This window comes from Diceros bicornis, chromosome 2 (genome assembly GCF_020826845.1).
Source record: "Diceros bicornis minor isolate mBicDic1 chromosome 2, mDicBic1.mat.cur, whole genome shotgun sequence".
Taxonomy (NCBI): Eukaryota; Metazoa; Chordata; class Mammalia; order Perissodactyla; family Rhinocerotidae; genus Diceros; species Diceros bicornis.
This window is the reverse complement of record NC_080741.1, coordinates 53,441,816-53,717,488: the sequence shown is the minus strand read 5'-3', so window position 1 is coordinate 53,717,488 and position 275,673 is coordinate 53,441,816. Positions and strand designations below refer to the sequence as shown.

General features: G+C 43.8%; 3 protein-coding genes across 15 annotated transcripts; all 3 read left to right on the top strand.

Annotated features, from left to right (window-relative positions):
* Positions 1 to 22,310: 22,310 nt before the first annotated feature.
* Positions 22,311 to 56,776, top strand: RFT1 (RFT1 homolog). 3 transcript variants are annotated; one of them, XM_058561112.1, is made up of 13 exons: positions 22,311 to 22,413; positions 26,014 to 26,099; positions 27,824 to 27,940; positions 29,336 to 29,525; positions 30,336 to 30,437; positions 34,209 to 34,346; positions 39,438 to 39,516; positions 42,917 to 42,967; positions 43,924 to 44,054; positions 45,439 to 45,583; positions 50,097 to 50,202; positions 55,769 to 56,018; positions 56,350 to 56,776. In XM_058561112.1, the coding sequence occupies exons 1-13, from the start codon at positions 22,351 to 22,353 to the stop codon at positions 56,515 to 56,517; spliced, it is 1,626 nt and encodes a 541-aa protein (XP_058417095.1). In that variant the 5' UTR covers positions 22,311 to 22,350; the 3' UTR covers positions 56,518 to 56,776. The 3 variants fall into 3 exon arrangements, with proteins under 3 accessions (XP_058417095.1, XP_058417086.1, XP_058417104.1); XM_058561103.1 differs by lacking the exon at positions 22,311 to 22,413 and adding an exon at positions 22,651 to 23,117; XM_058561121.1 differs by lacking the exon at positions 22,311 to 22,413 and adding an exon at positions 26,444 to 26,525 and having other exon boundaries at positions 26,037 to 26,099.
* A 30,859-nt stretch (positions 56,777 to 87,635) lies between these two features.
* Positions 87,636 to 210,237, top strand: SFMBT1 (Scm like with four mbt domains 1). 8 transcript variants are annotated; one of them, XM_058561046.1, is made up of 23 exons: positions 88,250 to 88,427; positions 98,559 to 98,631; positions 122,990 to 123,130; positions 149,410 to 149,564; positions 157,397 to 157,491; positions 169,331 to 169,571; positions 175,091 to 175,179; positions 177,680 to 177,926; positions 178,641 to 178,735; positions 179,236 to 179,337; positions 180,582 to 180,732; positions 183,061 to 183,143; positions 187,690 to 187,816; positions 188,829 to 188,942; positions 191,049 to 191,091; positions 192,649 to 192,713; positions 196,535 to 196,674; positions 197,426 to 197,535; positions 198,247 to 198,422; positions 201,731 to 201,909; positions 202,089 to 202,334; positions 203,696 to 203,824; positions 204,683 to 210,237. In XM_058561046.1, exons 4-23 carry the CDS (start codon positions 149,537 to 149,539, stop codon positions 204,821 to 204,823), a joined length of 2,601 nt encoding a protein of 866 aa, XP_058417029.1. In that variant the 5' UTR covers positions 88,250 to 88,427; positions 98,559 to 98,631; positions 122,990 to 123,130; positions 149,410 to 149,536; the 3' UTR covers positions 204,824 to 210,237. The 8 variants fall into 8 exon arrangements, with proteins under 8 accessions (XP_058417039.1, XP_058417029.1, XP_058417019.1 ...); XM_058561036.1 differs by lacking the exon at positions 122,990 to 123,130; XM_058561056.1 differs by lacking the exons at positions 88,250 to 88,427; positions 98,559 to 98,631; positions 122,990 to 123,130 and adding an exon at positions 87,636 to 87,761.
* Positions 210,238 to 212,478: 2,241 nt separating this feature from the next.
* On the top strand, positions 212,479 to 273,379 carry STIMATE (STIM activating enhancer). 4 transcript variants are annotated; one of them, XM_058560986.1, is made up of 8 exons: positions 212,479 to 212,694; positions 257,764 to 257,812; positions 259,677 to 259,772; positions 263,344 to 263,465; positions 268,595 to 268,707; positions 269,757 to 269,834; positions 270,582 to 270,731; positions 272,674 to 273,379. In XM_058560986.1, exons 1-8 carry the CDS (start codon positions 212,535 to 212,537, stop codon positions 272,788 to 272,790), a joined length of 885 nt encoding a protein of 294 aa, XP_058416969.1. In that variant the 5' UTR covers positions 212,479 to 212,534; the 3' UTR covers positions 272,791 to 273,379. The 4 variants fall into 4 exon arrangements, with proteins under 4 accessions (XP_058416969.1, XP_058416978.1, XP_058416996.1 ...); XM_058560995.1 differs by lacking the exon at positions 212,479 to 212,694 and adding an exon at positions 220,450 to 220,856; XM_058561013.1 differs by lacking the exon at positions 212,479 to 212,694 and adding an exon at positions 229,951 to 230,098.
* The last annotated feature ends 2,294 nt before the right edge of the window (positions 273,380 to 275,673 follow it).

Here is a 275,673-nt window from a genome sequence, read left to right as displayed (position 1 = left end):
TCCTCACAGGACCCACACAGTCCTCCTCAAGTGTCAAGGACTCCTCCCTCCCAGCCCTGAAGCTGACCATGGATCTCTCAGGGTAAAGGACGAAGTCCCAACATGGCTATCAGGCCCGGCCTGGCTTAGCCCCTACCTCTCCTGTCCCTGTCAGCCTGCCAGCTCCAGTGAGAGGAACTTATTTCAGTGCCTACCAGACAACATCCTGCAATTTCTCACCTCTAGGCCTTTGCCCATGCTGTTCCCTTTGCTTGGAACACCATTCCTAGGTAACTCCTTCTCAGTCGTCAGGTAGCTCCTAGCTTAGTTACCACCTCTTCCAGGAACCCTTCCCTAACCCCTTGTACCAGGTTAGGTAGACCTCAGACGACAGGGCAGAGTGTGCCCTCTGTCCCTGGGGAATACCACCACCCAGGGCTTGAGGGACGGTCCTTCTGCCTCCTCACCCATCCCTGTCTAGCTACCAAGCTCCAGCCCAATGCCTCACCTCAGTCCCCAGGTCTCTGAGGAAGAGAGAACAGGGGAACCAGGAAGAAGTGAGGGCAGGGGACAAGCAGGGGGCCTCAGGATAATTCCTGCAGCCCTGTCCCACCTGCCCTGGAGAGGCTCACCTGGAAGCTGGTACCACCAACTGTCCCGCAGATCTTCCTCCCCCAGGCCTTCCGGGGCTTGGTTTGCCTGGACCCTCGAGCTCCCCACTGATCCAGGTTCCCTTGCTGAGCCCCAGCTCAGAGGGAACCCTAGCAACTGAAGTCTTGTCTGAGGGGAAGGGGATGCCAGGTGAAGCTTCTGGAGAAGGACCAGCCACTGGGCAGGGGTGGGCCTAAGTGCACACAGGTGAGTTTGTGTCAGGAGTGGCTGTTGTGGCAGAATTGAGGCTTATGGAGGCCCCGATGGACATGCCTAAGGAGACACTGGGCAAGCACCACAAGGCTGAGGGCTCGCCCTACCGTGCCTCTGACTCGCTGCAGGATCCTGGCAGCCCCCTGCTCCAGCTGTACAAGGGAGGTATGTATTACGTTATCAATAAAATGATACTGGCTCCTGCCAGGGACAGGCTGAGGAGTTAAAAGCAGCCTTTTGTTTAATGCTCCCTGCACACTGTAAAGTAAGGGCAGCCCCAGTTTATAGATGAGCAAACTGAGGCTCAGAGAGGCAAGGTCAGTGCCAAGGTCACTTGGCAGGGCCAGGCCCCCAGGTCTGTATGAGGCCACAGCCTCCAGGCTTTCGGGAGGAAGACTTGGTGCCTTCAGAGGTAGGGGCACCTAGTGGTTAAGCCTGAGTCCCAGGCTGCCGGGTTCCCCTCCCAGCTCAGCTCTCATTGGCTGTGTGACCTCAGGCAGGTAGCTCAGCTTCTCTGAAATATGATGGAAGGATGATGAGAAACCTAACTCTCCGTGGTCAGAAGGATTAACTGACCAAATGAGGATAAGGAGGAGGAGGATTACTGCCTTTCCTATCCCATCTCTCCCTCCTTCCCAGGTATGCATGAGCATCTGATGGGAGCATGGATGGGAGTGGGCCACTCTGAGGGGTGCAGGGATCAGGCGCTGCAGTTCTGCCCAGTCACATTCTTCTCTTTACCCCTTGTCTAGGAGCCTCCCCCAGGCACCATGGAGAACCCCCTAATTGCCATCTAATTGCCTACACCTGGGTAGAGCAGGCATTCTGATCACATCCCACAGATGAGGAAACCGAGGTTTGAGTGAATCACTACCCAAGGCCAGGCAGGTTGTTGAAGGAGATGGAGGCAGGAGCCCAGAGCCTGGCTTGTTCATGTTCCTGCAGAGGGTCTCTGGCCCATTCCCTAATCAAAGGATGGATGCTGTGGTGGGGGCCGGCTCTGCTGCCCACCAGTTGGTTCTGAGAGGGGCATGGCTAGGACAGCTTCTCAGGAAACCAGAATTTCAGAGGCAGATGTTTTGCGAGACTGCTTGAGCCGGGCCCAGATGGCAGCCTGGACGTGGGCCTCTGTCCCTACCAGAGGAGAGGATGGAGTCCAGCTTGATTTGGGAGGCCAGGCACCTGTTTTCCTCTGCCTGGCAGGGATGCTGGGCTGGTGCCTCCCTGCTGCCCATGCCTGGGTGACTGCCCCCCAGGGCTCCCTGTTCCCTTCCAGGTGCCTGTGGGGTTCCCAGCCTGCAGGGCAGCCCAGGCCCCTGAGCCTGAGCCTCCTGAGAGCCAGGAGCAAGCATTAGCAAAAGGGCCTGACCTTACAGATTGTTGGGAGAGTTGTGGCTGAGCTCAGGAGGCTGTGGCCTGAGGTCAGGAGTCCCCGGGGGCCACTAGGGGCTGGCCTTGCGGGGAGCTTAGCCACTCAGCTGTGTGACCTTGGGCAAGTCACCTCCCCTCTCTGGCTTCACCTCCTTTATTTATAAATGGGGCTATTTGTGGCCCATCAGAGGCTCAGGGAATGTAGACAAGAGGAGGGTCTAGCACAGTGTCTGGATCAGAGTGAGCTCTCAATAGATTACTGCTATTTCTGTTGTATGATTTAATTTCGTTGTTATCAGGATGTGTTTGGGGTGGGACAGGGAAACTCACATCGCCTGAAGCCCTCTGCATAAAATCTAAGGCTCTTAGCAGCTTCATGCAAACCATCTCGTCTAACTCCCGTTGTATATAGATGGGAGACTAAGGTTCCAGGAGGCAAAGTGACTTGCCCAGGGTTCCAGCAATAGACTTGAACAGAGCCAAGAATAGAACATAATTTATTGTTCTTTCTCTCCTGCAATCATGTAACAAGCACCAACTGTGTGCTAGGCCCTGTACCAGAGCTGAGGAAGCAGGGAAGCCTCCACGGCAGAGGTGCCCCTGGCCTGGGCCAGGAAGGACAAGGAGGACTTTCTTCTTGGGCAGTGGTGAAAAGGCAGAGAAGGCACTCCAGGCAGAAGGAACAGCTGGAGGAAAGACTCAGAGCTAATGAGCTCACTCCGTCCAAGGCCAATTCTAGGGAACAGCAGGGTAAGCCCATGGGGCTGGAGCATGGGGTGCACGAGGTACCCCAGGTGTCAGTGGAGGATTCACTTTCTCAGTGGCCTTGGATGCCATGCAAAGGCCTGGGCCTGCCTTTGGGCCTGTGCTGAAGATAATGGGAAATGAAAGCTTGGAAAGAGGGGTTTCCAGGCAGAAACTGGACGGAAGAAGATCTGGAGGACGGCCGTTCTCAGCAGAGCAAACAGCAAAAGCAAAAGCCTGGAGGCCGGAGTGACTTCCACAAGCTCCTTTAAGTGAATAGGTAAGTGAAGGCATGGCCTTTGTTACTCATGAGTGCTGCCTGGGTCTCGTGGGGCAATAGGGCAGGGACCAGAGTGCCCCGCCCCATGCTGGTAATGCAAGCACTGCAGGAGTGGAGATGCAGAACCCAAGACTTCCACCTGCCCATGTGCCCAGCTTCCCTCCCACAAGACAGAGCCCAAGGCTGATTACAGCCTGCTCCCAAGCACTAGGTTTGCCCACATGAGAGGGAACACGTAGGTGTAAGTCCAGGGAGACTTCACCAGTCTTCGCCCTTCTGACCTTTGCGCTGGGAATTCTATGGCTCAGCCTGAATGACGGGCTGCTGGGACTCTGACCAGCAGACTCATGGGTCATGAGTGAGGGTGTGGGTGTGTGTGGGGGGCTCCTGGGCTGCCTCAAACACCCTTCCTTTCCTTCACTGTCGATTCTGGAACCTTTGCCTGTGGGTCTCTGGGCTCCCTGGTGCCATCGTTTTGGCATGTGACCTTCTTGGGGCCTGTAGTGTTGAGCCTTAGACCCTTATGTCCTTGTTCCTTCCCTAGCTGTGGGGTCACCCCCTTGAGGGCCATGTCCTCTCCTCCCGATCACTCCCTGTGCTACCACACACAGCCCTCACCCTGTGAGGGCCAGGGTCACTGTAGTGCTTAGTGAAGACTGGCTTTCCCATGGTGGCACCACTATGCCCAGAGACAGTGCTCAGCAACATTTCTCCACCACACTTTTGTGGCTTCCCCAGTGCCCTGGGCCTCCACATGCAAAGGGCCTGGGAGTGCCAGCTCCATGGAAGTCAAGCTGGCTGGGGTTGGCCTGGGCGCCTGGGGCTCCTTGTACTGCACTGCATTGCAGCGCTGGCAAGCCGTGCCCTGGAAGCCCCTCTGGGGATCCAGAGACACCCCAGCTCTGTCCTGGGGAGAACGATGCAGTAGGTGGGATGTGCCTGAAAGAATCAGGAGCAGCAGTGCATGAATAAACAGCTTAGTGCAGACCCGTGCTGATGCCCGAGAGAGTCCACAAGCACTCAGATGCACAGGGGATCCTTTCCCCCACCTGGAGCCTGACTCCTGCAATACCCCCTCTCACTGCTTCAGGATGGGGAAATTTTAGGTGGGAGGTCACTGTTACTTCCTTCATTATCACCCTGGCCATCGCTGACATGGTTGAGTGTGCAAGGATATATTTGTGCATGCATTCTTGTGTGTGAGAGGCCTGGAGTGGGGCAGCAGGGTGGGAGAGCATGAGTGTGCAAGTGCACGTGGGAGGGTGAGAGGAAGGCCAGGTTCAAGCAAGCAAGGGTGCATGGCCTCCAGAGATGACTCAGGCTGAGGTTCTGCCCTTGAGGCACCCTCTCTCCAAGCCACCCCAATGGAAGTTGTGCCAGCATCTTCCCACATAAGACCAAAGCCTGGGTGGTTGAAAGGAGGAGGACAAGGACAGAGAGTCTGCTGTGGGTCCCCTTGCTCCTCCTGCCTGCTTCACACTCCAGCTTCACACTGTGTCCAGGAAGCCCTGGAGTGTTCCCCATCGGCTTTCCCAGCTGCCCCAGGCTTCCCAGAGAAGCCTCTGCCCCCAGGGCCTGAACACAGGTAGGTCCATGGGAACCATGGGATCCCGAACCCTTGGACCCTATACTCAGAGGTCAACCTCCTTGGAAGGGCCTCCTTCCCAAAGAACTCAACCTTATCCATGTCTTACAGTGGCCAGCCGGTGTGAGGCCTCCCAAGGGCGCTGTTTGGGCATCAAAATAAAACTTGACAGGGGCCGACCTGGTGGCGCAGCAGTTAAGTGTGCGTGCTCCACTTCAGCGGCCTGGGGTTCACAGGTTCGGATCCCCGGGACGCACCGCTTGTCAAGCCAGGCCGTGGCAGCGTCCCATGTAAAGTAGAGGAAGATGGTCATGGATGTTAGCCCAGGGCCAATCTTCCTCAGCAAAAAGAGGAGGATTGGCATCAGATATTAGCTCAGGGCTGATCTTCCTCACAAAAAAATAAATAAAAATAAAACTTGACAACTGCTGCTCCTGCCCAGTGCCACAGAGCTCTGCCAGATGGTAATTATAGGTGGCCTGGGATGGCCGGCTCTGCCCACAGCCCAGAGCTTGGCAGGCCATGGGCCACAGGGTTGCAGGGAGCCCCTTCCCACTCCATGTTGCTCTGCCCCAGGCCTGCAGGGTCAGAGCATCCGAAGTCCCTAGCTCCAGGGCCCTCCACCAGCCCACATGCCTACCAAACTTGGAAGGGTCCCCTGGGAGTCTGGGTGGAATCTGGACTCTGCAGAGGATGTGGGGAATGTGAACTTGGTCTCAGATTAGAATCATAATAGGAACAGTAATTCTAGCCCCCACATAGCAAGTGCTCACTACCAACTGGGCCCTGAGCTAACACTTGATGTTCATTAACTCCCAAGCTTCCCACAAAGCCCTTGCAATGTGGGTACCATCATTAGCCCCATTTTACATGAGGAAAAACTGAGGCCCAGGGAGGCTAAATGACATGCCCATTGTCACACGGCCAGGATGTGGCCAAACTGAGCCTCACATCCCAGACAGCTCTGAATTCCAGGCTAGAGTTCACAGCCACTAGGCCAGGCTGCCCCTAAAGCCACAGGAGCAAGGGTGTGGCAGTTAGTAAGTGGCCTGGGTGGAGTTAGACAAGTGCTGGGTGTGGAGGTGTTGGTAGCTGGCAGGGAAAGGACAGAGCTCCCCTCCCGGAGGCTCGTTCCCCAACTGTGAAGGCTTGTGCAGACCCTGCTTGTATGGCCCCACGGGGTGGGTGTCCAAGGGTGTCCCACCAAGAGACTGGGGGAACAAGAGTAGGCACACACAGTCTGGCCACCTCACTCGCCCTCTTGGCCCTGCCACCTCCCCCAGGGCCTGCCCAGAATTTCTCAGCCCAGAGGGAGCATCTTGCCTACCCTTGCCTGCTCTGGCCCCCACAAGATTCTTCCCCCACAACTTGGGAAGGTGTCTGAGGGCAGGGGCTCATGCAGGAGCTCCCCCAGGACCCCTGTGTGCCCCTCACACCCTCCCGGGCCTAGTGGGGATGCCTGAGTCTGCCGGGCCTAGAAGGCTCAAGGGCTCCTGCAACACAAGGCCCACCACCTGGGCCCTAGCCAAGATTTGCCTCTGGAATTTGCCTTGGAAAACTGACTCCTGCTGAGTGGTGAGGGCAGAGCCGTGCCTGCCCTTGTGCCTGGGCTCAGGGCCTCAGTCCGCACTGCCAGAAGTTCTTATGGGCATCTGAGTTCTCACTCACTCTCTGTCATCGTTTCTCATTCTCTTCTCCCTGTTTCCCTTCAGGCTCTCGCAGAAGCAATGGTAAGGAGGCCGTGTGTTCATATTTCCATCTCCACAAATGGTAACTCCAAATCACTTCTGCAATGACCTTGTTAGTAATCGACAATGAACCCACAAACCTTTATTTAGTCCCTGCTCTATGCTGAGAGCTGAGGAGAGGTGAAAGGAGGGGTGGCAGGTTCTCAGGTGGGCTACTGTGCCCCCTCTGTGCTTATGGCAGATATTGCTAATTGATCACAGGACTTCTTGCTGAGCCTAGAGGGATGCAGCTCAGAATCTTCTCAACACAGCTCCAGGGAGCCATTGACAACCAGCTGGAATTGATACATCAGTCGAAACCCATTTATCCTCCCTTCTGCAGCCCACCGCCTGCTGAGGATTGATGCCCATCAGGCCAGGGCTTCTTGTGCAAAGCTGTCCTTGTCCTGTCCCACCTCGCACTGCCTGTGCCCTGATTTCTTTGTCCTCGTTCTCAGTGCCTGACACAGGATGGGGAGAGGGCAGACAGGATCATCTGTCTTCCCGTCTCAGGTTCCTGCGAGGCTGCAGTGGCCTGGTTAGGGACTTGGCCCCAAAGTGGTGCAGTGCCTTTGAATGGAAGGCATCTGGGCTGCCGGATCCAAGCACCTTCCCCAGCTGCCTCCATCTGGGACCTGAGAACTTCCCCAGACACCCGTCTTCTCAGTGCTGCTCTGGGCCCCTGGGATCCCGGGTCCCCTCGCCCAGCCTCCTGCTCCCAAGGTGCTCACTGTGCATTCCTACCCAGGTCAAGGACAAGATTCTAACCGCTGCTGGCCTTTTGCAGACATTCAAACATGTGGATTAGCACTCACTGGGTGCCAGAGCCTGTGGCAGTGGTCGAGGGCCTCCCTGAGCAGAAACAGAGGGTCCCTGACTCCAGGAGCTTGAGGTCTGCAGGGAAAAGGGGCGTGTTCCCAGATGGGTTATTGAGAAAGCATTAGATTTGGGATCAGACAGCACTGCCACTTGGGCCTCAGTTTTCTTGCCTGTAAAATAGGGATAATAGTAATATCACAATAATGCCTGCCTCACAGACTTATTTGAGGATTAAGCCAGATAATTTGTTTTCCCCTTCAGCAGTATTTATGGAGTACCTCCTGTATGTCAGCTCCAGGGATGTGATTTGTCTCTTGAAGCTGACAGAGGGGGATCAGAGAGGTCACCAGGAAATGACCACACAGAGTGAGCAGAGCCCAGGTTGGGGGGAAGCCTAGGCACTGTGAGAACCAGAAGAACCCCTGACCCACTTGGGAAATCAAAGAAGGCTTCCTGGAGGAGGTGACTGCTGAAGGAGGAGGAGGAATTATCTAGACTTAGGGAGAAAGGTGTTCCAGGCAGAGGGAGCAGCCTGAGCAAAGGGTGGGCAGTGAAGATGGCACATGTGAAAGTGCCCAGCACTGGGCCTCGGCATTTGTTTAAAAAATGCAAGGCAGGAGAGGCCCAGGCAGCGTGTCCTAGGTGCTGGATGTGGGACAGATGAACTGGGTTGGACGTGTCCAGGGGGCTGCATTATTTACTGTCCCAGCTATAAAATATTTACACGGGCTTCCTGATGATTTGTGGTGTTTGCTTTCCTACCTCTGTGCTCCTGACAGGTAAGCCATATGCCCTGCAGCTCACCCCTGGGAGGAGTCCTGGGGCACCTGCACCAAGCACCTGACTGGGCCAGGAGGAGGGCTCTGGTCCAGCAAGCCAGGCTGCTGGGCAGCTCTGAGCTCTTCTAATGAGGCGCGAGCCCCACAGGCCTGAGGGCCCTGCTCAGTGTCCCCAGGACAGAGCCAGATATCCAGGTGACGGAGGCCCAGGCGGTGGGGAGAGGCAGACCCAGGCTGTGTGGTCTTAGACAAGGTGCCAGACCTCTCTCATCCTGTTTTCTCCTCTGTAAAATGGAGTGAACAGTAGTACGGTGTTTGGAGGAACAGATTGAGATCACACAGCACAGGGCGTGAGCTCAGTGACAGGAAGCTTGAAATTCCTCCATGTTTCATTAAATGTCTGCAAAGTGTAATATTAGGACAACCTGTCAACTGTAGCACACCTCAACTCTTATCAAGTGACTCAAAAGTGTTTTATGTGGGAAGTGGGTGTGTTTTAACCGTTCGGGTTGAGAACAGAGAGCCTACAGAAACCTTAGAAGGGACAGACCTTGGCCTCCATGGGAGGGGAACCAGTTGTCTCCTCTGCTCGGCACCTCTCTTGGAGTCTTTCTAGAAACGTTTCTTGTAATCTTGCTAGAAACTGGCCCGGTTTTCTGTTTGTTTCTGGAAAGGAAGAAAGGAAAAGCCCCCGACAGAGGGAGAGAGATGGAGTGGGAGACCCAAGTGGACCTCTGCCTGAGCCAAGTGGTGCCTCCTATTCCTCTGAGGGGGAACAGCCCTCAGCCAGGCAGGAAGTGGTGCCCCCAACAGCTGGAATCACTCCTGGCCCCAGGGGGGTGGGAGGTCTGGCTTCATGGCTGATGGGCTCTCAGGCTCAAGAAGATTGGGCTACAAGGAAAAGTAGGCACAGGACTGGCCTGGGACAGCAGGATGAACAGGACCTCAGGTGGGCAGGGATGGTGAGGTCAGCACACTCCTGAGAGGAGCTTCTGGAGAATCATGGCCTGAATGTGGATGAGAAATCAGCCTACTCACCCAGAATCTTCTTCCAGGGCCTTCTGGACCGGCCTGACTAACCCCTCCAGATGGGCACGCTAAGGTCAGAGAGAGGAGGGAGCAGGAGACCACACAGGATCAGAATCAGGACCAGATCCCAGGGAAATTCATGCCCTTGCTCTAAGAGTCACAGATCCGTGGACTTTCAGAGAGCAAGTGTCCTTCTGGTCCGACCATCTGGTCCGACCCCCTGCCACAGTACATAGAAGGGGAATGTGCCCATCCTGGGCCTGTTTGCCTCGAATCATTCCTCACCCTTCCCCTGCTCTGATCTTTATCTATGGAAGAGGAGCCAACCTCTTCAGGCTGCATTCCCCACATTTTTGTGTGGCTTAGTTTATCCTATGGAAGGTGGAAAGTGAGGGGGACAGGAAGAGAGACACCTTAGGCAGTGTTTCCAGATGTGGCTGCATCTCTGTGGCCTCATATCCCCCTGGACAGGCCCAATGAGGTTCTAGCTTCTTCTGGATGACCCAAGTATCAGTCAGTAATACTTTTTTTTTTTTAATTTTTTTTTTTTTTCAATTTATTTTCCCCCCAAAGCCCCAGTAGATAGTTGTATGTCATAGCTGCACATCCTTCTAGTTGCTGTATGTGGGACACGGCCACAGCATGGCCGGAAAAGCGGTGCGTCGGTGCGCTCCAGGGATCCGAACCCGGGCCACCAGCAGCAGAGCGCATGCACTTAACCGCTAAGCCATGGGGCCGGCCCAGTCAGTAATACTTTAGTGAGAATCAACTCATGAGGTTCCTTAAGTTCACTGCATTCCCAGACATCCCTCCTCAAAGCAGAGGGAATCTAGCACAGAGCTAGGGTGAGGAAGGCAGATCTCTAAAGGGAGAGGGGGCTGAGGAAGCAGAGGATGGGTGCCACAGGCAAGCCCTTTGATCCTGGACAAGTGGCCTTACCTCTCTGGACTTCAGGGTCCAACAGGAAATGAAAAGCCACTCTCGGTATTTCATATAGAGGGAACTGAGTGTTGGGAATCCATTACACAGGTGATGAAAAAGTGGAGAAGCTATACAAGGAATGGAAGGGCAGCCCAGAGAGTAGCACCAGCAGGAAGCCACCACCACCCCCAGGCTAAAGGGACAAAGGAGGAGGAGTGGTGTGCATGTGCCACCCCTGGAGATCCCCCTCTCCAGAGCCCAGCAGCCTGGTGGATTTTCCCCACTACGTTTCTCAACCGAGTGTTTGCCGCAGCAACTTCCCCACTGACTGCACACTTCCCTCCCTTGGCTGCAGCTCTGGGGCACACAGCTGTCTGGAAAACCTGCTGCTTCCTCTGCCTGGCTTGTCTGTGAACTGGAGAGGCTGGGGCCTACGGATTGCCACTACAATGCCCAGAGGGAGAGCTGGGGCCTGCTGGGCCCAAACACCAGGGATTGGGGGAGAGAGCTGAGGACTGAGGCCCGCTGACAAGGCCTCAGAAACCCAGGAAGTTATAATCTCCACCCCACCATCTAGACTCCAAACAGCACCAGCCCCTCTGGGTCTTGAGGCCAACACTCAACCAACCAATGGACCCACAGATCTTTACTGAGCACCTACTGTATGCCAGGCACCATTATGTCACCTTGGTTTTACATAACTCCAAACCTATGAGGTGGGTGTTATATAACTCCATTTTACAGATGGGGAAATCGAAGCTCTGAAGGGTTAAGTCACTTGCCCAGAGTCCCTACAGTAAGATGAGGCTGTATTATTTTACATTTATTGCCTCACAGCCCTGAGGAATAGATGTGGAGAACCCTTGGCATCCACCATTTCAACATTAGGGGTTTCAAGTATTTGAGAGTGACCCCAAAGATCGGGGATTTTCTGTCATTTGTAGCATTGCTAAGGCATGAATTTGGACCCTGCATAAGTCAAGGCTGGTGACGGAGTGAGTCACTGATTTTGAGGCTTAAACAAAGTGAAGCCGGCTGAGCTCTTTGTCAGCACGCCAGGGGAAGGCATGGGGGCTATCTATCAGGCTGTGGGGTCAGGTTACCCACCGGCCTTCACAGTTGCCTGACCTTCAGCTGGTCCCTTTACCTCCTCAACTGTAAGATGAGATACATAATCCTGACCTTGAAGGTTCTTGTGAAGACTGCGATCATGTAAGGAAAGGTCCCAGCATTCCTGGCACACAGTAGGGGCTGTTGGGACAATGATGTTGATTGTGGCCCTTGCAAATGGTGGCGTGATCCTGGCCTATATGGCAGGTCAGAAGGCCTGAGTTGGTAGGAGCGCCAAGGGCAGGCAGGGTGATCCCAGGGGGCCAGCATGGCCAGGAGGGTTCACGTCAGTGAGATGTAAAGATTAGGTGGTTAGGAGGGGCTGGGGTGTGTGCTCAGGGCTCTGTCCTTTGGGGTCACAAAGGCCTGGGTGCAAATGACAACTCTGCCCTTTCCTGGTGGTGTGACCTTGTGCAAGTTACTTCAACAGGGCCTCACTTTCCTCATCTATAAAATGGGGGTGACATCAGTGCCCATTTCCTAAGGTGCATTGAGGAAGTTAAATGCAATACTATACCTGAAGCACCTGGTATGTACCTGGCACATGCTAAGTGCTTGACTAACGTCAGTAGTTACTGTTATTTAACATCAGTGGTTACTGTTATTTTCATGAGGGTTGGACCAGAGCTTCAGGGCATGAGTGGAGGGTGATGGTTCCTCCATGGCCCTGACAGTGATTCCGGGCCCAGCAGCCTTGGGCCCACTTGCTCCCAGCTTTGGCCTTCTCTGAGGGAGGATTCCTCTAGTCCCACAGGGAGGAGGTTTTTCTCCATTACTTCTTGTCAGAATTGGATTAGAGGGTAGCTGAGGCCTCCTGCCTTGTGGTACTTTTGACGGCTACACCTGCCCCTATAAGGTTGCTTAGGAAATAGGTCTGGATGCCTAGCTGTGAGGAGCTGGCTCCTTAGCCTGGCCTCAGCTCCAGTGTCACTCTGCAGAGGCCCTCCCTGACCACCCCATTGAAATAGGCCTCGGGATTGCGTCACCCTGCCTTCCTGACTTCAAGGCACTTATCGGGATCTGGATTTATCTTATCAACGTGGTTATTGGTTCACAGTCTACCTTTCCACACTAGGAGGAAAGCTCCTTGAGGCAGGGTCCTTGTCTGTATCTTAGAGCCCAGTTTGGTGCATAGCACTTAATAGGTACTCGGTAAAGGTTTGCTGAATGAATGAAGGAATGAGTGATGACCAGGGAGGCAGAAGGTGTATCTTGGTGGGAGGCAAAGAAGAACACTGGACAGAGAGGCAGAAGGGCTGAGTTCTAAGCCCAGCTCTGCCCCCAACAGCTGTGTGACCCTGGGCCTTCGTCTTCCAATTTGTACCATGAAGTTTTTGGGAGAGGAGCTCCAAGGTCCTTTCAGTTTCCAATATTCTATGCCTCTAGGTCCCTGCCAAGCTGCAACTCTAGAAAGCCTCATCGGCCATCCGGTAGCAGGAAGTTTTCATAACGAATGCAACCAGGCCTATTTTGAAATATGTTCTCGGATTGGCTGTGACTGGACCTTGAGTGACTAAGCCCAGAGAATTCTCCCTTCCCTTGGAGCCACCTCCCATAGCACGTGACTTAGGGCACCCCACACACAGGAGCACATGCATAGGCACGTTCACACACATGCACTTACTCAATCTGCATGCACACACTATTACACCTGCATGTCCATACTCACATACACTTGCTCACACATGCCACACCACACAACACAGGTGAACACTTGCACACATATGTACTCATACATTCTTGCTCAGACACACACTCATATACACACTCACACTTGCACAGCTGCTTACACATTCACATACACTCGCATGAACACATACATACAGTCACACACATTTGTGCTTATATATACATATGCATTTGCATGCTGTCGTATATGCACACTGTCACTTGCACCCACACATGCTCACACATGGACTCACACAATGGTTACATACTCACACACTCGTGCTTGCACATGCTCACATACTTTCACTGTATACACAAATGCACTAACACAGTCTCTCACACATGTGCTCACACACTTAACCTGCATACACACACTCCTGCAGACACACTCTCACATGTTCACCCACACAATCACACATATGCTCTCACACACTCATACATGCACATACACATACATTTACTGTCACACATGCTCCCTCATGCAATCATACATAAACTCATTCAGTCACACACACATGCACACACTCACACTCACTCTCATTCACACACACCCTTATGTTGCACAAGCCCAACCCCCGTCCATCTGGCAGCTTGTCCCTCCAGAACCGCCCAGGCCTGGCCTCGTCTAATGGTTGCTCCTCGCTCTCCTTTCCCTCTTGGTTCTATTTATTTTTCTTAGCCACAGTGAGCATATTTGGAGACGGATCTATTTTCACCCTATCTGGAAAAATATTTCCCCTCAGCCATGAGCTGGGAAGATCAGTGAGAAGTCTCTCGGCCGCCATGGCATGGGCTGGGACGGCTGAGACAAAGCCAGCACAGAAACCAGAGAGCCACAGAGACAGGAGGGCTTCTTGGGACCGTCTGGCTGCCCAAGCCGAGGCTACTGCCTCTGCAGTTCTTTTTGGGTAACACTGAACTCAAGGCGGCTGCTCCCCATAGAGGTAGATGTGGCTGGGACAGTCTGGCCCCCCTCTTTGCTCCTTCCATCTGATGTGCGGGTGCCCTTGGTTCTTTATCACCTCTCTTTTGTGTAGGGGAATTGGGCCTTTATAGATCATCTCATCCCTCTCAGTTTTCAGATGACAAAAGAAAAAAAAACAAGAGTTATATTTAGTGAACATTTCCTCTGCCCCAACCTGTGTAAAGCCCTCTGCATGCATCATTTCTTTTCAGCCTCATAACCACCTCTGGAGATTGTGCAGTTATACTTGTATTTCACAGATAAGAAAACTGAGGCTCAGAAAAGTCAAGGGACGTGCATAAGGCCCACAGCAGTGACAGCAGAGGAGGGTCCTTCTGTCTTCTTATTGCTCAGGACCCCCAGGAGCCTCACTGTCTCCAGCACTCACCCTGCAGAGCTGGCTAGAGATAACTGGGAGCTGTGTGGCTGGCCCTGGCTGGGTGGGGTGGGTTTAAATTGAGACTCCCTGAAGATGCTTACCTGGGGTTGCCTGCTCTGTTGGTGACCTGGGGGTGCTTTGTAGGTGGCTGCCATGCCCAGTCGGCTTCTGGCTGCCAGGTATTGATCACAGTGGTGTCGGGTGTGGCAGGGCAGCCAATGGGCATGTCAGGCCCCTGGGAGGTGCATTGCACAGATAGAGCCTCTGAAACCTGAGGCCCTTGTCCAGTCTGTGCCTCCTCCCCTTTTGGAGCAGTGTCCCTACCTTCACACACGTCTCCAGTGTGACAGCCCTGGGAGGCAGAGCAGGGCAAGCCTTCATGCCCCAAGCAGAGTCCCTGGCTCTGTGCGCCCCTTCTCATCCGTCAGTATGTCAGCACACAGTAGGTGCTCAGTAAATGTTGGCTAAAATAAAAAGAATTTTAAAATAGGCAAAGGATTTGAATAGATATGTCTCCAAAAAAGATATGCAAATGGCCAATAAACATGAAAAGATGTCCAACACCGTTAGTCATTAGGGAAATGCAAATCAAAACGACGAGACACCACTTCAGACCCACTAGCATGACTATGATCAAAAACGTGCCATAATAAGTATTGGTGTAGACGTGGAGAAATTGGAATCCTTATACACTGCTGGTGGGAATGTAAAATGGTACAGCCAAGTGTGGAAAACAGCCTGACAGTTCTTCAATGGTTTAACATAGAGTTACCACAAGACCCAGCAATCCCACTCCTATGTACGTACCCAAGAGAATTGAAAACCTATGTCCACACAAAAATCTTTACACAAATGTTCATAGCAACATTATTCATAATAGTCAAAAAGTGGAAACAACCCAAATGTCCACCTGCTGATGAATGGATAAACAAAATGTGGTATAGCTGTAAAATGGAACATTATTCAGCCAATAAAAAGGAATGAAGTACTGATACATGCCACAACATGGATGACTCTCAAAAATATTATGCTAAGTGAAAGAATCCAGATGCAAAAGACCTCATTCTGTATGATTACATTTATCTGAAATGTCCAGAATAAGCAAACCCAAAGAGACGCAAAGTCGATTATTGATTGCCAGGAGCTGAGGAGAAGGGGGAGAGTGCCGGCTAATGAGTATGGGGTTTCTTTTGGGAGTGACGAAATTGCTCTGGAATTAGATAGTGGTGATGATTGTACAACTCTGTGAATATACTAACACCCACTGAATTGTGTACTTTAAAAGGGGTGAATTTTATGAGACAGAATTTGTGAAAATAAATTAAATTTTAAAATATTTATTTATTTTATTTTTTTTTGTGTGTGAGGAAGATCAGCCAGGAGCTAACATCCATGCCAATCCTCCTCTTTTTGCTGAGGAAGACGGGCCCTGGGCTAACATCTGTGCCCATTTTCCTCTACTTTATATGGGACGCCGCCACAGCATGGCCTGACAAGCAGTGCATCGGTGCGCGCCTGGGATCCGAACCCCGGGCCGCCAGCAGCGGAACGCGCGCACTTAACCACTACGCCACGAGGCCGGCCCCTAAAATATTTAAACAAGCCTAACAAAAAAAAAGTCAAAAGAATCTCTATGGGGTTGGGGGATGGAGGTCCAGAAATACTAAATGCTTGTCCAAGGTCACAGGGAGAAATGATGTCAGCCCTGTGGATGCAAATACGGTGAAAATGACACTAATAGCTCCTGTTTATTGAGCACACTCATTCTGTGTGCCTGGTGGTATGGAAGCCTCTACATGCATTATCTCATTTAATTCTCACCATAACCCATGTGGCAAGTGTTATCCCCGTTTTACAGATGAGGAAATGGAGGCTCAGAGAAATGAAATGACTCGCCCAACAGGCATTTGAACTTAGATCAGTCCGTCTCCAAATGGTGGGGAAAATGATTCTGTGTGACCTGCTTCTTTTGTTGTTATTGTTGTTCTGGTTTTTTTTAACACGGCACTTGGCTCTCAATGCAAGAAGGAAGACAGGAGTGCAAGCTCCTGCTGCAGCTAACAGGCTGTCAGGACCCAGGGAGGGCCTACTCTGGTTCCCAGCTCCACTCTGGTCCCCAGTCTGGGATCCTGGCCTTCTTCAGGGGCAGATGCTGGTGAGTAGCCTTCAAGAAACTGGCCCAGGAGAGTCTGGGGTAACTCTCCGTGCTGGGCTGCTGTTCCAAAGGCAGGAAACACAACATGTGCTCAGGCCAGGGGTGTCTGCTAGTTCTGGCCCAAATTCTTTAGGGTTTTGGATAAACAAGGACTGCCCCTGTGCAACCTTTCTGCGTGTGTACCCCTGGGCCCCAAGGGCCAGGCCCCAGGGACAGTCCCTTTCTACCTAGCATGTGAGAAGCCCTGGGTGTCTGTGCCAGGTCCAGGTCAGCCATGAGTGTGCCAGGGGCATTGCTTCACCAGGAGCTTTTTTAATCACCAAGAAGCAGCTTGTAGGAAATGGTAAAGGGGGACCTCTGAGGTCCCACAGCCTGAGCTCAATCCCTGCTCAGCTACCTACTGGGTGGATAACCCTGAGCAAGTCACTTTACGTTTCTGAGCCTCACTTTCTTCATCTGTAAAATGGGAATAGTAATGCATAAGATTATTATATGACTCTTATAAGCCCACCTTATAAGATTGATGAGAGGATTAATTGAAGTGATGCATGGAAAGTGGGGGCCTGACTCTACAGTATTAACCATTATTACACTTATGGGGGTCATGGACCAGAATCAGAAAGCCTGAAGGCTGACCCCCAGAGCAGCACACATATCTGTGCACTTGTATGCGTGCACACCTTCATATGCCCACACGCTCACATGTTGCGTGCACGGCACGTGATCTTACATTCACACTTTACATCCATATTCACATATAAACTCACAAGCATGTATCCATTGATGTGCATGTACACATGCACCCACCCACAGACTTTATATATGTGAAGGCAGACTCTGGCAAATACGCCTGCATACACATGCAAATGCACACTCGCCTTCTCGTGCATGTGAACACACGTTCCTGAATTTGTATTCATTCACACACGCATGTCCACATCTGTGAATTTGTTCCTCTTCGCAGGGCCACCAGCTCCGTGCTGGCCACAGACCAGTGGTGGGAGAGCTTCTGCACTGTAGGGCAGTCAAAGCTTATTCCTGGGTCCTCCAACAGGCTCGGCAAGTTCCCTCCTCTGTTCTCTCGGCCCAGCATGTCCTAGCCCTCTCGCCCTTCAAGGTGCAGCTCAAAAACAACCCCTGCAGGAAAGCTTCCCTGATGCCCCAGCCAGAAAAATCTGCCCCCTCTAGCTCTATTTTTCCACGTCAGCCTGCCTGGTGTTACTCTCGTCTCTCCAAGAGGGACCCTGAGCTCTGAGAGGACAGTGATCATGGCTCATTCACCCTGGTGCCTCCTCCTGATGCCCAGCACAGAGTGGTGGCTCTGGAATAGAGGTTGCATTGAAATGAACCATGCTGATATGCGGGTATCGCAGGTTACCCTCTTATCTCTGCACAAATCAGTGCCCAGAGGAGCCGGCAAAGCTGGGGCCTGTGGCTGCTCACCCCCAACCCATGGGCAGACCCTGGGACTCCAGGCTGCACTCTACACCCTTCCTAGCACAAAATTCCCCAAGGCCCGCACACAGGCACCACCTCCAGCCCCTGCTGCCCTGACCACTGACCACAGCCCAATTCTGAGAGCAAGAGCCCTTTCAGACTGGACAAGCCTGGGGGCAGATCTCAGGACTTGCTTTGTCTGCTTTAAACAGACGCTTCCAGCCCACCGAAGGAGGCAGATTTTCCAAGGTGCTTGAAGATCTGCCCTCAGGCAGTGCTTCTTAGAGCCTGGTCCACTGTATCAGAAGCACCCAGGGTGCAGGTTAACGCAGAGTCCTAGGCCCACACAACCTTCCTGAATCAGAACTGCTGAGGTGGAGCCAGGGAATCGGCATTAACAATAAACATTCCAGTTTAGTCCTGGTTAAGGGTCTAAGAGCCACATTGCCCAGTGCAAATTCTGGCACCACCATTTACTAGCCCTTAGGCAAGTCCCTTAACCTCGCTGAGCCTCAGTTTCCTGATCTGTAAAATGGGAATAATAAATGGTGCCTACCTCGTGGGGCTGCTGTGGGAGTAAATGAGATCATGAAAGTGAAGTGCCCGGCATAGTGCCTATGTGGACTCAACAGATGTGCACTATTAGCAGCACAGCCACGTTCTCACGCCTGGGGATTTCTGAGTGAGGGGCAGAGCCTTGAGGTTTTCCCATGGGGAAGGGCCCTGTGGAGGTCTTCTGAGCAGCAGGAAGCCTTTGCAGGGCAAGGCCCTTGCCCAAGACACCCTGCCACCTAGTGGTTGGTATATGGGACCATGCCCAGCTCTCCTGCCTCCACCCAGCTGAGGTCCAAGGCCCGCTTGCCATAGCTTCCACTCTGCCTCCTGGCCTGCTGGCAGCCTCCCTCCCTGCCCTGCTGCCCTGGGAGCCTAACCGGCTTGGCATGAGCCCTGGCACTCCCTCCAGCTTTGTAATAAAATAGCCGGCTTGGGTCAGCTTTCCCTGGCAGAGAAGCCACCTGACCCAGAGGGCAGGGTTGGGAGGGGAGACGCCTGGGGAAACAGTTCCTTCAGTGACCAGCAATTACAGTCTGGTGCCGTCTGGTGCTCTCCAGTGATCACTTGCTCCCCAAACCAGGTGACCCCCAGGAAAGAACCCTTCTTATTTGCTTCCTTCCTTTCCTAATCCTTCATCATTCATCTATGCATTAATTCCTTCAATATTGAAATGGCTACTGTGTGTCAGGCGCTGGGGCTCAATAGTGTTCACCAGAGTCGGCAAACTTTTCTGTAAACGGCCAGTTAGTAAATATTTTCAGCTTTTTGGGCCAAACTATTCTGCTCTTGTAGCAAGACAGAAGCTGTAGACAGTATGTAAACAAATGGGTGGATCTGGCTGTGTTCTGATAAAACTTTATTTGTGGACCCTGAAATATGAATTTCATAGAATTCTCGTGTGTCACAGAATATTCTTGATTTTTTCCCCCACCCATTTAAAAATGTAAAAACTATTCTTAGCTTGCAGGCCATACAAAACAGGCAACAAACAGCCAGTGGGCAGTAGCTTGCCAGCCTGAGCTTAGCCCTCCACACTAAGACCACAGAGTGTGCCACGCCCTGGTGGTGCCAATACCTCTAACAGAATTGAGGCCTTTGGAGAGGCTCAGCTCAACCACTGCAGCCTCCCAGAGTCCACTCCCTCAATGCCACATACGTTCTCTGTGGTTTAGATATGGGGACTCTCAGGTCTCCCTTGGGACCAGAAGCTTTTTGAGGGCAGAAACATCTTCAAGCATTTGGAGTCAGAAAGTACCTGGGTTCAAATACCAGCTTGACCATTGCTAGCTGAATGGCCCTGGGTGAGTTATTTAACATCTCCGTGCCTCAGTTTCCTCATCTGTAATACCTACCTCATGGGTTGTTGAGAGGATGACAGAGTTAATACATGCATGTACAGTGCTCACGCGAGTGCCTGACATGGAGTTGGTGGTCAGTGCTCGTTCGCTCTCATCGGTTCCTTCTCTCCCACTCCAGCATGGCTCTGGGCACAAAGGGCATGCTCAGTCTCTCCTTGATAAGTCCTAGCTTCCAGAATGAGGGAAAAAGTCCCCTGACTCCCTGCCCAGGGGCAGCATCTGTACCTAGACTCCTGGGAGGCTTTGCCCTCTGGACTTAGCTTGGAGTATTTCCCTTTTGGCTTTTTTGCCCCCAGTGAAATGACCCCCTTGTCCCTCCCAGACTACCCACCTGGATGCCCAGGGTTAGGAATATGAGGACATGAAGAGCTCTTGGCTGGTTCTGCTCCAAGGAAGAGCTGTAGAGGAGGAGGCTGCTTGGCTGGAGATAAAGGAAGAGGGAGCCTACCTTACCAGCCAGCCCAAGGTCCATGAGGGTGGGCAGGCTGCCCAGGTCAAGGCCTTGGGCATCTCAGCCATTAGGCCAAATAGCTCGACCTTCCAGCACTTTGCTCTCCTCTCTAGGTACACTCCTCTCCCAGGTGGGTGCCTGGTCTGCTCTGCCCTCCAGAACAGCACCCCACCCTCCCCCTCCAAGAGCCTCTATTCCCTTATCTGGTTTCATTCTTTCATAGCCTTTATCACTATGTGAAATTTTATTATTTGTTTACTAGGATTTTCTTCAGTCACCTTTACACTAGAATTTAAGCTCCTTAAGGGCCAGACTTGTCTGCTTTAATCCTTATGATTACCCTCACAGAACAGAAGGACAGATAATATCTTCTATTTAATAAGTGAGCACACTGAGGTCACCCAGTTAGTGAGCAGCAGAATGAGGATCCAGGGCCAGGTCTGTTTGACAGTCAAAAGCTCACATTCTGAACCTCCACCATAAGACAGAGCTTGATTAATCTGGCAAGATGGCAGGAGATGGGGGGTAGTACACAGGCCTTGAGCCCGACAGTCTGTTTCCAGCAGCAGTAGCAGCAGTAAGAGGTCAGGAGGCATTTGGGGGAGTCCTAGGAACCTTCTCTCCTACTGTTGCAGGAGGCAAAGCCAGGTGGGCTTCACTCCTGCCTTCTTGGAGCTCATGGGCTGTTTAGACAGAGATACGTGTCTAGTCTCTTTACTGCAAAGCCAACTGTGCTACAAGCTATAAAGGGTTACAAAGCACTTTACAGGTACTGTCTTAGTCTGCTCAGGCTGCTGTCACACAATACCATAGACTGGGTGGCTTAAACAACAGGAATTTATTTCTTGCAGTTCTGGAGGCTGGGAAGTCCAAGATAAAGTGCTGGCTGATTTGGTTCACGGTGAGAGCCCTCTTGCTGGTTTGCAGCCGGCTGCTTTGTATCCTCACATGGCAGAGAGAGAGTTCATCTCTCTCTTGTCTCTTCTTATAAGGGCACTAACCCCATTCATGAGGGCTCCACCCTCAGGACCTAATTACCTCCCAAAGGTCCCACATCCAAATAGCATCACATTGGGGATCAGGGCTTCAACATATGAATTTGAGGACACATTCAGTCCATATCAGGTGCTGACTGTGGTACTCAGGAAAGTCAGGACAGTGGGGCCTGGGAGGACCAGGGGCGGGGCGGGGGTGCCACCAGGGAAGGCACTTTGGACAGACAGGGCTGCAGAAACAAAGGCCAATGAGATAGGGGCTGTTTGAAGAATGGTAAGGGCTCCGAATGGCTAGAACCTAGAGGGTGTTGGGAAAGGGCAGTGCTGGTGTAAGGTGGTTGAGAAGGTAGGTTGGGGTCAAATCACGGAAGGCCTAAAAGAGACTGGGAAAGATTGGGCTGCCTATGGCTGCACAGTGGATAATAAGACCAAGGACAAAACAGCTGATTGCGTGTGTTGGGCGCTTTACATTTTACAGAGCACTTCCTGATCACTCTTCTGTTCTGTCCTCACAGTTGGTAGCATGCAGGCAACAGCAGCAAGTTTAGGATCAGGAGCCTGGGGTCCGCTCCACCCAGGTACAAGTTGTGTAGATTTGAACAAGAAGCTTCACATCTCCAAGTCTCACCTTACTCATCTCTGATAACATGGCCCAATGCTCAGCGCTTTAGGAAGGATTACACAAAACCACTCATGTGAAAATGCTGTATTTAACTTCTGGTCCTCAGTTCCTTCTCTGTAAATTGGGGACAATTCCTATGCAGCCTAATTCAGCGGGCTGTGGCTTCGATTTTGTAAGCAAAGGCCAAATGGCAAGAATCTTATTAATGAGGCCAGGGAAGTTAGTGTTTCTTGACTGGTAGGCTGAGAGCCTCAGAGAAAGGTCTTCGGCTACCTTAACAGTGTCTCTTAGAACTGATCATAGTTTATAACTTACTTGGGACAGGTAAGGAATAGGCACAGAAAGCACACAACCAAGTACAAAACAGAGAGGCGATGCGGCGCAGGAACACTGACGTGCCCGCCGCCGGCCCACTTAAAGGGCCCGAACTTCTCGTGTCCCGCCTCCGCCGTCCCAAAACCACCAATCAGCGAGCGAGCGGCTCCATGGCGCTATCTTCTCGCGACGAAGCCGGCTGGTGGCGGCGTTTCCTTGTGACGGAGCCCAAGTGCCGAAGCTATGGGCAGTCAGGAGGTGTTGGGCCAGGCGGCCCGGCTGGCCTCCTCCGGTCTGCTCCTGCAGGTACTCTCTGCCCGGCCGGCCCCAGCTCACCCCGCAGCGGTCATTGGCGGGGTGGCGGCCCTGGGGCCCTTGAGAGCCCGCCCCGGCGCAGACCCAGTTCCGGCGTGAACCGCGCTACGGCGGGCTTCGACTGAAGGCAGGGGCGGGGGCGCCTGCCCCCGGAGTTGGAGACCTGTGTACAGAGCCTGGCTGGGAGACTGCAAACCAGCCACCTTCCGTCTGAGCATTATGTTGGTAGTAGGAGAGGGTTAGATCATGTGGCAGGGGTGCCTTTGGTGCTCTAGAGTCTGATATTTTTAAGGCAAGGGATTCTTTTTCTTCATATCCCACCCCGGACCCTCAAACACCTTCTTCAAACTCGCTGACTGCCATTGAGTTCAGAGAGACAATATGGCATATCTAAGAACTGGGACCTGGGCTAGGCAGGCCTGGATTGAAATCCTGGTTCTACCGTGTGCTTGCTGCATGACCCAGAACAAACGACTTCACCTGCTAAGCTCAGCTCCTCATCGGGAAAATGGGGATAATAATAGTACCTAGTTCTTAAGGTAGCTATGAGGCTTGACTGGGGTCATTCAGATAATTGCACTTAACACAGTACCTGGCTCTTACTATGCACTTAGTAAATGTTGGCTGCATCTTCTGACTATATAACCTTGGACAAGTCACTTCCTCTTCTTGCCTTAATAGTCGTCATCTTTCAGGTATGTTGTATGCCAGCTGGTCCAAATGGTATCTAAAGATGGTTTTAGCTCTAGGAGCTAATCATTCTAAGTCAAGTGGCTGGGTTTCTCTATGTCTCATCTTGAGCCATTGAACTCTTACAAGAATCCTGAATCCACCCTCCCCCTTATTTTAGAGAGGCAGCATTTCACTTGGAGATTAGGAGAAAGAACCAGGTGTACTTTGGCTCAAGTTTGGGCCTTGTCTCTTGCCAGATGCCTGCCTTTGTGAAATTCACTTAACTTTTTTTTCCAAGCATCAATTTCCTCATCTTAAATGAGAACAATAATGCAACCTCATAGAGTCATTAGGGAGATTAGATGAAATGCCTGTTAAGTGCCTGGCTCGTTATAAGTACTTAAATGTTAGCTATTTTTATTATGTAATAAAGATTTTTTAAATGGTCATTGTAGGGATGAAGAGAGATAATCTACGTAAAGGATGTAGAAGATTGCCTTGCATAAGACATATGCTTAATAAACATTAGCTATTCACCTAACCCTAAATTTGGTGAACCCTAAGTTTACCTAGTTTTTTTTTTTTCTGTCTCACAACATAAGTAACAGTTCAGTGCTTTATGCACAATGCTGATCGTTCGACTTTTGATGATACCTTACCATCCAGATTGGCTTCATAAAAAGAAAACATGTCTTAGCAGAAAACACCCTAGGCTAGGAGTTGGGTGACCTGCTCGTATAAGGTCAAGCTGGGTCATTTGCTTGCTGTGTGACATTGGGCAAATCACTTTGCTCTGAGTCACACGTGCTTCCTGTGTATTTACCCGGGTGCTTTTAAAGGTCAAATAACCGACAGTTGTGCAAGAGCTTTTTTTAAACTATAAAGTCCTTTACAAAGTTAAATGAAGACTGTTGCTAATAAGGGCCACTATGTGGAGCCAGTACTCAGTAGCATGAGCAACCTCAGAGCTTCATTAACTCAAACCTTTATTCAAACCAATCAGGAGATAAGGAGATAGCCTGAGATACTAAGTTTTTTAGACAATGATAATTTGGGCTTTAAAGCTAACATAACTGTGTGTATGTGGTTTTTTTAAAATAGCCGTAATCTAGGTTTCTTGAGTGTTTTAATTTGGTCTTTTATGCTTTCTCAAATTATAATGCAAACACTTGAGGTAGCTATTCAATTACATTGTATTCTGCAAGAATTTGAGAGCTAATTCTCTGTCTTAACTCTGAGCTGGCCATAGTGAAAGTATTAATGCCTTTCATTCGTATGTATTTTTCAAAAATGATTTCATCTCTATGATCTCGTTTATCAACCCTATGAGATAGGTAGCCTCATTTGAGAAAGGTGGAAATTGAGGCTTAGAAGAATTAGAAGATGATGGGTTTAACAGCTAAGTGATGAGTTGAGATTGTCAGCTGAGTGCTTTTTCCATTAAGGGCTCCATGAATTGGCTTGCAACTTCTAAAATTGAGTATAGAATTTGATGTGTATGTATATAAGTATGTACCTGCATGTTTCTAAGGAGAGCTACAGAGCTTTCATCAGACTCAAAAGGTCACCTTTGACTCCATAAAGGCTAAGATTGTGTCTTGGCTTTGGAGACCTTGTTGCTCTGTGACACTTCAGGGACAGTGTTAAACTGCACTCTCCCTTTTTGGTCATACCTTTCCCTGGAGATTTTTAGACCATAGTAATCCATTGGCATTTTGATTGAATATTTCAGATTGCAGCTGATCATGAGTAACTCTGAGAGAGCTTGACATAGAAATGATTTGTCATTTGCTCTGGAATGCGCTTGAGTTACCCTTGAGGTACTGCCAGGATGCAGAGGGGGAATGAGGCTTGCAACCCAGCCAGCATCCCCATTTAACAACCTCATTTAATTGTAACCTCTTGTCTCTGTCTCAGGGGAAGAATTCTTTGCTCAGGTGGTTTTCTTGAATTGACAGTTTGCAAGTCTCAGGATGTATCCCTTTCAAATGGCAATAGTTGGCTTCTTTCCCTTTCTCCCCTATTTTATATTATCTTATTACTGCAGTTATCATTTAGAAGGTGTTTCAGCTCCTCTCGGGAAAGTGGCACATATTCAGTAAATACAGCCTTTTCTGTTTCCTAATTGAGAAAACTGAAGTTCAAAGAGACGGGGGCTGGCCTGGTGTCACAAGCGGTTAAGTGCGCATACTCCGCTTCGGCAGCCCAGGGTTCGCAGGTTCAGATCACAGGCGCTCACCGACGCACCGCTTGTCAAGCCATGCTGTGGCGGCATCCTATATAAAGTGGAGGAAGATGGGCACAGATGGCAGCTCAGGGCCGACCTTCCTCAGCAAAAAAAAAAAAAAAGAGGAAGATTGGCATCAGATGTTACCTCGGGGCTGATCTTCCTCACCACAAAAAAAAAACTGAAGTTCAAAGAGATTAAGTGTCATTATCGGTATTCCCAGATATTTATTACTAGGCAGAGATCTAGATTACTAGATCCTTTGATTATTCCTAGTGACTCTGCTATACCCTGCAGGCTCCCACTTGCGAAGCGTGTGCTATTTCTAAACAGGCTGGAGGGAGGGGCAATGTGAAGCACTAACTAGAATTCTCTTTCTGCCTCCTGGAGTGCCTGACTTTAGACCCGAAGAAATTCACTGAGTCTCTTGGGGCCTCCGTCTTCTCATCAATGAGTCAGGGAGACTTCGAGTGCCTTCCTGAGTTCTTTGGCCACTGCACAGGGGTGCCAAGAGACCCAAGGAATGAAATTTCAGAATAAATGCAGACAGCTTGAGTGTTTTAGAGAGGATCTCCACAGCAAAGCTGCTGTTTGTCATTACATTAGGAAGAGCAGCCACATTGTTTTAATTTCAGCAAAGTAAACATCCCCCACATAATTTATTCTTATATATTTTTCTTCTTTTTCTGTAGGTGTTGTTTCGATTGATCACCTTTGTCTTGAATGCATTTATTCTTCGCTTCCTGTCAAAGGAAATTGTTGGCATAGTGAATGTAAGGTAAGAAGGGATGTATCCTTTCATTGTCCACAACTCACATCCCTCATCAGGTTTTCTCCAAACTGTGTGCCTGTGTGTCACCCTTGGATTTTAGAAGCATAGACCTTTACCAGAAGCAGAGTGTTGTAGCAGTGGGCTGAGGAGGAGCATGCTGGGGTAGAGGAATGAGCGGGTGATGTTGCTTGTAACGGACCCATGGAGTGTTTTCCATTAGCAGCCTCCAAACGCACATTTCTCTACCAGCTGTTCCCGTTTGCGTGCTCTTAGAACCCAGGAGAGGAGTGGGAGTAATTCATTGCAAACCCTGTCTCGGGTATAATCCTGTGTTCTCATCCTGCTGACAGCAAAGGAAGCAGGAATCCTGCAGTTCGTGAGGATGTGCTGCATAATTGCAGGGCTGGAACAGCCACCTTCCTTCCCTGCTCAGTGAGTTTTATAATTGGAAAATGGGAGCTGGGATGAGAGCTTGAGTCCTTATTGTTAGTTCCTTAGAGACTCTTAGAAAGCTGACTTGCTTTGTCTTTTAGACTCAGTTTTTTCTTCTACTCTCCTCCTTTCTGTTCAAGGATGCCCACACATATTCTGTATTCACTAATGACACAAAAGTATATGAAATGATGGCAGTGCTCAGAATAGCTCAGCTTCTCAGGTGTGTCTTCATGTCCTGATAAACAAGACAGTATGTCCCAGACAGCATTTCACATCTCTTACCCACCAAACATGCTCTTGGCTCTGTTCTCGGAGCTTAGTGAAGATTCTCAAACTTGGATGGGCAGAGGAATCAGCTGGGGAGCTTTGCACTGCTGAGGGGCCCAGGAATCTGCATTTTGACAAGCTCCTCAGATGATTTTGAAGTAGGGACCATACTTTGAGAAGTACTGTTTTAAAAGCAGGGAGGAAGAGGGCCAAATCTTCATAGGTGCTCAGACTTTAAAGCAGTTGGGCTTCTCCCCAGCTGCTCTCCCCCGGATTGGCAGGTCCCTGCTTTGACAGCCCTTGTCTGGCCTGCCCCCTGATTAACTTATGGTTCAGTCGCCTCTTCGGCAATGTTAGACAGAAGCACTGGGTAGCAGGATGATCCTTGGACAACTTCAGCCTTGGGCCGTCCCCACACTGGCTTCAATTGCCATGGCCTGGTGAGGAAGGGAAACCTCAGCTACTCCTCGCTGAGGTGCAGGAGGGTCCACCTAGGTGCTGCCCACCTAAGAGGTACGCACACCAGCCTTGCTGGCCTGGGTTGCAGCAGCCTCTGGAATTGCTGCCAGCCTTATTGCCTGTCCTGAGATTCTTTTGGCCAGAGCCTTCACACAGTAGAGCCTCAGCTTCTCTCACAAGGGCCACTGGGTCACCAGTCTCAGGGTGACCAAGAGGTCCCTTTGCTGTGTGGGGTTATATCTGTTCCTTTTCTCCTCCTTATGGTCAGAGCCACACCTCTGCCTATAGCCACGAAGACTGCAGGCTTTGGGGGCCACTCCGGCAGTTTCTATCCTGGGCATAATGATCTGTCTGTAGGCACACACTCAGGTGTCCCTTGTTTGGTTCCTAACTCTGTTGTTCGAGTAGATCAGACCAGTGAGAGGTCCTGTAAGAACTCAGCTGCCCTCCACATCACCAAGTGTGATTTATGACCAAGACTTTTTCTCCTCCCCGTTGCTGGCAAAATCTCAGAAATTCTCTCTATGAAAAAACTAAGGACCTTATTGATTTCTGCTTTTCCTTTACAGGCTAACACTGCTTTACTCGACCACCGTCTTCCTGGCCAGAGAGGCCTTCCGTAGAGCATGTCTGAGTGGGGGCACCCAGCGAGACTGGCGCCAGACCCTCAACCTCCTGTGGCTAACGTGAGTTGTGCTTTGGCAGCAGACAGTTTCAGGAAGGCAAGTGTAATAAGAGTTATGAGTTAACAGCAACACTTGCCTAAAGTTGAATTGTCTCCAGGTTTGGTTTCTCAGTGGGTTTCTGGGGATTTGGTGTGGGACAGGAAGGGGAGAGCGTCTGTGCAGAAGGAACTTCTTGGCTGTTTTCTCTCTGGATGGCCAGGAACCGGGAGGAGGCTCCAAGTGGGGGTTTCTAGGCCAGGTTTCTGGCCCTATCTCTACCCTTTGGAGGTTGTTTCTGCTGTTCCTGATCCCCACTCTGGGCCCGACTGGGCCTGTGCCATCTTTTTCATTCCTAATCTTTTCCCCCTGTAGTATTTTCTAAGCTTTTAACAACCACTTAGTCTTAGTATTTTTGTGTGTGTGTGAGGAAGATTAGCCCTGAGCTAACATCCATTGCCAATCCTCCTCTTTTTGCTGAGGAAGATTGGCTCTGGGCTAACATGTGTGCCCTTCTTCCTCTACTTTATATGGGACGCCACCACAGCATGGCTTGACAAGTGGTGCATCAGTCCATGCCCGGGATCCTGCAAACCCCACACCACCACAGTGGAGCACACGAACTTAACCGCTATGCCACTGGGCTGGCCCCAGTCTTAGTATTTTTTGAAAGCTTTTTAGGGGTTTCATTATATCTTTCTTCAGTTTTGTTATGTTGATTTCAGTTTGAGTCTTTTAGAATATTCTTGAAGACCAAGTACCTCGGCTGAGAATTGTAATGGCTTTTCTGTGGTTAGATCCCTGCAGGGAGGGCTGGTGGTTGTGATTGTTTCCCAGTGCTGCCTTTGCATAACTCCTCCTTTTGCCTCATGGAAATGACGGTCATAAGGGCTGGTATGGGTTCATTTTACTAGAGGAATGACTGTGTAACTACCCAGTCATGTTTAAGTGCTCTGTGGTACACATGTGAAGGGATACTGTGCACTGGACTGTTGGTTACATGGGTGCAAGAACCAGCTGTCTTTCAGTCATTCTAAGTGCAAACAACAGACACGCACTTTCTGGGAATTTTGCTTATCGAGTCAGTGTAGCACAGGGATAGGAATGCAGGCTTTGGTGTTAGATCAGAATTGGGTCCTGCTTCTGCCCTTGACTCTGTTCATGACCTTGGCCAAATTACCCAGTGCCTGTCAGCCTTAGTTTCTTCATCATTTAAATCGGGATAATGGCAGGATCGTTGTGAGGTGTCAGTGAGATAAAGGGGGTGAATCACAGTGCCCGTGGTAAGTGCCTTAATAAATGGTAGCTATTTTTATGATTGTAACTCTATTTCTTTTCTGTTCAGTGTTACTATTTTAATATAGTTTTATATTTATTTTTATATTTAGCATATTAAAAAACATTTTTTCCCTTTTCTAGAGTCCCCCTGGGTGTGTTTTGGTCCTTGTTCCTGGGCTGGATCTGGTTACAGTTGCTTGAAGTGCCTGATCCTAATGTCATTCCGCACTATGGAACTGGAGTGGTAGTGTTTGCTCTCTCGGTCGTGGTGGAACTTCTAGGAGAACCCTTCTGGGTCTTGGCACAAGCACATATGTTTGTCAAGCTCAAGGTCAGTGTGCCTTCTGCTCTGAATGGGAAATGTGAAGAAAAAGGGAAAGAGTGGTTTTTTAAAAATATTTTGTAGGAAAGAATGGTTTTTTCACATTTGTGTCTAAAAAGATATTTGGAAAAAGGTAACATGATTAGTGTAGTTCATTCACTTGAAATTTGGCAGATGGGCTAGGCTAAAGTTTACCTCTGCTATACTGTTAATGAAAAGGAGATTTGCTGGGGCCAACCCCGTGGCTTAGCGGTTAAGTGCTTGCACGCCGATGCTGGCAGCCCGGGTTCAGATCCCGGGTGCGCACTGACGCACCACTTCTCCAGCCATGCTGAGGCCACGTCCCACATACAGCAACGAGAAGGATGTGCAACTATGACATACAACTATCTACTGGGGCTTTGGGGGGAAAATAAATAAATAAATAAAATTATAAAAAAAAAAAAGGAGATTTGCTAATAGGGAAGTTATTAGTTTAAATAAGAACTTAATAGTACTGTGAAGATTTTTCAGATTTTTCTAATGATTCTATTTTTAGTTGTATATTAATATTAACTTTTCTCTTCATCTTTTAAAATATATAATTTGATATGTACAAAAGAATATATATAACAATTTTGTAAATCTTAAAGCATGATAATATATGGATGCTCCATGAACCTACCACCCAACCCAAGCAGAGCATTACCCATACTACGTCCATACGCCCCACCCCCACTGCCAGGGTAACCACTCTCCCAGATTTTCTAGTTGTCATTCCTTTACATCCTTAGTTTTTCATAATATTTGTAAAGTGCCCCCTTTATCACATGTTTGCAGGTGATTGCTGAGAGCCTGTCGGTAATCCTCAAGAGTGTCCTGACAGCTTGTCTCGTGCTATGGTTGCCTCACTGGGGACTGCACATTTTCTCTTTGGCCCAGGTGAGAGTTATGGCTTTTAACTTTTGTATAATCTCTCTTTCTCCATCTGGTTTTTTCTTCTTGTTCCCGTTACTATGTGGTTTACATTTGCAGTACTCATGCTTGTCAGGAAGGCTGGAAGCTCTAGACAGACGGTCTTCACACTACTTCTCCTGTGGCTGCCGTGTCCATCCTACTCCACGCACCGACACCACTGGTGTCCCCAGGGACCCGGTGAGGGCCGCACACTAGGCCTCATTGCCAAACAAAAACTTGAGACATTCTGTTGGCAAGACCTTATCAAACTGATCTTTGATTGTTTGACTGCCTTATGGAGGAGAAAAAAAGGCAGTAAGGGGGTGGGGTGGGAATCAAATTACATGTGTGTTATTTTCCCTGGATTTCAGTCAGTTGTTTTCAGAATAGGAGGAAACTGCCAAGCCTGTTTTAAACTTAGATTGAAATCTCACATAGTTCAGAGGGTGTGAATCAAGTCATCACAGGCACATTTTCAGTTTTAGCAGTTTTGGCTTCATATACATCTTATCATTTTCTAGTTCTAGTTCATATTTCTAGTTCTAATAAAAATATAACTAGAGTACAAGTGCTAATTTTAAAAATGAAACCTAAGATCAGATAGTTATCAGGACATCTTATAGTACACAGCAGTTTATAACTTTTCTTAATGTATAGGAAGATAAGTTAAAATTCTTAGTAATGACTTATGTGAAAATCTTTACCATGTCCTAGGCAAAAAACTATAAATATTTTTGTGAAACACAGAAGAGCCGGATTTAAAATTAATAGAATAAGAATGAGAATTGCCTCCTAAAAGCAGTTTGCAAACAGTTACATATTTTAGAGAAGTTATTTGTGATTGTTTTTGCCACATTTTATTAGATTTGAAGTACAGTTCCCAGCATTCATCATTGTTTTTGATGCACTCTCCCTAATAGGACAGGAGGGCCCTGAAGACGCCCAGTTATTGGTTGACTCTTCTTGGGAAAGGCACTTGCATTATGACTTTCTGATCGTCATACCTCCCACCCAGGATACATCATAGGTCGTAGGTCAGCAAGACCAATTCTGAGTTTATTTGCTTCCTTATCATAAGACTTCTGAGAGGGGCCGGCCCTGTGGCTTAGCCGTTAAGTGCGCACTCTCTGCTGCTGGCGGCCCGGGTTCGGATCCCGGGCGCACACCGACACACTGCTTCTCCAGCCATGCTGATGCCATGTCCCACATACAGCAACTAGAAGGATGTGCAGCTATGACATACAACTATCTACTGGGGCTTTGGGGGAAAAAAAATAAATAAATAAAAATTAAAAAAAAAAAAAAGGCTTCTGAGAGCTCTTCTCCAGTACATTCTCTGTCAGTGTCTGTGTGAGAGGTCTGAGAGCCAGCAGCACCTCATCTCAGCAGGCAAGCCCCTCCCGGGGCTCTGGGATTCCCCCTTGTCCAACTTGTCTCCAGGTTCCTCCTTAAACGGCCCTTCACCCCATGGCATCATATGTCAAGTAAAAGGGTCACTCTAGAATATATAAAGAATTCTTACAACTCAACAACAAAAAGACAAAGCACCCAAAAGTGGGTAAAGGATTTGAATAGACAGTTCTCCAAAGAAGATATGCAAATAAATGGCCAATTAGCACATGAAAAGATGCTCAACATCATTAGTCATTAGGGAAATGTAAATTAAAACCACAACGAGATACTACCTCATACCCGTTAAGATGGGTATCATAAAAAAACAGAATAGGGGCCCAGCCCCATGGCCGAGTGGTTAAAGTTCTGCGCATTCTGCTTCCGCAGCCCCAGTTCCTGGGTTTGGATCCCTGGCGCGGACCTACTCCACTCTCCAGCCATGCTGTGGCAGTGTCCCACATACAAAAAAAAAATAGAGGAAGATTGGCACAGATGTTAGTTCAGGGCTAATCTTCCTCAAGCAAAAAAAAAAAAAGAAGAAGAGGATTGGCAACAGATATTAGCTCAGGGCATCTTCTTCAGCAAAAAAACAAAACAAAACAAAACCCCAGAAAATAACAAGTGTTGGTGAAGATGTGGAGGAATTGGAACCCTCATACGTTGCTGGTAGGTAAAATGGTGCAGCCGCTGTGGAAAACAGTTTGGCAGTTCATCAAAAAGTTAAATGTAGGACTGGCATATGAGCCAGCAATTTTACTACTTGGTATATACACAAAAGAATTGAAAACAGATGTTGAAATAGCTTGTACATGGATGTTCATAGCAGCCCTATTCACAATAGCCAAAAGGTGGAAACAACCTAAATGTCCATCAACTGATGACTACATAAACAAAATGTAGTCTATCTGTACAATAGAATATTATTCAGCCATAAAAATGAAATACTGATATATACCACAACATGATGAACGTTGAAAACATTATACTAAGTGTAAGAAGCCAGACACAAAAGGCCACCTATTGTATGATTCCATTAATATGTAATGTCCAGAATAGGCATGTCCATAGAGACAGAAAACAGGTTAATGGTTGCCAGGGGATGGGGGAATGGCGAGTGACTGCTAATGGGTACAGAATTTCCTTTTGGAATGATGGAAATATTCTGGAATTAGATAGTGGTGGTGGTTGTACAACATTGTGAATGTACTGAAAGCCACTGAATTGTATGCTTTAAAATGGTTAAAACGGTCAATGTTAAGTTATGTGAATTTTTCCCTAATAAAAAAAGGGAGAAGGATCGTGTAGTTAGGATGTGCTGCATGAAGACTACCCATAGGTTGTTACTATTTCCCAGGCTCTGGTCAGTGGGAAGATGGAGGGAGGCTGGGAAGGGAGCTGGAAAAGGTACTTGTCACAGAGAACCTTTGGCATCAAGTGGCGTGGCACCCAGCAGTGCTGCTTGTCTTAGAGGGTTTGTAGCCTTAAAGAAGAAGAGTGGTGGTGGATGGCAGGCTCTGTCCTCCGGCATAGGTGGGGTGGAGAGCTGAGGAGCCTAAACCAAGACTCCTCTTTCTCCTTGCTCTGTGCCTTTGCTACAGGGGCAGCCTTGGTGTTTCTGGACTAAAAGCAGGGCCTGGAGGTCTCATTCCTCCTTGAGCTAGTGTGCGCTGCTGTTCTCAGGGGGTAAAGAGGGTAGAAGGGAGCTTGTGAAAAGGGACTCTTTGGATACTCCTCCTCAATCTGCAAACAAAACCCCAGGCTGCCATTTTGTCCCAGATGGGCGGAGGGAGGGTGGGCCTTCTTATCACCCCATCTTCCCTCCCCCATCCTGTAGTAGCTCTTACCCTGCCCATGCCCTGGAACAGAGGAGAGAGCCAGCAGCTCAGTTCTGCTTTTTAATCATAATGTCACAGGTTTCCAGGGTTTATGGAAAATCCCCAGCCCTAGATGACGGCAAGTCCCTGGATATTAGCACAGCCAGGACACATGAATCCTCACAGCATGTTGTCCTGGCAGGAGAGCCATTCCTTTGGCCACGTATGAATCTTTTGAGAACATGTCTGACTTTACTGTGGCAGTTACACTAGTGGATGTCTCGCATGGAAATTAGGTTTTCCCGGCCGGAAGAACTTCTGTTCTCCCAGTTGGGTAAAGTGTTTGGAATACTTTCCCCAGAGAACCTGCAGTGGAGCTGGGTCTTAGTGAGTAGTGCTGTTTTCCAGAGGGAGGCATTGCTCAACAGAAGGTGCAGTTCATTAAGACAGTCTATTTCTTGATTGGCCTTTGAGGTCAAATTTACAGGTATATCTTAATTATGCCTATATTGAAACAGTGTAATTTAAACCCATTATTTTCTTCCTTCAGCTTTTCTATACTACAGTTCTGGTGCTCTGCTATGTTATTTATTTCACAAAGTTACTGGGCTCTCCAGAATCAACCAAGCAACAAACTCTTCCTGTCTCCAGAATGACCGATTTGTTACCCAATGTTATGAGAAGTAGAGTAAGTAATGCATTTTGTCTCCTATCGTTTTAATCACAGATGCTGGTTATCTCTGAGAGAAAGAACTACCACTTTATTGTTTATTGTTACAATAGTAAAGATAATTTGATAGCTCATATTTATTGAATACTTGCTATGTGCTAAACCATGGTTTCTAAATCTTGGCACTGTTGACATTTTAGGCTGGATAATTCTTTGTTGTGGGGGCTGTCCTGTGCATTGTGGAATGTTGAGCAGTATTTTTGATCTTTACCTACTAGATGCCAGTAGCTACCACTCTCCAGTTGTAGCAACCAAAAATGTCTCCAGACACTGCCCAGTATCCCCTAGGGGGCAAAATGGCCCCCAGTTGAGAAGCACTGTGCTAGGCCCTGTGCCGAATGCTTTACATGCCTTATTTAATGCTTACAACGACTCGGTGAGACTGACCTTACTATTTCTATTTTAGGGTTGAGGAACTGAGGCTTAGTGACTACATACCTGCCCAAGGTGAGGGTCAGAGCGAGGACAGGAGCCGGGAGTGGCTTGAATCCCACCAGAGCCCAGGCTGTAACCACTGTGCTCCCCTCTCTCTGTTCTGCTGGGTCTCTTGGTTTTTCCCAGGATTGACCTCTGGCACAGACAGTCCAGAGTGCTGACAGAGCAGGGATGACCCCTGCACAGTTCCTGTTTTGTGTGTGTGAGGAAAATCAACCCTGGCCTAACATCCAATGCCAGTCCTCCTCTTTTTGCTGAGGAAGATCAGCCCTGAACTAACATCTGTTGCCAATCCTCCTCTTTTTTGCTGAGGAAGACTGGCCCTGGGCTAACATCCGTGCCCATCTTCCTCTACTTTATATGGGACGCCGCCACAACATGGCTTGACAAGCGGTGCGTCAGTGCGCACCCGGGATCAGAACCTGTGAACCCCGGGCCGCTGAAGCAGAGCACGTGCACTTAACCACTGCACCACCGGGCCGGCCCCTGCGCAGTTCCTTTATCCAGTGTCAGGCCAGTCTTTCAGGGGATTCACTTTCCCATGTAGACCACTGAGGATTCTAGATGCTGATGTGTGGGAGTGAGGCATAATTTTTCTCTGCTCCACTCTTCCATTCTCAGTCCCTTTGACTTTTATTTCCTGCCTCTTGTGGGGTCAGTGCTGCTGTCTATGGCCTGGAGTTGCACATGTGATGTTATACTGCACTGCCCCTGCCCAGTGCTGTGTGAACTGCTCCCTTCTGTGCTGACCCACTTTCCCTTTTTCCCGTACTTGTTTGCTTGCTGGATGTGGTGCACTTAGTTGAGGTAAGGCTTTTTCTGGACTTCCTCTTATTCCTCTTTTGTGATTACTTGAAACAGTAGTGAAATATTTGGGACTTAAGTCCCAGAACTTACGGAATCCTATTATACAACTTTTCAAGAAAAACCAGATATTATGTAACAAAGCCAGATATGTTCTCATTTGTTAGCGAAGAGTTCTCCATTCCGATCGGCTAGATCTTACCTTTAACCTACATCAACATGTCAATTTTTGGATACCATGGTGCCTCATCTGCTGGCTTAGAGGAGTAGGATTCAAGATCACTTCTCTTGCTTGGAGCTTCTGCCACCTGGCCACAGAGTGGGTCTTAGAGTGCAGAAAAATCTCCCTGCCCTGAGTCCCAACCTGTACCAAGCCTGGCCAGCTTTTTATACTGAGCCATCCCTGCACCCCAGTGTTTTGGAAAGGAGCATTTGGACTGTTAATACAGGCATGGAGAGAGAGGGTGAAGAAGAGAGTCTGTCAAGTGTATACTTAACCTTGTGATGGGCTCAGAACTCCGAGCTTCAGTTTCCTTATCTGTCTAATGGGGATACTAAGAGTACCTGCCTCCTAACGTGGTTGTGAGCGTCAGATGAGACAGGGCATGTAAGGTGCCTAACACTGTGGCCTGGCACAGGTCGGTGTCCGTAAGTGACAGCTGCTACCCTGAGAGCAGGAGCAGTGCCACTGGAACATCTTCACAAGGCAAACACTGATGGCACTGGTGTGAGAGCTCAGCAGTTGAATCTGGGAATCTGTCCCGAAATTACCCATGCTCGTACTGCTGGGAGAGAAGCCTTGACCATGAGGAGGGTGTGTGTGCCTGTCATACACAGTGGCACCATTGCTGCGGACAGGCAGTCGGAGCACGGTCCCATGCTGAGTGCCCTCTGGAGTACAGCATGTAGCAAGGTGATTGCTGGGCCTCAGGGAGCTTCCTGTGCGTGTGGGAGGCAGTAGGCACAGATCTGAAGCCTGCAGAACTCTCTCCAGACCTCAGGGTCCTCATTTTAAGGGGAGATTGTTGGCCTGCATGACCTGTGAGCCCCTCTGAAGACTTCAGGAGTTCTGTGTAAGTACTTGAATTTGGACGAAGAACCATTTATAGTAACTGCCATTGACTGCATGCTTACTCCGTGCCTGGCGCCATGCCAAGCACTTTATGTGGATGTTTGTGTTTCATCCTCATAGTAATCCTATGAGATAAATACTGTTGTCTCCATTTTACAGATAAGAAAACTGAGGTTCAGAGGAGTTAAGTGACTAACCCAAAGTCACACAGCTCGTTTTCAACCAACTTCTCTCTAACTTCTGTCTGTGGACTAACCTTCGTCTATGTGTTTAACCTCTATGCTATGTAGTGTTCCAAAAGAAATTGGCTTATTGACCAAAGTAGTCATTTATTTACTTAAAGATTGGGAAGTTCCAGGTAGAACAATCCATTATTCAAGTTTTGTTTTTTTATTTTTAAAAGAGAAAAGAAATGAGATGAATCTGAATGCACTGGATGACTTTACTGCTGGCAACATGCCTAACTTGACTCTCCAGAGCAGCTTTCCACACTAGGGGCCCCCTCATATGAAACTGGTCAAACATTTACATTCAAAATCAATTTGACCAAATTGGGAGATTTCTTTCCTACTCTTGTAGAATTCCATCTTCTTTAAAGATACTTATTTAGCCTTAAAATAAATTAATGATACCTCAAATAATGTCTGCCTTTTATATCTTTTATATTCTTTGACACTTCTGAGTGATTTAATTTCAGAGATCTGCTAATATTTAAGTAAAGCTGAGGAATTTAACACAGCAAGCATGGATTAAGCAGTATTCTGTGTTAAGCACTATACCAGATGCCCTGAGTGGGGTTCCTGCCCTCTGAACTTGCCTTATGGCGGGGAGATAAGATACTCAGCTAGCTACACTGCAAGACAATGTGTATGTGTCTAGTGTTAACAAAATAGAAGCACAGAGAAAGGACTGATGAATGCATCTGGGAGCACCGAGGAAGCTGCTTTTGAGTTGGGCCTTGACACATGGGTGGCAGAGGTGAATGTGCCTGTGTGGCAGAAATGTGCATTTGTGGCTGCAGGAAGACAGGACATTTGCTCAGGGCCTATTACATGCCTGTCACTGTGTTGGAATTGGGATTGCAGAGACGACTGGGGTACTTAAGTTGGCTGGACAGTCAGGGAGGGGAGAAGAAGCAAAAGGTGGAAGGAGGTTATGGCCTGCTGGGCTAGGGCCAGGTGGTGGTGACCTCAGTGCCGTGGAGTGTGGGCTTAATTCAGAGGCAGTGGAGCCTAATGAAAGGTTTTTGAACAGTGCCATGATCTAATTGCCCATGTTAAGGAGCTTACCATCTGTTGCAGTTTTATCTCATTTTTCTCAATCCTTATACCAGTTCCAAGATGTAGGACTTCTTAGCCCATTTTGCAGATGAGAAAAATGAGTCTTAGCAAAGTTGAGTGTCTTGCCTTTGGCCTTCTCACTAATAAGTCAGGAGCTGAGGTTTAAGCCCCAATCTCTAAGCCTGACTCCGAAGCCTGAACCCTACCATGAGAAGGATGGGCTAGAGAAAAGGTTGGAAGTGAAAAAACTCACGAGGATGCCGTGGCAGTTGTGAGGGTGGGTGGAAATGGGAGCATGGAGAAAGCTGAGGCAGAATTGATAGCTCTGGAGTGAGAGAGAGAGGAAGGAATGCTGTATGGGGTATGGAGGTGATGGAGAGCAGGGTACAGGACCGTGGCCATCAACTCCTTGGTGACTCTTGTCAGTGTGATAAGGATGCAGCTGGAAGGACCATCCTGAGTCAGAAGAGTTTAAAGTGAAAGAGTCGCTTAGGTTAAAGCGCAATGAACCCCTGCATTCTGATTCCAGACCTCCCCTAGCGGTACTGCCCATCACCTTTCACCGTCCATGCCTCAGTTTCTCCATCAGTACAGCGAGGTGGTGGAATGGCTTTTTGGTCAGTGGATTCCAGAGAAATTCACAGCTGTATAGACCAGCTCAGCAGGACCAACCTAGCTCTTGTGAAATAGCCTCTTTTGACCGTCCCAAGTGACAAATCCATTCTGAACAGGCTGGTAAAAGCCCAAAGAGTGTGCTTCTTTTCTACCACTTAGCAGACGCCTCTGAGAAGAAACCCAATCTCTGACCAGACTTCCTGCCTTTTTGTCCTTAATGAGCATTTTGGAGATAGTAAGCAGTGTGGCCATTCCTTCTGAACCATGGGTCCATTTAAATTGAAGCCATTAGGAGAAAGGAATGCTCAAGTATGAGCTTTCAGATTAGATACACTATCATGAATTCACTCTTCTAAAGAATTTTTTTTTTTAAAGAGCTCAATCATCTTTCCAAACCCATTCACAGCCTACCAGCAAGTAGGTTCACAAAAGTCTTGTGTGCCAGCAGTAACTGTTCGTTTCCTTGGAAAAGAGCACAGACTGCTGTGCAGACCCCCAGAGGACCACCTGGCATGGGGGAGGGGGCTGCAGTGGTGTGAGAGAGAGAAGAGGCTATGCCCGTGAGCCTCTGAAGCTATCTAAGGATCAGTGTCCAGAATGATGTGGTCCACAGTGCCCTCTAGTGGTGGTAGTTTGGCGCTCTTTGTTCTGGGGAAAGAGATGCCCACTTTCCTTCTCACTGGGAGAGATTTGCTCCTGGACTAGAGCTACCCCTAGCATCTGCTCCAGTCCAGTGATACCCTGAATGCAGCGTAGTTTGGGAGATTTAGGGACCAAAATGAGTTTACCTTTCATGTGGCATTATTGTACTCAGACCTACTGAGGTTTTGTTTTCTCTTCTAGGCTTTTGTAAATTGGACAGAGGCCAAATTGACTTGGAGTTTTTTCAAACAGTCTTTCTTGAAACAGATTTTGACTGAAGGTAAGTAAGAGGTCACTGAGCAGTCAGGAAACGTTTGTAAGGGAGAGGATTCCATGGAACTGCTGATGACCTAGACCAGACCACCTGCTGTCTGGAGCCCCCCTGGGCAGAGGAACCTCAGAAATGGGAGCTTTTTAAACAAGGAGAGAGAAATGAACATTTCTTTAGTTTGATACTTAAGTTGTCTAATTTAAATGTCTCCACAGGCTTGTAAGAAAGATATTGTCCCTATTTATTATGGATGAGGAAACTGAGGGCCAGGGAGGTTTTATAACTTCTGCAGGGTCCTACAGTAATGAGGAACAACTCAATTTGAATCCAAGTCTAACTCTAAAACAGCATGTTATATCATTTAAATAAATGTATTATAAAAGTATTATATCAATTACAGAAAATTTGGAAAATAGAGGAAACCATCCATAATCTCATTATCCTATCCTGACTTTTTATACACTTTCTTTTTTTTTGAACTTTTTTAAGAACCAAGTTTTCATCATTTTATTTTCTTAAACAACAAGATTCACCTTTGTGATAGTTTGGTCAGCCTTCCACTTCTTAAAGCTTTCCACTTTGCGGTGACAGAGCTCTCGATGTAGAGGGCCAGCAAGGAGCTGAAAGTACATCCACTTTTTCTGTGTATGTGTGTTGGTTTATTTATACTCAGCTTTAGTTTAAAGAATGAGATTTGAGGCAGCTATAAGCTGCTGAAGGTAGTGGTTTCTCTGTATATATAAATTTCATATGTCTATACATCTATATATCTGTTACTGATTGTATTTTTAAATCTTCGCAAAAATTATCTTTTAATTATAAAATAATATAACCCCATTACAAAGATTTTGGAAAATGGAAAAAATTCCTTATAATTCTAGCATTCTAATACAACCATCATCATTATTATCTTATTTTCCGTTTTCCCCCCCTCTATATTTTTTATTATACTTCCAAAGGGAAATAACTCCACTAAGCCTCACTTTCCCATCTGTGAGTTAGGGGCTAGGACCAGGAGGTGTCTGAGGACTCTCGGAGCCTTGAGAGTGCGTTTCTCCCCTGAGCCTATGACATTGCCCTTACAAAAGTGAAACTGTTCACAGGACTTCTGGGAGGAGTAAGGGTCAGAAGTCTTTGGAGAGCTGAGTGAAGGTGTCTTAACTACGTTTCTTGAGAGCTTGGAATGTGCTGTTCACCACTGTCTCCCCAGCACCCTGCTGGACCTGCGCATGATAGGTATTCAACAGGTGTTTGTTGATAAAGGAAGGTAACTGTAGTGAAATTGTGGATTGTGATAGTTCATGTTATTGTTAGAACAAGAAAATCAATGGAGGGAGTTTTGGAAAGGGTGGTTGCATATGTGCACTTTTTTTTCCACTCAAAGTGTTTTTTTTTTTTTTTTGTGAAGAAGACTAGCCCTGAGCTAACATCCAATGCCAATCCTCCTCTTTTTGCTGAGGAAGATTGGCCCTGGGCTAACATCCGTGCCATCTTCCTCTACTTTATATGGGACGCTGCCACAGCATGGCTTGACAAGTGTGGCGTCATTGCGCGCTCGGGATCCAAACTCGCAAACCCCAGGCTGCCCCGAAGCGGAGCGTGCGCACTTAACTGTTGCGCCACCAGGCTGGCCCCTCAAAGTTTTAAAAGCAGCTTAAATGAGTTGAGGTTGTCTGGACTGCAGTGGCTAGGCGTGTGTTTGTGACAGCAGGTGTAAGTTAGCCATGCTCGCCAGCCTCCAGTGCTAGGCCTGACTGTGGTGCTAATGGCTCACTCACCCATGGTTGGGCTGCCCTGGCCTAACTGGCAGAGGGCTGTTAGGAACGGCTCGGGGTCTTCATCTCCATGGCTGTGAAATAAGGAAGTGGCTTAACAAGGACCACCAGATTCTTTTTATCTAAAAACTACAGCTCAAAAAAAGTTGAAATCATTCACTGTAGTAGCAAAAATGTATGTGCTGTTACTTTCTGCCCCCACATTTCCTGAATACTGTGTGCCAGGTGCTGAGAATACACAGATGAATGAGTAACAGGTCACGGCCTCAAGGAGCTCGTTCTCTCACCAGAGATTCAGACACTTGTGTGGTTACCTCTGATACAGGGCTGCGAGGGCTGTACTTGGAAATGTTAGTTCATTCGCCAAATGGCTCATTTCCTGGAGCTCTGCTAGGAAACCAGGGACATAGAGATGACTGAGACGTGGTTCCTGCCCTCAGGGAGGTTACAGAATGTGGGAAGGAGGGGCCTGTTGTGCCAGAACACAGGGAGGTCCCTGCAGAAAAGCCATTCTAGGTGGTGAGAATGCGAAGGGCCGAGGCTGGGAGCACAACCGGCCCAGCCTGACTCAGAACAGCTGGAGGGGCAAAAACCTGGGAGAGTGTAGCAGAGAATGACAATGTGATGGTGGGAGATAGGGGTAGAGTTGGTGAAGGGAGGCCAAAAAGATAGCTTGGGGTCACTTTATGAAAGGGCTGAAACGCAGAATGAAGGAGCCTGGACTTTTTGCAAACACTAAAGGTGTCAAAGCAGGGGTTGACTTAAGATCTGTATTTGCGCAAGCTAGAACTGTTAGCAGTTAGGATGGATGGGAGCAGTGCAGAGATACAGATGGAGCTCGTGCAGTCCTGTGGGTGAGTGCCTGGGAGGACCTGCAGAGGTTCCTTCCACAGATGCAGAGGCTGGGAGGTTGTAGGGAGGCAAGGAGCCAAGAGAGACTTGAGAGAAGATCATCACTGCTTCTAGTCTCTTGATATTGCTTTCCTTTTTGAGCAAGTTGCTAGGAGGTGAGAATTTGCCCTAAATTTAGGGCTGTGGGCACTCTTCTGTGCTCGATCTCCATAGTGGTCACTCATAAGATAATAAGAAAATTCATGGAAGCTGGGGGTGGGAGGGTGGGGCTCTGGGCTGGTGTCTTCACCTTGAGGGCAATTAGACTGTCTTAGATTTGAGTCATGGACTTGGGCTCCAGAGCCTTAACAGCCTCCATGGAGCTTTCTCCACAGGGAGAGGAGACTTGATGAGTCTGTGCACAATCATGGACCTTTCATTTCGCAGGATTTGCATTCAGATTATCTGACCTCCCTTAAAACTGGGAACATTTTCATTATTAACATTTTAGTGATCTCCTCATACTTTTTGTTTTAACTTATTAGATTGGTTTTGTTGATTTTGTTTTGTTTTTAATTTGACTGGTTTGGAGATCTGCTGTCAATCCCCCAGCGCTTTCTAAATTGTTTCTATTTTGAGATTATTTGAAATCAACATTAGGACAGGGAACATGTCTTTAACTGGTTTATCTAATTTTTCTCTTTTGAGAGTATTTGCCAACTAGAAGAGTTGATATATGATAACAGGAAACAAGAAAATAATGTGTATTTGAAATGCTAATTATTTTGTTTTTCTATTTGTAGGCGAGCGATATGTGATGACATTTTTGAACGTGTTAAATTTTGGCGATCAGGGTAAGATGAAATTCTGTAGTGTTTTCATTAAAGGTGAATACTGTTAGGTATTTTCTAATATTTTTCTTTGCAGTTTGATATGTTAAATGAAAAATGAACCTGAAGATTATAAGAAATGAAGATTGTAAAAAAACAAATCCTGGTGATTGAAAAATGTAGGTCTTTGTAAATGTGTACAGTATCCTGACTGTCCCCTCTCATGTGACTTGGGTGGCAGGTTGTGCATTGAGATCTCTGCCCTGACCCTGCTTTCTGCAGAGCTCTGGTGCTCATTCTCGGGGTTGGGAGGCACTAAGAAAAAAGGGAGCTCTCCATCACAGTCACAGAGATTTGCCCCATATTTGTGTGGCTAGATAGGTCGCAATATTTTTTGCATATCTTTTTTGAATATGATCTCAAAGTAGTGGAAATAAAAATAGAAAAAATCAACTTGGCATTAAGGACTTTTTTTTTTTTTGGCAAGGAAGATTGGCCCTGAGCCAACATCTGCCAATCTCCCTCTTTTTGCTGAGGTAGACTGGCCCTGGGCTAACATCCACGCCCATCTTCCTCCCCTTTATATGGGACACCGCCACAACATGGCTTGCCAAGCGGTGCATCGGTGTGCGCCCGGGATCCGAACTGGCGAACCCCGGGCTGCCGCAGCAGAGCGCACACTTAACCGCTTGCACCTCCGGGCCGGCCCCTAATGACTTTTAATGTTCTGTATCTTAACTGTATCAAAGTCAGTATCCTAGTTGTGACATTGTGCTATAGTTTTGCAAGCTGTTACTATTTGGGGAGACTGGGTAGAGGGTACGTGGATCTCTCTATTGTTTCTTATGACTACACATGAATCTATAATTATCTCAAAAACTTTAATTAAAAAAATTAAATTAGAAAAAATTTTAATAGTGCTGTGAAAATTTAAATAGAAAAACCAGTAGGATTGTTGTTTCTTCCTTTTTGTTTTGTAGGTGTATATGATATAGTGAATAATCTTGGCTCCCTTGTGGCCAGGTTAATTTTCCAGCCGATAGAGGAAAGTTTTTATATATTCTTTGCTAAGGTGCTGGAGAGAGGAAAGGATGCCACACTTCAGAAGCAGGTAGTCTTGGTTCATATGTCACCATCTCTCAAGTGAATTTTTCTCTCTAATTGCAAGATAGACAGAGATGTGGAGCAGTCTGTTTCTCTTCTGTTTGATTTGAAATTTTCTTCTAGGTTTTATTCTTTTATCTCATTCTGAATAATGGCAGGACCCTGAGCTCACTTCTTTCACAGCCTTCTCCTTTCTCCCTGGCTGGCCCTTCCTTCTCACCCCTTTGTCCTTTTTTGTGACCTTTTCCTTGACCCAGCCCTCTCAGAACTCTCTACAGCTGTCTCCAGTGCAGCACAGACCACCTCTCGTAGTCTAGTCTTAGGTGTAAGAATGAGGTTGCCTCCTCCATCCTCGGATTCTCAAGAAACAAAGGTGAGCCAGGGGATGCAGAGACTGGGGCAAGGCTAACGTAGGGCATGGCAAAGAAGGGACGTGGTCATTTGGTTTCACTTGCCACACCAGTTGTTTAAGCTTGTTAAGGACTGTGAAGTACCCAGAGCTACATTCTGACTTTGAGAATCTGCATACTCTGGTTGGTAAAACAGAAGAAGAGATTTTAATCCAGGAGTATTTGGTTGTAAAAGCTTAACTTTTTCTTTCTTTTTTTTTGTGTGTGAGGAAGATTAGCCCTGAGCTAACATCCATGCCAATCCTCCTCTTTTTGCTGAGGAAGACTGGCCCTGGGCTAACATCTGTGCCCATCTTCCTCCACTTTAAATGGGACGCTGCCACAGCATGGCCTGACAAGCGGTGCATCGGTGCGCGCCTGGGATCCAAACCCGGGCTGCCAGCGGTGGAGTGCGCGCACTTAACCGCTACACCATGGGGCCGGCCCCAAAACTTAACTTTTTCTAAAACTATTGAAAATGTCTGACTCGCTTAGAATTAAAAGCAAGCTAAGTCGGCCTCTTACATGTCTTAGAAGACGTTTTGCAAAATATGGTTTATACACAGTATTTCAAAATTAGTTAATCTGGTTCTCAGTCTGATTTGAAATATTCTTCTAAGCGTACACTGACAGGAACATCAGGATTTGGAGCCATTTGTCAGGAGAAGCACACTGATGAAGCTAGCCGGCAACATAAAACTTGCTGTCCATGTAAGAATGAATATCAGAGGGAAAAGTGAGTGTTTCCTAAGCAACATTTGAAATAATTTATTTTAAATAAGTTAAAAACTAAACCTCCCTCTCACTACGTTAAGGAGGCACATATTGTCTTTTTTCCTTCATTTGCCAGTTGACATAGAAACAAACACAGGCTACAGAAAAGCAGTGATGGTCCTCACAGTTGAAGGAGTGATCTGTAAAACAGCAAAGGAGAAGGCCAGATGTGAAGTTTTTCTTTAGCTCGTGATTCATCCAACTTCCTTCCCTCTCCCCTGGCCCCAGGAGGACATTGCTGTGGCTGCCGCGGTTTTGGAGTCCCTGCTCAAGCTGGCCCTGCTGGCCGGCCTGACCATCACTGTTTTTGGCTTTGCCTATTCGCAGCTGGCTTTGGATATCTACGGAGGGACCATGCTTAGCTCGGGATCAGGTATGCACAGGAGTTTTGCCAGATTTGCTCTAATTTCCAAACAGAAATAGAAGAGTCTGTGAAGACCTTGTGCAGACCTTTTGCCGATATCTGTCTCGGCGTAGGGAACATTGTCAGTGGCTGGGGCTGTGGGACTGTTGCCCGCACATGAGGTGAGATGACAGCTCAGGGTGTGGTCGGGGGCTTTGTCATCAGGTGGGTCAGTTCCCCAGCCTCACTTGGAGAAGTTATGATTCCTTGGCTTTCCTCTCAGGCCTCAAATGTGTTTTGCCAAGTGCTTCCTTGTGCTCCCTCGGGTGAGGGAGGAAGGCAGAGAGCAGGCTTAATGAGCCTCCACTTGGTACTAAACACATCTGAAGATAGTAAATGTCACGTAAATCTCATGGCCTGATACATAAAAGCCTCTGAAGGATAACCCAGAGCCATTTGCAGAGAATAAAATTGATCTCGGCAAATAAAATGGTATATTTAATCCAGTGACTCTTGGTTTTTGAAGGAGAAAAGTATCGAATGTGTCTTAACTCTGAAACACCTGGTGCCCAGGCCATGGAGCATCTCACAGCACTTGCTAGGCCCTGGGGATTTTACCAGTTTCAAAATGCGCAGGGCCGTAGGCTGGCAGTCCATTTGCAGTGCTTCATCTTGGGTTTGGCAAAGATGTTTTTAATTCCTCAGGTCACTAGACAGGAACCCTGAAGACTTCTTTCTGCTGCTCCATCTTAATGTAAAATTGAGGACTTTGTCAAATGCCATTTTACAAGTTCATGGGCATGTTTTAGTCTCCACTATAATGGGGCCCGAACTTTTGGTATTAGAGGAAGAAGGCCAAGTTTCTATAGTAGAGCAAACGTCATTAAGTTTAGAAAAACACCTGCTGTGAAACGAATGAGGTGGTTTGCAGCTCCCTGGGGTGTGTGCTGTGAGAGGTACTTTTCCATCAGGCGACTGCAGAGAGGAAGGAAGCCATTAGTAAGTTAGTGTGCAGAGACTGGGGACTCACCTATTTCACAGGAGCTCTCCCCTTCAGAAAGGTAATCACCAAGGCATGCAATCACAGGACCCTGCCAGGAGGAGAGGGCAGTCCCATCAATATCATGTGCACCTGGTGGAGTAATTAATCATATATGATATATAAACAAACTACTAGAATTGTTAGTCCTTTTACTCAAGTGAGATGCTGGTGCCAGTTTTGAGCACTGAATATAGACTTATCAATTAAAGGGTCAGTGTTAGTTGATTTGCAAGGTAACAAGTTCTGTCTCGCATGGTTTATGTCATTAATAATTTGAGACTCAAAAAGATACTCTCCCAGTCTCATCTTTAGATAAAGTAGAGTCTTGAGAATGGTCTAGTTTCTGTCTCTGAAAAGAATGTGTGGTTTGGTGTGCCACTGCAGGATCTTTAGGACCATTGTCATCTCTTGCCTGGGCCAGGGCTCCGTCAGCATCACTGCCCCAGCGGGGTCTTTTAGCATTTGTCTCCTCATGGTAGCTGTCTCTCATTTTGACCAAACTTCCAGCTTATTAAGCCCAGAGTGGCTTCTGGTGGGGTCACTGCATCTCCCCTGGGTGCCTGCTGGCTTTCCTTCCCTCGTGTCCACACCGTCCCTCCTCCCCTTGCCCTACTCCTGACTCTTGGGACTAGTGCTGTGTACCCGAATGCCTTTTCTACACCAGGAAAAATTAACACTGCTGCTCTTCCCCCCCCACCAACAGTTTTTTTTGCTCACTTAAATACCTCACAAAACTTGACTTTCTCCAGAATGTCTTCCTGAATTAATCAGAAAAGAAAGGCACCTTTCCGTGGCTCAGCCCAACCACCTTAGTTTTGAAAGTGGAACTTGCGACACTGCCATCCTCAGTTGTCCCAGTTGCGTATTGGTCTTTGTCCTCACCCGGGAAGGGGACTTACATGTGACCTGAATTGGCTTCTTACACCCTCCACCCTCTGTGCTGCCTTCTCCAAAGGTGGGACTAGGACACAGCATAGACAGGCTTCCGTGTGGGGCGCTGTGGTTTTGCTTTGCATTATTTGGGATTAGCACTGTGTATAATTAGGGGCTTTGTAAGTGTACTAGAGACTTTACTCAGGAATCTTTCTCATACCTAGCTTTTCTGACCTTTAGAAAAACACAAATGTTCAATGCACTTCCCTGAGATTCTCACATTTATGTCTTAGGTGCTTCTCTCTTGTTCTTTCTTTTACTTTTTAAAATCTATTTTTCTTCTCTATCTCCTGTATTAGTTTCCTAGGGCTGCAATAACAATATACAACAAACTGGATGGCTTAAAACAATAAAAATTGATTGTCTCACAGTTCTGGAGGTCAGAAGTCTGAAATCAAGGTGTCAGCAGGACCATGATGGCTCTAAAGGTGGATCCTTCCTTGCCTCTTCTAGGTTCTGGTATTTGCTGGCGATCCTTGGCTGGTAGATGCATTACTCCAGTCACATGGCTATCTTCTCTCTGTGTGTCTTCACATCGTCTTCCCTCTGTGAGTGTCCCTGTGTCCAGATTTCTCCTTTTTATAAGGATACCAGTCATAATGGATTAGTGCCCACCCTAATGACCTCATTTTAACTTTATTATCTCTTTATATTTATCTTTATAAAGACCGTATTTCCAAATAAGATCATATTCTAAGGTGCTAGGGGTTAGGACTTCAACATACTTTTTTGGGGTATATAATTCAACCCATAACACCCCTCAATTCAATCCATAGTTTAAGGTTCCATCTGTGAATTTCCCCAATTTCAACCTCTTTCCCCAAAATCGACTCAAAGCCCTTCCTCTTGAATCACTGTTTCAGGCAAGAGTTTGTGTTCTCCATGTTGCACAGCAGCTCGCTATCCGCCTTCAACAGACCCACACGTGCCATTAACTTTCAGTTACCAAGTGAGAAGTGCCAGTTATGAGAGGAGCCCCATTTCTCTCTGCTAGAGAGAGGAGGATGGAGAGAAGCAGCAGGCACACTGAGCATAGCCTCAAGCCATCCCAGGGCAGAGCCTGATCCCTGCCTCATCTACTGGAGTCGTCCCTCAGCTGCAGTGGGGGCCAGGCTACTTTCTGCAGTGGCTTAAGGAATGAAATGCAGCGTGACATGATAAAATGTGGAACCCAAGAGAGGGCCATGGAAAATAGTTTTTGTTGGGCATCAGGGCTGCCCTGCTAATATTCCTTTTGTAATTTTTGACTGCCATAAAACTGTTGAGGGTCCCCATGGCACGGGGATCTTTCATATTAAGCAGCTTTCATAAATCATGAATAAATTCCAGATTCTGAGACTCTGGAACTTCAGTGCCCCACTCTTTTCTTTTGGTGGTTAAATTTTTTCTTTATTGAGGTCTAATTTACGTAAAGTAAAATCCTATACTCTTTTAAAAGTATAGTTTTATGTGTTTTGACAAATATATGCAACCATAGAACCAACATCCAGATTAAGATATAGAACATTTCCATTACCCCAGGAAGTTCTCTCAGGACCCTTTCCAGTCAAGTGTCCCCTCTACCTCAGAGGCAACCCCTGTTCTGATTTCTATCACCATCGATTAGTATTGCTTTTAAAAAGAATTTTGTATAAATGAAATCACACAGCATGGACCCTTTTGTGTTTGGCTTCTTTCCTTCAATATAAAGTTTTTGAGATGTATCCATGTTTTTACATGGATCAGTCGTTTTTTCCTCTTTGAATGCTGGGAAGTATTTCTTTGTATAGATGGCCCACAGTTTGTTTATCCTTTCTCCTGTTGATGGTCAGTTTGGGCTATTACGAATCAAACTTCTGTGGACATTTTTGTACAAGTGTTTTTGTGAACATGTGTGCCTGTTTCTGTTGGATGTATACCTAGGAGTGGAATTGCTGGGTCATAGGCTGGGTATGTTTATTTTATTAGAAATTGCTTGGCTGCTTCTTGATTATGGCCCTCTTAAAAGAGAGGATCAATCCTATTTGTAAGGCTCCCAATCTTTTGTTAGCAGGTTTTTTCAGAGCTTGTTAGTTAGCTATAGAACCACATCACTTTGTTTTGGAAGAAAATAACATTGTGGGCTCTGGCTCTCCCTGCAGATTTGTGGGTGCTCTGTCTCCGTGGTTTCCTGCTGCTCCTGAGCCTGGTCTTCTCCCCAAGGTCTTTTCTTCAGGACCTCTGAACTGAGGTTCTCTTATCATGCAGGGCCACTAGTGTCCTTGAGTGCTCAGACTCACAGGCCTCTTCATGATGATTTAAAATTCAAGATTTGCTTGCTGGCCAGATAAGCTTTTAGTTGTGAAGCAAGAGATCGGTACATTTATTCATAATTGTCCTTTTCTTTTTAGCTGTTTATTTTAGTCGGTGCCATGGAAGGCTGAGAGTCCTTCCAAATAAGACCATAGGCTCAGGCATGCGTCTGCCCATTGATGATACCAGCAGGGCTCATGACCCAGCTCTGGTGTTCTCTGAGCACCCAGCTGAACTGAAGGTGCATGCAGGCCTCCCGTTTGGGCTCTGGAGTCACAGTGGATTATTTCTTTATAGGTCCTGTTTTGTTGCGTTCCTATTGTCTCTACGTCCTCCTGCTTGCCATCAATGGAGTGACGGAGTGTTTCACATTTGCTGCCATGAGCAAAGAGGAGGTCGACAGGTAGGTAACCTTAAAGACACACCTTTAATCATGGCCTTCAGCCAAAATAAAGTGACTTGCCAATCTTTCTTTCTTTTCATTCTGAACGTGCATTTACAGAAGGCTCTTTGAGAGGTGGCACCTAGACCACTAGTATGGGACCTTCCCCAGGCTCTCCTTGCACAGGCACCGTTCAGTTAGTCCTTCCCATGGTGGGGCTGGGGGGCAGCAACTGCTTTTTGCCTCCTTTTGTGGAGGAAGACATCTGGGCTCTGGGGGTTGTGTTAGTCCAGGTTTGCAGAGGCAGGCACAAGACAAGCTGCACTTCTCCACCTCCTTGCCCAGTACTCCAGTGAGTTACCAAGGAGCTTCTTCAAGATGCAGAGTCCTACCCCTGAGAATCTGATTCATAGGTCTTTGAGAGTCTCAGGGATCTGTGACACCTCTCCTCAGAGAAAGGCCCAAGTGCACAGACACATTTTGCCAGACTTTTTTCCCATGCATTGGCTCCAGATCAGAACCTCTGCCCTGGAACCTCAAGCATTGGTTCTTAATACTGGTTATGATAAAGTCAAAGTCTTCCATGGAGCTTGTTAGAAATGCAGATTCCTGTCCACCCTACTTCCACCACTTTCTCTCCTACCACACCTACAGAATTAGCAGGCTTCCGAGCATGTGTATGTTTTTTAAAAGCTCTTCAATGATTCTGACGTGAACTCCTCATTAAGAGCCTCTGGCCCACACCCTGGATCATTCATTCTTGTGTCCCAAATGCCAAAAGTAGAAAGACACCATCTTAAGACATCACTACAGGATGAGGTTAAGGAAAAGGATAAAATTGATGGGGAAAAGAAGAGAGAGGAAAAAGAAGAGAGTAGAAGGGTAAGTGTAGGTAATGGGGCAAGTAACCCTTGTTATCCCTCTGCCCCCTGAGGTGTGGGTCCCTTGGGGGATTTCATGCTACTCTGTAATGCCTTGAGTGCTATTGAAAGCCCTGAGAGACCCGCTGGTGGGGGTGGGATGGAAGGGGTAGCTCAAAGAGTTGGGGAACCCTTCCTCCCATTCAGAGCAGCCTCTGCTTCCCATTTGGGTCTGTCTCACAAAGAAGCTTGGTGAGTCTGTTTGCACCACAGTTGAGAACTAGAGTCTAGAGCAGCCGTCCCAGCCCAGACTGGTCAGATTCCCCTAGGAAGTTCTGGCCCCCTACTAGACCAACAACTAGAATTTTAGGGGCTTGGGCCATGGAGTCTGTTTTATTACACAGCTCCAGGAGATTTCTGATGATAGCCAGGGCCTTAGGAACCGCTGGCCCAGACCAACTTTTACAGTAAAAACTGCGTTGAGCACTGTGACCCTTACATATTTAGGTGGATGTGACTGAAACGAAACTTTCACACAGCAGTTAGTACCCTAGTTATGTGCAGGATACACTGATGGCTTTTATTCTGTTCTGTTTCGTTTCTTAAACTACCATGTTGTGACCCACTAAACTGATTTCCCAGCCTACTTTTAGGTCACAACCATAGTTTTCTTTCTTTTTTTTTTTAAATTAGTATTATTTTTGTGTGTGTATGAGGAAGATCAGTCCTGAGCTAGTGTCTGATGCTAATCCTCCTCTTTTTGCTGAGGAAGACTGGCCCTGGGCTAACATCCGTGCCCATCTTCCTCTAGTTTATATGGGACGCCGCCACAGCATGGCTTGACAAGCAGTGCGTCTGTCTGCGCGTGGGACCCGAACCTGCGAACCCCGGGCCGCTAAAGCAGAGGGCGTGCACTTAACCGCTGCGCCACCAGGCTGGCCCCTCAACCATTTCAAATAGTTTTCAATTAGTGGTGTAGACATGCTTTTTACTTCACATAGTTAAATTTATAGCTATAAAACTGCTTTGAGTCCATCCCATTTTTTTTCCTTCTATGAAAAGGTCTATTTCACTTTAATTTTGAAAATACTGTTTTTATTTGAAAGGTGCCTGTAACATGAAATAATTTTTAAATATAATTTAGAACATACTAAATGTATAAAAAATATAATTTAGAACATACACTGAGGCATAGTGGGAAGAGCTCTGGACTAGGAATCTATCTCTTTGAAGGGAATTTTATTACAATAATTCCAGCATTAGTGTTGAGGGGGAGAGTCGACGCTAGACTTGCTTAAAATGTTAAAAAAAAAATCTCTTACAGCCAAATCATGAGGGAATATAGATAGTGGCTGGTTGCTTTCTTTCATCTTATATTGCATTGAACCAGAAGAAACAACTTTTTAAGTTAGTTGTAATGGGATTTTGACAGTATGTAAATATCTAGAAAATTATTTTCATGGTATTAGCTAACACAGAGAAAAGACAGAGCCTGAGTGCCTTCTAGGGCAGTTCTCCTCTGAAGTAACTCACTTCCCGTTAGAGTAAAATGTGACTTTAAGCGTGGACTTCAGACATGTGTTAAACATAGCAGCCCCAGTTTTGTCTGGGCCCCTGGTCCCAAGCCCCGGCACGTGGAGCACCTGGGCTCATAACACAGCCCAGCATTTTTTTCATCTCTATGAATTTAATCAGACATTAAACTCTAGTAAGGGTTTTTATAGTAGAATTGGGCAGCTTAGTTCAATGCTGTGATTGATTTATATTGGACATCTCAGATTCTGAATTGAAAAAAATATTGATAAAATCATGGGTTTTTACTTAACCAACTTCAGGTTAATCAGTGTTGTTCTAAATAAAAATAGGGCATTTGGTTGGATGTGAAATATTAGACATCCTTTGAAGTGCAAGTTGCCTTTTTTTAATAATCTCATAAAATATAGAGAATATGGTTAATGGATTTTTCGTTATGGCCTATTGAAGAATTTTTATGTTTTGTTAAGGATATGTCGTTTTCCTTCCTTCATTTGCCGAATACTTTTTGAGCATCTACTCTCTAACAGGTATTGTTTTAAGCTCTAGGAATTCAGCAATGAATAGGATAGATGAGATCCCTGCTCTCCTGGAGCTGACAGTGGGAGAGGCAGATAGTAAACAAGTAAATAAATAAGATAATGTTGTGCTGTGCAGAGAACTAAAACAGGGCTGTATAGTGAGAGTGGGAGCCCTTTTAGATTGCGTAAGCTTCAGGACGTGGCATTTAGGCTGAGGCCTGGATGACCAAGAAGAGTCTGCCATGCAAAGATGGGGCAGAACCTTCCAAGCAGAGGGGACAGTGATGCAAAGGCCCAAGATTGACAGCTCCTTTGTCAATTCGTTGGCCCTTGAGTGCCCAAAATGTAATTGGACTACAGAACTGTTAAATGAAGGATGAGTGCGATCTTCTCACATTGGCATGTAAGAGACTGGTGCCATCATTTTCTTGGCTGCGCAGGCTACATTGTATGGCTCTACCTTATTGTATTCAACCACCACCCACTGGGGCATGCTTCAGTTGCTGCTGCAGCCAACATCCATGATCATCTATCTTTTGATAAGCCTAGTTTTAAGCCCAGTATCTTCTTGGGGCCATGGAAAAATAAACATTCATAAATAATTTACTGTTTACATTAACCAAACCTTATAAAATAGTCATTATTGTCACTGAATAATTTTGCATTGATTTCAAAAGTGGTATTTTAATTGCATCTTTAAAATTCTCATTTTTTCCTGAGGCTATAGATTGGTGAGGTCTGGAAAGCTCAACAGCTGCAGAGCCCTCTTCTATTGAAAAACTGTGGACCCCATCAGTATCAGCTCCTCCCAAATGGCCACACCAAAAAAGCTACACTATTAAATTTGTCCCTACTTAAATTAGCATGAGTTACCGTAATATCGGTTTCATTCATTGTTGCCATTTTACTTGGAGTTGGGTGAGGATGACTTGTGAATCTATGGGTCAGACACCACAGCTTGGTCTTATAGACCTTTCTGAGATAGTTTCTGAAAAAAACAAACAAACAAACGAAAAACAGAGTACACATCTCTGCTTCTTTCTGGACGAGAGGTCAGATTACTGATCTATGATGGCTCTGACCCTCAGTGGCTTATTATGAAGTTGGCCATTCTGATCACTGGTTAGTAGTTAGGGGAGAAACTTCCCCTATGGAGGTATGGGCTCTTGTACTTCAATTGCTCATTAAAAGAGACTCTCTTGACTGAGAAGCAAATAAATTCCCCTTTGGAATTCTGGATGAAAGCACACATCCCCTGTTTGGAATATAGTAGTGTATGCATGTATGCGTGCGTTTGTGTGTAGTATTCTTACCACCCACTCTGATAAAATATATCCCATAGCACCTTGGGTTGGGCTTGGTCAGCCCGAGGACCAGTACCTGAGCATTCGGGACACACAGTGGCTTTCTTATCACTCCTCATGTGCAGAACTCAAGTGATGGCCTCTGAGGTTTCCTAACCCAGCAGACACAGCTTTGGGGGACCTAAGGGTTTGGTTCCCTCAACAACAGCTATACACTTAGATTACCTGCTGTGCACTAGGCAGAAACCAGATGCTAGAGAAGTTTGTTCGTGGCTCTACCATAAGCCTTTTGGAGGACTATGGCAGCTACTTTATCCTTGCTGAGAAGTAAAGATAACTAAGTGACATGCTGCTTTGAAATCAGAGAAGTGAAAAGAGCAGTATAATTCATCCAGTCATAGCATCCAAAGAGCTCTAGAGATCTAGCGAGCAGGAGAAAGGATGTGTAAGAGGCTGGAAAACATGGAAGGGGTTCCAGGCCTTGCTCCCTGTTTACATTTCGTTGTGAAGGCTGGTCACTTGCTTTGAGTGAGGACCCCTGGCCAGGGTTACGGGGCTATTGCATTTCCCAAGGGAAGCCGTGTGAGGTGCTGAAGTTTAGGGGCCAAGGGTCAGGTTAGCATATCGGCTCACTCCTCAGGCACAAAACAGCCTCTCTGTGCCTGGTTTCCTTGTCTGTAAAATGAATCCAAGCTCCACGGGGCCAGGGCCACGTGTGTTCCTTCACCAGTGTATCCCTAGCACCCCTCACAGTGCCTATCCCAGAGTTAGCGTTCATATATAATTATTACCCAGGTCATATTCTTTTTTTTTTTTTTTTTTTGTGAGGAAGATCAGCTCTGAGCTAACATCCATGCCAGTCCTCCTCTTTTTGCTGAGGAAGACTAGCCCTGGGCTAACATCCGTGCCCATCTTCCTCTGCTTTATATGGGATGCCGCCACAGCATGGCCTGACAAGCGGTGCGTCTGTGCGCGCTCGGGATCCGAACCCCGGCCGCCAGCAGCGGAGCACGCGCACTTAACCACTACGCCACAGGGCCGGCCCCCGGGTCGTATTCTTGAGCCTCACGTTGAAGACTTGGGCTGAACAAGATTTTTATGTGTTTTGATCACAAAGTGTCATTTAAACTAACCGATTATTATCCTTAAAAACTATAGGTATCTTGAGTTGTTCATTTTCTTACTTTTCTATTCAGGGGTGAGGGGGACAGCCTATTTCTATGTTATCCATATAGCATTCGATGTTATGAAAACCAGCTGGATTATGGGAACTCGGAGGTGCTTTCTGTGAATTCGTGTTCACTGCCACGTTTTTTGGTAACAGTCCTGTCTGTCCACTGCCCTGCTTTTCTTGTCTCCCCCTCCCCAGGTACAATTGCACAATGCTGGCCCTGTCATCCTCATTCCTGGTGTTATCCTATCTCCTGACCCGTTGGTGCGGCAGCGTGGGCTTCATCTTGGCCAACTGCTTTAACATGGCCGTTCGGATCACACAGAGCTTTCGCTTCATCCACCGCTACTACCGAAAGAGCCCCTACAGGCCCCTGGCTGGCCTGTACCTGTCACCGGTCCTCCTCGGGGTGTTTGCCCTCAGTGGTGGGATCACTGGTGTTTCAGAGGTGAGACTCCCTGCAGCCTTCCCGCCACGTGCTTTTGAGGACTGCCCACTGTCCCTCATGCTGGGCTCCCCCTTCCTGCACTGCCTGAACCAGCTGGACAAGTGTTTGCCTCCTCTTACCCCTTCTGCTCAGTCTCTAGGACAGCACCTTATGATAGATGTGACCAGACAATGTTACTAGTGGGCACAGAGTAGACCCTCAGTATGCGGTTGTCACACCTTCTGTCTGACTCAAAGTTGGAACAGTAAGGCCTCTGCCTTCCCCGGCTTGCCCCAGAGGAAGGAGGTACAGACGGAGGGGCCGGGACAGTGACAATGCTTTCTTTCCACAGGTGTTCCTCTGCTGTGATCAGGGCTGGCCAGCCAGGCTGGCGCATGTTGCTGTGGGCACCTTCTGTTTGGGAGCTACTCTCGGGACAACGTTCCTCACAGAGACCAAGCTGATCCACTTTCTTAGGACTCAGTTAGGTGTGTCCAGACTCGCTGACAAAATGACGTGACCTCAGGGATGCACTGACACCGGTGGCACCTGGACCAGCTGTGGGGCGGTTTTGTGGGTGGAACACCTTTTCCATGCAGAAGAGCCCTGCTGGGGGTCTGCAGTGGAGTGAGACCAACCTAAGCAGGTGAGACAGTGGAGAAAATCAACAGACCAAATACTTACTGTCCAGTTGAAGTCTGAAACAGGAAGGAAAAGTTCCATTTTTAAAGGAAGGCCTACAAGCTCTTTTAAAATAGATACAATTATTTTTTTCACCATTTTACTCTCATTGGCATTTTTCTTTTTGATTAATTTATTAATTCCTTTGGGGTGCGATTGACCTTAGGAGCTACATGCTCCAACAGTCTATATCCTGGATGTTAATAGTTAATAATCTTCTGGCCCAGAAAAAGAGATGCAGCCATTTTTCCCTTCACAGGAATATTTAACTTTTTCTGTAAAAGGAGGAAGGAGACCTAATGTCATGTACATTACAACAACAAGAACATAGGTGGCCCTGAGTTGTGGCTTTCCCCATGTCAACACTGTGGTCTGAGCTTTTAGAGAAGGAAAAACGTTACTCAATGAGAAATCTAGGAGGTGAAAACCTGAAGTCTTTCAGATCACAATTCCCTGAGTTGGCTGGGGGAGTCATGCCTCATCCTCACTGCTGCGTCTCCCGGGCCAGCACAGGCTTCCCAGAGTTGGTGCAAGCTGGCTCAGGACCCCTGCCCTGGCCACCCAAAAGAGGGTGACCTTGAAGAGAACAGTGATCCAGTGTGAGCTACCTTGTCCCCTAAAGGGAATGCTGCTTTGCAGCTGGCTGTAACTTCTCACTTGGAGATTGCACAGATGACAATTCAAGTGGAACAGTTGTATCTTTTTTCCCTCAGAATAAAATAGGTAAATTTTGTATGGCAAGTATCACTGAGTCAGGCCCCTCCCAGTGACCCATGACTTCCAGCACTGGTGAGTACACCTGAATTCCAGCCCTAGAACAAGAGTGGCAGGCCTGGGGGTCTGGTCCTCCAGGCTACAATAGGAGCCTAGGCTAAGGCTCACCACCCTCACCCGGCACCCTGCACCCAGCAGGTGAGGTCACAGGCATTGTTTGGAGGCCGCAAAGCATTTTTCTTCTTTCATTAGTGTAGTAATTCCTTGTGGATGTGACTGACCTTTGGAGCTAGATGACTAGCTTGGATGGTAATAGTAATCATTTGGCCCCAATGTCCCTAAACTTTCTATGTTTACACGTAGAGAGCAGAGTGTTCACCTGGGCAACTTGTATCAGATGGTGGTTTGGCTATAATGCATAGGTTAAATCCGCTGGCCCAGAGCCAAGGGGCCAAGGATCAAGGCCCACCAGTGCAGTGACTAGGGCCCAGGCACCTGCACCTTTTTATTCAAAAGGAGAATGATTTGCACTAATTGGAGGGAAATGGAGCTAAATGCAAAGTGTCACTGAGCAATCAGAGGCCCTCCAGAAGCATGGCCTTGGTCATGCTTTGTGAGGCAGGGTCAGGCTTGCTCAGAAGAACTGATTGTCCCATGTGGCAGGGTGGAGGGCACGCAGAAGACAGACTTCCGTCTCTCCTGTGTACTTTTTTTCTTTCTCAAGTGCACAGATATGGGCCTTTGGCCCTCACAAGTTCTTTCTCTGCTGCCCTTGACCACCCCCTCGCTCCCCTAGGACCCTGTCACCCACCCCATGCCCATGCCCATTTGACCCCAGACTCAAAGCATGGTCCTTGAACTACCTGCCTCAGAATCACCTGGATTGCAAGTTAGAAATGCAGGTTCCCAGGACCCACAGCAGACCTTTGGAATCTGCGTCTCTGGGGGCAGGTCTCTGGGATCAGCTTTTTTGGCAAAGTGAGGTTGGCACACCCATCGTCCTCATCAGCGTCAGAGCCCAGGAGCAGTCGTGCAAATGTTCACAGTGCCTGTTCTGTGCTCCAGGAGGAGAGCTGCTATCACCTGAGCAGCATCACTGACTTCCCAGCTCTTCAGGAGCAGGGCCACCAAGGTGTCTGCTCTGCTCTCCCGCGTGGAGAGAGGCTCTGTGTCTGACAGCGAGTGCTTGTTCTCTCATCTTGTCTGCATGCAGCCTGCCTGGCTCTGCTGTCAGCACAGGGCTGCCGCAGTCAGGGCCAGCCCCTCTTGAAAGGTGGGCAGCTGGGAGGGCAGCCCAGGGCTCCTTCCCATGTCCTGAAGAGTAGTGTCCATGGCCGAGTGTTTTGGGGGAGCAGGTGTTTTCCCATCAGTAGCCCCTGCCTCCTGCACTGTCAGCACTTTGGCAGCAGGCCCTTCTCAGTTCTCCGAGGACCTCTACCTCCGCCCCCTGGCCGCCTCCCTGAAGCGCAGTTGGGACTGACCACTGCCTCTGGTGCTTCCCTCTGCTGGCCCCCCTAGAGCCACACTGTGCCTCAGGGTGCTTGCATATGTGTGTGCTGAGCTGCCTCACTTTACCGGAGAAGGATTTTTGGTGGGAACACACTTTTGCCTTTAAGTACCACTGAAAATATAGTGAGGCTACTTCTCCAGGGAAAAAGGTCTCTAAAGCACAACCTTCACAGAGAAGCCTTTGGTGGTGAGAAAAACAGAATTTCTTCTTTCCATGCTGCTCTGGCCACGTATATGTGATGGTGACTTCAGCTTTGACCTGTGACATCCCTCAGAGGGGGCGGCTGCTGCGCTACTAACTGCTTACTCAGCGCCGACTCTTAGCTCTGGAGGTCTATGTATTCTGTCCTGCTCCCTGCCACTCACCAGCCTAATTCTAGTAGGGCACCTCCTCCCGTCTTTTTTCTTTCATGTAGTCATGTTACTAATTTCATGTCAATCCCCTGATTTTAAAATGAATAAATCATTTTCTTCATATCTTTGTAAAGATTTTTCTTTCATGCCCCTTCTCCTTCCAAAAAGGAAAAAACATTCTTAAATTTTGAAAGGAAGATGGGCAAGTAGCTTGAGTATATGAACCATTTTTGTTCCTTGCCAGAACATTTTTCCTACATCAATGTTGTGACTGGACTGTGACTTTTACAGAGCGGGCAGTTTCTGGCCTCTGCAGTGGAGCTTCTGTGCCTGGGACTGGCAGGCCTGGTAGTTTATCACTGCACTTCCCTTCCCGCCCGAGGCAGTATTTCCCATTGTTTATTGCACTTTTCTCTCTCTCCCCTCTTCTCTGCCTGGCCTGGTCCTTGTCTTGGTCATGTTTTTAAATTACACAGCCCGTTCTTTGATAGATCAAGACCAATATTAGGGGCAGGTAGGGCAAGCATGTGATTTTAGACAGTATGATTTTTAGGGAGTCTATGGTACCCCTTCACCCTTATGTCTTCCTCAATCTGGTGCTTGAATTTCCTTTCATTGAGATCAAAAGCTGTTATTCCATAATTTGAGAGGAGACTTAGGAATTCCATTCCCCCAGAGAAGGACGCAGTGACTCATTCACACTGAGATGTAAAATAACCCCTTCAGGGATTCTTTCCTGAGCACCTTTGATATTGAGGAAGAGACAGGAGCTGAGAGCATCCAGGACCTGAAGGAGAAGAGGCTCAGGTGAGAAGCTGTGCAGGCCCCTGAACGTAGGAGCTCCGAGTGCTGCTGTGTGGCTTCTGGGATGGATAGAATTCAGTTACCTCGGGCAAAAATCAGGGAGAATGTGATCCCTTGCCCCGTCTTAGAACAGCCATGGCTGAAAATGGGATGGGCCTGGGGGTGGGGGAGACTAGGAAAGGGAAAGAATAAGCAGAGGACCCTTTCACATACTTGCAAGCCCCTGCTCTCAGGGGAGGCCAGGCCAGAGGCAGAGGGGTGTGATCCTTGGGCATTGATAGCAAAGTAAGAAGAGCATGGAAGGTGCTTACTGGAGAGGAGAGCTCCCACCAGGAGCTTGTGCTTGAGAACCTTTAGGAGCTGACCCACCAGTTCAGGATGCTACTTGCTCAGGGTTCTCAGTGGCCCTAAGGAAGAGTTCTAGAACGCAAACCAGAAGCCAGGAGGCCTGTGGGGCCTGTCAGAAAGGACCAGATTTGGAAAGAAGGTGAGCTGAGGCATAATTGTCAGGGTTTCCTAGAAATTTCTTGAAGACAGTGAAACACAGAGAACTGGAAAGAGCAACTGAAATGTCATTTTATTTGCTGACTGTTCCATGAGTCTCCAGGAAGGAACTGAGACTCAGGTATTTAATTTGGAAATGAGACTTATGAGCCAATCAGATGCAGATGAAAAATTATTTATTTTACTATTATTTACTATACCTGGGTGAATTAGCCCTTAATGTTGTAAATATTTCATTTGCTGATTAACTTCAAGGGTAGCAGAAAAGATTTTTTTTTTTTAAGATTTTATTTATTTATTTATTTTCCCCCCAAAGCCCCAGTAGATAGTTGTGTGTCATAGCTGCACATCCTTCTAGTTGCTGTATGTGGGACGTGACCTCAGCATGGCGGGAGAAGTGGTGTGTCAGTGCGCGCCTGGGATCCCAACCCCGGCCGCCAGCAGCGGAGCGCGCACACTTAACCCCTAAGCCACAGGGCTGGCCCAAAGATGTTTTATTTGAAGAATTTGGGGGGAAGAAAGACTCATATTGATTTGCCTCATCAATCCGACCCCAAATACCGTGGCTTAACCAGTCCCATTATTTAGTGTTATTCATTTTTAACCAGAACCGTCTGGGTATATCAGATAAAATTGGAAAAGCAGGCTCCACATGTAGTTCAGCCTCCTTTAGGGGCCTAATGAAGGAAGTCTTATGAATATTTCTTAATTATCCTCCAGATGAATTAGCAGAAGTTGCTGGGTGCCCCTGTCCCAAGTGCAGTCCGCTCTTTGCCTATTGACTTCTCCATCCTTCTTGGGCAGTGTGGCCTTACGTGGAAAGTGCTAGAGGTGAGATGTTGGGAGTTAGGTCTTTCCTTCGTGAACTAGGTCCTCAGCAGAGTAAGTGCACCCAGAACTCTGTCCCAGCCTCTGCAGGCTCCTGCACCCTCACTTTGGAAACCCCTCCCCACAGTTTGTCAACCTATTACAGTATACCATGTCCCACATGGAACATAACGAGAATATACGTATATACGAGTTGTGGTTGGCTAATTGGCATGATGTTATGTTCTATAGACGTTTAAACATCGATTTTGAAGCTTTGTTTGTATTTTGGAGCCAGTAAATTTTGTTTCCGTTTCAGTCACTCCTGAAGAGTTGAAGGGCACTGATACTGCACCTGTGAGGCCGAATGAACAAAGAGAAGCTTTGGGAAGGAGGGTAGGGGTGCTGGGAGGAGCAAGGCGGAGCCTGTGAGGCTGCCTTGTGGTGAGGCTGGCGGGCGCCGGGCACTGGGCAGCTCCTGGCCCTCTCTGCTCCTCCTGGCTTCACGCTGGGGTGATTCTCACCTCTGCTGGGGCTCAGGCAGTGGGCGGTCAGGATGGTGAGCAGTGAGAGGAGCAGTCCCCAGAACCAGATGCTACTCTCAGTGCAGAGGCCCAACTTCTTCCATTGGTGAGACAGTCTCTTTCACGACCTTTTATCTCCAGCCCCCAATCTCTCTCAGCTTTAAGCTCCCTTCTGAATGTAAAGCCTCTGAGGGAGAAATGGAAGTGGCCCGGGTCATCTTTATAGGGCAGCTGCTGTGCGTCATGGGGCATAGGAAAGCCAGTGGATGGGCTGCCCTTGGGTCAGGTGAGCCCCCATTTCTCTCTCTAGGAAAGGGCTGGGCAGGGTGGCATGGTTCACCCAGGGCTGCCCCTTCAGCCCCCGAGGAGCTACATGAGGGCCCATGACATAACATCTGACTTGTGAAAGAATCTTCTAGACCAGCATTTATTTGTCTCATTTCCTCCCTTCCTCCAATAGATGTGTCCCAAAGTTATGGCCCTGTTGACTCTATGGTCACAATGTTGCGCTGGCCTGACAAGTGCATTTGGCAGAGGCCACCTCGGTTTACAGTGCTCAGTGTGAAAGGGACCTGAGAAACTAGCCACTCCCGGTCCTTTAATCTTGTCTGCACCACCCTGTCACAAACTGGGGCCTTGGAACAGGGCTCTGATGCTGTCAGCGCAGTCAGTGAGCAGTGACTAATTAAGACACAACTGCATTAGTCACGTTGGAGGTGACTACTGAGCAGCATGTTTCTGGTTCGTGTCTGAGAGATCCTGACACGCTTTTCAATTATATGGAACTAATAGTGTGTGGCTTCCACGCAGCCGTGTCGGGTGCGAGCAAAGGGAGAAGTCTGAAATGAAAGTGTGACTCACTGTGGGCAGCGTTGGTTTTGTTCCCAGCTCACCTACTCCTCACTCACTTCTTTGCATTTCCTTTTGAAAATCACGAAAGGTGACACCAGGGTGACTGGCATAAGGGGTGCCAGAGGGCCTCTTTCAGAAGGCTTTTTGGTTTCCACCGCTGCTCCCAGGAGAATTATGAGAAGCCCGAGAGGAAGCTGGGTGACATAGGAGCCTCAGTCCTTTCAGTAGGTGCGTGTTGAAAACCCTGGCGTTGATTAACTCCAGCCTCCCCAGTCCTGGAGCGCACTTGTGTCTGGCCCTCCTGAGGGCCCGGCACGGGCCATGCAGGAAGAAGCATGAAGACCCAGGAGAACCAAAACACCATAGCCATGAGAAAAACGGACTGTTTTCCTCCTCACGTAAGCCCAACCAAAGCAGGCAATGTTGCCAAAATAGCTTTCCTTTTTGTTTCCCCCAGGGCATTAATGCAACAGTTTTATGAACAAACCAGATAAGTATAGTGCGTTTTTATGTTCTTGAACTAGAGCTGAAGATTCCTTTCTTCCTCACGTGGCCTGTGAGATTCCTAAGGGACATCTCTCCAATGACAAGAGAATGTTCTTGCAGGTGTGCAGATGTCAGGCTATGGGGGGCAACAGAAGGGACAGAGCTACTTGCATTTTTTTCTTTTGCAAGCGTGAGTGAATCATGTGGAGATGTGGCTCCCCAGTGGGGCTGATGGCATGCTGCCCAAGCACACTGGCAACTTGTCCTCGCCTCCTCTCAGCTCTCCTGCAGCAAACCTGCAAACACAGGGCTGAGAGCCAGACTCTGGGTGGAGGGACCCTAGAGGTGTCCTGCCTGAGGCCTTTCTTCCATCTGCACCATCACTGGGGAAATCCGCTTGCGTCCATGTCTGCCTTCTGAAGTACCCAAGCAGGGTTTGTTTCTAATTGGTACATGGTGTTGCATGTGTGGCATCAGTTATACCTTGGGCTAGCTTCTTGTTCTAACTCACTGGGTGACCTTAAACGAGTCTCCCTCACCCCACCAATTGTGGAGCACTGAGTATGTGCCAGGTAATGAGTGAGGACACACTTGACACTTGTTCATTGTTAAATCTTCACAGCAGCACCCTCCATTGTCTGCGTGTTACAGGTGAGAAAACAGGCACAGAGAAGTGACTTGATTTGCCGTGGGCCATCAGCTAGGAAGAAAGTGGCAGAACTCTGGTCATCTACTGGACTGCCTGATTCCAGACCTGCAGCCCTTTACCTCAGGCTCAGTTCCTCCCTGATTAAACACAGGCTCGATTTGATCTGTGGTGTTAACTCTGTGAGCCTGAGAGGACAGAGGGGCCATCCTGCTCCTGCTCCGCTTAGAGCAGCATCGTTTTTATCTGTTTTGGAATTTGGGGGTTAGTTTAAGAGTTTGCTTGAAAGAAAGGTTCTTTTTATTTAAAAAACAAAACACGTTTGACATCCACGGGATTTGAATGATTTAAACCTCCTCCCTGACCTTCCATGACTCATTTTTTCCTACAGTTCCTCCTCTGCCTCAGTCTTCATTCCATCTTAAAGAATGTAAGGTAATTGTTTTGCAGGGGCTTTGGCATTAGCATGAATAAGAAATATTTGAGAGAAATAAATCTGGCCAAAAACTTATGTTGCATTACAAAGAAAAAGGTCTCTGTACCCCACAGCCCCTGTCTGTTGGTGTCCTTGACCCCAGGGGACACCACCAAGGAGTGGGAAGGTGGCTAACTTTGGGCCTCTCAGGCCACTGCCTCACTTTGTAACCATGGGCAGGAGATCTTGCCTTGCTGTGCCTCAGTTTCCTCATCTGTCACTAGCCCAGCTTGCATGACCCAGGGAGGATGAAAGGAGAACAGAGGGGACAAATTCAGCCCTGAACACCTTGGAAAACACAACCCACAGCAAGGCCTCCTAAACATCCATGTACCTGCCTCCCTGCCCGCTTCCTCTTCTGCTCCCCATCCCTCGGCCCGTCATCTCCTGACATTCTCCACCCCACCTCCATCCCCAGCCCAGGCCCTGCTCTCCCCACCCTCACCCCTACTGACCAACTCAAAGGCCTGTTTATGCCTGAGCTGGCAAAGGAGAGAGAAGCGAGGGCATTACCAATACTGGGGATTTAACCCCTCTTTCCTTCACCCTGTCACCCACAGAAGGCACTTAACCCAGAGCACAGGGTGTTGGTAAACACAAGTCCCCATCCTTTTCCTTGGTTTCTGCCAGGGCTGGTTCTAAGGGTGCTCTCAGGAGCCCCAGTTGCTGGCCACACCTGCTCTCTGGCCTCCAACCCTCACTCCTCTCCCCAGCTCCCTGCCCGCTGGGCCCTTGTCCTTGTCAGGCTCAGCTGCCATGCTCTTGACCTCCCGGGCTTCTCTGTCCCCAACATGCTCCTGTCCCTTTCTTCCAACAGGCCTATTTGCCTTCTCCATTGAGAATTGGGATAGCAGATTGTGGTGGTTCCAGAAGGGGCTTGGAGGCGGACCTCAGACCCAGCCCCACTTCAAACTGTGTGACCTTGAGCAAGGTAGTTAATCCCCTTGAGCCTCAGTTTACTCATCTAAAAATGGGCATTAAGAGCACTTGCCTCATAGGATGTGGCAAGGCATAAATGAGAGGGTGTAGGTAAAGCACTGAGCAGGGAGTGTCTGACCCCAGCCTGGTGTTCGCTCTTGAGTGGAATTATAAATCTGCCAAACAGAGTTTGAGAGGAACTGTGGCCCCTGGGAATGCTGATCTCACCCCCACCTGCTCCCTCCTACCCACCCAACCCCGGGCCACAGAAGCTGCGTGCATGTGGCTCAGAGTCTTTTCTTCCTTCAGTGGAAACATTTCTTTCCCCTTTCCTTGAAGGCAAAGCTGCAGGTGAAGAGAAAAGGAAACTCCTTTTCAGCTCAGGCTGCTGGAAGGAGATTAGAAGGGTGAGGACATGGGTCAGGAAGGCTGCAGAGCCAGGCCTGGGCAAGCAAAGCCACAGCTTCTAGGGAGGCCACAAGCGGCCGGCAAATGCCCTCTTTCACGCTCAGCCTGAGCAGCTCCCCAGAACAAGAGGGGATGCTTCAGAAGCTTGTGAAATGATTTTCAGCAATTTCAGAAATTGCCTCAGCTGGTTGTTGAGATTTCCCTGAAGCCTTAGATTAAAGCAGAAAGAAAAAAGGCCCTTGGTGATAGAAGAGAATGTGCTTTGTCCAAGGAGGGCCAGCTGCTGTTGGCAGCTTCTAAAGAAAACAGAAAGGCCTGAGTTGGTCCTGCCGTGCGGGTGGGTGGCCGTGGGCACAGACCCCTCTGGCCTCAGCTTTAGGCCTGGACTATGGTGACACACGAGGACACTCCCGCGCCCCCCGCAAAGCCTCACTCACCAATTTGCCGATGTCCTCACCTTGAACCCACTCATTGCAGCTGATCTGGAAACTTGTTGACTTCTTACTCCTCACCCTAAAAAAAGTCAACAAGAACCAACCACTGTCTCTGCAGTCAGCCTCTCAGACTTAACCTCGGCAAACTCTGTTTTTGTTGTTTTTCTTTCACTGGATTGGAATGGAGGATGCCAGCTTCAGATCAACTGGCTTTCTCCTTCCAGAAACAGCTGGGAGGAAGGGAAAGGCCAGAACATAGGTGCCCAGAGGGTGCTGCCTTGAGTGCTACTGTTACGGTGGAGTTTTCCTAAGACGGGAAGCATGTTCTCTTCATGGTTAGGACTCACGGACAGTGGGGAGACACCAGATATGTCTGGGCCTGGCCTGGATCCTTGGGGAAGGTATAAGGCTGTTGACATTCAGTGTCTGGGTCATATCTGAGTGGTGGGGTTCCATCAGACCTTCCTCTTGCTCCTCTTCCTCCTCCTCAAAGAGCTGTGACCTGGGTGTGCCGGGATCTGATCCACACAGCTGCCTGCTCCAGGCCTCCTCCACTCCTGTCAGACTCCATAGGCCATTCCCCTCAACTCTGCAAGAGCTCTGGTTGCCTTTGCAGCTTGGAAGATAATGTTTTGGCCCAGGGATCAGCTGTTGATCCAGATAATCCACAGAGCTGGAGAGCGTGAGAATCACATTCTAAATCCAGCCTGCCTTTGTCTTCTCATGAGATGCTGGAGTGGCTTTACCTCTTCTCCATCTACAAAAGGTGCTCATCCCTGCCCACTGTTGCTCCAGGGCCATTGTGGCAACAACGGACAGCCATTGTGCAGCAGATCTTTGGGCTGGAGTGGAGAGTTAGAGAGCTGGCAGGCCTGTGCGCTCTGAGGTATTCAGGCAGGGGAGCTAGACCAGAGCAGAAGTCATCACGGAGTCTAAAATATCTCCGTGTGTTGTTTTTCCTGATAATAAATAATCTTATCTCCTGATAGTATTATATATTTTATGTATTCCTTATAAATCATAAATTATCCTGGGGCAGCCAGTGCCCTGTAGACAGCTACGGAAACGCCACATCCTGTCCATGGCTTCTTGCCACTTTGCATGCGGTGCATGTCTTGCCCTGCTTATACTGTCCTCTACGATGTTCTTTTTTACTACATGGCGTACCATTTAAAGTTGTTTCCGGTTTTTTGCTATGTTGTACACTGTGTGGTAGTGACTATCCTGACACAGAGACCTCTAAGTACCAACTGGCCCTGCTTCTGCATTTTGCCTGCCGATGAACCCTGAGAGGGCACTTGCCCCATCAGAGCAGGTCACTACCTCTCAGCCCCCACCTCACCCCTAAGGGAGCCTGGGATGGAAAGAAGCCTGCCTGGACAAGGTCACAGAGTTAATGACCAGCCAGTGTGTAGCCCCGGACTCAGAACCTGCTGGCCAGTGGCCGAACCCCTCCATTCGCTTGAGTTCCATGTCTAACGAGGGCTTCACACAGTGCCAGGACCCCAGGCAATGGTCAGCATTAACTGTGACAACATGACAACCTGTCACTTGGTCGTTCAACTGACAGTCTTTCCCACTACAGAGGCCGGGAAAACCCTGGGGGAGCAGTGGCCCTTAGTGTCCCTGGTGAGCACAGGCTAGCAACAAGGACCTGACCCTCCAGGTTCCACCGCCTCCTCAGCCACAGACAGAAGGGTGTGCCAGGCTCAGTGCACCCTCAGCACACTCAGCAGGAGAGTGTGTGTCTGTCACACACCTTTGGGTGTCAGTAAAGTCATTGATGCCCCAGCCCTCCTCCTGGAGAAGCTGATTAGCCAGCCCTGCTGGATGGGAAACTGGGAACAAAAGCCCGCTGCTCTCACTCCTCCCTCAGGGTGACATGGCCTCTTTGGGCAAGTGGCTTCAGGCCTCGTTTCCCAGGGGCCTTGTTTTTCTGCCCAGAAGCGTGAGGTGCAGCCACTTAGGCTGGAGGCCCATTTTTGTAGCCTTGGTGGGAGCTTGGTGAGCGGCCCGGCCTGTGGATGGAGTCTACGGTCCTGACAGGTCACATCAAGCTCTCACGCCTTTCAGCACCGACTTGAGCACGGTCCCGAAGATGCTATCTCCTGACCCTGCGACCCTAGACGATTTACTCCACCTCTCAAGCCTCGTCCTGCTCTCTATCTAAACTCTACCGGTATTTATCTTCAATTTTTCTTTTGATCAAAATAATACATGTACATAGTTTTAAAAGTTGAACAATACTACAAGGCTGATAACCAAAAATGGCAGGTTCTGCTGCCCGCCCCAAGCTCCCCCTCCTTGGCCCACGACTTTCAGTTCTTTTGGCGATTTCTTCTTCCATTTCCCTTTATATTTCTAAATACTTTGCTTATATTGCTATTTCTTGATTTTTCCCCTTTAGAATATTGACCTCCTAGTATGGAAAAATGAACTCTGGTAGCCACCTCTCCACACATTTCCCTCCCCATTCTTCCAATGTCATGATTTGGAGTAAGTTGATATTTAATGTTTACATGTTTGAAACTATGTAAACATTGTTCTCTGCTAAATGAAATAATATCCTATTTCCTTTCTGCTGCAATCCATTGTTTTTCCTCAAGCTATTAATTATCTCTTTTTTTTCCTTTTTTTGTTGTTGTTGTACTTTATTCTCTTCCCTACAAAATCACAAAACTCTGATGAAACACTATAAAGCTCTTCTCAACATGACTAACCTCAGCAGGTACCATGGATTCTAGGTTTTCCCTGGAGACATTGCTCCAGGAACCCCTCACCCTCCTGCTCCCTCTCACCCATCCACTGGCCCCCTCCTTCCCCAGAGCAAAAATACGGAGGCTCAGAGAGGTTAAGGAACTTTGCCCAACATCATAAAAGTAGTAAGATAGGGGTGGAGACGTGGGCCTAGCCCAGGAGATGCAGTTATGGTCAAGGTCCAGCCCCCAGCCCGAGGATCCTGCAACCCAGTGGGGTGGGGCAGCAGCCATGTAAACAGGACCATGCGGTGGATTTAACATGCAGCAGGACTGCACATGGTGCAGAGGCTCTGGCCCTGACTGCAGAGGGCAGAGGCATGTTTCCCTGCCTATCCTGAGTGACCCCTCCCGGTGAGTCTCCCCATGCCCATTTCCATCTCTATCCCAGGCAGATCTGAGAACAGGTTGGGCCACAAGTCCAGGTCCACACTTTTCTCTGACCACCCTATGGCTAACTCCCCTTAAGCATGCTAAACCAGCCCCCACCCACGCCTCCCAGGGCCACCAGCATCCCCACTCATCACAGACAGGGCCACTCTTTACCACCACCCCAGGTCTCCTCCATCCACAGCTGAATTCTGACCCCACTCCCAGTGAGCTCTGCACTGGAGGCAACTCTTTTCCTTTGCTGGTCAGAGGAGACTAAGGTTATCTCTGGGGAAGGCATGGCAATTAAAGTGGTTCTGGGGGTCCCAGGGCCCAAAGGCCGGGTCACCCAATTGTTCACACACAGACAACTCCCTAAGGGCAGCATGTACTCCTGAAGGGGACAGAGAGAGCCTCCTGAGTCAAGAGCTCTTGCTGAACCCCCTGTGCCTCGCACTGGAGAGGCCTTTGCATTGTCTGGGGCCTCCAAAGACCACCGTCCATCTCACCTCAGAGACTGCCCACCAGACTGTCATCCATGCATTCCTGTAAATGGGAGGCTTTGCCCTGGGCCAGGACCACCCCAGGGGCACAGAGAGTGATGCAGGGCACATCTCTCCTGCCTCAGCCATCAAGAAACAGGGAGCAGTCGTCAAAGGCACTTGGGAAATGGAAGATGCATAGATCTCTCCAAGCAGCCACATGCTTTCTAAACAGAGAACTCACCAGGATTTAATTGGCAACTCAGATTCAATCTGCTAAGTAAGGAAGAAGAAAGTGTGTGGTTGTCATGGCAACACCAAATTGCCCAGAACTTGATTGGTCTCTAAGGTGGGGAAGGGAGGGGAGCAGAGCTGAGCCCCTGTCTCCCTGGTGGTGATGTTCTGGGGCATGGGGTGGAGGGCAGGCTGGACACACTGTGGGGGTGGAGGAGGAGGCACTCTTCCCACCACCTCAGCTCAGGGCTGAGGCCTGAGCCGTGTGGTGTAGTGCAAAGGGGGCTGGCTGGCTCAGGGCCCTCACTCATGTTCCAGCCCCACCCCAGAGCAGCTCAGACTTGGAGCCCATCACTCCTCCTACCCCTCAATCCTAAGGCCTTCCTGGCAGCTCTTCTGCCCACAGGCCTGGTCATGGATGTGGACACAGCCTGACACATCCCCTAAGTCCAGTCTGAAGAATTGAGGGACCCGTAACCTCACCCAGAGAGTGCCAACCAAAGCCGCATGGAGGAGGATGTAGGGCTGACCCTTCTACTCACAAGCACACCATGCTGCCAGCCTGGCCTTCTCCCCACCAAGAATGAACTAGAGCCAGCCCAATGGGTTGCCCCATTTGGTCTCTGCCAACCTGGGCTCAGGCCTGAGTGGGGGTGTGGTAGAGGAGAAGGTTGCTCAAGTGGAGGAGTTAAGTACCAGGACTTCCCCTACTCTCAGACCCACCTTATCACTGGCCTGCTCTGACCATCCACTGCCCCCAAGATGAGGTCCTGGCTCCTCAGAGGCCTGCTGACCAGGTGAGCCTGACACGTCCATCTCTGGGACTCAGGGCCTGGCTGTAGGAGAGACTCCACACCTAACGCATGAATGAATGAGTGAATAAATGCATGAATGAATGATTGGGTGACATGGAGAATGAGGACTGGGAGCAGAGGAAATGGGGTAGGAGCTAATGGGAAGACCTCAAATGCTAGACGGAGAGGGGTGTGTTTGCCAAGCTCCCCATTCCCCAGCTTTTGCCCTGGCCCTGGGGCAGCTCCCATCTTCTAGAGGGATCATTGGAGTCCCTGGCAGATGTGGCTCTGTCACTTGATCCCCTCTCAGAGAGACAGGGACCCCAGGGCCCCCCCCCCAGAGCCTGGCTCACCTGGGCCCTGATGGGGGCTACCTCCCTGGGATCCTGCAGACCTGACTGCTTTTGCTACATGGTCTGTGGTTTCTCCCACTTGTCCAATTAGTGCTAATTGGGAGCAGGAAGTGTATGAGGGGGGCCTGGAGCTCTGATGTCCTTGTCAGAACCTAGAGGCTTCCTGGGATAGGCCCTTCCCCAGAGCCATGGGGTCTCTCATGGGACCTGGGTGGGATTGCATGGGGCTGCCCCTGAGCACTGTGTACACTGAGTCCTCCTCTCCAGCGAGCTTGTACTGTCACTGGCCACCTCCTACCCCAGTGCCAGCTGGCTCCAGGGCCAGGCAGGTCCACCTTGTTCATGCTGAATCCTCAGTGTCTGGCACAAAGCCATGGCTCTTCACAGTTTTCAGACTCTAGGAATGGAGGGAAGAAGGGCTCAGGGTCTGGCAGAGAGGCACGGAGGGGCTGGGGGCTCCTGCACCCCTCGCTGACCCTCAGTGCCAGCCCCAGTCAGTAGCTCAGTAAAGACAAGGAAAGATTTTCTTTATCTGACTGGGTGCGTGCCTGTGCCTCCCTAGAGAAGTGGGACTGCCCCTCTGCTCCCTACCATGTCTCCCACCTCCTCTCACCTGGGGCAGACATGGGTGTCCAGAGGCAAAGCTCCTTTGTGTCAAGCCCTAGGCCAGGTTCTAACCTCCTGCAGTGCTCCCTGCTCCCCACAGGTACTGGTCGCAGCCTGATGACAGTCTGTGATGGGGGAGGCAAGAGCTTGGGCATGTGGGGGAAGGCCCCATCCCACCGGGGCAGAAGCACACTCCCCGCTCGGGAGCTGAGGCTCTCCCCGCCCCCCTTTGCTTGTGTTGACCATCAGTGAGTGCCCTCATCCTGGACACAGTCAGGACTCTCTCTTAGTGAACTTAGCCTCTGTGATTCTAGGACCCTAGGACCACCCAGAGCCTCAGGTTGGGGGGTGGGCTCACGTCTGGAAGAAGGGCCCTCAGGGCTCAAAAGTGCTCAGAGATTAAGATTCCTGGGTGCTGGCTCCTGGGACTCAGTTTCAGCCCCTGTGAAATGGGCTTGTTCCTGTGCAGCAGGCACTAGAGAAGGTAGAGAGGGCAGTGGGCTCCTCTGAGGCCCGGGAGCCAAGACAAGAGGCCTGGCAGCCACTGGCCACTAGAGGGCAGAACTCTCCCGTGTGTTTCCTCCAAAGGGATGGTGAGCAGGCGAGCAGGGCAGACAGGAGACAATGGCATGGCGGGCAGGCCCCCGGATGCAGTAGCCACACTTTGCACAGCTGCTAGTAAGGTCAAGCAGAGGCTGGGACGCTGGCCAGAAGTCCCCCTGAGCCCCAGACACCACAAGACTTCCCTGAGCCTTTAGGCTTTCACCTCCTGAGAGCGCAGGCCTGAGCCTGCCCAGTGTCTCCCCTTCTTAGAGCATCAGTGGCAGAGGACAAATTAGAACAGCCTCTTCCGGCAACACTGAGGAAGGGAATAACTCCTCTGACTGTACCCTATGGGTTGGGTTGGAGTAGACATTCCTGAGGGCTGACCGGGAGCCAGACACTCTCAACAACTCCATGAGAGCAGTGCTGTTGAGATCACCCCGCTTTTGCAGATGAGGAAACTGAGTCTCAGAGAGGCTTTCGTTTGCCCAAGGTCCCACAGCAAGGTGGAACTAGGATCCCAGCCCAGGCAGGATGACGGCAGAGCCTGTGTCTGAGCCGCCACACAGATCTGCCATCGCAGAGACACCATCCTGTAACCTCCTGACGTGTACATGTATGTGTGCTGCCCACAGGGCCCCTGATAGCTGTGGCAGGAACGGGGTGCCTCTCTGGACCCTACCTCTCCTAGCTAGAGGCTTCTACTCTTATCTGGACCTGGCCGACAGTGATGCCCAGGAGTGGCTGCCTCTGGGGCACATGCTCCATGAGGATGCCCCCCCACCTCTCCTGGGCAGGAGGTGCTGTGCAAGAAGCCGGTCCATGCTGTGACCACTCTTCATTTAGGGCCACTTGGCACTACCTGGGAAGTGGGTGCCAATTAAGGGAACCAATGGCAGCCCTGCCAGCCTCATGAGGCCGTGCCTGCAGCCGCAAGAGTCAACAACTTGCTTTTGAGCCCTTGCTTGGCCCTGTTCCTCCGAGCAGGCTAGGAGCTCTCTGCCCAGGACGATGGGTTGGTAGTTCCTGGCCTAGGCAGCCCTGCTTCTGCCCTTTCCCAGAGAGGGAGAAGGCCTTGGGCCCTGGAGCTGCGGGGCATCATATCCCCGGTGAGGGCCTGAGCAGTTTGAGGCTGATGCCAGCTGTCCCAATACTGCCAGGGAGCACTGGACAATGAGGATGTCTTGGGGGCCTATTTCTGGAGCCCGGGTCTGAGCTGAGCTGTGGCTCATACAGCTGATATGTGTGGAGACCTCAGCTTGGCTGCTGGACTGGGATAGGGGGCCCAGTCAAGGGCTGTGGTCTGATGGGGGAGGCAGCCCCATTGCCAGATCTTTCTCTATGGCTCGGATTGGCCCCCGGTGGGTTGAGACAAGTGAGCATCAAGCATGCCTGGGAGAGCAGTCCTAAATGCCCTGGGGGATTGCTGTCCTCCAGCCAAGTGTCTGGGGAACAAACTTCTCAGACTGCAGAGGACACCCCATTGGTGCAAGGGTCTTCTCCACAGCTCCAGTGACCATAGGAGTCGGTGTGCCTGTTTTACAGATGGGGACACCCAGGCCCAGACCTCACCACCCTTTTGCCAACAATTACTTTACTGGTCTCCTTGACTTCAGTTTCCTCTTTTCCTTCATTTTGTTCAGCTTTCAAAAAAATTTTTTTAATTAGAAAAATATTTTTAAACTTTTTTTCACATTTAAGAATTTTTTATTAGCAAATAAAAATACTAGCTATTAAACAAAAATAATGGAAATGATATAAATAGTAGACAGAAATACATCTTCACAGACTATTTTAGCTGTTTTTGTTTGTTTTTTTGTTTGTTTTTGTGAGGAAGATCAGCCCTGAGCTAACATCCATGCTAATCCTCCTCTTTTTGCTGAGGAAGACCGGCTCTGAGCTAACATCTATTGCCAATCCTCCTCCTTTTTTTCCCCAAAGCCCCAGTAGATAGTTGTATGTCAAAGTTGCACATCCTTCTAGTTGCTGTATGTGGGACACGGCCTCAGCATGGCCGGAGAAGTGGTGCATCGGTGCGCGCCCGGGATCTGAACGCCGGCCAGCAGTAGCAGAGTGCGCGCACTTAACAGCTAAGCCACGGGGCCAGCCCCTATTTTTGCTGTTTTTAAACCTTTAAAATTAATTATTTAGTTTTTATTACATAAGAGATATGTGAATACATTCTCATTTTAAAAATATAATACAATAAAATTAAATCAAAAGACTTCCCTTGGCCTGTTCCCCACAAGCTCAGGGTTCACAGAGTTAGCAGTTTGGTATTTCTCTATAAAATGAGAATAATAATACTTGTGCTACCCAAACAACAGGTTTACTCTATAAAAAAAGGAGCATTTTAGTTGTCTATGTGTTTACCGTAGGGAGCTGAGTTATCAAATGTCGTGTGAACGGGAACTGCTGCGTGTCTCCCCGTGACGGGGCTTGGCTGTGCTGATGCCCTGGCCCTGTAGGCAGCCCATCTCGTGATGACACTGCTGCCAGATGCCCTGACTTCCTGTCTCTGTCACCTCATTTTGGCTTTAAGACTCAATCTTTTTTCTTTAAAAGTTCAAATCTCAAACTATTTTCAGAGCTTATTTTCTCCTTTCTCCCCACCCCCAGCAGTCAGATTTGGGGTAGACGGGGACAGGTAGGGAGGTGGGAGAAGCAGAGCAGGGCAGGAAATGTCAGCAGAACACATCTTCCAGACTCTAGATCCAGGTGCTTGCAGCGGAGCCTGCTTTCCTGTGGACACACAGCCCGCAAAACCAGCCATCTCCCCCTCCCGCCTCTGCAGTCCTTGCAACTGCTGCAGCGCATATGCGTAGATGGACACCCCTTGGGGTTTATCTGTTCCCCTATTCCTGGACATCTAGGCTGTTTCCAGTGCGGTGCTGTCACAGGCCGCCGTGATGGACACCACTGTGCAGGTCTCCTTGGGGGTCTCTTCGGGAGACGCTGTCAGGTGGATTTGCTGAGCTGAGAGGCAAGTGCTAAATCGCCCTCCAAAAAGCCTGTGCTCACACCCAGGATGAAGGGGCTTGTCGTACTAAAGCTTTGCCAAACATCTCCCTCCAGTGTGAATTTCCCTCATTACTTATGAATTTGCTCATCTTATTTATTTATTTATATCGTATGTATTTAAGATGTACAACTTGATGATTTGATATCTATGTACATAGCCAGCCCTGGTGGATTAGTGGTTAAGATTCTGCGCTCTCACTACCGCAGCCCACAGGGAACCACACCACCATCTGTCAGCTGTGTGTTGCTGTGATGCTGAAAGCTATACCACCCAGGGTGGACAGGTGTCAGCGGAGCTTCCTGACTAAGACAGACTAGGAAGAAGGACCTGCCCACCCACTTCTGAAAAAGTTGGCCATGAAAACTCTATGAATAGCAGCAGAGCATCGTCCGATATAGCTCCAGAAGGTGAGAGGATGGCGCCAAAAGACCAGACAGGGTTCCACTCTGCTATACACAGGGTCGCTAGGAGTCAGAATCGACTCAGTGGCACTAACAACAAATACGTTGTGAAATAATCACCACAATCAAGATAATTAACATATCCATCACCTCACATAGTCACCTTGTGTACAGAGTACAGTGGTGTTCCCTACAGTCACCACGCTCGACAGGCCAGTAGCCTGTCAGGGGAGTGCAGGGCCTGAAAGCCTGGGCTCCCCCACTTACTCATCACTTGCTCTCTCTGAGTCTCAGTGTCCCCACCTCTGTGGTTGCTGTGGAAGGATCACAGCGGAAGTGAGCCCTTGGTACCATCAGTGTCAGTATTATTACCCTTCCTGGCATCAAGGCCCTTTATGATCAAACCTCCAAACCCTTTCCAGTCTCATCTCCTGCACTCCAGCCTAAAGGAAATGCTCACTATTCCCCACACTTGCCCCGTATTCCCACCTCCAGATCTTTGCACCCTTAATTCTTGCCTCCTGCATGCCCCTTCCTTCCTCACTGTCCTCCTCCCCTCCCCAAGCCTTTCAAATTTCTTTAGTCTGCCCCCACTAAATTTCCATCAACCCATTGGCTGAGACCCAGCCCCCTTCACGCCCCCCCACACTGGGGATCCCTCCTTCTTCTCTCTCACTCCTGGGGCTCACCCCTCGATCTTGGTCCTGAGCTGCCACGAGGTGGGGCCTGGCTGCTCTTCCCGTTGGCAGTGCTCTCAGGGATGGAAGCAGAGTCTTGCTTATCTCTAATAGCCTCCCTCCTAGCCCATCCTGAGATTCTCATTGGGGCCTGAGGCCCATATCTGCTCTCCTGTCTGAATTAAGGAACCAAGGAGACACCTCCCACGATCAGGTCACATGGAGGGGCAGGGGCAGAGCTGGGAAGAGCACCCAAGGGCCTCGCCTCTGCTCAGCCCCACGGGATGTGCCCAGATTACAGAGGTGGGAGGCACCCGGTACCACCCCAAAGGTCTTCATGTCAACAGAGGCAGGAGCTGTCTGGTCAGGCGTCTCCTGAAGCAGAGCCCGCCAGCTCTTACCCTGGCCCCTTCCCCGAGCCTGGGAGACCCTGGAGATTGAGGTCAGCTGCCTGCTGGGCCCTCTTCTCCAGGCTGGACCTGGCCTACACCCTGGCCCCAGGCTCCTCCCTGGCATCTGACAGAAAGTGTGGCTGGCGTGGTCCCTGCTTGGGCTATATCTAATTAGGGGGGATCTGCCCCAAAGCGACCCACTTGGAAAAGGTCGACCTTTCCTAGACCTCTGACTCTGGATGAGCAAATCCCACTCTCTCGCTGGCTTCACTTCTGCCTCCAGAAAAGGGGTGAAGGGGGACCAGGAAGGCGGATTGAGAGGTGATGGGCAGGTGGGTGCTTTGGGCAGCTGGACGGTCAGGCCCAGGTCCCGGCAGCTCAGTGTGGATTCCAGCATCCACCAGGCCAGGTGCTGGGAGAGGCTGAAGTGTCCAGTCTTTGGGCTATCCTGAACGTGCCTCAGCTGTTTCTCCCAGCCCTCCCTGAGCTCCCTGTCCCCCTTCCATGCCTTCCCACAAAGAGCACTGGGGATTTTCTGGCTAATTGACACCAAGGCCTCCGGGGAAATAGAGGGAAAACCCAGTCGGTGATGGAAATGGGCTTTCAAAAAAGCCTAGTCTTGGGAGGTCCTGGTCTCACTCCCCTTTGACCAAAGAAGGCCCCACCTGAGAGAGGTGGGTGGAGAAGGGGTGCAAGGGCAGGAGCAGGCCTGGGTTTTCTGTCTGCTGCAGCGCTTTGGGGGTTATGTTGGAGAATGTCTAATGCCAGTTGGGTGGACGGATCACAGGCAGGTGGCTTTTCTCTGAGCTTGTTTCTCATCTAAGTGGACAGAACACTGACTACCACACGGGGTTGTGGTGAGAATTGAATGAATCCATGCGTGGAAGGACCACCTAGGGCGGTGTTGCACACACGAAGTGGACCATAAGCAACTGCTGGTCAGAAATTGCCCAGCGTTCAGTAGGAGGCCAATAAATGGTGACTGTTATCACGGCACCAGTTGTTTATGTGGCCATGTCTGCAGGCACCTGTGCACATCTGTAAGACCAAGCCTGTTGCTGTGGATCCTGCTGGGATGTGTGTGTGGTATGTTTCCACATGTGGACAACCATGTCTTGGCACAGGTATGTATGTGGGTCCCATGGGGTCGTTTCTTCCGCAGAACCAGTGCTCAGAAGGTAACAGGTAGGGGGCAGTCTAAAGAAGGGCTGGTGCTTGGATGGAGGGAGGAGTGGGTAGGCTGAGCTTGGGGAGAAGACAGGGCAGGAAAAAGCAGTTGCTAAGGTCTACTAAGGTCAAACCCTGTCATCTCCTGCACCAGGGCTGCCCCTCAGGAAATGGTTGGGCTGAGCCCTCCCCCCAGCAATGTTGGCTACAGCTGACCCTCATGCCCCACTCCAGCCAGGCAGTTCTGGGGCCTTAGAAAAGCCCAGGGTCCAGCGGTGACAGGTGGTCCAGCTCTCTTGAGGGCATGACGTTGCCTGTCAGGCCGTGATCTGGCGGTAAAAGTCTCCATGCTGTAAACCGCTGCTTCACACATTAACGATCTCATTCACCAGCCTGTGGGCTAGACATTCAGTTGTCACAGAAACCAGGACCAGGAGAACCAATTCCTAGCCAGGGTCCTGCAGGAGGGGTTAGACGGAGGGAGGGCTAGTGTGCAGGCACAGGGCCACTGCCTGCTTCTCCCCACATCTGCCCCAAAGGGATCCTCATCTCAGAGCATGCCTGGAGGCTTACTTTTCCTGTTGAGGAATAACTCACATTCAGTAAAGTGCACTAATCATGACCGTACAACTCAATGATTTTTACATGGACACTTGTGTAACCACGACTCTGAGCAAGGTTTGTCACCCCAGAAAATTCCCTTGTGCCCCTTCCCAGTCAACATCTCCTACCCCAGAAGTAACCACTATCCCGACCTCTATCATCAGAGATTAGTTTTGCTGTGCTAGAAGGTCAAATAACTGTAGTCATACAGTATGTTTTCTTTTGTGTCTTGCTTCTTTTGATCAATATAATGTGGTTTTTTTTTTTTTTTTTTTTGCTGAGGAAGATTCACCCTGAGCTAATATCCATTGCCAATCTTCCTCTTTTTTGCTTGAGGAAGATTATGCCTGAGCTAACATCTGTGCCAATCTTCCTCTACTTTCTATGTGTGATACCGCCACAGCAGGGCTGGTGAGTGGAGTAGGTCCGCGCCTGGGATCTGACCCTGTGAATCCATCTGCCAAAGCGGCACGTGTGGAACTTTAACCACTTGTCCATATGGCCAGGCCCAACATAATATTTTGTAGATTCATCCATGTTGTTGGGTGTAATATTTGTTCATTCCATTTTGTCACTGAGTAGTCTTCCGTTGCATGGATATACCACACTTTATCTATTCTTCTGTTGATGGCATTTGGGTTGTTTCCAGTTTTGGCTGTTATGAATAAAGCTGCTGTGAATATTCTTGTGCAAGTCTGTGTGTGTGGACATGTTTTTATTTCTCTTGGGTAAATATCTAAGAGTGGAGAAGCTGGATCACTGGGTAAGTCTGTGTTTAACTTTATAAGAAATTGCCAGTAGCGATGTATGTGAATTCCAATTGTTCCTCATCCTTGGAGGTCCCTGTGCTCTAGACCCTTGGTTGCCTCAAAGAGCTCACCCCTTTGCCCCTTCTGGAGGTGGACTTGGCTGCTGAGGGTGGCAGGCATCCTCTAGGAACCTAGAGTCCTGCTGCAAGGGAGGGGTCTGGCTGATGTGGGGTACACCCTTGGGAGCCAGCCGGGGAGAAGGGAACTCACATGGTGAGCACCAACTACAAATCAGGCCTTTACATCCATGACCTTATGTAGTCCTCTGGGTGCTGAGGTCCTACTAGAGACAACAGATGGACATTTGCTGTCTGCAGAGAGCCTGCCCCTACCTGCCAAGGCTGCCTGTCCCAAGCAATACCCCCCAACCACTATATTGGATCTATCACAGGACCCAGCACAAAGGCGCTGGGAAGGTCTGTAGATCCTCTCTCCAACCCTCCACTGCACAGAAAGGAAGAGCAAGGCCCTTCTGCCTCCACAGTTATAAGGGGAGCTGGGCTACGACTCAGGTTTCCTGCTCCCAGCTCAGGAGAGAAAATCAGGCCTCCTCCCTTAGAGAGAGGCCCTTTCTATCTCTCCTCATTGAACCAACTCTAGGGAGAGCTTCACTCAGCTGGGAGCACCGCTGGGTGGGCCATGACACAGTCCTGCCTGTGAGCCTCAGTCCAGCTGGTGCAGGCACATAGCAGGCATCAACGAGAGGAAGGAGGGATGAGTGATTTAGTCTGGCTCTGCTGCTTGGAAAAACGCTAGAAAGCTCCTTCTCTGAAATATTCACAAGTGTGTTCACAGCTCAATCTGATATCTCAGAGCTGAAAGAACCGCCAGACATCTTTGAGTGCAATGCTCTAATTTCAATAGCCCAAATATTACTAGCCGAAGTTTAAGGATAAAGTAATTAGTATCAGGAAGTTAAGTGACTGCCTCAGGTTTTGTACTCCAGACCTGACAGAATGACTGGATGAAGACAGTGGAGAATGGAAACTGGAGGCCTTAGGAGCAAGACCCAATAGGAATGAAGATCACACATTTCAGGACTTACAAAGGAATGAGAAAATTAGGAGTCAATTGACCACACTTCATTTTGTACAAAGCTACTGGGTAAAGCAAGGTCCATTGGCATTTTCCCTGATTTTGTCTGTACTGTGTAGAAATCTCTTTCTTCCCAAATCCACCCAGTGCTGACATGTGGGGACGACGCTGGGGGCCTAGAGGTGGCACCATGCGTTTGGCTGGTAAGCCCAGGCAGGTAACTGTGAGGCTCTTGTTTGTCAGAGATATTAGCTGCCCTGTAGCTATAGCAGGTATCAAACAAACATGTTAAGTGTCCTTGTTAACGTTCTATAGATTCCTATCAATATCCTAACAGTTATTGCATGTAAGCTACACCTTAATAAAAAAGGAAAAACGGCAGCATGGGGAGAGGCAGAGAGTGGGATGGAGGGCACGGGCCGGGCGGGGACTCTGGTTTCCAGTCATGGCAAGCAGGCAGCATGTGGAGAGAGGACTCTGGACACCAGAGTGATGCAGGCTGTGCTTGCCTAAGCCCAGCAGGTGGCTTCGGGGAGAGACTGGGAGAGTTCGTGGGCCTATCTCCCTTCACCCTTTCCTCTCCTGTGGGTTTGCCCTGCAAATCCCTTCCGAGGGGTTGATGGCCACTCCTCTTTATGAACCTCCCACCCTCAACTGTCCAGGAGGGCCATGATGGGCTTGGAGAATGTTCTATGCCTGAGCAGGCCCTCTCCCTACTCCATCCTGGCTCCTGGGCTGCAAGCAGCCACTGCATAGTGAGCCCTGGTGTCCTGGTTCCAAACACCAGCCCCTCAGCCCCAACCTGACCCCCAGGTCTTGGATTGGCCCCTCAGTGGTGAAGCCTGGGTGACTACTTCTTTTCAATGTGGTGTCCAGAGCAGGGAGGTAGAGGACCACAGGGAATGGGGACTAAATGCCCCATCAAAGGCATACACATTAAATAAAAGTGTGTGTGTGTATTTATATATTTACACATATATGTACGTGTGTATATATATGTATATACAGACTTTTTAACATGTATGACTGTTGATGGAGCATTTATTATATATGTTCATATATTTAATACATGTTACATTAATTACATTTTATTATATAGTATATTTTATTTACACATTACATATTTCATATTATATATACATAATCATATACATTTCATATTTCATTTATATATTACATATTTCATATTACATTTTATTATATATTATATATTCATACATCATGTTATATCATTAGTAATTATGTATATTATTAATATATTATGTTTAATATTTAATATATTAGGTTTTATATATATATGCTGTTAACTAAGAGGAATGAAAATGCATGTCCACAGAAAGACTTGTACACAAATGTTCATAGCAGTGTTATTCATAACAGCCCCAAAATGGAAACAACAATCCAACTGCCCATCAACAAGAGAATGGATAAACAATGTGGTATATCCACGCAAAGCAATACTACTCAGCCAGAAAAAGGAATGGACTGCTACATGCAACAACATGGAGGGCTCTCAAAATCATTACGCTGCATGAGAGAAAACAGGCAAAAAAGACTACCTACTGGGGGCCAGCCCCGTGGCCTAGTGGTTAAGTTCAGTGAGCTCCACTTCGGCAGCCTGGGTTCAGTTCCTGGGCGCGGACCTACACCACTCGTTGGTGGCCATGCTGTGACAGTGACCATATACAAAATAGAGGAAGATTGGCATAGATGTTAGCTCAGGGCGAATCTTCCTCAAGAAAAAAAGAGGAAGACTGGCAACAGATATTAGTTCAGAGCGAATCTTCCTCAGCGAAAAAAAAAAAAAAGACTACCTACTATATGATTCCATTTATTTAAAATTCTAGAAATGTAAACCAACCAGTAGTGACAAAAAGCAGGTCAGTGGCTGCCTAGGGGTGGTGGCAGAGGGAGGGAAGGATTGCAAAAAGACACGAAGAAACTTTTGGGGGTGATGAAAATGTTTTCTTTATTGTAGTGATGGTTTCATGGGTATACTCATATGTCAAAACTAATCAAATTGTATAGCTCAAACATATGTACTTTATTGTGCTTTTTTTAAATTAATTAATTTTTTTTTTGTGAGGAAGATCAGCCCTGAGCTAACATCCGTGCTAATCCTCCTGTTTTTGCTGAGGAAGACCGGTTCTGAGCTAACATCTATTGCCAATCCTCCTCCTTTTCTTTCCCCCAAAGCCCCAGTAGATAGTTGTATGTGATAGTCACACATCCTTCTAGTTGCTGTATGTGGGATGCGGCCTCAGCATGGCCGGAGAAGCGGTGCGTCCATGCGCGCCCGGGGTCTGAACCCAGGCGGACAGCAGCGGAGTGCGCGCACTTAACCACTAAGCCACGGGGCCGGCCCTCTCATACAACTTTTAAATTGACATATTGTTCACATACCATAAAATTCACCCTTTTAAAGTGTACAATTCTGCGGTTTTTAGTAGATCACAAAGTTGTGCAACCATCACCATATCTAATTTTAGAACATTTCACTATCCCAAAAAGAAAACCCAGCCCGGTTTCCCCTGCATGGCTGAGTGTCCTTGGTCACTTGTTTAGTGCCCATGAGCTCTTGCTAGCAGATAATCAGTTGAAAATGCAAAAAGATTTAAGAAAAGTGCATGGCCTAATAATATAAAATTGAGAACATTGTGCTCATTAATTTATCTTTCCCCCGTGAATTGGGAAAAGAGGGCTGTGAAGGCAGAGAGGGCTCCTTGGGAACGAAAGGGACATGTCCCTAGGCTTGCGGCAGTCAAGGATTGAAATGGAGTTGAGGGGCCTGCGCCTTTCTCAAGGTAAGCAACTAAGGAAAAGCAAGCTAAGTGCCTTTGGTAGACCGAGAAGGAAATGGAGAGATCCTGGGAGGCCTCCTGGAGGAGGTGGATTTGGGATTAGGCCAATTATTTCTCGCAATTCTGTTGTGCTTTACAGTGTGCAAAAAGTGTTTTTTAACACTGTGTCCTCAGATTCTCAGGACCCAGCAAGATAGGTGGCTTCATCTCTGTTTTACAGAGATGGGGGAAACTAGAGGTCAGAGAAGTGAAGAGTTTCACAAAGAAAGTCTCATAAAGAACCAGTGACTAAATCCGGACTTGACCCCAAGCTGTCTGCATCCAAACGCACTGCTTTTTCCCTTACAACACAGCATAGGGGAGACGGATGCCTGGTGGGGGGATTCGCAGGAGCCAAGACATGGACATGCAGCAGGGCAGGTGTTGGGGAGATATGTGGCAGTGGTCTGTGCCCCCAGGGCAGCAAGGCCGGGATAACTGACAGAGTCTTAGTGGAGAGTGGCATGGTGTGAGCAGTGCCACGGTGGTGATCACCTGATTAACGTGGGTAATTAGCCACCAGTCATTATGTGACTTGCTTCACTTGGGCTGATTGAAGGGAGCTGGCTGGTCAGAGGCAATGGAGGGCTGCTGATGGCTGACAGCGGGATCTGGCGGGCTGCGGAACTTAATTTCTTCTTGGGTTGAAAACAGCCCCATGCCCTGGCTCAGGGCTCTATCGGTCCCCAGGGTCCAGGCCTGGCCCTCATGTTCTCATTCAGAACAAGGCCCTGCCCACTTGCAGAGAGCAAGCTTGCTTGGAAGTAGCAGGCAAGGCTTCAGGGGATAGGAGGTTCATACAGGATGGTCAACTACTGATCCTTTGGTCAGTGAGAACAGGGGGCTATAACTCTCACCCCACAGAGCCAGTAGGAAGTGGAGACCGAGTTGTGAATGGCCAGGGTGCCTCATGGGTGTGCTGACCTCTGGTCTTGGATGTTGCCATCCTTTTGTCCACCCACTGCCTGTCAGAGAAAGGGCCAGCCTTACGGTGAAAGAGACAGGCACATCTCTGCCCTCAGGGGGACTGATGTTTATCAGTGGGGTTAGACAGGGTGACAGAACTCAAACAAAGGACAACAGATATAGATATAAACTATAAACACCAGCTGTGAAGGACAACTAGGGGAGAGAGAGAGAGAACCTGTTTAGACAGGGTGGGCCGGGACGGCCTCTCTGAGGAGACCACCTTGTTAAACAGTTACTGGAACAATGAGAAGGTACCAGCTATGTGAAGGTGGGTGCAGGAGGTAGGATGGTGAGTGTGCCAGGCATCGAGAACAGTGTGTACAAGGGTCCTGAGGTGGGAAGGACTTTGGCATATATATGGGATGGAAAGGAGAGAGGTATACCTGAATGGCAGCAAGCAAGGCAGATGAGTGGTGACTGGAGAGTTCAGAGAGTGGGCAGGGCCAGTCCTGCAGGCCACAGTAAGTCTTTGGGACTTATTCACAGTGCAACGGGAAGCCTTGGGAGGCTTTTAGGCAGGGGTGTGCTGTAACCAGAAGTCAGTTTTCTCCATGCTGATCTGGCAGCGGCCTCTCCTATGAATAATTCCTGCCTGAATTTCCAAGCAGCAGACTGTTTGAGGAGTTAGCACACCTGGTCTGGGGCCTAGCTCTGCCTCTCACTAAGGGTGACCTGGAGGCTTCCACTTTGCTCTTCGTCCACAGGGAATGCCATGAGCTACCCTGAGGGATGTTGCAAGGGTTAAGGGAGATCTCCCACATGCACACACATGCCTACACACACACAAGGCCTGGCTGGAGGCAGATTCTCTAATGGTAGTTTTCAACTGTTTCTTGGGGGTCTCTGTTCTTCCTCTTCCTCAGGGGTCACGCAAGGTGAGCAGTGGAGAGAGGCTGTTGTCAGCAAGGGACTTGGCTTCTGTCTGAGTTTTAAAGTATTTGAATAAATTGAAAGATAGCACATGTCCTGGTCAGGAAAATGAAATATTATAGGATATTTGATCTGTTTAAATTAATTCGTTGGTTTAATGCAACTCCGTGTAAAGTTTCATTTTTTTTGGCACTGAACATATCTGTAACTACAGCTGACATTTACCAAGCATTTACTGTGTGCCAGGCATTGAGTTTGCGAGGCAGGTGTTATTCTTATCCCCATTTTATAGACCAAGACACTAAGGCCTTGAGGGGATAAGTGACTTGCCAACATCACAGGGCTGGTAAGTGTTGAACCTGGATGGTCCCATCTCCATAGTCAGCACTCTTAACCCCTATATGATCACCTAGAATATGTATGGACACACAAACTGGTCTGGATATCAAGTGATATTTTGAATAAAAGAAGACTCCATGGGGGGAAATTTAGCCCTGTCAGATGTTACAACCTATTTTAAAGAACCAATATTTAGATCCTTATAGTATCTGCCCAAACTGAGGTCCTTGAAAGCAAATGGAGAATTCAGAACTACATCAACCAAAATCAAAAGCCTAGCATAAAAATAGATTTTACTAAACAAAGGGAAAGGGAAGAATTACCCTTACCCTTGGGTAAAGGTAACTTACCCAATGGTGGCTGCATAAGGAATAAAAGCTGGTGATGCCATCGGTGAGTTAAATCCATATCTTACTCCACACAGCAAAATAAACTTGGGCTGGGTAATCGTCAAAGAATTAAATACAAAATGAAATTTTAGAAAACTAGCAGAAAATAGACTATCAGATGGGTGGAAGAAAGCTCACAGCTCACTTTGTCAGCACTGAAGCGATAAAAAAAATCACAAAAGACTAGAATGACAGATTGAACATTAAAACAAAAAAGAACAATGGACTGGGAAATATTTGTGTCGATGATGATGCAGGAATAATATCTATAAAATAAAAAATTCTTATTCAAAGTTAGAAGAGGTTCAAGTACCCAACAGATGAATGGATATGAACAGATCATTTACAGAAAGGAGACTATAGATAATAAATGCATGGGAAAACACTGTTTTTTTTTTTTGTGAGGAGGACTAGCCCTGAGCTAACATCCGATGCCAATCCTCCCCTTTTTTCTTGAGGAAGAGTGGCCCTGAGCTAATATCCGTGCCCATCTTCCTCTATTTTATATGGGACCCCGCCACAGCATGGCTTACCAAGCAGTGCGTAGGTGCGCGCCCAGGATCCGAACCTGCGAACCCCGGGTCACCAAAGCAGAGCGCGCGCACCTAACCGCTTGCGCCACGGGGCAGGCCCCAACACTCATTTTTAAAGTCATCTAAAAAGTGCTCAAGTAACCTTGAACTACCAGTAAACACTACTAAAGTAGGAGCAAAAAAGAGATGGTACCCAACGCTTAGAAATGTGTTTTAAACTCCTTACACTTGCTCCTGGGAGGTGGCAGAACGAGTGGGGCAAGCTCTTTGGGAAAGTCCTATGGCACCGTAGACTAAGACCGATCTGCGTTCCTTAGCCTTCCACCTGGTTATTCAATTTGCAGGAATTTGTCCCAAGTGCAGACTGAAAGGATATACTAGCAAACAATTGTAAAGAACCCAAATATACCATATTAGGAGACGGAGTGAATGGATGTGGATACCTGCACACTTTAAAAATGAATCATGTGAACAAAAGAAAAATGTTAATGATGGTAGCAAACACAAGAGAAGTGTCATTGCAACTCTGTAAAGACATGTATATAGACGGAACGTTTTATGCAAGTTGCATTCTGTAGTAGTATTATGGATACTTTATTCTTACATTTTTCTTTCTTTCTTTGGTTGTCATACTGTTTTTACAGTGGTAGTAAAGAAAAAAAAAAATCTGTTTTTTTCCAGCCATCAGCGTGACTCTGAGCAAGTTTGTGTGTAAAGTGGGGTAATACTTCCAGCGCAGCGCTGAGGTCAGTGGGAAGTGGCCTGAGCCCTCGCCTGGCACTCCAGACCTCCTTCCTGCGGTGGGGGCGCCTCCTCCTTCCTTCAGCGCCCTGTCCGAGACCTCTTCCCCGGACCCAGGCACTCCTGGGTCTCCGGGCGCGGGGACTCCCTTCTGGAGGGAACTTTCCAGAGCAGGCGGGGAGGGGGGTGTCCTACGGACACCTGCGCTCGCGGGTGAAGGGGCGAGCTCGGGGAACAAAACTGCCCCTGGGCACGTCGGGTTGCGGGGCCGGCTTGCAGCCACCTTCGAGCTCCTGTCCTGACCCGGGGCCCCCGATTCTCTCGCCCGAATTCGGCAGCCGTCTTGTGTCCCCTCGCCGGGGCCCCGAGCGGCAGGAAAACTCGGATTTACAGGGCGCCTCCTGCGGAAGCCTGGAGACATCGGGTGCGCGGGGGGGGGGGGGGCTCCGCTCTGACTTCTCAGACAGGGGGCATTTCGGTGCCCTTCCAGGTCTCAAAGGGCACGCCAGATCCCCGACGTGGGCCAGGCGGGCGGACGCAGCCCTCGCCGGCGGCGACGCGCGCCCATCTGGGATCCGGCCGCCCCTCCGTCCGTTCCTCCGCTAATGCCATCTTGCGGGAGGCGATCACGTGCGGACGACAGCAGAGCGCTTCACCCCGGCCAGGACGCCAGGACCGACCGGCGGACGACACTAGGTTCCCTGGGCTCCGTCCACAACCCGAGGTGAGGCGCCGGGGCCCTTTCCTCGTGGGTCGGAGCAGGGACAGGGTGGGCGCTGGGTCCCTGGGGGCACGTTTCCCCGACTGGCCGGTCCGCGCGGGGCCGCAGCGCCGTCGGAGGCGTGGGGCGCCGCCGCTTGCCCTGCGCCACGGCCTCACGGGTGTCCGCGCCAAGTTGTGGGCTGGAGGAAACGAGGGACGGGGGCGGCTGGCGGCGCTGGACCTCCAGCACCTCAGTCCGCGGGCTCCTAGCATCCCGCGCGGCCGCAACCGGGCGGGAAGGCGCGCGGGCGGGCTCGGGGAGGCCCGGCCGGGGGGCGCCACGCGCGCGGCGTGAGGGGCGCGGGCTGCCGGGAGGAGCGCGGATGGGGGGGGGCGCGGGCGCATGCGCCCTGAGCCCGTGCCATATTGGAATGAGTCGGAGCGCGGAGCGCCGCCGCCGCCGCCGCCTCCGCCGGAGCGCGGGTGGAGGGGGGCGGGGAGAGCTGCCGGCCGCCCCGCTCCGCAGAACCCAGCAGGAAGGAGGGCGCGAGCGGCGAGCGCGGGCGGTGGGAGCGGAAAAAGCGCCCGCGCGGGGGAACGAAAAGAAGGAAAGAAAGAAAGAAAACGAGCGCGAGAGGGAGCAAAGCGAGCGATTGAGCGAGCGCGCGCGCGCGAAAACTCCCGGCAGGTAAAAAAGCGGGGCCGCCGGCTGGGCCTTCCCCCGCGGCGGCCTGAAGGGGCGGCGGCTGCGCTGGGGCGGGGGACCGCGCGGCGCCCCCCTCGAGGCGGCCGGGCAACTTTGCCAACGAAAAACCGCCGGGAGCCGGCGGGCGGCGGGCGCGCGGGCTGAGGCGCCAACGGGCGGCGGGGGCGGCACGTTGGGGGCGGGGGCGGGGCGGGGGGAGCGCGGCGCCCGCGCGCGGCCTCGCGCGCCCCCGCGGCCTCGCGCGCCGGCTGGCCGGGCTGCAGGAGCGCGCCTGGGCGTCTGGCCGCGGTGGCGAGCGGCGGCGGCGGTGGCGGCCGGCGGCTCCGGGAGGGCAGCGCGGCGCGCGGCAGCCCCGGGGGCGTGAAAGGAAAGTGGTCGGGCGGCGGCATCGGCGGGCGCCGAAGTTCTCCGGCGCGCTGGGCCCGCCGCGCGCCCCTCCCCGCGCGTCCCGCGCTCCCGCCCGCCGAGCCCCCGCGGACCCGCCCCCCGGGCTCGCTCCGGGGCCGGGGCGCGAACCCGCAGCAGGGGCCGGGGCCGCGCCGCCCGTGCGGCGGTCCGAACTTCGGAGGGCCCAGGTGGCCGCTGCGCGGTTGCGGAGCGTCTAGCGGCCACCGCAACCGGTTGCTTGGGGCTGGCGTGGTCGAGTGCGCCGGGCCTCCGCGGCTCGGGGCGCGGGCAGGCGGTGGGCTCGCCGGGAAGCCGCCGCTCGACCCCAGCCGGACCTGCTCGGGGCCCCGACCTGCCTCTCGGGAGGTCCGTGACTGTTTCGATTTCTGTTCTCGAAGTCTCGCTTTGGACTCTGAAAAGGAGGCTGTGGAGGGGCAAGCAGAGTGTCCTGAGAAGCACGGCCTGCTCTGTGGGGAGCAGAAACGCCTTGTGAGAGCAGAAATAAATTCCCGCGGAAAGGGTGTGTGTTATGTTAAGTTTTTCGCAAGATGTCAGCTGTTCACTGGGGTCTAAAACTAAGCGGTAAAGCACAGGTCACCTCCAGGTCTTGTAGTGTGCAGAGAATGAGGGAGGACACCCTTGTCAGAGACAGGATTTTTATTCAGTGGGGGGGTTATTCCCAGCGGGTCATTCAAAGCCGTGCTGGTGAACGGCCCCAAGCGATGATGTTTCGTGAGTCCTTCTTAGGGATATAGTTTTTTGAGAACCAAGTAACCATCAAAGAGATTTGAAAGGAAATAAAATGGATTTTGTCAGTCCCTGCATATGCCTTCTGCTCTTGAACCACATTTTTAAGATGTCACACTTTATTGCATCTCAAGTAAAATGCCTGAAAATGTAATTGTTCATTTGCCAACTGTCTTGAGAGGAGGAAGGAAGACGAGTGTGTCTTCGTGTTTACACTTCGGGGCCTGTTGGCGTGATGTTTTAAGGGATGTGTTGAATCCTTCTAGGCCACAGGTAGATGCAGAGTTCAGATTTGTTTGCAGTGTCAGAAAACTAACGGCCTGGTGGAAACGGGAGTGGCCTGCGATCAGGAAACAGTCTTTACTACTGTTGTCTTTGATTAGCTGCCTTATTTTGGCTACGTTTCTTATCCTATATTGATTTGTTTTTCCTTATTTACAAAATTAGAGGATGAATAGGTCATCTTTCTGCGTGCTTTCAATTCTGAAATTCGGCGATGTGTTAAAATGAAATAGTTAAAAAATCACAGTCTATTTTGAAAGCTTCTACTTAAAAGTGCTCACAATATGCATCTTTATTAAAATACATTTGGAAAAACTTGGTAGCTATATCTAAAATTATTTTATGTAATTTATGATCTGAACAAAGACATTTAAAAATGTATTTCAATGTGTTTTTTAAATTATGTATTTTTTATTGAAGTCTAACTTTCAGTAAGTCCTTAAGAGTACAGTTCAGCGACTTCTTACATATGCATATGCCTTGGTAACCACACTCTGATCAAGATATAGAACATTTTCAGCCTCCCAAAGGGCTCGCTTTACATTCCTCCCATTCTGTAAACACCTTCCCCCTCCCCAAGGCTACCACTATTCTGACTTTTGTCACCACTGATGAGTTTTGCTAAAGAAAGAGACCCTTTTGAGGGCGAAAGGGGGCAATATTAATAATTAAGCTGGAGGACAACAGATGTGTAAACCTGGAGTTATGGTCATTTTTGCTGTGACCCTAAATGCATTTATAACAATTCCTAGGGTTTTTACCATCTCGAATAACTAAAAATTCTGGCCTGGGAGACTTCTTAGTCAGAAGGTCACTTCGTGGCTGAGGCAATACTTTGCAGGTTCAGATCTGTGGTTCTTCGGAGTCCTTGTGGTCACAGGCCCAGTATTAATCTATTACTTCCCATTTTTGGAATACAGTTATATTTGCATACAGTAGGTTTAAAGGATGAATCATGGACTTTCCCAACAAGTCAGAGTTTAAGGTGTCAGTAGATGAATCAGTTCCTTAAAGCCTAGAATTTGCTGAGAAAATTGAATGAAAATTGATTTTTTAAAGTCAGTGAATTAAAGAATGTGGGTATATAGCTTTAACAACCTTTTAAATGACAGCAAGAAACTTGATTTATATATGCAGGATATTTGCCTGGTTTATCAAATCATTAAAACTCTAGTAATAAAAGCAAAAACACAAGGTAACTAAAAATTATATCAGGTGTGGTTCTTTTTTTTTGGCTTAAGGTACCTTTTTGTATTAAACCTCTAAGAAGTTGGGTTTTTGATATTCTCCACTGAAGCAAGTACTTCAGTGATTTGCTTATCCTTCCCAAATGCCTTTTAATATATTCTTGTACCTTCTCTTGTTTCTGCTGCTAAAGGAGAGGAGACAGAGATTGTGAGTGAATTCTTGTTAGTTCCTCACAAAGGCCTGTGTTTTTTACTGCAAGGACATCCGTGTGATAGACAGTTGGGGACTGTCTGAGGCCTGTGCTAGGGATGTATAGGGCATAGTCCGCAAAGTTCAAAGGTTTTCTTTTGTGAAATGATTCTGCTGAATAATTCTGTTTTTCTGTGACTAAGTTAGCCAACCAGTTGACTGGCCCACAGCTAAGCTGGATTTGGTCCCTCTAACCTAAGATTCATAGCATCATTAGCCAAGAGAGTAATTATCACTTAGTTATTGATCCACTATTTTCTTTTTGTTTTTGTTTTTTGTGGCTCTTTTTAGATTTCTTAGTTTTTTCTTTATCAGATATTTAACTTAAAATTTGCTAAGTTTTTGAGAGATGCAACTAAAGAGATGCAAAATGAGAAACAAAATACTTAAGAAAGGGAATTTTCTCTTTTGATATTTGTTTCTTTGTAAGCTCTGATTTTTCTCTTAAAAAATGCTTTGTTTATCTTTTTTTTTTTTTTTTGTGAGGAAGATCAGCCCTGAGCTAACATCCATGCCAGTCCTCCTCTTTTTGCTGAGGAAGACCGGCCTTGAGCTAACATCTATTGCCAATCCTCCTCCTTTTTTTCCCCCTTTTTCTCCCCAAAGCCCCAGTAGATAGTTGTATGTTATAGCTGCACATCCTTCTAGTTGCTATATGTGGGATGTGGCCTCAACATGGCCCGACAAGCGGTGCGTTGGTACGCACCCGGGATCGGAACCCGGCCGCTAGGAGCAGAGCCCGCGCACTTAACCGCCACGCCACGGGGCCCGCCCCTCTTGCTCCTTTTGTAGGGTACTTTTGTTTTCACAGTGGTAACTAGATTGGGCTTAGCTATAGAATGATGGTGTAGAAGCAGATGGCATTTGATTCTGAAGTCTGCAGAAAAGATAAACTGTCCAAATTTCATTGGCCTTTTTTATTATGACTTCATGTTATGGTCACATTAAATAAATGAATACAATCCAAAGAGCAGAAGACCATTATGCAGGCAGGTATTTTGAATGCTAAGTATTTTTTTATTAAAAATTTTTCTATTGTATAATTTCCTGAAACCTTCTGGAATTATTTGGCCGTTAACCAGAATTTCAGAATAATTTAAATGAGAATAAAAGAACTTATAATCAGTAAGTGGTATAGCTTTGTTATGGCAGGGGATTTTTCTTTCAGAAAATAACATTTGTTATCTAACTGGGATGTTTTGCAATTGAAAAAATATTTCTCCTTATACATAGTTGTTAAATTAGATGAAAATCTCCAGAGATTTTGGTTTCCTCAGATTTTGAACGATTAGACTTTGGGGAGTGGAATTTTGACATGACTCTATGCTTCTGCAGGTGGTACTAGCCCTGTTGGAAAATGATTTAAAATAGAAAGGATGTGGTCAGGTTGTTGCAAGTTCATTTTTAAACTTTACAAAAGTGGGAGAGAGGATAAGAACAAAGACTAGTTATTAATAGAAAAATTATGATTTCACTGCAGAAGTTTTAACAAGTTTAATTGTAAACCTTTGCCTATAACTCAGAGGCACCTGAAGATTTGTATATAATTATTTTCTAGTCTCTTTTATTCGAGAGGATGTTTATAAAGTTATTCAGCTTTGTCTTTAGATGATCACTCAAGGACATAATTAAATAACAAAAAATATAGTCTATTTATTGTGCTAAAAGATATGTTAAGTCCCTGTTGAACTTTGTGGTTTGATAGTTGAATAACTGTTCAGAGTCAAGCACTTTGCTGTGCAGGGAGAGGCTATAAGGCGGCATTTCTAACGTGATGTACAGTGCTGCATGCAGGTTCCTTTTTGATATTTTTGGTTAATATAGAGAAAGGGTAAATTACTAGACTGATCTGGGGTGGATAGGGCAGTTGAGAGTCCCTGCGTGGTCTGGGAGAGTTGGTTCTGGTCTGAGGTGAGAGAAGGAAGGAGGTTTGTCGTCAAGTGCAAGACAGTTGTATTTGGAATGACAACATGAGATGGGCTGAGAAATTTAGCAATTATTGAAATAATTGATTTGATCCCAAATTATTTTTATTTTCTTTTACCCTGAATAGTTTTTTGAAAAAGTATTTGAGGTGGCTGCTATGTAATACTTGCTTAGTGGTGAGGCCACCTGTGAGTTACCGTGTTTTTTGTTTCTTTTCACATTCATTTGCTGCCCAGGCTAGAATGCTTTCTTGTCTCTGAGGTTTTGCTAGTGTTCTTTCTTATGGATCTGTTCCTATAAAACATGCTTTTTCCATGTCAAAAATAGTATATGGTAATTTGGAATCATAATTTAAGATACCATTTTGGCTCATTTTTACACATATCATTGTAAAATAACTTTCATGGAGTGATTAGATGATGATAACACAGATGCACTTAACATATCACCTGTCTAGAACATAGTGAATGATGAGGAAGTAAGTTTTCATTATTTAAAAAATTTTTTTTAGTTGTGCTAAAATATACGTGATGTAAAATTTACTATTTTAAAGTGTGCAATTCAGTGGCGTTAAGTATGTTCACAGTGTTGTGCAGTTATCACCACTATCCATTTCCAAAACTTTTTCATCTTCCCAAACTGAAATTTTGTACCCATTGACAATAACTCCCCATTCCCCTCTCTCCCCAGCCCCTGGCAACCACTATTCTACTTCCTCTCTATAAATTTCACTACTCTGGGTACCTCATATAAGTGAAATAGTACAGTATTGGTCCTCGTGTGAGTGGCTTATTTCACTTAGCATAATGTCCTCAAGGGTTATCCATGGTGTAGCACGTGTGTCAGAATTTCCTTTTGAGGAAATACTTTTTAAAAAAGATTTCCACAGCAGGTAAAATAGAGTCACAGAGCCCTGTACACTAGGACTCGTTTACCTCTTGGAAGAGCTCTGTAGGTGCCCGGCAGAGCTGTGAGAACCAGGTACCTTTTCCTTAGATGCAGTTCTGACACACTTTGTTATTGGAACGAAAGAGTGAGATGGAAGCAGAATGTGATAGCAGGGTGGAAGACAGGGAAAGTATAAAAACAAAGGTTGCTACAGTCTGGGGTCTCATTTGGATAGGGACAGAGTCTTGTGGATCTTTGGATACAGTCTTACTGTGTAATCACTGATATTCACAATGTTGGCCCGAGTCAAAGCATTAAGCATTCTGTCCAGAACGGTTAACCAAAAACGTTTGCATTCAGAGTTGTAAATAAGCCTTCAGCTATCTGAGAGGCATGATTATTCAATGGCTTACTCTCCAGCTGTTCTGGTTAGTGAGGTTTTGCCATATTTCACTCTCATTTCTGTATAAATGGAAACCTAGTGAGTATTTAAAGAGGTTCAGTAGCTTAACGTAATAATGTTACCACATAATTAATGCTTCATATTTTAGATTTATTCTATTACTTTAGCTCTGTATTTGTGCAATACAGATGGAGAGAAAGCAGGTGTGGCAGAATTAAGGATTACTAGTTGAGCAGTTTAAGCACTTTGAGAATGGCCGAAGAGGTGTAAGTTTTTTGTTGTTGTTGTCATTGTTTCCTTTAACTATTATTTTTAGTGCCTGTGTTAGTGTAGTAAAGATGGGCTGAGTTTCCTGAATTCTGTTATGAGGGGGAGGGCAGACACCTCTTGATCACTCCCGCACATTCTTCTTGACACAGGTGCTTTTGGCCATCTTTCTTGAAATCCTTGAAGAATTGACAATGAATGTGATGAAACCAGATTTTTTTAATGCTTCAATTACTGCTCAGTTCTTAAGAAAATCAGAGTGGTTAGTTGTTTCCTAAAGTTAGTAAAGCTTTTCTGGAAGTGTCAGTTTATTTGGCAAGATGTTGTCCCCAGAGCACTAGTGAGTACCTCTTTTATACCATCCTGTGCCCACTGTGTATCACTGATACTCCTGAATTGATAGTTAAATATTTTGAAAAGTTGAGTTTATATACCAGAGTCAGTTTGTTAATTTTTAAAATATGAATTGGAGTTTCTAAGTAAATTGTTAGAAGAGACAGTCCTTTTCTTTTTTTAAAAAATTAATAGGTATTCTTTCCAGGAATATGATTTCCTTTTGATGAGTTTTAATTTTTATTATTGAGCAAAATGGGCAGGGGTAGGTGGTCAAGTAGCTAAAGCTAGAAATTTGAAAACTTTGAGTGTTTTCTTGTTGTTGTTATGGTCATTTGTGATATCTGAATCCCTTGACCTCTTCATATAATTAATGTTAATTATTTACATTTTGTTCCCCTTTTAAAATTGGTTTTACAGTCCTCAATTATGAATTATGTTTGCATTTAAAATATACATAGTTTTTATTATTGTTAATACAAGTAACGTTGTACACAAATTGGGAAACAGACTTAGATCTGCTCCTAGGCATTTTCTGCACCTGGTTTTCCTTAAATCCACATAGGGGCTGCTGGGTGAACTGAGAGAAGCTTTAAATGACTTTGTTGCCAGACCCTGTTACCAGTAGTGGCTGTGACAAGGGAAGCAGAGGGCTGGGTGGGTTCTTCTTGCCTTCTCTTCTAGTGTGGGTCTCCCTTGTCTGCAGCGAGTGCTTGAGGAGGGGTCCATGACTCCCAGAGCCAGACCCAGGGCCTTAAGGCACAATAGGGTTCCGCCCCACCCCCACACCCTCATTGACCTTTACCCTGATTTTGGCATCCTATTAACTTTGTCTGAAAGGAGCTCTTTCCAGAACAGCTCTACTAGTGAAATCTTAGGTTCTGGTACGATATTCTTTTTTCCACAGCCTTCTCGAGAGACTTCCCTACTCTTTCTGTCTCATCTTTGACCTTTTTCTCTCAGAGTTCCAGCCCCTTCAGGCCTGGACCCATTGTCCAGTCTTTCATTTGCTTCCTAGCCAATACCCTTTACTCTTGCCCCCTTGTCCTTCTGCAGCCTCTACTCTGTAGACTACCCCAGCCAGTTCAGTCGGTGCCCTCTGCTCCTGGATGCAGACTACCCTGAATTCAGTGTCTCGTCCTGAAGTGGCCCTGTGTGTGGATGGTTCCACACAGTGCTGTCTTGAGGCAGACCGTTTTCTTTTTGCCTTCTGCGACCTTTTGAGTCCCTCTATGGTTTCTTTCTTTACATCTCTCTTGGTGGATTCATCCACGTTCCGCCTTCAGCTAGCCTTCCTAAACCTTTTTGCTGAGCTTCAGATCCATATGTCCTCTGCTGCCTGGACCTCTCCAATTGGAGCCCCACTGGCTCCTCAGAATTCACAGGTCCAAGACAGAACCCCTCGTTCTACCCTAATGCTGCTGCTCCTCCAGTGGGCCTGTCTTTGTAGATCTCTCTCTACATTCCTCCTCAGTGATGGTGTTTGTTTTGTCCCCCTCAGCTTACCTGTGGAACTTGGACTCTTATTCTTGAATTATCAACTTCTCTCTTAAGAACATGCAGTTCTGGGGGTCGGCCCCGTGGCTTAGCGGTTGGGTGCGCGTGCTCCGCTACTGGTGGCCCAGGTTCGGATCCCAGGTGCGCACTGACGCACTGCTTGTCCCACATACAGCAACTGGAAGGATATGCAGCTGTGGCATGTGGCTATCTACTGGGGCTTTGGGGAGAAAAAGGGAAAAAAAGGAGGAGGATTGGCAATAGATGTTAGCTCAGAGCCGGTCTTCCTCAGCAGAAAGAGGAGGATTGGCATGGATGTTAGCTCAGGGCTGATTTTCCTCACAAAAAAATAAAAAAAAAAAAGAATGTGCAGTTCTGACTCCTTGGCTTTCAGACATTTTTAAAGCTATGGAACCCTTTGTTAAAATGAGATCCTTCCAGGAAGCCCAATATGTAAAATAAATAAAACTAGAGTTCTCCTGGTGGAAGGGGAGTGGAGGGCCAGCATCCTGTCCTGCTTGCTAGGCCTCCAGTGCTGCCCTCTTTCTCCTCCGAGGCAGAGCTGGTGCCTGGCCCTGGAACAGCTTCCCCTTGGACTCTAAACCGAGCTCTCTCGGGGCTGCCGTGAGCACTGCCCTGGGGGCACTCTGCATGTAAGAAAACATGTTATCTGTTCTGCACTCCACCTCTTTACTATGGGTTTTCCTTTAGAAATTTTTATTTTGATTTTGACTGATAAACATAAAATTAGTGCCAGTGATGAATCTTGCCAAGGAAAAGGAAAGCCACTTTGGAAAGTGAAACTAGGTATTAAATAGAGCCAGCTCCATTAAATGCTGAAACCTTCAAAAGTGCCTAAGGGTTCCTTTCAAAATTTATGTTAAGTCTCTGTCTCTTTCCTTTTCTCTTTAAAGCTGCATTTCTACATCATGAACATTCAAGATAAACTTAAGTTTAGTTTTACTGTTTTTATTTTGTTCACTTACCAGTATAGCAGGCTTATTCAACCCATAATATAACTAAAATGTTATGTATTTGCAGTGAAAAATATAAACCTTGTTCTGTTGCCTCCAAATGGTCTCTGCATCTTCCATCCTCTCCAGTCCATCCGACACACTATGGCCAGATACATCTTTCTAAACAAACTTGATTTGTTTTGACAGAATTTTTGTTGGTAGAAGTCCCAGTACCAGCAGTGTAAAGTACAAACTCCTCAGGAAGGCACACAGAATCCTTGAAGAGCTCATCCCCAGTCACCTGTCTAGCTCATCTCCCTCTCACACGTGCCGTCACTCCAGCCTCGCTGAGACCCCACTCTTTTGCAAATCTTTTCCTATGGATGTCCCTCTGCCCAGAGTATCCTTCTACTAACACAGTGCTTCTAAAATGTCAATCTTGCTTGTACCACTTTCGTACTTTTTGCCATAATATTTGATTACAGTTATTTTTTAAATGTTTTTAAAATAAGTTTTTAAAAATTTGACTTTTTTTGTGTGTGTGTGAGGAGGATCAGCCTTGAGCTAACATCTGCCAATCCTCCTCTTTTTTTGCTGAGGAAGACTGGCCCTGAGCTAGCATCCGTGCCCATCTTCCTCTCCTTTATGTGGGACTCCACCACAGCATGGCCTGACAAGCGGTACGTCAGTGAGCACCCGGGATCCGAACCCGGGTTGCCAGCAGTGGAGCGCACACACTTAACCGCTACGCCACGGGGCCGGCCCCCCCCCCCCCAAATTTGACTTTTTAACTTAAAATTTATAAAGTATTATTATATTTTAAAAATAAAAATAATGAAATACAAGTAATAATAAATCTAATCAGTTTATTAAAATACATTCCTTCCGTAATGTTCTTGACAAAGCCCTTTTGTACTTAAAATTAAAAAAGTGTGTATCTGACAATATGTGATATTGAGGAGTTGGGTGTTGTTTTGTTTTTGTTTTTAGGTGTGATAATGGCATTGTGATTATGTAGGAGAATGCCCTTATTCTTGGGAGATGCAAGCTGAAGAGTTTAGAGGTGAGGTATCGTGACGTTTTTGACACTTTCAAATGGCTTATAAAGTATACATCTGTATGCACGTATGTATAGAAAGATAAAGCAAATCAGGAAAATTTTAATAGTTTTTGAATCTAAGTGGAGAGTATTTGGAATTTTTTCAAAATCTCTATGTTCGAAATTTTGAGAAAAGCTTGTTTTATTGGGGGCTATAAAATGGCTGCAAAAATGTTGGTATTAAAAAAAGTTTTTAACCCCAGTTCACAATGGGTAGTGTGTGTGCGTGCACATGAATAGAGCATAGACCCACTTGTTGAAGTAACGTTTAGACTATCACATTTTCAGTGTTGTGGGAAACCAGATAGTTGAAGTTCTTAATAAAGCTTTATTTAAGCAATATCTGTGAAGTTGCAGTTGCGAGTTTTATATGTTAACTCTTTTTTCCTCCATTCCATCTTAATAATCCTACATAAATACTTTTTTTAAAAGAGTCTTTGGTGGCCCCTGCATTTTCTTGTGTACCACCCGTGGTTTGAGTGTCACACATACGGGGGTGCACCGAGGAAGTCCCTGCTTGTGCTGGGTGACTTAGGTCCTCTGTGAAGTCTTCCTTCCTGGACTCCCCAGGCCGGCTTAACTGCTGTGTCCCGGGTGCTCACAGCCTTCTACATAGTCCACTCTTATAAATATTACAGTTGTAATTATTTGGTCAGTGTTGCTCATCTCTACCAGACTGGGAGCTCCAGGTCAGAGATCTTGGTTTATTCCTCATCAGTACCTTTCATGCAACCTAGCAGAGAGTAGACAGTAGATAAGTTATAGCTGAATGAAGCCACGGAAGCAGTACTGCAGCACCACCATTTTTAACAGTATTTCTACTCTAAAATGTATTGTGTTCTAAATAAGAAACTGTTATGTTTAATCAGATCCCATCTTGTCACTCCCAGGCTTAGAGCCTGCCACTGGCTTTCCATAGTAATCAGAATAAAATCCAAACGCCTTTTGTGGCCTATAATGCCCTTTGTGATTTGTTCCCTGCCCTCTTCTGCCACTTTTCTGCCTGCTTTCCCAAAATTCAGCCGCATGTTTTTCTGTCCCTCCAAGTACACTAAGTTTGTTACACTGAGTTCCTTTTTGTCATGGAGGGTTGAGCTCAATGATGAAGCCTTCCCGGTACATGCTTACCTCTACTCCCCAGGCGCTCCTGTCTCATTAGTGTTTGGTTTTCTTCATGGCACTTATTACTATACGAAATTATCTTACTTTTAGTTAGCTCATTTTAACATTTTAATTTTAAAGTGTTATAAAATTCTTTGAAGCCACACTGTAGAGAACATTAAACCTACTCTAAGTATGTTTTTCCTTATTGTTCCCTGTGAGAGAACTAGACAGTGCGTTAATGCATTGTTCCTTGTGTTTACTGTTGTAAACTCCATGAAGGCAGGAACCAGGTCTGTCTTTTACTTAGCATGGCATCCCTGGTCCTGAGGACAGTGCATGGCAAATAACATGTATGTTAAATGGAGGTATGATTAAACAAACAACTAGTAAGTGATCTAAGAAATGATTTAACTCTGGAGATTTTTGGTCAGTGTTATAGTTTAGTTCCGAATGTTCAGAATTTTTTTTTTTTTTAATGAGAAGCCAGTATTTTGCCGTATTTTGCTGCTTGGAGTGTCTGTCTTGATTAACGTTTTAGGTTAGCAAAATTCCTTTCCTCAACTTCATTTTCTTTATCGTATTAACTTACAACATTACTTTTTCTAAGATAACGACATATCTTTAGGTCTTCGATAGATGCATTTCCATTAGTAAAAATCAAATTGAAGGGCATTGGCTGTAGTCATTTGCTTTACTTTTCGTGGTTGTAGTTAACAAAGCGGCAATGAGCAGTCTGGTTCTATGTGGGCGTGGGGTGGGGCAACTCCACTTCCTTTGCCCTGGTGTGACTGATGAGAGCCTGTTATTCGAAGGTGCATAAGCCTCAGGTTGAGCTTCAGAAACATCTAGTGGATCCACTGGCCTCTCACCATCGTTAATTGCATCAGTGCTCTTGCTGTGGTGGGAGCGCTGATGATGGCTGTATCTCACTGAGGACTTGGAGTCCCTGAGACCAGGAGAGGCATCTACATAGGTGGAAGAGGGTTGGACAGGCTGAGGCGTTGCCTCCAGCATCTCTCCTTACTCCAGTCCTGCTTGGAAATGGAGAAGTTTTGGAAATTTTGAAGCTGTGGGGGAAAACCCTCTTGTTTTTTACTGAACTGATTTTTGCCTGGGGAGAGTTTAGGAAATTTGGAGGTTTCAGTAATTTAAAGTTCTGTTAGTGTAGAAACAAAAAAAAGATATTATGTAAAAACTGTTTACTCATAAAATATGATTAGCATATAATATTAACATATTAAGTATAATTGAACTTTAGTTGCACACTTATATTAATATATTTGACTCTTTTAAACTTTGGCTACAACAGAACCAGACATGTAAGGGATTTTTGCATCTTGGTTTCAGAAGCAAGTATAATTGTTTTTAGCATTATGGCAAGAAATTGAAAGTGTGGAAGGAGGAGAGTAAAATGGACCTCGCCATAGCCCATCCCCCCACCCACCCGTTTTACTGAATTCAGATTTTGCCACAAAGAATTTAGAGATAGCTAAGAAAGATGAGATTGCTTGTAATAGGCATCACTTTTTCTTCTGTTGCTTTATCATAATCAAAGACTTAAGTATTCCTTAAAAAAATTTTTTTTTAAACAAGGATACATATATATAGTAAAATATTTTATTTCCCTACTCTTAAAAAAAATCAATTGGTAGTGCTCTTTTTATTTAAAATGTTTTGGGTATATCCAAGTACACGTAGATCTACCTCATTCTTTTAATGATTCCCTAGTAGTCTCTTATATGGATGCACCATAATTTATTCAGTTTGTTTCCTATTTTTCTACGTTTGGGTTATTTGCAGTTTTTTTATGCCACAAACAGTATCATGGACTAATGATACCCGAATTTGCTTGGGTTAAGACAAGCTTTCTAATACTTAAAGTGTTGTTTTTTCTGAGTTAATGTATTTGTAAAGGTAGACTGTTCTCCAGCCAGTCCCTGCCTCCCAAATGCAGAAGAGAGAGGAACTGGGTGCAGTACAGTAAGAGGAGTTGGAGGTAAAGTCCTGCACCCCCCCGTCTGCCATGTTGCAGAAGAGACGGCGTAGGCAGAATCTCCAGCAGAGTCTTGGGGAGACCGAAACATCTGAGGATGTCCGTAGACCTCCGAGGTGTTGAGCATGCCTTTAAAGCCCAAGGCCTGAGTGTGTGCTTGTTTTTGTATTTTGGTTTTGAGAAAATTGCAGCAGCCTGGATTGGCTAACAAATTAGATCAAATTCTGGAAATTTTTTTGTATGCTTTTGTTCATAAGCAGAAATGCAGATAAATTAAAAAAATAAAACAGTTGATTTCTATCTGAACTACTTGGTAAGGAATTTTAAACATGATGCTCTGCTTCCAGTGCAGTAGTGTCTGAAGGAACTGAATTTGGAATCTTGAGGCATTCTGTAGTTGAATGCTACAGTGTAATATCTCAATAGTCCAAGTTCTTAGTTACTACCCTTTACTGGAAGAACTTCAAAACACTCCTCAGAGCATATATTCATACCCCTGTCAGTATCGCCTCTGCATACTGCTATCTCCTGTAAAATGCATTCCTCAAAGAATGTGTAACAATTCATGGTAGTGTATTATTTCTTTTTTTTTTTTTTTTTTGGTGGGAGTGTATTCCTCACCCATGACTGTCGTTGCTTGCTCAGAGGGCATGCACACGGCGCTAGTGGTGGGTGGGTACTAGTGGTCTGTGAGTGCTGGTGCACTTTCCAGCAGGGGCTCTCAGCCACTGAGTGCACTCCTGGGCTTGCCTGAGCCAAGTGTGTTTGCTCTGCAGTGGCCTTCTTTCTGCCATTTATTTTGTGTTCTAATGAGTAGTTTTGACCCATGAAGGGAGACAAAAGGATGTGACTTGTAGACTTGGACTTGTGGCAAAGAAACAGTATCACACAGTGTGTAAAAAGTAAGTTTTATGGATCAATAAGGTGCCTTCAAGAAGTGATCTGAGAAGAAGTATGGGCAGTTAGGGTTAGTCAAGTTCTTTGCATTGTGAAAGGCTTTGTAAACAACAGCGCAGCCTAGCAAGTTGGACCATCCAGTGTTTAAAGAACAAGTGAAAGAAACAATGGCTTGAAGGCATGTTTTAACTTCAGAGGATTTGAAGAGGACTGAAGAACAAGCTAATTGCCTATGGATAATGCCTAATAAATTTACACAGGGTGTGCTTTAGTGACCTCTCAGATTCTTCCAGTCATTCTTGTTGAAGAAGGCACTTGTGATTGGCTAGTGTGCACACTAGGACTAGTTAGGGGTACTGACCTCGAGGCAGATGGTAGGCACTGAATTTCCTTCTCTTGTGAAAATGACAGTACCCCTCTTGGAGGCAGGAACATTATGGCTGTGTTAGAAAGTAGTATTTTTTTTTCTCATCAGTGAATTGGAGGCACCATGATCTAATACCGTAGAAATTCGTTTAGCAAATGCTAAATAGCTGTGAAGTGAAGCAGTGGTGCCAGGGGTTTAGGGAATGCAAAGGTGAGTAAGTTTCCTGCCCTTGAGAAGCTTATAGGGGGATAAGATATGATACAGAATAACTTCTGTTTAAGTGCTGTCAAAAAAGTACAGAGGGCCTCCTATACAAGATATTTTGTGGATGTGGGAAGGGGCTAACATCTTTGTAGGATATTGTTTTGAGAAATAATTTTTTTGGGAATAAAGGTCAGGGGGTGAGTGATCTGTGAATATTTATTCATATATTGTATTGTTAGTGTAAGACTTCCTAATAAGCTAAAATATTTCAGTTTTTAATGGAGAAAAAGTGCAATGTAAAATAAGAAAATAACCCTGAACTTTTCCCTTTAATCCTTTCCCAAGCCTTTATCTTTAGTGCTGCTGCTTCTTAAAGCGATTTAACTTTGGTGAGGTTCCTGCCAACTCTTCCTTTGTGAGAGTGGTAGAGGAAGCAAAGAGCAGCTACAGTGATGTCTGGGCTGTGGTTCCTGGGCCTGCAGGACCTGGAGTGAGCAGCAGTCGGGACATAGGGATGCAGGGGAAACTGTTAACTTGTGGCCATGAGCATGCGGGTTGGGAAGAATTACAGCATATCCTCAGTGGGCCCTAAACTTTTCCTTTATATTATCTGTTGAGCTCCCTTATTTGCTCTTTAATCGCTGAGGGAGGTTATAATGATGAGTGCTTATATGTCAGTCATTTGCTAATTTGATTTGTGGTTCTGTGTTTTTGTGAATTTTCCCTTTCCAGTACAGATTAACCTTAAACTTTTTTTTATTATTAATTTTTAAATAAAGTAGTTTTAGTAGAATGGTAGGAAAGGGACCAGAAAATTGAGTTCACGTTAAGCCTACTGGAGCATTTTGGTGGGGTAGGAGGTTTTAGAAGAAATGAAGTGCCTTTTTAGTACAGCTTATTATTTTCCTGTTTATACTTTTATGCTATTGTTTGATATAAATATTACCTTGGCAATTGTTTTCTTTAGGCAGTGGTGTTTATAAAGTGAATGGTCAGAAGGTTAATTTCTCTTCAAGTAATTTTAAACCGCACTTTCTCAAAAATGATGAATTGCATTTTGGGGTGAAACTTTTTCTAAAGGACTGCACGTACATCACCTTTTCAGCCATCTGTTTGGGGGCAATCTTAGCCCTTCAGAACACAGCTCAACACCTTGAACAAGCAAAATTGATTTCAAAGTGCTGGCAATAAATGTTATAAAGCTCCTGTACCAAAGCTGATTATTTTTCTTCTTTGGTTCTGACCCAGTTTCACTTTCAATTATGTATGGTTCTTTTTTTTTTTGTGAGGAAGATCACCCCTGAGCTAACATCCATGCTAATCCTCCTCTTTTTGCTGAGGAAGACCGGCTCTGAGCTAACATCCATTGCCAATCCTTCTCCTTTTTTTTTTTCCCCAAAGTCCCAGTAGATAGTTGTATGTCATAATTGCACATCCTTCTAGTTGCTGTGTGTGGGATGTGGCCTCAGCATGGCCGGAGAAGTGGTGCGTCGGTGCGCGCCTGGGATCCGAACCTGGGCCGCCAGTAGGGGAGCACGCGCACTTAACTGCTAAGCCACGGGGCCGACCCATAGGTATAGTTCTTAACCATTTTCCAACCTTCCGTCAATCAGATGCCATCAGCTGGAGGGAGATGAGTAGAGATTGTTAGGGCTGCATAGCGACGGCAGCGGTCAGCAAAGCCTGGCATTACCTCTGGGCTGGGTGTAGGGTTCTTTTGAGACGCCAGAGTTATCAAGGAAAACTTAAAAGTGTGTTCAAGACTCTCAGTCTTAAGATAAGGAAGTAAAAATTTATTTTAAAAATATTTCCATCCCCTATTAAAATATGTTTTGATGCGTAAAGAAGGACCAAGCTTCATTTATATCTGGCTTTATTACCTTGGTCCAAAAATGAAGGGAATTGGGCTTCCAGATTCCTTCTAGTTCTCTATTCCTCATTGCTCTCTAGAAAATTTACACATGATAATTTTCCTCTTAGAAATAGAGTTAATAAGGTAATACTCTATCTCTAATTTGATCAGTTAAATAATAACTGAGTTTATAGATGCTTATGTATTTCTGTACCGTTTCTTTAATATTTTTATAAAAATATTAAAATTTTTATAACCCTGGCATGTTATACATTAGGGTTTTCCTGTATTGACTATTGTAGAATGTTAATTTGCAATTATTTAATTTTCTTTGGCTAAAGCCATTATCTCACCTGGTAGGAGATAATAGAAATTTCTGTTAATGTGAATTCCAGCAAGATTCAGGGACCAGCCCCTTACTTTTTAAGGGTCAGATAGGAGTTCAAATATATTCAGAATTTGCTCAGCGTCCTCACTGTCACCACTTTGGCCCTAGCTGTCATCTGGTCTCATTTGGATTATTGTAGTAGCCTCCTAACTGGTTCTCGTCCTTCTGCCCTTGCCCCCTTCAGTCTACCCTTGACACAGAGGGATCCTGTTAACAGGTAGGTCATATGATGTCGCTCCTCTGCTCAGAGCCTACTGCTGTAGCTGAAGTCTTTACTGTATCGTGCAAGGCTCCCATGGCCTAGCCTCCTCACCTCAGACTTCTCCCCCTTATCTGCTCCGGCCACCTGGGACTCATGCTGTTCTCCAACATGCCACGGGGGCTCTCTTCCTAGGGCCTTTGCGTGCGTTGTTCCCTCTGCCTGGAATGTCTTTCCTGTAGATATGTGCAGGACTAGCTCCCTCACTTCCTTGGAGTCTTTTCCCAAAAATCACCTCAGTGACCTGTGTATCTAAAATTTCAGCCCTCCTCTAACATTTCATATCCCTGCCACTGCTTTGTTTTTTTCTCCTTAGCATTTATTATTTAACACTGTATTTTACTTATCTGTCCTGTGTGTTGTCTCTTTCCTCCACTAGAATGTAAGCTCTTTGAGGTCAGGGATTTTGTCTGTGTTGTTTACTACTATATCTCCAGCACCTAGAACAGGGTCTGGCCTGTAGTAGGTGCTCAGTAACAATCTGTTGACTGAATGGATGAATGAATATTTCATAGCATAGTTCCCCAGGGTGAGAATTATATAAATTCTGAATTGGGTGGGGTATCAGTCAGTGTCTAGTCAGGAAACCGGTCCAGCTGCTTCAGTCAAAAGGGGATCTAATTCTAGGAATTGGATACAAAAGGAAGGGCTGAAGGAGCAAAGAGGGGAGGGTGGTATTACCCTGAGCCCACAAGCCCCCATTTTCCACCAGTGGTGCTGGATGGAGTTCACTGCTACCAAGCAGGAACCTGTACTCCTGCCACTGCTGCTGCCAGAGCCTAATGGAGCACAACTGACAGCGGGGCCGGGAATGTACATTTCAGGTCTGGATATTCAGGGAGAGTTTAGAAGGGTAGGCGTGGGGCTAAGTACCAATGTAAACTATTCAGCCCATGTGGTATTTATTTAATTCACGTGTAGAGATAAACTTAGATGTAGGACAAACTAAATTGAGTAGTTTAGGCTGTGATACCAAATTAATAGCACAAGGTAAGATCTGAAGTGTGATGACTGAAACATTAGAAAGCTAAGAATTAAATCCCATCTTAGCCTAGTCACATCCATGTGTTGAACCACAAAGCTGAACTCAGCTTCTAGAAATGGAACACGACAGGAAACATCTTCACTGTGGCTGTGATCTCTTAGTGTGATTAAGTGCTCATTTCCGTGAGTTCAGTAAATCCGTGTTTAGGCCCAATTGTGTCTGAGATTAGATCTCTGTTACCTAAAGGATCATACTGGCCTCTCCTGATCTGATTACAAAGTGGTTACTCAGAGCCCTGCTGTCGTTTACAGGTCCAAGCTGTGATAGCTTTGTATTTATACTTCTGACTAGGTGCTTCTCCCTTGGCGACTCCGATCATCCCTAGCTTCCCACTCCCCATGCAGCGCCAGGTCTTATTGCTCCTCTTCTCCCTTTCTCTCTCTTCTCACTTTGTGAGCAAGGACACCAAAGTCTAAATATACTTGATTGCTAATTATATTCATGTTCAGTGCTCGTCAATATTTATGACATGACTCTATCACTAATAAGCTTATTTTTCATTAGAGATGGCAACTTTTTTTTTTTTTTTTTTTTTAGTGAGGAAGATTAGCCCTGAGCTAGCATCTGTTGCCAATCCTCCTCTTTTTGCTGAGGCAGATCGGCCTTGGGCTAACATCCATGCTCATCTTACTCTACTTTTTAATATGGGACGCCTGCCACAGCATGGCTTGATAAGCGGTGTGCACACCTGGGATTCGAACCTGCGAACCCTGGGCTGCCGAAGCGGAGTGCGCAAACTTAACTACTATGCCATCCCCTAGAGATGGCAACATTTTTGATCTCTCAAGATGTGGAGGGAGAAAATAGTAGAAATGGTAGGAATTGGTGGGACTTCTGTTTCCCTTGCCCTTCTCCCCAGTTCCCTGGGCCCCTGTTAAGATTGGCCCAGGAATTTAGGTTATCTGTTTCTTGGATGTGGAGTCTGTCATTGATGGACCAAGAAACTACCTCCTCCACCTGCCTGTCCAGAAAGAAAGAGAAAATGAAATCCTATGCAATGATTATGTTTACAGATTTAGAATTCTACCATAATTTAATTTTTATGGAATTCACAACCTTTTTTCCTTAAAAACAAATTCTAAGGGCTTTTAAGGTTAAAAATTATCTTCAGAGAGTAATTTATCATGTTTTTGATGAATTAAACAATTTTATGTTCAAATACCAGATTATTTCATTCATCAGGTTATTGTGGATTTCTGTAATGTTAATTCTTTTTATTTAAGGATGATCCTGTGCTACTTGTAAACAGAAATAAATGGATCTTTCATGTGCTGGTTTGGATCCATCTTATTATGTTCATGGGTTAACTTATAAGATATAATCGATTTCTTAAAATTGTACCTAGCTATAGTCCCTTAATTTCCTAATAGGGTTTAAAAATTATTTTCTTCAATCAAAACGAACTGAAAATAAACTTGTATTATTTTTGTTTTCCCATAGACCAGAGTTTTTCTCTGGCAAACAATTTAACAACTGCCAGAGCAGCTTAGATTCTTCATTTTTTGTGCCACCTAATAAATAAGGGCTTAATATTCGCTTTTTCACCACTGACAGCCATGACATTTTATTTGATGCTATAGAGAAGGAGTTCTTGAGAGGAGGGACTGTATTGGGTGGGGATGCTGGCCTCTGGTGTATTTGCATTTAGTCTTTTGTAAGTCCCTTTCTGAATCTGAAGTGCCACTTCAGAGAGAAATATTACTTCATCAAAATTCTAGGAGAAAAATGTTATGTTTGAATTTAAGCAAAAATCATTTATTTTCCCCTTAAACATACTTCTAATACTTTCCCCTTTTAAATAATTTTATTCCTGCCTTGAAGTTCCTCTGTTTTTGAGCTGTGGTTATTGGAGACTCTCATAGAAAGGTGCTGGGCTGATGGTGCTGGAAGGTTGTGACACAGAGCAGGTGGGAGGGCAGTACTGCTTCCCTGTGTCCTCAGATGCTCCCAAGAAGCTGATGTCTTATGAAAACATCTTTAGAAACTGTTATCAATTCATTTAAAATTTTTTTAAAAAATTTATTTATTTTTCCCCAAAGCCCCAGTAGATAGTTGTATGTCATAGCTGCACATCCTTCTAGTTGCTGTATGTGGGATGCAGCCTCAGCATGGCCGGAGAAGCAGTGCGTCGGTGCGGGCCCGGGATCCGAACCCGGGCCGCCAGTAGCGGAGCGCGCGCACTTAACTGCTAAGCCACGGGGCCAGCCCTGTTATCAATTCATTTAAATTAGATCTCCAAATGGCAATAGAGTGCACTTGAGCCAGGAAAATATCTGTGACCCAGCAATACGTACTTGCTTTTGACTTCTTAAAGGTATTTACTTTAACTTTTTGTAATAGGTAATTTTAAACATACACAAATGAAGAGATAATAATATAATATATTCCCGTTTACTGACCACCCTGTATTAACATTTTTGCTATTTTAGAGGCATTTTCTGATGAATTTAGGCATAAAACACTTGTATTTCATATCATCTTTTCCTCCTCTTGGCATTAGGTTTTAAGCAAATTTTTCTCCTAATTTATGTGGGCAGATTTAGGTATGCCCTAGTAACTCCCCAGACTAGTTGTAGAGAAGCAATAACTGAATTTGATCTTTCAGTAGAAATGCACTGAGTGTAAAATAAACAGATTGCTGCTAGAGCTGTACTTTATGAATAGGTTAAGTTATATATAGAATATTACTGTTAGGTTCAACTTAGCCAATGAGGAACCTCTACTTTCACTTACAGTATGGAAAAATCTATATTATAAAACTCTGGTGGAAACCTAGATATAGATTGGAAATGTTTTCTTTTCTTCCCTTCTCTTTCCCTTTCCTTCCTCCATCCTCTTATTTGTTTTTTTTCCCTACCATTCATTCTACAAATATATATTGGCACTGTATATACAACCCAAACAAGATGGAAGCTTATACTGTGATGATGTGGGCCTCGTAAGATCAGAGAGGAAACTATTGGATTTGGTGATTGGAAGGTCATTGGTGACCTGGCCAAGAGCAATGTCAGTGTGTGAGGATAGACTGCAGCCAAATTGAGGAGGAAGTGAGGAAATGGCATATGTAGAGAAGCTTCTGAGATGGGACTTCTTACAGTGAAGGGACACCAGGGAAATGAGACGTTCTTGGAGGGCACGAGGGGATCAAGAGAGGTTTTCTTTTATTGAGATGGCAGCATTGAAGCATGTTTGTACATTGTTCTGATGGGACTAATCTGGTAGAGAGGGATATAGGACAGAAGGAATAACTGAAGGTTCTATGTTATTAAGTAGGTGAAAGGGCTAGAATGTGGACCCTCAGGGAAGGGAATTTCCTTTGTCTGAAGGATGGGAGCAGATGCAAGCAGGTGGTGGGAAAATAAAGAAAGTTCCGGGCACCCTCACATTACTCTGCATAATTAACTTTTTTCTCTCCTAGTCCTTGCATTCTTCAATTTTCTGAATGTGCATAGATATCCAGTTTGTATTAAAGAAATGAAGAAACAGAAGTTTATTACTACTTATTGTACGTTGAAATGCATCTTTTTTAAGGAGAGAAAGAAAAGGGTTTAGAAATAGCACAAGATGTATATAGATGCTTACAAGAAGTCACATTCATAGTAAAGTAATCGCTTTTGAAATATTGCTAATATTTTTTGAAAAGTGAAGTATAAGCTGCAGCAGAAAGGAAGAGGCATAGGGATGCTTTATTTCGTGAGGTTCTCTCAGCGTGATGCTTGAATTTCTCCAAGTTGCTATTTAAGTTCAGCCTTAAACTTGACAGTGTAACATGTTGCATTCCTATCATTCTGCTGTTTGAGGAAGGTTTTCTTTATTAAGTGTGTAAGACTGAGTGATGCAGAAGGGACATGGGAGACTACTTACGATCAGGTTAGACTATAAGCCCCCAAGAGGACAGGGGCTTTGTTTTGTTTACCACTTGATCCCCAGGGCCTGTAACAATGCCTGGCAGATTATAGGCACTCAGTAAATACCTGTTACATAAAGGAATAAATGAACTATTAAAATAAAGTAAGCATCACTGTATCAGTGGACCTGGAGAGTAAAGTGACTATAGCATCCTCAAAATGAAGATGTTTTCTCTTTTATCCAGAGATCAAATTCTTACAGGAAAGAGTGGAGTCTGGTAGAAAGAACAGGCGTGTTAGATTAGACAGATATGGATCCCATCTTTCTCTTTAACACCTTCGACGTGTTTCTTGGCCTCAGTTTCTTTATCTCTAAGATGGGAGTAGTAACAGTATACTTTGCAGAATTATTGTATATTTGTATAATGTATATAAAATACTCAGCATACTACCTGACATAGTAGGTCCTCAACAAAAGGAGGATCTCATTAGTTTCCTTTTTATTGGTGAGGAAAATTGGCCCTGAGCTAACATCTGTTACCAGTCCTCCTCTTTTTGCTGAGGAACATCGGCCCTGGGCTAACATCCATGCTCATCTTCCTCTACTTTATATATGGGACACCCCCACAGCATGGCTTGATAAATGATGCATAGGTTCACGCCCGGGATCCAAACCTGTGAACCCCAGACCACCAAAGCTGAGCGCTTGAACTTAACTGCTACGCCACTGGGCCGGCCCCCGAGAATAGTTTTTAATCACATGTAACTGTTAGAATATATAAAGAGCTCTTTCAAATATATAAAGAGCTCTTTCAAATCAATAGGTAACAAAAGACAGCCCAGTAGAAAAGTGACTTTTGGGCACTTCCCAAAAGAGGAAATCCCATGGTCAATAAACATAAGAAAAGGTGTTCAACCTCACTTTAATTGGGGAAATGCAAATTAGAACATAATGAGATCACATTACACACTCACTAGATTTGCAAAAGTTTAAAATCTCACTGTAGGAAGTGAGTATGTGGAGCCATGGGAGCTCTATTCACCGCTGGTGGGGTGTGAGATGGTACAGCCACTTTGAGAAAGTTGGACACTATCTGCTTTAAAAGTTGGAAACATGCTCATTCTGACCTCAGCTAGACTGACATGTTTGCGGCCTGAGGCTGGCACTGCGATGATCAAGGCTGTGATTGTAAGGTTCCTAGAGCTCTTGATAGCGAGTGAGCAAATTGCTGCTGCTTTGGAGTTAGGAGTGGGAACTTGAAGTTCTAGTAATTTTTCTTACTTTGTCCTTTAATTTTTTAATGACTGTGTTCTGGATCTTAGAAAGCCCCATATTTTCTTTTCTTTTATTGCTAAAAGTAGGGTGCTAAAAAGACAGCAGTCTAAATGAAAGAAAAACAAATATATTGTTTTTGATGAAATAAGTCTTCCCCCACTGCATACCTTGCCACTGGAGGCAGAAAATTGAAAGACAAACAATGGTAGGCTTTATTTTTTCTCTTATTTTTTAAATAGATTTATTGAGATATGATTTACATATTATAAAGTTCACCTACTTAAAGTATACAATTCAATGGTTTTTCATATATTTATGGAGTTTTGCAACCATCATCATAATCTGTTTTAGAACATTTTCAGTGTTCCAAAAAGAAACTTTGTACCCATTAGCAGTTACTGCCTATCCCTCCTCTCCTGCCTTCTCAGCCCGAGGCAAGTGCTAATAGACTTTCTGTCTCTTTAGGTTTGCCTATTCTGGGTATTTTTTTTGTGTGTGTGTGTGAGGAAGATCAGCCCTGAGCTAACATCCGTGCTAATCCTCCTCTTTTTGCTGAGGAATACTGGCTCTGAGCTAACGTCTATTGCCAATCCTCCTCCTTTTTTTTCCCCAAAGCCCCAGTGGATAGTTGTATGTCATAGTTGCACATCTTTCTAGTTGCTGTATGCGGGACGCGGCCTCACCATGGCCGGACAAGTGGTGCGTGGGTGCGCGCCCGGTATCCGAACCCGGGCCGCCAATAGTGGAGCATGCGTACTTAACCACTAAGCCACGGGATGGCCCTGTGGGTATTTTTTATAAATGATATGTAATATGTGATCTTTTGTGATTGGCTTCTTTAACTTAGCATAAAGTTTTTGAGGTTCGTCCATGTTGTAGCATGTATCAGTGTTTCATTTCTTCTTATTACTCAATAATGTTCTACTATATGGATATATGACATTTTATCCATTCGTCAGTTGGTGGACATTTTGGTTGTTTCCACTTTTTGGCTGTTTTAAATAATACTGCTATGAACATTCATGTACAAGTTTTTGTGTGTAATATTTTCATATCTCTTGGGTATATATGTAGGAGTGGAATTTCTGGGTCATATGGTAACTCTGTGTTTAACTTTTTGAGAAACTGCCAAACGGTTTTCCAAAGTGGTTGCACCTTTTTACGTTCTCACCAGCAGTGTGTGAAGGTTCTAGTTTTTCCACACCCTCACCAACACTTGTTATTGTCTCTCTCTGTCTCTTTCTTGATTATAACCATTCTTATGGCTTTAATTGGGGAAACAAATTGAAACACAGTGAGATGCCATTACACACTCATCAGATATGCAAATATCTAAAAATCTAACTGTAGGAAGTGAGTATGTGGAGGTCTTTTATTTTTTATATGACTCAAAGATGATTTTGGCTTTTTAAATGACTTTTTCTTGAGGTTAGGTTGCTTTATGCTCTCTTTTTGGGAGTCTTCCAGCTTCATAATTTCTCTCTGCTATATTGAAGTTTATGCTAGCAGTGTCTTTATTCGTTCAACTCCATCAGCACTCATTGAGGGCCTGTCTGTTCTCAAGAGTCCAGTTGAGAGAGAGCCTAGGGACTAGGGATGTGAGAATCAAGAATGTGGTAAAATAACTGTATGATTTTAAGGTAGATTAGATGTGCTTTTGTTCCCAGGTGCTTTTTACAAAGGAATACCTGTTACCAATGACAGCTCTCAGATGTGTTTTTTATTTATTGTCAGCTGGTTCATTGGGTGGTGGTTCTAAAAACTTTCTAAGAAGTGATCTGTTTTCTTTCCTGAATTGAGGCTTTAAAATGTGCAGTAAAATGTCTAAGAGGAAATGATAGAAGATGAGGAAGTCCATTTTAGTAAAAACTTGCGTGTAAAGATTTTGTGTTTGAATGGTAGCTTGGTATGAGAAAGAACTTAGGTTTTGGATTTGGCTGTCATTTACTAGTTGTGTAACTTTGGATAAGTTAATTAACTTCTTTAAACCTCATTTCCTGACCTTTAAAATGGGAATATTTTAAAGGGTGGTGGAATGGATGAGGTATTATATTGCATAGTGCCTGGCACAGTGAACATGCAAGTGTCACCTCTCTTCCTCCCTGACCTCAAGACAGTTTTTAAAGAAAATGATTCTTCTTAAATAAGCCATGTTTCTTCCTGAAGTGATTAAAGCTACTAATTAACTGATTATTATGTAATAGTAACAAAATTATGAGAGCATTTTGGCAAGAGAAAAAACGAGAGTAAACATAGTAATATACTTAGTTATGATCGTTTCCTAGAATGTGACAAAAGTGATGCCATATTAAATCACTCTTAATTCTTAGGAGTTACACTGTTTTTTGTGAATTCTAGATTCTTCTGCTATTTGAAAGTATAAGTAATTAAAAATTCTTCACAGGAGAAGAGTTTTAGAAGTCATGATGATATTCTAAAATAAAAAGAACTTTTTGCAAACAGTAGTTTGTAAGGATGTTTCTGATAAAAGGTAGAGGAAAATGATCATAAATTCAATGTTTAATTTTCAATTTTTGTTGAAAATCATTAATATGTTCTTAACTGAGAAAACTGCTCTTTTTCATATAAGGTAAGATGATATCAGGTCATGCTTTATAACAAGTGAGGTTTGCATCCTGAATTAATGACTCAGTAAGTATAGTAAATGTCTGTTACATTTTGAATGAATTTAAGAATCCATAAGGAACTTGTGGTCCAGAATTCTCTTATTTGGTGTCATAGTTCTTGCATTCTGTTCAGAAGTTCTGAAACAGTAGTGCATAGAAAGATGAGTTTAGCAGAATGCTTGCCTCTGGTCAGCTTTGAACAACTCAGCCATATATACCAAGAGTTGTACTGATGGTGTTGTATTCTGCCCATGCTAGGTTTATGTGTTACTTATGGTCCCCTCTGTAGAAGAGTTATTCTTAAGGCACGAGATCAAAGAATGAATACTTTTATTATTTGGAGTGCAAGCTAATGCGTAAGTTTGAACTTAGCAAGTTTTATCAATGGGTTGGACTGTCTCCATTTAAGGCTCAGCACTGGAAGCAGATGGAAAAATATTTTCCATTGGACCAGTGAGTGTTTTTGCTGATATTATAATCAAATTCTATAGCACTACAATTCCTGTAGCAAATTTCTAGATGATTGTGATTGGTCTTGCAGATGTTTTATTTATAAGAATACGGTTTAAGATTTGGGAAAGGTAGTATGAAATATTTGTAATTTTTTTATAACGTAACAATCTCTTTGTATTTTTGTTATTAGTCTCTAACACTCAAAGCTTTTCAACTGTAAAGCAGGTGGAATATACTCTAATGAGTATATGTTAATTTGTTATGTTTATAGCAGAACTCTATTTATTGGTCATGGAATTGAGCCTGCAAAAACTGAAATGTCTGTCGTTTTCATTTAATTCTAGTACATTGAATAATGTGCAGTACTGAAGTAAACAAAGGATTATTGGAACTACATGACATTGCTGCCCTTTTTAAGTGGCCTTTAAATCGTGTTCGTTTGCTGCCCAGTATCTAAATATACACTTACTTGCCATTTATTGCATTCACTTTATGTCTCCTCATTCTCTTCTCAGCCACCACATCACAGCCTCTGCTTCTGCCACACAACTGGAAGGCTCTCCCAGAGGCTGCCAATTATCTTTGCATTGGCAACTGCCCTTTTCTCAGTCTTCGTTCTCCTTTGAACTTCCTTTCATATTTGGCTTTGTTGATGGTGCACTCTTGGTGAGAGGAAGTTTTCTTGGCTTCCTACCTCTAGATTTCTTCTCTGTTTAATGTATACCCAGTGAGTCGTGTAGTGGCTGGCAAATAGTGTTAATTCCTTTCCCCCTTTTTGTTACCTCCTTTTCTTCATTCTCTGTTCATTTCTCCTTGGGTTTTTCTGATATGTGGCTACCTGCACCGTGCCCGTTGACTTGTAAATCTACAGCTCAGCCTGTCTTAGACTCTGTCATCTGACAGCAGCCTAATTTTAGCTGCATCTGGGACTCTTCACCTGGGTGGCCCGTTCTTAACCCCAGAGTCCATATAGTCACAGTGGAATGCACCAGTCTTTGACGTGTCCCCCACTCCTAAACTTCAGTTCTTCATCACTACTGTTTGGCCTTTCACTGCTAGAATTTGGAGATGTCTCTGATTTTTCTATTTCCTACTTTGAAATGTCTCTTAGGTTTTGTCTTTCCTCACCATTGTGACGGCTGCTTCTCTGCGCCAAGCCCTCAGCCTTTCATCCCTGGGGGCTAGTCCAGCACCTTCGTGCTGGTCTGCCTCTAGTCCTAAGTATCCTTTAACTGTGTGTAGGTTAGCTGACAGATAGACTTTAAAGTGTAGCACTCCTTAAAGTGTAGTCTCTCCTGTTTGGTGCCTTTTGTGTAGTATGTAACTTTTGTGTGTAATGTACACTCTTCTGTGTGGCTTTATTATTCTGTATACTGGCAGACTGATCTCCTGCCACCTTACACCCGCCCCACGCACAGAGCTGATGCCAGCCTTATGCCTGCCTTGCTGCCTTTTGCATGCTGCTTGCCCTGCTAGGAATGTCTTCTACTTTCCTTTTTCTTTCCAAGGTTCTGTCCATCCTTCAAGATGAAGTTCATGTTTTGCTTTTGGTGAAGCTGTTTGCTGCTATCTTGACCCACAGTTAACTCTCCCTTCTCTTTGCAGCTAATTTTCTAATACTTTGCATTTCAAAAATTCCCCCTGTGGCTCCATCCCTAACTGTAAAATCCTTTAAGGCGAGACTGAGCTTTGTATATGCTTGGCCATCCGTAAGGTAGTGCCAGGAACAAAGGACGTGCCCAGTAGTGGATGGAGGTAAATTGTGAAAATGGTTAAGAAAACGTTGTAAACAGATTAGTTTCTAATTGCGTTGGTAGATACTGGAAGACAGTTCTGAAAATAAAGATATAAAACAGATGTTTATAAGGTTAGTGGTCCTTCCCTAGGATGGTTTTATCTTTTACCTGGTGTTGTTTTGTTAATATGGTATAACAAATATTGTGGAATTAAAATTCAATGGGGGGGGCCGGCCCCGTGGCTTAGCGGTTGAGTGCGCACGCTCCGCTACTGGCACCCCGGGGTCGGATCCTGGGCGCGCACCGACGCACCGCTTCTTCGGCCATGCTGAGGCCACATCCCACATACAGCAACTAGAAGGATGTGCAACTATGACGTATAACTATCTCCTGGGGCTTTGGGGCAAAAAAAAAAAAAAAAAAAAGGAGGCGGATTGGCAATAGATGTTAGCTCAGAGCCGGTCTTTCTCAGCAAAAAGAGGAGGATTAGCACGGATGTTAGCTCAGGGCTGATCTTCCTCACAAAAAAAAAAAAAATTCAGTGAGGGAAGCTTTGAGCAAATTACCTTATTTAAGATCTTGTTTTATAAATTAAGTTCTATATATAGAGAGGGGCTCATTTGCCACTTTCTCAGTCAGCTACTATAAAACAAATACTATGCTGTAAATAAAATGTCATTAGACAGACACCCTATATTTTGGTTGTACAAATTAAGTGAATGTCATCTTTGAAACATGGCTCCACTTAGCTCCTTGTGTGTTTTGCCCATTTACATTATGTAAAGAAAATTTCTTGTTCTGTAATTTCCTTTCCCAAAAGCATCTCAGGAATAGAAAGGGCTTACCAGCTCTACAGAGGGTTAAATCAGGACCCATGAGCTACTTTCTCCTGGCTGGGCAACAGTGTCCATCCACTGCCCAGCTGCTCCTTCTTGATATCTGTCTCCCTTGCTTTCCCCTGGACAGGGCAGTTAGGGCTGCCAGTACCCTCCTGTGCTCCAGGCTGTAGGCGCAACTAAGAGCTAGAATAGTTTTCTGCTTCTTCTCTCTTTACCCAAGTGTGCCTTATTTGGTGAGAATGAGAGACTTTCTGGTCGTTTGAGTTCAAAGGTTTCTTTTGTCCTCATCCTTAAGTACTTGAAGACATTCTACCTTGTTACTTTTTGTCTCCTCGCCCCCTGGTTTGAGGCAAGGGGATAATGTTTTATCTTTGTAGCTGCCACATAGTAAATATTTGTGGAATGAATAAGTGATGCATGTGTTTAAAAGCCAAACTTTCTTTCCTGTATTCTTTCAAATTCTCAACAGATTAACAACTTCGTTGTTCAAAACCAGAGGTTTTTAAGCTTTTTGGTATTGATGTACCCCTTTGGTAAGCTAGTGAAGCCTATAAACCCGTTCTCAGATTAATGGTTATAAATAAATAAAATACATATTAAAAAGGAAATCAGTTATTCATATCTGCATCATCTGTAACATGATATGAAAATATCTGTTCTTTCTGTGATGACAAAGTTACAGTTACTGCTAATGTTGCTGTAATTTGTTGCCTATACTCATATTTGAAGGAAATCTTAAATTGCGATTTGAGGTTAGTGAAAACAGATGTCAAAACTCTCTCATTCAAATTCATGGACCCTTGAGTTATCTTCATGGACCCTAGGACTCCAGATTAAGAACCTGGCTCTGAAGAGTAGAAATAAGTAAAACTACTTAAGGTAGGAGGACATTTTAAGAATGTCCTTTTAATTTACCTTTTTTAGCACTGTTGCTGATTTTCAGTAAATAAGTCTGGGATAGGAGAGTGGACAAGATTATTGTGAATTGCTGAGGATGCTGATGGACAAAGACTTAGGGGTTATAATTTCTGTTTTACAGTGATAACATTTTGGAAATTGTGGGAGTAAGGGAGTAATTTCTTGAGTGCATAGGGTACAGAAAGAAAAACCTTTTAAACATATGCATGTGGTGTCTTTTCTTAATCACATTTGGAAATAACAGAGATAGCATTTAGTGGGAAATTCATAAATTTTGGAGTCAGATCTGAATTCTAAGTTTCTTAATGTTGCTTGAGCTTTGGTTTCTTCACCTGTAAAATCATTATAATGCTTGCTTCAGAGTTCTGTGAAGATGAAATGAGCATGTCCAAGTACTTGGAGCTTCAAACCAGTGCTGGTTTCTCTGTAGCGGGAGATGGTTCGCCTTTGCCTTGCATAAGTCCAGGGTCTCACTTCCTTGTCTGTAAAGCAAGGCTATTGGAGTAAAGGATCCTTAATACCCCTTTAACCTGAAAAGTTGTTTGATATTAGGAAGCTCCCTTCTTAGGCTTACTAAGATGTAAACTTATTAACGAGATGCAAACTGTAAATAGATTCCTTGGAAGTGGGCAAGAACTAGTTTTGAGAATTTATAATCTGGAAGGCATTCTCAAACATACCGTCTTATTTCACCCTCAGAGCCACTATGTAACAAAGGTGGTATTCCGACTTTATAGATTAGGATATTGAGACCCAGAAGGGTGAAAAATCATCCAAGGTCATGCATTTGTATGTGATGAACTGGAGTTTGAAGTCAAGGTTACTACATGGAAAGCCTTTTTTTTATTATGCAACAGTATTTCACACTACTTCCCTAGTGATCAAATGCAAGACTCATTTAGTACTCTCCCCACAAAGAGAACACTCTTGTTTGGAAAGAATACATATGTATCAAGATTACATTTATTACTTTCATTTTGGAGAGATACCAGTCATTTAAAAAATATTTTAAAAATTTTGAAATAGTCAAAAAACAGAGAAAAGTTATAAGTACAGTGGAGAAAACTCCCCCCCTCTCCCTGAACCTTTGGCAGCAAGTTGTCCGTTTGATGCTCCATCACTCCAGAATATGCTAGTGTGTATTTCCTACAGTAAGGACATTCTTCTACATAAGTACAATGTAATCATCAAAATCAGGAAATTCACATTGACACATTATTACCATCAAATACTCCTCAGACCATATTCAGATTTGACCACTTGCCAGGATAAAATCTCCCACCTCCCTGCCCCACTCCCCCTTTTTTTTGGTAAGAGCAGAAGGATCCATTCAGAATCATGGTTTGCATTTAGTTGCCCAGTCTTGTCCAGCCTTTCTTTTGATCATGGTCTTGATGTATTTGGAGGTTATAGGCCTGTTATTTTGTAGAATGTCCCTCAATTTGGGTTCGTCTGATGTTTTCTCAAGATTAAACTCAGATTATACATCTTTGGCAGGAATATCACAGAAATGATGCTGTCTCATTGTATCCTATCAGGTGCCATGAATTTCAGTTTGTCCTGTTTCTGATGATCAGCTGCTTAAGGTGGTGTCTGCCAGGCTTCTCCACTGATAAGTTACTCTTTTTTCATTTGTAATTAATTAGTATTTTGTAGATAAGTGCTTTGAAATTATGTAACTATCCTATTCTTCATCAAACTTTCAATTTATTGATTTATTTATATCCTTATGGACTCATTTTATTTCCTATTTTATTCATTTTATTCAGTGAGCTATAATCTTGTTACTCTTTTTTTTTTTTTTTCGTGGTGAGGAAGATTAGCCCCGAGCTAACACCTGTTGCCAGTCCTCCTCTATTTGCTGGGGAAAGTTGGCCCTGAGCTGACATCTGTGCCCATCTTCCTTTGTTTTATGTGGGATACCTGCCACAGCGTGGCTTGATAAGTGGTGCATAGGTCTGTGCCCAGGATCTGAACCTGCGAAGCTCGGGCTGCTGAAGCAGAGCGCCTGAACTTAACCACTATGCCACCGGTGCCCATCTCATTATTTTTATTGCTGCATAAATTGTCCCAGATTTGGCCAGTGGGAGCCCTTTCAAGCTGGCTTCTTTGTCCTTTTGACATGTCTCTGTTATTCTTCGGAGGGTTTTCTTTCTTTCTGGCACAAGTATTCTAGGCCAAGGTTTCTCACCTTCGGCATTGTAAGTGCTCGTATGCATGGTTATTTATCTTAGTATTTGTTCCATTGTGCAAAAAAGTAGGACATTTTTGAAAAAATAACTACCAAAGGTTAACCTTTTTTGTATCCTTAGTAATATATCACTTAGAGTCACTTTCTGATATGACTCTGAAGGTGGCAGAGAACCTGATATTCCCTTTTGTGCATTTTCCCTTTCTCCTACCTAGGGGAAAAAAGAGATCTTCTTGTCTAGGAAGTGCCAAAGAGAGGTATTGTAATTGCCAAAGCTTTTCCGTTGTCAGAACAGTCATTTAAAACAAAGCAAAATAAAATAAAAAAACACTTTTGGTTGAAAAAGCATTTCAGTATCATTGGAACAAGAGTGGAAAAGGAAATGTGCTCTTCATTTGCTCACTTATCTATCATGTGTTTAATGACTATCTACCAGAGTCAGGCCCTGAGCAGGGCTCTTTGCAGGGCATCTGGGACACTAGGGCAAACAAAAATCAGCATGGTCCTGCTTACCTTCACGGAGCTTCCAGTCTAGTGGTTGAGAGACAAGTAGACTTACAAAGAAACATGGAATGACAAACAATCCTAATAGGAAATGCCCCAGCAACAGTTCCTTACTTGTGGAATGTTACAAATGTGCTACTTTACAAATTGTTCTGAGGGTAAAATGAAATCTTTTGAGCAAAAGTCCTTTGTGAATGGTAGATGTGTTACATAAATGAAATATTTCTTTCTTGTCACTCCATCTTTTGATGTTTCTGGTCTTCTTTTTAGAATTACTAAAGTAAGCATCCCCTGAACTAGCTTCCAGGCTCTTCCTCCCCACTCCTTCCTGAAAGTCACTACCCATCTCTCTATATGTACACTACCACTTACTTTCATGTCACTTAACCTTGATCAGAAACCTTGAGTGTTCCCATATTTCCTTCAGGGTGAAGTCCAAACCCTTGACAAGAAAACCTCCAGGCTAGCCCCAACCTAGCTTCCCAGTCTTGTCTTGAAGCCTTCGCCCAAACCAGTTGGTCTAGTCGCAGTGCCAGAAACACACATTGCACTTTCCCGTCGCTATGCCTTTGCTCTTATCCTTCTGCCTGGAATTATCTTCTTCTTCGCTGTTTTTCAAAATTACTTCCTCATTCTGGACCCGGGTTAAACTAGGGCCTTCCTTCACTTTATTCACAGAGCATTAGGTAGTCATCGTTTGCTGTCTTATGTCACTGTTAGGTTTTCCCAACTGGCATTACATGCTCTCAAAGTATAGAGACTATATTTAACATGTGTTTATATTTCCCATCTTTATGTAGTGTTCAGTAAATTTTTTCTAGTTGATAAGAAAGGCGACCTGACTATATTCAACCGAACTCCCAAGAATTTAAAAACAAACAGACCCTCACTTTTCAAAAACATGAACAAACTGATTTTGCGTTGGAAGAAAAAAAAACTATTACTCTGTAACAATTTTGTATTTTATTAAAAGTTACAGCATATCTGACTTAACTGTCCCTTGCCTCAGGAAAAGATGCATACTTTTGTGCTCTGCGTACACTGTTGTCAAGAAGGAGGCTTCAGACTGAAACAGCTGCAACCCTTTTTGTCTCTCCCTTTTGTCCTGTTTTGGTACCTGGGATGGGCTGCTTCAGCTTAGCAGGTGCATGTATTGGCTGTGGTCAAGTTGGATGTTCAGAGTGATTCAAGTGAACAATGGTGCCTGCTGAAGGCTTGAAGGGGTTAAGACAAGACCCAGTATTTCTCTTTTGTACATGAATGGTAAAGAAGCTGTGTCTGAAAATCTCAGGAATCTGCCACTTGATTATCTTCCATAATTAAAAATGAAAATCAGAATAAAACTACCTAAGTTATTAAAAGCATTTCATTCTCTCTTTTATTTTTTTTTGTGAGGAAGATCAGCCCTGAGCTAACATCCATGCTAATCCTCCTCTTTTTGCTGAGGAAGACCAGCTCTGAGCTAACATCTATTGCCAACCCTCCTCCTTTTTTTTTCCCCCAAAGCCCCAGTAGATAGTTGCACATCCTTCTAGTTGCCGTATGTGGGACGCGACCTCAGCATGGCCGGAGAAGTGGTGCGTCGGTGCGCGCCCGGGATCCGAACCCGGGCCGCCAGTAGCGGAGTGCTCGCACTTAACCACTAAGCCACGGGGCCGGCCCCAAAAGCATTTCATTCTTTGAAAAAAAGGGAAATGCCCCGGAGTGCTATGAAGGAAAAATGTCTCACGCTGTGAGCACATAAAATAGGAAGAACCGTGAATTTTTATGTCTCAGTAACCAAATGTGAGCTAACAATTGGTGATATTGCTGCTTTTTCAGTTAAAATCTCATATCTATAACTTCAAAAGATGGATTTCCAGCAACAGACCGGTTTTTTCCCTTACTGCTCTAGCTTCAACGTTCACTGTTGAAAGAAAAGGTTGTTGAAGAAAAGAATTGTCAGAAATTGGAAATATCCAGGTAACAGTCATGATCTTTTAGTCAATTCTTGTTAAATATCATTGGTTTTCCAGAAGGATCTCTAAAATACAAAATGTGTTTTGGAGGTAATGTAATGTAAGTTTGGATATTAGTCATGGGAATCGCCTCTCATGCTGCTGAAAATGCAGCCGTTTCTACAGCAGAGTAATAGCATCCATGAATATCATGGTGTCAGTTATCATGCACCCTTTTTATTTCTGTGTTTAAAACAATTAATGATGATGCTACTGCTTCTTTGTTGTAACTTCTGAGAAGCCTGATTTATTACTATAATTTTATTTTATGGTTTACTTCTTCTTATGGCAATATTGAAACATGCACAGAAACAGAAAATCCCATTAGTTTCCACAATTATCTACACGTGGCTGGCTTGTTTTATCTGTACTTTCCTCTCTGACACACGTACACAATTTTGCCTCCCTCACTGCATCACTTTACAGCAAAATCTTGAGTATTATATCACTTCATAAATAATTCAGTAGTTATCTCTAAAATGGTGACTTCTTTTTTTTACCATAATACCTTTGTCATTTGTAAAAATCAGTTAATTCCTTAATGTTGTTAAATATCCAGTTGGTATCATCACTATTTTAAATTCTCCTCCATATGAAGATTAGGATTTGATTTGTGGTACTGGCTGTTATGCAGAACCTGTAGAGGTTTTTTCCTTTGAAATTGAGATATAAAAAGAATAGCTCTGTTTCTGGAGTGAAAATTTAAATACCATAATTTTGGGCTAAGACCAAGCAAACAAAACAACCAACCACTGGAAATTTATGTATAAATAACAATATTGATTAAATTTAGCTTGAATCATTGTTTCCCCATTGCTTTGGTACTTAATGAATACCATATAACTTGTTGGAAAAAAGAGGCTGTTTTGAAAATTCCTGCTCCAGGTTTAGCAAGCTGGTGTTGACTAGGTTATGAGTTTGTGGGCTCTTGAGCCCAATGGCTGTAGGGTTCTGGGTGGCAGTCAGTGGTCTTGGACTATGGGGTTTAGGATCCTCAGGACAGGCATCCAGTTTGTGCCCCTTTGGCAGCTGCTTAAATGAGCACTTACTGTGTGCAAATTAAACTGAGGGGAAACCTCCTAACTACTTACTGAATGTTGAATTACTTTGAAATAATAATTCTGTTGCTTCTAATTCAGAAATAGCACAATATGTAGTGTAAATAATATTTGAAACTTTAAAAGGATAAACTGGACAGCTCCATAGAAAACAAAGTTTAAAATAGGTAGTCATCTTTTCTGTGCTTGTTTCTTTCCTGAGCTAGAGCAGTGTGGTTCCTATGTTAGAAATGAAGAACTGCTTGCTGGCGAGAGCACAGTGTGAGCTGCCATCCGCTTTCTGTTGGATTCAAGATGCTTGAAAGTGAGAGATTCTTCTACTCAGGGTGACCTGAGGATTTAAGAAAAATTAAGGTTTCTGGAACTTTAATATTTATACGCACCCATTTATGTAGTATAGAACCCCTCACTCTATGTTGATATTATTAATTTGGGAAAGAAATGTGGTAGATGATCACTTGTAAAGTGTTGTGTCCTTGGAATTTTGTATGGTCCTTTAAAAAAAAACACCTTTTTGTTACAAAGCATTTCAAGCATATGCAAGAGTGGACAAAATAGTAAAATGAACATCCATGCATCCGTTGTCATGGATTGCTTCTGCAGTAGTCAACTCACAACCAGTAGTGTTTCATCTATACACATACCCATTTCTTCCTCCCATATTATTTTTTTCATTTTAAGTATTTACCATAATTTATTTACCCAGCCACCTATTGGTGGATATTTGAGTAGTTTCTAAAATTTTTTTTAACCATTACAAACAATATTATAATAAATACTTCTTATTTCTGGCACTGTTGTGTGAGTTTCTTGAAGATAAATTCCAGGAAGGGGAGTTGTGTCAAAGAGTACGCATGTTTTAGTTTTTATAAATGTCTTTAGTGTTTAAGATGTCATATAGCATTGCTTTCCAAGAAGCTTATACCAGTTAACATTTTTGCTAAGTTCCCGTTTTTAATCCTTCACCTAAAATCACCATTTGCTTTCTCTCTTTTTCTTTTATATATATGTATATATGTGTGCGTGTAATATATATATATGTGCATATGTATAATTTATATAGGTGTTTTTTTCCCTCTGAAACATTTGAGAATTCATTGCAGATATCATGACGTTCACTCCTAATACTTCAGCTTGCATCTCTAAGAATAAGATATTTTCCTACATAACCCACGATGCAGTTATCGCTTGGGGGATTTAATATTGATATAATACTGTCATCTCCTTTGTCCATGTTAATATTTTTCTGATTGTCCTAATAATGTCCTTCATAGTTTTTTTTCTTTCATCCATTATCTAGGTAAGGATGATGCATTACATTTGGTTGTCTTGCACTCCCAATATTATTTTAAAACAAATTTCAGATATCAAGTCATTTTATTGGTAAAGATTTTAGTATGTACTTCTAAAAGTTAAGGACTCTTTTTATTGTTAAAATGTAAGCACAATACCATTACAATACCATAACAATGGCCTACATTTTTTTCTTAATAACATCAAAATCCATTCAGAGCTCAATTCCCCTTGTATCACACATGCTGTTATTTTTTTTTAATGTCTTGTACAACAATGTGAGTGTAGTTAGTGCCACAGAACTATACACTTGAAAGTGATTAAAATGGTAAATTTTATGTTATGCATATTTTACCACAGTAAAAAAATTTTTTTAAATATTATTTGTAGGATCCAAATGACTGATGCATTGCAGTTGTCTCTTAAATTTTTAAAAAATAAACAGTTTTGTTGAGGCATATTTTAGGCCTTAAGTGAACAGCTTTGTTAGTTTTAGTCAATTTATACAGTTGTGCAACCATCACCACAATTTAGTTTTAGAACACTTCCATCACCCCCCAAAATGATCTCATGACTGTATATCGATAACCCCTGCCTCTACCCTGGACCCCGGCAACCACTGTTCTGCTTTTTTCTCTATAGTTTTGCCTTTTCTACGCATTTCATGTAAATAGAATCATTCAATATGTAGTCTGTTGTGCCTGGGTTATTTCATTTAGTATGTTTTTGAGCTTCACACTGTTATGGCATGGATCGCTAGTTCATTCCTTTTTATTGCTGAGAAGTATTCCATTGTGTAGATAAACCATATTTTCTTTATCCATTCACGCTAATTGATGGACATTTGAGTTGTTTTCAGTTCATAGCAGTGAACACTTGTGTAAACATGTTTGTATGGGTGTTTTCATTTCTCTTTGGTAGATACCCAAGAGTAGAATTGCTGGGTTGTATGGTAACTGTATGTTTTACTTTTTAAGAAACTGCCAAACTGTTTTCTGAGGGGCTGTACTACCATTTTGTTTTACGTCGCACCATCGTGTGAGAGCTGCAGTTTCTCCACGTCCTTGTTAACACTTGGTGTTGTTAGTCTTTCACTTGAGCAGTTTTCATTGGTGGTAATGATGTTTCATTGAGGTTTTAATCTGTATTTCCCTAATGAAGTTAAGTATCTTTTCATGTGGTTATTTGCCATTCATATATCTTCTTTAAGTGTCTATTCACATCTTGTGCCTATTTAAAAAAATTGGATTGTTTATTGAGTTGTAGGAGTTATTTATAAACAGATACTTTATCAGATATATGTTCTGCAAATATTTTTTTTCCAGTTTGTGGCTTGTCTGTTTTTCTTAATGGAATCTTTGAAGAGCAAAAAGTTTTAAACTTTGATACAGTCCCAATTTATTGATTTTTCTTTTATTGTTTATGTTTTTTTGGGGGGGTCATATCTAAAAAATCTTTGCCAACCCTAGGTCAAAAAGATTTTCTCCTATTTTTTTCCATATGTTTTATAATTTTAGCTCTTACATTTAGGTTTATGATTCATTTTGAGTTTTTATGTATGATGTGAGATAAAGGTGGAGGTCACCATGGTGATGTTTGCCTTGTTCCTCTGACTTCTCTTTTGGATCTAGAAGCTCAGTCCGATTCAGATTTGATTTTTTTTTTCCCCAAGACTTTTTCTTAGTTGGTGTTGTGTTCTGCCATCAGGGAGGCACATTCTGTTTCAGGGTGTTTTTTCGTTTTGTGATTGGTGTAAGCTGTTATTGATGGTCAACACTTAGATCCATTAATCGATTTTATTGGAGATTCTTTCGTTCCTTCATCATTTGTTAGCTGAATTGCTTTTATTAAAAGAAATTTCTCCTTCTATTTTGTTATCCAATGATATAGTTGTGTATGATCTCTTTAGTTATAGTTGCAGAGATTATATTAACAAGTTGTTGGGGGTAGGTATTTTTTCTAATGCACCATTTCCCAGTTGAATTGGCAGACAGTTTCAACTAATTAGCAAGTTGAGGGTTTTTTTTTCCCCTCTGCATTAATGGCTTATAAGCAAAGCCTTCTGCTGGAAGCTCTGTATATAAGTGTTCTTCTTGGCTTCTTTGTTTGTAGGCAAAGACTGTATGTATCCTGAATTATTCCTTTATAAGAGCAAATTGCAATCTTGACCGTATCTTTTCCCAGCATAGTATTTTGTAATGAGTATATAGTAATTGCTTGCTTGTTTTCCCACAGCTTTGAATTATGATGCTGCTGTCTCTTATGCTGCTTTATCGTTATGAAAAGATTTTCTGTTCTTTCCTTGTTCTTAAGTGTAAACAAGAAAATTTATAAAGTTGACATAGTTCTATTGAGCTTTTATCATTTTTTTTTTCATTTTTTGTATCTTAGTTGTTAACTCTTTTCAGAATTCTTCCCAAATGGGATGATTTTTTTCTTTTTTTGGCTGTCAGTGCATCTGTTTTAAACACTAATCTAATGTCACAGTGACTTTGCAGTGTTTTGTAGGTAGATGTACCTCCTAATAGGAGCTATATGTAGCAGATGCTTAGAATGGTCAGAACTAAGTGAATGGATGGGACCTGCGGTGGGAAAGGTTTGTATACTAATTGGTCAGCCTAGAATTAGCTCTTGAAGACGTAGAAATTTAGTGCCAGCGTATAAAGAGAGCATGTGTTTTGTAAATAACCGCTGGGAATGTAGTAGGCCTTTAAACAGTGCAGCAGAACAGCTGGTCTGTGCCAGCTGTGTAAAAGGTCAGATTTTAAAGTAATTTGTTTTAAAATGGACTTTTATGTGCAATATAATGTATCAGATGTAGTAGCTATGCTACAAATAAAAAATACTACCCAAGAAGGCTATAATTAAACATGTCTATTTAGCATATGGACCAAAGTACAAAAACTACAGGTTGTTATGGGTTTTAGTTGGAGTTTATAAATGTTAAGTCTTTTGTTTAGAAAACAAATTATTTTGGTCTCTTTTATTCCCCTTATTTCTGTGTTATTTTGTAAATTCTTTATTTTTTTAAGGCATCAGATTTTCAGAGTTGGGATACGTTTCAGTAATTCTTTGCTTCTTGGCACTCTTTTAAATGAAAGGATGAGTATGAGAAGTTTTGAGTTCAGACTCGAATTCTATCCAAATAGGTGACCCCCAATTAATTTCATTAGCAGACACAAATTGCATGCTTACTGCTGTTGGGCATGGTACCAAATCCTAGAAAAAGACTAAGGCAGGCCCAGGCCCTGAGGTGCAGGGAGGCCAAAATCCTCTTCTAGAAGATCCCACAAAGTGCTGTGGTAATTCTGAAGAGAAGTTGAATTCAGCATGGGACTGTGTGTTTATTTTTCCCTTCATGTTGTGGGGTATGCTCATCTACCTGTGATTTCCCTTAGTTTCTCCTTCTGAAGGGTACCCCGCTTTTATGAAATGATTGGTAAATTATTATTTTTTCTTTTTTTTTCCTGGAAAGGTAGAGCTCACACTTGGTAATCTGGAAATTTAAAAATCACAAACCAAACTGCAACCAACTTAGATTACCTGAGAATTGGCTCGTTTTCCTTCTCTGGCCTTGGTAATTTCCATCCAGCTCTCCACTTCTATGTTTATAACCTCAATATGCTTCCTGAAATCCTGCCAAGAGAGCCAGCTTCTGCCCAGACTCTGGGACTAATCTTCACCCCGCATGAAATGCATATATGAATTGCTTAAGTGTGGCAGTAACTCACTAGTGCAACCTCAAGGTCAGTCTTAGTATTGAGTCCTTTTGACTTTGGTAATAAGGTTCCCAATAACTGGATCCTTGCCTTTTTCCCTAGTTATAATGATTAAGTTGGTGCCTTGAACTCCTGAATACCATTGGCTAGATTTTGTCCTGGAAACTTAATTTCCCCAATATTTGTTTTAAGTCTTCACATATGCCACCAGCCTGTTTGCTTGTATCTGTTTATTAATCTGCGTTATCGTGACCTGCATAGGTTTTCCTTTCTCACACAAACAAATCTCTCAGCTTTTAAGTTAAGTTCTTATTCTTTCTTTTCTTCCTTCCTTCCAAAAATGTATTGGAACTGGGACTAGAGAGAGAAAATAACCAAGTCCCTGACTTGAAAAGTAACTGTGGGTATCAATTTCAAAATACTTTTTTTTTCCAGTTTTATTGACATAAAATTGACATATAACATTGTATTAGTCCAAGATGTGTATACCATAATGATTTGATATATGTATATAGTGCAAAATGATGACCACAATAAGTTTAATATCTATCACCACATAGTTACACATTTTTTTCTTGTGATGAGAACTTTTTAAGATTTACTCCAACTTTCAAATATACAGTACAGTATATTTGTTAACTGTAGTCATGCTGTACCTTATATCCCCAGGACTTATTTGTCTTATAACTGGAAGTTTGTACCTTTTGACCTCACTTTCACCTATTTCCCACACCCCTTACCCCCTGCCTGCCTCTGGCAGCCACCAGTCTGTTCTCTGTATCTATGAGTTCGTTTTTTTTAGGTTTCATGTGTAAGTGAGATAATGCAGTATTTGTTTTTCTCTGACTTATTTCACTTAGTCTAATGCTCTCAGGGTCCATCCATGTTGTCACAAATGGCAGGACTTTTGTCTTTTTTTATGGCTAAATATTATTCCATTGTGTATATATACACCACATTTTCTTTATCCGTTCATCTGTCACTGGACACTGGGTTGCTTCCATGTCTTGGCTATTGTAAATAATGCTGTAATGAATTTGAGAGTGCAGATATTTTTCTGAGGTAGTGATTTTGTTTCCTTTGGATAAATACCCAAAACTGGAATTGCTAGATCATATAGTAGTTCTATTTTTGAGTTTTTGAGGAACCTCCATACTGTGTTCCATAGTGACTACACCAATTTACATTCCCACCAGCTGTGTACAAGGGTTTCCTTTTTTCTACATCCTCACCAGCACTTGTTATTTCTTGTCTTTGTGTGTGTGTGTGTGTGTGTGTGTGTGTGAGGAAGATCAGCCCTGAGCTAACATCCGTGCCAATCCTCCTCTTTATGCTGAGGAAGACTGGCCCTGAGCTAACATCCATGCCAATCTTCCTCCACTTTTTTGTGGGACGCCACTACACAATGGCTTGACAAGCAGTGCGTCGGTGTGTGTGCGCCCAGGATCCGAAGCCAGGCCGCCAGCAGCGGAGTGCATACACTTAACTGCTCTGCCACGGGGCTGGCCCCATATTTCTTGTCTTTTTGATAATAGCCATCCTAACAGGTGTGAGATGATATTTCATAGTGGTTTTGATTTGCGTTTTCCTGATGATTAGTGATGTTGAGCATGTTTACATGTATCTTTTGGCCATTTGTATGTCTTCTTTGGAAAAATGTCTGTTTAGTTCTGTGATTGGTTAAGTTTAAAGAAACATGGAGAGAGGAACAGTTCTTTGTTTCATCAAGACTGATTACCAAGATCCTCAGTATCAAAGTCTTATTAACTGAGCAAACTTAGCTTTGAAATATTTTGCCTGGTCACATAAGTAGTAGACTGTATAAAGTGAAATCAAAATCATTTTAAGGTTTTAATTTATTGTTTTGTATTCTGTTGGAATACAGATAAACTGAAATGTGTTTCACAGGAAGACTGGGATGGTGAGGGAACTCAGGACCTGTCTTAGAGAACTATTAGTTCTTTCAGCTATGTGAAGGGCTCTTGTGTGAGCAAAGGCAGACTCGTTCGGAGTGGGCAACACCTGTGGTCGAAGCCATCTGGACTTGGGGGCAGTTTAAGGACAGACTTTTTGGTGGAGCTGCTCAAAAGTGGAATAGATTGTCCCAGAAGGTATTCAAGGGAGTTTTCTGCCACTGTATCATTGATGGTGTTTGAACACAGAATGGACGACTTCCTCCTTAGGGATGGGTGGAGAAGAACTTGCTAGAGAAGCACCATAGCTTAATGGAGAGATCATGTTATTTGTGGAAATGTTGGGGCATGAGAATGGTGTCTAACCACGAAACTATGAGGACCATTGGACTAGATGTGACCTATTAAATTTCCTTCTAACTTTTAGATTCACCAATCTCAGTTTAGTGAAACAAAGAAAGATAAAAAAAAAAAAATCACCAGGCAATCAACTTAATGTATGTAAAAGTGCAGAGTTAGGTATAGTTCCTGACAGCATGAAGCAAATGTTGGAAAATGAGTCAGTGATGTGAGCATAAAATATTTAATTATTTGGGGAAAAAAACAAGCAAAAGGAAAAATGTTTGTGTTGAACTTCATCACCCATCCATTTGAGTAAAGTGGAAAAATTATTTTATTCTTTTCATACTTAACCCCACTCCATCAGTATCCCTTTAAAATTGCAAGGTTGACTGGGTGACCCCACCACTTATAATATTTATTTATTAGATTTATTCCCATTTTTTACGAAGTGTGCTAACGACTAAATTCCCAGGGCCAAAATTCCATGTCGTTTAGTTCTCATCATAGTATCTGTTAAAGTTGGGAAAACTTTCCCTCCTCCTCTTTCTTGACAAGACTTTCTCATTAAGGTGGCTCTTTGAAGTCTAACTAATTGGCCATCTGTATTTGTTTGATATTTTGTTAAAGATTCAGGCAGGAGTAGTACTCTGGTGTTTGAATGGCTTCTTGATTTTTTCTTTTTCTTCAAAGGTTGCTTTGAGAGGAATTTGAAGTAAGCTTATGACTTTTTATAGGTTAGATTTGACATTAAACCTCTTCAAGCATTGGATTTTGGTTTCTAAGTCAGTGAGAACTGACTGACTGTCCTGTCTGTCTGTCATCTGACTGTAGGCCATGAAATTCCAAACTTGATGTGGCTAAGCTTGTGGTAATCTTCAAATTATCATTCTGGAGGAATTTAATGTGAGTTTAAACAACTGAATTGAGTTCTCTTTTATGCTTTAATAGAGAATAATAGTGTATTTATAATCTTACATTGTGTAAGAAAATACTGAAGAAAAACATGTTAATGATTTAGAGGGTGTGCTTTGAGTTGTAATCTTTATGATCTTTTTCTTGAGTGAGTGGCTGTGTTTTGACCAGCTAGCTCATTTATTTTCTGAAAGGTTTAAATACAACAATTAAAATAACAACCTTATCTGTCCGTCCCCCCCCCTCCCCCGCCATCCTAAAAAACTACTAGCCTTTGGAATATAAGAACAGGTTTCATAGATGGTGCTGGAACGTTTTTCCCTCTGAAAGAGACATAAATAACCAGTTATTTGCCTCAAGCCTACCTTGTGTTAATTTGCAAATAACAAAGTTTTGAATTCTTGTCAGCTTGTTTTGATGACTTCAGGCACCTGTCTCTGTTTCAATTATAGTTTTGTCCAAGACTGAAAGAGGTTTTATATTTTGTAAAAACTATTTTTTCTTATAAAACATGAAAATTAGTGTAGCATACTTAGTATTATTAAGGATTGAAAATTATGTTGATAATTTTGTACTACACGCTAAAAAGTGGAATTGATAAGTGCTAATCTTAGAAAACTGACAACCTTTGTAGTATTGTATTTAAGTTTATTTAAACAATAGTTTAATGGTAGGAAAAATAACATTGTTTTTAGGGAAAGATTAGAAAAGTGGAGGAGGAGGCATCATTTTTTTGCTTCAAATGTATGGAGATTTAACCCAAAATGTCTCTTTATTTAACATGGGCACTTGTAGTTTTCAGAGGATGTTTACTGTATAGATTAATATATGTGGGTATTGAAATCTACAAAAGCAAATAACAAGCTGCGACTAAGTTGTAATACTGACCAGTATACTGCTGAGCATCTTGCTGAGCCCTAGAATAAGAGGTAAGTAGAGTGTTGTTCTGCCCGTTGGGGTTTTGGTTTTACATCTTGTGCATAAGTTTGATTAGATTCCTAATTAGTTAGCATAAATTAGGCTGGGTTTTTTCCCTAATGCCTGCTTAACTTTTTGCACTGAATTATTTTACAGATTTAACATGTGTTGCGGCATATCTCTAGTAGTAACCAGAAGGTTACTCCTTTTCTGGAAGCACTTATTTTAAAGGCTACTGAAGAGTTGTTTTGTTTTCTAAATAATGTATGTTTTTCTAAATAACTTATACTTGTTTCTTGTATCATTGTTATTAAATGTTCGGCATGCTTTTTAGGTTTGTGCACCATGACATAATGGCCCAGGGTTTTGCAGTAGAAGGTCACCATTATGCTATTTCCCAGGGATGCCCCCTCAGGGGAGTGGGGGTCGGGGGACTATTGCACTGGAGTTGGGAGGTGTTCTTGAGGGACTGGTTTTTGTCTGATGATGCTGGGTAGGTGCATATAGTGATTTTGAGGGATAGTAGCCTGTCCAAAGGTCCATGGCATTTACGGCTGATAATCTGCTTCTTTTAGGGCCTTAAATTCTTAAGAAGTTCCAGTGAATTAATTGTTCAGCACATATGATTATAGTCCATGAGTGTTTAAAGTCTGATACAAAGTTTGTTTGTTTGTTTGTTTTTTGCTGGGAAAGATTCGCCCTGAGCTAACCTCTGTTGCCGATCTTTCACTCTTTTTTTTTTTTCCTCCCCAAAGTCCCAGTACATGGTTGTATATTCTAGTTATAAATCCTTCTAGTGCTTCTATGTGAGCCGCCACCACAGCGCGGCTACCGACAGTCAAGTGGTGTGGTTCTGCACCCAGGAACGGCCTGGGCCACCAAAGCAGTGTGTGCCGAACTTGAACCACTAGGCCATCACCGCTGGCTCTCATATAAAGCTTTTAAAAAGACTTGTGTGCTTAATGTAACAAAACAAAGCAGGAAAACCCCCAAAACATCCTGCCTTTCAATCACCCCTCTGTTGAAGGCTTTGAGGAGAAAGAGTGGGAGTTAAAGTTTGGTGAATGGTTGGACAAAAGGCAGCCTCCCAGAGGTCTGCAGACATTGATTGCTACAGCTTGCCCTCAGCTCTCTTCTCAGGCCTCTGGGGTGAGGCAGAAGCCTCTTACTCCCTTGGGCCAAAGGCTTTGTTTATGTGCTTTCCTGCTGATTGTAAGGTTTTTGATGATGGCTATTTATCACACTGATTCTCTTTTAGACTTTTGTCTGTTCTCTAAACTTGATGTCATTCCATTCCATCTAAGAATTAATAAAGAAATGTACTTCAATTAAAAAAATGTGTACTGTATAACTTTGCTAGGAGGAGTTAGGAGGGTATTTGGTAAGAAAAAGAGGGCATTTCAACTACTTATAGGCTAGGGATCATCTTTGAAACCATAAATATCCTCATTCTAGTAAGAGGCTTGTTAAAGAAATAAAAGCTAGTATTCTTTGAGGGCTTACTGTGCTATAAACTTTTCATGCATTAATTAATTGAATAATTAAAGCAACTTTCTGAGACAGAGGTACTGTTGTTAACATCTCCATTTTACAGAGGAAGACACTGAGGCACAAATTGGTTATGTAACTTGCCCAAGGCCATACAGCAAGCAGGCGGTGCACCCAAGCAGTCTGGCTCCTGAGGCCACATGCTTCCTTACCAGGACTGCCCAGTTACTTTTGATAATGGTATTGATTGTTCATACACCTTGATTTTCTCCCCTTTAGAGGGCTAAATTAACCGCTTAAAATTTTTTATTAAACTTCCTGTACTTTCGAAAGTTGTAGTGTAGGTTCAATAGCTTCTAAAATTTATGACCCCTAACTTCCTTAGCTGGGAAGACATGGTTGTCTGGGAACATGAGGGTTTAGACATAGTTCTAATATTGTACCGAACAGGATTTACTAGGTACCTGCTGTGTATGTAAATTATCATTTAGTCTTCACAACAACCCTTCAACATATGTATATTCTCTTTTTAATAGACAAGGACACTGAGCTAGTAAGAGGTGGCCTGGGGAATTTAAGCTGGGTCTCATTTTTATGGTTAATCTAGTCCGTTATCTCACTGTTTGCCTTTCCCCAGCATTTGAGTTTTGCTGCTGTTCACTGTTCAGAGAAACATTTGCCCAACTGATGAAGACAAAGGCACAAAGTCAAAGACCTGAGTTCTCTTCTAGGCACCTCTACTGGTTTTGCTGAGTAATGTTTTTCAAGATGTTTACTGTGCTGAACTTTGGGTAGAACAAATTTAGTTATTCTCATTATTCAGCTTTAGTTGATTTTTCATTCTTTTCAAGAGAATAGTCTGCTTTTAATGAAATATAGTTGGCTTTTATGTTACTTCAAAGAGTTCGTATGCCAGAGAATTTGCAAATATAATATTACATCTAAGGCAACTAGGAATTTAGAGAGAGGGGAAAAGTGTGGACTGTCAGGCAGAGGTTTATTTTGGTCCTCTCTGAGGCTGTCTTTTTTCCTGGTGTTTGTGTCCATTCGGTATCTCCTTTAATGGACCTGCCTTTCTGATTTCTACTGTAGTTGTCAAGGAGTTTTCACGCCTCCCGCTTCCTCTCCCAGTGGTATTTTTGGGGGGCTGCCTGTAATGAGATGAGCATGTAGATAGCTATTTGGGAGGTAAAGACAATTAAGTAACTTTTTAGGCCTGATTTGAACTGGGGATCTTTTTGGTTTTGATCAGTTCCTTAACCTTGAGCTAACTAAGAACCTCAAAAACATTTGGAGGCCTTTATTTCAGGTTTCTGTTTTATTCTGTCTGTAGCTGAGCTATTACAGTTAAACTATATTAGTGTTTCTAATCTCTAGATGATCCCTTTTAAGTATTAATCTGTCCCATTGCCAGACTCCCTTGTTGCTTAATGTAAATTTGATCAAGTGTCTGGGAGTTTTAGGCCACCTTACCAGATGTCCAAGTTATAGTTATATGACCTGTTCTTTTTGATCATGGTAATTGGAAGGAGAATCGGGGAATAAGGATATCAGAATCCACGAATAATTAAAAATATTCATTATTTTGTTCCCAGCTGCACTTGCCCTTTTTACCTTTCGCAGTGGTTTTTTTGGCCAGAAATCATATTTTGAATTTTGATTTAAATCTTCATCAACTACTTTTCTGTGTTTAGTGTACTCTTTAAACATATTCCTTAGAAATGTAGCAAAATTAATACTGAAGGAGCACTTTCTCTTCTAGTTTACACATATATATTTTTTGTTGAGAAATGGGAAATTCTCCAGTTTGCTTATAATAAGTATGATTGCGTACCAATACTTTTTACATTAAATATGCTCTGGTATCAAAAAATATATATATTTTTAGCTGTATAGCAAAAACTGCTTGGTCTAGAGGTACAATTTATAAAGTAATGTGAGTATTATTTTCAGTTAAACTTACTAGTTTTGTGTGTGTGTGTGTGAGGAAGATCAGCCCTGAGCTAACATTTGTGCCCATCTTCCTCCACTTTATATGGAATGCTGCCACAGCATGGCCTGACAAACTATGCATTGGCGCCCGCCCGGAATCTGAGCCTGTGAACCCCGGGCTGCCGAAGCGCGCACTTAACCACTTGTGCCACTCGGCTGGCCCGTAAACTTACTATTTTATAATTTTAAAATAGTTTATTTTAGGGGCCGGCCCTGTGGCATAGTGGTTAAGTGCGTGCACTCCGCTGCTGGAGGCCTGGGTTCAGATCCTGGGTGCGCACCGGTGCTCTGCTTGTCAGGCCATGCTGTGGCAGCGTCCAAATATAAAGTGGAGGAAGATGGGCACAGATGTTAGCCCAGGGCCAGTCTTCCTCAGCAAAAAGAGGAGGATTGGCATGGATGTTAGCTCAGGCCTGATCTTCCTCACAAAAAAACAAAAAGTTTATTTTACCAAAGTTTTTAATTCAGGGGTTAGTCATTTGAATTTGCAGTTCATTAATTCAGCAATTATTGACTGAGGACCAGCTATGTTTTAGGAGGAGGGAGTTTAGTCTGATTTGTTCGTTACTCTCCCCTGGTGCTCTGCACAGAGCCTGGCACACGATAGGCATCCAGTAAATATTATTGAATGAAGCAACGCATGTCCTTATGGAGTACATTCTAGTGTATACCTGTACGAGCACTGCAAGGGCCCTAAAAGAGGTAGAATCCATACTCTGTGCACATTTTAATGTGATGTGTTTGCTGACTGCAGCTGTGGGAATTACCACTGCAAGGTGAACATTGGGTGATACTAAAAAGACTCAAGACATTTTGAAACTACCTTGCCTCTCTTATTAGGAATGAAAATATGTTTTTCCCAGAAGTTCCCCAGCGAACTTTCTCTTACTTCTGTTTCAGACAGGACTGGGTCACATAGCCACAAGGAAGACTCAGAACACAATAATTATCTGACAAAGAGGAATGAGATCGACTGACTGAGCATGATCCATTATATGGAACAGGGGACTTTGCCACCCTGAACAAATGTGGGGTTTGATGGCAAGGAGGAAGAGATAGAGGGAAGGACTCATTAGGCTACTAGTAGTGACCATTACTGAACTGGAGAGAATTGAATCTGGACTGGGCTTAATTTGTACACTGCTGTGAAGAAAGTAGTTTCTAAGTGTGTAAAAGAGTAAAGTGGTGGGAATTTTAACCTATTCGAGAACAAACTTTAATCTTAACACTTTAAGCAAAAATCTCATGAATCCCCTTGTTTGGAAACACTTAATTAGAAATTAGTTTGATTATCATTTCATTTAAAGAATAAGAACATTAAAGAATATTTCTTTTTACAAGTATTCAGTAATTCACAGTTGTTTTAATTAGGCTTTTATTCTTTCATATGAATTAATCTAGTTTAAGGACCTACTAGAATAACATTTTAGAAGTTCATAGATGGCACCACCTATCTAGGTACCATCCAGACTCCTGGTTACTCCTCATTCTGGTAGAACAGTGTAGAACTTTGAAGTTAAATAAATGAATAAACAAAAGAACTAGAGTGTAAATCACCTAGGGCCATCACTTTGTGGTACAGGAGGCAGACCCCTCACAGTCATTCTGAGCTCCAAGAAAAGCCCAGAAGACTAGAGGAGTTCAGGCTCTGGAATCATACTAGGGTTCAAACTCTGCCCCTGCTGTTTCCTAGCTATATGAACTGACAGGTTATTTAATTTCTCTGAACCTCAGTTTCCTCATTTGTAAAATGGAGTTATCATGTATGGGATAAGTAGGTGATTAAGATTAAATAAGATATAATTTAAAAATAGTTAACACTTATATTATGCTTACCATGTGTTTGTTGGGCAGTGTTTTATTTACTATATAACACAAAAAAGTACCAGGCACATACAAAGTAGGTACTCAAATATTACTTCTTTCCTTTTTTCAGATAAATGTTTAATAAGCGTTTGTTAAGTTGGAATGAAGTTTCTGATCTGTCATTTGACATGAGAAGGCTGAGAAACAGCAACTATGAAATTACAGAATAGTTTCAAGGCTTTTTGTAACCTCACATAGTCTATTCTGTAACCTTTTTATATTATTATTGAAATTGGTACATTTTGACAGTGTTTATGTTGGTGAATCAAATACTTCCTTATTTAATCAGAACAAAGACATATTGACTTATATTACTGGCTTCCATAAGTAAGTCCTGTAATCAGTGAACAATGTGATAATATTTGAACTCTAGAGATCTATCATTTCTCCAGCTTACAAAATAATGTAAGGATAAAGGAAGGATTTTTAAATGCTTCTGTCATATTTTGGTACAATGAAAGATAATTTCAAAACTATGATTTGGTAATCTTGATATCTGGCATAGAATAGGTGCTTAATACTCTGGTGCTGATTAGCAATTGCTGAGGAAACAGGGCTGTGAAGTGGTCATACTTACAACTGTGAACAGGGATTTATAAATTAGTTGGCGTGAAATTTCCAACCTCATTATAATATGAATCAGTTTTTAAAAGTTATATGTCTGAAATTTTTAGAAGATGTATTAAAGAAGACTTAGAAAAATTAACTTTGAAGTGCTTTTAATGGAAATTTATGGGTGTTGAAGTTGGGCTTTTAAACAATAAGACAGCATAACTTACTGAATTAGTATGAGGAAATGTCTTCGTGAATGAACAGTAAGCTTAGAAAAAAGGTGAGGTATAAGAGTGGGATTGAAGCTGACAAGAAGGTTCTCACAGTGTAAAATGAGGATTGAACCCGTTCGAGCTATCTTCAAGAGGTTTTATTATGCTCAGATGAAGTATAGCAAATGAAAATAGCTTATAAATTGGAAACATTTTACATTTAAGGAGTGTAATAATTGTACTTTTGTGGATTGAAAAAGATTTTCCTGAAAACTCAAATTGCAAACCTTTAATAAAATGAAGAAAGCACTCATATTGCCGTATTTTGCTTCGAATCCCCTGATTTTTCTTCTTCAAACCACTTCTTCAGACTTCCCTTTTTCCCTAAGTGGCAATTTTATCCTTTCTATTGCTTAGGCCAAAAACTTAGTCAGCCCAGATAGTGCTCTTTCTCTCACACCCCACATCCAGTTTCTCTTCTGCCCTTCTCAACATTTTCGCTGCTCCTGTCCTGGACCTAGCCAAAAACACCTCTCGCCTGGATTATTCCAGGATCTTTGTGTGTGTGTGTGTGTGTGTGTGTGTGTGTGTGTGTGTGTGAGGAAGAGTGGCTCTGAGCTAACATCTGTTGCCAATCCTCTTTTTGCTGAGGAGGATTAGTCCTGAGCTCACATCTGTGCCCATCTTCCTCCATTTTGTATATGGGATGCTGCCACAGATGGCTTGATGTGTAGGTCTGTGCCCGGGATTTGAACCTGCGCAGCCCGGGCTCCCGAAGCAGAGCATGCAGACTTAACCACTATGCCATTGGGCTGGCCCCCAGGATCTTTTTAATTGGTCCTTCTGCTTCTGCTCTTGCCCACTTGCAGTCTGTTGTCAACATAGCTGCAGAGTGATCCTTTTAAAAGATAGATCAAATTATGTCCCTCCTCTGCTCAAAACCCTTCAGTGGCTTCCCCAAAACCAGAATCTTCACAGCAGCCTACAGATTCATTTATAACCTGGCTCCCTGATACCTTTCTGAGCTCATCTTCTAGCATCTCTGCCTTGATCATTCTGCTCCAACTACAGTGGCCTTGAATATGCCAAACAAGCTCCCACTTCAGAGTCTTTGCACTTTCTGTTCTTTCTGCTTGGATGTACTTCCACAGGTACTCACTTACCTCAGGTGCTGGCTTGTGTCAACTGGTCCCTGAGATCTTGAGCGCCCTTTTGAAAGTAGTACTCTCTGTCATCCTTCCTTGCTTTGTTTTTTCCCCTAACATTTATTTTCGTTCAACATACTATGTACTTTGTCTGTCTCCCCACACTAGACTGTGAGATCCGTGAGGGCAGGTTCTTTTCCCCCTCTATTTGTTTACCTAAAACAGTATGTGGCAGATAGTATGTGCTCAGTAAATATTTATTGACTAATTGAGAAAGTAGTTCCATGGCAGTTCATAGTATCACTACTGTTGATTCAGAGCTTTCCTTAAATAAAATCACTGATATTAGCTGTTAATATAAGTTCTAGAAAAGGGCAGTGCTAATTCTAAACTCTCATTTTTACTAATGGTGGGAAGTCTGCGTTATAGTTCCCCACTTCTCTTGTAGTTAGATGGGGTCATGTGATTGAGTTTTAACTAGTAGAAGGTGGGTGGAAGCGATGTGCCACTTGCAGGCCTGACCCAGGGAAACCTCCCATGAGTAATCCCCCTATACTTGATGATTTGGGAAGCCTGTGTTGAAGAGAGCAGAACTATGAGGTGGACAGTGCTCCGTGAGTTACCACCTGGAAGATAGTTGCTCACTTATCAGAAACACCTGTTTGGACTTTAGTGGAGTGAGAAATAAATATCTGTTGGATTAAGCAACTGAAATTTGGAGTTTATGTGTTAAAGCATAGCATTACCTTAACTAATACAACCAATAACAGCTAAATTAGTTCTTTCCTTGTTCTGTTGTATATCCTAATGGTAACCCAGATTTCTTGTCTCTCGTCATTGGCTTCTGTGTTTGAAAGGGGGAATAATGTTATTTTAAAAGCACAGTTGTATCCTTAATATAAGTGCCTTTATTTTTTTACAACTTTATCAAGATATATTTCACATACCATAAAATTCACCTATTTAAAGTGTACAGTTTAATGGTTTTTATTCACAGAGTTGTACAACTATCACCACAAGCTAATTTTAGAAGGTTTCAATACCCTCAAAAGAAACCCTGTGTATATTAGTAGTCACTTCGCATTACTCCCTCCCCCCCTAGCCCTTGGCAGCCACATTAATCTACCTTCTGTCTCTATGGATTTGCCTATTCCAGACATTTCATATAAATTGAAGCATACAATATGTGGCCTTTGGTGTTTGATTTCTTTCACTTGGCATAATATTTTCAATGTTATCCTGTTGTGGCATGTATCAGTACTTTGTTCCTTTTTGGTTGAATAATATTCCGTTGTGTTAGATATACCACATTTTATTTATCCATTAATTGGTTGATGGACATTTGGGTTGTTCTACCTTTTGTCTATTATGAATATTACTACTGTGAATATTCATGTACAAATTTTTGTGTGGACATGTTTTCACTTGTCTTGGGTATATACCAAGGAGTGGAATTGCTGGGTCATATGGTATCTCTCTGTTTAATATTCTGAGGAACTGCCAGCGTGTTTTCCAAAGTGATTGCACCATTTTACATTTCCACCAGCATTGCCTTTATGTTTTATCACCCCAGAGGAGTAGGGATACCTGGTAAATATCATAGTTCCTTAAGGGCGGTAAGTGGGTGATGCTCACAAAGGGACCCTGGGGGGTGTGGCAGGCAATGTGAGGTTGACATCTCTCTCGCCTCATCTCCTGCTACTATCTCTTGCTTGCTTGCTTGCTTATGTGGCCTCAACCACCCTGGCCTCCTTTGTATTCTTAGAACACAGCTCTCACTTTAGGGCCTTTGTATACTGGCTTTTCCCTCTGCATGCTCTTTCCTTCCGTATCTCCTTCAAATCTTTGTCCAAAGTTTACGTTCTCAGTAAAGCCTCTCCCTCCCCACCCTATTTAACTTTCAGCCCATGCCAGCACCCCTGCTCAGCTGCATCACTTAGCACGTTAGAAAAAGTACTATACTTTCTCGTCTCACTAAAATGTAAGCTTCACGAGGGCAGAGATTTTGGCCAGTTTTCTTCGCTGATATATCTCTAATATTTTGATAGGGCCTGACACATAGTAGGTTTCTGGTAAATAAATATTTGTTGCAAGAGTGAATAAATAACTTACCCTGTCAGTAAGTGCATTTTGTTTTTCTAAAAATAAAAATTTAAATCATGGAAGTACACTTAGGAATATATTCTCATCATAAAAAGTTTATTCCATGCAGAGATAGCAAAAATTCCCCTTTACCGTGTCCCTGAATCTCACTCTCCTAGAGGTAATCACTGGTAGTGATTTGGATGTATTCTTCCAGAACATTTTAAAGCCTCATAATTCGGCTTTTTAAAAAATTGAGATATACTTGACATATAACATTGTATTAGTTTTAGGTGTATAACATAATGATTTGATACATGTATATATTGTGAAATGATTACCACAATAAGTCTAGTTAACATCCATCACCACATATAGCTACAAATTTTTTTTCTTGTTATGAGAACTTTTAAGATCTACTCTCTTAGCAACTTTCAAATATACAATGCAGTATTATTAACTATAGTCACGATGCTGTATGTTACATCCCCAGGACTTTATTATATCGCTGGAAGTTTGTACCTTTTGACCACCTTTACCCATTCCTCCCCACCCCCACCCCCACCTCTGGCCACCACCAATCTGTTCTCTGTATCTATGAGATGATTTTTTTTTTTTGGTTCCACATATAAGTAAGATTGTGTGATATTTGTCTTTCTCTGTCTGACATATTTCGCTTAGCATACTGCCCTCATCCATGTTGTCACAAATGGCAGGATTTCCTTCTTTTTTATGGCTGAATAGTGTTCCATTGTGTATATATACCACCTTTTCTTTATCCATTCATCCATCAGTGGACACTTGGGTTTCTTCTGTGTCTTGGCTGTTGTAAGTAATGCTGCAGTGAACATAGGGGTGCCGAGATCTTTTTGAGTTAATGTTTATGTTTCCTCTGGATGAATACCCAAAGGGGAATTGCTAGATCACGTGATAGTTCTGTTTTTTTTTTGTTTGTTTGTTTGTTTCTTTGGTTTGGTGAGGAAGATTAGCCCTGAGCTAACATCTGTTGCCAATCTTCCTCTTTTTACTGAGGAAGATTGGCCCTGGGCTAACATCTGTGCCCATCTTCCTCTACTTTATATGTGGGACGCCTGCCACAGCACAGCTTGATGAGCAGTGTTTAGGTCCACGCCTGGGACCTGAACCTTTGAACCCCGGGCGCCTAAGCAGAGTGTGCGAACTTAACCACTACGCCACTGGACCAGCCCATTTTAATTTTTAAGGAACCTGCATACGGTTTTTCATGGTGGCTGCACCAATTTACATTTCCCACCAACAGTGCACAGGGTTCCCTTTTCCCCACATCCTTGCCAATACTTATTTCTTGTCTTTCTGATAATAGCCATTCTAACAGGTGTGAGGTGATCTCTCATTGTGGTTTTGATTTGCATTTCCCTGAGATTAGTGATGTTGAGTACCTTTTTAAAAAAATTTAGGGTATTCTTGAGTTCTGGGTTTTGTTTAAAACATTTACTGGTTTTATAAATTCATTAGGACTGATTTGTTCAACAGAGATAGATATGCCCTATGTTAGGCTTACATAATCATGAAGAAGTTAAGTTAGGGTCAGATTTAGTTTAAGTGATATGAGTGGCGAAGATTGACTTTATCAGACTTAATTTGTTTTTTATCTCCTTGGTTAGACATGTAGCGGTGGGTTAAAAAAAAAAGCAGCAAATTACTTAATGAAACAATAGAAGATTCTACCCCTAATAATCAAGTTACATTGACATTTGACAGTTGGAAGCACAATATTTAATTTAGATAGCCTGTCAGATAGGATGTGAACAAGGTCAGAGAGTGATGATTGACGGTTGTGGGGAGTGAAAGGCCAACAGAAATGTACACCTGTTGGGGAACAAAAGTATAATGACTACTACTGGCATTTACTGTCAAGGGCAGGGTTCACTTTGCATGTCTGCCCCAAATGGAGCATCTGAATTGCTGAGTTGTTTTTATTTACCTTATTTAACTGCATACTTGAAATTGTTACTGGATTTCCATCTGTTGAGTTGAGGAATAGGAGTGCAAGTTCAAACATTTCAATAGGAATTTTCTTTTTAACTGTCTGGTAAATATTTATTGAATTAAAGTATTTTCTTGCAACCACCATAGATACTAGATAAATATCTTTAGAGCCACACTGAGTTCCTGTCCTTCTTCCTAAGCGCTTTAAAAGTTATGTCAGACATGTTAAGTCATTTGGCTGAGGATCCATCCTACAGCGATCTCTCTTGAATTATTGTAATTTCCCCATGTTAGACACTTACTCAGTGTTTTATCTTAGCCTTGAAAACAAAGTGCATTAACATGGAGCCAAGTAGTATGGTTTAGAGTGTAGACTGCATGTGTAAACTAAAACAAGATGGAGGGAAGTACCATGTAGTTGTGTATTGTGCAGATGACTTTTAGACCTTTTAAAAGATCTATTAAAAGGTAATTATTCCATGGTGGTTTTATTTTACATTGATGTATCACTAAAAATGAAATAGCAAATTCAGTTCGGTTTTATTCTGCCTGGGTTTCATTTTGGTTTTAGTTTTTTTTCTGTTTGACATGAAAAGCTTGTTTTGTCCAATTAGCTTTTGCTTTTTAAATTGTTATTTGTATCTCTTAGAAGTGTTTCAAATTTTAGTATGGCTCATACTGGCTTCAGTATGTCTTATTAGCACCCCATGTAAATATCTAGGCACCCATTTAGTTCACTGAAATATTCTAAATAAGATGGGCAAGGTCCAGATCAATTAGTTCATGAGAGCTTATTTAAATAAATAACTCTTAATGTATTCTGGTCACCACAAGGGGAATTATAATACCAAAATCAACGATAAAATAAATGAAGACAGTAAAACGATTTAATATGAATAGGAAATAAGTGAAATAAAAGGAAGTAAATGAAAAGTGAATTAAATTTCCATGTTCTAAGCTCCCAGATATTTTACTGTTTTTTCCTCACTGCATAAAAAGACAACAGGCTAGCAGTAAAGAGAGAGATGTAACAGATATTCCCCAGCAAAAGGCTTCATCAGTTTATTTCTCATGATTCTATTAGGATGATGAACTAATTGTTCATTGGTTAAAATCTAAGGGAGATGGTAAGATTGAAAAACTGTCATTGCCTTAGCTTTCAGCTACATAAGACTTGCATTTCTCCCAACCTTTGTCTTTTTGGCTTTGAAGCTGCATTTATATTATTATTATTATTTTGTAGTATGTGGCACTCTGCACAAAATACGCTGGTGTCTTCCAAGAGTTTATGAACATAAGCAGTGGATGACACGTTCAAAGCCTAGTGAACCAACAGATACTTATTTAGCAGTGGCTTTGTTACATCACACCCATGATGAAGTGTCCAGACTTTGTATGTACAGATGATCCACTAAGTGCCATAGGAACTTGAATCTGTCAACGTTGCGTAAGAGTTAACAGTAACTCAGCATTTACTGTATAGCCAGCTCTATGCTAACTGCTCTTCATGGATTATCTCACTTATCCTATAGCAGTTGTGTGAGGTAGGGACAGTACTGTTACCCCCTTTTACAAATGATGCCATTGGCACAAATAAATCATTTGTAAAAAGTCACATAGCGAAGTAAACAAGGACACAGGATTTTAAAAAGTTGATATGAATTGTCCTTCATTTGCTTTTTTCAGTCAGCAATATAAAACACATTCACCTGTGCTTTTATGGATCTCTCTAAACTCTTCTAATGATTGTAGGGTATTTCCTAGTATAGATATATCATAATGTATGTTGCCATTTCATTCCCATTTGGTGGACATATAGGCTGTCTCTGGTATCTCACTGTTACAGATAATACTGCAGCAAACATCATTGGTTATGAGGCCTTCCAAACATGTGTTTTGTATGAAAGATTCGTAATAGTAGAATTTGTGTCTTTTAGTAGAGTTTGTGTCTTTTAAATCTTTATAGATTAAATTATTTACCATTAAATTCCTCTCCAAAAAGGTGGTACCAATCTATACTGTCAGGTTCTCCCATTATTCCACTTTCCTTGCCAACACTGGATATTTTTAGTTTAAAAAATTTTACCAATCTGAAAAGTAAAAAATATAGTATATAGTTAAAAATTCTTATTTTCCTCACTACTAATGAGATTGAGCACATTTTTATAAGTATCAACTCTGATTTTTTTAATGTGGAGTAATTATATATTTTGCTCATTTTTCTTTTATTTTTTTCCTTGTTGGATTACAGGAGCTCGTACATATATGGAAATTAACCCATTATCTTATATGTTGCTAATATTTTCACCTGTCTCATTTGTGTTTGAATTTTATTTATGGTGTCCTTTGCCATGTAGAAGTTTTATACTTTTATGTTGTTTTTACTGTCATTCCTTTATGGTTTATCTGTTTGGGTCCAGAGTGATGTTTTTTAAAACACAGATTTGATCATTTCCTTTCCCTGCTTAAAAAACCCTTGGCTGCTTCCCATTGAGAGGCAGTACAATAGAGTGTTTGAGGCCGTGGAATCTAGACACTTTGCTTAGTTTGAAACCTGGTTCTGCTACTTCCTAGCTGTGGAACCCTGGGCAGATCAAGCACCTGTTCTGTGCCTGTCTCCTCATGATGATGACGCTCACCTTGTGGAGTTGTTGGCAGTAATAAATAGGTTCATATGTTTATATGCTTAGGACAGAGCCCAGCACACAGCATATTCTCAGTAAATGGTCGCTGCCGTTATTCCTTCTCTCCCTGTGCAGTTTTCTTGTGTGCCCCTTACCCTGTGGTTCCCATGCTCCAGCCACAAGGGCCTTCTTTCAATTCCTTCCCACCTTAGAGCCTTTGTATGTACTGTTCCCTAGGCCTGGACTACTCTCTCTTTTATCCCCTTTGGGCCTAACTGCTATTTCCCCTTTAGTCTCAGCTTAAATACCGTTTTTGTTAGGGACGCTGTCAGTGACCTCTCAGTTTAGGTTAGGTCTCCCATTATGTTCTATCTTAGCACCCTACTTTTCCTTCATAGCACTTTAAATAATTATTTTAAGTTGACTTAATTTGTCTCCCCCCTGTTGAAAATAAGCTTCATGAAAGTAGGAACCCTATCCCTCTTGATTGCTTTACCCTCGTCCCTTACAAAATTGGATGGTAATGAGCTAGTGTTTGATAAATATGGGGAGTGAATGAATTAGGAGGTGGAATGGTACAGTTTGAATGTTTTGGGCTTGGGGTAGGAAAGTAAACTGAGAGAAGAGAGCATGTTTAGAGGCTTTAAATCTCACTACCAAGTTTCTATTCAATTGTTCTTATCTGTGAAAGTGTGGGTTTCAGTGCTTATGTTGTACGACACGATTTGGGATAACTGGGAGTTATCTCAAATGAGATAGCCATAATTTTAAGTTATTAAGACTTTGTCTATGCTTATGAAATGTAATTTTAAAATCTGAAAAAGATCTTATACTCATTTTACAGCTTAAAAAAATTGACCTTATATAGTCTGTATAAAATTACATAGTTATCAGTAGAGCTGGACTAGAACTTGGGTGTCCCTATTACCTATCTGAAGTTGTTGTACCTTACATAGCTTATACCTTTTCAAGGGGTATATTATAATTTGAACTAACTTTTTCTTAGTGTTTAAAGTTTTTAATGAGAATGGATTGCTGAGGGCTCTAATACACACTCAGAATCTTTTTGAGAGGTGTAGAGTTACTTGGTCCTGTGGACTGTCACTCCTACAGCTGTGGCTGTTGTGTGCCCAGCCCACTTTCCTGGTTCTCTGTATCATTGCCCTTGCGGTTAGTTCAGGGCAGGCCTTCTTGTAGCAGCTCCTGTTCCCCTTTCATTTACTCTTTCTAACCTAATAGGCACATATAAAGGCAATATCTTGGATTGTTTTACATGTATGTAGAGCAAGAATAAATAGATTTATCCATGCTGCAACATGGGCGAACCTCAAAAAACATGCTAAGTAAAAGAAACCTGATATGAAAGACCACATATTGTATGATTCCATTTATTTGAAATGTCCAGAAAAGGCAAAATCTCTAGAGACAGAAAGCAGCTTAGTGGTTGCCTAAGACTAGGGATGAAATGGAAAGGAACTGCAAATGGGAAAAGTTTCCTTTTGGGGTGATGGAAGTACTCTGAAATTGGATTATAGTAATGGTTACCACTCTGTAAGTTTACTAAAAATTATTGGATTGTACACTTAAAATGGGAGATTTTGGTATGTGAATTATGTTCCAATGAAGCTGTTTTAAGAAAAGAATAAATGGATTCAGAGCTTATTTTGGAGGGGTTCTCTTTATAAGTGTAATTGTAGACTAATATAGTTGATACTTTTTGGTTCTGCATAATATTCTAGATAAATAGAATGGAAAACTAGGTAAAGTAATATACTCTATCCCAAATCTTAATCATTGGGTAAGACAGTGCCTTGAAAGCTAACTTTTTCCCCCAGGGATTCATTAGGAATTGGAGTTTTTGTGGCTAGGAATCATGGTGCTAAGTATTATAATCTAAGTTTAAAGAAGAACGATTCATATACATGTTAATTTTTTGTGATTTTTAGCCATCTTATCAAGATCTTGATAGCACGCTTTCTATACACACACATACACTCTTCAAAATAAGAAAAGGTGTCAGTTTTTTTTCTCTAATCCCATCTATTCTGCCAGTATGTTTTTGTTTTATCTGCCCTCTCAACTCACTGGAGTGCCATGTCTTATGAATGAGTAAACACACTTGGGCTTCAGGTTGTTTATGTGTCCTTTTTGATTTTTCAGCACTTTCATTTGGACCCTTGGATGCCCATTAAATAGATGCTTGAGACCTGCAAGTAACCTTCATATCATAGCAGAACCATAAGGCTTGTCCTTTGTGTGGGGAGGAGATAATCCATGTGCTGTGGAAATGAACGGGGAGCAGCATCTTGATGCAGGTAGGTGTGGGTTTTGCTGATCAGAATTCATTCTTCGGAGTGCAGAAATTATTGCTTACCTGTGTTATATGGTCTGACTTTCTTTGAAGACATTGTCTTTCTCTGCACCTGGCAGAGAACCTGGCACTAGCGGGTACTCATAATGTTTGCTGAAAAAGGAAATAACTTTTATGGACAGACTTCTTTTTAAAAAAAGATAACATTTTAATTTTGATAGTTACTTTTGAATTATTTTGGAATAATTATAGATTCTTAGGAAATTGCAAAGATAGTACTGACAGGTTCCGTGTACCCTTCACCAAGTCTCTGCCATTAGTTACATCTCATATAAGAATAGTAGAATATAAAAGCCAGGAAATTGACATATGTATAAAGTGTGTGTAGTTCTGTGTCATTTTATCACATGTGCAGATTCCTGTAACCACCACCTCAGTCAATATACAGAACTATTCCATCACCACAAAGAGCTCCTTTGTATTACTCCTTCAGAGTTACACCTACCCCTATTTCCCCCAACCTTCCCTAACCCCAGGCAGCTGTTCATCTCTATAATTTTGTTATTTCAAGAATGTTACATAAATAGAATCACACAGTTATGTGACTTTTCGAGATGGACTTTTTTCATTCAAAATAATGCCCCTGAGATCCATCCAAATTTTTGCGTATATCAATAGTTTGTTCCCTTTTATTGCTGAGTCGTATTGCATGGATGCACTGCAGTTTGGTTAACCCTTCATATATTGTAGTACATTTTGGTTGCTTCCAGTTTTTGCCTATTACGAATAAAGCTGCTGTGAGCAATTGTAGACGTAAGATTTCAGTTTTCTGGGATAAATGCTCAGGAGCATAATTGCTGGATCATATGTTTATTAAAGAAACTGCCAAACTACTTTCCAGAGTGACTGTACCATTTTACCTTCTCGTTGGTAATGTACAAGAAATCTGCTTTGTTCATGTCCTCACCGTCATTTGGTATTGTCACTATTTTTTTTTTTTTTTGCTGAGGAAGACTGGCTCTGAGCTAACATCTATTGCCAATCCTCCTCCTTTTTTTTCTCCCCCCTCAAAGCCCCAGTAGATAGTTGTACGTCATAGTTGCACATCCTTCTAGTTGCTGTATGTGGGACGCGGCCTCAGCATGGCCGGAGAAGCGATGCGTCAGTGCGCGCCCGGGGTCTGAACCCGGGCCGCCAGCAGCGGAGCGCGTGCACTTAACTGCTAAGCCATGGGGCTGGCCCCGTCACTATTTTTATTTAACTCATTCTGATAGGTGTGTGATGACAGCTTGTCCTGGTCTTAGTTTGCATATCCCTAATGGCTAGTGATGTTGAATACGTGCTTACTTGCCATCCCTATATCCTCTTTAATACAATGTCTTCCATGTCTTTGGCTCATTTATTAATTATATTGTTTGCTTTTTAATTAATAATGATTTTTTCTTTTTTTTGTGAGGAAGATCAGCCCTGAGCTAACATCTATTGCCAATCCTCCTCCTTTTTTTTCCCCAAAGCCCCAGTGGATAGTTGTATGTCATAGTTGCACATCCTTCTAGTTGCTGTATGTGGACGCGACCTCAGCATGGCCAGAGAAGCAGTGCGTGGGTGTGCGCCCGGGATCTGAACCCGGGCCGCCAGTAGCAGAGCGTGCGCACTTAACCACTGAGCCAAGGGGTCGGCCCAATAATTATATTTTTCAATACTGAAATTAAAAAAAAACTTTATTGAGGTATTTTTATTGTTTTGAGATATAATTCACGTACCATAAAATTCACCCTTTAGAGTACACAATTCAGTAGTTTTACTATATTCACAAAGTTATGTGACCATCACTATGATCTAATTCCAGAACATTTTCATCGCTCCCCAAAGGACTTTAGCAGTCCTTTCTTGCTCCATCCAGCCTTTGCATTATATTTGAAGTAAGCTGCTTGTTACAGCATATAGTCATTTAGAAAAGTTTTAGCCTTATAATTGGTGTGTTTAGACCATTTACACTTAATGTAATTATTGATATATTAAGGCTCAGGTCTGCCATTTTTGTTCATTTTCCCTACTTTTGTTCCTTTTTTTGCCCCTGCCTTCCTGTGGGTTACTTGAACTTTTTTTTAGAATTCCATTTTGATTTGTCTGTAGCGTTTTTGAGTGTATTTGTTTTTATAGCTTTTCAGTGGTTGCTGTAGGGTATTACATTATATATGTATAACTTTTCAGTCTGCTGGTGTCATCATTTTATTAGTTTGAGTGAAGTGTAGAAACTGCTTACTTTTATATCTCTTTACCTTGTCTTATTTATAATACAGTTGTCTTAAATGTTTCCTCTGTATACTTTGGGAACCACATTGGGCATTGTTAACATTTTTGCTTCAACTGTCAAATATAATTTAGAAAACTCAAGAGGAGAAGGAAACTGTATATTATATTTTTCAGTATTTTTGCTCTTTCCATTGTCCTTTATTCCTTCCTGATTTTCCAAGATTCCTTCTTCTGTCATTTCATTTCTATTTATAGAATTTCCTTTAGCCATTTTTTCAGGGTAGGCCTACTGGTGATAAAATTTCTAAGTTTCCCTTCATTTGTGTCTTGATTTCCCCATTCATTATTGAAGGATATTTTTGCTAGATATAGAATTCTGGGTTGAAAGTTCTTTTCTTTCATCTCTTGAAAAGTATTGTGCCTTCTGACCTCCATGGTGTCTGATGAGAAAACTGCTATCATTGGAATCCCCTCCTCCCTCAACCCCCTCAAGAGAGGTATTGTTTCTCTCACTACTTTCAAGAGTTTTTCTTTGCCTTTAGTTTTCAGAAGTTTGACTCTGGTGTGTCTTTGCACGGATTTCCTTGGGTTTATCTTGTTTGGGATTTTCTTAGCTTGTTGAATCTGTAGACTTATGTCTTTTGCAAAAAGTACTTTTTGAGTCCTGTTCTCTTTCTTTTCTCCTGGGGACTCCAGTGACCTAACGTTAGATCTTTTGTTATTGTTTCACAGCTCCATGAGGCTCTCATTTCATTTTTTTTCAGTATTTTCTCTCTGTTGTTTAAATTGGGTGTTTTCTATTGCTCTGTCTTCAATTTTAGTAGTTCTTTTCTTTGTCCTCCCCGTTCTGCTGTAGAGCTTATCCATGGAGGAGTTTTTTTTGGTTATTGTATTTTCAATTCTAAAATGTCTGTTTTGAACTGGGAAGGGAGGAAGGATGGGAATAGCTCCAACTTAAAATGCCACAACCCCACTGTTCTAACAGAGGTTCAGTAGCTTGTCGTGAATAGATGCTTTTCAGTTTGTTTGTGCCTTCAGTTAATTTCAGAACATTAAAATGGGTGATTTTCGTCACTTAGCCAGTATTTTGGCAGCTTTTCTGGGAGAATGGGTTCACTGAGGTACTCTGCCATTTAGGAAGTTGATTTGTTTTCTTTTATTTTAAATGTTATTATTAACTCAGGCATTTAAAAATATGTATATATATTTGATGACTTTGAATCTGTTGCTGTTATCATTTGATGATCAAATTGCCCCACTCTAGTGCAGTGAGTTCTTTCAGATTGATTCCTGTGTTCTTTTGATGTGATGTCATGTGTCTTTGATAGTTCTAGTCCTTGCTTTCTGATGTAGTAAGATTCCCTGGTACCTTGTACACATTTCCTGACCCAAACTTGCAATCTGCCATTTCTCTGAGAAGTGTTTTTTTTTTTTTTTAAAGTGGATATGATATTTAGAGACCACAGTCTGGGTGCTGGGGTGCTCACTGATACAGGTTGTTATTTGTTTTAGGTCTTATCCATAGACATAGCTAGAAAATACACATCTTTCGAAGAGAAAAGAAAATCAGATGGCTTCATCTGATATTTACAATTTTAATTTAAATTTTCAAGGTTTTTACTACTTTGGTTCTATGCCATGTGTCTTTTCTTTTGGAAATATGTTGTTTTGTAATGATGTTAATATCATCACTACTTATTTGTTTTTATCCTATAATAGTCCTATAATTTTTTTAAAATAACAATACCAGTATTCCAAACATCAACAGGATAATAGTATGCAGTTTAAGACCTTTATGGTTTTTGCCTTTAAATATATGCCACTGGGATTTGCAGTCAAATATTGTACGTTAATATGACTTAAAGGAAGCTTGTTCTCTTTGTGGTTTTGCCACCAACAGTTAGGTATATTTGTTTCAGTTCATTTTCAATTTTTAGAATTTTTTCTTTTGATTTAAATATGTTTCTAAACTGTGTAAAGTATCTACATAGTTACAAAGTCAAAATTATATAACAGCATTCCCACTTGCAACCTGATAGTATTCATCCTTTTTATTCTTCTCCATATACATAACTAGTTTTATTACTTTTTATTCTTTTATTCATTTAAAAAAATATAAAAAATATGTATAAGTACATACATATATATTCATGTTCATATCTTTCTTAACTTATACAAAAAGTAGAAATACAATAAAAACTGCTCTGTAGTTTGCTGTTTCACTTAATATGTACTAGAGATTATTCTACATCAGTATGTGAAAATCATTCTCATTCCCTCATACAGCATTATAGTACTGGATGTATATACTGTATTTTATTCAGCCAGTTCCTTACTGATGGACATTTGGGTTATTTCCAGTCTTGGTATTACAAATAGTGTTGCAATGAATAGCTTTGTACATATGTCTTTTTGTATTTTTGCCAGCATATCTTTGGGATAGATTCCTAGAATTGAGATTGCTGGATCAAAAGGTAAATAAATACATGTAATGTTGCTAGATATTGCCAACTTCTCTTTCACTGGAGTTGTGTCATTATGCTTTACCTGCTTGACTATAGCCTCACCATGGAGTATGTTGTCAAACTTTGGAATGTTTTCCAATCTGATATTTCAGTGTAGTTTTAATTTTCATTGCTCTTAAAGTGAGTAAATTTGCACATCTTTCCATATGTTTAAGGACCAATTGCATTTCTCTTTGATAGATTCTCTTTTCATATATTTTGCTAATTTTTTCTGTCAGGTCATTAGTCTTGTTTCTTCTCGGTTTCTTAGTGGTTTTTAATGTATGAGAGACTTTGTTTTTATTGTTGTTGTTTGTTTTTTATTTTTAAATTAGCATGCTGTTTGGGGAACTAGGGTCCTTGCTAAGAAACATGAATGTCTAGCTTTGTTATGTTTTAGTAATGGAAATTGACTTTCTACTGGCCCATACTTCTAGGATGCTCCCAATGTAGTCTTTGTTGGCTTGTTGTATTTCTAATGAAAAATTTCAAATACATCAAAACAAATGGAAGACAATATAACAAACACCCATATACCTACTGTGAACAATTAATAAATGTTAACATTGTCCAAAATTTGTTTCCATTTTTAAAATTGTGATAAAATATCCCTAATATAAAGTTCACCATTTTAACCAATTTTAAGTGTACTATTCGATGGCATTAAGTACATTCACATTATTGTGCAATCATCATCACAGTCCATCTCCAGAACTTTTTCATCTTCCCAAACTGGGATTCCATACCTGTTAAACACTAACTCTCCATTCCCCTTCTCCCCAGTCCTTGGAAACCACCATTGTTCTTTTTGTCTCTTTGAATTTGACTACTCTACCTACCTCATGTAAGTAGTATCATATAGTATTTGACCTTTCGTAACTGGCTTATTTGACTTAGCATAGTGTCCTCAAGGTTCATCCATGTTGTAACATGTGTCAGAAGTTCCTTCCTTTTTAAGGTTGAATGATATTCCATTGTATGTATATACCACATTTTGATTATCCATTCATCTCTCATTGGACACTTGGGTTACTTCCACCTTTTGGCTATTGTGAATATTGCTTCTATGAACATTCATGTACAAATATCTGTTTGAGTCCCTGCTTTCAATTCTTTTGGGTATATACCCAGAAGTGGAATTGCTGGATCATATGGTAATTGTATTTTTAATTTTTTGAGGAACCACCATATAGTTTTCCACAGTGTACCATTTTCCACAGCTGTACCATTTTACATTCCCAGATCAGCAGTGCACAAAGATTTTAATTTCTCACATCCTTGTCAACACTTATTTTCTGCTTTTTATATAATAGCCATCCTAGTGAGTGTGAGGTGGTATCTCATTGTGGTTTTGATTTGCCTTTCCCTAATCATGTTGAACATGTTTTCATGTGTCGTTTCCATTCTTTTAAAAGAGATAAAACTTGATACAGTTTAAGCCTCTTTTGTACTTCCCTTCTAATCCTGTTTTCTTCTCTCCATCCCCAAAGGTAGCGCTGTTGAAGTTGATGTATATTCTTCCCATCCTTGTCTTCATATTCTTGTTAATATGCATGTATTTATAAACATTATACTGTAAAGTTTTGTTTTGAAGCCTAAATTGTATCTTGCTGTGCTTTTCATTCTGCACCTGCCTTTTTCACTTGACATGGGTTTTTTTTTTTGAAATTTAATTATGTCAATACTAGTTCATTCGTTTCAACTACTATGTAGTAGTATACTACATTATAGGATTGCCATAATTTATCTAATCTCCAACTGGTTCTGTCTGTTGCTATTACAAACAGTGCTGTGGTGAGCATCCTTGTATTTGCCTCCTTGTGTTTCTGTGAAGCATGGGCTCCCTGAGGGTGTACTCATTCAGCAACTGTTTATTGCGAACTTGCTAGTGCCAGGCATTGTTTCAGGCAGTGGGGATACATCAGTGAACTCAACTCTGCTCTTAGGGAGCTTGTGTGAACAGGGATTATTGAATTCCAATGGAGTGTTTGAATCTTTGCTCACTCAACAAAAATTTATTGGGTCTCTGCTGTGACAGAGACATTGGAGTGATCAAAACCAAGTTCTCGTCTTCATAGAGTTTATTATCCACTGGGGAAAATAAAAAGACGTATGGTATATTGTCAAGTAGGAATGAATGCCATGAAGGTAACGAAAAGCAGAGCCTAGGGGTTTCTACTTTAGATGGGTGCTGATGGAAGGCCTTTCTGGAGAGGCGTTTGAGTAGAGGCTTGAATGAAATGAAGCTGTGAATGACACTGGGGAATGAGCCTTGGAGATGAGTAAATAGCAAATGCAGAGGCTTTGAGGAAAGAATATGATTATTAGAGAAGAATGGCAAGAAACTCAGTGTCACTTGCGTGCAGTGAGCAAACAAGAGGCTGGTTGGGGATGAAGTAGCAGGGTAGGTAGCCAAGGTTCAGATCATATAGGGCCCTTGCAGTCTCCCAAAGAGTTTAGATTTTATTGTAAGCATGATTAAAAGGTGAAAGATATTGTATAGGCCTTGGACTAGAGAGAGAGCAATAGAAATGGTAGGAAGTGATTAGATTTGGGATATGTTTTAAAGGTAGTACTTATAAAATTTTCTGATGATTGGATATAGGATGTGAAAGAAAGGGAGGAAAGCAAAGATAACTCCACATTTTTTTGATTGAGCCAAAATATCAACTAGTGGTATCTTTTACTCAGTTGGAGAATACTAAGGAAGAATCAGATTGGAAATTTAAGTTTGAAATGCCTATTAAGTATCTCAAATATTTGGCATTAGATACTAAATTACAGTCCATAGTGATTGTAATAGTTAACACTCAACACTCTCACCAGCTTTATGTGGTCCATTTGGGTGAATCCCAGATGGATCCCCGCAGGAGACAGCATGTCACACTTCTGTGCTGTTGAGATTCATTGACAATTGATGCACCAGGAGAACCTGCCATTTAAAAAGAACACAATTATTTTGTGTGTAAAATCAATTAATTTTCGTGAAGTAAGTTGTAAGTTGGGTTTACTCAGTTTATACCTTGAGTTTTCTTTAATTGGAGATCACCTATTTTTGTTTTGTTTTGAATTCCAGATGCTGGATCTGGTGTGGAAGAAGTGGAATTAAGCTGGGAAGATTATCTAGAAGAGACAGGGTCCATAGCAGTTCCCTATGGGTCTTTTAAACATGTAAGTGGTAACTATTTGCTTTACTGATATATCTCTTTCCTTTGATTCAGTGTACCATCGTTAGAGAGTTTAGAGTTATTTTATGTTGGGTCACTTGAAAGAATTTGAGTGCTTTTTCTTTTTCCCTCCTCCTGCTACCCTCATTAAGAAAACTTGACATAGTCTAAAATCCTTTTTGGTTTTTTGTATTTTCTGCCACTTAATGCAGTCTTGTCTTTTTGACTGTCATGAATATTCCTCTATTTTTGTCAAAAAACTTGCTCATAAATTGAAGAAAATGGTTTATTTTCTTGTACTTTATAGCTTTCTATGACTGTTGGTTTGCTCATTGAAAGTAATTTCAATAACATTATTTGCTTTCTCTCACATTGAGCAGAAATACATGTAATATCATACAGTGGGTCATATTAATGGCATATGCAGCATAATTTTATGCCCTAACAGCCCAGTTTAATGCTTTATAAATGGAGAACGTATTTTCCCTATGTAATGCCTTTAGAATGTAAGAAAATACTCCAAATTTTATTAGTTTACATTTAGACCTATATTTAGTTTTTTAACCTGTTCACCCCAAACTTCCTCTTAAAACATAAGTAGTTTTGGAATCCGTAATTTCTTATTTCATTTTTATCTTAGTCTGCAAAGGCTGCAATAACAAAATACCATAGACTGGATGGCTTAAACAACAGAAGTTTATTTTCTTACAGTTCTGGAGACTGAAAGTCTGAGATCAGGGTGCCAGCATGCTTGGTTTCTGGTGAGGGCTCTCTTACTGGTTTGTAGATGGCCGCCTTCTTGCTATGTCCTCATATGGCGGAGAGTGAGAGAGCAGGCTCTTTGCTATTTCTTCTTCTTCCTCTTTTTTTTTTTTTGGTGAGGAAGATTGGCCCTGAGCTAACGTCTGTGCCAGTCTTCCTCTATTTTGTATGTGGGATGCTGCCACAGCATGGCTTGATGAGCAGTGTGTAGGTCCGTGCCTGGGATCCGAACCTGTGAACCCCGGGCCACCGAAGCAGAGCATGCGAACTTAACCACTACCCCACCAGGCCAGCCCCTCTACTATTTCTTCTTATAAGGGCAGTAATCCTATTGGATCAGGGCTCCACCATTATGACCTCATTTAACCTTTAACACCTCCTGTCTCCAAATACAGTCACTTTAGGAGTTAGGGTTTGAACATATGAATTTTGGGGGAACACAGTTCAGTCCATAGCAATATTCAGCAGGGCATAATTCCTTTGTTCTAGGATTTGTGAAGACACTAACACTCACTCTATGATTTTGCCTATGATTTTGCGAAGTTGGACCGTATTCTTTTAGGTGTCTTTATAAGCTGAAGAGTCCTGCTATTTTAATTTGTCCTCATGTAAAAACTCAGTGACAATAGTTGTCCTTTTTAAGTATTTTTAGGTCATTTATACCTCACATAAGTTTAAGTGTTGAGAATTGTTTATTTTTGGTTAGGATTTCATTCTCTGTTGCATTTGTTAATCCTTTGTAGTTGTTTTCAATATTTTTTTAACATGGAAAGCCTGTTAGTGATTATGTAATACCTTTGCATTCTTGTTTTTAACATTATTGCTGTTCCGATATGTATTTACACAAGCTTATTGATGCTAAAATGCAAATGGAGGACAAATTCCCTGACCAAAATTTTGGTCTAAATGTCACTTTAAAGAAACAAGATTCTAGGGCCGGCCCGGTGGCTTAGCGGTTAAGTGCACGCGCTCCGCTGCTGGCGGCCCAGGTTCGGACCCTGGGCGTGCACCGACGCACCGCTTCTCCGGCCATGCTGAGGCCGCGTCCCACATACAGCAACTAGAAGGATGTGCAGCTATGACATACAACTATCTGCTGGGGCTTTGGGGGAAAAAATAAATAAATAAAATCTTAAAAAAAAAAAAAGAAAGAAACAAGATTCTACCTTCTCCTCTTTGAATGACAAAACAACAAAGAGAATGAAAAAGAAATGCATACTCTCTCATTGTCAAACATAGGAAGTATTTGTAAACCTGAATCAGTATATGGTGAAGGGCTACCAAATATAGTGAAAATCAAGCATGGGTGTAGGAAGTTGTTGAGAAGGGATCCCTGTGCCTAGCAGATCATGGGCAAAGCTGGTAGAACTCAGATCTCTAGAACAATGGAGATGGATGTGCAAGCCACTGGCAAGAGTTTTTTAGGACCCAGTTTGGAATAAAGGAAGAAGGGAAGACAGGACTGAAGAAGGAATTAGAGAGAAGTCACATTTGCAAGGAGGAAGGGCCTAAGATACTGAAAAAGCCTTCCTCATCCTGCATGTCTGGTGGAGAGATCAGCACCCACTATGGCAAAGGTACTGGGCTTTACTTGGGTCTTCTAGAACAAAAGCTTCAAGCTGCTAGGGGAAGGGATGCAAACCCTACTGACCCCAGGGCACAGGTGAAGACCCATTGCAGCCTGGGGTTAGAACAGAAGAAATAAAATCCCTCTGTCCCTGGGAGAGGGATAAGGAATACATGGTAGAGCATTAGAGGTCCCCTACAGTTGGGGGAGGGGTAGGATCACTGAGAAGTTCCCACCCCAAGGGACACAGAGCCTGACTAAGACTGAGGCTGATTCTCAGAGAATGCCCCTTCCTGCTTGTCTCCCACTACCAAGTTAGAAAATTGTGGGTAACAGAGGTCTATTTGTGGGCGAGAGGCAAGAGTGTGGAGATAGACGGTCTCTGAGGTTCAGTCACAAAGAGAAGACCTAACTTGGAGGGTGGAGCAGCAAAGATTGAGGGAAAAAACTCTCTGGCAATGAACCTATATCCTAACAACCAGAAAAATGGTAGTGAAATTTGAAGCCTGTGGTGCACTGTGAATAATCATAGCAACAACGAAAACCAAACCCAGCTCCACTCCTAACTAGATTGACTTAATGTTCTCCCTTGAACTTTAGACGTAAGGAGAAAACATGCTCATTTCTAGGCATAAATACTATTTGCCTCAGTGTCGATTGTTCTACATAGGATGTCCAACTTTCAACCAAAAATTATGGGACACACAAAGAAGCAAGATAAAAACAACAAACTGTCAAGAGACAAAGCAATCAACAGAACCCGACTCATATGACCCAGATGTTGGAGCTATCAGAGAATTTTAAATAACTATGATTAATATGTTAAAGCCTCTAGTAGAATAGGTGAATAACATGCATGAACAGAAAAGTAATTTCAGCAGAGATGGAAACTCTTAGAAAGAGTCAAATGGAAATAATAGAAATGAAAAACATGGTAACAGAGACGATGAATGCCTTTGACAGGCTTATCAGTAGATGACACAGATGAAGAAAGAATCAGTATACTTGAAGATAGATAAGTCAATAGAAATTGCCCAGACTGAAACGCAAAGAGAAAAAAAGAGTGGAAAAAAACCAGACCAGAACACCAAACAGCTGTGGACAATATAAAAAAGTCTAATGTATATGTAATTGGAATCTCAGAAGGAGAAAGGAAAGGGAGGAAGAGATATTTAAAGAGATATTGGCAGACAGTTTTCCAAAGGAAAGGAAGATAACACACCACAGATCCAAGAGGCTCAGGGAACGCGAAACAGGGTAAATAACAAACAACAAACAGAACCCATCCAGACACATCATATTCAATCTACTGAAAACCTAAGAGAGAAAATCTTGAAGGCAGCCAAGGAAGAAAAGACACATTGCATACAGAGGAACAAAGATAAGAATTATAGTAAAATTCTTTTCAGAAACTATCCAAATCAGAAGACACTGGAGTAAGATCTTTAAAGTGTTGAAAGAGGGGCCGGCCCGGTGGCGCAAGCGGTTAAGTGCGTGCGCTCCACTGCCGCAGCCTGGGGTTCACCGGTTCGGATCTCGGGAGCACACGGATGCACTGCTTGGCGAACCACGCTGTGGTGGTGTCCCATATAAAGTGGAGGAAGATGGGCCCGGATGTTAGCCCAGGGCCAGTTGTCCTCGGCAAAAAAAACAGGAGGATTGGCAGATGTTAGCACAGGGCTGATCTCCTCACAAAATAAATAAATTAAAAATAAATAAATAAATAAAGTGTTGAAAGAAATAAACCTGTCAACCCAGAATTCTATACTTAGCAGAAATTTCTTCCAAAAGTGAAGGAGAAATATAGACCTTATCAGGAAAACAAAATTTGAGAGATTTCGTTCCATAAAAAAAAAAATTGAAGGGAGTTGTTAGGGCAGAAGGAATTTGATATAAGACAGAAACTTGGCTCTACACAAAAAAATTCATAACAATGGAAATGGCCTAAATGTAAGTAAATAAAAAGTTCATGTTTTTCTTATTTTTAATATCTCTAGGAGATAACTGTTTGAAACAAAAATGATAGCAAAATATTGTATGTTTATAACATATGTAACTATAGTAGCACAAAAGATAGGAGGGAGGATTTGGGAATACATGGTTGTAAGATCTTTATACCACATGTGAAGTGATATATTATTTGTAAGTAGATTGCAATTAATTAAAGATGCATATTGAAAACCCATCAGCAACCACTAAATTAAAAAAAATTATTTTAAATTAGGTACTTCCTCAGTGTTGTATAACCACTACCACTCTTCATTTCTGGAACTTTTTCATCATCTCAAACAGAAACACTGTATCTGTTAAACAATAATTCCCCATTCTCTCCTCCCTCAACTCCTAGTAACCTTTATTATACTTTCTGTCTCTATGAATTTGCCTATTTCCCATGAGGAGAATCATACAATATTTGTCATTTTATGTCTGGCTTATTTCACTTAGCACAGTATTCTTAGCGTATCATTATACTTTTTAAAACTTTTTTTTAGTGGTTGCCCTTGAGTTTGCAGTATACATTTACAACTAATCCAAGTCCTCCATTCAAGTAACGCTATTACCACTTTGTGGGTGGTGCCAGTACCTTATAACAGAGTCTTCCCAATTACTCCCTCCCATTCCTTATAACAATGCTGTCATTCATTTCACTTATGCATAAGCTGTAATCACCAAATACTTTATTGCTGTTATCATTTTGAACAAACTGTTATCTGTTAGATCAATTAAGAATAAGAAAAATTAAAGATTTCATCTTCATTTATTCCTTTATATATTTATTTATATGTATTCATTTATTCTGACACTCTCCTTTCTTTATGGAGATCTGAGTTTCTGACCTATGTAATTTTCTTTCTTTCTGAAGAATTTAGTATTTCTTGCAAGACAGGTTTGCTCGTGACAAAATCCCTCAATTTTTGTTTGAGACAAGTCTTGAGGATTTTGCTGGCTGCAGAATTCTAGGTTGGTGGCTTTTTTCTTTCAATAATTTAAATATTTCACTCTGCTCTCATCTTGCTTGCATGGTTTCTGAAGAGAAGTCTGATGTAATTTTTATCCTTGCTCCTCTATAGGTAAGGTGTTTTTTTTCCCTCTGTCTTGTTTCAAGATTTTTTTCTTTGTCTTTGTTTTTCTGCAGTTTAAATATGATATGCCTAGATATAAATTTTTTGTTATTTATCCTGCTTGGTATTATCTGGGCTTCTTGGGCCTGTGGTTTGGTATGTATTAGTAATTTTGGGAAATTCTCAGTCATTATGGCTTCAAATATTTCTTCTGTTTCTTTCACTTTTTCAGTATTCCCTTTACACATATGTTATACTTGTTATAATTGTCTCACAGTTCTTCAATATTCTTTTCCATCTTCTTCTTTTTTCTCTTTGCCTTTCAGTTTTGAAAGTTTCTTTTGACATTTTTTCTAGCTCACTGATTCTTTCCTTGCCTGAGCCCAGTCTATTGATGAACCCATCAAATGCTTTCTTCATTTTTGTTACAGTGTTTCTGATTTCTAGCATTTCATTTTGATTCTTTCTTAGAGTTGCCTTCTCTTTTCTTGCGTAATCCATCTGTTCTTGCATGTTTTCTACTTTTTCTATTAGAGCCCTTAGCATATTAATCAGTTGTTTAAATTCCTGGTATAATTCCAGCATCTCTCCTGTATGTGAGTCTGGTTCTGATGTTGCTCTCTCTTTAAACTGTGTTTTTTGTCTTTTAGTATGCCCTATAAGTTTTTGTTGAAAGTCAGACACAATATACTGAGTAAAAGGAATTGAAATAAATAGGTCTTTAATGTAAGGTTTTATGTTTATCTGGGTAGGAGTTAGGCTGATTTTACTGTTTCTTATAGCTATAGATGTCAGTGGCTAAAATTTCCTTTGGTGTTCTTTATTTTGTCTCCCCTGTTGTATAGGAGCCCTGTTGATGTGGTGGTAAGGTATAGGGGGAGGGAAAGTGTTCTCTAGTCCTATGATTTGGTCTCAGTCTCTTAGTAAGCCTGAGCTGTGTATTTCCTTTCCCTTATGTTGAAGGCTGGAAGGGGCTGGGGTTGGGTTTTCCCCTTATCCTAGACAGTTAGGACCTAGTAAAATAGTTTCTCTTGAGGACACGTCTTGTTAAGAAGAACAGGATGATCTGAGTGTATTTCAAAATGGCTACAGTCCTCTTCCCCATGCCAGAAGTACGAAGAGATTTTTCTCTGATCTTTACTGTGAAAACCTGGAGGGCTCCTGAAAGTAAAACTCATAAAAGTGTGTGTGCCCCTCTAGGACTGGGCCCCCCTGGCATTTTTGCCTCAGTCTTGTCCACACTGAGCCTCCAGCAAATCATTAATTATACTTTGAGTTTCACTACTCTGGTACTGTTCCCACAGAGGTTTCTACTCTTGGGCTTCTACTCTGGTGATTCTCTGTATATGCTTGTCTGTCTCCAATTTAGGGGGCTGCAGCAGTTTGCTTTGTGACCTTAGTTCTCTGCTGGATCTACAAAGAGTTGTTGATTTTCAGTTTGTTCATCTTTTTTCTTGTTGTTAGGACAGGAGTTTCAACTTCCAGAATCTTTACATGCCAGACTGCAAACGAGAAGTTCTATATTGTTTTTCTGTTCCCTAATTCTTTTATCACCACTCTAATCTTTATTATTTCCTTCCTTCTGCTAGCTTTGGGTTTAGCTCGCTTTTCTTTTTCTAGTTCCTTAAAGTGGACGGTTAGGTTTTGATTTGAGATCTTTCTTCTTTTTTAATGTAGTCATACACAGCTATAAATTTCCCTCTTAGCACTGCCTTCAGTGCCTCTCATAAATTTTGATATGTTGTATTTTTATCATTTGTCTCAAAGTATTTTTTAGTTTTCCTTGTGGTTTCTTCTTTGACCTGTTGGCTGTTTGAGTGTGTTTAATTTCCAGGTGTTTGTGAATTTTCTAGTTTTCCCTTTATTATTGAGTCACAATTTCATTCCATTGTGATCGAGAAAGATACTTTGTATGATTTCAGTCTTTTTAAATTTGAGACTTGTTTTTTGGCCTAACATTATGGTCTGTCCTGGAGAATGTTCCATGTGTACTTGAGAAGAATGTGTATTCTGCTGTTGTTGAGTGGAGTGTTCTGTATATGTCTGTTAGATCTAATTGGTGTGTGTCTTGTTCAAGTCCTCTGTTTCCTTTTTGTCTGGTTGTTGTATCCATTATTATTATTATTTTTCTAAATGTTCTTTCTTTTATTTTTTTCCTCCCCAAAGCCCCAGTACATAATTGTATATTCTAGTTGTAGGGTCCTTCTAGTTCTTCTGTGTGAGCCACCGCCACGGCATGGCTACTGACAGGCGCATGTTGTGGTTCTATGCCCAGGAACCGAACCCAGGCTGTTGAAGTGGAGCACACTGAACTTAACCACTAGACCAACCATCAGGGCTGGCTCTGTTCTATCCATTATTGATTGTAGGGTACCAGTTTGTTCAGAGATCATCATAACTTTGATACCAAAGCATATTTTAGGAAAGGAAAATTACAGAGACGTATCATTCATGAAGACTGACACAGAAGTATCTGCATACAATACAAAACAATAGCAAGCTGAATGTAGCTATCTTTAAAAAGGATAATACATTAATAACAAGTTGCCTTTTCTAGGAATGCAAGGTGATTTAACATTTGAAAATCAACCAGCATAATTCACTATAGTAGCAAAGTAAAGGAGAAAAATCACATTACCATCTCCATATATAAAGGAAAATTATTACATATATAAGGAAAATTATTGATAAAGTTAAAAAAGTAGTCACAATAAAATTTAGCAAACTATAGGTGGAAATTTCCTTAATTTGATAAAGGGTATCTATAAAAAATCTACAGAATACTTTATTAATGGTAATAATGGTACATGCTTTCTTTTTAATATGGAGCAAGACAAACATGCTGGCTGAAATGATTTCTGTTTGATATTGTACTGGAGATTCTAGCCAATACAGTAAGGTAAGGAAAACAATTAAAATGTATAAGAATTAAGAAGCAAGGGGGAAAAAGTCATTATTTGCAGAGGAATAAAATAGTTTACAGATAAATTATTAGAATTAGTGAATAACTTTATAGCAAAATTATTAGATACAGTAGGTTTTTTTTAATACTGACCTTGTATTTCTATAATAAGCAACAAACAAAAATAGAATGTTCTATAAGCAAGAAATCAAAATGGAAACTGAAAGATGTTATTTACAATAATACAAAAAACATCAAATGGCTAGGAATAAATGTAACAAAACTTTGCAAAGAAACTTCAAACCATTGTTGATATAAGTTAAGATGAAGGAATATACCTTGTTTATGTAATGGAAGACTTACTGTTGTATTCTCCCCAAATAGATCTGTAGATTTACTGCAATCCAAGTTAAATACCAAAAAAATTTTAGGTAGAAATTGACAAGCTGATTCTAAAATATATGTGGAAATATAAAGGAGCAAGGATAGCCAGACACAGCTAAAGAATTAGACAAAATGAGAAGAATTGCTGTACTAGATATCAAACTTAATTAAGAGAGTGTGGTGCTTCTTTAAGGAAAAACAGATCCATTTTTAGAGACACTTTACATATAACATTTATACACTTGATCTTAGCCAAAAGGCTGAGAAGTGATTATACATAACATTTATAAATGTTGTATGTTTATAACAACATTTACAAGGTGGCAATTTACGGTGGTGAGGAAGGTGCTGGGTCAATTGTATATGTATCTTCAAACAAATAAAACCTGACCCCTACCTAATACTATACACAGAGATTAATTCAAGGTGGATATTAGCTCTAAATATGAAAGGCTTCTAGAAAATAATATAGTGTAATTTATGACCTCTAGGGGTAGGGAAAAATTTGTTTAAAAATATAGAAAAAGCACGAACTTTTTAAAGGAAAAATATTGATGAATCAGACTACCTTAAAATGGAGAATTCTATTCATCAAATGATACCATCAAGAAAGTGAGAAGATATTTGTAATACAAGTAATTGACACAGCATTGCTCTAGAATATAGACTCAATAAAAAATTGGAAGAAACTTAGGCATTTCCCAAAAGAAGAAATCTAAATGGCTAATAAATACGAAGGTTCTCAACTTCATTAATAATCAGAAAATGCAAATTAAAATCACAAAGAGATACATGATATACCTTTCAAAATGGTTAAAATGAAAAAAGACTGAAAATACAAATGTGTTGGTTAGACTGTTGGAGCAGAAGGATTTCTCATACAATACTGGGAGAGTAAATTGGTTCGACCACTTTGGAAAACAGTTTGGCTGTATGTTTTATAGAAATCCATGTAAGTATGTACTAAGAGACATACAAAAATATTCATATAATCAAAAATATTCGTATAATCATGACAGTATTATCTGTAGTCTTCCAAAACTGCAAACTACCCAAGATGCCTACTACTAGAAGCATTAGAATAGATAAATTGTGGTATACTTATATGATGGAATACTATACAGCAGTGAAAAGAAATAAACTACTGTTACATGCAACAGTGTGCATGAATCTCATAAGCAGTGTTGCAAGAGAAGCCCCACACAGAAAAGCATTCATACTGCATAATTCCACCAATATAGTGTTAAAACACAGGCAATATTAAACTGTAGTGTTGTAATTCATTATAGTGATTACCTTTCTAAAGTACAACAGAGTAGTGATTAGAAGAGGGAGGAGTTTTTACACAGAATGTGGGACTTTCCCTCTCTGGCTGTCTTTTTTCCAGGATTCCTCTCACTTTCCAGTGGTTGTGATTGCCACATTGCATTTAGTTGTCATGTCTCCATAGTCTCCTCCAATGTGTGACAGTTCCTCATTCTTTCCTTGTCTTTCATGGCCTTGACACTTATGAAGCACATATTACATATCACTTACTTTGTAGAATGTTACTCAGTTTGAGCTTGGTTTTCTCATGATTAGCTTAAGTTTATGCAGATTGCCAAGAATGTCATAGAAATGTTGTGCTTTTCTTGTTCTATGATATCAAGGGTGTATGATATTGATGTTTTAGGACTGGCGATGTTAACTTTGATCAGTTAGCTAAGGAGGTGTCTGCCAGGTTTCTTCACTGTAATGTTACTGTTTTCCTCTTTGCAATTAATAAGAATCTTGAGGGGAGAACCTTTGATATTATGCAAATATTATAGTCATCATAGTCATTTTAGCATCGACCCACGATTCTTGCCTGCAGTGTTTACTTCTGTGCTGTTTGTCTAATGGTGATTTTCTACTTCTGTCATTTTTCTCTACATTTATTAATTGGTTTTCTACTCTAAGGAAGATATGTCTCCTCTTCTCTGTTAATTATTTATAACAGTATGGATTCATGGATATTTAATTAAATCTATGGGTTATAATCTGTTACTCTCATTATTTGTTTTATTGCTCAAATTGTTTCAAATGTCACCATTGGGAGATCCTTCTAGTTGACTCCTATGTCCTTTCAAAATGCCCTCATCGTTTTTGGAGCATTTCCTTACTTTCTGGCATCACAAGATATTCAGTGCTCTTACTGTATTTTCCCTACCTGAGAATTGGGATCAATCATTTCTTTATGGATCTCTTGTTGTTTTTTATTGTAGGATAACATTTAGAAATCAAGACTTGGACACTGAATTTTCTTATTACTACTGAGTGTCCTTACTTCTAGTCCCTGTTAATTCACAGAGCTAGGAAATGTATGTATATTAATATGTATATGCATATACATCTATTCCTTTTTCTGTATCTCTCTATTTGTCTGTCTGTAATCATGACCTCATTCTGAGACCTCTGATTCCAGCTCCACAAGATTGGAATGAACACCACAAGGTTCATTCTCGTCTTCCCCTTTTCTTATTTTTACTTTTCTCCCACAGTGAGAAACCTGGCTCTCATTATCCACAACAGATTTATTTATTTACTCTTAGTGTACACATACAATAATTACAGAATTGCTAACCCATACCTTTGTGACTGTATAATTTATCATCTAAATTAGGATACTTCTGAGAGAGAAAAGAAGCATTATTAATTACTATTCAAGGATAACAGGTGTAAACATAGACTGTTTTAGGGAAACAGAAGTATGTCTCTACATGTTATACTAATTTATTATCATTATAACTTATTTTTGTCCTTTCCCTTTTCTGGCTTCATAAATTTTCTTTTGAATGATCTAGAAATCACTCTTGAAAACTTAATGTGTTGAAGGCTGTTAAAATGGTGAACATTTAGTGGTTTATATACTTAGTGGAAAACATTTTTTGTAGTCAGAAGAGACTGCTTTGGTGAAAATACTGAGTTACATTAAAATTCCGTCAGAGTCAGATGGAATAGCATTGCTATTCCCTGTTTTGTTTGGGTCACTCCTATGAGTTAGAATTGGAATTTCTCAGGTTTCCCTTGTGAAGATTTTATTAGATTTAGTGCTTCAGGATTGTAAGTCTTAAAAAAGAATGTCAACCAAAAAAAACCCACTCATTTGAGGTACTTGTCTGGGGGTTAATAGCGTTTCCTTGTTCAGGTGGACACACGTTTACAAAATGGATTTGCTCCTGGGATGAAACTGGAGGTGGTTGTGAAAACAGATCCTGAAACCTACTGGGTTGCCACCATCATTACCACCTGTGAGCAGTTGCTCCTTCTCCGCTACGATGGCTATGGGGAGGACCGGAGAGCGGACTTCTGGTGTGACATCAGGAAGGCTGACCTCTACCCTATTGGGTGGTGTGAGCAGAATAAGAAAACCCTCGAAGCCCCAGAAGGTAATAAATTACTTCCTGTCAAGACATGATATGGTATTGGTATAGGAAGATTTGGGCTGTCCACAGCCTTAAGGTTTTCAGTCTCCCAAGCACATATGTTTTCCTAACTTCTGGGTTAGCATTTTGAGTGAAAATATTTATAAAGAACAAATGTGTGTTTCCCTGTCTTTTAAACTATTTTCTGTGCTCAGTAAGCCTCAGATTTTTATGATACTCACAGCAAGCATCCTGTATGACTTATCCTGTATGACTGTTGAGGCTCTCTGAGTTTGAGATTTGTAGGTCTGGTTGTCTTTTAAGTACATTGGGCCAGAATGATTCTCTTTCTGATTTTGTTGTCCTCCCTTCTCTCACCCAGAAGTGATCTGGGAACTGTGAACTCTTAAAATGAACCAACTGAAACTCCCTTCTAGGAAAGAGCCCCACTGGGAGTAGAATCCACATTAAGCAGGACAGAGACGGTAGGACAAAAGAAAGAGAAGGGTCATATAAAGGTGGAGAAAGGGAAGACAGGCTGCAGATTTAAGAAAATACTAGACCTTACATGTTTTTCTTTCAATTCTTATTTTGATATAATTTCAGATTTAAGGGAAAGTTGCAAAAATAGTATAGAAAATTCTTGGAGACTTGTTGCCAAGTTTCCCCAAATGTTGACATTTTACCACATTTATTTTATCTTCCTCCCTCCCTCTCCCTCTCCCTCTCACACACACACTTTTTTTTTTGGTAAGGAAGATTCATCCTGACCTAACATCCATTGGTAATCTTCCTCTTTTTTTTTTTCTTTTTTTTGTTTGAGGAAGATTAGCCCTGAGCTAACATTTGTGCCAGTCTTCCTTTGTATGTAGAATGCCTTCACAGCATGGCTGATGAGTGGAGTAGGTCCCCGCCTGGGATCCAAACCCGCGAACCTGGGCCACTGAAGCAGAGTGCGTGGAACCTCAACCACTCGGCCACGGGGCCGGCTCCCACACATGCTTTTTTTTTTTTTTTTTTTTTTGTGAGGAAGACCAGCCCTGAGCTAACATCCGATGCCAATCCTCCTCTTTTCTGCTGAGGAAGACTGGCCCTGGGCTAACATCCATGCCCATCTTCCTCTACTTTATATGGGATGCCCCCACAGCATGGCTTAACAAGCGGTGCGTCAGTGCGCGCCCAGGATCTGGACCAGCGGACCCTGGGCCGCTGCAGCAGAGCGCACGCACTTAACCGCTTGCACCACCAGGCTGGCCCCACACGCGTGCTTTTTTTTTATGTTTATATATTTATTTATGTTCATATGTATAAATTTTTTTTATTGATGTTTTCATAGTTTTTAACATTGTGAAATTTTGGGTTGTACATTTTTGTTTGTCCATCACCATATATATGTCTCCCTTCACCCCTTGTGCCTACCCCCCACCCCCTTGCCCCTGGTAACCACAATACAGTTTTCTCTGTCCATGTGTTGGTTTATATTTCACATATGAGTGAGATCATACAGTGTTTGTCTTTCTCCTTCTGGCTTACTTCACTTAACATAATACCCTCCAGGCCCATCCATGTTGTTGCAAATGGGACGATTTTGTCTTTTTTTATGGCTGAGTAGTATTCCATTGTATATACATACCACATTTTCTTGATCCAGTTGTCAGTTGAGGGACACTTAGGTTGCTTCCACTTCTTGGCTGTGGTGAGTAATGCTGCAGTGAACATAGGGGTGCATAAGCCTCTTTGGACTGTTGATTTCAGGTTCGTTGGATAGATTCCCAGTAGTGTGATGGCTGGATCATAGGGCATCTCTATTTTTAATTCTTTGAGGAATCTCCATACCGTTTTCCATAGAGGCTGCACCAGTTTGCATTCCCACCAGCTGTGTATGAGGGTTCCTGTTTCTCCACATCCTCTCCAACATTTGTTGTTTTTTGTCTTGGTGATTATAGCCATTCTAACGGGCATGAGGTGATATCCTAGTGTTGTTTTGATTTGCATTTCCCTGACGATTAGTGATATTGAACATCTTTTCATGTGCCTATCGGCCATCTGTATATCTTCTTTGGAGAAGCCACACACGTGCTTTTTTGATGAACCATTTGAGAGTCAGTTGTAGACATGAGGCCCTTTTACTCATAGATACGTAAATGTACTTCTGAATACAAGGACATTCATGAGCACGGTAAAATAACAAAATCAGGAAATTAACTTTGATACAGTACTGTTATTTAATCTATAGACCTTATTCAGTTTTTATTAATAATTTTTTTTAAATTTTATTTATTTATTTATTTTTCCCCCAAAGCCCCAGTAGATAGTTGTATGTCATAGCTGCACATCCTTCTAGTTGCTGTATGTGGGATGCTGCCTCACATAGCTGGAGAAGCGGTGCATCGGTGCGCACCCGGGATCCGAACCCGGGCCGCCAGCAGCGGAGCGCACGCACATAACCGCTAAGCCATGGGGTGGGCCCATAATGTTTTTATAGTAAAAGAAAATCCCAGATCATGTGTTGCATTTAGTTGTCGTGTCTCATAAGATTCCTTTAATCTGGAACAATTCCTCAGGCTTTCTTTGTCTTTCATGACTTTGACGTTTTTGAAAGGTACAGGCCAGTTTTCCCAATAATGTTCATTATGTCCTGGGCCCGATAATGTTCTTTATGCCCCATTTCTTTTCCTGGTCCAGGAGTCATTCCAGGATCACACATTGTAGCTGGTTGTCATGTCTTTTTAGTTTCTTTAACCTTTCTTTTTTTTTCTTAGTGTTGAGATTTTTGAAGAGTATAGGCCAGTTATTTTTTAGAATGTGCCACAATTTGAGTTTGTCTGATGTTTCCTTAGATTCAGATTGCGCACTTTTGGTATGTAAAATGCAGAAGTGACGCTGTGTCCTTCTATTGCATCATATCAGGAGACACATGCTGTTGATTTGTCCTCTAACTGGGGATATTAACTTTCATCACTTAAGTTAGTATATGCCAAGTTCTTCCACCATAAAATTACTCTTACCGTTTTTAATTAATAAGTATCTTGTGGGAAGATACTTTGAGATTATGTATTTCATTACTGTTCAGACTGTCACCTACTATTTTTAGCATCCATTGATAATTTTTATCTGAAACAGTTATTACTCTAATGATTACTAAATGGTATTTTCTGATTCCTTCTACATTTCATAATTGACTTTCTGCTACAGAAAGAGCGTTCCCTTTCCCCCATTTACACACATACATTTATATATATATGTGTAGGTTTATGTATGTATGTCAGTGTAGACTCATGTTTCTTATTTTATTCAATGGGTTATAATCCTTTACTATCGTTATTTATTTTGATGCTCACATTGTCCTAGATTTGGCCAGTGGGCACTCCTTCAAGCTAGTTACTGTGTCCTTTGTTATGTTCCCATCATTCTTTGAATATTTTCTTGTTTTTTTTGGCTCAAGAAGTTTTTCCTTGCCTCAGCCCTGAAATCAGCCATTTCTCCAGGAAGTCCTGTTTTTTTTTTGGTGAAGAATCATGTTTAAAAATGAAGATCTGGGTTTTAGGGTCTTGGGGTGTCTGTGGGCTTCCAGCTGACTATTAACATTTTGCGAAAAAAATGTAAGAGGAAGCCCTGGAGACATGAAACTACCTGGCACTATCTCATCTTAAGAGTATAGGAAAATTCATCTCATTTAAACATGAACAACAGAAAATGATTCCAGTTGAGTCTCGTACAAGATTATTATAACCAAAAAAGAGAAAAAAAGGTAGAACAAAATCCTTCTAGGCCAACATAACTACAAAAGAGATGAACACAGTATCAGATGAAAACATTTCAAAACAAGCTAAAAGAAAGTAGCAACAATGATAGAAGCAGTGAGAAAAAGTGTAAATAAAATTTATAAAAATTCATAAATGAGATGATTAGAGAAAAAGAAGATTTGAAAAGAGAAAAAGTAGAAGTTAGGCAAGAACTGGAAATAAAAAAATACTAGAAAATAAGACTAAGTTAAAATGAACACAGGAATGAATCAACCGTGGATAATATCTGAAGAGAAGTAAAAGATGAAAAAGAGGAAAATTTTAAACTACAAAAAGAAATGAAGAAAGAAATAAAAAGGACTTGGAAAAATAGTGTAGATAGGCAAAAATGATTTAAGATACATAAAGTAGAAGTCCCTGAAGAAGATAACCAAAGCAATGAAACAATAAAATGCTATAAACTATGATTCACGAAAACTTTACTGAAATAAAATAGGACTTGAAATACATGTTGAAAGGGCTCGCTATGTGTATGGGAAAATCAAACGAACAGAACAGCTACATCAAGATGTAGTCTAATGAAGCTATTGAACTTTAAAGCAAAAAATAATCCCTTGGTTGTTACGTATTGTTGTTAGGCAAAAATCTAAGTTTCTTGAAAAGGAGGGAAAACAAGATTGTCGTCAGGCTAATTGACAACAACGCTTTATGCCAAAAGACAATAGGGTAACATATTTAAGAAATTGAATGGAAGAAAATATGAGGCAAGAATTTTATGTCTCGCCAAACTGAACTTCAGGTGGAAAGGCCATATGCAAACTGTTATGAAGATGTAAGGATTCAGGGGATATTGTCCCCATGAGCCCTTCCTAAGAAATCCACTAGACAATGAGCTTCACAAAAACGAATGAAGAAACATTAGCATAGGAACTGTTAGTGAAATATTAAATACATGTGTGTGTGTGTGTGTGTGTGTGTATATATATATATATATATATATAGCTGTAGAACTTAGAACTAAATGATGGTTATAAGGGAGATGGTATAGTACAAATGGCTACATGCTCTGACAATATAAATACAGTGTAACTATTTTAAAAAATGGGACAACAGTGAGGAGAGCATGTGAATAATGGCATAAGCTTACTCATTGCCCTTTTATTTTTTTAAACTAGCTTTATTGCCTAGTAATTTAGCTAATTGCCTTTTAAGTGTTAACTGGAAGTAAAAGGCTATTACCTGAAATGAGATGCTCAACTCTACACTACTTTGTAGTGTGAAAGCAGCCATAGGCAATATGTGAACAAATAGGCATGACTGTGTTCCAATAAAACTTTATTTACAAAAATAGACAGCAGGCCAGATTTAGCCCACAGGTTATAGTTTGCTAACAACTCCTGGTCTAGATGGAAAGATTGACCATGAAGTGACAGTTGTTGAAGCTAGGATACAAGAGGATTCATTATACTGTTTTCCCTAATTTTATATATGTTTGAAAATTTCCATGATAAAAAATAAAGTAGGTACCTTTTGGATAAAATTATACTAACAGGGAATTGGGCCTCTTCTCTTTGTTTTGTATACAACTCTTCGTAAACTAACCAGGAAGTAGCTCTATCTAAGAGGAGGATTTTTTTTAAGCTTCCAAGAAAGCAATATGTTGGACTTAATTTAAAATGACAAATGCACCTCTAAACAATTTTCACTGGCATAGTTTCTCTGTATTCTGTTTGGTTTAGTTTCTCTGTGTTCTGTGGCTGATGTTATGAGTAATCACTCACTTATTCCCTCGTCTAGGCATCAGAGATAAAAGGTCTAATTGGGCTGAGTTTCTGCAGCAGACCCTGATGGGAGCTTGTAGTCCTCCTATTCCGCTGCTAGAGGGCGTGAGTATTATTGCTTTCAGAATCACTATGGAAAACCCTTCTAATCTTCAGTGATATTTCCTGTCTAAGGAATCTTAAAATTGTTTGCTCATTTGCCGCTCCAAGACAAATAAGCATTGCTACTACAGAGATAGGCATGGGTATCGGGAGGTTTAAACTTACCCTCAGAGGTTGCAAACTGGTGGCTTGCTCAGTGCCTAAAATGTTTTGAATTAGTTGCTGACACATAAAAATATAGTTTTCCAGATTCTTTTATGCCGTTGGAAAATGTGGCCTTTTTGGGCTCTCACTCTGAAACTGAGCAGCGGTTGACTCTACTTCAGGATGGGCTTTTGTAACTCCCACACTGGGTGACTTGAGACCCCCGTTTCTTTTGCTCAGAAGACACTGGACCTATCATACTCCTACCACCTACTGTTTTCAGCAGTCTTTTTAAATTAGTATAGCTTTTGAGCTTGGTAGTGAATATAGATTTCTTGTTTTTGTGAAATCAATTTATTGGTTATGACATTTGTAAGTTATATCTTGCCACTTTCTGTCATACCTGTAACATTCTTTATGGCATATGTGAAATGCAGTGTTTGAAGCTTCTAGTTTCTCTACATCCTTGCCAACACTTGTTATTCTCTTTTTGGTTATAGCTATCCTAGTGGGTGTGAATTGGTATTTCATTTTGACTTACATTTCCCTAATGACTAATGGTGTTGAGCATCTTTTTATGTACTTATTTGCCCTTTATGTATTTCTTTTGGAGAAATGTCTTTGCCCATTTTTAAATTGCATTGTTTGTTTTTTTATTATTGAGTTATGAGTTTCTTATAAATTCTGGTTACAAGTCCAGATCAGATATCTGATTTCCAAATATTTTCTCCAATTCTCTGGATTGTCTTTTCACTTTCTTGATGATATCTTTTGCAGAACAAAAGATTTTTATTCTGATATAGTCCAGTTTATCTATTTTTTTCTTTTGTTGCTTGTTGCTTTTGGTGTCATATCTAAAAAGGCTTTGCTTAACCAACAATCATGAAGATTTACTCCTATGTTCTCTTCTAAGCGTTTTGTAGTTTTAACTCTTACATTTAATTCTACAACCCATTCATATGCCCCTTTAAAACTTAATTAGTGAACACACTATTTCAAGCTGATCTTTATAGTTTATACTCTGACTCATTTCATTATGCTTAGCCAGGGCCTGGCACTTACTAAACACTCAGTAAAATTTGAATGAATGAACAAATGAATTAATAAATATCCTGCTCTACATTGACCTTGATTCTGTAGTCCTGATCTTTAGCTGTGAATGTGTTCCTCCATTTGTTCATATGTTCTTTTGCATATATATGAATATCTAAGTGTCACAGAACAGTTCTTATTAGGGGGAAAAATATAAGTTTGAATAGTAAGAAATGGTTAAGTGGTAATATTGGAATCAGCCTTCCTTTTTATTCTTTATTGTAGCTTTTAATATATATCTAGAAAGTGAGAATTAAACTCTTCCTTTTGATCAGTGTAATTAAAACACTGTGTTCATAACATTGTTGTGAAATGAGTAAAGAATCGGAAACAACTGAGATGCCATCAGTAAATAAGTGGATAAATTACTGCCCATTTCTAATACAAAATGTCAATAAAACAGTTTAAAAGAATGAGGAAGATTTATGTGTGCTATCATAGAAAGATAGCTATGATACATTAAGTGACAAACACAAATTGAAAAACAGTATACAGTGCTCCCATTTTTTCAAAAAATACGAGAGAGAGAGACAGACACAGGTGGATGTTGACTTTTGTGTAGAAAACCCAGTCTCAAGAGTGTATGCCAGGGGCCATCCTGGTGGCATGCTGGTTAAGTTTGCATGCTCTGCTTTGGTGGCCTGGGGTTCGTGGGTTCGGATCCCGGGCACAGACCCATACACTGCACATCAAGCCATGCTGTGGCAGCATCCCACGTATAAAAAAATGGAGGAAGATTGGCACAGATGTTAGCTTACCAACAGTCTTCCTCAAGCAAAAAAAGGAAGATTGGCAACAGATATTAGCTCAGGACCAATCTTCCTCACCCCCAAAAAAAAAAATTAGAAAAAAAAAGAGTGTATGCCAGACTGTTTATCATGGTCCTTTGTTGGAGGTGGAATTGTGGGAGATTTTGACTTTTGTCATGTTTAATTTTTTTCTTTAATAATAATCATATTTGCTTTTACAGAGACTAAAGCAATGATGATTTTTTAAAAAATTTTTCTAGGTGAAACTATATAGCATAGTCCTAGAGATAGAGATGGTTCAAATGGTTTCATTGCGTTATAGGTAGGTTTTCTTTAGGATTAACATTTACATATCACCTAGAGATAGTACTATAGAGACTTGTATGATATTAGGCAATTTAGCATCACTGGCTTTGAACAGGTAAAAATATAAAGGCTAGTTTGACATCGTTTAAAACTTTTAAAAATATTATGTTAACTTTTGTTATGTAATCATTTCACCTTTTTTTTACCTGCAGCTTCGTAATGGGAGGAATCCTTTAGATCTCATTGCTCCGGGATCCAGGCTAGAATGTCAAGCTTTCCAGGACTCTTTAAGCACTTGGATTGTTACTGTAGAAGAGAACGTTGGGGGAAGGCTGAAGCTGCGTTATGAAGGACTTGAAAGTTCTGACAGTTTTGACCATTGGTTGTATTACTTGGATCCATTTCTTCATCATGTTGGTTGGGCTGCTCAACAGGGATATGAGCTTCAGCCCCCATTAGGTGAAGAGTAATATAACATTTTTCTTTTAACTGTTACATCCTTGTTATATTATGTTTTTACTAATATCAATGAGACTGAGAAATGCATTATTCTGCATATTAAAAAATAGTTTGCATAATAGAGATATTGCAAAAAAAATATATGGAGTTGTTAAATTAAATGCCTATTTTTCTTTTTTTTTTATTGGTTTACTAATTTGCCACACATATTGATATATCTCATAGACTTCTGCCCCAACTCATACTGACGTCTTACCAAAATTAAAGAAAAATTCTCTAGGCAGCATTCAGATAGGTGTAGGAGTAGGACAGGCCCTGAGTTCAAAGCAAATTGTTGATTACAAGAAATTCCAATAGTATTAAAACTGGAGTTTAAATCAATTTGCATTTATTATCACGTGCCCCAGTTTGAATGTTGCATTATATTATGTTGTGGACTAGAGTAATTCTTACCATCTTACTAAAGGTATTTTCACCAAACTTACTACCCAGGCACTGAACAGAAGAGACAGAGTACTGAAGTTAAGGTGTAAATCCTTTGAAAATTTTAGAAGTGGGCTTGAACCCTTTTCTCTTCCCAGTGGAAAATGACTTCTTTTTATGTTTATGTGAATGCTTTCAGAACAGTTTTTTTTTTTTTTTTATTGATGTCAGAAGAGTTTTAAAGTGCGTAAGTTCTCATTATTTAAAGCATCTTGTCTTGTTTTGCTGAAGTCATCAGACATCTGAAACATGAAGCTGAGTGGCAAGAGATCTTGGCCAAAGTGAAAGAGGAGGAGGAAGAGCCATTACCATCTTACTTATTTAAGGTAAAGACAAAACATGTGATAGGTAGGTATTTATCTTCTCGCAGTGGAGCAAAGTAAAATTTGGGGGAGGTGCGAAGCGTTAAGATAACCCCATGTGTCAGGGAGAGTGCTCTGGTGTCTGAAGGAGGGAAGAGGTTTGAAGGCTGCAGTGATGATCGTCTTTTTTTTCTTCCAACAGTAGTCTTGGTTTTTTCCTGAAGTACTCTTAAAGCGTTTTGAGTCTTTTCTTTTCTACTCTTGACTACATAGCCCTGACTTTTTATAAAATAAGCTTGTTTTTCCTTCAGATGGCCCTTGTGTTCCGAATGTAGAGAGTAGGAGTGCTTCCTGTGGTTTTTTTCCTGAATAGTTTTTTCCATGGAAGAAAATTGTAGGATTATATTATTTACCAGAGGCTACACAGTTCCCTTATTTTAATTGAGTAGTATTCAGCTATATATAAGCATAAAATTAATGTGAAAATACTATATTTTTATTCCTTCTTGGTGTTTGCATTTCAGGACAAACAGGTGATCAGCACTCATTCATTCTCTGTAAATATGAAATTGGAAGCTGTGGACCCCTGGTCTCCTTTTGGGATTTCTCCAGCTACAGTTGTTAAGGTAAAATGGGGGCAGCTCTCTTGGTAAGAATTCCTGTCAGGGTGACTGGTTTAGGAAATTGGTAGTGTTTTGATCTTTAGGCTCTGCTAGTCTAACCTGTTGTTTCTCCTAAGCTGTGAGGCTAGACTTAGTTCTGTACGCATTTGTAATGTCCAGTTCTCTGTGGCCTGTTCGTTTTTCAGAGCTTGGTCACCCCAGCCAACCAAAGCCTGGGCACCAGAGTTAGTGGGGTGCACATTCTTTGGGGGCAGCTCTAGCTGTACATAACTAGAAGAGATTTAACTGGCAGTTAGGTCATGGTATCTGAAGTGTGGAGGCCAGCAGTGTGCAGCCAGGTGCAGGGCTTGTTGAGGTGAGGAGATGTGTGGGGAGCAGGTGATGAGTGTCACAGGATCTGCTGTAAGATCCCTCCAGCCATGGATTCCAGTTTCAGACTTGAGTTATTTGGAAAACTGACAAAAGTAAGGCTCTTGTTAGGAGTAGCCGTAAGAACTGGGCAGGTTTTCAAGGCCCAGTTACTCAGTTAGTACAACTGAGCCATAAGGGAGAGGATCAGTTTAGGAATAGAGCAGATGCCCATTTACTGAAAGTAGAACCAAAAGTCAAGTGGGACTAGAGAGAGAGTTGCTTGGATGCTGAATCATGTGACCTGTTGAGATTTAAATTTTCCTTACCTTGAAAGATTATTCTTAGAACAAAGAGGGATTTTGTACCTGCAGTGGGGTAAGAAGGCCCTATCTGGAGTCTGAAGGGCTGTGGGGTGGTAAGGAGCCAGAGGAGGTTCATAAAACATTTTTGGTATTTGAAACTGGGCTAGGATCTGGAAATCTAATATACAAGTGTAGTTGACTCTCACTAAGCCTAAACTAAATATTGTTTGGAGCCCAAATACTTGGATTTGAACCCAGGTTCTGCATCTTCCTGGCTGTGTAACATGGGACAAGTTATTTAACCTCTTTTCAAACTCAGTTTCCCTGTCTGCAAAATGGGGTTGATAATGGTACCCACCTCATTAAGTTGTTAGGAAGGTTAACACTGCATTAATGCATGAAAAGCATTTAATTAAAATAGTGCCTGACACAGAAGTAACATTTATTGAGTGCTTAGTATTATTGTTAATACCTACTGTGGCTATGTAACGTTTGTAACGTTTGGCTGTGCCAAGGAAATGACGTGTGTGTGTGTGTGTGTATACATACACATAAAACCATTTGTCTGTTTTATCTGTTAAATTGTATGTTCAGGTCTTCGATGAGAAGTACTTTCTAGTGGAAATGGATGATTTGCGACCAGAGAATCATGCACGACGATCTTTTGTGTGTCATGTCGACAGTCCTGGTATTTTCCCCGTGCAGTGGAGTCTGAAGAATGGTTTACACATCAGCCCCCCTCCTGGTGTGTGTTCGTTCTTTTCAGAATTGTTCATTGGGAACTTTTTTTTGAAATGAGATTTATCAGATGGTATTATCTGGATCTTTTGTCCCAGTCTCTCCTCATGCCCCAGCCTGTCCTTAACCTTTATGGGCCCCAAGACAAGTATAAATGAAGGCCTAGATTCTATTATTTACATATTTTAAATGTATAATTTAAGCTAAAAAACTAATATAAAGTATGTTCTGTCCTACATTGACAAATATATCTTCATAACAACCTGGCGTTCCACGCAGGTACCTTAGTTCATTCCATCTTATGTCTATTAGGTGGTCACAGAAGGGTAAGGGTAGGAAACACAGTGAGTGCTGGGAGCTGGCTTAAGAGAAGAGGCCTTATTAGAGTCAGAGGTAGGAGGTAGACTATTGATGATTTTTAGGTTTCTGGGCCTCATCTTGGAGGGAGACTCTTCAGACTTCAGAGGAACGTTTATGGTCAAGAGTAGGACTCAGAGAGGCTTGTAGGTAGGAAAGTAGCAGCTCATTTTTCTGGTGTTTGTAACTTTGCAAAATATAATCTTTGACCCTTTAATCAAGACTCTTAAATGTGGCTTAGTTTAGGGGGCTGGCCCCGTGGCATAGCGGTTAAGTGCGCCTGCTCCGCTGCTGGTGGCCCAGATTCTGATCCCGTGCGAGCACCGAGGCACCACTTATCAGGCCATTCTGTGGCGGCGTCCCATATAAAGTGGAGGAAGATGGGCACAGATGTTAGCCCAGGGCCAGTCTTCCTTCGCAAAAAGAAGAGGATTAGCATGGATGTTAGCTCAGGGCTGATCTTCCTCACCAAAAAAAAAAAAAAAAAAAAATGTGGCTTAGTTGAGCTTGACTGAAATTTTTGATATTTTTTAACTTAGAGTATCTGAAAGTGTCAGATGTTTATCTGATTTTTGTATCACCAAATGAGATTATTTGATTGACAGTCTATGTATCCTTTATTAGTAGGCTTTTGGTAAAGCTTCACTTTCTAAATGGTGGCTGCTGGAACGCTGGCCTGGAAGTGCTCTTTTATGTTAACCAAAGTCATAAATTCAGAACCTTTTGCCACCCATTCAGCCTTCATTCATCCAACAAACATTTATGGAATGTTTGCTATGAGCCAGGCTTTGGACTTGTCACTGGGGAGACAAAAGTGAGTACGACAGCTCCTTCAAGGAGTAAATAGGGGAAAACAGTAACAGCCTCCGAGGTTCTCCTCCATCTGAACGGAGAGTAGGAATGCCTGCCTGGTGGAGATGGTGGTGGGGGACACACCTACACGAGGGAGTTCATGCTTTGCAGAAAGGCTCTGGATATCCTAAGTTCTTTATCCTGCCTGCTGACTTTATGTGAAAAGAAAAAAACAATGAAAGATATTGGAGCTTTCCAAATTGTTATAGACAACACAACTGTCTGTAAATAGAAGGAAAGCAGTGGATTATGTAATTGAAAATGGCAGATAATTTACTATGAGGAATTGAGCTGGAGGCAGAGGGAGAACATGGTGCCAGTCCGAGTTGGGCAGACCAGGTGATTGCAGGGGCTTTTTGGCTGGCATAGTCTTGAGTAGCTTACTCTGTGGGTTTGAAATATTAAGCTCTGTGGAGCAGAGAGCTGCTCAGACACAGCAGGGCAGTTGGGCCCAGTCCAACTCCTCACGCACCGACAGTACAGTCAGGGCATCAGATTGGAGAGCCTTCTACTAAGAACCTTGGTAGACTTAAGTGGGGAGTTAAGCTCAACTTTTTTTCTGAGATGAATTCATGATTCAGGTTGTAAGGGCGTTGAGATTCTGTGGAACATGAATCTGAAAACAGTGCTGAGAGTATTGTTTCAGTAGTAGCTAAGCTTGTTTAAGGAAAATAGCTTTATGGAAGAAAAAAGGTCTTCACTGATAAACAGTACTGTAGATTATTTGCTGTCTCTTTTCTCTTTAGAGCCTACGTCATAACAGAATTGATACTAAGACTGGATTTATTGGTACAAAGCAAATCCAGTCATAACTGTCTTAAATTCTCTTGGTAAATTGCTGGCAACTAATCATATAAAATATTGCTCAACAGACATGCCTAGTTTGAAACTTGAAAGTTTTAAAATTGATCCAGAGAATTTTATTATATTGTTATAGTTTGGCCAGAGTTGCTCTGTTTTATGAAATTAACAATGCTTTGAATTCCAGGGTGTTTTCCCCCTTTTCTGAAATGATCAAGTCCTCAAATGAACAAAATGAGAAGTTGTGGTTGGACATCTGGCAGAATGGTAAAGCCAGGCAGGCAGGCATGTGCGGTGTGAATCATTTTCTTTTGTCCCTACCTAGGCTACCCGGGCCAGGACTTTGATTGGGCCGACTACCTCAAACAGTGTGGTGCTGAAGCTGCTCCCCAGAGGTGCTTCCGCCCGGTGAGAGCCCCTGTCCTCTCATGGCCACGGCTTGGGGACTGCTGTGCTTCTCGTGCTTTTATGATTTTCACTCTGAAGTCAGTCCTCTCACTCAACCCAAATAAGCAGCTTGTTGATTGTAATAAAATGACCCAAAAAAAAATGCATTTACTGCAGAGTTCATTTGTTAACTTAATTAGTTTTTAAAGTTTATCAGTTTTATTTATTTATTTATTTATTTATTTATTTATTTATTTATTTATTTTTGTGAGGAAGCTCGGCCCTGAGCTAACATCTGCCAATCCTCCTCTTTTTTTTTTTTTTTTTGCTGAGGAAGACTGGCCCTGGGCTAACATCCATACCCATCTTCCTCCACTTTATATGGGACGCCGCCACAGCGTGGCTTGACCAAGCGGTGCGTCAGTGCGCGCCCAGGATCCGAACCGGCAAACCCCGGGCCGCTGCAGCGGAGCGCGAGCACTTAACCGCTTGCGCCACCGGGCCGGACCCATCAGTTTTATTTTTTATCAGCTGAAAACATGTGAGTTTAAAGTTTTAGTTCATAATTATTTTTAATGGTTCAATAATATGAAAAAATGTTCATATATTAAGTGGAGAAAAATTGTTAGGCTTGTTTAAAAATACGTCATTAAAAATAATACATGCATGTGATTTACAAAGCCAAACAGCAGTAAAAAGCTTAGAACATGAAACAGTAGTTCCCTGCCCTGTCCCTTTCCATGGTCTCCCTTCCCAGAAGTGGTCACTTCCTCTTCTTCTCACTGTTACTCTGATATTTATACTTCTCGTTTTCAAAATAATATGGGGCTGTCTTTTGAGTCATTAATTTTAAACATGTCTGTTGGTTCTGTGTTTTGGTAAATGAGCATTTAGCTATTTTATATTGCCTTTCTCGTCTGTCTTACCCACCTCTTCTTCCTACTAGAGTTATATTATAATTTTTGGTTAAATTTGAATTGAGTGCTATCATTTGCATTCAGATATTATTCACAGCTGAACACTGCAGTATTTTGTGATTGTTTCCTTTTTTAATTTGTCCTCAAGTTAATAATTGCCTTGTTTTTCATAGCTTAATTTTGTTTCTATTACTAGTTCTTCCCACACCTTCCAGTAGCCTCTCATAAATATTTCCACAAAGGCAATCACATCAGGAAATCTGTCATTCCCCCGCCCCCCCCGACCTTTATGAAACTTAGTTTATTTGGGGGATGGAGGAGTCATAAATAATATATGCAGAAGCTCCCTTATCTCTCTCTGTCAGGCAGATAATTAGTGGGTTAATTGAAAGTCAGATAAATCAGTGTATCATGTTTTGATGTAATGATCTATTTTAATTTAAGATGTATAACTGTGCATTCATTTGCTAGTCTTTTGGTAAGATTTTTCCTTTGCGTATGGATTGTCAACTAGTATTCCCTGAAGTTTTTTCTTACATAACCTACACTTAACATATACCCTATCATTTTCAGTAAAATGAAAACTTTGATACTTTGAAACAATATAAATGCAGAATCCTTCTCAATTTTTAATTATTTTTCCTTTTACACTTGTCTTACCCACACATGTTTTGACAGTAGCTTTTCCAGTGATTCACATTATTCTTAATAGCAGCTGTAGTTTTATGTTGGTGTGTGGTAGAGAAAGGCAGCTGTCTCACTGGTCAGAGCTCGGGGTGGGGGTGGGGGGTTGCCCAGGAAAAGTCGCTGCAACCAGCCACTTCTGCAGGTGTCTGAAGTTCTGCCATTAGCACATGATGCTCTGGCAGAATCCCCTTTGAAGATGGGCCCTGAGTGATATGATTATGGAGAAAAGAAGCACCAGTGCCCCTGTGCCTGAATCGTAGTCTCATGTTTGGAGCCAAATGAATCCCTGTAGCATTTCCCAGAAGTCTCTTTGATCCGACTAGACCTGTGTAGATTTTTTTTCTAGTTTAAGTTATTTCTTTGTATTTTAGGGTAGAAGGGTTAAAATACAAGATGTGCCCTAGCCATGTTTTCTTTTCCTCACATCCATGGCCACTCAGATACCCTGATGTAGGAACTTTTCATTTCTAATATTTTTCTTAGAGACAAATCCATCTTAGACCATCTACCTAGACACATTGCTCTCTAGGCTTGCTGCGTAGTTTTAATCCTGGAAATGGCCCTTGATTGTCACTCAAGGAATTGACTTTCCCCTTTCTTCAGATTTGGGGTTCCTGTTTTATATATCTCATGGCATCCTCTTTTTTGGTTTATTCCTTTGTTTTGATGGAGCCTATCTTTCAATAGCTTCCTGAAATGGGATGCTAGGGAGGTAAATTTTTGTAGACTTTGCATGTTTGAAAATATCTTCATTCTATTAACTTGATTGATAGTTTGGCTCAATGTGGAATTTTAGGTTGGAAGTGGTTTTACTTGAGAATTTTGAAAACATTATTCAGTTGTTTTCTGCCTTCCAATGTTGCTGTTAAGAAGTTGAAAACCATTCTTGTTCTTGATCTTTCATAGATGACTTGCCTTTTACTCCCTCCCTGGAAGGTTACAGAATCTCTGTCATCATGTTTCACAGTGACAAGCCGTGGTGTAGCCTGTCTTCATCCACGTGCTGGGTGCTCAGTGGGTGTGCTCTGTTTGGACACTTGTGCCTCTCTGTGCTGGGAAGATCCCTTGAATCTCTTCTTTGATTTCCTTCCTTCCATTTTCTCTCTTCTCTTTCTCTGGAATTCCTTTTATTTGTATGTTGGCCCTCTGGATCAGACCTCTACTTTTCTTACCTTTTTTCTCCTGTTTTCTGTTTGTTCGTCTTTTTGCTTTGCTTGTAGGAAAATTTCCTAAACTTTATCTTTCAACCCTTCTTTTGATTTTAATATCATGTTTTTGATTTTCCAGAACTATTTCTGTTCTCTATTTTCAATAACATACTATTCTTGTTTTAAGGATGCAATAGTTTTTCTTATCACCCAGGATGTTAATTACCCCTGCTTTTAGGAATTTTTCTTCTTGCATAGTGTGTTTTCTCTAGCTTGCTTGTTTTGTCTATTTTGGTCTATAGCTTTCCTATCTTTAGATATCTGGTAATTCTTGGTTATTTGCTTATATTTAAGAATGGGGGGGGCCCGGCCCCGTGGCTTAGCGGTTGGGTACGCGCGCTCGGCTACTGGCGGCCCGGGTTTGGATCCCAGGCACGCACCGATGCACCACTTCTCTGGCCATGCTGAGGCCACGTCCCACGTACAGCAGCTAGAAGGATGTGCAGCTATGACATACAACTATCTACTGGGGCTTTGGGGGAAAAAATAAATAAATAAAAATTAAAAAAAAATAAGAAGAATGGGGGACTAAAAGAAAAAGCTGTTTGGAAGCTCTTGAGTATATGGGTGAGGCTTGTCAACCTTGAACTGCCCTATAGGGTGGGACCTGGCTGGCCATTTGTTGGCAACACCTGAATCCATATTTTTAAGTGTTTCTCTTTGGGCTTGTCATATTACCACAAGAAGTCTCTTCCAGTCCCTTACCTGGAGGGTAGAGGCAAGAGCTGGACCTCTCAGCATGCCATATGCTAACCCCTCTTCTGGGCACTGCCTGCATCCCCTCAACAGTTTCTGGGTCCTCCTGCCCAGGGGATCTGTGTTTTACCCTCTCTAGAGGATAAATCTCATCTTCTGAAGGGGAGGGGGAGGGACAGTTGCCTTGCAGTGTGGAGTGGAGGATCCGAGGGCATGACCTAGATGCTTCTTAAATGTTTTCAACAGATCTTTTTATTTTGACTGTTTCTCCACTTCCAGTTGCCTAGTACTTGGTGCTGCCAGTTCTTAGCTTGCTTCACTGTCAGCCTAGATTCATTTACCTTTCTTTAATCTGCTAAATTAATTCTAGACGCTATTCTAAATTTTAGCTTATAAAGTGTTGTCATTGTCTCCTGTCCTGTTATATCCATCCTAGTAGGTTTGTGTCTGAAAAAACAACACTTTAGTTTGTGGGTTGTCAGAAAGGAGAGAGAACAATCAAATACAGAAGTTCAGTTCTCCATTTTGACCCCAAAGCTGCAAATTTTAAAAACATGTCTTTTAAACAACCCTCTCCCCTTATTCATAAGCATTATTTATCCTGATTGCCTTTTAGGATACACATAGAAGCAGGAACCAGGCAGTTATTGTGTGATAGGGCCCTTTATAGGAGGAGAAGTGAACCAGCAGTGGTTGTAAGCCCTTGGTTCAGGGCACAGAGCCTTAGGTACTTTATTTTATTGAAACCTTATAATAACCCAGTGAGATAGGCGTTCTCAACATCACCTGAAAGGTGAGGAACCTGAGACAAAAAGAGGTTACACAGTTTGAGCAAGGTCACCCGGGTAGCAGTAATGCAGGTATATCTGACCTCGGAGACCATACTGCCTATGACACCAAGAGAGACGTTTTCCTTTGCTTCATTAAGAAACAAAGCAAAATAAGTTTATAGCTTTAAAGCGTTACTCTAGGATTAAATATTACTTGGAAAAAGTCTCTCAAATGAGCACATGAGTTAATACTGAGTATGTATTTAGATGTGATTCATTTATTTTCTAGTCAGTTTTTGAGCATGAATTTAAGGAGCACATGAAGCTTGAGGCAGTGAACCCTCTTCTCCCTGAAGAAGTGTGTGTTGCCACCATTACTGCAGTGAGAGGCTCCTACCTGTGGCTCCAGCTGGAGGGTAAGTGCCAGTACCCCCGAGGAGCATTCTGTGCCTTTCATGTTTACCCCCGCAATGTGGCTTGTTAAACTTAATCGATTAGCTAAATAGGGGTCTTGTTCAGAGACTTCTAATTGGTAATGCAAGATTCTAAGCTAAAAATTTATCTTTCTGTCCTTGACTATCAAATTTCAGGAAATCGATATGAATAAAAAGCCTTCATTACAGAGTCCCCTGTTTTCTTGAAGGGGAAAGTATGAGTCAAATAGCATATATTTTGTTTTGACCAAAATATATGAGCCATGAGCATTAACACCCAGCTTATTCAAGAGATAATATTTTGAATTTGGTTGCCCCCAACCAATAGAACCAAAAAATATGTTAAATGGAAAAGATGTACTAGAAGTAATGTTCAGTGATTGGACAGGTTTGTGGATGGCAAGCACTATGTGAGTACTCAGTGCTGCAGTTACTGTATATGGCCTGGCTGCCAAATGGTCAGACTCGGTACCTGCTGTTCCCAGTTCGTAGAATTGGCATTTAATGCAGATGTCAAGGACAGTATTGAATATAGATTTTTACACAACCCCTGCTGAGCCACTTGCCAACATCACTTCCTGATTGGAATTCACTGGACTACCTTCCAGCTGGTTCCTGAGTACCAGAACTAATGTTCTCATTGAGTAGAACTGTCATTTTTGCCTTTGCTTTCCAATTATTTCATGGAATTGACTATATTTGTCAACCATCTGACAAAAAAACTGGTAGTCCCAGTTGCTTATTTGCTATTACGTAACTAAGGGTCAGCCTGTGTATTTGCTACCTGTTTTGGTCTTTATACAGTTATGCAAGGAGAACAGTTTAGTTTTTCTTCTTAATGTTTGTCACACATGAAAAAGTCTGACTTCTGTGTAAAAGGAACTTTCTTAAGAGATTTTGTGTTTGTATTATTGCAACAGTAGAACATTGTCTAGGAAGTAGTTTATGAAGAAGGCTATTTAATGGTCTAAAACTTTTTTTAAAATCTAAACAGGTTCTAAGAAGCCCATACCTGAGTATATTGTGAGTGTTGAATCCATGGATATATTTCCTTTGGGCTGGTGTGAAACCAATGGCTATCCCCTCAGCACTCCTCGCCGAGCACGAGGTAGCTGTCTATTTCTGTGTCAAAGGTTTGATTGTTAAATAATCTGTCATGTGGCTGTTACCAATTAGGGTGAATCTGGACATTTCAGAGAAAAACAAAATGGTGTTCTCGTTATCTTTTCCAACGTAGAAAATCACGTATTGCAACAAACATTTATTATTTTGCTGTTTCTGTGGGTCAGGAATCTGGGCACGACTTAGCTGGGTCCTCTAGATCCGAGTGTCTCACAGGCTGCAGTCCAGGTTCAGCCAGGGCTCTAGTCATCTCAAGGCCCCACTGGGGGCGGATCTGCTCCCTGAGTGGCTCAGATGATTGTTGGCAAGAATTCATTTCCTCGTAGGCTGTTGGACTGAGGGCCTCAGTTCCTTGCCATGTGGGTCTCTTCATAGGGGAGCTCACAGCATGGTAGTTGGTTTCCGTCAGGTCCAGCAAAGGAGAGAGTAAGAGAGGTTAAGCAAGATGGATATTAGAGTGTTTTTGTAACCTAATCTTAAAAGTGACAACTCACCTCCCCCATTTTAAAAATAGCTTTATTGAGATATCATTTATGTAACATTAAATTTACTCTTTTAAAGTATACAGTTCAGTGGTTTTTAGCATATTCACAGAGTTGTGCAACTATCACCACAGTCAGTTTGAGAAAATTTTCATCATCTCAGAAAGACACCCTGTACCCCTTAGGAATCACCTCCCCACCTCCTGCCCCTCAGCCCTAGGCAACCACTAATCTACTTTCCATCTCTATAAATTTACCTGTTCTGGACATTTCCTATAAAGAGAATCATACAATATGTGATCTTTTGTGACTGGCTTCTTTTACTTAGCGTAATGTTTTCAAAGTTCAGCCATGTCGTAGCAAGTATGAATACTTCATTCCTTTATATTTCTGAATAATATCCCATTGTATGGATATACCACATTTTGTTTATCCATGCATCGGTTGATGGACATTTGGATTGTTTCCATTCTGTAGCTATTATGAATAATGCTTCTGTGAACATTTGTGTACAGGTTTTTATGTGGACGTATGTTTTTATTTCTCTTGAGTATATAACTCTATGTTTAACCCTTTGAGGGACTGCCAGGCTGTTTTCCAGCTGCGCCATTTTACATCCCACCAGCAATGTATGAGAGTTCCACTTTCTTCACATTCTCCCCAACACTTGTTATTTTCTGTTTTTTTGTTGTTGTTGTTTATTTTTTAGAGGGTTGTTTTTTGGGGTAATAGCCATCCTGGTGGGTGCGGGGTGGTATCTTACTGTGGTCTTGATTTTCATTTCCCTAATGATAGTTGTATTGAGCATCTTTTTATGTGCTTATTGACCATTAGTATAATCTTCTTTGGAGAAATGTCTATTCAAATCCTTGGCCTGTTTTTTTAATTGGAGTTTTTTTGTTGTTGAGTTGTAGGATTTCATTATATATTCTAGATATTAATCCCTTATCAGATATGTGATTTGCAAATATTTTTCCCATTCTGTGGGTTGCCTTTTCTATCTCTTGATAGTGTCCTTTGATGCATAATAGTTTTTGTTTTTTTTATGTAGTCCAATTTATTTTTTCTTTTGATGCCTGTGCTTTTGGAGTCATATCCAAGAAATCGTTGCCAAATCCAGTGTCATAAAGATTTTCCCCTATGTTGTCTTCCCCTGACAGTTTTATAGTTTTAGCTCTTATGTTTAGGTCTTTGATTTATTTTGAGTTAATTTTTGTATATGGTGTAAAGTAAACGTCCACCTTCATTAATGTGGATATTCAGTTTTCCCAGCACTATTTGTTAAGAAGACTGTACTTTCCCCATTGAATGGTCTTGGCCCCTCTGTTAAAATCAGTTTTTCTTTTGACTATCTGTTTCTGCTTAGAAAATATTTATAGGAGTTGATTGACCCAGGGAACCTTGAAAATATTATTTTTGGTCTTTGTATAAAGACTCCTACCCAGAAAATGTGCTTTACTCTAGATATTCAGACATATCAGCACTTATTTGTAGTACGTGCTAGTTAAATATATACAGAACAGGGTTTTAAATATGCTAATGTTAGCTTAATACATATATAACTTTTTCATCTTTTTCTTTGTATATGTATTTTTGTTTTCTTCTTACAGTGCACAAACAGAGGAAAATTGCAGTGGTTCAACCAGAAAAACAGTAAGTAAGATAATAGTATGTTGAACAGTTGACATTTGAAAGTTATAATATCTAGAAAAAGAAATAACTGTTTTAGAAAGTATATCTCCTCAATATGTTATTTTCTCAGAAGAAAGTGCATAATCCTTTAATTCAGCTTTTGATAGTTTACATACTTTCCTTAGGCATTTTCTAAAATGGCATTATATGCAGAAGAGTAAAATGCATTCTCAAGATGTTCCCCAAATTGAGTTTTCTTTGGCTTTTAGAGCCTGAAAAGGCATTTGAATAAGAGAAGAAATAGTCTCTATGCTGTTATTTGTTAAGGAAGAGCAAAAATTATAAATTAGGGTGTGATTTGTCACAGTGAAAAAAAATCTGAAGTAGAAGGCAACAAGTCTAAAAGAAAAGGCATTCTTGTGTCCCATCAAGAAACCCTTTGCAGCATACCTTCATATACAGCTTTTGAGAAGTGATTAAGTAGTGGCACCTTAAAGATACAAGAGTTTCTGTGTGTACATGTGTTTTTTTCAACATTGGGTTTTCAATTCTATACTAGTTTGCTCAGGCTACCATAACAAAATATCAGTGACTGGGTAGCTTAAACAACAGAAATTTATTTTCTCCCAATTCTGTAGGCTAGGAAGTTCAAGATCAAGGTACCAGCCCAATCTGGTTTCTGGTCAGGGCTCTCTTCCTGGCCCGCAGACTGCCATCTTCGCGAGTGTCCTCACATGGTGAGGATGGGGAGGAGGAGAGGTCTTCCTCTCTTTCTCTTCTTATAAAGTCGCCAATCTTATTAGATTAGAGCCCTAGCCTTATTTACTTCCTAAAAGCCGTGTCTCAAAACACAGTCACATTGGGAGTTAGGGCCTTAACATATGAATTTTAAAGGAACATAATTCAGTCTATAGCAAATTCTGTATAATTTATAGCTGTTTTTGTGGCTGAGTAATAAAACAGACAACAGAAGTGGAGAGAAAGGCCATAGACTTCTGTCCCAGGTAGAGAAGGTGGGAGAGCAAGGACAAACATCTGGCCTTGGATCTTTCCCTGACTTAGTTGTCAAGACTGATCCAAAGTTTTAGTCAGGACGTAGTCTAAAAGAATAAATTAGCTTTTTCCAGTGATTGCTGCATATAGGATAATTCTCTGTTTTTTCTATTATGTAATTTGTCTTTAATTTTAAAACTGATAGAAGAAAATAGACCCTATGTAAGAAATGTTTCTGTTCTTTGACTATTAAAGAAATGAATAGTTTACTTGTGGTTGAAGAATCCCAGAAGGAATGCTATAATTTGTTGCTCACATGAATGAAAGAAGGTTGATTGGAGCCTGCAGTATCACCGCACTGTCTACCAACAGTCTGATGGCTTGGTAGACCATGTAGACCATTGTATGGTAGACCATACTTTTAAAAACAATTGCTGTTAAAAAAAATGATCAAGGAGGCACCTTCCATTATAAATTTTGCAGTCTGCCACATTTGCTTTCTTCTTAGATTTGAAGGAAAGTAACCCTCACACTTTACTGACCTTACAGATTATCTCACTATTTTGTTGTGTTTTGTTGACCCAGAATACCATCTTCAAGGACTGTCCACGAGGGCGTGAAGAATCAGGAGCTGAACTCCACAGACTCAGGTATGAGTGCATGCAGTCTTATGGAAAAGAGGACTTTTAGTTTCTTTTAATGGGCTAGATCTAAAAATAACTGAAACAATACATTTGATTTATAGGACGTAGCTTCATAGAGAGGTCTCTTAATTGTGATTTTAAAGAACTGTAATTGTCTAAGATATATTTAGTTTAATAATTATCTCTGGCTGTTATTTCTGTCCATTTCTTTTTTTTTTTTTGCTAAGAAAGATTAGCCCTGAGCTAACATCTGTTGCCAATCTTCCTCCTTTTTTTTCTTGAGGAAGATTAGCCCTGAGCTAACATCTGTGCCAGTCTTCCTCTACTTTATATGTGGGTCGCTGCCACAGCATGGCTGACGAGTGGTGTAGGTCCTTGCCCAGGATCCGAACCTGGGCCGCCTGATGTTAAGTTTGGTAGAACGCGCCAAACTTAACCATTGCACCACAGGGCTGGCCCCTATTTCTGTCCATTTATAATAATTATAGCTATTTTTTACTGATCACTTGCTGCGTGCCAAAGGCTCTGGACATCGATATTATCATCCCTGAGTTAAGATGAAGAACCAGAGGCTTTCTAGCCAGCCCTCTTTCTTAAGCTGGGTGGTTGAGAGGTGGATGTTTATTGTTCTTTAAATCCTTTTTATGATACACACACACTATATATATTTCACAATTAAAAAAATAAAGCACTGGAAAAACAGATTGTCCCAGAGGCAATGCCCGATAAATGAGACAAGGATCCAAGCCTTTTATGTAGGAGTCTCTCCCTGGAACTACTCTTGACTCCCACTTTGCTGGTTGTAGAATGTGTGTATATTCTAGCACAGATTAGGCATTTGGATGGTATTTAGTAAATGTCTAGAAAAGAAAAGAAATCAAACTTGCAGAGGTCACACAGCTTATGAGTAGAAGGGTCAGAAATGGAACTCAAATCTTTCTCAAGTTCAGAACCTACACTTTCGTCTCTTCTACCCACTTTTTATTATATCACTTATACATAGAGGATCAGAGCTATGTAACTCATTTTTAAAAAATAATTCCTTTTATTATAATAAGTTTACTATACTTATTTTTTATTTCCTTATAGCCCTTTATAGAAATTTTCCCTATGTTTAACAGGTGTAGTGATATTGGCACTGTTGTTTTATTCATGATATTAAAGGGAAGATATTTCAACTTTCTGTATTAAATACATGACTAGCATATAACTGCTAAAGAAATTCCCTTGTGTTTCTAGTTTTCTAAGAACCTTGGTCATAAATACATGTTCATATTTACGAAATAATTTTTCTTCAGTGTTGGATGATGATATGATTTTTTTCTTTAAGCTTATTAATGTGGTGAATTTCACTGAGAGATTTTGCTAATGTTGAATCATCCTTGCATTTCTGGGGTAACACTTACTTGACCATAATGGTATCTTTTGAATACCCAGCAGAATAGTATTAATAAACATCTTTTTTTTTAACTACCTATTTTTTTTAAATTGACATATAACATTATATTAATTTCAGGTATACAACATAATAATTTGATATTTGCATATGTTGCAAAATGATCACAATAAGTCTAGTTAGCACCATCACCACATATAGTTGCAAATTTTTTTTTCTTGTGATGAGAGCTTTTAAGATCCACTCTCCTAGCAACTTTCAAATATGTAATACAGTATTATTAACTATAGTCACCATGCTGTACATTACACCCTCAGGACTTATTTTATAACTGGATGTTTGTACCTTTTGACTATGTTCATCCATCCACTCTGCCCCACCACCCGGCCTCTGGCAACCACCAGTCTGTTCTCTGAATCTATGAGTTGGGGTTTGTTTTTTTTTTAGATTCCACATGTAAGTGAGATCATATGATATTTGTCTTTCCCTAGCTGACTTATTTCACTTAACATAATGACCTCAGGGTCCATCCATGTTGTCACAAATGGCAAGTTTTTTTTAATGGCTGAATAATATTCCATTGTATATACATATGCTACATTTTCTTTATCCATTCATCCATTGATGGACACTTAGGTTGCTTTCATGTCTTGGCTGTTGTAAATAATTCTGCATAGAGCACGTGGGAGTAGTGCAGATATCTTTTCAAGTTAGTGTTTTTGTTTCCTTCATATAAATACCAGAAGTGGAATTGCTGGATCATGTAGTTCTCTTTTTAATTTTTTGAGGAGTCTCCGTACTGTTTTCCATAGTGGCTGTACCCAGTTTACATTCCCACCAACACTGCACAAGGGTTCCCTTTTCTCCATATCCTCACCAACGTTTGTTATTTCTTGTCCTTTTGATAATAGCCATTCTAATAGGTGTGAGGTGGTATCTCATTGTGGTTTTGATTTGGTATCAAAAGGTAAGGTAAATAAGACAACTCCTTATTTTTGTTGTATTACTGGCTATTCTAATGCCTACTGAAACTACAGAATTAAGACATTAATATCTCCCACATGACCACAGCCAAGTTCTTTTTGGTTTGGGTTTTGTCATAGGTCAGGTTACCTTGGAAACAGTCGGAGACTCTGATATTTGCATGCAGGAGTTTCATTTGGGAGTGCTTTTGGGAATAGCTCCTGAGAGGCATAAAGGAAGCAGGATTGGGCAGAGGGAAAAGTTGAGCCGCAATGCAGTTGTAACAGAAGTTTCTTCCAGTCCCACCAGAATGGGAGCCTTTTAGCTGGTGTAGCCAGTGGGAGTCGTCCCTGATTGAGGTGTGGTGGCCACACTTGGTACTCCCTCATTGGTCTGTTATTAGAAGTGGGCTGCTGCTCCCGCTCCACCTCACAAAGGGTGGGGCCTTGGGCAAGGTGGCTCTCTCCTACTGAGGGCAGTCCCTGGCCAAGGGTAATTCCAGGATGGACTTAGAACTGAGAACTGTAAGCTGCCAACATTCCCAGCAGCAGGGAGCGTTAAATGCCTTAATCCTGAAGAGGGGGATCTGGGTGGCTGAGTTCAAATGGAGACGTGGGTGCAGATATGCTGACTGCTGTGCTAAGACTGCATTCTTATAAAAGAGTGGACATTATTTACTTCAGGGTCCTATGAACAGTAGGCAGTGTACACACATCTCCCTTGCTTAACATTGGATTAGCAGGGCAGCATCCATCAGAAGAGCTTCTCTGCTTTATATGAAAATCAAGATGTTTTAGTGTCTTTGAATTTTTTACATTCAGTAGCTGAATTGCCAACTACTATGAGGGAGTTAAAAAAACATTATATTGAAGTATAGTATTCATACAGAAAGATAGTTGAAGAGAGGGAGTCTCTGGGCTCAGTTATACCCCACAATACTTAAGCATTTAGAGATGGGGTCACAGCGTACTCTCAGCCCTCTGAGCAACCCCGGAGATGAGAGGGCTCCCACATCATCGAAAGCTGCCAACATGCTAGTTTGGTGCTTTTAAGGGGACAAACTATAGTTCTAGATAATATTCACCATCACTTTCTAGAAATATTCCAGAATAGGTTATTGAATAGTTGGTCACCAGGAATCATTGCAGGTTCTTGAAGTAAATCCTTCACTTCCTGTATTGATAGAAGTATAAGGCTCTGGAACAATGTCTCGTTAACCCAGGTGTTAATCTGCACGTAATTCAGGATGTTATTTGATTTCAGCAGTGATAAGCTCTATAATAGAGTTGTTGTAAGTGTAAGGTGTTTCAAGGGCACTCGCAGACAACATGTTAAGCTTCAAAATATGTAATTCCTAACTTTATGTAATGGTGATTATGCTTGTTTTTTTCTCTCCAGTAATCCAAGTTTGGAAACATGGAGTGGAAAATGACTCTGTTCTGAATATTTGTTTCTCTTCATTTCCCAGTTATGATTAATGGAAAATATTGCTGTCCAAAGATATACTTCAACCACCGTTGCTTCTCAGGGCCGTATCTTAACAAAGGAAGAATTGCTGAGCTGCCTCAGTGTGTAGGACCTGGGAATTGTGTCCTGGTCCTTAGAGAGGTAAGGTTCTTGCCTAGAGCAAAAGAGCTTGGAAATTCCACAGCAGTTTCATAGACTCATTCATATAAGGATCCACATGCCATAGATGTGACAACTCTAGGTTTTATCAAAATTGACTCACTTTTCTCATGTATTGGACAATGAACTGGGCATGTAATTATTTCTGCTCCCTATGGAACATTCACCTAAGCAGTTCTTCACATAGCAGGTTCACCTCTGTCAGTGTAGAAAGGTCTTCTGTCAGAGACCACATGAGAACTGTGCGAGAGTGAATGTGAGAGTAGTCTAAGACTGAGAGGCTATGGCATTAACCAGGGACCATGATAAAGCTACGCTTCTGCTGGACTTGCAGAGCTTCCCAGCCGGGGTTCCGTGCTACGGGTAACAGATGTGAGGACTGTTGAACCTTTCAGCCCTCCGTTACAGGTAGGGTGGCAAGGCAGGGTCTGAGGAGGCCAGAGCTTCTGTGTGTACCATGATTGGGAAGGGATTTGGAGGCATATGCTAGTGTAATTTTTAATTCATGGTGCCTGTTTCTTCCTGACATTATGTAATCTTTTGAATATTTAAGAGGGTCCAGTTGCTGTCTTATTTACAACTTTGGTCAGCAGTCATATCTTCAGTGTTATTAGTTTGTTAATTAATATGATTAGAATTCATGTCCTAAATGACATTCTAAGGGATAGCAAGGTTCTAATGGTCTGTTTTTCTCCTTCTCAACTCGTATTTCTGCTTTAAAAACGGAGTGCAGGTCCTCACTTTACTTATCAATGCAGCCTATAAACCCAGCCGTGTCCTTCGGGAGCTGCAGCTGGACAAAGACTCTGTGTGGCACGGATGTGGAGAAGTCCTAAAAGCCAAGTGAGTAGGCTCTTCTGCCCTTTATTCTTATTTGTCTTTAACAGGTCACAGAATCAGTTCTTCCGTGGATGATATTAGAATATTTATGTTCCCTCAGGCAGTTCTTCATCAGCTATTTGTGGACTGGGTTTGTTTTGTAAGTTTCCATTCTGTCATGGACCAATGCTTTTATAAAATATGGTAAAAATGAGTTACAAGAAATATGAAATTTAAAAGACATAAAATACAAAAACTATTTTTTTATTAGATTTAAGAGTCATAAAATTACTTCTGCAAATTACTATGAAAGTTTATAAACATTTATCTTTGTTTTCTGAACTGATCTCATCATGGAGGGGTAACAGTTGGCAGGTTATACTGTCCATGGACTACATTCTGAGGATCACTGCCCCAGGGTAAAGACAAACTTAATGAAAGTCACTTTATTCTTTTAGTAGTTAGTGTAGAAATTACTATTTGAAAACTTTAAACTTAGGAACAGAAAGTAGGAACCTTATTTTGCTAATTTAAAAAACTCAGCTTTCAGTTGTTATAGCTTACTAGATTAAAGTACAATATGCATAAACTCCTTGTTTTCAGAGTCCTCAAACTATAAAGAACGTAGAATATTCTAAGAAGCAAAAATATTTTTCAGGTCTATTAATATACAGGATTTTTCTCTGGGTAGTTACTAGCCCAGTAAACTTGGTGTCTGATGTCTTCCAATGGCAGATACAAAGGGAAGAGTTACCGGGCTACTGTTGAGATAGTGAAAACAGCAGATCGGGTGACTGAATTCTGCCGGCAAACCTGTATCAAACTGGAGTGCTGTCCTAATCTCTTTGGTCCACGGATGGTTCTGGATAAGTGTTCTGAAAACTGCTCTGTACTTACAAAGACCAAATATAGTGAGTCATGTTTTTCAAATTTTCAAAACTATATCCACTGACCTTACTTTATATCCTGGAAAATTTTTATTTTGCAGACGTTCACCTATAGCAGAGGTACACAAACTTTTTCTGTAAAGGGCCTGATAGTAAATATTTTAGGCTGTAGATCATATATGATATCTGTTGCATATTCTCTTTTGTTTTGTTTTATTTTCATTTTTTAAAGAACACTTTAAAAAATTTAAAAGCCATTTTTAACTTGGGGGCCATACCAAAACAGGCCATGGCCAGATTTGGCACACAGGCCTTAGTTTGCCAACTTTTGTATATAGCATGTATATAAGTTAGCTATTGCATCTAATAGGATGTGTAATTCATTCTGCAGGTGTTTATTATGTGTACTCTATGTGCTGCCACTTTTCTAGCACTGGGATACAACAGTAAAGAAAAAAAAAATCCCTGTCCTCATTGAATTTACATTTTAATGTGAGAGACACAGAAATAAGTGAACAGATATAAAGAGATAAGTCCTATGGAGAAAAATGAAGCAAGATAAGCAAAGTAGGAAAGTGAGGAAGGCTAGGAGGTGGGGCGCTGTTCACACAGGTGGTTGAGGAAGTCTTCCTGACAGGTAACAACCTGAAGGAAGCAAGAGAGCCAGCTGTGCAGACACCTGGGTGAGAGTGTGCTGGGTGGGGGGCAGCAAGAGCACATGAGGAGGCTCATGCTTAGTATCTGTGAGGAGCTGCAAGGAAGCCAGCATGGTTGGGAAGCATAGATTATAGGAGAGGGGGTAGTTGTGGACCTCACTCCGAACCACCATGACAGCACGTGTTCCCTCTCATTGTTGATCATCATCTTTGTAAAACTGCAAAAAAAGAAAAAAAAAGTCATACAGGATGAAATTTCCAATTTGGTGCCTTGTCAAGGCATTGCTACCCAAAGACAAAATTATGATCCTACCTTTCCTTAAATCCTACAAGCCCTGATGTCACTTGGGAGAATTAATACAGAGGAGGATTTTACCTTGTTAAATTTGAAGATTTCTTTTACAGGCGTCTAATTCTGTGCCTCTTAAACTTTATCATGCGTGCAAATCACCTGAGGATCTTGTTAAAATTGAGGTTGTGATTCATCAGGTCTGTGGGTATCTGAGGCTTTAATGTCTGTATTTCCAGTGAGCTCCCAGATGCAGCTGATGCTGCTGATCCAAGGTGCACATTTAGCATGATGAGCTTTATAATCAGTATTTGAATCACAAAATCATATGAGTCTTACTTTCTAGTTTCTATTTTTAACTATTGGATTGTAAACTCCTTAAGGGCAGGGATTGCCTTCGATTATTATTGTGTCAAATTCAGCACTTAGTTTAGCAAATTGCAGTTATTAGTAGCTAAGTGAAATATGTTGTTCGTATAAGTACATATATAAGTACACCACTTTGAGTCTTTGGAAGATAATGTGGATTTTATTAGGTTTTTTGTCTGAATTTATTTTTCACAATGATATAGTTGAAATTAGCCTAAATTTTAGGAGAGAGTCTATAATTTTTCCCAGTTAGTAATTTGAATGATGTCAAATGGATTTCTATCCTTTAGAATTCATTCTTGCAGGAAATTACGTTATATTTTGATACTACTTTAATATGTTACTCAGAGCTAGAATATATGTTTCATGTTTCGAATTGTCTCTGTATTCTAAAATTTGTATGAAAACGCACAGGATCTAGAATAGCTAAAACAATCCTGAAAGAGAAGAATAAAGTTGGAGGAGGATTTACTCTATCTGACTTCGTCTTACCATAAAGCTATAGTAATCAAAAGTGGGGTAATGATGAAGGAATAGTCAAATAGAGTGATGGGACAGAATAGAGGGTCCAGAAATAGATCCAAACTTATATGGTTAAATGATTTTCAACAAATGTGACAAAGAATTTTAAGGAGGAAAGGAAATTCTTTCAACAAATGGCACTGGTACAGTTGGATGTCTAAATCAAAAAAAAAAACAAAAAGGCTTTTCCTTTATAAAAAGGAAAAGACAAGCCACAGTCTTGGAGAAAATATTCTTAGTACATATATCCAACAAAGAACTTCTCTCCAGAATATGTTAAAAACTCCCACAACTCAATAAAAACAGAAGTTTTGCAACTAGAGAAAGCTGGTAGTTACACAACATTGTGAATACACTAAATACCACTGGATTGTACATTTTTAAATGGTTAATTGTATGTCGTGTGAATTTTACCTCAATTTAAAAAAGAACAAAAAGAGAAACAAAATGTTCTGGAATGTGATGGTTGCACAAATAGTGAATATACTAAAAACTGCTGAATATGTACACTTTAAAATTATGACTTTTATGTTATGTGAATTATATTTCAGTAAAAAATTAAAAAGAGAAAACCGTTTTAAAAAATGAATAAAAGACTTGAATGGACACTTCACAAAAAAAGATATGCAAATGGCCAATAAGCACGTGAAAACATGCTCAATATCATTAGTTGTCAGGGAAATGCAAGTTTAGACTACAATGAGAAATTACTACAGATCCACTAGATTGGCTAAAATGAAAAAGACTTGACAATCCCATATGTTGGCAAAGTTGTAGAGCAACTAGATCTCTCGTGTATTGCTGGTGGAGTGTAAGTTTATGCAACCCTTTTGGAAAACTGGCAGTTTCTTTAACAGTTAATCATACATCTACTGTATGATCTAGCAATTCCATTCCTAGGTAGTTATCCAAGGAAGATGAAAGCATGCCCACTAAAAGCCTTGTACAACAATGTTCTTTGCAACTTAATAATAGCCAAAAGCTGGAAACAGGCCGCGTGCCCATCAACTGGAGAATAGATAAACTGGTGTATTCATACAATGGAATGCTATTCACCAGTATAAAGGAATGGACTCTCGTACACACAACAGCATGGATGAAACAGAAACATTATGCTGAGTGAAAGAAACCTTCACAAAAATGTACCCACTGAATTGTTCCATAAATGAGGCAGATCTAACCCATAGTGATGGAAATCAGAATAGTGGTTGCTTATGGTGAGGGGGACTGACTAGGAAGGGGACCCTGGGAACTTTCTAGGTTAGTGGAGTTGTTCTGTATCTTAATAGGGAGAGGATTATTCAGGTTTATATTTGTCAGTACTAATCAAACTGTACCTTTAAGATCTGTACAGTTAAGATTATTCTACTGTATGGAATTTAAACTTTAATAAAATACAGTGTACCTGTTTTCTGCTGTGCTAGTAGAATCTCTTCTGGTTTGAGGTGCACAAAAATAATGAAGCTACTTCATTTTTCTTTGTCATTCACATTCAGCACACTATTATGGAAAGAAGAAAAATAAAAGAATTGGGAGGCCACCTGGTGGGCATAGTAACTTAGCATGTGCCCTGAAAAAAGCCAGTAAGAGGAGAAAGAGGCGGAAAAATGTTTTTGTTCATAAGAAGAAACGCTCCTCTGCATCTGTTGATAATACCCCAGCGGGCTCTCCCCAGGTACGAGATCTGTGATGTACCTGTAATGTCCAGAAGCCAAGAGATCACTGCTTTACAATATAGACAAAGAATACCTGCAGGTCTTTCTAATTCAGATCTCTGGCCAATAGAAGATGGTTTTGTGGCCCAGGAACTGGTTTGTCCTGAATTTCAGTGAGACTTCTCTCCTTTTCCTCTAGGGAAGTGGGGGTGAAGATGAAGATGACCCAGATGAAGGAGATGATGATTCCCTAAGTGAGGACAGTACATCTGAGCAGCAGGACGAGCTACAGGAAGAGTCAGAAATGTCAGAAAAAAAGTCTTGCTCCTCCTCACCCACCCAAAGCGAGATATCCACGTCGCTGCCTCCAGACAGACAAAGGAGAAAAAGAGAGCTTCACACTTTTTCATTTTCTGATGATGAGAATAAACCTCCTTCACCAAAGGTACCCATTTTAAAAATACAGTGTCTTTTTTCTCTCTCTTTAGAATTTCCATTTAGAATCTAATTATTAAACAGGTGTTGGCATTCCATTTATTTCAATACAGGCTTCAGTTGAATTTCCTGGGTGTCTTTTTAAATGATTCCAAATTCAGTGATTTACTTGTGTTTCAAGGATTATTTGGAGATCAACTACTTATCAGGAGGAAGGTCTCAGCATGACTGCTTGTTTTAAGTAAAAAAATGTTTCAGAGGCCAGCCCAGTGGCGTAGTGGTTAAGTTTGTGCGCTCTGCTTTGGCGGCCTGGGGTTCAGGGGTTCAGATCCCAGGAGCAGACCTACACACTGCTCATCAAGCCATGCTGTGGCGGCATCTGACATACAAAATAGAGGAGGATTGGCATAGATGTTAGCTGAGGGCCAATCTTCCTCAAGCAAAAAGGGGAAGACCGGCAACAGATATTAGCTCAGGGCCGATCTTCCTCACCAAAAAAAAAAAAAAGGAACGTTTCATTGCTAGTTTATCTGTAGCCTGTCATTTAAGGGAAAACTGCCTTTTTAATATTTTTCATAAAATGTATGGTTTTATAGAAATAAATTATCCTTTTGATTCTGGTTAAGCCATTTTGTTTAGTATACTTAATGTATACATATATGCATATTATATAACATAGATGCACACTACAAGAATGGCAGTTAAGTTAGTGTATTAACACATGGATAAAGAGAACAGATTAGTGGTTACCAGAGGGGAAGGGGATGGGGAGAGGGCAAAAGGGGTAAAGGGGCACATGTGAATGGTGACAGATAAAAACTAGACTATTCGTGGTGAGCATGATGCAGTCTATACAGAAACTGATATGATAATGTACACCTGAAATTACACAATGTTATAAGCCAATATGACCTCAATTTAAAAAAAAAGTTAGTGTTTTAAAACTGGTTTGCTTTTTAAATATATTCTATGAACAGAAGCAGTAAATGATTTCTCCTGATAATTTAGTTAAACCTTCTCTCGTTGGAAATACCATCCCGTTCACTTTAGTACCCTACCAGAGATTAAGTTGAAATAGACCAAAAGGAACAAACGGGAGATTTAAAAACTATATTTCTCTGTTAAATTGTCCAAGTTATTTGTGCTGACTTTGAGATAAATTCTTCCCCGTTGATACTTCTTATTATAAAAGACAAACATTTCCTGAGTATCTAGTGTGTATGGGCCTTTGCCATCTTTGCTGAGAGAAATCATATCCCAAAACCACTTTAAATCCTGCCTTGAGGGGTTATGAATTTATATAGAGACACTTCTTTTTAGAATAAAATAGCTCTTACACCATTTGGTTTGATTTTGTTGTGGGGAATGAAGGAAATAAAGATTGAAGTTGCTGAAAGGCTTCGCCTGGACAGTAACCCCCTGAAGTGGAGTGTGGCAGAGGTTGTGCGGTTCATCAGATCCACCGACTGTGCTCCATTAGCAAGAATATTCCTAGACCAGGTAATCACAGACACCTTTAATTTTTATTAATATGTTTCTTTAGCAAAGGACTATGGATGTAATAGCAATTTATTTACAAGTCTTAGGAAAAATATTTCTATGCAAAAGAAAAAAATTATTTTGGTTCCCTTTTTAGGAGTAGAAAGATGATAGTTATTTATCTGACTTCCTCCATACTTGAAGTAGATTATCATTGCATTTCCATTTTTCTTAAGAATTTGATCCTATCTCCCAAATATTAAAATAGCTTGAAATAAAGCATGCTCTGCTTAATTGTCCTCCTCTTTTCCAAAATACCTATTGGCTTGTTTTAAAAAATAATTAACATCTGTAATGTGTTAGCCTCTAAAGTGGTGATTATTTTAAGGCAAGTTTTCTGAAACAGAAATATCTATGGCCTTAAATATTGAAATAAATTTTGTTTTGATAGTTGGGGAGATTCAAAACTGAACATCTTTGAAGATCTTATCAGGCTTTTATGAATGTTACAGAGTAGGAAAACATTGGAGTTTACAGTTAATGTTTTCTTTCAGATTTAGAGAGTGCTCTAAAAAGATGTCTTTTGGTACATGTTGTTGCCAGTGACAAGGCTAGTTAGCTTACTGAATTTCTGCAGAGCAGAAACTGTAGAGTGGATTCTTATCCTTCATAAAACCTTATTATTAATTCTGAAGATTCATTAGTCTGCAGGACTATGAGAGACAATTAAAAGGAAATATGTGATACTTGTTTAAAGGGAAAAAGTAATGAAAGCACAGGGACTCTGATTTTGACAAAGCCAAAGAGAATGGGGGCTGTCATGACCAAGCTGCCATTCATGTGCACATCATAGATAATTTGTATTTTATGCTTTAACAGGAAATTGATGGGCAGGCCCTGTTGCTCCTTACCCTTCCCACCGTTCAAGAGTGCATGGACTTAAAATTAGGCCCTGCCATCAAACTTTGTCATCACATAGAGAGGATCAAGTTTGCTTTTTATGAGCAGTTTGCCAACTGAGAAGGACAACCAAAGTGAGCTGTATCTTTGAAGCACAAATGCAGCAAATCCTTTGCCATGCTCTACAAATGGAGCTGAAATGGTCCTGGGGCTCTGGGCCCTGCAGGTGTCGGCTTGCTCTCTTTGCACTTTCAGGGAAGGAGGACCCATACTGAGGAAGCAAAAACTGCACAGAAGTGGCTCTCCTGCAGTGGAAATGTGGGCATCTCTTGTTCAGCAGATTGCAGTTATTAAAAAATAAAGGTTGTGAAGAAAAGATTCATATAAGAAGAATAAGCATTTCCAGTGGTGTGGCCTGAAAACGAAGAATAATCTAGGTTGCTGGCAAGCATCCTTTTGGTTGTTTTCTTTTTGTTCTGTTCCTTCCCATTGTAGATTGAACTTTGTTCTCTGCTTTCTCTTTCTTGGAAAGAGAGGACATAGCTTTAAGTCAGCACTGATTTGGGACTATGCCTAAGGCACATCAGTGCTTCATTGTCATTGTGTTTTAAAAATTTTTTAAATTAAAACAGTTCGTTTTGGGGATGATTATGTGACTCTAGGGTTTTGAATGTACAGTCACACTTTGATCCATTTTAAAATCTATTCTTAGGAGTTCCTTTGTTTACTACCTCTGTTGATAATTGAGCTTACAGCCATGTATGAGGGTTTTTGTATGATGCCATTTTTAAGCTACATGAACACTAAAACTATGACAGAAGTTGGAGGAAAAAAAACACTGTTTGCTTTCTTAAAAACATTATGTGAGCACTGACACCAGTTCCTTAACTGACCTGATCTAAGAACTCTACTGTCATTGTTTTCCATCTTGGCCCAGCTTGGGCTCTCTGCTCTAAGTAGTATCTCAAAGATTGTTGGTATTTCAGTTTAATTGCTCTCTCCCCATTAGTTTTCAGAGGGACTTCAGTGGCTTTTATTTTGTGTTTACCTTTCTGTACAGTTGTTTGTCTGTTGCATTTCTAGATTCCTCACTTTGGGTAAAAATCTGTAGGTGTTCCTTGGACCCACAGTAAAGCCCATTTCCCTTTTTTCTCAGTGTCTCCAGGCAGATAGTGTAGAAGCACAACAGAGAAAAGTGTTTGAGGAGTGCTGCAGAGCTTGGAGTTTCTGTAATAGTGTGTCCTCAGTGGTGAATGAAGATTGAGAGGTAGTTAAAGATTCTGGAAACCTCTTTGCCTAGTCACGTTTACACTTTTCTTTGGTTAAACCTTTAAACTGAGTGTAATCTACAGTCTGAGGATTCCTACCAATAACTTGGTTTTCCTTTAGGTGTGTCTTTTGACCCAGCTGAAGCTGACATGAAACTGCAGGTGATTTTCACCTATGATTGCACGGCTAACTGTTGTAGAATAGTAGCATTTGCTGTACTGTTCCAGCCAGGAGGAATGAGGAAAGACACATACATAGATTGCTTCCTTTAAATGATTTGCTTTGCTGAGTGTATTTTTCTTAATTATCCTAGCCACCTGAAAATTTATAACCTAATCATTCTTCTTCAAGATTTGAAAATGTTTTAAAATTACAAACTGGGTAAATTCTAAACAACCATACAAATACAAATATAAGGTAATATTATTACAAATTTAAACTGATTGTGATTTTTTTCCTCCCCCCCTCCACCCCCAGTTGTTTTTATGGACATTGGCAAACATTCTGTAGTCTGGGTCCTCTCTTCATTGGGTATATATGAACCACCTTAACTCAAGCCCTCAACCAAACCATACATTAAAACATCAACTCTTTGCTTAGGTTACTATCAGATATACCTGGAAAGAAGCTTCCTTTAAGTAAAAGTTAATATGTTTGAACTTAGAGATCCAGTTTTTAAAAATTTGATGAATTCTCTGCTCATAGAAGCGTGTATAAGATGCTTGAGAACAATTAGTATTAAGTAGCTAGACTTTTGGGGGGGGTGCGGTATGTCTTGCATAATAAAGTTTTCTGTGAGCTCAGCAGTGAAGGCACAGGCCAAGAGGGTTCCTTGAAGAAGACCAGTGGAGCCAAAAAAAAGCCTAGAATTAATTAACATTGTTGTCTTATTTAGGAAAATGAGTTTTATTTCCTATAAGAGGGAATTTGCCAAACGCAACAATGAGTATGTAGGGGCCGGCTCAGTGGCGCAGCGGTTAAAGTGCTAGTGATCTGCTTCGGTGGCCCAGGGTTCGCAGGCCTGGATCCCGGGTGCGCACCGATGCACCGCTTGTCAAGTCTTACTGTGGCGGCATCCCGTGTAAAGTAGAGGAAGATAGGCACGGACGTTAGCCCAGGGCCAATCTTCCTCAGCAAAAAGAGGAGGATTGACATCGGATGTTAGCTCAGGGCTGATCTTCCTCACAAAAACAAAACAAAACAAAACAGTATATTGTCTCTCTTTTGACTTCTCCAGAAACCATAGAATTTAGAACACCTCCCATCACAGGTGAAGGGGGCAAAGCCCCTGAAAGGTGAAAGACATGGCCCTAAGAAGTCTGATCTGGATATAGGAGGGTCCCAACCAGCTTGTCTGTCCATACCATGATTATTCCAGCTCAGCTTTCTCCTAGAGAGAAGCTGACTTGAAATAAACAAGTAAGTTGGGTTTCCCTTAATATTTCTTGCATTCTCATCCTAAGATATAGTTTAGTTTATCAGGCAACTACATTAAAGAAGAATTGTATATCCCCAGCCCTACTCCCAGATATTACATAAGAGAGGATAATTGGGAATTTGGCACAGGGTATTTTTTTTAAGTATAAAATTTAGACTCCATTTGCCTCATAAAGCTCCTGGGGCTGGGCTGGACAGTAGTGACAGTCTGATTCTGAAACAGATTTTAAGCCTGACAGTAGCTCACCATGTTGAGGTAAAATGTTTGTATATTGCACATAGGTAGATGAACTTTGTTTTTTAAAGGTACCAACCTCTTAAATTTATGAGAAGTACGTTGTAAGGGACCACATTTGTTTGAATTTTACCTTCAGCTGGCCCCACAGCCTGCCTGAGGTCAGAAAGTTTTCCATGAACCATTTTTGATCTTGAATTGACAAGCTTGGAAGCAGGTGAGTGGACTAGACCATTCTCCTGAACCTTGAAGTTGACTGACCATATTAGCCTAGTATTGCTGTGTTGGTGTGTTAGGGAACCCTTTTACTGCACATGAAGATTTGCTGTGACATTTTGACTATATTTTGTGGGCTTCTGGGAACTGTGCTGTTTTCCTTTGTGAAGTACCTTGATCCTACTCAGTTGAAGCAGAGTTGAAGTGGCTAATGCAAGGAATGCACTAATGGGGGCTTTTACCTATCTGCCTTTCTTTAGCAATGTGGGTGGCTTCCAGCATCTATGTTATAGATATATGAGGTCAGGGAAGGATACTTACCAACCTCTTGAAGAGATGGGCTTTTTGTTAAATATTTATTGAATTATGATAGAGGCAGATATAGAAAACCAGTTCACAACTTGGCCTTTCTATGCCTCTTCTCCTGGAAGTAAAATTATTCTCACTGTGAGAGAGAGGGCATTGGACCAAAGCTTCCTGAGGACTTGAATACATTTTATTCACTCTTTTATACCAATCAGTCACTAATGTGGTACCTGAATACAGATGAAAAGCTTTAGGAGGCCTTAGGTAGGGTAGGACTCAGAATCGTTCCCCTCTCTCAAGCCAAAAAGCATTTCTGGGGGACACACAGAACATCAGGGAATTGTTAACAGTAGATAAGATTTATCTAGATGGGGACATTGGGAAAACTGTCACAGGTACGTATTTACTTATCACCTATCACCAAAGACTGTTACATTTAAGACACCATTTACTGGTTTGATTGATGCCCACAGAAGCTCTGAGAGAGTTATTAGGAGCTTAGCTTTGGCAGTGGAAACACACACTGGGTTTGAACTCTGGTCCTGTATATTGGGGATGTGTGTGTGTGTGTGTGTCTGTCAGTTCAGAAGTGTTCTGTGTTATCAGTTGGCCTTATGAGGATGAAGACATCACTAACAAATGGAAGTATAAATCTTGGTGGGAACCAGGTACCCCCTTTTAAAATTTGAATATCTTTGGTCCTGGGTCCACTGTAAGTAACCATGTGTCATAGTCATGGTGCTGGCTCAGAAACTCTGTAGGGCAGAGTTCCTCCTGCAAAACCAAAAAGAAATCAATCACTTTCATGCAATTATAATTCCTCCTTGAATTTATTTACAATGTTTGCTAGTGAATTTTAATGATTCCCACCTGTTATGTGAGAATGTGTGTACTTTGGAAATTTGAATTTATCCAAATAAGCCACCTACGGACTTGGAGTTTTGGCAGAAGACTTCTAAACTCAAAGCCCAGTCCAAATGGATCAGGTCCCAAGCTTGCTCACTTGGAGTTTCCTCTGTACTCGTTCCAGACCGCATAGGTAGCCTTGTTTCTGAGGGCAGCCTTAGGGGTAAAGGTATAGAAGGTAGTAGGTAGTAAATGCACTGGAGATTGATTTTTTCTTGGTTCTGGTGTTTCAGAAGTCTTAGATTTTCACAAGAACCAGCAAAATCAGGAGTGGGAGTTGGGGGAATGGAGTAGTCCTAAAAGTCCCTCCCCTTAGATCTTTTCTGACTTAACACGCTGTTTGGGTCTGTCCTAGTACTATGGCCTATCACAAAGGACTGTTTTAAAAGAGAAACAAGCCACAGCCTTGCTGGACAAGTCTTCAACACTGGCAGTAGAGTGCGGACCCTGAGCCATGGGAGGCAAGGGTTTCCAACTATTTCTGGAGGCAAGGATGATCCTGACCAGTGAAATGATGCTGATGGGGGTGCCTGTTGTCAGGATGTGTGGAAACTCAGTCCTAAGGGTTTCTACATGGTTTAGTCAATCTGACTACATGCCTAGCTTGGCAGAATGGAGGTGGGCAAGTAGTGTTGACAGGATGAGGGTAGGCTTTTGGGGCAAAGCAAATGATTGAGGGCAGTTACAAAGTTTAGACAAAGTTAAAACTGGGCAATTCCTTAGCTCCTTTTGCAAGACGTCTCTAGGGAAGTGTAGTTTGAATATTTCTCGAGATTTTAAAGTGCTCATTTCTTTTCCTCTTCCTTTCTTCCTGTTTTTGGTTGAATATTCTGTAAAGACAATCAGAGGCCTGCCAGGGCAGGATTTCTGGCTGGTTCCAGCACTGTCCTTAGGGCTCTTTCTAATACAAACTCATTGGAATTGATGCACTTTGTTTAATGTATGTTATCCTTTTTTTTTTTTTTAAGCTGCTTGTTTGGAACAAAATGAAATGCGTATTGCATTGTATCCTTCCTGCTTGATGTTTTTCTCTTAATTTTAAAAGTTATGGATTGAGGATAAAGTATACTTAAGGAGAAATATGCACAAGAATACCTATTAAATAACTCCCATCAAGTTTGATGGTATAACTTCAAGGGATTAAAAATTAACTATTTTGGATGAATATTTTGTGTGGGTTTTTTTTTTGTAAATAAGAGTGTATATGAATTTGTGGTATATTATGACAGTTTTAAGTGGTTGTGAGAAAATTAAAACAGGTCTTAAACTATGTTTAACTTCATTTGACAGCAAAGAAAGCATCTTGGCCAGAGTAAATCCTTCAAAACTTTTTCCACTGGGGCTCCAGAGAAGCATCTCTCAATGGAGGAGAAAGTTCCTTCCTATTTTAATAAAATGAACATTTCCAGAATTCTCCCCACTCTCCTGTTGTCTGATTCTTTCCCTTCTGGATTTAGGTGCTTTTGTTATTGCAGTTCAGGAAGCGTAGAAAGAGCCAGTGAGCTTGCTCCTGGCACTGGAGATTCTGCCCCTGATCTCTGAAGACTGCTTCTTGTTCCTCTACATTTGCCTTGGTACTGCAGCAATGGGCCTTAAGGATTCCTCTGCATCTGGATGTGCAGAGCAGTGCTTTGTCAGAAACTTCTTTTTAGCTCTATGTGCAACTTTCCTTGAGCTGTCTATGTTTTCAAGCAATTAATAGTCTCCTTATGCCCAACCACAATCTCTTTTGCTGTAAGTACACATCCTCTTGTTTGGTTCGCTCTGAACATGGACGGTAACTGTTGAGCATCTCCCTAAGAGAACTTCTTAGACTCCAAGACAGTAATGCAATTTTCCCTAACCTATTTATTTTCTTAACCTGATTGTCTGTATTTTCCCTTGGTCCATACTTGTGGAGAGTTTTAAATTTTATAAATTAAAATTCAGTTTAATTTAAAAAGCATTTTGTTGCATGTTCTTTGTGCCAGGCACGAGGTTGGATTCAAAGGCGAATAAAAACCAGTTCTTGCCCTCAGGTGGCTCACACTCAGCTGAGACCGAGATGTGTATATCCGTCTAATTTAGCAGTCTGAAAAGTTCTAGTGGAGCAGCACACGCAAGGTAATGGGGAAGCACAGTGGGGAGAGGGAAGTCTAGGCAGGCCTTGACGTGAGTAGCAGTTCATGGAGCAGAGAAGAGGAAACAGTATTCCTTGCAGCTAGAATGCCACATAAAGGCACAGAGGTGTGGAAGTGCATTGTAAGAGAAGGGCTGGGGAAACTGGCCCTAGGGAGCCAATAGCATTTTTGTTCTCTGGATAATCAAGTTAGTATTCCTGTTAACCAAGAAAGCTTTTGTATAGTATTTAACCCTTTTATGTAACTGGAATTGCTTGGTGGCTATCTTTTAGGGAAAATTTCCCTAGATATAGTATTTCTTGTCCCACAAATGTAGCCCAGTGTCTACTGGAATAATAACGTGTACACTGGCATTAAGTGGATGCAGCAGGAAGGTCTGGAGCACCAACAAGAGGTGCTGGGAGGGTAGATGAGAGAATGGGGACTAGAGGCCCTGGTAGAGGTAGAGAACAGGTTCCAAGGAGTCAGGAAGGGTTAGATAGGAGTAAATGCACATGTGTGGAGGGAGGCTGGCAAATACCAACAATTTTAGGCTTTCCTTTATGAATCACGATCAAAATGAACAAGATGGGAGATACGTTCACGTTTTCCCTATAACCCTTGTATTTTTCAAAATGGAGGCGATTGGATTGAAATGACCATTTAAATTACGTTAAGGATAGAAAAAAAAGAAAAGGGGACTTGGGCCTGATTGATCAATCTAAGATCAGCCTTTGCCCAGGATATTGCTACTAACAAGGAAAGTAGAAGGACGCCGAACGTCTGGATTGAAAGGAATATGCCTGGGTGCAGAGTCTAGAATTGTTTTCCTGAACCACCTTTTCAGACTAATCCAGGCTGCTTGCTGAAAATGCAGATTATTCTGCCCCGTCTCAGAATTACTGAATCAGAATCTTGAGGGTGGAATCCAGGAGTATTTTTAATAAATTCTGCAGGGTATGAGGGATTTATCTTGGAGGAAAAAGAATTTAGTCACAGACCGTCCCCGCTCCTGCCCTCCCGACCGGGAGCCCGCGGGATGCCGGGCCTCGAATTCTGGTCTGCGCAGCCTGGCTCACCTGGTCTGTCTTACCTGTAGTCCGAACCCACGACCCCGCCCCCTCGCCCGCCGGAGCCCGCGCGGGGGGAGAGCGGGCGGCCCAGGCCCGCCCCCACGCCGGGCCGGGCCAATCAGACGCTGAGATCTCAGACGTCGGGTTACGCGCGGCGCCGAGGGGGCCGCCGGGCGGAGGTACGGACTCCGGGCTTGGAGTACCGGCCGCGGGTTTGGCGGCGCGGCGGCTGCAGGCAGCGAGGCTGGGCGGTCGGGTCGTAGCGCCCTCGCCCGTCCGCCAGGCCGGCCATGCAGGGCCCCGCCGGGAACGCGAGCCGCGGACTGCCTGGCGGGCCGCCGTCCACCGTCGCGTCCGGGGCGGGCCGCTGCGAGAGCGGCGCGCTCATGCAGGGTTTCGGCATCTTCCTGCAGGGGCTGCTCGGCGTCGTGGCCTTCAGCACGTTGATGCGTGAGTCCGGGACCCCGGCCCTTCCTGAGGCCCTGCCCGACGAGCCGCGGGCCCAACCCCGCCTCGGGGACCCTCCCGCCTCAAGAGTTCAGGCCTGGGGACCCGGGCCCTTTGGCGGAGGTGCTTTCTTCCCGCGAGCCTGGGCTGAGCATTCCCAGACTAAGGGGAGCTCCAGCCCCCGACCCAGAGTCCTGGGTCCCTCGCCTTATGGCTGCAGCCTCTAGCCAGGGGTCAACCTGCTTCTCTCCCAGAACCCGCACACACTTCTCTTGTGAGATATCCGCCTTAAACTTGCCCCCCCTCGCCACCTGGTCATCGCAAATTAAGGCTACCCCACTTTCCAGCCTGGAGCCATGACCCCCAGGTGGCATACGCCTTTCCGCCCCCTCTTAGAGAGTCTTCTTAGCCTCCTCTTCGCACTTTGAACCCGCATCCCTAAATACCCAGTCTGATGCTGAGCTTTATTCTGCACCTTCACTCCTCAAAGATTTACTATCTCCTGTTCCCGTTTAAATCCCGCTACCTTGCAGTACCTGGATTGTTAGGTCGTGCATTCCGTTCCCAGTACTACTCCGTCCCCTACACACACACACGCCACCCCAGGACCGGCTCCCTCAGCTTTATTTTCTGTTTCGGTCAGAGCACGACCCGCGCAGACTGCCTTCTTCCCACATCTCTCTCCTCTCCTTTTCTCCTGAACAGGCTCACCTGTTCCGCCTGTCCTGAGCTTTCCTCATTGTGTCTCAAGCCTTCCCTGGCTGTTCCCTCTCCCAACTCTTATTATTTATATTTCCAGTTTCTTTGCGCTCGGTGAGACTTGGGCAACCTACTGGCTTAATGGAGGAGGCTCAGAGGGTCTGGGGAGGACTCAGAATCCCTGTGCTAAGTCACCAGGGGCTCTTCCTTGAGAGTTTCATGATGGAGAAGAAAGCCTCAGATGGCCCTTCTGAAAAACTAGAAGTTCCCCACTGTTGTCATGTGTGCTGTGAGGTGGGGAGCTATGTCGTTTGCTTAGTGCACATCCTTCCCTTTATTAAAGTAACAAGAAGCTTCAGTTGGCTTGTAAGCCTAAGAGTGCCCCTGTGTTGCATTTTAGCGGAAGGAGGGGTTATAGCTATCTGTACAGAGATGTTAATTCCAAAATAACTTGTTCTCAAAACTTCCCCACTGTGCTCACGTGGGCAAAGTGGGAAGTTCCTGCAGAACGTATGCTCCTCGGCACCTGGGAGGGATCCTGCAGCTGTGTGCGGGTGTCTTGTAGGGTCCAGTTGCTGGAGTGGCAGCTTAGCTTGTTTGTAACAGGGGGCTTATTTGGGTGAATCTCCCGGGCTTTAGGTAACCCTGAAGAAGCTGTTCTTGGACACTACTTTCTTCTGGTTGCCTGGCTGTGATAAGTCTGGCAAAAAGTGCCCGACTGTAGGTTTGCCACTTATTCTTTCCTTTTTCACCTTTACTTGCTTTGCTACTTTCCCTTCTGAACAAATGCCCACTTGTTCCCACAGTAATAATTTGTGACAACTCAGCCAAAATCAGCTGCTGACTCGGGTGCGTGAACTGTATGTGTGTGTTTTCAAGACATTGTGCGTGGGTCTTCACTCCCCTCCCACTTCTCTCTCCTCCAACTGGCCTTCCCTTCTCTCTAAAGGAACTGCAGACTTGGTTTTTATTTTGTTCCCTCACCTAAGATTTCTTAGCCTAGCTCTGGCTGTTTTTGTGGGTTTGATTGATGCTGATGGCCTGACTTATTCCCTAGGGTTTGTTAGGGTTTGTGATTCAGAGAGGGAAGTGTGATTATGACAGGGCAGAGTTGCTCGCAGCTAAGAAGTGTGCCGGGTTGAATGTGTTCAGAGCTATGGTGCTGCGAGTCTTCAGGGGTACACTCACTTCTTTATTTAATCTTGAGTGTGAGCATATGCAAATCCCAGTGTGGTTGGTACTTTCTGTATGCCAAGACCAGACTAGAAGTGGTCTCTTGCTCTGTGTAAGGCTAGACATGGTGGGAGCTTGTGGAAAAGGGTAGTAGGTCCTGGGACAATGATGAGTAGGAATGATGAGAAGAAGAGTTGTAAAGGCTAGAGCTGTGTCTGCCCTGGACACAGAAATGGAGATGAGAGCGAGAGCTTATTCCCCCACCTAGAAGCAGACGGCAGGCCAAGGAGAATCCCACTGACTGGGGCCCAGTCAGGGAAGTACCTTTCTTATCTGTTATACTTGTTGGTTCTGTTGAAATAGAACTGTGGGGCTTTTCCATTTTGTACTGCTAGGAAGGGGAAGAGATCTCTAAGGGGCTCCTTTCCATTTTGGAATGGGCTTTGCTGGGGAAAATGAAAAGGGGTGGAGGTAATCTCAAGGAAGTACATCTACAAGCTGGTTGGCTTTGGGCTTTTAGTCTTCCTAGTCCCAGCATTGTTTCCTCAGTCTGGCAGGGCTGCTGTCAAGAGTGCCAGGCTCCCTTGGCAAGAGTGTCCACCTCGCAGCCCTTGAGGGAGGTCTTGGTTTGTTAAGATGAGGCAACTCCATCCTTCATCAGTTCCATCGTTATCCTTTTCAAGCCTATTTTAAATACCAGTCATTTCTGCCGAGCAGTTTAGACTAACAATCGCTGTGCTCTTTGCTGTCACAGTCTTTTCCCCTTGGGGTGCTTCTGTATCCCAGGCAGTGGGCTCAGTGCCTCTCTGACACTTCCCCAGTTCTGAGGGCAGGTGCTATTCCGTTTTCCTGTTGGACCAGCTCTGTTCTATAGGATGGACCCACTTCCTTGCCAGACAAGCTGTGAGGGCTTTTTCATCATTTCACATCCCTGATTTCAGTGAATTCTCACACCACTGTCTTTATGTATTCTTTTTCTATCCAGAAAATCACCTTTTTTTCCCCATTTACAAGTTACTATGTTTTTTACCTGGAGGGTTTTGTCTTGGAGGAAGACATCTCATATATATTAACATCTCGGGGGAGGATTTTGATTCTCACAAGGATTTCTCATCTTGGTGCTTGGCTCACTGTGGGGGCTGGTTTCAGATGGTCTCCATCCAGGCAGTTAGGAGTTTCAGTGCCAGGTGCCATGTGTAGTTGACTCTTCAAGCTACATAAACATACCGGCTATTATAGGCCGCCATCCCCAGGCACGTCCCAGTGTCAGCATCACCTTGGTAAGTTGCTGTGCTTTCCAGAGGCCCCACCTAAGGTATCTTCTGTATGCAAGGAAAGTTGAACAAACTCAGAGGCAAGCTTATAGAAAGGGGCTTCCCACCTGGGTTTTCTGGGCTGTCACTGAGAGGTATTGGGTGTCTGAGTAGAAAGAAACGCTTTAAAGCAAGGGGACTTTGTCATGATCTGCCTGCTGAGCAGTTCCTCTGTTTTTAGTGGCTTTATGTATAGTCTGTGACTCAAAGAAGTCGCTCAGACTAGAGTCACAGCAGAACAGAGCTGAGCAGCCCTGGAGCTCAGCAAACTGGTGCACTGCAGGGCAGTGGCCCAGCTGTCAGCCAAAGGTCAGTATGGCCAGTGTATGTGTTGGCATTTGGGGCTGTTTACTCTCAAGATGTTCGAGTGCAAAGCCAACTCAAGCCTCCTTCACCATGCACAAGAGTTCTGGGCTGAAGCATAGACAGAATTAGTTTTTAACAAAACAAGATTTTGAGAGCTTGAATAAATCTACCTTTTATGTTACAGATATAGGGACTAGCCAGCTGGGAGAAGGTGTCAGTGTTTTACAAGAACATTGCTGGCGTTGAGAAATAATAACTTTTTTCCTGAGGCCCAAAGTAAACATCATAAACCAGTCCACCCAGCTTTGAAACCTTAACCTCGACTAAGAGCCCCTGGTGTTTTCTCACGTGGTGAACTGGCCTCCCTGTGTGTTCTGTACAGACACACTCGTGTTGGGACAACCTTTCCTGGGATCACACCTCCCCAGCCTATCCCAGTTTTTATCTTAAAAAATGTCATACAGAAAAGATGAAAAAATAATACAGTGAACATCTATCTGCCCTCCGCTTAGATTCAGAAAGTGTTCACATTTTAACATGATGCAGTCTGTACAGAAACTGAACTATAATAATGTACACCCGAAATTTACAAAATATTATAAGCCAGTGTGACCTTAATAAAATATGGGAGGAATTACCTTCTCTTCCATTTTCTGGAAGAGCTTGTGGGAATCGGTCTTATTACTTCCTTGAATGTTTTGTAGTATTTGCTAGTGAAGTCGTCTGAGCCTAGAGGGCTTTGTTTGTTTGTGTTTTTGTTGTTTGAAGATTTTAAACTATGAATCAAAGAAAATCCAATCTGAGAAATTGTTCACATTTTGCCGCATTGGCTTTATCTCTTTATATATATTTGTCTTTTTGGCCAAGCCATTTGAAGATAAGTTGCAGCCAGCATCGCACTTTATCCCTAAAAACTTCAGTTGAGTCTCCTAAGAATGAGGACAGTCTGCTACATAACCACAGTTTCATGATCACACCTAAGAAAATTTATAACTCCACTATATTACCTAATATCCATCTGTATTCATGCTTCCCCAAATGTCACAAGTCTCTTAGAGCTGGAGTTTTTAAAAATTGTGATCTGGTAAGGTCCACACATTGCATTTGGTTATGTTTTTAAGTCACTTTTACTCTAGAAGAATCTCCCCCTACACACACAGACTTTTTTTTTTAGTGACATTGCCATTTTGAAGACTCCTGGTCTGTTGTCATGTACAGTGCCCCATATTCTGGAGTTGTCTGCGTGTTTCCTTGTGGTGTTGGACCTGTTTTCACTGACTGCTGTGTTTCCTGAGTTTGGTCTGGAGGAGCTGTTAGATTCAGATAACCTTTTTAACAGCAAGAACACTCTGTAAGAAGGCACGTGACATCAGGCAGTCCCACTATTAGTGATAATAAGGTCAGTTACTTCGTGGAGAGGTGAGATCTCTAGATCTCTCCTTTGTAAAGGTCCATTTTCCCTTTTGCAATTAATGAATTATCTCTGTGGTGGTGATCCTTCGAGATCATGTGAATATCCTGTTCTGCAGTAACCTTTCGCTCTGATCACCTCCTCCTGGTAAAAGAACGAAACGCAGTAGTGGCTGAATTAGAGCTCATGCGTGAAGGCACCTGTCTCTGGGCCTGGCACCCGACACTCAGTAAATGTCCATTTCCTCTCCTCCCTCTGGAGTGCCAGCCAAGGCAAAGGAGGAACATCTCTTTTTCTGTCCTGGGCTGGTATTGTATCCGCAGGGGAAATGAGTGTGGCCAACATTAGCATGGGGGCTGGTTAGGGGGTCTTTATTTTTAGAAAGTTTTTGGGTTTTCTAGATGCTGATTTATCTGGTGGCATTTATCTGTAATGGTGATCTACAGCTTTATTTATAATAAAACTTCATTGATTTGGAATAAAATCAGAGCAAGAGGGAGTTGTCTGAATTAGGGGACAATCTGAATTGTAGAATAATTTAATGAAATGCATTTTTTAGCCTTGTAAATACCTGTTTGTCAAGTGTTGCCCTGCAGGGGCCTATCAAGCCTCTACTGCTTTAATGATCTGTTTAAAATCCTTTGCACTTAGTATAATATTTGCATGAAGATGAAGTCGTGTTGAAGGAGTTTTACAAGTGGTTAAAAATAGCAGGTTCCCTGGCTCTGGAACCAGTCTGCCCAGGCTTCCATTTCTGCTCTGCCACGTAGTGTCCTTGAGCAACCTGTGTATTTCCCAAAGGTTCAGTTTCCTCCCCAGTAAGAGGGAGGTGATAATTTTTCTGGGACTGTGGGGATTAGAAAGAGTGTCTACAAGGAGGCCGGATCAGTGTCAGGCACGTGTTAGGCCCTCCATAAGGGGCAGGGGATGGGGGTGATGTCATCATCTTCATCGTTATTACAGTATTTGCATTCATGAGTCCCGTTGAAGAACATATCACAAGTGCTTGAGTAACTTGTTTTCTGGATTAGGTCAGACATTTTCCTTTCCATCTAGTTTGCACAACAGCTGTACCTTTAGCCCTCTTTTCATAGACTGCATAATAATAAAAAGCATTAACCCAACCAGCACAGTGATTGTGAACTTCAAATTAGCATGTACCCAAACCAGGTGGCCTTAGTATAGTAATACTCTCCTTCCTTCACCCACCCCTTTTTTGTGTTTCACCTAGTCTCACGTGGGCCTCGAGAGGGCAGTGGGTGGACTGGGGCAGCCCACTCACAGGTGATGAACCTGCCTCCGAGTCCCCAGCTTTATCGCCCCAGGTCGCATGGTAGCGGGTGGTGGTGCTGGCCACGAGAGGGCTTCTTTCCTGCAGCGTGCTCTTTACTGAGCCCCTCAGCACTTGCTGCATGTCACAGAAACCCTGAAGGAGGGGTTATTTTCATTTTACAAACAAGGACAGTGAGCAGGTGAAGTGTCTAGCACAAGGTCTTGGTTGGTAGATGTGGAGCTGAAAGGTAAGCCAGGTCCCTCAGACTCCAGACCCTTTCAGCCACTTTCCCTGCTCCTGGTTGCCTTTCTCAACCGTCTTTCCACACATTGCACTTTCTGATTACCCTGTATCCCTGGTTACCTCACCTCATTTTTTCCTATTTGAACAATGCTGATTTTCTTTCTTAATAATTCTTTTTTATGTTCAGAGCGTTAGCTGGAACTTCAGACTGTTTATGGCTATTGATAGGGTTGAAAATATAAATTTGAGATGACCTACCAATCATTTTGTGCGTGTATGAGTTCCATCTGAGGTTTGCTTTTCCGGCCTGGGCCTTTGTGAAGGTTCTCCTTGGCTGTGCAGGGATGGTGATCCTCGCCTGGGACTGTGTCTAGTGTCTGAGGCAGAGCCTCCGGGAGCAGCAGGGGAGTGAGCACATGAGTCCATTCAGTCACTGGTGAAGAGCGGTGTCCAGGGCCCTCGGTGGTTTCAGGTTACTTGCTGGTTTTCACAGAATTTGTTTCCCTGGTGCTATATGACTGTGAGGAGAGTAGTTAATAATCTTAAGAGGTAGGGATAGCCCTAAAGAGTTACCCTTTTCCTCATGTATGTGCAGAAGTGGTCTGTGACTCTCTTGTAGGTTAGTCCACTGCTAGGAAGGTGTCCGCTAACCCAGAGTTTTCAACTTGGCACCATTTTGGGCCAGATAATTCTTTGTTGTAGGGGCTCTCCTGTGCCTTGTAGGGTGTTTAGCAGCATCCCTGGCCTCTACCCACTGGATGCTAGTAGCTCCCCCACCCCCACCCCCACCCCACCCCACATCGTGACAATCAAAAATATCTCCAGACATTGCTCCCTAGGGGCAAAATCGCCCCTGTTGAGAACTATATTTGTTCAGTTTGTAGATTACTCAGCAGACTCTCATATGAGCCCTAGCAGAACAGATTAGAAGGTCAGTATGTTGCCCCTGAAGGATGAGAACAGTGGACTGTCAGGATTTGTTAAGGACCTGCATGCCACATGTGGTGCTAGGTGCTGCCTTAGTAGAGAAGAGCTGAGACCCAGTCCCCTGTCCTGGAGGGGCTCACAGCTGGAGTGGGCTGCAGGCATGCTGGCAGTGTGAAGAGGGTTGTAGAAGTGTGAGCAGACCTGAGAGGAGGGATGAGGGATTCTGCCTGGAGGCTAGGGGAAGTGTCTATGAGGAAGCCCTGCTTGAGCACAACACTAGAGGTGAAGGCGATGCAGGGGGCTCTCGACACAGAGGGTGTGGTGAGAGCAAAGGTCCACATGGGGGATCATGGGTGTGGCCATCACTTCTAGGGACTGGAGAGTATGGGGGCAGAGGCTCCCAGGAAAAGAAGCCGTGTGCTTGGAGGGGTTACAGAGAGCCCTACTTGTTCAGTTTCAGGCCTGTTTTCTACAGCTTGCACTTAAAAAGGATGGTGAATCAAATTATTGGGTGGCAAGTCAGATTCTGCATTTACCTCATGCTCCATTTGGGTTATTTCTTTGAGAACCTTTCTTTTAAAGCAGTTTTATCACATTGTCCCTTTTAGATCTCATGGGGTACCCCTGAGGAACACCTACTGTTTGTATCTTTGGGGCTGTAGGAGAAGAAATGGGGACCCAAGGACCTTCTCCCAGCTCCCTGCCCTGTTGGCAGTGCCTCCTGAGATAGATGGTGTGATGATGTGGGCAGACCTGCTGCACTTGCTCTGTGCCAGGCATCATGTATTAGCTCGTTTAGTCCACACAGCCACCCTGAGAGGTAGGTGCTAATATTATCTCCATTTTATAGATAAGGAAACTGAGTCACAGGTTAAGTAACCTGCCCAAGGTCACACAGACAGTAAGTGGTAGAACCAGGCTCTCTAGTTCTGGAGACATTACTTTTAGCTAATAAGCGGCTTCTTATTGTTAATTAGCTTTTGTTGACTGTCCACCACATACCACACAGGTGTAGAGAAAGTAGAGATGCTACCCTCCCCTGGATTTTTAGTCCCGCCTCAATTCTGGACAGCTGTCGGGTGTGGTCACAGAGACTAACGCCAGGGTGGGCAAATCCTGGGAATCTCTCGAGCCCACTCTATGAGCCTGGTCCCAGGTTTTGGTGGGGTTGGACGTTAGTGTCTTGTGAGAATTCCAGTTGTCAGCTTGTTCTAGAAACCCTGTGCCTACCACAGTGGGATTGTCAGCCACTGAAATCTCCTTCATGCCTCTGAGAAGAAGACTTCTCTCTTGACTTACTGCGATCCTGTTTTAGCATCTGGCATGCCCTTCCTCCTGTTCCCTTCAATTTAGAGCACTCTCTTCATTCTGAAGGGCATTTTGTGCCATGGTCAGGTTCCACTTGGGCCACTTTGTGGGAGGAGGAGGCGGGAGCTGGCGAGGCTCGGCCTTACCTGGGGCGTGCATGGTTTCACATGGCGGGTCGGGTGGCATGCAGCAGGGGGACAGTAGAAGAAGAAGGTCACTCAACTGGCTGGGCCCTCCACCAGTGTTTTTCTTGGCTCTAAAATTTCTTTTAAAGACTTGCTATCAAGTATTTGTGACATTTCCTATGACCAACCAGTGATAAGTATCAAGAGCGTTCATGTTTTTTATTTTTCTCTTTCATGGACAAAGTTGTATGCACAGTAGGTGGGGACACGTGTGGGGCCGACCCTGTGTTTTTTATGTTCACCTTTCTAAAAATGCTTTCTTCCGCCCGGCTTTTATTCTAGTCCATGGGCTGTTCCAGCCTCTTAATCTCATTACGAGCTTTTCTCTTTTCTTAAAAGACATTTTCAGTTAATAACGTGAAAATGATGTAGAGAGATGAAGTGCAAGATGAAGTCAGTTAAATGACAACAGCCCAAGATGCCATCCTGCAGGAACAATTGAGACGGCCCCAGCGCACACCGCATCTCTTGTGTGCAGTGTGAGTGTCTCGGTTGAGGTAGCATTAGAGCAGGTTTTCTATTTGGTTAGTGAGTTTGGGGATAAAATATTTGTAGGTCGTTCCAGTGAACAAGGCTGCCTCCGCCCGGCGTTTTTGTGTGTGGGTGTTGCGTGTGTGTGCACGCACTCTCTGAGACTACGCATGGAGAGAAGTGGAGTGTGCAGGAGAGGCTTGCTCAGAGCTCAGTTGGAGGTGTGTGCATTATAGATGTGGCTGCTCCTCCCTGGCCGGGTTTGCTGTTGGAGTTTCTGAGGCAGCAGTGTTGAAGATGGTAGGTCTGGTGTTTCCACTGCTGCCGCCGCCCTCAGCCTGAGCTCTGGAGCGAACTCGGATCCAGAAGCCCAGGAAAGGCTGATGGCGAGGGACAGGCATTGGGGTCCTGCAGACACAGTGTGGGGAGACTTAAATTAATGTGTTTTTTCTGTCAAGAGCCCTGGTTTTATAATTCTGTCCCCAAAGTTCTCTGTGAGAAGTCCCATCAGTTACTGGCAAAAAAAAAAAAAAAATCTGATTCTGTTACATGAAATTGGAGTAAATAGGAATGTTAAATTGCCTATAGGTCTGCTTAGCAGATTTCATATTGATTTTGTTTTTTCAACTTGGCTTAAATAAATAATTGGCTAATAGCTTATGTAGCTAAAAATCTTCAGGGAAGCATCCGGACACACTGTAGCCTTGCTGTGGACCTGAGTTCAGGGCCACTGCCACAGGTGGGACAGTATTCTGGGTGCTGTTGTTCTGTAGTGAGACCTTGTTCTCTCAACAGTGGAGGTCCTCAGGCCGAGCCAGTGTGGACATGCTCAGGCTGAATTTTGGTTTGCAGTGATGTGAGGCATAAGGGCGAGGAGGGGTGGGTGGGGAGCAGTGCTGTCAAGGTGTTCATAGCAGGTGAACTGCTGAACCATGCCAGGGAGCTCCTCAGTCTTTGTTCACAATGGATGTAGCTGCCATGTAGGACCCAATCAATGGTGGGTCCTTCTTTGCCTGGGACTAAGGTGGCATCCTGGTGTCTTGCAGGACAGCCAGGCTCCTGGACCTGGTGCCCCCACCCTCCTTTCCTGAGCTCTTTTGTGCTGTGGAAATTGCAGCCACCATGGTCTGCCCTGTAGCCTGGGCCAAGGAGAACTGCCATATTATCAGACACTGAGATGCAGCAAGATGCCACAGGGTTCCTCTTCTCCCAGCTCCCGCACCGCCAATCCCATTCCTGCCTCCTCCCCTTACCTACATTCCTCTTTCCCTAAATGCTTTTCTCCTCCCTCCCCACTTAGCCACATCCTCCCCGTCTTCCAAGAAACTTTCCTTGATGATCTTAGCCCATACTGTTCTCCTTTGAAGTAATAGGATATACAGTCTGTACCATACAGGTTAGGCCTCTGCATGGCTCTGCCTCTCATTGGGCCTGGTCTGGCTTGCCTGTCAGGCTGGTGCTGGCACATGCTGGTGCCCTGGCTAAGTGTTCAAGCCCAAGGTGGCAGGTTACACCCTATCGGAAAGATGGTCGCACAGAGAGCAAGGAGACTTGGGAGATGGGGGAGACTGAAATCTTTCTCTTTTCTAATCACTAAATAGTTTAGCACGCATTTTCTAAGGACACAGGTATTCTCTTTTATAACCACAGTACAATTATCAAAACTCAGGAAATTTAACATTAATATGTTATTATCAGTCCACAGCCCATATTCAGATTTAATCAGTTGCCCCAATACTGTCTTCATAGCTATTATTTCCTGGTCCAGGGTTATACTTTGCATTCAGTTGCCACATCTCTAGTCTCCTTTAGTCTGGAACAGTTCCCCAGCCTTGCTTTGTCTTTCTTAGCCTTAACACTGTTGAAGTGATTTTGTGGAATGTCCCAGATTGGGTTTGTATGATGTTTTCTCGAGATTACATTCAGGTTTTGTGTTTTTGGCAGGGATGCTGCATAAGTGATGTTGTGACCTCCTCAGTGCGTCAGAACCTGAGGCACCTGGTGTTGATTTAACTCAGTATTGGTGAAGTTCTCTTTGATGCCTTGGGTAAGGTGGTTCCTCCAGGTCTCTCCACCGTGAAGTTAAAAATTTTTCCCTTTGTAATTAATAAATAAATTGTGGGGAGATATTTTGAGACCATGTAAATGTAGGATCTGTTTTCAGTCTTCCTTGTAAAGCCTTCCCTAATTGGGAGATCAGAGCCACAGCCACTGAAGGTGCTTTGGCCAGTTTTTGATTTAGTGACAATACTGACTCACACGTGTAGAGTGCTCATTATGTGCCAAGCCCTGTCAGTGCCCTACATGTGTTAACTCATTTATTTCTCACATTAGCCACATGAAGTGGTTACTCATATTATCCTATTTTATACTTGGAGAAACTGAGGTACAGAGAGGTTAAGTGAATTGTCTAAGGTGTGGCAGCCACTAAGTGGAATACTGGAATTCAAACCTGGTAAGTCTCACTTCAGTGCTGGGGCTTTCCACTGCTCTGTCTGCCTGCTGTGTGCAGTGTTCACATGCACTTCATGACACAGGGACAGTGCTTCTCTAACCTCTGTGGGCTTCCCATCTCCTCTGTGTATGGAGTTTTTCAATACCATTTGGTTCCCATTGTCCCTCAGCTGATTGGTATTTCACTGAGAGCATCATGGCAGTCATTTTTCTAAGCATGATAGGTGGACCAGGAAAAAGCCAAAGACTTTTCATTTTGAGATTGGAATCCAGTAGGGCTTGTCACTGAAGCCAGAGGAATCTTTTCTGTGTGGATAAATTTAACATTTGAGCTTGTGCAAAAGTAGATGAAGAGGCTTTTGCCAGTGAAGGGGTCACTGGTATAGAACTTGCCTTTCTTCTATAAGCAACCAGAAAACAGACCAAAATATATGAAACAGCTGTTTGCCGACATTGGACAACAGGCAGCTCAGGAGAGTGATCGCTGCAGGAAAGAAAATATTGAGATGAGCCCTGTAATCTTCCCCCCAACTTTCTGCCAGAGGCAATTTCCAGATCTCAGAGCAGTGAAGAGGAAGCCAAGCAGAGCCCAGCAGCCTTGCTGAGTTGAGAAGACCAAGTCAAGGAAGCCAACGCAGTTGAAATTTTCAGAGACAATGTGGAGAAAAAAGAGCTATGTAGAGGAAGAGCTCTAAACATTTGCTTAGGAGTCTCCTTTGGTCCTCTTCTGAACATTATTCTGTGCATGCATGGGGTGAAACTCATGAGGCAGGGCAAAGAACAGCTGCTGGGAAGCTATGAGCTGAACTGTTTCTAGGACTGGGAGATGTTTTTCTTTCCAGTTAGAGTGAAAGACTTTGTTGAACACCAGGGGCATTCAGTAGACACCTCAAAGGAATCATGCCTTATCTAGCCCTAGAGAAAAGAGTACACAGGCTTAAAGTACAAGGCTTAGAAACAAGCCTTGATACCGTACACAAAAATTGAGTACAAATGCATCACAGATCTAGATGTAGAATTTAAACCTATATAACATTTTTAGAAGAAAACATAGGAGAAAATCTTTGTGACCTTAGGATAGGGAAAGACTTCTTAAAACACAAAAAGCTTGAACTATAAAAAAAAAGATAAATTGGACTTCATCTAAATTAAGCGTTTCTGGCCTTCAAAACATGTTGTAAAGAAAAGGAAAAGGTAAGCCACAGACTGGAAAAAATATTTGCAATAATGAATATCTGACAAAGCACCTGCATCCAGAATATGTGAAGAATTCTAACAACTCAATGAAAAGACAAACATAATTTAAAAATAGGCAGAGGATCTGAATAGACATTTCTCTAAAGAAGATAATATAAATGGCCAATAAGCACATGAAAAGATGTTCAATATCATTAGTCATCAGGGAAATGCAAATTAAACAATGATGAGATACCATTGTACACCCACAAGAATGGCTAAAATTAAAAGTATTGACAATACCAAGGGTTGAAGAGAATGTGAACTTTAGAACTCTTATACATTGCTAGCAGAAATGTAAAATGGTACGACCACTTTGGAAAACTGAAAGTTTCTTATAAAGAAAATTATACCTACCATACAACCCAGCAATTTCACCTGTAGATATTTACTTAAGAGAAAAGAAAACATATGACCACAAAAGGACTGGTACATGAATATTCATAACAACTTTATTCATAATTGCCCCAAACTGGAAACAATCCAAATGTCCATCAACACGTGAATGGATACACAAATTGTGATATATCCATACAATGGAATACAAGTCAGCAACAAAAAGGAATGAACTACTGATACGTACAACAACATGGTTGAATATGCTGAGCAAAAGATTCCAGATAAAAGAATACATACTGTATGACTCTGTTTAGATGAAATTCTGAAAGTAGGAAATCTAATCTATAGTGACAGCAGATTAGTGGTTGCCTGGGGTGGTAGCGGGGGAACCAGCTGCAAAGGAACATGAGAGAGCTTTTTGGGGTGATGGAAATTACTATATCTTGATTGTAGTGAGGGTTACATCAGTGTACACTTTTCTCAAAACTCATTGAACGGTCTGTTTAATATGGATGCAATTTTGGTATATAAATTATACCTCAAAATTGATTTGAAAGAGAAAGGGAAAAAAAGCCTAGAAACAATCAAGCTGCTCTAGAAACTTTTAACTGCTTATCCAAATAAACTTCAATATTCATTAAAGGAAGACAACAAAATCCAAATAACAATGTAGCAATCATAATGCATAGCCTCTAATCAAGAATTACTAGACGTGAAGAAGCAGGAAATTGTGACCTATAGTGAGGAGAAGAGTCAGTTAATATAAATAGACCAAGAAATGGCAGAGATGATAGAATCAGCAGAAAAGGACTTTACAACAGTTATGATAAATATGCTAAAGATTTTAAGGAAAAATTGGATCATAATGAGCACAGTGGAAAATATAAAAGTGAACCAAATGGAATGTCTAGAACTGAAAATACAATTTCTGGAAAATTCACTGGATGGACTTAACAAAAAATTAGATTCTGCAGCACAATAGACTAGTGAACTTGAAAATATAGCAACAGAAGCTTCACAAGTTGAAGCACAGAGAGAAGAAAGACAAAAAAAAAAGTAAATGAGCAGAGCTTCAGTGACCCATGGGAAAATATCAAAGGTCACAATGTGTGATTGATTTTCTAGAAGAGGTGGGAGAAAAAAGGGCAGAAAAAATATTTGAAGACTAATGGCTGAACATTTTCCGAAGTTGGTGAAAACTGTAAACACACAGAAACGAGAAGCTTGATAATCTCCAAGTAGGGTGAACACAAAGTAAATCACACTAAGACACATCATAATCAAACTGCTGAAAAACAGTGATAAAAAGAGAATTGTAAAAGCAATGGGGGAAAAAAAAGCATTATTACGGGGTAATAAACATAACAACATCATAATACAGACTTTTCATCAAATTATTCCAGCCAGAAGACAATGGAACAACATCTTTAAAGTGCTGAAAGTAAACTTGTCTACCTAGGATTCTATATCCAGTGAGAAATATCTTTTATAAATGAAGGCAGAAAAAAATGGATGAGGGTACTTTGATCCTTCCTTACCCAAAGCAAGTGGCTCCAGTCCTTATGTACTGCCATACCATCTCAGCTCCTGGGCCCTTTTACAAGTTTTGTCATCTTTAGTTATAGTATCAAGAGTTAAGTCTGATGGTAGCAAATTACGTAAGTTGGGGAGAAATTGAGTTGCTTTCCTAACTTTAAAAATTACTGCCACCACACTAACAAAAAGCAGTGCAGCAGTGTGGCTTTGGGCCCCTAGAGGCCATGCCAGGAAGTCATGTGATCCCAGTGCCTCCTCTTCACTGTCAGTTCCTCCACCCTCCCTTGCTCTGCTGAGGCACACTGTAAGTGCCAGGCCCTAAACCCTTCTTGATACCTGTCCATGGCATGATTTGGATCCGTGCTGCCCTTGTCAGTAGATTTCATTGCACTGATAGGACACCCCCTTGGTTGGGTGCCTGAGGAACTGGATTTAGCTGTTGAAGTAGAATAGGGGACGGGAGAGCTCCTGGAGGGATGGACAGAAACACTGGTGACTCCTTCCAGTGCCTTGCTCTTTTTCCTGCCTTGGACGGCTGTTAGCCAACTAGGTCAGCAGACAGCATGAGAGTCAGCTAAGACTGAATCGGAAAGCAAACAACAGCTTCAAGTTCCCCCTTGAAAGGTTCATCCAATCCACGCTCAGTAAAACTTCCTGACAATTTAGAATGGCAGATGTGGCAGCCAGCCTCCACGACAGACCCCAGTGATCCCCACTCCTGATATTCACACCGTTGTGTAGTCCTCTCCCACATTGTATCAGGGTTAGACTACGTGACCAACAGAATACGTCAGAAGTGATGGTATGTCACTTCTGAGATTAAGTTATTAAAAAGACTGCAACTTTCATCTTGTGTGTGCTGTCTCATTTGCTTCCTCTTGGATCGCTTGCTCTGGGGAAAGCCAGCTGCCATGTCTTGAGGACACTTGGGCAGTCCTATAGAGAGACCCACGTGGTGAGGAGCTAAGGACTCCAGCCAACAGCCGTGTGTATGAGCCTTCTCAAAGCAGATCCTCCAGCCCCAGTCAAGGCTTCAGATGGTTTGTAAGTTTGCAACCTTACGAGGGACTGTGAGCCAGAACTACCCAGCTAAGCCAATAATGTTCATTGTTTTCAACCATGCAGTTGTGGAGTAATTTGTTACACGGTGGTACATAACTCATATAGCAAAGGTGAATACGAGAAAAGTTAGGAGACTTGATACCTGTTCTCCAAGAATCTGCAGTCTGTTTAAGAAGACAAATCATTTGAACCAGTAACTAACGATTCCAGGCTTATATGCTGAGTGGCCACAGAAGGTCGATTCAGGTATCTCTTCATATTGGGTAGGCAAGTGAGAGCTTATTGATTGGATTTCATCTTGGCAAATAGGGCTGCCAGAATCCTACAGAGTGAGCTGAGCGTCACTGTTCCTCCTGGGCGCTTGAAGGTGGTTGGAACAGGCTCGGAGACGCCAGTGGACGTCGCATCCATGATGAGAGTCAGCTGCTGCTTCAGTCTTGAGGGCCTCGGGGAGGCAGTTTCTTATATTCTTATATTTGCCTTCCCCTTAGCAAGACAACCTGGTTGCTCATTGCCTGTATTTTAACTGGTAGGAAATCAGACTTTCTACAGTCCACACTGGATTGTTGAACAAGATAAATTTCAGACTAATTTGTCATATAATGAGCCTTTGAGTTACGTGTGGGAGTCAAACAGAGGCTAGTAATTGAAATGGAGCCAGCTCATTCTGTACATGGTGACTTTTGACACATTTCCAGTCTTCTCAATACCTTTTTTGTAAGGAGGCAGTTGATGAATCTTCCTTTTTCCCCCTCTTTCAAAGATACCAGCAGCTCAAGGAGCTCATATCTCAGTGTTAACGGAGAGGAAGTGCTAAGGTTCTAGCTCGTGTAGAGTATAGAGCTTTGTTATATAGAGTCTTTGTTCACTGTCCTGAGTGCTCGGTGAGTCTCTCCTCAGCCACCTCCTCTTCCCTTGCCCCTAGAATACACTTAGGCACGGTCACCACTCTCCTGATTCTTATATCAGATTCTTTGGTCATTTCGACAGTGTTTTCATTCTGCTTTCTTTGGGTTTTGTACTTGCCTGCCCACATCAGTGGTGCAGCCTCTGGCTCCTCTTACATAGCACCAGGTGTGGTAAGATGCTTAGCTCAAGTCTTCTGCAGGTAGCCTGGTTGACGAGCAAGCCCAAAGGAAGCATGCTCCCTGGCACTATTGTCATGTTGGAGAGTCTGAGGAGAAGTAGGTGGGCCCTACCTGGGCCCTATGCCTCCTTTTTTCCCAGCGTCTCATGAGTTGTGCCCTGGCCTTTCTGATCAGGAGCTGGCATAGGCAGGCCTGTTTCAAATGAGAAATAGCAGAGCCAGGGCATGCTGATTCTCTGGGGTTGATTTATGTTCATTCTGTACTTCTAGGAAGACTGGAACCAAGGAGGACACAGTTGTGAGAAATCCCAAAACATCACCCAGCAAGCCCTTCCCCAGAACCGAAGATGCTCAGGCGTCTTCCTCGCACTACGTGTAGCTGTGGTTCCGTAGCCCTCACAGAAAGAGATGGAGGCAGACCTCCCTTTCAGCTTTCTCTTCAACCAAGCTGTCTGCCTAGCCTTCGTCCCTGAGGCCACTCTCTCTGCATTCTGTGTAATAGGACAAGGAATGCAGAAAAACTTCACGGTGCCTCTTGTGACCACCGTGCCACATGATGGTAGTTTTTCCAGTGCCCTCATGGAAGGAAAATTGGAGGGATCCCAGCAGACAGATGAACAAAGCGAGCCCTGGGAGTTCAGGAATCCTAATTTGACTCAGACCCACCTTTCCTAGGACAGGCTGGTGCTCCCAGTCTTAAAGGTTGTGGTTTGTGTACATGGTCTGTACTGTACTGGTGTACACACTTCTCATTTATCATTTCCTCCCACCCAGTCTGCCTATTCTTCCTAAGTGGAAAAAAGGAGAAAATAGCTGTGAGAGGAACCAGGTATCCATCAGCCACTGTAGATGGGATTCCCACTGCCGGCCAAGGAGGACTGCAGATATTTTAGCTCATGGAGGGCTGATGATTTCTTCTCTCAAGGTTCCGGACCTCCTTGGGGTCAGGTGATTCTTATAAAATTAAGGCTTCCTTGGCTGCTCCCTGCTGCCCTGCCACCTGATTCCCAGGCTTTGGGAGTGAGGAAATGAACTCTGTTGCTTCTCTTTTGCTCGGATTCTGGTTGGTTACGCAATTTTTATTGTTCAAAAAGAAAAGACTCTGGGTGCCAAGTGCACTTGACTTTTGATAATGCTGTGTGGATTGCACACAGCTATATAGTTTTTCCAGTGCTGGGTGACTTCATCCCAAGTGAGTTTATCCCTCCAAGATTGTTTCTTGTCCTCAAGGTGAGGGAGGTGATTACCTGTCTTAATGGGTTATTATGAGAATAAAACGAGATAAGGTGCGTAGCCTGGTGCACTCTAGGTGCTGAGTAAACGTTGGCTCACCGAGGCCCACCTTGGCTCACTGGCCTTCACAGCAAATGATCCTATGGAGGTGGGACAGTTCATGCCATATTGTTGGTTATTAGAATCAGAAAAAAACAGGTAAATTAATCCAAGATTCCATGTACAGGTAGAACTGAAGGGATTGAGGGCTTGCCTGAGACTGCCCAACAGGTCAAAGACAGAGCCAGGACGAGAAGCCAAGTGTCCTGCCTCCCAGGCCTCTCTTCTTTCCCCACCCCCACCTAGTCTTGCTGCTGTTTCTTTGCCTCCCCTCCACAACCCTACCCCACCCCACCCCCGCCAACATACACACACATTTACTGATGCCCATTGGCTTGTCGAGGGAGTTTGTTCTAGACCATGGTGTGAGAAAGGGAACTCTTCTGTGAACCACCCTTCCTAACTAACTGTGCCACTTGGCCGTGACAGCCCAAGCGCACAGAGCCTGGAGCAGCAGTGGGAGGTGGGGGAGGCATGTTGCACGCTCTTGGGAAATGTGGAGCTTTCCTTCTCCCCACTCTAGCTGCTTGGGCCTGCCAGAGGCAGGTGCAGAGTTGCCCAAGGCCTGAGCTGTACTGAGGGAGGCTGAATGGTGGTGGGAGCAGCCACAGTCAGGGCTTGTCAGAGGAGATGTGGGAGAGTCTTGGCTAGCGTGGCCTCTTCCCTGTACCGGTGAACTTTGATGGCCAAACAGTCTCAATTTTAACCTGCGTTAAGACTTGTGTTGATTTCTTACCACAGCCTTGAAATTTTGGACCACAGGTGTATTGGAGATACACACACTACTAGCTACCTTCAGTGTAGAATAACGTTCTTGGATTGTGTTTCTGTCTGTGTTTAAGTTTTCTGAGCTAATTCGCTTTTGGAGGCTATTCTTGACTTTTGATAGTGCTGTCTGGATTGCACACAGAGGTTTGCGTTTCACAAGCTTTATGTTTTGTACCAAGAGGCCAAGCTCAGTCAGTCTTATGCTGGTACTTGTTTAGTGGGGGGTGAGGGTCAGCAGTGGCCTGGGTTCTGGTCCTGACTACCACTTGCTACCTGTGGGACTTTGGCAAGTTCCTTAACTGCACTATGCATCAGTTTCTTCATCTGAAAATTGGGATGGTACTATCTGCCTCTTAGGGTGGGTGTGAGGAGTGATTGAGTGATTTATCTTGAGTGCCTGGAGCCTTCAGTATCCTGATGATGATGGTACCTTATCTGATTAGACTTTCTCTGAAATCCTCAGAGGAACTCAGTTGATTGGATCATGCATATTGGGTTTAGGTAGTAGACGAGGTAAAGCAGGGTGCATTGGGGACCCTGTTGGGTGTGAACCTATCCTCAGCCAGTAACTCTCACGCTGCTTCCCAGAGTGTTCACAAGGGCTGCTGAATAAGGGAGTGTTATGAGAGGTTTGGGGATTTGATTGGAGACGTAAAAGAAATTTTTTATTTTAAGTAAATGGATTGAAGGTATATTTTATTATATAGAGGATAGTAAAGGCGATAGTCCGCAAACAGAGCCGAATAGGTCAAATAATAAGCGGGAAAAAACATCAGCTCGACTGGAAAGGGAAAACATCCATATTGGCTGAGATAGCAGCAGATTTGAATAGGTCATATAATAAGAGGGAAAAACATCAGATTGATTGGAAAGGGAAATACTAGATCGACTGAAGGGAAATGACACAAATCAACCGGAAAGAGAAACACCAGGTTGACCGAAAAGAGAACACATCAGATCAATTACTTCACAATAAATCAATTACTCACAACATCCACACCCCACTGCCGGGAGAGTCTTGTCAATCAACATGGCTGGGCAAGGATCACACGTCCTGGGCAAGGCATCCGTTCCACAGGTGGAACTCTCACCAAGTCTCAGTCCCCGGCAGTTTTTTATAGCATCAATAATTTCCAGAGTAAGCAGTTACAGAGCTTTTTTGAGAGCAAGCATCCAGTGTTCCCATGCACAAATGGTTATCAGTGGCATATGTGCACTGAGGGCCCCCCCCCCCCCCCCGCTGTCGTCCCAGCCCAGTAGTTGTGTACTTGCATTGTTTACCTTGCTTATTGTCCCATCCCGGCATAGATGGCCAGTCTGCCCGAGGCTGCGGCGCCCGAAAGGCCTTGAAATTTTTATAGGTTGCAGCTGTCTCCATGGGAGAAGGACCAGTTTCCACCGCACAGAAAGCAGCTTTTATATATTTTTTTGTGCTGGTCGCTGTAGGTCAATGGAGCGGCCTAACATGGCTGTACTCATGTCAAGACATTTTTGGCCGTGGCTGTCTTTATTAATTATAAGACATTATATGTATAGACAATGAATTTTGTATATAAGTATATAAGGCATATTTAAGAATTTAAAATTTAATGACTATAATAATTATAAAATTATTTTGTAATAAAGGACCCAAACCCCAAGGTAACCAAATAATTTTTTAGAATATGAAATATTATTAATTTGATCTTGTAAATTATGTATAGTATTAAAGATAATATTAGTTTGATTTGATATATTGAAATAGCATATACCCGGTATTTTAATATAAGGTGTTTGAGGAAGAAGAAACAAATAGTCTAAAGCAGCTCATTGTATAAGAGTCTCTTTATGTAGTTTTTGTAATTTTTGAGATATAGCTAAGAAGGTTTTAATAGCATTATTTATTACATGTGTCAACAAGCAGGAAAGGTGTTTAATTTGATGATGGTTGTCTATAGTCAAGCCAGGATCAGGTAGTAGGAGGGTGGCAAGCGTTGCCACAGTAGAGATGGGAAGAAGGTTAACATGAGGGTTATAATTTGTAGCGAGTGCTCGTCTTACTCGGGAATTTTTAGTAGGGAAAGGAGCTATAAGAGGAACTATTGGGCCAGTATCATATGCAGCAGATGTGTCAGTTGGAATTTGTGAGTATGTAGTATTATAATTAGAAATATCCAACAGGTAGTCGTGAGGGAGTAGGAATATTAACAGGGATAGTTTTATTATAATAGAATGGAATTTATGTATAATTAATATAATAATACGTGGTAGAAGTCATTCCTGATATAGGCATAGATATTAAAGAGGAAGAAATAGTGATTTTAACATGTGATATATTAGATAAAGTAATATCTAGGCCTAATAAATTAGCTTGCAGAAGCCCGGAAGGGTTATTATTGTTTCTAAGACAAAAAGCAGTTTTATTTAGAACTGTATGAGCTAAATGTAATCACAGATTAGTGTTTTTAAGAGGAGTAGTGGCATTAGGAAGGATGCTAGCAAATTGAGTTTTTTTAAGAAATGGGGAATCTAGATTCCCTTTTGTCTTTTTTAAAAAAAATTTTTATTTATTTATTTTTTTCCCCCAAAGTCCCAGTAGATAGTTGTACATCATAGCTGCACATCCTTCTAGTTGCTGTATGTGGGACGTGGCCTCAGCATGGCCAGAGAAGCGGTGCGTCGGTGCGTGCCCGGGATCTGAACCAAGGCCGCCAGCAGCGGAGCGCGCGCACTTACCTGCTAAGCCATGGGGCCGGCCGATGGATTCTGCCCGGGATCTGAACCAAGGCCGCCAGCAGCGGAGCGCGCGCACTTACCCGCTAAGCCATGGGGCCGGCCGATGGATTCCCCTTTTTCTATTTGATATAAGAATACCAGCTGCCATCATGGAGGGTAGCAGAAGGCAGGGTAATAGAGAAATTATAATTAGTTCTGTGTGATTGATCAGATATAGGCTTATACCAAGAAGTTGCTTGATGTTTTTGAGACCAAATTTTTTGGCCATTTATAGTCTAGGTGGTAGGTCCCTCCGGTGTAGAGCAGTTGGTCCAGCAGTGCATGGTCAAAGGTTGTCCTACGGAGATATTAGTTGGTATGGAGGTCTACAGCAGACATGGAAGTGTAGCATAGCATAGCGTACACAGCAGGAATATCTATTTACGTAAAGAAATAGAATTTTTAGGAACATGATATAATTGTTTATTTTTTGGATACATAACTATGAGTGTTGCAGGGGGCCCTTGGGCCACTATGTTTGCGGCGCGGGGAGCCGCATTGGGTGGGTGTGTCACCCACACTTTGCTCTAGGTTTCCATTCATCTGTAGACCCAAATCCTTGTATTTCTCTTTTAGTTAATTTATTTGGAGGTTGTCCTTGTGACACACTTGGAGTCAGGAGGGGAAGCACCAATAATTGTCCCACTCATTTCCCAGACTCTATAGTTAGTATTGTGTCATTATTATTATATAATATAAATTTTATTTTTTTTTTGGTAATATGGATCAATGACTCCTCTTAGTATATCAGTATTTTTTGCTGCTAGTCCAGAGCGTCCTTTTAACAAACCAAAGGTGTTTTTGGGAAATTGTACCCCTATCCCAGTAGGGACTAGAGACTGCTTCTTAGGGGGCAATTGAATAGAATAAATAGTAGATAAATCCAATCCAGCCGCTTAAGATTGAGTTAATGGCCAATATATTAAGGTCATAAGCTCATGGGTGGTGGCTGCCACTTTTGTAATCTTTGTTGGTAATAATCTTGACAAAGGAGTCTCATTAGGACCTAGTGGCCTGTGATTTAACATATTTAGAGCAGTACTTAGATGGTTGTGCCACCCCTTTAATGAGCCATGACTGAGTTTCCTCAATTGTTGTTTAAGCAATCCATTTATTTGTTTTATAAGGCCTGCAGCTTGAGGGTAATAAGGTATATGACAAATCTATTTTATATGATTTTCTTTGTATAAGTTTGAATTAATGTAAAGTGGGAACTGTTGTCGCTCTGAATTTGCCTTGGTGTTTTATAATATAACTTAATTGTATCTAATAATTTTATGGTACTCTGTTGGTTGGCTACTTTAGCCAGCATAGCCAATAAATAACCAGAATATGTATTAACAGCAGTGTAGGCATAAGTATATCCACAGGAATTTGGCAAGGGTCCGATAAAATCTATTTGCCAGGTTTGGGCAGGAAATAATCCCTTTTGGATATGACCTTGGTAGGGATGTGGAACTCCCCGTTTATTTAACTGTTGGCGTAACTGACATTGTTGTACTATAGTGGCAATATCATCATGGGTGGCAAGGATTCCTTTTTGTTGTGCCCACCTGTATGAAGCTTGTTCTCCCAAGTGTCCACTCTTCTCATGGACCCATCGTGCTGAACGTGGATTGTATGGTGCATGAATCTGCACCAGCTGATCAACATGAGAATTATGCTTTTGTTTTGCAGAAATTAAAGAATTGTGAGCATTAACATGAAATATAGTAACAATTGTGTTTTGATATCATAATTATATGTCTTTCCATAACTTCTTTCCCCATTTTTTTTATCATTAATTTTTTAGTCATGTTTTTTTCATTGTGGTATCCACGTTGCCAGACCTTGTGCCACTGCCCATGAATTAGTATATATATGACATTGTTGCCCCTGTTCTTGTTGAAGTGCCTGATACACCACGTAAAGTTTAGTATATTGGCTGCTGATATTATCTCCCGTGGTGATAATTGTTTGTTGGGTGGGTGGGTTATAGGCAATTGCTTTTTATTCCCGTGAGCCTGATATCATTTTGGCAGAGCCGTTTGTAAACCAGGTATGTTTTTGTTTTTTTTTAGTCAATTGATTATATGAGACTCCCCATTTAACAGGAGATTTTGTTATATTAGTCTTAGGTGACATAGTTGGGTCACTGCTGTATTGAGATACTTGTTTATGTAATAGAGATAATCCCTTTGGGCCAGGTTTGGCCCGATTTTGAATATATCATTTTTATTTGCTGATGTTAAATTCTTGTGCGTGTCCAATTTTATGAGTAATAGGCGTACTATGAATCTATTGCATAATGGGTATTTTGGGTCGCATAATTACCTCATGTCCCAGGGTAAGGCTTTTTGAGTCTATTAGAGCCCAGTAGCGGGCTAACAACTGTTTTTCAAAAGGACTGTATCTTTTACTGGAACAAGGAAGTTTGCGACTCCAGAATCCCAGAGGATAACGTCGGGCACCTTGTTTTTGCCATAAACTCCAGCTGGCATATTGATTAATGACATCTACCTGTGATTTAATGGGCCCCGGTTTAATTGGCCATAGATCTAAAGCAGCCTGAATAGCATGCTTGGCTGTTTTAAAAGCTTTTTTTTGTTTTATTTTTCATTTAAATTTATATATTGTTTTGGTAACTTTGTATAAAGGTGCAAGGAGCCGACTTAAATGTGGAATATGTGCCCTCCAAAATCCAAATAATCCAATAAATTTTTGTGCTTCCTTTTTGTTACGAGGTGTTGTAAAATTCAATATTTTTTTCTAGCTTTAGGTAAAATTTTTTGTTTTTTATTATTTTAAAGTATTTAAAAAAAATTTTTTTTTTTTTAAAGATTTTTATTTATTTATTTATTCCCCCCAAAGCCCCAGTAGATAGTTGTATGTCATAGCTGCACATCCTTCTAGTTGCTGTATGTGGGACTCAGCCTCAGGATGGATGGAGAAGTGGTGCCTCGATGGGTGCCCGGGATCCGAACCCGGGCCACCAGCATCGGAGCGCGCGCACTTAACCACCAAGCCACGGGGCCAGCCCTAAAGTATTTTTAAAATTTTAACATTTGAACTTGGGCCCTGAATTTTAGCTGGATTAGTTTTCCATCCATCCTCCTCAAGTGTCTGTTATTTTTTCTAATTGTTGTTGTACCCTTTTTTTTTTTTTGGATTATAATATTATTTGTATAATGTATTATTTGGACATCGTCGGGAGCAGGTACCTTTGCCAAGGTTTCAGCAACCTGTCAATGGCAGATAGTGGGACTATGCACATATCCCTGAGGAAGTCTAGTAAAGGTATATTGTTGTCCCAGCCATGTGAAAGCAAATTGTTTTTGGACATTTTTAGGTATAGGTATAGTGAAGAAAACATTAGCCAAGTCTATAACAGCATACCAAGTGCCTGGATAACATTGTACTTTTTTTATAAGAGTAATCAAATCAGGGACGGCAGCTTAAATAGCCGGAGTCACTTTGTTTAGCTCTGTGTAATCTATAGTCATTTTTCATGTCCCATCATCTCTTTTAACAGGCCAGATAGGATTATTCGAGGCTGTAGCTACTCTGCGAAGGACTTTTATAGGCAAATAATCTTCTATGGTCTCAGATATTTCTTGCTGTCCTCCAGGGATGCAATATTGTCTTTGATTGACCACTTCTGCGGCAGGTGGAATTTCTACTTCATGATGTAAATATCTTATAATTATATCATTAAGATGAAAAGACAAAGCTCTGACAGCAAATTGGTATTGTCCATCAGCCAAATTTAATGTCAATCCTTTTAGAATATCAATCCCAATTATATATTTGGTATGGGCATAATTATGACTAGATATGTGCGCCAGGGTAGTTGCCCAATTTGGATAGAAAGATTAGTGGTGACTGCCTGGATTTCTTTTTCTCCCAATCCAGTTATCAGAATTGATGTACCTTGAAACTTAGTTGGATTCCCATAGATAAGGGCGGCCTCTGCCCCTGTATCTACAAGTGCCTGCACACTAGTTGTAGATCCATTCTTCCAAAATATTTTAATTGGTACATGTGGTCTAATATCTTTTCTTATAGTGGCACTAATCGATATAGAGGTTTGGCCTTCCCTTCAATCATGTAAGTCAGCAAGAACAGGATCCGAGGGAGGAGGCAGTGCACTAGGTACAGTAGGCACTGGGTTGGAAGCATTTTTTATACTGTCCCTTTTATTTATTTGTTTTATATTCAGCCCTTTTTCTTTATATAGTTTCCATAATTCTTTAGTGTCAGCTCCATCAATCTGATCTTTGGGTACTCCTGCCCTGAGTAGAGCCGAAAACATATTACCTGAAGTAATTTTATCCTTTTTAGAGACTGTTTCTCTTTTTTCCCTTCCTGGAGAGTTTTTAGTTGCCTGCCAGTCTCCTAAGTCTCCCAGCTGCATAATCTTGTCTGCAAGTGTTGATATAGGGTTTTTAGTTTAATTTATGAGAAGGGTTGTAATTATTTGTTTATACGCTGGAAGTGCAGTTTTTATCAACTTGTTTTGTATCTGGACGTTTAAAGTCATTTTATTTACAGCTTTACCATACCCCAAAAACATAGCCCGTTTCATGGTTTCTTCTCTCATCTTTTGGACACAGTCTTTTAAAGTGCACCACGGTCTGTTAGTGTCCAGCCACATGTCATCCATGGGGTATTTATCTTGAGCTCCTTTTACTGCAAGAGCCAATAAAGTTGTACCATCAGTGGCTTGGCCACGATCATTTGTGGGGTGAGCATTCATGCTCCAGTCTCTGAAAGCTCCCTGTATTACTGGACTATTGGACAAAATTACAAATTTAAAAGCATCTCCTGCATCCAGATTAATTCCTGTAGCACCCATATCATATAGCCGAACAAGCCAGGTTATAATGGCTTCTCCAGGCTTTTGTGTAGCCCGGGCTAAGATATCAGAAATTTCTTGTTGGGTAAAATCCTCAATCACATCCTTCCTTACAGGATGATCACCATCCATTTCCATCCGCCGACGGCGAAGAGGACGTGCCTCTGTGCGTTTGGGCGGTTTTTTCTCTTCCTCATAATCAGTTTCTTCAGAATCATCATCCCAGATATCACCATCCCATGTGTCAGGGTCCCTTTTAGGGCCGGCTCATGCTATGGCCATATGAACTTTTCGTTTATTTACCTTTCCTTTCCTCTTTCTATATTTATGTTTGGCCACTCTTACAGCAGCCTTTTCTGCTATAGCTTGGTAGTTGCGAGCCTGATCTCCCAGTGTATGATATTGACACTGAATCATAGCCAATTGAAACTGTAAATCTGAAACTTCTTTCTCCAAGAGTACCTTCTCTCTCTGTATCTTATCCCTATCTTCTATAGCCCGACGATAAGCAGTCAACAAACACCAACCTCGTCGTGTCAAAAAAGAAACATCATCTTTCTTTTTTCTTTCCACTGTCTGCAAAGCTTTGGTCACATCCAACGGTTTAAATTGTCGCAGACGAACATCCCAAGATTCACATAACCCTGACCTACGAGCCCACTCCCCAGCCAGAGTGCAAAAGGGAGGGTCCTCCCATCCTGGGATCTCCTCCACCTTGGCTTCACTTACCTTTCGTTTGAATAGGAAAGGCATCTCCTTAATCGAATCCTGCTCACAGCGCCAATTATGTTATGAGAGGTTTGGGGATTTGATCAGAGATGTAAAAGAAACTTTCCACTCCAAACAAGTGGACTGAAGGTATATTTTATTATATAGAGGATAGTAAAGGCGATAGTCCGCAAACAGATCTGAATAGGTCAAATAATAAGAGGGAAAAAACACCAGCTCGACTGGAAAGGGAAAACATCCACATCGGCTGAGATAGCAGCAGATTCAAATAGGTCATATAATAAGAGGGAAAAACATCAGATCAATCAGAAAGGGAAACACCAGATCGACTGAAGGGAAATGACACAAATCAACCGGAAAGAGAAACACCAGGTTGACCGAAGAGAGAACACATCAGATCAATTACTTCACAATATATCAATTACTCACAACATCCACGCCCCACTGCCGGGAGAGTCTTGTCAATCAACATGGCTGGGCAAGGATCACACGTCCTGGGCAAGGCGTCCCTTCCACAGGTGGAACTCTCACCAAGTCTCAGTCCCCGGCAGTTTTTTATAGCATCAGTAATTTCCAGAGTAAGCAGTTACAGAGCTTTTTTGAGAGCAAGCATCCAGTGTTCCCATGCACAAATGGTTATCAGTGGCATATGTGCACTGAGCCCCCCCCCCCCCCCGCTGTCGTCCCAGCCCAGTAGTTGTGTACTTGCATTGTTTACCTTGCTTATTGTCCCATCCCGGCATAGATGGCCAGTCTGCCCGAGGCTGCGGCACCCGAAAGGCCTTGAAATTTTTATACATTGCAGCTGTCTCCATGGGAGAAGGGCCAGTTCCCACCACGCAGAAAGCAACTTTTATATTTCTTTTTGTGCTGGTGGAGCGGCCAAACATGGCTGTACTCATGTCAAGACAGGGAGACGGGTGGCCAGGTGGCCCCTTCACCACTGCCAGGGAACAGCACTTGAAGTATATGACCTACAGAAGGTCAGCAGGCAGGTGGAGTCATCTTTATGAATGAAACACAGTACATTGGGGGTTTTATTCTAGTGAAATTCTTGGAGCCCAGTGACCCAGTTAGGTGAGTTGGCAACTTTGTGTCCAGTCCTTTGACTTGTGTGTTTTAACTGTTGGTGAGTGGATAGATAGCTGGATCTCCACCCTTTCCTTCCAGGTTCAAGGTGTGAAAATGATGTCACAAGGCCCTCCCTGTACCCATTATACGTCTGTTCTCTGCCGAGTTTGGACCACCATAAGCAGTTGGAATCATGTTACATGATTACTTGTGTTACAAGGATGAAAATCCATCCTGCGATTTGCAGCTCATCACTGCACGGTGGGGCTAGTGGGTGTCCTCTCTGACCGTGGGAAGCAGCGAGACAAGTTTCTGGGCAGCCTGAGTTGAGGATCCTCTTCCGTGGTGGGGTTGGGCTGGGAGCTGCAAATGTTTCACAGACTCGGGTGCCTTGCCTTTTTCTGTTTGATTAGCGGTGAGGTTGCAGTGAAGGGCACTTCTTTTACTAAAGAAGACTTTTTGCAATCAAAGACCTCTTATCCAACACAATCAGGATTGGTTATTGGTTGGTTAATTTTTAAAAGGCAGGGAAACCGAGGAATCCTACAAAATGCAAACGTATACAATAAACATTTTATTTTAACTTGTGCCTGTGAGCATCAGGTGTGAGGAGAGCCCCTGGCCTGGCCGAGAGGAGCACAGATGGACATTTTGTCCACCAGGGATAATAAATAGCACAGCCACGATGCTAGACCCTCCTTGATGTGGCTAGATGGGCTGAAGTGACATGTTTTCCATCCTAATGAGTTTTGCCTGCTGGAAGCTTTTTTCTCAGAAGGAAATGTTCTGAGTTAGGTTTGACGAAGGCTGTTAATTTACCAAATGCACGAAATTGTAATTTTGTCATTTTTTAACATTGTTTTTAGCAGCAGCAGTTTTTCTTCTAAATAATCTTTTTTAGACCTTTTTTCTTTTTTTTTTCTGTTGTTTTTGTTTTTTTGTGAGGAAGATCAGCCCTGAGCTAACATCCGTGCTAATCCTCCTCTGTTTGCTGAGGAAGACTGGCTCTGAGCCAACATCTATTGCCAATCCTCCTCCTTTTTTTCCCCCAAAGCCCCAGTGGGTAGTTGTATGTCATAGTTGCACATCCTTCTAGTTGCTGTATGTGAGACGTGGCCTCAGCATGGCCGGAGAAGCGGTGCGTCAGTGTGTGCCCCGGATCCGAACCCGGGCCGCCAGTAGTGGAGCGCTCGCACTTAACCGCCAAGCCACGGGGCCGGCCCCCATACCTTTTTTTCTTACTACAAAAGTAATACATGCTCATTGTAAACAACTAAAACATTATGGAAATGAATAGCATAAAAAGTGAAAGCTCCCTATAATTCCAGCCTTTAGAGAGCTGACTATGGTTAACAGCTTATTGTGTGTACCTCCAAATAGGTTCACACAACACGTTACTGTTTTGGTGACTTGCTTTTTTTCCCCGTTTAACATGGACGTTTTTCCATATCAGTACAAATAGATCTACCTCACTTTTTAAACAGCTGTATTGAAATATAATTTACACACCATAAAATTCACCCATTGCAAGTGTACTGTCTCCACCTTGCTGTTGAGCAATTAAATTCCATTGTATGATAACTTAAATTTAACCCTTCCCCTATTGTGGACATTTAAGTGGCTTTTAAATCTTCCACTCTTACAGACAATGCTGCAGTATGGTCTTTTGCACAGACTTTTAGGCATTTGAGTGTAACTATATAAGTTACACTCATCGAGTGAGTGTAACTATATAATAAAACCCTACAAGTGGAGTTTCTGGGTCACAGTGTATAAACATTTAAAATCGTAATACTAGATATTGCCAGGATACTTGCTGCAACTTTTCAAGTGATCTGTGGATTGATGGGGAAAAACCACGTGCGTATCTGTCCGCTATGAGATTAAATGAAATTCCTAAATTTACTTGGCCAGGGAATGCTGGTTAGCAGTGCAGTGGCGACACAGAGCAGGAGCAGATGCAGCGTATCTCTGTGAGTTCCCTGCACCTAGAAGGTCCCCAGCTGCCCAGGGACGCTGGGTCGCAGGGTAGGGTCCTTCCAGGACAGCCTAGTTACACTTGGGGCTTCCATCAGTATTCAGGAAGAATTTACACTAACAATCAAGCCCTCATTAGGGATATTTATAGGTCTCCAGCTCCTTCTTGTTCTTACGTCAAACGCTGCATCCTGGAGGCCTCATTTCTCCTGCCTCCAGCATCCCTGGGTCCCAGAATGCTCTGTTCACTGTGACCATTTGACACCAGTTTAATGCCCCCTTTCACCGGGGAAACCCTGGAGACAAGGATCACAAATCCACTTCCTCACATTTCCCTAGTGGTTGTACCATTTACTTTTCTACCAGTAGCTTGAGTGCTTGTTTCCTAATATCCTCACCAAATGTCTTACTCTTTGCTAGTCTTTGCTTAATCTTAATCTTGCTAATTGCAAGAATAATTATTAGTTTGCATTTCTAAAATTGACATTACTGAGATTGCATATCTTCTTGTGTGTTTATCAGCCATTGGTATTTCTTTCTGTCAAACACATCCCCATGGAACACTCACACAGTGACAATTCCCCCTCACCCCTGCTGAGATCATCATCGTTAGCAGATGGCGCTGCTGCCCTGCTCCTGGGGGAGGCCGTGGTTCTCAGGAGGCCCCGTGTTCAGAGGGCTAAGCATATTTATTTGTCAGACAGTTGAGCTTTTTTTTCTCATTTCTCTCTCAGTCTTTGACAGAACTTCCTCGGAGGAGGATTAAAGCTGGCTAATTTAGAACCTGGGCTTCATTTGGTCCAAAACAGCCAAGTGCTTATCAGAAAAGTGTTCGTGACCACTTATTCTGATTACAAACCCAGATTGTCTGGTTCTTGCGTCTCAGGCCAGATTAGGTGAGGGAGACCTTGATGGACCAGTTCACCCTGCCGTGTGGTTAGTTAGGAGGAAGAAAGGTCTTGGGTAGTTGTCCTCTGGCAGTCTTGCTGGCAGATTGTTTTTTCCAAAACCAAGGAGAGAGCTAAGCAATTTTAGTCCTGTTGCAGGACTAATGGCTTGCAAATTAAGCTTCTGGGAGAACCCATCATGCAAATTCATGTAACTTATTGAATTAAAAATAAATACCTGGACAGTACTCAGTAAATACATCTTAAGTGACTGAATGAATTCCTTTGTTCGACATATTGTTCAGCTACCTATTAAGAGCCAGGCACCCTCGAGGGTGCTGGGAATATAGGGGTAAACAACAGAAGTTTCTAGTCTTATGGAGCTTACTTTCTAGTGGGGAGAAAAAAGACAGCAGTCAAGAAAACACATAAGAATTTCTGAGATGAGAGAGGTTAGTGCTGTGAAGAAAATAAAACAGGGAAATGAGATTGGGGGACAGGGGCAAGGCAGGATGTGCACACCTGTAGGTGAGGTGGTCGGGAGAGGCTTCTGAGGAGGTGACCAGGAGCTAAGACAAGAATGGAAAGGAGTCCGCCACTTGGCCAACAGGGAGAAGAGTGTTCCAGACAGAAAGTGCAGCACGAGCCAGAGGCCCTAAGGCAGGATGGAGTTTGGTGTGTGTGATGCATAGAGAAAAGACCCACGTGGCTGGAGGGAATGAGGGGATGAGGTCAAAGAAGCAGGCAGAGCCCGAAGTCATGTGGTACCTTGGCGGTGAGCCTGCATTTTATCCTGACTGCTTTGGAAGGGCGTGGGAGGGTTTTGTGGTTTTAAATTTTTGTGGAGGTGTATCACTTATATAAAGTAAAATGCACAGATCTTAAGTGTAAAGTTTGACTTCTGAAGTGGAGGGTGACATAATTTTATTTGTATTTTGAGACCTCCACTAATAGCTGTGTGGAGGATGGGTGGACGGACGGATGGTCGAACAAGTGAACGAACAATAGTCTTATTACATAAAACATAGTGTGACTCTGAGTGGGACATTTTGTGGAAAAGCAGCATTGCAGGTGGCCTTCAAAGCTGTTCCTCTGCCGTCTCTGCCCCAGGAAAGGGCTACGATGTGGGGCAGGAGTTGTGTAAAGTCTGCAGTCCTGGGCAGGTTTACTTTGGCTCAGGCTGCAGGTCCTGCAGTTCCCTGGTAGCATTTGCAGTTGTTTTCTGCTCAAACAAGGTGCCTGTGGTTTGTCGTGAGAAAATGCAGCCCGGGTTCTGCGCTCTGACCAGACCCAGCTGACTCATCAGCCTTCTCTCTGCCAACGATAGATGTGAGTCATGTCATCAAAAGGGTAATGGCGTTCACCCACGGGGTGTGATTTTTGAGGGTTGTTAAAAAGGTCTCTCTTCAAAGATGGCATCAGCCTTTTTTGGTGTCTGAAATTCTGCCATTAAAATGTCTTGATAATTGAGTGTGTGAAGCTACACTATAGACACTATCCTATATGACGGGAGGCAGCAGGAGTTGATCGAATTGCTTCCCAACCTAACAGTGGAAGGGAGCAGGATATGGGGCAGGTAGGTTTGGGATTAAGAAGGATCCAGGGCCTGAGTCACTCTGTCCTGAGTGGACAGGTCCAAGGGAAGGGCTCACACGAAGGCCTGGGAAGCCTGCCGTGGAAAGAGGGAGAGGCTGAGAAAGTGCTAGAGTCTCCTGAGGCACCACCCCGGGTCTTCCACCAGTCGTGCTGAGTGAGAGAAGACGCGGTTAGCTCCACCTGCCCGTGGAGGGAGCATTCTTAGCTGAATTCTGACCACAGACTCTGCTGCAAGCGCCAGTCAGCCAGCTCGAGGGGCAGCAGCATCGACCTGCTTTTCCTACTGGGTTGGAGTATGATGACAGGGTGTCTCATTTCATGGGGCTTTTTGAATCGGTGACGTCTCGTTTCTAATTGTTTCCTCACTCTGATTATAGAAGAAATTCTGCCACATCCCCAGCTTGATTTCAGGTGGGTCTCCTGTCATCAGCCAAGAGCAGCATGAGGTGTCTTGACAAGAACCCACTTTTCCCCAGTGATCCTCTGAGCCTCCAGAGCTGGTCCTGAGCCCTCTTTCCTATCAGTCCCTCCGTGTTCCCTGAGCACGTCCCGTGTGTCCTGCCTGCTGGTGGGGAGGCAGGAGGACATGACCTGCCTGCTCACAGGCTGTGCCAGCCTGTGGAGTACCCTGCCACTCTGCCCAGGTTGTTCCTGTTGCCACTCTTCTGTGCTCCCTTTCAGGGCAGCAGCGTCTGGAGAGTTTTTCCAGTAGCCAATGTTTGGGGCTGGTGCGGGCTGGCAGAGCAGGGCACAGAGAGCACAGCTTGACAGAGCTTTGTCCCCGCCCCACTGGGACGTGCAGCCAGAGGAGATGTGGAATCAGAACTACAGTGACATAACAACCAGTGGTCTTGGTTGTGTTCAGTTGGTGACATTTTAGATAATTTCTCTTGCTCTAGTTTCCAAACTTATTACAATGATTTATAATCTGAAAGAAAAAAAGACTTGAGGGTAGCCCAGAATCCACAGATTATAATCAGATGAGTGCTCTCTTGCTGTCTGCAGCTGGGCTTCGTGCCTGAGGACTCACTCCTCTAGCAGTAATACCGCTGCTACTTCTTACTCAAATGTGAACAGTACTTGCTAAGTACAAAGCGTGGCTTTAAGTACTCTAAATATATTGTCTTATTAATGTCCTATGAGGTGGGTACTATAAATTCTTCCACTTTATAGAGGGGCAGATTGAGGCCCAGAGAGGTAAAGCAACTTTTCCTGACCCCACAGTAAGTGCTGAAGTGAATTTTTAAACCAGAGCTCACAATCTGAGCACTAAGCTCTCACCTTCTTTGACTTGTGATGGAGCTCCAGTGTCTTCTGCTCCATTTGTTCAGATTAGTAGTTAAGCGCCTGTTTCGTTCCAGGTGCTGGGCTGGGGGCTGAGGGTGTAAACATGAATAAGACAAGGTCCCTGTCTGCCTCCTTAACAAATTGTCTGGTGGGAAAGACAGACAAGTCCTTAGCATTGCACGTGAAGTGTTAGTGCAAAGGCGTGCATAGGAGACTTTAGGGGCCCAGCAGGAGGGAGGGACACTTAGCTCAGTTGTAAAGGAGGCAAGCCTTAGAGGTGTCTGAGCTAAATCTGGAAGGATGCCTAAGAGTAATCCAGGAGAAGAAATGTGGGGCCCTCCCAAGCCGAAGGGAGAATGTGAGTGACAGCTAAGATGGGAGATGCCTGGCCATGGGGATCTTGTTTGCAAACTTAAAAAGGCAGAATTGTGTTCCCTGAGGAAGGGGAGGTGGGGCAGGCACTGCAAGGCTTCAAGCAAGGCCTGGTGTGCTCAGTTCACTCCAGCTCCAGTGTGAGGGTGGGTTTAAGGGAAGGAGACTGGAGTCGGAGGACATGTTGAGGCGAAGGAGGTGGGCTCTGATTTCGGGGAGCCTCCTGGGCCCTTTCTGCCCTGTGGTACGACCATAGCAAACCTTCATTGTCTCGTGTTAGGCTTCCTCCAGGTGGTAGGGGAAAATGTGGGCTTTGGAATTAAGGACACAGATGCAGACTTTGGTCATGCTGTTTTTGGCTTTAGGTAAGTCCTCTGACCTTATGTGTAAAATGAGGATGATCCCTTTCCTTGTAAAGATCAGAAGCAATGATGTAAAGTACCTGTAATAAGTGCCCACTGGGTAGTGGTGGTGGTGGTGATGGCGGCCACACCTCAGCTGCTTTTCTCCCCACACTGACCCTAGTAAGTAGACAGTTGAGGACTTAGACCCACAAGAATTAAGTGACTTGCTTAAAATAATGAAATTTTTGATAAAGCAGGGCTAGATTTCAGGCTACTCCAGCTTGCCTGCCTTTAGTTCCTTGCCGTAAGAATCACCTGGCTCTTCATTTCTCCTTGAAAAGTGGCCCGACCTGGGTTTAAAACTATCATAGGCTAGAACTTAGTCACATGGCCACACCCAGGGGCAAGGGAGGCTGAGATTGCAGTCTGCCAGCCACCTAGGGGAATTCCCTTAGGAAGGGAGAGGGGGAGGGTGGGTTGGGGGGAGGCAACCAGCAGTCTACCTCAGTGTCTTCCAGGGACTTTTTCCCTGCCCTAAAGAAACTAGGTACCTCCTCTGGGCGTTTTGCACCATTAGAGGGCATTAAGGAGGTTTGGGATGGGGCTTGGCTGTTGGGATGATCATTTATAATTTAGTGAAAATGTGGAAACACTTCTGGGTTTGTCTTTGATCGCTGATTCTGTTAGCGATGGATTTTTTCGCTCACCCCCCAGGACAGTTTCTGCCCTTTGGTGTTGAGGTCCTGGACACATAGTACCATCAGGGTGTGGCTTGAGGTCACTGGGCCAGCCAGTTCCAGTTAGAAAAAGAGGCCTGTCTCAGGTGACTCGGATTTTGTCCCATCTCCACTGCTAACTACCTGGTGATCCTGGATAAATCACCCCTCCCCCCCACCAGTTTCCCCACCCTTTACAGCGAGGGGTTTGGATCCTCAAGGACCCTCCTGGCTCTGACTCAGATTCCAAATTGCCTAGTGTGTGAACTGATCACCAGCTGGCACTGCCGGCAGCTGCTTTGCCGCTGGGCTTGCTGTTGAGCTGGGGAGGGGGCTGCTTGCCATTTGCTCTGGTCAACAGTCTGTTCCCCTCAACAGGAGGCTCGTGTTGCCTGAGGCACCAGCCCGTGGTACAGCTTGAGAAATGAGGCCAGCAGGGGTGTGGTCTGGGTCAGCAGCGCGTCACTGGACAGAAGGCTCCAAAGCTATTGTTTTTCTTCTGGCTCCAGGTCATTGGAAGGGGAGTGTTTTCCCCCAGGGATGAACAAGAAAGCATACAGACTTCTGGCATGAGCTCATGGTCTCTGGAGCTCCGCGATCCCAAGAGGCGGGAAACCTGCTCACATCCCGAGGTCTGTGATCTCACACAGGGACCCATGGTTTCGTGGTTCCAGCTGAGAGCCTGTGGCTCTGATTTCCCATAGCCTGTGAGGCAGAACCATCTAAGGTGTCTTCTGTTGTATCACTTTTTGAAATGTCAGAAGCTCAAGTGGCTACTATGTGGTCTGTGATCACCTTCCTGCTTCAAGATTACACTTTAGACATAAGAATACAAATATTTCATACGTTTTATATCATAATTGAGTTGCCTCGGCGGATTTTCATGGCAAAGAGAAGCTCTCTGCCAGGAGCCCTGCCAGGTTCAGGAGCCTCTTCCTGCTCTGTATCCTCAGCAGGGGGAGATTTTCCACCCACATCGTGCTGGTTTGGGAAATGCCGCCCCCTGGTAACAAAGTCTAGTCTGCAGGATCGCAGTTTACCCAGTCTTTACTCAGCCACAAGCCTTTCTTTTTCTTCACCTGATGGTTAGGAGTCTCTTACTGTCTATTAACATTCCTTGTACCCTGCTTCTCTCAGGCTGTGCCTGGTATTGACCAGACGGCTCTCTTAAATTGTGTGGTTTAATTTCAAAACTGTTGTGCTTTTTGTGACTCGGTTTCTAAATAGGACTACAGGTGCTATGTGGAGATTATTTCCCTTCCAACTCCTGTGACTTGATTTCTAACATCACCTCTTATGTCTTCTTCCTTGTGACATAGAAGGAAACACCCCATGTAAACCCAGCTCTCTTCCGCCACTCAGCGAGTCCGTGGGGACCATCAGCCAGGTGAGGCTCTGAGGAGGACAGTCAAGTGGGGTGCCTGGGGTACCCTCTAGATGCTGACCCAGAGAAGTGTGGGCAAAACCAAGCGACAGTGTTATATAAGCAGTCAGTGACATGGCTGCCAGCGTGAAACAGACAGATAGAATCAGATAATCCATAATTGCCTTCCTGTTGTGTGGCACCAACAACACAAAACTTCTAGAAGAGTGAGCCCTGTGCCCTGGTTCCCTCAGGGAAGCGTGTGAGCCGAGGCCCAGAGCAGGTGGAGCCCAGAGTGCAGGTCAGAGAGGAGGGCAGGTGGGAACCTTGCCAACCTCGCTTGAGTGGGTGGGTGGTGGCATGCCCTGAGTGACCTGATTAGTGCATGCTGCAGCCATGTGAGGCAGCCTTTTCAGTGATCACGTTATCAAGGCAAGAAGGTTCGCTAATACTCAGTGCTAGCAAAGATGTGGGGAAATGGGCACTTATACGAGTTGCTACCACCTCTGTGGACAGCAGTGCGGCAAAATCAGCTGCATGTACCTTTGAAGCAGTGAGCACCCCCCCGGCTAGTAATTTACCCAGACAGCCAGAGAAGACACCTGGCAGGGACATTCATTGCAGAGGTGCTTGTAGAGTGATTCAGAGATGGCATGGCCACGCCGAGGGATACCACATAGCCTCTAATAAAAGAGGTAGAGCCAAATATACAGTCAGTGAAACACCAGGGGGGTTTTCAGTGAGAGCAGCAAGAGTCCAAAGGGCGTATTAAACTTTGGTGTAAAGTATGTGATCTCTCTCTTTAAAGAGACATCTGTCCATCTCTGTACTCACCTAGCATGTCTTTGGAAGGATGCACAAGATCGGGGTGACAGTGGTTGGCCTTGAGAAGGGAAACAGAGGGACTGAGATCTCAGATGAAAGCCAGACTTTTCACTGAGTATGTTTTGTACTCTTTGAAAAAAATTTTTTTAAGAAAAAGAAAAAAAATGCTTTATTAGCTTCCTAGGGATGTCATAACAAATCATCACAAACCTTTTGGCTTAACACAACAGAAATTTAATTCTCTCACAGTTCTGGAAGCCCAAAGTCCAGAATCAAGGTGTCAGTAGGGCCACACTCCCTCCAGCAGCTCTGGGGGAGAATTCTTCCTTTTCTCCTCCACTTGTGGTGGAGTCAGGGCTTCCTGGGCTATGGCTGCCCACTCTTCCCTCTCTCTCTCTGTCTCTCTCTCTCTCTCTCTCTCTCTCTCTCTCTCTGTCTCTCTCTCTCTGTCTCTCCCCCCCCCCCCACCCCCTCTCGTGTGCGTGCATGCGTGAGGATACTTGTCATTAGATTTAGGACCCACCTGGTTAATCCAGGATGATCTCTTCTCTTCTCAAGATCTTAATTACATCTGTGAAGATCCTTTTTCCAAATCAGGTCACATTCACAAGCATTTTTTGGAGACCGCCATTCAGCCCAGTACAATTGCCAACCAGATTTTTGGGGGAAAACTCACCTATATGCAGCTCAGAATAAGTTGAAAGAAAAGGGATTGAAAAAGATATACCATACAGACACTAACCAAAAGAATATACTGTCTGAATTTTATACACTTTCTATATATTCACCTCTTCCAAAAGATGTTTTAATTCAAAAATGAATAATAATGGACAAGAAGCAAGCTGTGTTCTAGGCAAGTTAAATGATGTGCAGTGTAATTAGACTGAAAGTTCCTTGAGGGCAGGGAGCATGTCTGTATTGTCCATTGTTGTATCCCCAGCACATTGTGTAGGTGGGAGGGAGGGTGGAATGGGTGGGTATAGGGATGCGTGGATGGGTAAGGCAATTGGAGAGACCAGGGGCAGAGAAGCCTGTTAGGAGGCCATCTCATTAGCACAGGAAAGCAATCATGAGGGCATGGACTAGTTTAGTGGTAGAAATGGGGAAAGGGATACATCCAGAAGACTCTTTAATTGCAAAACTGGCAGAGGAGATTGATAGTTGAGTGGGGGTGGGGGGAGAATAAGGACCCCCAAGGTGAGGACACTTCCATTCTGTGAAGAAATGGTAAAGGACTGGCAGGGTGGGCAGGAGATGTGACTGTGAAGGGCCATCCTGCAGTTGGAGTGTCGCTGGGGAGCCAGGGCTAGGGGAGGAGGCTGGGGAGCCCTCAGCATAGAAGGCCTGAGAGGGGGACTTCTCCCCAAGGGTCAAGAGGAAGAATGGGATCCTGAGGAGGGAGGACAGACCATGGGGAGGATGAAGAGAGCCACAGAGGAACACTCAGAGCCTGGGGGGATGGCCTGGGATGGAGAGCAGGGTTGGAGAATCCTAGGGCCCTCCCAACATTCAGACCTTGAGCTGCCTAAAGGCGTAGGAGGGAGGAGGATGGTGTGGAGAGGTTGCAGCTGGCAGACCCAAAGTCACACACTTCTCAGAGACCAGGACAGGGTAGCTCAGCCCCAGGACTGGGGAGAGTGGAGGCAGAGAGGAGGAGAGGAAAGACAGGGTCGAGGGCAGGGATGGCAAAATACAGTTCACTTTCCTGAGCACATATTCTGTGCTAGCCCTTTCCACCTGTTTTCTCTCATTTAATCCCAACACCAACCTGGTAGGTCATAGCGCCCCCTCCTTTTTTTTTTCTTTGTATGCCGAGTCACATAGCTGGATAATAGCAGAGACGGGGCACAAAGCCATATCTGTCTGACTCTTGGCCACTACTCCTTTTCAGGGGCCCATGGGACCCCATCCCTGTCTTCAGGGTGCGTGTGCATAAAGGCATAGAGTCTGCTTAGGAGCCCACTACAGCTGGAGGCGATGTTGTGCAGCATCGTTAAAGGAGTGGAGTGGGGTCTGTGTGCCAGGCGTTGGGTACCGCTGAGTGTTGCACACCCCATGTGGGCCCCCTTTTCTGTCCCCACTCTCCATCCCCCACTCCTCCTTCCTTTTCCCACTAGGGGCTATTTCAGACAGACGTGGATTCCAGCTCCGGTGATGCTGCATGTCAGGGACCTGACCTACACTTGAGCTGTGCCTGCTTCTCCTCTACCAGCCCTCCTGCCTCAGGGGGCGTGTGATGGATGTGTCTAGAAAGCATAGATTGAGGCCGGCCTGGTGGCATAGTGGTTAAGTTTGTGTGCTCCACTTCGGTGGCTCAGGGTTCACATCCCGGGCGCAGACCTATACACCACTAATCAAGCCAAGCTGTGGCGGCATACCACATACAAAATAGGGGAAGATTGGCGCAGATGTTAGCTCAGCGAAAATCTTCCTCAAGCAAAAAACAAAAGAGGAAGATTGGCAACAGATGTTAGCTCAGGGCCACTCTTCCTCACACACACACAAAAAAGCATGGATTGTGCTCTGCCTTGGCTTCTTGCTCCATCTGAGTTCTCTCCATCCTACAGAAGCACCATGAGTTGAGAAAAGATCAGTTGTCCTAGGGCTACACCTGAGCCACTCTCAGAGAACCTTTTTGTTTGCGGCTTCTGAAGGAGCAGCTGCCAGGCTCCCATGGGGAACAGGCTTGTTTCCATGGGATGGGTACCTGGCCCGCCGTCCACGAGGGACTCAGAGGCAACTCCTTCTTTCTTACCTAAAGAGAAGTCTTGTGTCTCCCCAATTTACCCCCCTCCCCCAAAACAAAAGCAGAAATGCAGTGGAACTGTGTAAACTCCCACCTCTGGGGTCATCCCTGGCTGTTCTCTCTCACACCCCACATCCACTCTGTCAGCACGTCCTGTCTGCTCAGTGTTGAAGACACAACCAGGATCCGACACTTCCCACCCTCTCCTGCTGTCCCCCAGGCCAGCCACCATCGTTTCACCCTGGGTTATTGTAGTGGTCTCTAACTGGTCTCCCTGCTTCCGCCGTTGCCCGTTCAGGCTTCTCTCAGCACAGCAGCTGGGGCGAGCCTGTTCAACTGAGGGTCACAGCCGTCCTGCCCTGCAGCCGCCCCGCCCTGCAGCCGCCCCCAGGTCACCGCAGGCAGAGCTAGAGCCCTCGCCCTGGGCCACAAAGCCTGGAGATTGGACCTGGAGTCCTACGCTCCCCGCCAAGCACTGGCCTCAGCCCTCTGCCTGACGGCTCTTCCGCAGACCCCGAGTGATTCACCCTGCCCTTCTTCAGGTCTTTGCTCACCTTCCAGACCTCCTCTACGGCCGCAAACCCCACTTCCCAGCCCTCCTCTCTCCTTTCTGCTTCAGTGTCACTTGTCACAGTCTGACATACTCCATGTTTACTCCTCTCTCTGCTCCCCCGAGAGTGTTAAGGAAGGCAAGGATTTTGTCTATTTCATCTCCTGCTGAATGGAGCCTGTCGCACAGCAGGCCCCTCAGTAAAACACAACTGGATGGATGAAGGAATTTTTCTGTTTTTTTCCTACCAAATTAGATCTGAAGTAGCTTCCTTAATGTTTCTTCTTTCTTTAATTAAAAAAAAAGATTTTAGACTTTGAACTATTCTAGTGAAAGGGGATGGGAGATGGAGAGGAAGACGGCAGGAGCCACACTCCTGCTGTTCAGAAGAATCTGAATCCATTCTGTTTTGTTTTTGTTTTTTTTTGTGAGGAAGACCAGCCCTGAGCTAACACCTATTGCCAATCCTCCTCCTTTTACTCGCCGAAGCCCCAGTAGATAGTTGCATGTCATAGTTGCACATCCTTCTAGTTGCTGTATGTGGGACGCAGCCGGAGCATGGCCGGAGAAGCGGTGCATCGGTGCACGCCCGGCATCCGAACCCGGGCCGCCAGCAGCGGAGCGCACGCACTTAACCGCTAAGCCACGGGGCCGGCCCCTGAATCCATTCTGAATTTCGTCTAAGTGTTCCTGTGTGAGGTTGCTCTCAACACGGACCACATACGCACGCCATTCTTCTCCCTGTCTCGTCCCAGAGCCCCGCTGTGAGTCACACAGCTTCTCCCATGTCCCACTTTGCTGCTCTAGTGCAAGTCTCAGACACAGGTTTGCCTTTTATTTTTAAATTTTTGAAATAAAAGCAATATGAATAGGGAAGAATATTTTAAACCATTCAGAACAATATAAAAGTCCACTCCCCTGACCCATAATTCCTTTCATCAAAGGTGGCCCTTGTTAATAGTCATATATCCTTCTAGGGAAAAAATATGTGCATCATCCCAGCATAAATATATGTCCTTTAAAAATGGATATGAACAGAATCATAGCAGGCTTACTATTCTGCAATTTATTGCTATAATTTGGAAATCTTTCCATATTAATCCATACAGATCTACCTTGTCGTTTTTAGTAACTGCCTAATGTCTCATTGTACCATGATATGTGTCCCAACCCCATATTGATGGGCACTGGTCTCTTTCTGGGTTTTATGACAGTATTACAGTGAAGATCCCTATACATCTTGGCACGTGTTGCAGAAATACCTGTAGAACACATACCTGGCAGTGCATTGCAGGTTAAAGGGGCATTTGAAGTTTTGATAAATATTGCCAAATTGATCTCTGAGTGGTTGCACTAGTTTATTCTTGTAGAGCGTGTTTTCCTCCCAACTTTTTATTTCAAAAAATGGTAAACCTACAGAAAAGTCTACATAATAATTTAATGAATACCCAAATATCCTTCATTTAGGTTCACCAATTATTGTGTTGCCCTGTGTGTTAGTTTGCAAGGGCTGCCGTAACAAAGTGCCACAGAATGGTGGCTTAAACAACAGACGTTTATTTTTTCTCACAGTGCTGGAGGCTAGAAGTCCAGGTGATGGTGTCGGCAGGCTTAGTTTCTTCCAAGGCCTCTCTCCTTGTCTTGCAGATGGCCACCCTCTCCCTGGGTCGTCACATGGTCGCCCCTCAGTCTGTGAATGTGTCCTAATCTCCTCTTCTTATAAGGACACCAGTTGTGTTGGATTTTGTGGCCCACCCATGTGACCTCATTTTACCTTAATTACCTCTTCTAAGGCCCTGTCTCCAAATATGGTCACATTCTGAGGTACTAGTGGTTAGGACTTCAACACATGAATGGGGGGTGGGGACGCACACAATTTGGCCCATAACACCACATTTGCTTCTCTTTATATTTTTTATATCATATTAATATAATTATAAATAATAGATTTATTACATAATTATATTTATTGTATCATTTATAATTATGATACCATTTATAATATATTTATTATATATAGCTGTATAATGTATAATTTTTCCCCTAAACCATTTGAAAGTAAATTGCAGCCATTCTGGTACTTCAGCATGTGACTCCTAAGACTGAGGACAATCTCCTTGGGATAGTTGTGATGTCCTTTATTTTATACTGATGGGGACACATTCCCCTGAGGCAGAAGAACAAATGAGCATGCAGTGGCTCCGGCCCCAACTAGGGGCTTTCCTTCCAGATCCTTTTGTCCTGCTGCAGTTTCCTCCACATCTCCTTCCTGAGCCAGCCCCACAGTGAGGCTTGGATGCTCATGAGAAGGAGGCTTCCTGCCCTTGAGAGCCATTCGGGCAAGTAGAACCTATTGGGCTCCCCTCCAAATTCTTGGGTGTTGTTGGTGTTTTGGATCTATGATGTGTCAACAGAATGACAGACCTCCTTACAATTCCACCTGCTTTTTGGTCTCTCTCTATCAGAATGTCTCTAAACACCAGACTGACTTCCGCTGTGCAAACTGCGGACTGCCTGTATTCATGAAGAGAAGTAGGTTTATTGATGTGGGCACCGTTTTCTCTCCCTGTCTCCGTCCTTCTCTTCCTGCACCCTCATTGGCAGCTCGGGGTGCTACCAGAAGTTGGTTCTTGCCTGCTACCACTAGTAACGAGGCATCCTCTGTGGGCTTGCATCAGCGTCTATTTCTTCCTCAGTACTTTTGTGTGGGAAAACATCACACGTGCAGCTCTTTCAGTGTTTGTTTTAGTAGATAGAATCGTTGTGGAAATAGTCTGCCTGGGGCTTCAGTGGAAGACAAGACACTTAGAAACTTTTTGTTTCCTTCTGTTCAAACGGTTGTGTCTGCAGACCTGAGGTGAAAGTGTCAATCTGGGGAGGTCCTTTGCCATCCTACGTCGGTGAGGCTGTTGCTGATTGAGCACCCCACCCCTGCTGACTGTTCTGTAGCTGGGGGTACCCCTGCCTGGTGCTGAGACACGGCCTGCATTCTTCCTCAGTCCTCTCCACCTCGGAGACCCACCATCTACATGATTCAGAGCCGCTTCTCTAAAGCACAGTTCTGACTGTGTCTCTGACTCTGCTTAGCACTCTTCCCTGGCTTTTCCCTCCCTACAGGATTCATTCCAGAGTCCCTCGTATGGCCCCTGCTCAGTTCGTCTCCCTCGTTACCTGCTGTGTTTAAGCCAAATCAAATTATGCCAGACACACTGTGCCGTGTTATGTCCCTGTACCTATGAGCTCCTGGTGTGTGCTCTGTCCAGGATATATCTTCTCTCCCTTCCTGGTCCACTCTCTAAGCTCTTACCCAGACTTCAGGACCTGGCTTGGTCCCCCACCAGTGAAGCCTCTCCTGACTAGCACACTTCCTCCAGGCAGGCAGGGCTGGTCGTCCTTGCCTTGTGCCTTCCCTCTGCCTCAGACTTAGCTCTTGTCGAGCACTTGCCACACATGTGGTTGTGTCTCTGCCCTCCTGCTAGATAGCTGCCTTTGCCTTTGTCTGCTCGTTGCTGGCTTGGAGTAGGCACTCAGTGAACCTTTGGGGGGATGCTGGATTTGTCGCTAAGTAGAGCGTATCCTGAAGTTAGAAGTAGCTACATTCCACTTTGTGGTTTCTCTTATCTGAGAGAGCCTTGAAACAAAGAAGAACACACGATTTCCCACGTGCTGTGAGGAGTCATTCTTCCTGAGTATCCAGTTCTGAAGAGTCTGTACTGGTCAGCAGCAATACAAGGCCTCTGTGACCTTCACGGCTTATTGTACATGGTCACATGTTGAAAGAGCAGTCACCTTAACTTAGTAGTGTAAACGCTGAGTGCACTGATAACCCAGCTTGTTATAGGCATTTTGCTTTGTTATCGCTGTGGAAGGCTACTGAATGTCTTGTCTTTTCTTTCAGTCAAACGCTTCAGAGAACCAAAGCATGAAAGACGTCCATGGAAGATATGGTATGTATTTAAATATTAACTTACTCCTAGAATGCTTTTGACTGTTTGGGGGTTTTTTTGGCAGGGGGTGGGAGGATGGAATGGGAGCAATTATACGTTAACGTCAAGTGTTGGAATCCCTTGGTTGAATTAATCATTAGGAACTGTGTATAATATGAAAGCACTTTTTTCTACAGATGACTGTTGTGCCCTGCCTTTATTCTCTCATCGCTCTGCTGTCCAGTTTTAGAAGATGGAAGATATGCAGATACGTCAGTCTGGTGCTGCAGGCTCCTTTAGTTACGTCTCCTTCCTGTTAGATTATGTTAAATCCTTGGATTCTGTAGTCTATATGCGTAAGCAAAAAAAATCTAAATTTGGAGATCAGTCAGATACACTATGTAAACGCTCCTCTCCCCAAAACTAGTCTTTCTTGGTCCTAGGATGACCCTGTGGTGGCAGTTTTTCCTTCATAAAAATGGTGGTAAAGCTTCAGGAAGCTTCCAATGACAAAACTCCAAAAAATAAATCCCTTGGAAGGAGACAGCCAGCTTTTCAGGACATGGTGTCCACAGAAGCCGTCTTTCTTGGGCTGCCTTAGGCTTGCATCTGCCAAAGCAAAATAGCCATTTTCCTCTCCAGAGAAAACTTCTGATAAATCTCTGTGATAACGGCCCCTTTAGAAGATTTTAAGCATATATTTGGTTGATCTTCAATGCATTATTTCTGAATGTTAATAATTCTTATTTTTATTTTCCTCCAGTTGGTTTCTTTCCAATCTTGGTATCTGTCTTGGGCTGGGGGGACCTGTGGATGACCTAGAGTTGGGGCACTCTGTGTTCACACACGTTGCCCTTTGGTGACTCCTGCGTTGCCATGGTTTTAGGAAATGATTTTCAAGCCTCAGTTGCAGGGTTAGTCTGGGTAATCTGTAAGGTCCATTCCAGTCCTGAGACCCCTGGCCGATGTCCCATGCCTGTGTGCACCCTCATCCCCCCCTTCAGTGACCCGGCCCAGCTCTGGACGCCCAGCACGGGAGGCTGAGAGAGACAGCCGTGATCCAGAGTTCCTCAGCCACAAAACACGAGCGGTCTCCAGGTGTTCGTGGCAGAGAAGAAACTAAAGGGCCCATGTCATCTCCACCATGCTCCTACCGTGTGAATGGGGGCACAAGGTGTCCCAGAGACTAACAACCTTGTCTTTTTCCTTTTTGGAACTCTTGTCATCTAGCCCAGGGGCTGGCAAGCTGTAGCCACAGACCCAGTCCAGCCTGCTGTCTGTTTTCATAAGTGTTACTGGATGGTAGTGTCAGGGCTGCTTTAATGCCACCGTGGCAGGGTTGAGTGGTTGCCGCAGAGAATGATGGCTCATGAAGCCTAAGACATTTCCCCTCTGACCTTTTACAGAAAGAGTGTACCCCTCACCCACCCCATCTATCCCAGTGTTTAAATGGCAGCAGGACTGGATTGGTGCGGTCTTGTTAACTCGCACATCATTTAGCTCATTGTGAGTGAAATCGAATGGAAAGTCTTTAAAGTAGAGGCACCTTGGACTTCACCACAAAGCTGTGATCAAGCATTTCAATTTGAAGTAACAAAAAATGAAAAAGTAAAAACACATGTCTTAAATAAGTATTTAATGTGTTTAAATATATATTGTTAATCAATGGCCTTTTAGGGATTTCAAATGCAGTGTATTGAAGGTTTTGGAAGGTGGCTGAAAGGCGGAGGCTGAGTTAGTACTGATGCCCCAGGAAGAGGTGACTAGTAATTGGAAGGTTGGGGTCTCCCCAGTGGCTTTTTTCTTATTTCAGACTCATTGTTTTCCCCAGATTGGATATTACCGTCCTGTCGGAGTGATAACAAGTGCTGATCCTATCTTACAGGTTTTTAGACACTTCCAAACAAGCCATAGGAATGCTGTTCATCCACTTTGCAAATGTATACCTAGCAGATCTCACTGAAGAGGATCCTTGTTCACTGTAAGTGGCCCGTATTTGAGCGCAGACGTTACTGCTTCTCCATTGCATATGTAGCTTGGCCATGCTTTCTGCCTCCAGTCACGTTCCCTCTCGCTTTGGGAGGGGGCAACTCCCCTTCATCCTCCATGCTCCTCAGAGAGATCGTCCTGTGCTTGCTGCCCGTGAGCTCAGACACACGGCTCTCAGTTGGCCATTGGGGCTTTGCCTGCTGACACTTGCCCAGTGCACTGGCTTTCTGCTCATCCATCTAAGTTCTGTCCCTTGGCTTCCTAGTACCCTTGTGTCTCCCACTTTCCAAGCAGCCCCTGGCAGGGCAGCATAATGTCCTGAAGGAGTGTCTCTGTGCTAGAACAGGACACACGGGGGCTTCTCTGTGGTGTCAGTCACTCAGGGTCATAGCCATTGTTTAACCATTGTTGACCTTTGACCTGAAGAGCATGAGTTCTTCCGCCTGATCAGTGCAGTGTGCCTTCCACCCAGACCCCAGAGCAATCTGCCTGAAACCCCAATCGGGCCCTGATGTGCCATCCTCCTTGCTGACAGCACCTGAATGGTGCCTTGCTTAGCAGATGGAGTGGGCAAGGGGGCTCGCCTGCTTTATTGTGGCTCCATCTCCTACCTTCCTGGCTACAACTTGGTGCTCTGACCATGCTGGGCTGCTCCTGGTGGCCCTCACCCCCGCCAGCTGCCTCTTGCCTCTGTGCCTTTGCTCACACTGCCCTCTGCCTGGAATGCCCTACTGCCCTGCCCTGCCTCTGAGGGAGAGCGGGACAGAGGGCTGGTGAGTCCCTTGCCAAGAGGTTTAGTATGTATTTAAGATCATTTGGACTGGAAAATTCTTGTAAGCTTCTCTTTTTTGGTGACAGTGTGTAGTTTTGTGATTTAATCCAGGCCCAGATTTCAGAAGGAAGTTGTGAAGTCTCCCTCCCTGGGGTCTTTCCTTCAGACCTGGATAGGTTGTGATCTGTTTGGGTGTTTGGGTGTAGTCCCAAAGCACGGGACTAGAAGGGTGATCCTACCATAGGGGAGATGGTTAGGAAAGGGCCTTATCTTTCCAACCCTTGAGCCAAGCAGCAAGCTCATGTCATCCTCTGATCAACCGTCTTGATGTTGGCCGAGATAGGCTGAGAGCCAGCTGCTTATCCTGGAGGCACTGGCGTGAGGAAGCCTAACTGCTGGTGCAGCCTCGGCCACGTCACTCTCCTTTGCAGCACCTTCAACGCCCATCTGCAAAAAGAAGATACAGCTTTAGGGGGGACATTGACAAACTGAGTCGCAACCTGGATGGAGAAGGGACTGTTAACAGATCTCAAGGGCTCAGCCTGGAGGAGAAAAGGCCAAGAAGGAGCATGGTGTGGTGAAAAGAGCACTTGCCTGAGAGGCCGGACTGTGGGAAGGCAGCTTAACTTCTCTTAACTTCTCAGTTTCCTCATCTGCCCTGTATATCCTGCCAGATCCCCAGGATTCCCGTGAAGGTTTCACAGTGATGAGTATAAGCACCGTTGGAAACCAGAGGGGCACTTACCAATGAAGATGTTACTAGTTCTGTTGGAGGATATGGTTGTTAAAACTTAGGAAAGACGTGAGCGCTCCAGCAGTCCACTGAAGAGCTGCTGGGGAGGAGACTAAAAAGGCAGAGCAGCCATTTCTCCAGAGAGCAGAGAGGCTCTGGGCCTGGGGAACAGCAAATGCTGCCCTGGGGTCCGTTCCAGGCCCCACCATCCTTGCTTTGCCCTCTGACTTTTCATAGATGAGGGAGGGTTGGGCTGGACATGGGCGTCGTGCGAGTCTGCAGACCCAGAAGGGAAGCCAGTTTCAGCTCAGGGAGAGAAGAAACTTACAGAGGGGGAGAGCTGCTTCCTGTAGCCATAGGGGTCCCCTATGCTGGGGATGCTCCTTTGAGTGGGAGTTAGGCTTTTGTGACAGATAGGGTTCTGGGACTCTGAAGGACTGTGATTCTAACATCATATTTGCATAGCGCTTACTGTGCAGCGGGCACTGTTTACATGAATTGACTCATTTGATCCTCATAACAGCCTTGTAATATGGATACTTTGCTATCCTCATTTTACAGTTTGGGACCTGAGGCTCAGAGAGATTATATAACTTCATCAAGTTCACACAGCTCAGGAGTGAAGGAGCTGTGATTTGAACCCAGCCAGTCTGGCTCTGGGGCCCACATGATGCTCTACTGTCTGCCAATCGCGCCTGTGTTGGGTACAGAGTATGGAGCTTTCTGTCTTTATTCCCAAGGCCTGGCACACAGTAGGTTCAAGTAAATATTTCGTGAAGGAATTCATGAATTAATGCATGTATGTGTATCAGGTGTTCTTGTTATATCAGAATGGGTCTCAGAGATGAGAACCACTTAGATTTAAGCATCTGAGAGCAGCCTAGCCTAGGGCCAGAGCTCAGCTGTGAACTTGGAGAAATTGCCTTAGAAGCAGTTGTAGTTCCTTCCATCTCTGGTCTGAGAGTGACCTCTGGTGATTTTAAAGAGGAAGGGCAGATGGGAGAAAAGATTGCCCCCTCCCTCTGGTTTTCGCACCACTCCAGGGCGCCGGCAGGGCCATGAGCATGGCAGAGCAGAGCGTGCTCCCTCCGGTATCAGAGTGCTGTGCACGTCACCAAAGCCTTGGCCTTGGGTTGGGGGCTGTAAGTCTGCATAAAGTGTCTCAAGCCTCAGGAACTCGAAAGTGCCACAGCTGGTCTGTGGTATCCGGAGCTTCTCGGGGTTTCTAGGCCATGTGGCATCCCAGAGGGCTGGTTCCTAACCCAGTGATTGCTTGTCTCCTGCTTTGGGGAGCAGGGGCCTGTGGTCTGTTGTGCCCAGTGACCCTTGTGGGAGGACAAGTGGGCAAGGGACCTTTCCTTGGTGAGGGAAGACGTGTGAGTCAGACAGATGGAAACAGACCTTACAGGAACACACGGTCAAGGTGGGCATGCTCTTCTGAGCCTCCTCCTCTCCTTCCTCCATTGTCTTGCCTTTTCCGTGGGGAGTATAGTTCTCTCTTTAGGAATATCTACTTGTACTTGCCTGCATGGCAGGATCTGAAGCATGGAGAAGAGCGAGGGCCATGTGGCCCTGCCCTCTTTGTTCTCAGAACCCCCAGAGGCCGTTTCCTGAACTGCTCTGTTGGAGCAGCACTTGGGTGGGCTGGACTGTCAGGCAGCAAACAGTCATGGAGCAGATTTTTTTTAATCAATTAAGTTCTGTTTTCCTATTGACTTCTTTGGCTGCTGCTAGGCACTGTCTTGTGTCGTCTGTTTGGCAGGAACACTTGAGGTCTTTAAAGTTTCTTTGTCACTCCTCCACCCCTCCCTCAAGCTGTTCAACCCCTGGTGAGTCTCTGCCCACTGTTGTGAGGAGGCTTTATTGGGGCTCCCTGAAGTGAGCACTGCAGCCTCTTGCACAGGCACATTTAAGGCTCCCCGCCCGCCAGAATAAGGCCAAACAGTGCTGGGTCATCAGCCTTGGCCTTGGCCCTGGTAAGCACTGGAGGCCTGGCTCAGAAGCCCTTGCTCCCTGGGTGATGCTTCCTGACGGGGTCGCTGTGCCCTCTCCGCGCAGGTACCTCATCAACTTCCTCCTGGACGCCACCGTGGGCATGCTGCTGATCTACGTGGGCGTGCGTGCCATCAGCATCTTAGTGGAGTGGCAGCAGTGGGAGTCCCTGCGTTTTGGCGAATATGGTAATGTACCATGGACACTGGAAGCGACTTCCTGGGGGAGTCTCTGCCCTTTGCCCTATATAGCACTCCAGGCCAGTGGATTCTGAGAAGGTTCAGGAGCTGATGGCTGTCTCCTCTGGGTGGTGGAGGGGCTCGGGCCTGAGCACCATCCTCCTGCCAGTATCATAGTGCCACACATCTGAGTCGCGTGCCTGCTCCACTGCCAAGGCTCCGGCCTTGGTGGCAGGAGCCAGGAGATAGCCTAGATGCAGGGAGGGAGAACGGTGTTTGCCTCTTCCACCAGAGGGAACTGGTGGCCCCACCTCCAGGGCCATAAGGCCACCTCATCCTGCCAAGCTTCCCACCAAACTCATACCTCCCACCCACCTCATTAGAGAGATGGAGGCGGCTCTGGATTTGGGAGGTGCTCAGTAGGGAGCTGCCTCTCTTTTTTGCTGCATGTCTGTGCTTGTCCTGTCATTGGGCCATTCAGCTATTGGGGCTCACAAGGTCAGGACTGGAGGGTCCTTCTCCGCACTGAGGCCAAGTTGTCTTGCTGTCTCCTGACCGTGGATTGGGGCCCCACCCAGTATCTGGCATGTATAGTCGCCAGGGACACCAGGTCCATTCTCACAGAGACGTGGCTTAAAACAGGTGAGCTGCGGGTGCTGGCCCAGCATTCACCCTCTCTTATCTCATCAGACTCCATAGGATACAGCTTGAGTAGGAAGCTGCCTTCATGCTGGCTCCAAGCACAAATCCAGTGCCTCTTACATTGTATTCCCCGAGAAGCTGCTGGATGTGGCCTCAACTGGGCTGCTGGCAAGAGGTGCCTTTTTCAGGTTTTACCACCCTCTGGGGATTCAGGACCCAGGGTTAAAGGGTAATGGCAGCTTTCTCCCACCTTCACAGCTGGCCTGGTCTGGAGTGGGACCAGACCACTCCAGTGGGAACAGCATCAGTGGAGCCTTTGCCGTGAAAGGGGCTCACAGGACAAGAGGGAGGGAATGCGGGTAGAATTCTGGATCCCCACTCTCCTTTCCTGGGCACGCCTTCCAAAGAGCTTGTACCTCTGCCACTCACTCCTCCATGGCTGAAGGCTCACAAGGGACTGACATTTAAAAGGGGAGCTGATTTGTGGAGCTGGCTGTGAGTACCTTGGGTATTTCTAGAAATCTTAAGTAATTGTTTGTCTCCATTGAGGGGAGATGAGCTCAGGGGAGGGCTTTTCTTAGCCCCGTTACTTGATGCCTGATGAGTCATTGACCCAAGATAGTGTCCGACACACAGCTCTTGTGGCTCCAGGGAAGACCTCTGAGAAACTCCGAGTCATTGACTCCTCAGCTTGGAAGATGGAAATGGACCAGCACACGTGGACCAAAGCAGCAACATCCTCGTTTATAGGATAGGCACCCAGAAGAGTTAAGTGATGCAGGAAGCTCACCCAGCCAGTGCACAGCTTGGGGGGTGCCTCATGGCTACTACATTGGGATACCTAATCCTCTCACCATCTCCAAGAACAATGCTCATAACTACTTCTCTGTTGTAAAGATCCCTCTGGAAGGCAGGGCTCTCAACTCAACTATAGCTGACCAGTGCTCTGGGAGATCCACCCACAGCCAGTTAGTGCCACTCAGTGACCTGGGAGTGGAGATCAGGTCTGGTCCTGATACATTAGGCATGATGGTACCTCTTGTTCCTAGCATGTTTTGTCTGCATCCCCAAGAGGAGATTGAAAGGAAGGAAGCAATGGTTGTTTGAGCCTCTTGCTTCCATGCCACCCTCCTCTAGCCACTTGGCCTGCCTCGGCCCCTGCCCTTAGGTCATCTCACCATCACCTTTGGGAACTAGAGTCTTCAAACCCGGGTATCTCCAGATGAAGCTGCCCTTTATCAAGGACTATCCCAAGTCCTCCCTTCTCAGGCTGAGGAAGGAGAGCATATGTCCTCAGTTACCTGATTTCTGTTTCTATCAATTTCTATTATTTTCTATTGCTGCTATAACAAATTACCACAAAATTAATGGCTTAAAATAACACAAATTTGTTATCTTACAGTTCTGTAGTTTAGAAGTCTGACATGGGTCTCATGGACTAAAATCAAGGTGTCAGCAGGACTGGTTCCTTCTGGAGTCTCTAAGGGGAGAATCCATTTCCTTGCCTTTTTCAGCTTCTAGAGGCTACCTGCATTCCTTGGCTTGTGGCCTCTTCCTCCATCTTCAGAGCTAGCAACAGCAGGTTGAGTTCCTCTCACATCGTATCACTCTGACCTTCTGCCACCTCCTTCCACTTTGAAGTGCCCTTGTGATTACATTGGGCCACTTGGATACTCCAGGATACTCTCCCTATCTTAGAGTCAGCTGATTAGCAACCTTAATTCCACTTGCAGTTTGATTTCCCCTCTGCCATGTTACCTAACATATTCACAGGTTCTGGGGATTAGGATGTGGACATCTCGGTGGGGCCATTATTTTACCTACCACACCTGTTAACTGGCCCATCCACGTGAAGCAATAATTTCATGTAGGCCCCTTAGCTCTATTCTCAGGTAAATGAAGAAAAGGGTCTTGTTTTCTAGGTGCTTCTGTGGTTCCTAGACCTGGTGAACTTGCTAACAAGAACATGGGACTTGGGGAATAAACTACCCAGCCCTGAGGGATGAGACAGGACCCAGGCGATACGTGGTGTCTGCAGTCTGATGACCAGGCCACTCTTCCCCATGCAGAAGCCCTGAAAACAAGGTCTGTGTCCCATGGGCACCAGTGGTTTGTGGGCTTTGCTGCCCATCCCTGTCCTAACGCTTCCTTGCAGAGGCTTCTCTAGATACAGACATTTTGGCCCCTATTCCTGCTATTTATCCTGAGGAAATAATTCAAAAACAGAACACCCCTGTACCTGAGGGTGTCCAGTATGTTAAGAAGAAGGACACAATGAGACTGCCTGGGTTGTCTATCCTTGAAAGATGAGACAGTGGGGATTGTTAGAAAGACTCAAACGAAACAGAAATCAGGAAAACAAACCAGCACAAGTGCACTGGTTCCGGCTGTAGCTACATGTGGCCTGGATGCACAGGAGGAATGACGTGTGAGAGCGGGGTTACTCCTGATTTTTTTTTCTTTTTTTACCACGTTTTTTAACTTTCTTATTAAAGCATCTAAATGAAAAAAGCGGCACCTGCAGCTAAGTTGTGGCTCTGAGACTCAGAGCAGTGTGAGTCGCAGCATGAGGCAGACGGAAGGAAGAACGTTGCTCTCTTCTCCCTTAAAACTGAGGAGCGGGGCCAGCCCTGTGGCTTAGCGGTTAAGTGCACGCACTCTGCTACTGGTGGCCTGGGTTCGGATCCTGGGCGTACACCAACGCACCGCCTGTCAGGCCATGTTGAGGCTGCGTCCCACATATAGCAACTGGAGGGATTGTGCAACTATGACATACAACTATCTACTGGGGCTTTGGGGAGAAAAAGGAAAAAAAATGGAGGAGGATTGGCAATAGATGTTAGCTCAGGGCCGGTCTTCCTCAGCAAAAAAAAGGAGGAGGATTGGCATGGATGTTAGCTCAGGGCTGATCTTCCTCACCAAAAAAAAGAACTGAAGAGCAAATGGAGTGAGCACACTCTGAGCAAGTGTGTTTTTTTTTTTGATATTAGATAACTGTTGCCACTGGTTCTGTTGACTTTTAAACACACTAGTCCCTGTTCAGATATATTTCCTACTAGTGCTTTCTGTCTGACTATCCCTAATCTTACTTAATGGTTTTTAACAAATATTTTGATCTGTTGTTTTTGAGAACTTTTCTCAATAATGTCAGGTAGTTTACTGAAAGGATTACAAAAATCCATTAAAAATGTAGCTAGGAAAGATTGTGCTTCTGAAATGGCTTTTTGGCTCAAATGTGTCTTATCCCAGAAGTGAAAGTAGATAGGATGACCTCAGAAGAGGCAGTGATGTCTTTCTGCATGCTTTCTGCGCACTTCTCCCGAGGTTTTCCAGAAAAGGGAATGGCCTGGTGTTGTGTCCATTACAGCTGCATGAAGGCATTCGCTCTCACTTCCACTGTGTACAGTTGGCAGGCTTGGGCAGTGCTGGGGGCCTCCGGCGCTGGTGCCTGGACTGTAGAATCAAATGAGAAGCTGGAGATTTCTCTCGGCGCCAAATTCTCTTCTCACAGCCTGGATTAGGACCTTTGCCTCCTCTGAAATGTTACCCTCCAGCCTGTCTTCTGGCCAGCCATGGTCAGGCAGCTGTGACAGAGCTTCCAGAGTGGGCCCCTGGTGGCCTTGCCCCTCCCTGCCCTCCCTGGTCTCCCACTCTGGCAGGCATGTATGGCTCCCCAGGGCCCATCCCATCCGTTCTGTTTGTCACTGAGGACGTAGATCATTCCCTGGAGGGGCTGGTCCTCCCCGCTTCATCAAGTCCCTTTTGAAACATTCCAGAGACATTGAATAGCCTGCGTATCCCCAGCATGGACTGTTGGATTCCTCCACTTCTCAAGCATAGTGACTAATGGGATCGCAAACGGCCCTTTGTCACAGCCCGTCACTCCCGCCTCGTTGTCTTGAGGGCTTCTCTCTCTTCTTCCTTCCCCAGCCAAAGGTGTTTGGGGTGCCCATACTAGACAGAGTCTGAATTCTTCGAGTCAGATTTCTGCTCTCAGGGCTGAGGGCAACAGGAACAGCAGGGGGATTGGGGATAGGGGTGAGAGACGAGCAAAGAGGTGGTTTGCTGCCTTCATAATTCAGACACAGCAACTCATGGATGGAGAAAAGGACGGATGGCACCACAATCACTGGAAAAATCAACAACGGGTAATAATAGCAGTCTTGCTTAACACAGCTTCTGCTGCCAGCGGATAAAAAGAACTGGCTTTTCTGAGCTCCAGCCATGGGCACTTACTAATTTTAGTGCTTTTTAATTATATCTTAGAATTTCTTTAAAGAAAAGCCATTCTGGTATCTCTAAATTAGGAATTCTCCAATTTCATTTAAAACATCCACATTTGTCTGTTCAGGCTGAGGTGGTTCTTGGTACTTCGGGGGCTCATTAACTAGCTTTAGAGCCAGGATTCTGGTGTGGGGTGGGAGTGGGGCAGGGGCATTGTCCAGCTGGGATCCCGACGTCTGGCCCGAGTGACTGAGCACCCACTATCCCTGCAGGAGACCCTCTGCAGTGTGGAGCCTGGGCCGGGCAGTGTGCTCTGTACATCGTGATCATGATTTTTGAAAAGTCTGTCGTCTTCCTCGTCCTCCTGATACTTCAGTGGAAAAAGGTTTGCTCTTGTCCCTTCTTTAGCAGCTCGTTGAGAAGCTAAGCAAGAAGGTACTTTCTCCTCCCTCACCCCCACCCCAACCCCAGCCTTATTAGAAAATGGAACTTGTTGTTTGTTTGTTTTTTTTGACTCCATGAACACACCCTGGATTTGGTCTGATAGGGCAGCTACTGCTACCTATCAAGAAGAGTAACTAGTGTTTTTACTTAGCATCCATCTACTTCAGTTGTGCAAATGGCTGCTCTAGATTAAGCCTTGGAATATATAAAGCTAATGGAAATAACAGTCCCTGCCCTTGGGCTGCTTACTGTCTGCTGTTAGTCTTCAGGCCTGGCTACTGTCAATGTCAGGAGGGTCTTCTCTACATTTGCGGATGTCCCCCTCATATATCTCTCTTGGCCAATGGTTAAACTGAGCCTTTTGGTGCCGCAGGCAGCAGCTGGTCCCACGTTGTGCTCTCTGCCCCTAGTGCAGCACAGATAAGCCTCCCCTGCCCATTTCCTCCGCTTGCCCACATGAAACCAACCAAAGAACCTTCTGGAACAAGTAGCTCAGATCTTGGCCTTCCTTTGGTTTCGTTTGTGTCTGAGTTTTATTTTTTAAGAAAATAAACCCAGGGTTTTCGGAGCTGTTGTCCTTCAGGAGGTGGTTGGGGTGCAGATTTCTGTTAGGAAGTGGCCTGGCGCCTCGTTGCTAGTGTCTGTAATGAGTGTCCAGTGACCTCACTCCATCCAGCTCCCCGAAGCCCACACTCCTCCCCCTGTGCCTGCAGGGGGTTGTCATCCCACTGTGCTTCCCCCGTCCACACCCCAGGAAAGCTGCTAAAGCACTGACCTCCAGATGGTCTCCCAGGGGGTCCCTGGTTAGCACTCAGATCTGGAGACTGCTGCTCTGCCCCTGAGGTGCTGTTCCATCAGGGCTCTGGGTGGGGTGGGGGGGTGTCTAGCTGTGCCCCCCTCTCAGGGCCTCATGGGTGATTTCCACTCTCCCCACCCAGGCACTTCCTCTGTGGTCTCTCCTCTCCTCACGGAGTCTGCTTCTCTTTACAGGTGGCCCTGTTGAATCCCATTGAAAACCCAGACCTGAAACTGGCCATCGTCATGCTGATCGTCCCCTTCTTTGTCAATGTCAGTGCCATGTTGCATTTTTTACCCCAGTTTGCTCCCTGCCCTGCAGTGTTCCTTTTCAGAGTTCTGAGTCTGACAGAGAATACCTTACAGCCCTCAGATCCCTCTGCGTGAGCATCTGCCCCCGTCCCCACCCAGACCTGGAAATGGCAGGATTCCTTCCTCAACCCCTCTACCAGGGGCCCACCACACATAGAACAGCGACTTCTAGATCAGGATGTTAGGAATTCACCCCCATCATTTATTCCTGACCACAGAGCTCCAAGAGAAACTCACAGGCTCACTGGCTAGAAGTTAGGAGATATGAGAAGAAATGGTAAAGGAACCTGGAGCTGGCAGATGTGGTGGAGTGTGTGTGCCAGCCAGCCGTTCAGCCTGGGGAGGAGCCAGACCAGGAGGCCGCAGACGTTGGTTCCAGGCCCCGCCATGCCAACAGCTGGAGCAAGGCTCAAGGAAAGGCTCAGGGGGTCACTATCCCCATCAGTGACTGCCGCAAAACCCCTCTGGGTGAATAGGGCAGAGATTTTCTTGCCGGTTCTCTGATAAGAAAAGAGAAGCAAAGGAAATAGAGGTTGGGAGTCCCCCTCTAAGCTTCTGAGAGATAGCGAGGGGACTGGATGAGGCCTTCCTGTCCCCAGTTCTGGATGTTATAATTTGGAATGGGGATGGGAAGTCTGGGGATGGGGCTGCTCTGCTTGCTTTCACACGTGGCTTATCCCAGAGTAACCTGCACTTTCCTCCCCCCAGGCTTTGATGTTTTGGGTAGTGGACAATTTCCTCATGAGAAAAGGGAGGACGAAAGCTAAACTCGAAGAAAGGGCAGCCAACCAGGATTCGAGGAACGGGAGCAAGGTCCGTTACCGAAGGGCTGCATCCCACGAGGAGTCGGAGTCTGAGGTAGGGCCGAGCTCTCGTGCCGCTGACCCAAGGAGGTCTCTGGTCTCATGTTTGCTTCTGGTCTTCTCAGCGCCAGGCAGTGGGAGGGAGAGAAGGCTGACAGCTCCAATCCAGCCAGGACCTATTCCTGCTGTCCCATGGGCCTTCCTAGGGCAGGGAGCTAGAGCACCTGGTGAGGGTGGCTTGCCTCCAACAGTCCCTGCATCAGTGGAGAAAGACAGGAAAGAGAGGAGCTGCCTTGTTCCAGGGAAGCTGTCAAGGACTCTGATGGGCCTGATCATTGACCTTTCAGCATTAAGTTTGAATCCCTGCCCACCACTATAGAGCAAGAGAAGTGTTGGCTAAGCCAGCTGGAAACTTCTAAAATGCAGAGATAGCCAGACCTCCAAGGGGGAGCCTCATTTCCCCTTATTTTCAAGTTTCTTAAGTTCAAAGGTTTGGACTTCAGGGAGACTGGTGGTCATAACTAGGAGCATGGAGGGAAGGTTACGCCTCCTGGGCAGCTGGCAGCACTCACCTTGTACCTCTGTGCTGCAGGGTGAGGTCGGGCTGCCTCGTGAGAAGCCTTTGTTCAGCTCCCATGGTGTGGTGAGCTCTGTGCTGTGGGCAAGAGCTGCAGAAGTGGCTGAGATGATGTCTTCCTCGAGAAGCCTTCAGACTTGTGGATGAGTTGAAGGCGAATGCCTGATCAGCTCATCATGATCAGTGATCAGTTCTGAGATTGAGGCATTAACAAAACCTGCGAGGACCCTGGGACAGCCTATTTAGCTTCTGGGGGCACCCTGGCGGGAGTTTTGACATCTGAATAGATGGCAGGACAGAGGGTAAGCCCATATCTTCTCTAGGTGTCCCTAGAATCTGGCACAGGGCCTGTCATGTTGCAAGAGCTTGGTGAACGTTAGGTAAATGATGAACAGCGTTACAGGCAGAAACAACCACTCATGAACAATCATAGTCACGTGGTTTGTCGTCTGGGTAATGTGAAATTCACTGTGGCCAGAGTAGCATGTATCCTGGAGGGTAGGATAGAATGACAAGAAATGAGGTACAGGCAAAGGTCTGAGCTGGATGAGCAAGGTCCTTTGTGATGCAGGCTGAGGAATTGCGACATGTTTGTGCAGGCAGTAGGAAGCCTGAGAGAGCATTTAATCAGGGGACCGACTGAGGCTGGAGGCAGGAAGCCCTGCACCGGAGTGGTCCAGGGAAAGGTGGGGAGACTGCCCTGCCCCTGGAGTAGAATGAGTGCCCCCTGCAGGTGCACATTGGGCCTCTCTGTCCTGACCTGGGCTGTCCCAGTCCTTCCCTGGTGCTCAGAGGTCTGCAGAGCCAGGCAGGTGGTGTGGCAGATGGGCAGTGAATGAGAGTGTTTGCCCTCATGCCCCAGCTGCATGGCTGAGTTGTTTCAGGGTCTCAGAAAGGTGAAGGGCTCCTGTTTGTCTTCAGAAGTTACAAAGTTGGTTCCAAGCAGCCACTCTGAAATCCCCCTGCCTTGTTGGTGCCCCACAGATGTTTTCCTTTTGAATGGGGCTTTTCAATTTGCTTTTGCTGTATTTAAGGCAGCTTCAAGGACCTGGGACTCCATGTGTCAAGACTGGGCTTTTTCTGCCAGGATGACCTTAGCTGCAGGTCTTTGCTGAGTTTGCTCTGACTGGGGTTTGGTCCCAGCTGGTGGTTGGATGGAGAAGTGGGGAGCACTAGGAGAGGGAGGGTATGTCAACTCGGTGCTGCTTTCAGTAGCCCATGAATGTACTTGGAGTAAATAAGGTCTGGGGTGGGCCAGCTTGTCTCATTCTGGAAACGGGGCCTTCATCACCCTCTTCTAAAGAAACACAAGACCTGAGTCCTGCTAGGGGTGTTGCCACCACGGTGCAGGGGTCCAGGGAGGGCAGATGAAGAAGGTGCCACTGGCGGTGACTCAGGCCATGCCTCTCCACTGCCTCAGATCCTGATCTCGGCCGATGACGAGATGGAGGAGTCAGACGTGGAGGAGGATCTCCGTGGACTGACCCCCCTGAAGCCGGCAAAGAAAAAGAAGCACCGCTTCGGGCTGCCCGTATGACACATTCCCGTGCCGGGGGTCAGGTTTGGGGGCCCAGCCAGCTGCTGAGTCAGCAGATGGTCGCTGCACAGCGTCATTCCTTCCCTCCTCTCTCTGCCCCTCCTCTTCTACCTCCGCTTCTCTCGCTGTCTCTGCCCACTCCCAGACTACTGTGACTTGAGAGCGGGAAGGTGAGCCAGCGCCGAGGGGGCCGTGGCAGTCGGAGGTCCCACTCAGTTGCACTACAAACACTGACCAAATATGCAAGCGAGGCGTTCTGTTTGTTTGTTCTTGTCCGGAGTGGTGGTGTGAGGGACCCAGAAGCCCTGTCCTGTGTTGGGCTGGGTGGCATTGAGGAAGAAAACTCACGCACACGGACTGTGGGTGGAGCCTTTCCCCAAGGCTCAGGAAATGTGAAGACAACAGTTTTGGGCTAAAAGTCACTCATTGACCAAGTTGGAATCATAATGCTTTCTTACTCGAAATGGCTTTTGTAACTATTGATTTCTAAAGCCGGTTTTACGAGCTGTCACAGTGTTACCGTTTTTTGATTAGGTGTTTATTTCCTATGGGACTAATGGGCAAAACATAGATTTTTAAGTCTTCCGTATGCTGTTGACTTTTATATTTTTAAGTTATATTTTCATACTATTGTATTTAAAAACTCTTTTTAATTCTCAAAGAAATGGGTTTGTTTGCCTTTTGTGGGATGTGAACTGGTGGGAGGAAAAAGTCGGGAATTTTTTATTTGGAATATTGTTAGGTAATCTACAGTAAGATGAGGTAAATGATTCGGGTCGGAAGGGAGACAGGCTCTTATCTGAAATCAACAAACCCAGTGGTTCTGTGAAGGTCAGGCCTGAGCAGGAGGCAGCTGGTCTGAACGTGAATCCAGGGCCCCAGGGTGTGTGGAACAGGAAGGGCTCTGCCCAGGGCCCGCCAGTTCCTTGGCATTTCTGCTTGCAGGTTAGAGGTCTTAGTTAAACGTGACCAAAGAAGGAGGCTAAGAGGTCTTTGTGTCCAGGTAAGCTGAGACTATGAGGCCACTGCTGTTTGTTCCCTGCTTCTTCAGAGCCTCCAGATCTGAAGTTTAGAATGCAGTCTTGGCCTCCTTGCCTCCCACTGGTGCAGCCTTCAGAACCAGCCCTGGGCCCAGCTCTGGGTGCCTTCTCTCAGGCTGCCCCATGCCTGTCATCTTAATGTCATCCACTTATTTCACACCATTGTCCAGAGAACGCCTGCCTGACCAAGTGATCCTGTTTTTCACGTCCTCCAAAGCTGTAGGGGGTTGGGGTGCGGTAGGTCGAGGTGTGAGAGCTCGTTCTCTGCATCCAGAGGCAGGACGAAGTGCTTCTAAGCTTGCGTCCCCTCCTTGGGGAGTGGGCCCCACTCCTCAGCATGGGCACAGGCCCCTATGGCTTTGGGAGTCTGCTGCCTGGCAGGGGAATGGGCTGACCTGGCACTTGCCCTGCTGTGGAAGCAGCAGTGTGGAGAAGCCCAGTGTTTTGTAACAGTCCAGAGGCAGCCATGGAAGTTTAGGAACAGAAAGCTGCACCACTAAGGTGTGAGCTGGAAGTGAGCAAGTGCAGGGAGGCCACACAACCCAGAACCTTCTTTTTAAACTTACATGAAAATGTGTTTCACTTAAGCAGATTGAGTCTGAATTGTGGCATGTGAGCCAAGCTGTTAAAGAAGGGATCCTGGGCTTGTCCTCTCCTTCTCACAGTCCCACCTGTCTGAGACATGGAGGGGCAAGCCTTGGGGAAGACTTCTCAGCCCTTCTTCCTCTGGGAGTCCAGAAGCCAGAGAGCTGAGAGGAGCCGGGACCTGTAACTGCAGTAAGAGGTGACTCTGCTAGTGTGGGTTGTCTGCGGCCTGGGAGGAGAGGAGAGGTGAGGCAGCGTGTGAGATTGGAGTCCAGCTCTCCCATTGCTTCTCCTCTCATTTCCCACTCTTCAGCCCCTCCCCCCACCCTGCCCGGCCTATCCCCCTATCCCCTGGCTGTTAGTGAGTGTCTCAAGGCTAGAGAATTGGCATTTGGGAAGACTGGGACTGACATCATTCCCGGTAGATGTCAGCCTCTTGTGGAGTCGCTGACTCGCCTTACTTTTCCCTCCCATTTCATTTTGGTTGGAAGAACCTGTGCCCACAGCTGTTTCCTGCACCTTCCTGAACTCAGAATCAGAGCTTTGCTTTCAGTCTTGAGCTCCTAATGCTTCTAAACCAGGGACAGGGGTGGGGTAGCCACAGTCTCTGAAAGATGTAAACTATGGGTTATGTAGACCTCAGATGATCTGCTCATCTCAAGGCTCGTCCCAGTGCCTGCTGGGCAGTGGGTATGGGGCACAGAGAGGTATCGAGTGAGTGGTGGTTTCTCCCTGTATTCTGATTTTCAATAAGGGCTTTAGTCTCTGAGCCACAGTTGTGTAGCTGGCTAACTAGGGGATGGAGGTGTAACAGGGTGTCTGATCATAGAGAGCATTGTGGTGTGTGGACCTGGACAGCATGGCCTCATGTGTTTGGCCTTACCCTCCTCCTGCGTGTGTGTGTGTGCATTCATGTGTATACATACACAGACACATAGACACACACACACACACACACACAGTTTGTATTCCCTGGGAGTGCCTCCTGCAGTCACTGAGGGCTTTCATGTGGTACATTGTCCCAAGAGCGAGCAGATGCAGAGGGCCATGGTCAGGGCTTCCTCCCGAGTTGTCCTCTCTCCCTGGGATGAGTTTTCTCACCACCTACTCCAAGGTGCCTTACAAGGTGCAGCTCTTCACCCAGCCATGTGGCAAGCATGACCATGCTTGAGAAACCATGGGACACCAACTGGATACAGTGATATTGTGAGCTTTTCACCTGATTTGTCCAAATCTAGGCCTGAGCCAAACCCCCATG

Excerpts from the sequence above, each read along its gene's own strand:
- RFT1 (XM_058561103.1), top strand. The coding sequence starts at position 23,040 with ATGTTGGCTGCATCTTCTGACTATATAACCTTGGACAAGTCACTTCCT. Across the intron at positions 27,941-29,335 it reads CTCAACCTCCTGTGGCTAAC|AGTCCCCCTGGGTGTGTTTT; the intron begins GTGAGTTGTGCT and ends TCCCTTTTCTAG. Across the intron at positions 42,968-43,923 it reads GTTAAATTTTGGCGATCAGG|GTGTATATGATATAGTGAAT; the intron begins GTAAGATGAAAT and ends TTTGTTTTGTAG.
- SFMBT1 (XM_058561056.1), top strand. The coding sequence starts at position 149,537 with ATGAACGGGGAGCAGCATCTTGATGCAG. Across the intron at positions 192,714-196,534 it reads GCTGAACTCCACAGACTCAG|TTATGATTAATGGAAAATAT; the intron begins GTATGAGTGCAT and ends TTCATTTCCCAG. Across the intron at positions 202,335-203,695 it reads ATAAACCTCCTTCACCAAAG|GAAATAAAGATTGAAGTTGC; the intron begins GTACCCATTTTA and ends TGGGGAATGAAG.
- STIMATE (XM_058560986.1), top strand. The coding sequence starts at position 212,535 with ATGCAGGGCCCCGCCGGGAACGCGAGCCGCGGACTGCCTGGCGGGCCG. Across the intron at positions 268,708-269,756 it reads TGATACTTCAGTGGAAAAAG|GTGGCCCTGTTGAATCCCAT; the intron begins GTTTGCTCTTGT and ends TTCTCTTTACAG. Across the intron at positions 270,732-272,673 it reads ACGAGGAGTCGGAGTCTGAG|ATCCTGATCTCGGCCGATGA; the intron begins GTAGGGCCGAGC and ends CCACTGCCTCAG.